Here is a 229,441-nt window from a genome sequence, read left to right on the forward strand (position 1 = left end):
CTGGACGGGTAAGAGGAATCGTAAAAGTTTTGTTATTTTCAATATTTTAAGATTAAACCGCTTATCTATCATAATTTTATGAGGAACATAAGTTTATTGGCGAACTTTATACTTTGTTGATAATTCGTAGAAAACTATCTTGACTTTGCTGGGTATCGTAAAACTTGAAGCAACCGTTAAAGAACAACTTTCCGTTTTGTTTTATAATGCTTTATTTGGTTCTGGTATAGTCATGACTTCATTGTTTAACTCTTCTATCTCTCTGTGAGGAAGAATCTTTTTTTGTTGTCTTGGGGGGCTCTAATTTTTTTACATTTTATTTATATCAATAATCACAATTACATAATTCCTAATTTTGTATTCTGTTGGAGACTCTAAAATCGCTTCTTCCTTTTCAAGTTTGTTGTTCAATTGGTATTATCTTTTTCTCTTTGCTATTTTGGTTAAATTTGTATTTTTTGTTTAGCTCTCTCTTTCGTTTTATTTTTCGTTTTCATCGTTTTTTTTTCTTTTGTGCTTTTTCTTTCTTTTGGAAATATCCTTGTGTCGAGCACTTAGGAGTAGTTTTCTGTTTTTTTTTCAAGTTTAAGAATCTCTCTAAAATAAAGATTTTTGTTCTTCCTCTTCCGTAAAACTTTCATTTTTTTGTTTCAGTTTTATTTAGGGCAGATATATTTGTTTGGTTTTCATTTTCTTCTTCGTCGTCCTTTGTTCTTCTTTTCCTTTTTCTTGATTTGTTCTTTTTTTTTCAAGGTTGTATTTGCTTTGTCATTCTCAAAAGAAATTCATTTTCCCAGTCTTCTTCGAGATTTTTCGGCTTTTCGATTTCTCGAATTTTCGACTTTGGATGTTTCAGTTTTTCAAGATTTCAATTTTGGACTTTTTAATTTTCTCCATTCTTCAAATTTTCGATTCCTCGATTTTTTATTTTTCGATTTCTGAATTTTCCGACAGTTCAATGATTCGATTTCTCAATTTATATCCTCTTCAATTTCGTCCTCATTCGTCCTTTTTCGTCGTTTTCGTCGTTTTTCGTCCTCTTTCGTCCTTTGCATCCTTTTTCGTCCTTTTCGTTCTGTGGTCATTTTTCTTCCTGTTCGTCCTTTTCGTCCTTTTCGTCCTTTTTCGTCCTTATTATCCTTTTTCGTCCTTTTTCGTCCTTTTTGTCCTCTTCGTCTTTTTTCGTCCTTTTCGTCCTTTTGTATCGTACTTATGTATGTATTATGTATTTATTTAAACCAATTATATATACATTATGTACATATTTTTATCAGTTCTTCAATGTTTCGATTTTTCAGGTTTTTGATTTTTCAATTTTTCGATTTTTTTAAGCTTAGGATTTTTCGACTTTGATTTTTTATTTTTTCGATTTCTCAGTTTTCCAAATGTTTTAGTATCTCTTTTTTTTTTGGATATTTCTTTCAGTTCTGGGATTTTTCAATATTTCGATACGTGGACTTTTCGATTTCTGCACTCCTGGATTCTTTATTTCTCGATTTTTTACTTTTTGAATTTTCAATTTTTCGAATAAATTTTAGATTTTTCAATTTTTCGACATTTTTTTTTGTTTTATACTTCGATTTTTAAAATCTCTCTCTTCAATTTTACGGTGTTTAATTATTTCAGGTCCTTTTCCTTCCTTTTCGTCCTTTTTCGTCCTTTTTTGTATTTTCGTCCTTTTCGTCTTTAGTATCCTTTTTCGTCCTTATTATCATTTTTCATTCTCTTCGTCCTTTTCGTCCTTTTTCGTCTTTATTATCCTTTTTCGTCCCCTTTCGTCCTTATTATCATTTTTCGTCCTTTTCGTCTTTTTTCGTCCTTTTCGTCCTTTTCGTCCTTTTCGTCCTTTTCGTCCTTTCCGTCCTTTCCGTCCTTATTCTTCTTTTTCAGCCTTTTTCGTCCTTCTTCGTCCTTTCCGTCCGTTTTCGTCCTATTCGTCCTTTTTCGTCCTTTTCGTCCTCTTCGTTTTTTTTTCGTCCTTTTCGTCTTTTTGTATTGTATTTATGTATGTATGTATTGTAAATGTAATTATTTGAACCAATTATATATACATTTTGTACACATTTTTATCGGTTCTTCAATTTTTCGATTTTTTATTTTTTCGATTTCTCAGTTTTCCAAATGTTTTAGTTTCTCATTTTTTTTGGATATTTCTTTCAGTTTTGGGATTTTGGTATATTTCGATATTTGGACTTTTCGATTTCTGTACTCCTAGATTTATTTCTCGATTTTTTACTTTTTTGATTTTCAATTTTTCGTTAAATTTTAGATTTTTCAATGTTTCGACTGTTTTTTTTTTTGTTTTATACTTCGATTTTTAAAATTCTAGGTTTTTCGATTTCTCAGTTATTCTATATTTCAATTTTTCAATTTTCCGAATTTTTAAATTTCCGATTTTCCGAATTTTCTTTTTTAAAATTTTTCGATTTTCAAAATTTTGATTTCTTGATATATCGAATTCAAATGTTTGGATGTTTCGATTGTTCAATTTCTCGATTCATCAATTTTTCAATTTTTAACTTTCCTTCTCGGATTTCGACTCCTCGATTTCTCTCGATCCTCTGATCTTTAGATTTCTGGATGTCTCAGTTTTTAAATTTTTCGATGTTTCGGTTTTTCAATTTTTTAATTTTTTAAATTGTGGAATATCGATTTTTCAGTTTTTAGATTTTTCGGTTTCCCGATTGTTTGATTTTTCAGTTTTTCGGTATTTCTATTTATATTTATATATTTGTTTGGTTTTCATTTTCTTCTTCGTCGTCCTTTGTTCTTCTTTTCCTTTTTCTTGATTTGTTCTTTTTTTTTCAAGGTTGTATTTGCTTTGTCATTCTCAAAAGAAATTCATTTTCCCAGTCTTCTTCGAGATTTTTCGGGTTTTCGATTTCTCGATTTTTCGACTTTGGATGTTTCAATTTTTCAAGATTTCAATTTTTGACTTTTTAATTTTCTCCATTCTTCAAATTTGCGATTTCTCGATTTTTTATTTTTCGATTTCTGAATTTTCCGATAGTTCAATGATTCGATTTCTCAATTTTTGTCCTCTTCAATTTCGTCCTAATTCGTCCTTTTTCGTTCTTTTCGTCCTTTTCAATCATGTTCGTCTTTTTTCGTCCTCTTTCGTCCTTTGCATCCTTCTTCGTCCCTTTCGTTCCATTGGTCCTTTTTCTTCCTGTTCGTCCTTTTCGTCCTTTTCGTCCTTTTTCGTCTTTATTATCCTTTTTCGTCCTATTCGTCCTTTTTCGTCCTTTTCGTCCTTTTGTATTGTATTTATATATGTATTGTAAACGTATTTATTTGAACTAATTATATATATATTTTGTACATATTTTTATCAGTTCTTCAATTTTTCGATTTTTCAGGTTTTTGATTTTTCAATTTTTCGATTTTTTTAAGCTTAGGATTTTTCGACTTCGGTTTTTTATTTTTTCGTTTCTCATTTTTTTGGATATTTCTTTCAGTTTTGGGATTTTTCAATATTTCGATATTTGGACTTTTCGATTTCTGCACTCCTAGATTTTTTATTTCTCGATTTTTTACTTTTTGGATTTTCAATTTTTCGTTAAATTTTAGATTTTTCAATGTTTCGACTGTTTTTTTTTTGGCTTTCGACTCCTCGATTTCTCTCGATCCTCTGTTCTTTTGATTTCTCGATGTCTCGGTTTTTGAATTTTTCGATGTTTCAGTTTTTGGATTTCCCGGTTTTTAGATTTTTTAGTTTTGGGGTTTTTCAATTTTTCGATTTTCCTTTTTTTCGATGTTTCTATTTTTCAATTTTTCAAATTTTGACGATAAATTTTCAGTTTTCCGATTTCTCAATTAATGTATTTTTGATTTTCCCATTTCTCGACTTCTCAAAGTTTCGATTTTTCGGTTCTTCAATTCTTCGATTTTTCGACATTGCTTTTTTGGTTATTCGATTTCTCAACTTTCCAATTTTTTAGTTTCTCAATTTTTGGATATTTCTTTCAGTTTTGGAAGTTTTCAATCTTTGACTTTTCAATTTACGATTTTTCCATTTTTTATTTTTTGGATTTTCAGTTTTTTATTTTTCGATTTCTGAATTTTCCGATAGTTCAATGATTCGATTTCTCAATTTTTGTGCTCTTCAATTTTACGGTTTTTAATTATTCCAGGTCCTTTTTTGTCCTTTTCGTCTTTGTTCGTCCTTTTCGTCCTCTTCGTCCTTTTTCGTCCTTAATCGTCTTTTTTCGTCCTTTTTCATCGTTTTCGTCCTTTTTCGTCTTTGTCGTCCTTTTTCGTCCTCTTTCGTCCTTTGCATCCTTTTTCGTCCTTATTATCCTTTTTCGTCCTTTTCGTCCTTTTTCGTCCTATTCGTCTTTTTTCGTCCTTTTCGTCCTCTTCGTCTTTTTTCGTCCTTTTCGTCCTTTTGTATTGTATTTATGTATGTATTGTAAATGTATTTATTTGAACCAATTATATATACATTTCGTACATATTTTTATCAGTTCTTCAATTTTTCGATTTTTCATGTTTTTGATTTTTCAATTTTTCGATTTTTTTAAGCTTGGGATTTTTCGACTTTGGTTTTTTATTTTTTCGATTTCTCAGTTTTCCAATTGTTTTAGTTTCTCATTTTTTTTTGATATTTCTTTCAGTTTTGTGATTTTTCAATATTTCGATATTTGGACTTTTCGATTTCTGCACTCTTAGATTTTTTATTTTTTGGATTTTCAATTTTTCGTTAAATTTTAGATTTTTCAATGTTTCGACTGTTTTTTTTTGTTTATTCGATTTTTAAAATTCTAAATATAAATTTTCAGTTTTCGGATTTCTCAATTATTCTATTTTTGATTTTCCCATTTCTCGACTTCTCAAAGTTTTGATTTTTCGGTTCTTCAATTCTTCGATTTTTCGACTGTGCTTTTTTGGTTATTCGATTTCTAAATTTTCCAATTTTTTAGTTTCTCAATTTTTAGATATTTCTTTCAGTTTTGGAAGTTTTCAATCTCTCGTTTCTTTGACTGTTTTGTATTTCGATTTCCCGATTTTTCAACTTCTCGATATTTTAATTGTTAAAATTCTAGATTTTTCGACTTCTCGAGTTTTCAGGTCTTCTATTTTTTTTTTCGATACTTTCATTTTTTGAAATCTCGATTTAGCAATTTTTCCATTTTTAACTTTTCGATTTTTCGATTTTGGCTTATTTCGGTTTCTTAATTTTTCGACTTTTTGACTTCTCGACTTTTCGACTCCTTGGTTTCTCAACTTTTTGATTTTTCGATTTCTCTTTCGCAGTATACTACTCTCTTTTTTTTCAAGGTTGTATTTGTTCGTCATTCTCAAAAGAAATCCATGTTCCCAATCTTCTTCGAGAATTAGACCCTTTTCAATTTTAGCAAGAACTGTTGAAGTTTCTTTCTTCTTTTTAAGGGTAAATCGGATTTTTTATATATGTTGAGCCAGGTATTATACAGATTCGCGTCAAAATAGCCCTGTTAAGCCCTTTTTAGTCAAAATGTATTTGCTAATTCCCCCTTAAAGAATTGATGACGTCACTTCAAAATTTTGCTGAATAAATCCTACCTTAAATGTGCAAAATATGATGAGTCTATAGTTGTGATTTATCATTCCATTGATATTTTTTGGATTTGCATATACAGGGTGACTCAAAAAAAAATTAATGAAAGTGTAAATTTATTTTATTGATTTAATCAGGAACTCTAAAACCGAATGCTTTGAAACGCCACCGCAAAATTTTGCTGAAAAAATGCTTAAATGTGTAAGGAATGATGAGTCTATATTTGTGATTTATCACTGCATTAATATTTTTTAGATTTGCTTATACAGGGTGTCTGAAAAAAATTTATGACTGAGTCAATTAATTTTATTGATTAAATCAAGAATTACAAAAATGTAATACAAAAAAGACGTATTAGGCTTGCAGTCATCACTTTCTCGACAGCGAGAGCGACCAATTTTTTATTGTTCAAATTAAGATGCTCATTTTCCAGAAAATGTCAGAATACCCAGATCTTTATTTAATTACAATCAAATAAGAATAATAATGATAATTATTATATTTAAAACATTTTATTCCATTGTGGTTTAATCAATACTAATTGTAGTCCTCTGTTTTGAGGAGACAACTCATTCAAATTAAACAAATTTCTAGGTGACATTTTTTCGATATATATTATAAACATAAAGAATCGAACTTTTTTTTCGTTGTTTATTTGCCATATATTTCATATTGTTCGTATGTCTGCGGACGGCACCTCCTTGGAATTTGCGCCCCAGCGGCGCAGGGGGTTCGAGGTGTTATTTACACCACTGGTTTTTAATACTCTATAAAGGTTATGAGAAAACAAAAATTCTTTTGTAATTTTTCAAAGAAGCGGAATTTGTTGTACTTCAAGAGCGAGGGAAGTTCTGTCGAAGTAACTTTAGACCAATTTTTTAAAAATGTAAAATTTTCTCAGGAGGCCCAAATGTATTTTTTTATGAAACCTCCTCGGGGTTCCAACTGTCTTTTTTAAAAATGTAAAACCTTTTCGTCTCTCCAACTTTAGCAGTCACAATTGTTTTTAAGATTCTCTTTTTTGTAGACGAGAAATACATTTTTTTTTATTAATTTAGGTTTTAAAGGACAGCAGTGAATTATTTTTAGTAACACCTGTACATGCTCGCTGTGCTCGCGCTCTAAACGGTCTTTTTTACAGTTTACTCTCAAGTAATTAAGAAAGAATCTCAGCGAAGACTGACTTTTTAAAAATAAACCTTTAAATTCGCAGTGAGTTTTATCAAGATCCACTTTTTTTAAACTCTAAAAATTCTGTCGTTAATAATTTAGTTTCCCAGGGACACCGACGAATAATTCTGATTAATTCCTGAATGTGCTCGTTGCACTCGCATTCTGAATGTACTTATTTTAATTAATTTAGTGTCATAAAAACATTGACGAATGAGCGGCCAGCTAGTCTACTTATTTTTTATTATAATAATTCTGGAGATCTAACCGTCATGGTAAATTGCTCTGAGAGTCAATTTCTAAAAGGCGAGCGTAGCGAGCACGTACATAATGTTTCAGACATTAGTGATCACAAATAATCTTTGAACTCACATCTTAACGTGCTCGCTGCGCTCGGATTTTAGTCTTCTTTTTTCAGTTTTATTCTCACTGAAGTCCCGAAAAGAGTCCCAACGAAGTTGTTTGGATTCGATTGTAAGAATAAATTTCTAGACTTAAAAAAACACACACAAACATTTTTAGGTTTCCTTTTTTTGAAAAATAAAAAATTCTCTTCTTAATAATTTAGTTTCTCAGGGTCGCTAATGCATATTTTTTAATAACACCTAAACGTGCTCGCTGCGCTCGCATTCTTAATATTCTTCTTTAGGGAAATGCGGTCTCATAAGCACTCATACTTAGCTTTTTGTGTGAAGCTACATTATTCTGAAAAAATCTACTTCGAGCAAGCACAGTGAACACATCTTAGTTGATGGAGTCGCATTTTTTTGTATGATTTCATATGGGGATTTTGTCATATAAGTTGTTAAAAAAATGAATCGTTTAATTTTATTGAATAATTTTTAACCATTATCACTAAAGTGAGTGTGAAGGAAGTACTGAATAAATTCCCTAGAGTGATTATTTTTAAGCTTAGGTACGATAAAAACATTTGTCGGTGTAGAGATATGATTCAAATACTAGATGAATCAAAATTAATCTTTTCCATTATCATATCAAGCAAGAAAAGAAATGTTGAAACAAGTGCTTCTAGTAATTTATTTCTAAGACAATTATTATTTAAATTGGTAAATTGGCAATTACAAATATTTAGTGATCAATAGTTTACGTAGCCCATTTCGTTTTCTCGTTCTTTTAAGAAACGAATTAACTTGTGTACACCCAGAAATTTATGTTTTGTAAACGACCCTTACTCTTGGGCAAACATCCGACTATAATTTTGATGGCATTTCCGCTACAACTACGACACATCGAAGCGGCCTGAGCTTAAAATCTAGCAGCAGATAAATTAAACTAATGTATACAAAATGAAAAGAAATTTTGCAAAAAGTTGTAACTACAACTGCCTTCAGCCACTCCTCTCTCTTCCGTCCATTAAAATTTTTAACTCGATAATTAAAGCAAATTTCAATGCATGATCGTTTCAGTCCGGTTTTGACACAAACCACCGTTATTATTCAATCGATGTCTAAAATAATAATAATTTATGGCATCTAATGATGCACCAGTAGGCGCTTTACTCATCAACGTTTATGAGCGTGCCGGAATTTTATTACTGGTAGTAAGCGATCATTACTAGTTAATTTTCCATAAAAATCAATTTTTTTGACATTTCACCCGTTCACAGTTAGCATTATCTTAGGGCATTTGAGGACTTATTAAATAATTGAGTAATGGTCCGAACACCGTTACTTGTTTGGAGGCAATCTATCATAATTACTGCAAACTAGGTATTTGGTTCGAATAGAAGTAGAGCTAGAGTACAGTCTTATCGCTATGGATTGTGTAACAGATATGTTTTTCTATGAATAATAACAATACGGTTCAGTTATTTTAATTAGATCAACGGTAGCTCACCAGTGTTCATTAAAATCGCTTCCGGCCCCTTTATAACAACAAATTTTTGTATTGTTTTTCGAGATAAGTGAGATAGAAGTGTAATTTTTGTCTCGCACGATACACTCCCATAATTATCCAGATCCTTAAAAAAGATACAGCTCATGTCAGACGAAGGACATAATTAATGCCATAATGACTTGACATTATTTAAGAAGACAATAGGACGTGATTGGTGTTTATAATTATCTCATTTTTATTGAGACAACGCGTTCTCCGAAGGAGAAGTTCGTGGAATAACGCGGATTTTTTGGACTTCTGGGGTTTAATTAAAATCGTAATAGACACATTACAGCTTCCGCTTAAAATGAATTTAGCAATAAAGCGATGTACAAAGGATTCTTGTTGGGTCTGTCTCCCTTCAAATTGCTGTAACTGATTCGTTCATTCGCATGTTGGCTTGACAATTAATCTTCTTCGTGCCATTCATTGTTCTTCTAAGACCTGAACTTTTCTCATAGCGTTCTAATTCTCGAAGTGTCAATTATTGACATTCATGTGGTAATTATCACAGATAAATCTCGCAAGAAACGGTCGAATTTTAAATATTTACGCTTCGGTAATAATTATTGTAAATATTCAGCAAGTTATTCTGGATGCGTACTGTTATAAATAGATAGGCAATCTTTTATCTTAATTACTAGCGAACTTGGTCTTGTTTAAAACTAGAGAGTCGTATTTATGACTTATTTATTAAATATAAAAACTTAATAAACTTTAAAATTTATTAGATATCCGAAAATTTTGATGATGGTTATTTAACCGCTGATTCGACAAACATTCCACAAAGCAGATCATTATTTATCAAGACCAAAATCCGTTAGAAGTCGCTATTCCTAAACTATCACAGATTCCACAATTAATTATTGCGTCATTAAGAGTGTCTAGAACAGTGGTTCGCAAACTTTTATTATTGATGACACCCTAAAATTTTAAACAAAATTTGGCGGCACCCCACCAAGAACAGTTTTAATTGTAACTAATTTATTATCAAAAACACTTTATCACATGTTTGTATAATATGTAATTGATGTTAAGATTGTTTTATAAATATTTGTTAGCCATCTTACTTCAGTATGAAGAAAATTAACATGTTCAGAACACATTTTCCATTACTGAACACTTGTACCATATTAATAAAATCAGATCATCAATTATTATTTTTTAAAGTTGGTTCTGTGCTTATATTTATAAACATCATTATAAAATTTTCGCGGCACCCTCTTGGGGGATCCGCGGCACCCTAGTGTGCCGCGGCACCCAGTTTGCGAACCACTGGTCTAGAACTATCAACTTCGTTTGAACACAAAGGTGCTCAGTAAAAACATGGGTTAAACACTGAGATTTGCTTCGCCTTGTTTACTTAAATATCAAGCAGATAATTCTGCCACGATTTTACTTATACCCTAAAGCGATCATGTAAATAATAGTTTAAGCGGTTGTTTAGATCTTCTTTCTAAACGAAGTTTTGTTTGGGAAAATAAAATTGTATTAGCAATGACTGACCTTCTATAACCCAATTTAGACGCATATTTTGCTGCAAATTACCCACAAATTGTAAACTTTCTCACCACTGTATTAGTGTAAAACGAATTCTGTTAGCTTTACCAATACAATCCGCTCCATTTAGCATTGAGACGATTGAAAATGTTGAATCTAAATTGCCCTTTACACATTATTTAAATTTGCCCTCAATGTTTACTGTAACGGTGGCTTTTATTTTGATTATTTGTAGAATTGTGCAAATAACTTAAATTAAGTCTCGTTCAAACAGGAAACGATTGTTGGTTTATTATTATTCTGACATGATTACCTTATTTTGTATTTGTGTGTATTGCTTTATCTACAAATTAATCTTGCCTTGGTTTCTTGAACTGCATTTCGAACCACGAAAATTTTTTGAGTTACGGTAGGCCGCGACACGTTATACTTTTCAGCACTTCGTCTTTCAGTCTTGCAATCAAAGTCATAAAATTAAAAAATTGTAATTAATTGCAAAGAATTTACCGATTTTGACTAAGTTAACCTGAAAATTTTTTCCTAAGATATTAATAACTGTTTCGGTAGCACAGTGGCTAGTAACAATACGGCTGGAGTGCAGCTCAAAGCAGGAACGACATTTCGAGTCAGGTCAAGAGTGTGTTGTTGAAGTGGGTACCACAGACAACCTGTCAGTTCCCAACAATGGTGCTTATGATCACGAGTATGAAACTATGTTGTATTATATGTATGAGCTGTGTGGTGACCAAATGGCTTCCAGTGGGTGATGCTGATGACTCTTGATTCAATCTTTAATGTAATTTTAGTTTTATTAAAATTGCAATGTAATTTACGTTTTAAAAGAACCATAATTAAATAATACAATCACTGTGTTGATAAAATAAATGTTATGTAGAAGGCCCAAAAAAAAGTAAAACAATATCTTAACGTTTCATGACTTCTAGAGTATGAAAAAATAGGTCTTACATTTCCGTCTGTCTGTCTGTCTGTCTGGCTGTCGGTCTGTATACTGGACCGATTGTTAAATTTTATATTTTTATATGTGTATTAGGAATATCGCGTAGATGGTGAAACGCTAACAAAAATTTCCACAAACATCCCCACCAATAATAAGATGAGATCATCTCCAAAATTTACATTAGTAAACATGATTTCAGTTTTATATTCACATGTGGTTTATGAATCCGTGTTCAATTTTTATCCTAGACATCAAAGCATATAATTTTTCAAAAAATCACTATTTACCTTTGATCATTTTTTTTATATCATATTTTTCGGTTTCATAATTTTTTATTTTTCAAATTTAAATTATCCAATTTCCAGTTTTTTGTTTCCTTATTTTGTAGTCTATAATTTTTATTTTTCATTTTTGGGATTTTTTTTTATTTTCATTTTATCGATTTTATGTGACTTTTTTTTCATTTTTTATATTTTTTCAATTTTTCCTTTTTTCATTATTTCGGTTTTATAGTTTTTCGTTTTTTATCTACTTTAATTTATTAATTTTTCCAACTCTCGACTTCCAAAATTTTCCGTTTCTTCAATTTTTCGGTTTGGAATTTTTCTATTTTGCAATTTTTCTATATTACAATTTCTAATTTTTTGATTCCTCAATTTTTGAAGTCCTCATTTTTGTTTTTCACTTTCTCGACTTTTTAATTTTCATTTTCTCGATTTTATATCACAATTTTTGTTTTTTTTTTCATTTTCTTTATTTTTTCAATTCCTCCATTTTTCGGTGTTTCGGTTACATAATTTTTCGTTTTTTCAACTTTAATTTATTAAATGTTCCAACTTTTCGACTTCCTAATTTTTCAATTTTCCGTTTCTTAGATATTTCGGTTTGCAATTTTTCTATTTGGCTTTGTTTCTATAATACAATTTTTAATTTTTTGATTTTTCAATTTTTCGATTCCTCAATTTTTGAAGTCTTCATTTTCACGATTTTATATCACAATTTTTCGTTATTTTCCTTTTCTTTATTTTTTCAATTCTTCCATTTTTCGGTGTTTCGGTTTCATAATTTTTCGTTTTTTCAACTTTAATTTATGAAGTTTTCCAACTTCTGAACTTCCAAAGTTTTCAATTTTTCGTTTCTTCGATTTTTCAGTTTGCAATTTTTCTATTTTGCTATTTTTATATTACAATTTTTAATTTTTTGATTTTTCAATTTTTCGTTTTCTCAATTTTTGAACTCCTCATTTTTACTTTTCCTTTTCCCGATTTTTTAGTTTTCATTTTCTCGATTTTATATCAGAATTTTTCGTTTTTTTAGTTTTCGTTTATTCAACTTTAATTTATTAATTTTTTTCAATTTCTCGATTTCCATATTTTTCGATTTTTCGTTTCTTTTTTCGGATTGCAAGTTCTCAATTTTGTAATTTTTCGAATTACAATTTTTAATTTTTTGAATTTTCAATTTTTCGTTTCCTTATTTTGAAGTCCTTAATTTTTATTTTTCATTTTTCCGAATTTTTAATTTTCATTTTATCGATTTAATATAATGTTTCGTTTTTTTCATTTTCTTTAATTTTTCAGTTTTCGTTTCCTCAATTTTCGGTTTGCAATTTTCCATCATTGAAATTTTTCGAGGTTTCAATTTGTAATTTTTTGATTTTTCAAATTTTCGTTTCGTTTTCCTTTTTCAGTTGTCGATTTTTTAATTTTTCGTTTATTCTACTTTTCTAATTTTCAGTCTTTGATTTTTCAATTGATCGATCTTTCAATTTTTTAATTTTTCAAATTTGTCGTTGTTGGGTCTCGGTTATCCGAATTTCCGATTTCTTTAATTTTCAACATTTCGATTTTACAATATTTCGCTTTTTTGGACTTGCCACTTTTAGAATTTTATGTTTTTCATTTTGAAATCTTTCTATTGTTCAGTTTTTCGTTTCTTCAATTTTTCAAGTTTCCAAATTTTAGTTTTTTCGAAGTTCTCGTTTTTTCATTTTTGATTTTTCAATTTTACAATCTTGCCATTTTTTCATTTTTTGAGTCGGAAAGTTGAAATATCAAAAAACTGTAAAACTTAAAAACAAGAAACTGCAAAATCAAAAAAGTGGAAAATCGAAAAATTGCAATTTGAAGAATAAATAAATAAATCGAAAAATTGAAAAATCGAGAAACTGAAAAATCTAAAACTGAAAAAAGGAAAAATAGAAAACCGAAAAATTGCAAATCAAAAAATTGACAAACTGAAAAAATTAAAGAATAAAAATTGCAAAATCGTGAAACTGCAAATCGAAAAATTGCAAAACCTAAAAACTGATATATCCGAAAGTTGGAAAATCGAAAAACCGAAAAATTTTAAAATGAAAGCTCGAAGAGTTAGTTTTCATTTTTAAATTTTTCGGTTTTCCAACATGTGGTAAACTTGAAGAAACAAAAGAAATATTGAAAACCGAAAGTCAAAAATAAAAGAGGAAAAACTGAAAAAAAAATTATGAATCGAAAAATGGAAAACACAAAAAATGTGAAATCGAAAAATTCTAGAATTGTTAAAATTTAAAGTTCAAAAATTCTAAAATAATAGTAATAAAAGTTATAAAAATCAATAATTAAATAATGGAAAAATTTTAAAATCAAACAATTGAAAAAGTGAAACACTAGAAAAATTGCAATTCGAAAACTGAAGGTACGAAAAAGTGAAAAATGGAGAAATTCAAAAGTCTAGAACTAAATAAATTTAAATATTGAAAAATTGAAAAACTGAATACCGAAAAAATGCAAATCGAAAAATTGAAAAAACCAAAAATTGAAAAAAAAAATCACATTGAAAAAAGTAAAATTAGAAAGTCAGAACATTGACAAACCATAAAATTGTAAAAATTCAAAATTGAACCACCAAAATTTGGAAATCGGAAAATTGAAAATTTCAAAAATGAAAACTCGAACAGATGCATATCGCAACATTGAAAAATCGAAAAATTGTAAAAATAAAGAAAATAAAAACCGAAACGAAAAATTGCAAATCGAAAAATTGGAAAGAAAAATAAACGATTCGATTAAAAAAATTGGAAAACCCAAAAATTGTTAAATCGAAAAACTGTGACAATGAAAGATCGTAAAATTGAAAAATTAAGATTGCAAATAAAAAATTGAAGACATGAAAAAGTGAAAAAATCAGAAACTGAAAAATCTAATATTGAAAAATGAAAAATAGAAAATCGAAAAATTGCCAAATTGAAAAAATAGAAAAATAAAAATGGGAAAATCGTGAAACTGAAAATAGAAAAATTGCAAAATCTGAAAACTGGAATATTCAAAAGTTGGAAAATCGAAAAACTGAAAAATTTAAAAATGAAAACTCTAACCCTTCGAGTTTCCATTTTTAAATTTTTCGGTTTTCCAAAAATGAGAAATTGAAAAATTAAAAACCGAATAATTGAAAAATCGAATAAATAATTAAGTTATAAAATCCAATAACTGAAAAATGGAAAAATTTAAAAATCAAAAAATTGAAAAAGTGAAACACTTTAAAAATAGTAATAATTTTATTAGACACATATTTAAAATGAAAACTAGAAAAATTGAGAAATGAAGAAACTGAAAAATCTGAATTTCAAAAAAACGAACAATTAAAAAATCTAAATATTATAAAATCAAAAAACTGAAAATCGAAAAATTGGAAAAACCAAAAATTGAAGAAAAATTTACATTGAATAAAAGAAAAATTAGAACGTCAGAACATTGAAAAATCAAAAACTTGTAAAAATAAAGAAAACAAAAACCGAAGTACAAAAATTACAAGTCAAAAATTGAAAGAAATGAAAAACTGAAACATCTAAAAAAAGAAAAATTAAAATTGAAATCTCGAACAGATGCATATCTTAACATTGAAGAAACAACCAAATGAAAAAATTAAAAATTGCAAATCGAAAAACTGAAAAAGCAATTATAAAATCGGAACATTGAAAAATTGTAAAAATAAAGAAAATAAAAAAAACTGAAACGAAAAATTGCAAATAGAAAAATTAGAAAGAAGAAAAAACGATCAAATTCAAAAAATTTAAAAACCCAAAAATTGTAAAATCGAAAAACTGTGACAATGAAAGATCGAAAAGTTCAAAAATTAAGTATCGAGAAATTCAAAAATTAAAAATCGAAAAATTAATCGAAAAACTGAAAAATTTTTAAAATCCAATAATTGAAAAATGAAAAAGTTCTAAAATCGTAAAATTGAAAAGTGAAAAAATTTAAAATGTTTATTATTATTGCGTATTTAAATTGAAAATTGCAAATCAAAAATTGAAGAAACGAAAAATTGAAAAATTAAGAAACTGAAAAATTTAAAATTGAAAAAAGGAAAAATAGACAACCGAAAAATTCCAAATCGAAAAACTGACAAATTGCAAATATTAAAAAATAAAAATTGGAAACTCATGAAACTACAAATCGTAAAATTGCAAAATTTAAAAACTGAAATATCCAAAGTTGGAAAATCGAAAAACTGAAAAATTTAAAAATTAAAACTCTAAAACTCTTTCCATTTTTAAATTTTTTCGGTTCTCCAACATGTCGTAAAATTGAAGAAACAAAAGAAAAATGAAAATTGAAAAACTGCATGTCTAAAAATTGAATAAATGAAAAACTGAAAAAAAATAAGTTGAAGAAACAAAAAGTTTTAAAATAGGAACATTGAAAATCTAAAAATCGAGAAACATACATTGTGAAATCGAAAAATTATAGAATCGTCAAAATTGTATAGTCGAAAAACTGTAAAATTGAAAGATCGAAAAATTGAGACATTAAAATTCGAAAAACTGAACACCAAAACTTGTAAATAAAAAAATTGAAACAGTCAAAAATGAAAAAAATGTCACGTTGACAAAAAGAAAAATTAGAAAGTCAGAACAGTGAAAAACCAAAAAGTTGTATAAAAGAAGAAAATAATGAAGCGAAACAAGAGTTTGCACGTCAAAAAATTAAAGAAATGAAAAAACGTAAAATCTAAAAATTGAGATTCAAAAGTTGGAAAATCGCAAAACTGAAAATTTTAAAAATAAGAACTCGAAAAGATGGATTTCGTAAAATTAAAGAAACAAAAAAATGAGAAAATGAAATTTTCAAATCGAAAAATTGAAAAAGCTGAAATTGATAAAACAAAAAATTATAAAATCGTAACATGGAAGAATTGAAAAATTGTAAAAGTAAAGAAAATAAAAAACCGAGAGGAAAAATGAAAAAATCGAAACAATAAAAAATTAAAAATTGAAAACTCGAGAAAATTGAAAATCAAACAACTGAAAAAAAAGGAAATATTAAAGATTTTTTTGTCCTCACATTGGGTATTTTTCTCGTGATTTGTAGAGTTCTGTAAGGTAAGCTGAAAACCGCGTTCCGAAATTTTCATAAATAAATGAGATATTTATTTTTAAAAATATGTGATACAAAAATTTTACCAAATTTTATATGCGTTATATGTAAAAAGAAAGTTGTGAAGATATAATAAAGAATAGGAAATATTACACAAAAAATTTGCTTAGATTGGCTGTAGAAGTATAAGTAAAAGTATAAGAAATCTTCTGTATCTAGAGAGATATCTGTCCAACAAAAATTGACACACACGATGTACAGATAGACAGACAGGCAGACAGACGGAAGTGGGAGACTTATTTTTTCTTACTCTAGAGGTCATGACGCGTCGACAAAAAAAAAAGCAAAAAGTTAGGTTAATGTCCAAGGCACGGAAAATTCCAAACATGCACAAACAAGAGAGAAGAGCCTACGTTATGTGTTAGACAAAGCAAGAATGCTCGTTTACCGTACTCCCCTCCGTCTAGTTCCTTATTTAGAAAATAAGGTTACTAAATATATATAAATATACATATCTTTTCGAGGTGTGGCGAATTCACCATATACACGGATAGCCGTGACGGACGACAACAGTAACTTTTACATTCGCAGTGTGGCTCTAATGGTGTATGCAACAAGGTAGGTCAGAAGTGCCATCATAGCGACACAAAACGAAATTACTAAAATTATGCACGAAAGTAAAGGAGAGAAATATATATCTATCCCGTTTCCCACACCTCCCACTGTCCAGTTCCTTCTCCGAAAAAGTTAGAAAGCGGCACCTAGTGTCTGAATTAATAACCACAAGTCACCAACATAAAAGTCGAACAAAAACATAAGTTTAATTTCGTTATTATATTATAATGTTGCTTTAGTGAAAGTGGTTTTAGCCGAATTACATCGAAAATACCACCACGAACTGCCCCCAATTCGTGATCCGGCCATCACCATTAAGCACCATTGTTTCCACTCAGCACACCGTTCCTCTAATTGCTTAATTGTAAATTTCGCAGGCACCCAATCAAAAAAAAACTTCCGCGTTTGATCCGTAATTAAGCTTGATGTATCCAACGCAGCAGACCATTCATCTCCGGCGAAAAGAACTGACAGGTCAGGCAAAAAACAGACACGCCGATTCAAAACTCGCCCGAACAATTATTTATGTAATTGATAAACCTTCCGATATCTAATAAGTTTCGCTTGCAATTAAATACTAACTGTAATGCAAATTATTTTGTAAACGGTGCGATTACACGACCTGCAGAATCAATGTATTATCAATTAGCACTATTGGGATGTTGACCTACACGTTACGCAGGCTAATTGGCCAGCCTAACTGTAAACTGGCTAATTATTGGCAAAGATGGCTTTTCGAGCCAAAAGCGAATTTATGATTCCGGGATCGGGTATCGGAATATTCAAACGAGAGTGATGAAAATTTTATGTTTTTTTTGTGGGAGCGGAGATTAGAGTTTTATTTTTTTTCAAGACATTTATTATTCATTCATTTCATTGTGTTTACATAATCGGTTGGATAAACAACGATGGATTTGACCGTTTCCGCTATAAATCTTAATATTATTCCGCTTTGAAGAGTTGATACAACGGTGGGTTACAAAAACATTCAAAACGCTTTAGGGCTTGCACATTCGGGATCTCTTTATGCAGAATGTCATTAATATTGTAAGGTTTTCTCGTTCAGGTTTCGTCGAATTTATTAGCTGAATTTCAACACCGGAGCAAGTTAGTGTACACTGTCAACAGAACTATAATTGAAAAGGCTCATTTTATTGCCTTTATAGCGGCAAACTTTCCTATTATATCAGAAAAGCCAGTTCAGTGAAATGCTTTATATTCAGTAGAGATATTTCTAATTTATGTAGAGGTCTGTGGCTCATAGTTCATCTGGGGTAATTCTGTTTTATCAACTTTTAGTTTCGAAAATGATCTCTCTGCAGGAACCACAAACAGACAAAGTAAGCATTTCCTAAACAAAATATGAAAAAAAATGTTAAACATTGTCTTAACCATGTAAATTTTCTACAACAAAAAATTATTTTTTATATAAATTAACACACCAACTGTTACAGCGATTTTGTACATAATAACTCCGTGGTACAACTTGAATTAATTCGTTCACTGGATTCGACTCGCTGATTGAATAATGTCGTTCCCGAAGGTGGCCTATATTTAAATTCATACTTCCTTTCTAGATGTCTTTCGAGGTCTTTCTGGAATACCCATCGCGACTTCCGCTTCCAGGCTTTTCTTTAGCGAACGCCGGCCCGGCCGCCTTCACCGACAATGAGTCACTCATCATTGCCGTACATATTACAACCCATAGGCGTCGTATCGGGGCAGCGTATGGTTTTTTTTCGTAACAAAATTCTATCCATGTTTTATAATTCCGAAAATAAGCCAAACCAATTTAGTAGTTTTGTATCTTATCAGAACAATTTAACCAAGATCGATTTATTCACTATTTTCACAATTTTCTGTTTTTTTTTGTCTTCAGGCAATTGTTTTTTAGTGTACGCTATATATTTTACGGACTCATTTAAGTCTAATGAGTCTTCTTCGAATCAATATCCAAAAAATAGTTAATTTTCGAACTGGGACCTAAAATACAGTTTTTTCGTACTAATAGTTGCTGTTTTTTCGAACTAGTACATAAAATATAGTTTTTGCGAATTAATCGTTGCTGTTTTTGGGAGCTTTTACTAAAAAATGTCGCTTGTAACACGTACATAAAAAACTTTTGCTGACTCAACTGTTATTCCGGACTCGGCTACGGCTCGTCCATAAACAGCAACGATTCGTCCGCAAAAACTGTATTTTAGGTAAGTACTTGTGACAAAGGAACTATTTTCGTATTGGTACTGAATGCTCTAATGTAATTAAAATTTAATTGTTTCATTTTGATCAGGTTACCCAGAAAACTTGAAGAGAAGAGACACAGTACGAAGGCGAAATGAGAAAAAGGGAGAGAGAAGAAAGAGAATGGCAAAGATAAGTAGGAAGAAATTTAATAGATTTGCCTCAAAATCCTTTTCAAAACGGTTTGATTTCTGCTACAATTTCCATGCAGTTGAAAAGGAAAGAGAGGAAAAGCAGGACATAGAAAGGAAGGAATCAGAAAGAGAAACGGAAAAAAAGAGCGTGAGAAAGACAGAAATCAAAAAAGAGAAAATAAGATGGAGCAAGTTAGAAAGGCGGAGGGAGATTAAAAGAGTCAAGGAGAGAGGAAAAGAAAGGACGGGGTAAAAAAACAAAGAGGATGAGCAAGAGAAAGACCGAGAAATTAAGTAGGACAAAGAGAGAGGGATGAAGGGGTTTTCAAAATTTTCTCTTCTTTTTTGTAGTCAGGAAATTGTGTTTTTCGTACTGGTCCTAAAGGCTCGATTGCAATTGAGATTTGAATTGTTTCGTTTTGATCTGGTTGCTGTTGGAAAAAAGATGAAAAGCGGAGAGAGATAGAATGAGGGAAAAGGCATAAAGAGAGAGAAAGAGGGAGAGAAGGAGGGAAACTGAAGAAAGAAAGAGAGAGAAACCGAATGAAAGGGAGAGGTAGAGACAAGTAGGAAGATATTTTGGTCAATTTGCCTCAGAATTTTCTTCAAAGTGGTCTGGTTTTGCTTTCTACTAGGATTTTCATGGAGTTGGAGGGAAAAGAGAAAATGGAATAGGGGAAATGGAAGGAAGAGGAGGGCAGAAATAGGTAGATAGCCTGAAAAACGGAGACGGAAAAAGAAGAAACGGTGAGAGGGGGCTGCAAATAAGGATAGAAATCGTAAAAGAGAAAATTAAATATAGTAAAGGAAAGAAGCAGAGAGACATAAAAAGAGTCAAGTGGAAAGAAAAAGCAAGGGCGGGGTCAAAGAGAAAGAGAGAATAAGCAAGAGAAAGACAGGGAAAGTCGGCAGAAGTAAGAAACAGATAGATGAAGGAGGTTCTTTAATTGATTTTCTTTTGGAATAATTTTGATTATGTTTCACCATTTTCAAAATTTTATGTCTTTTTTGTCTTCAGGAAATTATTTTCTTCGTAGTGGTCCTGAATGGCTGATTATAATTAACATTTTTGTTGTTTCGTTTTGATCAGGTTAGTGATGGGGAAAGAATGAAAAGAAAAAAGACAATAAAAAAAAGTAAAAAGGTATAAAGAAAGAGAGCAAAAGGTATAGGCAGAGCTAAGTAGGAAGAGATTTAATAGATTTGCCTCAAAATTCTTTTCAAAACGGTTTGATTTCTGCTACAATTTCCATGCAGTTGAAAAGGAAAGAGAGAGCAAGCAGGACATAGAAATGAAGGAAGAAGAAAGAGAAAGGGAAAAAGAGAGCGTGAGAAAGACAGAAATCAAAAAAGAGAAAATAAGATGGAACAAGTTAGAAAAGCAGAGGGAGATTAAAAGAGTCAAGAAGAGAGAAAAAGAAAGGACGGGGTAAAAAAACAAAGAGGATGACCAAGAGAAAGACCGAGAAATTAAGTAGGAGAAAGAGAGAGGGATGAAGGGGTTTTCAAAATTTTCTCTTCTTTTTTGTAGTCAGGAAATTGTGTTTTTCGTACTGGTCCTAAAGGCTCGATTGCAATTGAAATTTGAATTGTTTCGTTTTGATCTGGTTGCTGTTGGGAAAAAAATGAAAAGCGGAGAGAGATAGATGAGGGAAAAGGCATAAAGAGAGAGAAAAAGAGGGAGAGAAGGAGAGAAACTGAAGAAAGAAAGAGAGAGAAACCGAATGAAAGGGAGAGGTAGAGACAAGTAGGAAGAAATTTTGGTCAATTTGCCTCAGAATTCTCTTCAAAGTGGTCTGGTTTTATTTTCTACTAGGATTTTCATGGAGTTGGAGGGAAAAGAGAAATCGGGATAGAGGAAATGGAAAGACGAAGGCAGAAATAGGTAGATAGCCTGAAAAAAGGAGACGGAAAAAGAAGAAACGGAGAGAGGGGGCTGCAGATAAGAATAGAAATCGTAAAAGAGAAAATGAAATATAGTAAAGGAAAGAAGCAGAGAGACATAAAAAGAGTCAAGTGGAAAGAAAAAGCAAGGGCGGGGTCAAAGAGAAAGAGAGAATAAGCAAGAGAAAAACAGGGAAAGTCGGCAGAAGTAAGAAACAGAGAGATGAAGGAGGTTCTTTAATCGATTTTCTTTTGGAATAATTTTGATTATGTTTCACCATTTTCAAAATTTTATGTCTTTTTTGTCTTCAGGAAATTATTTTCTTCGTAGTGGTCCTGAATGGCTGATTTTAATTAACATTTTTGTTGTTTCGTTTTGATCAGGTTAGTGATGGGGAAAGAATGAAAAGAAAAAAGACAATAAAAAAAAGTAAAAAGGTAGAAAGAAAGAGAGAAAAAGGTATAGGCAGAGCTAAGTAGGAAGAGATTTAATAGATTTGCCTCAAAATTCTTTTCAAAACGGTTTGATTTCTGCTACAATTTCCATGCAGTTGAAAAGGAAAGAGAGAACAAGCAGGACATAGAAAGGAAGGAAGAAGAAAGAGAAAGGGAAAAATAGAGCGTGAGAAAGACAGAAATCAAAAAAGAGAAAATAAGATGGAGCAAGTTAGAAAAGCAGAGGGAGATTAAAAGAGTCAAGAAGAGAGAAAAAGAAAGGACGGGGTAAAAAAACAAAGAGGATGAGCAAGAGAAAGACCGAGAAATTAAGTAGGACCAAGAGAGAGGGATGAAGGGGTTTTCAAAATTTTCTCTTCTTTTTTGTAGTCAGGAAATTGTGTTTTTCGTACTGGTCCTAAAGGCTCGATTGCAATTGAGATTTGAATTGTTTCGTTTTGATCTGGTTGCTGTTGGGAAAAAGATGAAAAGCGGAGAGAGATAGAATGAGGGAAAAGGCATAAAGAGAGAGAAAAAGAGGGAGAGAAGGAGGGAAACTGAAGAAAGAAAGAGAGAGAAACCGAATGAAAGGGAGAGGTAGAGACGAGTAGGAAGAAATTTTGGTCAATTTGCCTCAGAATTTTCTTCAAAGTGGTCTGGTTTTGCTTTCTACTAGGATTTTCATGGAGTTGGAGGGAAAAGAGAAAATGGAATAGGGGAAATGGAAGGAAGAGGAGGGCAGAAATAGGTAGATAGCCTGAAAAACGGAGACGGAAAAAGAAGAAACGGTGAGAGAGGGCTGCAAATAAGGATAGAAATCGTAAAAGAATGAAAGAGAGACAGAAGGAGAGATATCAGGTTATTGATGGCGAAAAGTTAAAGAGGAAAGATACAGAATGGGGACCAAAAGAAGAAAAGAGAAAAAGGTAGAGGTAGAGATAATTAGAAAGAGATTTTGATAGATTTCTGCTATGATTTCCACGAAGTTGAAAAGGAAAGACAAAACAAACAGGATATATAAAGAAGAACGTAGGCCGAAATTGGTGGATAGCATGAAAAGAAGAAGGAATAAGAAACATAAACGGAGAAAGGGAGCGAGAAAAGACAAAAATCGAACAAGCGAAGATGAGATAGAGTAAGCTAGAAAAGCAGAGGGACGTAAAAGAAAGGACAGTGTAGAATGAGCAAGAGGCAAATTAAGTAGGAGAAAGACAGAAGGATGAGGGAGATTTTCAAAATTTTCTCTTCTTTTTCGTAGTCAGGAAATTGTGCTTTTCGTACTGGTACTAAATGGTCGAATGCAATTGAGATTTGAATAGTTTCGTTTTGATCAGGTTGCTGATGGGGTAAAGATGAAAAGCGGAGAGACAGAATGAGGGAAAAGGGATAAAGAGAGAGAAAGATGGAGAAAAGGAGAGAAACAGAGAAAGAATGAGGTAGAAACCGAATGAAATAGAGAGGTGGAGACAAGTAGGAAGAGATTTTGGTCAATTTGCGTCAAAATTCTCTTCAAAATGATCTGGTTTTGTTTTTTACTAGGATTTTAATGGAGTTGGAGGAAAAAGAGACGATGAAATAGAGAAAATGGAACGAAGAAGAGGGGCAGAAATGGGTAGATAACCTGAATAAAGGAGACGGAACAAGAAACAGAAACGAGGAGAGGGGGCTAGAGATAGAGATAGAAATCGAAAAAGTGAATAGTAATAAAGAGAGATAAAAAGAGTGAAGTGGAAAAAAAAGTAAAAAGTCAAAGAGAAAGAGAGAATGAGCAAGAGAAAAACAGGGAAAGTAGCCAGCAGAAAGAGACAGAGATGAAAGAGTTTTTCTATCTCTAATTTTGTGGTGTCATGTTTTTGTTTTTAGCAAATTGTTTTCTTCGTACTAGCCCTGAATGGTCGAAAATTAATATTTTTATTGTTTCGTTTAGATCAGGTTAGTGATGGGAAAAAGATGAAAAGATAAAAACAAGAAGAAAAAAACAGAAAGAGAGAGAGAAAGAGAGAAAACAGTATAGACAGAGCTAAGTAAGAGGAGATTTTGATAGATTTACCTTTGCATTCTCTTCAAAACTGTTTTGTTTTACTTTTTACTAGGGTTTCCTTAGAGTTGAAGAGAAAAGAGAGAGTAGGGAGGAAATGGAAAGAAGAAGAGAAGCAAAAATGGGTAGGTAGCCTGAAAAGAAAAGAAGAAGAAAAAACGGAACGGAAAGAAATTAGGTTACAGATGGGGAAAAGTTGAAGAGGAGAGACAGAATGAGGGACAAGAGATAAAGGGAGAGAGAAGGAGAAAGACCAGGTTACTGATGGGGAAAAGTTGATGAGGAGGGAGATAGAATGGAGAACAAAGGAAAAAGAGGGAGAGAAAGAGAGAAAAAAGTTAGAACAAAGATAAATAGGAAGAGATTTTAATAGATTTACCATTGAATTTTCTTCAAAACGGTTTTGTTTTGCTTTCTACTAGGATTTCCATCGAGTGGAAGAGAAAAGAGACAGTAGAGGGGAAATGGAAAAAAGAAGAGAAGCAAAAATTGGTAGATAGCCTGAAAAGAAAAGAAGAAGAAAGAAATAGAACGTAGAGAGATTACGTTACTGATAGGGAAAAGTTGAAGAGGAGAGAGACAGTTAGGGTAAACAAGAGACAAATAAGAGAAAGAAAAAGAGAGAGACACACACAGAGAGAGAAGGAGAAAGATAATATTACTGATGGAGAAAAGTTGAATAGAGGAGAGATAGAATGGTAAACAAGAGAAAAAGAGCGAGAAAAAGAGAGAAAAAGATAGAGGCAGAGATAAGTAGGAAGAGATTTTGTGAGATTTGCCTTTGATTTTTCTTCAAAACCTTTTTGTTTGTTTTGCTTCTACTGGGATTTCCATAGAGTTGAAGAGAAAAGAGAGAGTAGAGAGGAAATGAAAGGAAGAAGATGAGCAAAAATAGGTAGGTAGCGTGAAAAAAAAAGAGAAAGAAACAGAACGGAGAGAGATCAGGTTACTGATGGGAAAAAGTTGAAGACGAGAAAGACATAATAGGGGCAATTCTGAATCGAAGTTATTAAATTTAAAGGGTGTTAAATTGTAAATTTCCATAGTAACGAGTTAAATTCGTAAATCTGATTGGTTGTTTCTTTTTTAACAACCTTTAAATTTTAACGGGTTTGATTCAGAATTGGGCCTAATAAGAAACAAAAGATAAGGAGAGAAAAATAGAGAGAGAGAGGGAGAAAGGTCAGGTTACTGATGAGGTAAAGTTGATGAGGAGAGAGATAGAATGGAGAACAAGGGAAAAATATGGAGAAAAAGGGTGAAAAAAGGTAGAGGCAGAGATAAGTAGAAAGAGATTTTTATAGATTTACCTTTGAATTTTTTCAAAACGGTTTTGTTTTGCTTTCTACTGGGATTCCATCGAGTTGAAGAGAAAAGAGAGAGTATAGGAGAAATGGAAGGAAGAAAATAAGCAAAAATAGGTAGGTAGCCTGGAAAGAGAAGAAGGAGAAAAAATAGAACGGATAGGAATCTAATTACGGATGGGGTAAAGCTCAAGAGCGGAGAGACAGAATGAGAAACAAGAAATAAATGACAGAAAGAAAAAGAGAAAGAGAGAGACAGAAGGAGAGAGATCATGTTACTGATTGGGAAAAGTTGAAGAGGAGAGAGACAGAACGGGGAACAAGAGAAAAAGATGGAGAAAAAGAGAGAAAGGTAGAGACAGAAATAAGTAGGAAGAGATTTTGATAGATTTGCCTTTGAAGTCTATTCAAAACGGTTTTGTTTTGCTTTCTAGTAGGATTTCCGTAGAGCTAAAAAGTGATAGTCGAGAGAAAATGGAAAAAAGAAGAAAAACAAAAATAGGTAGGTACCCTGAAAAGAGAAGAAGAAAAAAGTAACAGAATGGAGAGAGATCAGGTTACTGATGGAAAAAATTTGAAAGGGAGAGAGACAGAATGAGAAAAGAAGAGATAAAGATAGAGAGAGAGAAGTAGAGAGAAATGAGGAGAAAGGGAGAGAAATAAAGAGAAAGAGGGAGGCAGAGATAAGTAGAAAGAGATTAATCAATTTGTCTTAGAATTAATTCTCTTCAAAATGGTTTGGTTTTGTTTTTTAGAAAGAGAAATCGAGCGACAAAGAAAGAGAGAAAAAGTGAGAGAAAGAGACTGAAATAGAGGGAGAGAGAGTAAGAGAATGAGAGAGAAAGAAAGGAGAAAGGGAGAGGCAGGATAAGTGTGAAGAGTCTAATCGATTTGCCTTAGAATTCTTTCTAAAAGTGTTAGGTTTTGCTTTCTACAGAGCGAAATAGAGAGAAAGAGAGAGAAAGGAGGAAGAGACAGATATTGAGAAAAAGAGAATAAAGGAGAGGGAAAAATAGATGCAGAGGTCAGTAGGAAGAGATTTGATCCATTTTCCGTAGAATTTTCTTCAAGACAGTTTGGGTGTGCTTTATACTAGGATTTCAAAGAGTTGAAAGGAAAAGAGAGAGTAGAGAGGAAATGGAAACAAGGAGAGAGACAGAAATAGGTAGAAGAAACAGAAATAGAAAGGGGGAACGAAGAGAGATAGAAATCGAAAATGAGAAAATGAAACAGAGTTAGTGGGATAGGCAGAGAGACAAGAAAAAGAGAGGCAAATAAGCAGGATGAGAAGAGGCAGTTTTCTAATACAATTTCTTTCAGAGTGATTTTGATTAAGTTTCTCTTGAATTTTTGTCTAGACCGTGAAAAAAGAAGCAAAAGAGAGAGAGGTAGAACGTCAGAGATTTTCACTGATTTGTTTTGAAATTTTCGTCAAGAGTAATAAAAAATACGATCAAAGACAGCCATGGATTTTTCAAATCGTCACATTCTCAAAGCTTTAAATTAACGGTAATGTGACAAGAAAAAAATTCTATTAAAGACAAATCTTCAAAAATCCATGGCTATCTTTGATCGTGTTTTTATTTTTCTCACGGTATATGTATAGTCAAATTTTTATAACTTATTTCAAAGAGTGATTATCACCACCAAGAAATTGTGATGTTCCGAGAAACTAATGCATGAACATGTTAGTTTAATATATGTATTAACTCAAAAACGATTGATTTCATTTCGTTGTAAGAATCGTTAGTTTGCGAACAGTAGGTAACCAACATCAAATGGAGCACTATTTAGCCTAGTAGGTCTACATCAGCAATACCTAATATTCTAAAGTGCTAGGTCTTCCTACTCAGTTAACTGTGCCGGAAGTCAAAGATCGATTATAGTGAAAACGTGAAAGTGTTCTGCATCTGAGGAAACAAATATGTAAAAAGTAATAATAAATTTAAAGCTTGAGCAACTGCGTCAGGTGAGTCCAAGTCTTTAAAACAAAATGAACGTTTTTCAAATTCATTTGTTTATTAGGTACATCCTGCATTTACTTAACCAACCTATTAAACTTTAAAAAATAAGTTTACCATGCAATAAAATTCGAACTTTGTTGCACTAATAACAAAATTGTATCCTTAAGTAAAATAAAACCCGAAGTAGTCACTTAATGATGTACATTGACCATCCTCTCGCGTGTGGCTCGCCATATTAAAACATTACCTCTCAAGACTTCCGCAAGGATGTGGCGTTCCTTTTTTGCTTTTGAAATTCGAACTGCCGAGTTTTTACGAAAGGCACAATTATGTTTAATTACATAGTCACGAAATGACACGCCACTAAAATAACGAAGAATGTAAACCAATAAATTTTTTGGAGGAGACAGAGAGACAGAACAGTTAGGTATTTGTGCCAGAGCTACCATAAATCAGCAGCGCAAAAAATAACAAAATATGTTATTGTCGATTATACGACTGAAAATGTTGTGACATTGTTCGGTCCTTTGGGCACTTACATAAAAGTTTTGTCTAAAATATAAACACGCAAATCGTATCTTGTTTCCGTATGTAAATTCAAAATTTGGTTAAAATGTAGCAAACGGTCCATCATAACGCAACACAGCACCGTTGCCTCTAAAATCCACTATAAATTTATAACGAGACGGTTTATCTCCTGCAGAATAATGGATTCTTAATATCACATTTTACAGAAACTGCAGTCTTTATTGCTGCTGTAGCGAAGAAAATTGTTGATGAATTCAGGTCACTGAATAACGAGAGTAAAAGATAGATGTTTCTTTAGTCCGTAACAGTGAGATTTGTTTACAACGACATAACTGTTTGCGTTATAAATATTGTATACAGTGTACTGTATCTTCTTTGCTCTACGTTGCGCCTAAATTTAGGACGAATCAGTAAATTAGAAAATAATGGTAGAGGCACGGCTAAGCTCCATCAGAATCTGTAATTTCATGAAATCGGCGTGGAATTATGTCGATTAAAATTGCTTATACCCATATAAAGAGCAAATTATAGTTGTTGAACTTATTCGAAGTTTATTGATTCAAATCGCTGTACAGTTGCCAATAGACGTTTAGACCATGTTTGGATTCCCCACAGCCGGAGAAGCTTGTAATATAGTAATAATTTATTTAAGCCTTGTAAATTATCCGTTTGCCGCCTAAAAGCCAACAAAGCAGCCGCCGCAAAATAATTACAGAATTTTTGTAATTAAAACTTTTTCCATTTTAAAAGATCTCCCTCCAATAATACACCGCAGCCATTTATTAATAAAGATATTTACTTAATGACTTGTTAAACTAACTGTTCCTCTGTTCACATCGTCTTAATTTATTAATTTTGAATGGATGATTTATTATTAGCGCTGAATAATCTTCCTATATTTGAAAAAATACCAACAGGATGGCCTCGTTTATGAGGAAAATAAATCGCAATCTGTGAGACAGGCTGAAGGATGCAGTTATCCTTTCGAGATTTTTTGTCGACGTTTGAGAAATAGGCTCGCTTTGTCTTGGGCCGTAGTAGGAAGGAGTTGAGAATTAGCTAAATTTGATTGGGAGACGTAAAAAAGAGTTGAGACTGACCAATAGACTTATTGGATGGGTTAATGGGAACTCTGATGGGTATAATAATCGACAGTGCAATTACTGGAGATGCTGAAGTCTATTAATCTTCTTGCTCGCAATTGATGAACATGCGGAAGTCTAGTTTGGCCAATATGGAAATGAAGGGGAGAACAGATGCATCGACCAACAGATGGAGCTGAACTTGGAAAGCACAAAATTTAAATAATAATTTTTTAATTATTGAATAACAATTTATTACGAAAACGGAGCTTATGAAATTCTGAATATCTTACAACAATGTTGAGAACGACCATTGGTAATAATTAGAACAATAACTTTCGCTGAGTTCATTACGTATGCTCACCTTCAAGCCTGCTGAATTTCACATTTTTTCCGTGCCGAGATATTTTTAAAGCCAGTCCGTCTCTGCCGACGCATTTATTTTCTCTCTAAAAATAACGCTATCCACCGTTCTTTCTAAATTAAGACCCATCCACTTTTACATTCTGTCGTCATTAATCCATTTTGGCAAATCCGCTCACCAACTCTCCAAAAAATAACTTGTCTCTCCTTGCCCCCATGGTAATTCACCAAAATGTCCCGTTAATTTTTACGACGTGTTATTAAAACTTTTCTAGGAGTGTCTTCTTAAGTGCTTCTATAACACATTAATCGATCCAAGTTAAACAATAACTGTCAAACCGAAGCCTTTTGTAAAGAATCGTTTAGTCATCGACTTCTTGCACCATTTACCTCCACTATTTACAAAAAACGTATAACTGGATTCGGTTCATCTCTTCGCCGAATCAATACATCTCACTTAGCAAAAATCCGCTTTAATTGGCCCAACACGATGCGCCGCAGGGCTCTCCTCGAGGGCCAGCGTTGTTTTTTCAAATGTGTTATGACATAATCTTGACCTGCCGCAAGCGCGCGGTGACCAGGTGAGTTAATAAATCTCGAATCAGTGCGGTTTTTATCTCCTAATCCTGTATTTTATGAGGCTAATAAATATTTCATTATCATTTAATTGCAGCATCGGTTATTTTCGTCCGATGACAGAGTCGTCGTTCGTCAACCCACGGCGGTGCTCATCTTGAATCTTGCTATACAGGTGGGCAAAAAACGCCGTCTGTGTTGGTATGTCGCTAAAAACGTGAATCAAAAACGTCGGCCTGGAAGTGTTCGCTGTTCCAGTAAATGACACGAAAGAAGTGGGCTTGTTGGGGATTCCTGAGGAGATATGGTGCTAATGGCGGGTTTTGTTCGTTTGAATGGTCGTTTAAACCAGAATGGAGATGTGGCGCGAAGAGTCACGTTTTTAATCGTAGCGGATTTCTGAGGGACAATGGAGCAGAAGTAGATCACTATGGTCTCTGGTTTTTTGAAAATTCTAAAGATTGTAGAAAAACTTAGAGTTTGATGCTTGCTCGTGATAGTTTTGACAAATATTCAGTCTTCTGTTTACTATGGGAAAAGTATAAAAAGCATCAACCGAAGAATGAGCAAGAAAATGTAACTAAAAGCAAGTGGACAAAAATAAACCATAATTGATTATTAACACAGGGATAACAAAAATAAGAGAAATTCCCATAAATAAATTATGGTAATAGCTTCCTTGCAAAAGTCGTTACTGATAAAAGAAACTAACCACAAGAATTTGCCGAAGATGAAAACTAAATGATTAGAAAATGGAAACTGCTCTAAAAAGTGCTTGTAGTTGCGGTAGAACGAAGAGAAATCAGTCATCACCGTTTTTTAAAAAAAACATACTCACTACATTGTAGATTGGATATTTATTACGTTCAAGCTAATTTAAAATTCATTTACAGCGAATAAATCAATTCGCTGGATGTCAGAAAAAGGCGGATATTTAATTATATCCTTATTATCTTGTTAGTTTATTTGTGCATGATGTGTGGTAATTGTTTCTCACAAACCGATAACAAAATCGTAAAATTCATGACGACGCATTTTCTGAATGCCCAGAAATTACTGACTTGCTTTTCGTTTATTTTTCTTCTTATTTAAAATATTGTCGGATTTTTTGCAGTGTAGCATCGCATGTGCGTCACGTAAGCACAGAATAATCAAGTAATAAATAACAGGACGGAAAAACCATCGCCAATGCTGACTCGCACGTGAAATGGTACTTTATCACTACTAACACCACATATTGCAAAAAAGGTTATACTAAGAATTTAAAAAGAAATAAAATAAAAGTTTATTGTTTATAAGTAGGAATCATCTTTGAGTGTGAAGAAAACGAAAAAACGTAGTCGAGGTGGAAACCATTATTTCGTTTGCTTGAAATTGACCTGAAGTCAAGTACTTATAACAAACGGATTTTTAAAAATTTTAAAAACTTGTTTCTAAATTTTGTATAATAATTTGTAGTTTATTTATTTTTAATTTTTTTCTGTACGTATGCTTCATTAATTTTTTATTATACGAATTTATTTGATTTTTTCACCCTACCCGTTCACTATACAGAGAAAAATATATATGGGACGGATCTCATTCAGGAATTTAAAAAACAATTTTTCAAATTTGACGGGATGTAACTACAAAACATTTTAACTATCCGCCTTCCAATTTTCAGCATTGAATTCCTCGAAATTTTGTAATCTTACTGCCTGATTTTAAGACCAAATACTCTAACTGTTTAGTATGGAGAGACGAATATATTTGGGACGGGTGTTATTTTCGAATTAAAAAAGATAAAAATTTTAGTGGGACATAACTCCAAAACCGTTTTAGGCATCGACTTTACAGTTCTTGGAATTCCATTCTTTGAAGCTTTTTAGTACCAAGGCCAAATTTGCATACCGTATGCACTGCCCGTGTAGTATGTAGGAAAAAATATATACGGGAAGAGTGTCATTTATAAAAAAAAAAAATCAAATTTAACGGGACGTTTTAAGTAAGATTTCTCAAAGTATTCTACTCTCACGATCTGATTTTCAGGCCGGACACGCAAACCGTTTAGAACTGACAGAAAAATATATATGGGACAGTGGTTAATTATTATGAATTAAACAACATTTTTTTAAATCTAAGAGGATGTAATACTTGAACGGTTTAAGTATCCTCCTTACGGGTTCCACAATTTGATTCAATGATCTCTTCTAGTGCTACAGCCTGACTTGCAGGCCGGATGTTCGTCCCGTTTAGTATGGAGCGAAAAATATATATGGGACGTGGGTCATGTGGAATAAAAAAACATGTTTTAAAATTTTACGGGAGATTTTTTTATAACGGTTTAAATATCCGTTTAGTATCGAGAGAAATATATATGACAATGGTGTCATTTAGAAATTAAAAAACAATTTTTCAATTATAGCGGGACGAAACTCCAAAACTGTTCAAGTATTCTGTAGTTTACAGTTTTCGATTGCTCGAGATTTTTCAGTTCTACGACCTGATTTTCAGCCGGACACTCGTCCCGTTTAGTATAGACAAAAAAATATATATGGGACGGCTGTCATTTGGGAATTAAAAAAGTAGCAATTTAAGTAGGTATCTTACAGTTTTAGAATTCCATCCCTAGGAGTTTTCTAGTCCCATGGCCTGATCTGCAGACCCGGTACTGTAATCATTTAGTATGGTGAGACAAATATATATGGGACAGGTGTTATTTACAAAACAAAAAACAATTCTTCAGATTTAATGGGAGATAACTCCAAAACTGTTTAAGTGTTTGTCTTGTGATTTTCAGCATTTGATTCTGCTAAATTTTTAATTCGTCCTACGCCCAGATTTTCAGATCGGATACTCATCCCATTTCGTATGGAGAAAGAAATATATAGAGGATTGGTGTCAGTTAGAGAATACAAATAATTTTTCAAATTTAACAGAACATAACTTCAAAACTGTTTAAGTGTACAGCCTGTAGTTTTATCGTCCCGCTTAACAAGGAGAAAAAATATATATGGGACGTGTGTCATTTGGGAATTAAAAACATATTTTAAATTTTCGACGTTATAGTTTACAGAATTCAATCCCTTGGAGTTTTCTAGTCTCATACCCTGATTTGCAGACCTGATACTGTACCCGCTTAGTATAAAGAGAGACATATTCAGTCATTCAGAAAATAAAAAACAATTTTTAAATTTAACGGGACAATTTCAAAACGGTTTAAGTATCCGCCCTGTAGTTTTCAACGTTCGATTCCCCGAGATTTTCTAGTTTTACGGCCTGATTTTCACATCGGATATGTACTCGTTTCGTTTAGTATGGAGAGAAAAGTTCATATGGGACGGGTGTCATTTAAGAAGTAAAAAACATGTTTTTTAATTTAATGGGACATAAATCCAAAACTGTTTAAGTGTCCGACCTGAAGTTTTTCATTCGGTTCCTCGAATTTTACTGGTCCCATGACCTGATTTACAGATCAGATACTCGTCCCATTTAGTATGGAGAAAGAAATATATTGAGGACTGGTGTCATTTAGAAAATAAAAACAATTTTTCAAATTTAGTAGAATATAATTTCAAAACTGTTCAAGTGTCCGGCCTGTAGTTTTCAGCATTCGATTCCTGGTTTTCTAGTACCATTTTCAGGGCTAACACGCGTTCCGTTTAGCAAAGAGAAAAAAGTATCTCGTATATGGGACGGATGTCATTTGGGAATTAAAAACATTTAAAAATTTCGACCTTTATATATACTTTACAGAATTCAATCCCTTGGAGTTTTCTAGTCTCATACGCTAATTTAGAGACCTGATACTGTACCCGCTTAGTACGCAGAGAGAAATACATAAGGCAATAGAGTCATCTAGAAAATAAAAAACAATTTTTAAATTTAACGGGACAACTTCAAAACTGTTTAAGTATCCACCCTGTACTTTTCAGCATTCGATTCCTTGAGGTTTTCTAGTTCTACGGCCTGATTTTCACATCGGATATATACTCGTCCCATTTAGTATGGAGAGAAAGGTACATATGGGACCGTTGTCATTTAAAAAGCCAAAAACATGTTTTCTAATTTAATGGGACATAACTCCAAAACTGTTTAAGTGTCCGCCTTGTAGTTTTCAGTATTCGTTTCCTTGAAGTTTTTTAGTCTTACGCCCTGATTTTCAGATCGGATACTCGTCCCATTTAGTGTGGAAAAAGAAATATATAGAGGACTGGTCTCATTTAGAAAATAGCAATAATTTTTCAAATTTAACGAAACATAACTTCAACACTGCTGAAGTGTCCGGCCTGTAGTTTTCAGTATTCGATTCTTTGTTTTCTACGACCTGATTTTCAGACGTAACAGTGGTCCCGTTTATCAAGGAGAAAAAAATTTATATGGGACGGGTGTCATTTGAGAATTAAAAACATATTTTAAAATTTGGCGAGACATAACTCTAGAATGGTTTAAGTATCGACCTTATAGTTAACAGAATTAAATTCCTCGGAGTTTTCTAGTCTCATACCCTAATTTGCCCACTCCACCCACTTAGTACGGAGAGAGAAATACATAAGGGATTGGAGTCATTTAGAATTTTTAAATTTTTAAATTTAACGGGACAACTTCAAGACTGTTTTAGTATTCGCCCTGTAGTTTTCAACATTCGATTCCTAGAGGTTTTCTAGTTCTACGGCCTGATTTTCACATCGGATAGATACTCGTCTCGTTTGATATGGAGCGAAAAGTACATATGGGACAGGTGTCATTTAAGAAGCGAAAAACATGTTTTCTAATTTAACGGGACATAACTCCAAAACCGTTTAAGTGTGCGCCTTGTAGTATGCAGCATTCGATTCCTCGAAGTTTTTTAGTACTACGCCCGGATTTTCAACACGGTTACTCGTCCCATTTATTATGGAGAAAGTAATATATAGATGACTGATGTCATTTAGAAAATAAAAATAATTTTTCAAATTTAACAAAAAATAACTTCAAAACTGTTCAAGTGTCTGGCCTGTAGTTTTCAGCATTTGATTCCTGGTTTTCTAGTCCTACGGCCTGATTTTCAGATCGTACACTCGTCCCGTTTATCAAGAAGAAAAAATATATATGGGACGAGTGTCTTTTGGGAATTAAAAACATATTTTAAACTTTGTCGGGACATAACTCTACAATGGTTTAAGTATCGATTTTATAGTTTACAGAATTCAATCCCTTGCAGTTTTCTAGTCTCATACTCTAATTTGCAGACCTGATACTGTACCCGCTTAGTACGCAGAGAGAAATACATAAGGGACTGGAGTCATTTAGAAAATAAAAAACAATTTTTAAATTTAACGGGACAACTTCAAAACTGCCTTATCGTTTGCAACAGTCGATTTGTCGAGGTTTTTTAGTCCTACGGCCTGATTTTCAGATGAGATACTCGTCCCATTTAGTATGGAGAAAGAAATATATAGAGGACTGGTGTCATTTAGAAAACAAAAATAATTTTTCATATTTAACAGAACATAACTTTAAAACTACTAAAATGTCCGCCTTGTAGCTTTCAGCATTCGATTCCTGGTTTTCTAGACCTACGACCTGATTTTCAAACCGAACACTCCTTCCGTTTAGCAAGGAGAAAAAAATATATATGGGATGGGTGTCATTTGGGAATTAAAAATATATTTTAAAATTTGGCAGGACAGAACTCAAGAACGGTTTAAGTATCAACCTTGTAGTTTACAGAATTCAATTCCTCGGAGTTTTCTAGTTTCATACCCTAATTTACAGACCTGATACTGTACCAGCCTAGTACGCAGAGAGAAATACATAAGGGATTCGAGTCATTTAGAAAATAAAAAACAATTTTTAAATTTAACGGGACAATTTCAAGACTGTTTTAGTATTCGCCCTGTTGTTTTCAACATTCGATTCTTAGAGGTTTTCTAGTTCTACGGCCTTATTTTCACATCGGATAGATTCTCGTCCCATTTAGTATGGAGAGAAAAGTATATATGGGACAGGTGTCATTTAAGAAGCAAAAAACATGTTTTTTAATTTAACGGGACATAACTCCAAAACCGTTTAAGTGTACGCCTTGTAGTTTTCAGCATTCAATTCCTGGTTTTCTAGTCCTATTTTCAGGGCGAACACACGTCCCGTTTAGCAAAGAGAAAAACATATCTCGTATATGGGACGGTTGTCATTTGGGAATTATAAACATTTTTTAAATTTAGAGTGATAAATTCAAAACTGTTTAAATATCCGCCCTGTAGTTTTCAACAATCGATTCCTCAAGAATTTCTAGTTCTACAGCCTGATTTTCACATCGGATAGATACTGGTCCCGTTTAGTATGGAGAAAAGTATATATGGGACGGCTGTCATTTAAGAAGTAAAAGACACAAGAAAAGTTTTCTAATTTAACGGGACATAACTCCAAAACTGTCTAAGTGTCCGCCTTGTAGTTTTCAGCATTCAATTCCTCGAAGTTTTTTAATCCTACGCCCTGATTTTCAGATCGGATACTGTCCCATTAAGTATGGAGAAAGAAATATATACAGGCCTGGTGTCATTTAGAAAATAAAAATAATTTTTCAAATTTAACAGAACATAGCTTCAACACTTTTTAATTGTATGGCCTGTAGTTTTCAGCGTTCTTTTCCTGGTTTTCTAGTCCTATGATCTGACTTTCAGACCGAACACTCGTCCCATTTAGCAAAGAGAAAAAATATATATGGGACGGTTGTCACTTGGGAATTAAAATATGTTTTAAAATTCAGTTCTTATAGTTTACAGAATTCAATCCCTTGGAGTTTTATAGTCACACCCTAATTTTCAGATTTAATAAATAACAAACAATTTTTAAATTTAACGGGACAACTTGTTAAATTATCCGCCCTGTAGTTTTCAACATTCGATTCCTGGAGGTTTTCTAGTCCTACGGCCTGATTTTCACATCGGATAGATACTCATCCCGTTTAGTATGGAGAGAACCGTATATATGGGACGGGTGCCATTTAAGAAGCAAAAAACATGTTAATTTAACGGGACATAACTCCAAAACTGTTTAACTGTCCGACTTAAAGTTATCAGCGTTCGATTCCTCGAAGTTTACTGGTTCCATGACCTGATTTACAGACCGGATGCTGTACACGTTTAGTATGGAGACACGAATATGACGTGAGTATAGTGTAATCGGTTGTATTTTAGGGGCGAGGGAAGATCGTTCTAAACATCTTTAGGATTTTTTTTAATGCATATCGTTTAGAAAACAACATTTTAGAACTCGGCACAACATTCTTCGAAGTAAATTGACGAAGTTCATTTTTAATGTAATTTTAATTTTAAGTTTAATTTTCTTTTACTTTTAAAAACATTATTGTTAATTTTAATACCGTGTAATTTTTTAAATTTCTGATCTAGTTTCCGCTGTACATTATGTCACCAAATTAGATGGGTATCATTACCTAAAATGTGCTTTGTTTACATTTTCTCTGTCAAGTTACGACCTACTTTTTGGCCAAATTTGTTCAACAAATTCTTGAGTGACAAGATCAGAACTTCAAAAAATCACGTGATATTTAATTTATATATGATGTCTTGTATATTTTATTACACACAAAATAAAATAAAACAGTATAAAACAGTTTGTAGTTTCTATGGAAGCTCAAAACAATGGGGTTTATAAAGTAGTTTAATATTTTTCTTTTCGCCCTCATCGATTTACATTACTTACGTCGATTTCACGCAAAATCACTGGATAAAACAAAAAATATAAAGTGCGAAAACGTGTAACACTGGTTTTACGTGGAGGTGATTAGAAGTAGTTAAGCGCTGAATGCGTATGTCGACATCAAGGTGTAACCAATAAAAAACAGGTAATAAGCTTCAGTAAAACTGGAAAAGAAGAGCACAAAGTTGTTATGATTATGCACGAGGGTGGAGATTTTCATTTCAGTAAATACGAGTATAAAGGCTTGATTTACTTTTTATTAAATTCATTGTTCAAAACTTCAATAGGTTTATTAGGTAGCTAAGAATAAAAAAATAATAAGTAACATTACAAGTTAAAATATTTGTAATTTGAAAGAACTGAAAGTAATTTTTTATCACAGATTTGCGTTTTATATAAAACAAAAAAAATTAAAATAATAGACAATCTTTCTCGAAAAAATTTTGTTTTATAGTTATGTCTGACATACAGCATGCTCTGTTCTCTGCTATCATCGAAGTCTCCTCTCGTCTGTCTAATTCCCCAATTACTGCGGTCCACAATTCCCTCGAAGCCACGAAATAGTTTAGCAAAAGCCCAGACAGTGTCCCCGCCGGGGCATTTTAGCCATCCTGTATACAGCACAGGTAGGCAATCGGCGAACAAGAAAGACACTAACGCAAGGCGAGGTAAGGCAGCATGACCAGGTGAGTGGAGAGAGAACAGCCCACCAAACCTGCTAAACACACTCAGTTTGATCTCAGTCACTTAGCTAAGCAACCCACTCACACCGTGCCAAAGAAATGACACAAACACTGTGACCATTTCACTTTCAAACAGTTTCTCGATCGCACAAGTGACGGCTCGCAGTGACCTAACCTAGTGATTTTTCCGTTGTGGTGATCCCAAAAAATGCACACGATGCTAGTGAAAGTGCTACTGTTTTTCGCGTTCTTGGCGATATCTTCGGCGAAAGGTGAGTCAGATAACAATGACATTTGGGTTGGTACTAATGGTACTTGGGCCGGTTCTAAGGTCAGGGAGCGACACGTAAAAAGCGGCTATTCAAATGTCAGACTGACTGGTTTGAAAAGCGCGTTTAATTGGCTCGTTAGTAGGGGTAGTACCGGGGTACTGAAGAAAACCGGGGAAAATTTACGGTGATGACTCGAAGGAATCTCGACCCAAGACAATGAGTTCCGTTAAGAGTCTGATGACTGGACCATTTTGCCGTAAATGGGTCTGTTGTGTTATTGTGACGAAGAATATCGATTGTCGTAATTTTGGTGATCGCTGTCACGACCAACAATGCCTCTAATATCTGGATAATGGAGCGGCTGATAGCTTGTATTTTTGCAACATGTCGATTTGATATCGCCGAAATTTAATTACATTGTAAGGGATCCGCTAAAGTCGATGACAAGCGTTTTTTCTACACAATATCCTTTGTATGCAGTCAGATGTGTTAATATCTGTGAGATGCAGATAACTGTCGCGTTGTTGCAACTTATATATTTATTTACCACAACGATTTTAATTAACGTAGCCTCAAGCCCATTAGCATGAGAATCGAATAAATTTGGATGTTGCATTTGCATAGTCGGGCTACAAAAATTGAGAAACGGAATTATGTAAGTTATAACAGTTGAAAACCACATTTTAATTACGTTATCTACGACGACTGGATTCTTGGAAGTAACTACCGTTGTTACGGGCAGTAACCCTGTTCTGCCTGATACTCATCAATCGTTACCAAATATTGGTACCGCCGTTCTCGGTGCTGCTTTATTTAATTGCAGTTTCGACCTCCCTCGGTAAAAATCGTAATTGCTTTTAAGTGCAGGTGCTGTCATTCGAGTACCGCCCTACCGCTATAATAAGAAAAGTAATTTCTGTTTTATTTCTCCAAGAAATGGAAGGTTGTAACTTTACATTAATGGATATTTGTTCTGTCATCGAAAGCAAGGATCTTGCTTAACAGTACCTTCTCGAGTTTCTCGTTTTGTCAAGGAGTACCATAAGTGTACACAATAAGTAGTCATCGTTATGCTAATTTTGCGTTTATGTTATGATAATTTGATAATGGTACTGCATGAAAGCGAGTATTGTAACAGGATTGACGTTGAAAGTGTTTTGGGTGATAAAAGTGGGAACTCATCATGCGGTTCTCAGGAGTACCCGCGGGTTTTTGTCCGGAGATATATCAGCGTTTTTTATTGTAACGACTTAAACAAACAATACACTTTTGGGAAATCTGTGAAAATGAAGATTTGTGGTCTTTGTACTTCCACTTTCTGCGCAAAAACGCTAATTGTTGTTACAGTAAGGTACAGTTATAGAGAACTGAGAAGGTTCAGATTTTAAATAAAATGAGGGAAAATTATTGCTTGTACTTTTAGAGAGCAGTGTATGGAAATTGTTTTCACTTTTTTATAAGTACTTTTAGTTAATTCGGTACCATTTTTTTAATCAGTAAGGGGACTACGGAAAATTATTATCAAGATTCTGAAAGGCCAGGACGGGTATTTTAGTTGTAGGTTTAATGAATATAACCGATAAAGAATAATTAATGGTTACGCTCTACTTTCTCTAATTTACCATAAATTTGCAGAAACTTCGACTTGACGTAGACAATGAGGTTTTAGTTGATACCAAATTTTTTATGACTTATGAGAAAAAAGGTAATGAAAATTCCGTATATTTCTTGTTTTATTCTGTTTCAATAAAACTTTAAATTCGGTATTAGAAGAGAGGGCGGGTGGGCGGGGCTAGTACTTAGATAAGACTGATTTTGGAAAATGGTATACCCTTTACGAAAATAGAGGGCAGGTGGGCGGGGCTTGTACTGCGCTAAGATAAGACTAATTTTGGCAAATGATGCCTTCTAAGAAAATAGAAGGGTGTATCATAAGACAAGATTGATTTTGGCAAATGACATAAAATAGGTTTTAAAATGATTAAAACACCCATTTATAAATCCCGACACAAGTAGTTTCTTGCTTTTCTAAGAAGGGCTTTGATGTGTTAAATACACCAAGCCCTCCGACAACTTTCTTTTCGACTTCTCTTTTATATCAATTAGTTCGTGTTGGGTTTTCGTAAAGTGAAGTTCAAAAGTGTAAAAGTGTTTTAAAAATTGTTTATCATCTAGTATTTTGTGCCATTTTTAAAAATACTCGAAGTCAAATCGCCTTTAAAGGATAAGTTAGGGAATGGACAAAAAACGAAGACGTTTTTTAAGTAGAAAACGGGGAATTGTTTTGTGAAGCATGTAGGAAAATTATATATTTTTTTATATTAATATTTGCTAAGACAAGATTGAATAGAGGGCGAGTGGGCGGGGCTTGTACTTGCTAAGATGAGATTTGATCCTCAAGCATTATACCTAATTTTTACGTTTTTTTACATGGTTTATTGAATTTTTGAAAACTCATTGCATTGTAGCAAATATAACAGTGAAAATACGAAAAGCAATTAAATGGAATTTTTTGTACAGGGTAATAAATAAGTCACCGATAAGCTCTATGCTACGTTGTTAAGAAACCACTGAAGAATCCCAGAAAAAAGTGGTTAAAGGAGTTCTTGGTAAATATTTAAACGTGTATTGAGAAGATTAGAATTACGAAGTTAATTTTTCAAGTTTGATATTTTCGAAAATTTAGTTCAGGACTTACTTTAAGATTACATGCATATCTTTATTTTTAACTTATAAGGGTTCTCATAAAAAATAAATCAAATTCACAACATCAAATTTCGCAATTTTTCGAAAAAACTGGATATGTTTTATTATGTCACGGACAAGAGAAATGCTGCCGAAATAACTTTCGACCAATTTTTTACATTAAAATAAGAGAATTTTACTTTGGAGATCAGGAGATTATTTGTTTAATTTAAAAATAAAAAAAAAATATCGAAGGTTATTTCGACAGGACTTCTTTCGCTCCTGAAGCACAATCCAATAATTCTGTTTCTTTGAAAAATTAAAACATTACGAAATTTTATTTGTGATAATTTCTAAACATTAAAACAAATATAGATAATACCAGTAATAGTGTAAGAAGCTAAACGATATCCTATATGTGTTTTACGACATCCAGGAATTTTTAGTGATACACTGTAAAAAAATTAAATTTCACGTCAAAACTAAGGCAAAATCACTTCTTTAAAATGAGTAATTATTATATTTACGTGCGGAAAAATTACATTTTTCTTTACAGTGTACTCTATACACATATATTTAGAGATTCTTATAGAGCTTGTTTTTCTAAATTCATTAAATTATCTTAATTTAATCACCCATACTCCGCCACTGTTTGTGATTCGAACATATTATGTTACAAAAACACACTCTATTAACTTGTTTATAATTGCTCAGGAGTGTACTTGTCCTCCATCTATGGTTTGTTCGGGGAAAATCTCAAGGCGGATTCATAAATCACAAGTACACTTTGAATTTTTTAAGCACTTGAGAAAATAAAATTCAATTTTCATCTCAAAGTAAATAAAATAAGTCAATGAAATTCAAGAGCGGAGGTGGGTGGGGTTAGTTTTACCTTGTTCTCTAGATTCCGTTGTTTATTAATATAAAAACCATTTTTTGTCCAATGCAATTAGTGATCAGAAAGAAAACCGGGTGGGTGGGCGGAGCCACTTTGAATTGTTTTAAAAGTGGGGATGGGTTTTGATTTTTGTCGAGATTCCGGTATTTATTCAATATAAAATCCACTTTTTCTACAACAAAACGGTGATAAGAAATAAAATCGGGTGGGTGGGCGGAGCCACTTTTTTTTATTGGATTTGACCAGTTGTCAAAATATAATTTAATTATCTTACCATAAATGAAATAAGCCAAAACATGCAAACGCGAAGATGGGAGGGTTGTCTATTTTTGTTTTGGTTGTCAATATAAAATCCACTTCTTCTCTCGCAACAACAAAATTATTCTTTTACATTTTGAAGAATTTACAGCAAATTTTAATATTTTGAGAACTGTTCTAAATTCTCATTGTGTTCGAAAAGATCCCAAATTTTTGAAAAACAGAATTAAAGTGAGTAAAGTTTTGCCGACAACTTCAAGATTTAAGGAAAAATAGCTTTCGAAAGAAAAGTAAATACCTATACATATACCGGGTGTTTGGAAAATTACGGCCCCGTGTTTTATTTAGAAATAAATCTGAAAAAATCTTTTGAGTTTTTAGTGTTTTATTATTTACGAGTTTGAAAAAGTCTTGAGTGCCGCAGTGTTTGGGTACCCACGGTGTATTATTTTGGAAGCCCATGGAGATTTTTTTGTAAATTATGTAAACGAATTTTGGGGGAGTTTGGTGTTCTATTTTTGGAAAATTCCGATTTCACCGGTTTTTGAGTTAATTTTGGAACCATTTTTTTTTGAAAAAGTTAAAACAATTTTGAGGTTCTAGGTATTCCTGTTTGGAAAGAATTTGAAAGTGCCTTGGAGCCTCTAGTGTCTTTTTTATAATAGTTTAATTCAATTTCTTAGAGGATACGTCATTTACTAAAATTAGTCTCATCTTAGCATTTGCCAAAATCGATCTTATTTTAGGAGGTACTAGCCCCACCCACCCGCCCTCTCTTTTTTTACAGGGTATGTTATTTGCCAAAATCGGACTTACTTTAGTAGCTACTAGTCCCGCCCATCCACTCTCTTAGATGGTACATCTGCCAAAATCAGTTTTATCTTAGCAGGTACTACCCCCGCCCACCCGCCCTCTATTTTCTTAGAAGGTATATCAATTGCCAAAATCAGTCTTATCTTAGCAATTACTAGAAACCGCCCACCCACCCTAAATATGTTGTAAGTATGTTATTTTAGATAATTTAAATCCTACTTACTACGAACAATTCCTGAGATTTCTGTTTAGTAAAGATCTGAACAGAGGACAGATGGAAACGGGGACCTATTTTTTCGTGCTGTAGGGGTCATTAAACGTCGAGAAAACATAAAAGTAGCCAGTCCCTGATGGACTCGATTACAATACCTTATGTTTGGGAAGTAAAAATCTTTGGTGGACCTTGTGGTTTGTTTTAAAATGTGAAAACAATTTCATAGTCCCTAGATTTTCGTCTTTGAAAGAATTTGAAAAAAATTTCCCTTTAGTTTTGTTTTTGAAAAAATTTTAAACAAATTTGGGTTTCGTTTTTAAAACACGTTGGAGTTGTTTTATCTTAGCAGGTACTAGCCCAGCCCACCCGCCCTCTCTTTTCTTAGAAGGTATCTCATTTGCGAAAATCAGTCTTATCTTAGCAAATACTAGAACCCGCCCACCCACCCTAAATATGTTGTAAGTATGTTGTTTTACATAAATTAAATCCTACTTACTACGATCCCGGAGATTTCTGTTTAGTAAAAATCTAGACAGAGGACAGATGGAAACGGGAGACCTATTTTTTCGTGCTGTAGGGGTCATTAAACGTCGAGAAAACATAAAAGTAGCCAGTTCCTGATGGACTGGAAGTAAAAAACTTTGGTGGACCTTGTGGTTTGTTTTAAAATGTGAAAACAATTTCATAGTCCCTAGATTTTCGTGTTTGAAAGAATTTGAAAAAAATCTCCCTTTAGTTTTCTTGTTGAGAGAATTTTAAACAAATTTAGGTTTCGTTTTTAAAACACTTTGGATCTGTTAGTGTCTTTTTTAGATAGGAGGTATCCCAACAAAAAATATTTTTTTTTTACTTAAATGCAAAAATTTATCTATTTTTTTGGATTTGAAAATTAACACTGTGCTGTTCGAAAATTAAGCAGTAACCTGGTCACTTTTGCCATAAATCTTCCTATTAGATTTAATCTTTTGTGGCATCGATCCATGTAGTTATGGGATGCATTTACTTTTTATCTGATCGTATATAAATTAAGAAACACTGTTTTCTAATTTAATCTTGTACATGATTTTTCAGGCCACAGTTAGAACTACAGGTGGTACTGTTGCACATACGTAATTTGTTTATTGATTTTAATCTGATACAATAATCTGTCCAAGTGGAGTTTAACATTCATCAAAATTAAAAAAAATCAACATCATCATATATTTCTTATCGCAATGTTGCCAATTCGTGAAAAGTTCCGAAATTCAAAAAATGTGTATCCTGTATTCGTTCGATATTTTCCAAACATCCTGTACACTGCGTGCATTTGTCCACTTTTTGCTTTCCCCAAAAAAATCCACCTCAATTGCATCCCGACCCGTCGTACCTGATGTAGGTAAACCGCACTTTTGTTCTTCTCGCAATCGCCTTTTTTTAATCGCAGATTTATATCACATGCCAAACCCTAATAACACCATCATCATCATTGATTTCACGGATTATATCCTGTACCGGTTTTATGCACCACGTCTTATGCAGCCGCTCCACATCTTTTCTCTTTGCGAGAATTTTCATGGCCTGCATGTGGCCAATAGTAACATAATATAACGCGGTTCCACCTCGTTAGTCCCAAAACTATCAACTTCTTCGTGTCAAACCATATCGAATAGTCGACCTAAATATCCTGTTACGTCCATTAAACACAACGTTTTTGTCTATTCGTTCATTATATTACACATACTTTTCCTTACAATGAGAGCACGACTCGAAAATTACTCAGACTTGTTTAATTATTATTGTGTGCCGACAAGACGAGACGCTGAAGACCGGGCTTCAGTTCTGGCATGTGGTTTGTGTAGCCAGCTGGAAAGAAATATTTTATTGCCAATTGAATTCATTAAATATTCACGCAGTGAAAGAAGGCAAAAATGGTTGAAATTGGCTGCACTTATCGACCTTGTGCACTCTGAAAAGTGATTACGGATTGTGAGTTGTTATGGTGCACCACACCTTAACGAATCCGTTGAATTTAAATGGAGTGTTATGCAATTCTGATGGCAATGGATTTCGAACGAAAGGAAATATGTTTGAGAAGGCTAACCGTTAGAAAATATTGCTATGGGAATCTCGTAGTGTAGAATATAGATTGGGATAATATTTCGTGGGATTTTGTAACTAGTTGTGATGTTGTAGTTGAAGTGGCCTACTCTAACTCCTAGTTTTTCTAGTTTTAACCACCATATGGCACCGCATAACTCAACTGTTAATATCGACCACTACTTTCTTCTCGTTTTTATAGTTTCATTCGGTTTCACTCATCTCCTTTTATTTTCGAATAGCGGCACCACCATTATCGTTGTGGCCCACCGTACAGCAACAACCATAATTACTTTCCATTCAAGCTCTTTTTATTTCACGAAACAAGTGTAAACCATCTCCATTACGTACTTGCTATCGGAAAATTCCACACCGGTCTATTTAAAAACCATTAAAAGCCCATTACGAGCATCATTTTTGGTAGCCGAGTGCAGTAATTATTTATTGCCAACTTAACAAACCTAAACAATAATAGCAGTTGAATATTAAACAGCAAAACTGTAGCGAATCATTATAACGGTAAAATCGATTTATTCATCAACGTTTTCAGATTCACTTTAGCAGTGAATCCGGTCTAGGAACGAAATTAAGTGTTTCTCTTTTAGTTATTAAAGTAACTGTCGATGAATTTAATCAGTTTTCCCGTAATTCTGGATTAAATGCTAGAGAATGGTAGTGTTGCGAAAATTACGATTTTGAGACCGAAACTTGATTTAATAAGTTATTTTCCCAATTATTATTGAGATATGATCTTAATTGGAGGTCTCTAATTAAGGTCTGCTTTACATCCACGCTCTTGTAGCGTATAGGCATGTAAAGTGTAAAATTAAAACGTGTAAATCTAATAGTGTGAGCTTGTAAGACATCGATGCGCTGATTAATCGACAAACGCACGCCTAAGAATTTCTTCTATATTGGGTCTTTATCTTAAGTGTAATTACTAAGTGCACTGGGTTTAATAAAGATTGTAGGAAAGGCTTAATTTGTTTTCAGCATACACCTATGATAATCTTCCGGACGTAGGTAGTCCATTATTTATTAATCATCTTGTTATATAATTTTTATACAAAGAAAACACAATTTTATTTTAAGATGATCAAATGGTATGAATGTGACCATTTATACTCTTATAAGATTATTTATTCTTTGATTGAGAAAGATTCTGACGAAATATTATTTCAACTTGAGTCGTCTGTCGCTAAGTGGTAAAATTTTGAAATGACGTCACCAACTGATTTTGGGAGGGGATAAGTGGATACATTTTAATTACCAATTAGACAGATCATTCGGTTTTGTAGTTTCAAAGTTACACACTTTTGACTTTTTTTTTTTCAAAAATTTGGATGTCTAGGCTAAAAAGTAAAGGCGGATTCATGAACTACAAGTAGAATTTACTATTGTAAATGAAGAGAAGATATCATATTATTGTTGCTGGGAATTCGATTACAATACTTCCTTAGCTTACGCTCAGGAAGTAAAAAATTGGTCAAAGGTTATTTAGAAAGAACTTCCCTCGCTTGAAGTGCGGCCCACAAATTCCGAAATTTACAAAAATTAAAATATTGAAAAATTGAAAAACTCCCAAAATTGAATTTTTGAAAAATCGAGAAAGCTAAAAATCTAAAAACCGAAAAATTTTAAAAATCGAAAACCGAGATAACATCGAATCAAATAATCGTAAACTTGTAAAAATCGAAAAGCTGAAAAATCAAAAATTTTAAAATTCGAAAAATTGAAAAATAGAAATGTCGAAGAACTGAAAAATAAAAAATAGAGAAATAGGGAAATCGAAAAAGACCGAAGATTGGAAAAAGTGAAAAATCGGGAAATTGGAAAATTGCAAAACTAAAATGACGAAAATGAAAAATCGAAAAATTGAGAAATTGAAAAATTGAAAAATCCAGAAAACGAAACATCAAAATAAATCGAGAACTGGAAGCCGTAAATTCCAAAGTTGAAAAGTTAAAATTTGAGAAACTGAAAAATTTTAAATCGAAAAAAAAATCTATAAATCGAAAACTTGAAAAATCAAGAAATTGAACAATTGAAAAATCGAGACATGGAAATCTCGATAAATCCGGCAATCGAATAACTGAAAAATCTAAAAAGTGAAAAATTAAAACATTTAAAAACTGAAAAATTAAAAAACAAATATTTTAAAAATTGAAAACCGAAGAATCAATCTAAAATTGAGAAGTCGAAAAATCGAAAGATCGAGAAAGCGAACCATGAAAAGAACTGGAAAAATGTAAAATTTGAAAATTCGAAAAATTGAAAAGAAGAAAAATCAAAAAAGTAAAAAATCGGGAAATCGAAAAATCAAAAAATGGAAGAATCGAATTCACTAAAAATCAAGAAACTAAAATATCGAAAAATTGAAAAATTCAAAAAAATTGAAGAATCAAAAAATTGAAAAAATCCCTAAATTGGAACATCGAAAAATTCAGAGACTGAAAAATTGAAACATCGAGAAATCGAAACATCAAAAAAAAATCGAGAAATGGAAAAGTCGCGAAGTCGAAAAGTTCAAATCTGAGAAATTGAAAAATTTTAAATTAAAATTTTTTTAATTGAAAAATCGGGATATGGAAATCTCGATAAATCGACCAATCGAATAACTGAAAAATTGAAAAATCGATTATTTTAAAAATTGAAAAACCTAAGAATCTAAAATCAAGAAGTCAAAAAATCGAAAGATCGAGAAATCGAAACATCAAAAAAACTGAAAAAGTGTAAAATTTGAAAATTCGAAAAATTGAAAAGAAAAATCAAAAAATAAAAATTCGGGAAATCAAAAAATCGAAATGGAAGAAGCGAAATAATCAAAAATTCAGCAATTGAAATATCGAAAAATTGAAAAATCGAACAGTTTTAGAATCGAAGTCGAAAAATCGAAAAATTGAAAAATCAAAAACCCTGGAAAATCCAAAACTTGAACTAAAAAACTAGAGGTGACATAGAAACATTGAAAAGAAGAAATCGAAAAATGGGAAAATCAAGAAATCGAAAAATCGAAACATCGAAAAATCGAGAAATCGAATAGTCGAAAAATTGAAAAAACAAGAAATCGAAGCTTCGAAAAATTGAAAATTTGTTACACTGAAACATCGGAAAATTGAAAAATGGAAAAGTGAATAAATTAAGAAATCTAAAATTTGAAGAATCAAAAATTGAAGTATCAATAATGAAATATCGCAAACTGAGTAATCGAAAAATCTAACATTGAGAAATTGAAAAATCCTAAAATTGAAATATCAAAAAATTGAGACACTGAAACATCGAGAAATCCAAATATCAAAAAATCGAGAACTGGCAAAGTCGCGAAGTCGAAAATTCGAAAGTCGAAACGTTAAAATTTGAGAAATTGAAAAATTTTAAATTAAAAATATCTATAAATCGAAAACTTGAAAAATCGAAAAACTGAACAAATGGAAAATCGAGATTATACATAAGTGAAAATTTTCAAAAGTGAAAAATTAAAACATTTAAAAACTGAAAAATTGAATAATCAAATATTTTAAAAACTGAAAAACCGAAGAATCTAAAATCGAGAAGACCAAAACTCGAAAGGTCGAGAAATCGAAACATCAAAAAAATCGAAAAAAAGTAAAATCTGAAAATTCGAAAAACTGAACAGAAGAGAAATCGAAAAAGTGAAAATTCGGGAAATCGAAAAATTGAAAATTAAAAAATGTCAATAATTTGAAAAATTGAAAAATCGAGAAATTGAAGCATCAAAAATTTGAAAATTTGTTAACTGAAAAATCGGAAAATTGAAAAATGGAAAAGTCAATAAACCAAGAAATCGAAAATTTGAAGAATCAAAAAATTAAGAAGTCTCAATAATAAAATATCGAAAAATTGAGTAATTAAAAAATTTTAAATCGAGAAATTGAAAAATCCCAAAACAGAAATATCAAAAAATTGAGAAATCAAACAATCGAAACTTAAAAACTTAAAACTGAAACATAGAGAAACCGAAACATGAAAAAATCGAGAAGTGGAAACCTCGCGAAGTCAAAAATTCGAATATCGAGAAGTTAAACATTGAGAACTTGAAAAATTTTAAATTAAAAAAAATCTATATATAAATCGACGAAAACTTGAAAAATCGAGAAACTGAACAAACGAAAATCGAGATATGGAAATCGGGATAAATCGAGCAATCGGATAACTGAAAAATCTCAAAAGTGAAAAATAGAAAAATTTAAAAACTGAAAAATTTAAAAATCAAATCTCTGACTCAACTGAAAACGTCTTAAAATTAAAAATTCTGGAAATTGAAAAACAGAAGAATCCAAAAAGTAAAAAATCGAGATATCAAAAAAATCGAGAAGTCAAAAATCGAAAATTCAAGAATGGAAATATTGAAAAATCCCAAAACTGAAATGTCAAAAAACTGAAAAATCCAAAAAAAATTGAAGAATCGAAAATGAAAAGTGCCAAAACTACAATATTGAAAAATTTAAAAATTGAGAAATCGAACTGTTTAAAAATCGAAGTCGAAAAATTCCAAAATTTGAAAAATTAAAAACCTGAAAAGTGGAAAATCTGAAAAAACGAAAACTTTAATTGACAAATTGAAAATTCGTTAAATCGAGAAATCGAGACATCGAGAAAACGAAACATTGAAAAGTCGAAAAACGAGAAATGGGAAAATCAAAAAATCGAAACGTCGCAAAATGGAAATCAAAAAATCAAAAAATCATTTAATTGAGGAATTGAGAAGTCGAAAAATCAAAAAATCGATTAATCGAGAAATTGAGAGACCGAAAAATTAAAAATTTGAAAAATGAAGAAAATAAATCGAAAATGTGAAGAAATGAAATATCGAAAAATTGAGTAAACGAAAAATTTAAAATCGAGAAATTGAAAGATTGAAAAATCGAGAAATCGAAAAGCCGAAAAATTGTTATTCTACAATTTTGATTTTTTTTCCAAAAATCTCTAGTATAAAAATTCAAAGATTTCACAGCATTCGGTTTTGCAATTTCAAAGTTAAATTGTAGAATGTTGATGTTTTTCCAAAAGTCTGGATGCCTAAGGTAAAAACTCAACACGGATCCATAAACCACAAATGGAGGACGTCATTTTATAAAATTTTAATAACATTTATTACTGTAAAATTTGGAGATGACGTCATTTCTTTGTTGGTGGGGATGGGCAGACAAATTTGTTTACCATCCACAGACAGACGAAAACGGAGGACCTATTTTTTCGTACTCTAGGGGTCATGAAACGTAGAGAAATCATGATTAGTCGATTACAGTACTTCTTTTAAAAGGTAGCATTTTGTAGTTTCAATAAGCACTTTTAACTATAAGTCTATAAGATGGAGCACCACCGCATTATTGAAATATAAGGACATTTAGTCACAAATTCATTTAAAATTTAAAATTAAATTATTTGAAAAACAAACAAAAGATGGTTTCACTTGATGTTAGCCACAAATAGGTATTTGGGTATTTTTCCTGTGGTTCCATGGTGATCCCAGCTTAGAAAGTTGACACAAACCACAAGCCACAATTTGCAGTTAAAACTACAATATACATACATATTTTCCATCATTTTCATTCCTGATATTATCTTTCATAATTTCACAGAAAACTAAATGCATCTAAAGAAGCATAATTCGAAATAGATTTCTCAGGTTTTAGAAATTTTAATTTTAATTACTTTATTAATTCTACTTTAGAGATGGTGAACACAGTTTTTAAATAAAGGATTAACTTTGTTTAAAATAATCTTGCCCATTTCGAAATTGTGTAACAAAAATTTTTTTTGAATTTGATAAAAATAGAACGTTTGAATCAAACAAACTGTAGCTATAGTGTAACTACTATATGGAACACTGGAATAGAACTAAGATATGGAAATTATGTTATCTCCAGGTAGTTAACAAGTGATTAAGCGTGAACTTTATTGATTTCAGTTTATATTGAAGTTGATAAGCACATGACGACATACACACCAGGTGTAGACATTTTTCATGAAAACCATATCTGTCAGAATGTCGTTGACTCTAGATACATAGCAAATGTTGCCACTACATACTAAGAAAATGACCTAAAACACTGCCGCAAAGAATCGTATTACCTAGAGAGTATAATGCGGCACCAACTTCGTGTGTGTTCAGACTAGCCAACTATTTGAAATATCTGTATTCTCAGTTGAGCTATAGCCGCGATAACAGTAAACTGCAAAAGGAAATCTCTTTCATAAGCACTACCACGGCGCAAATTTACGACAAAGCTCATTCACTTTATCACATTTGTTTATTTGCGAATATCACAGCGATGACTTCGTCTGCATTTTAAAAATAAATTTACCGTTTTCGCGATTACGTAGTCGAACCGTTCGAGGCAATAAACAAGCCAAGAACGATGCAGCACAATTTTCGAGCTTCAAATCTCCCATCAATTAACCGATGAATGCTCAAAGCTCGATGCTTCCGATGCAATTTAGTGCGGAGCAAAGCTCGCTTATGTACAAAGTATATTGCGGCGGTTTATTTAATCCCCGCTGCGTCTTATATGAATTTATTAATCATGCTTCTTTGTTAACTTGATGTTTTCCAGAGCGGGTCGAACCGGAGGAAAAATTCCGGAGGAATCTTTATATCGGGTCTGGTTGTGCAGGTTCTCGTAGGTGCGGATGCAGTTTTGAGGAGGGCTCTGAAGACATTACGGAAAGCGGAATGTCAGATGAGTGATTTAATCGGCGCATTCATCATTGGATTAATTAAGCTCCAATTAAGACGGCTGGGACATAATTTATGCGGGATAATTATCGAAATTGGAGTCGAGAGACGCAGTTTACGGAAGAATTGATGCTATTAGGTTTTTAATTTATGGCTTGCTGAAAGCCATAATATGATGCATCTGCTGACAAAGCAAGTATTTGAATGTAAGTCATCAGATCAAAATCGTGGTTGCTTATTTTACTATACGCTCCGGACTCAGTCGTGAATCTTTTTCACGAACGGTTAAATCTGAAGACGCGAAAAATTATGACTTTTCAGTTTTATATTATCAAGAACTTTATCAAAGAATGCCAGTGTTCATGAATAAAAAAATTACCGTTTCTTTGCGAGTTACGAAATAAATACCGACTTTATTGTACCACAGTCCTGTTATCCCTAATTTTGTAAATGAATTCTGTTAAATCGAATTCTATTATACCGAATCCTGTTATCTTGGATCAAGTATTTTACAGCCTGCGTAACAGTGACGATTTATTATCTCGAATTTTATAATAGCGAATCCTGGAATCCCGATTCCGGTTATCTTGGATCTTAAAGCTTAGTAAATGATATCGAGCTTAATCAGGAATTTTGTTCAAGGAAGTTTTATTGAGTAGATACTGAATTTTGACTAATACAATTCGTGCAAATTTGTTCCTGAGAGTAGATTACTAACATAAATTGTCGTTCAGTCACCGCTGGACTAATCAATTAATAATAACTAATAAGTCATAAAGATAAAAAAAAATAAATTTTATTTATATAAAAAAAGCTGAAGCCCGGCCCCGGCTTTGATCCCCGGACCCTTCATCTGCGTTATCCCTTGATTACCGCATTAGTAACGGAAGATCGTATTATGTGTTTAAAGAACAAGACGGATTAAATTGGTCTAGTAGTTTCGGAGATTTTCTGTCTAACAAAAAATGACACAGACAACAGAAAAACGAACGACCACTTTTTTCGTAATTTAGGGTCATGAAACATCAAGCAAACATTAAAGTAGCGATTCGCCGGATACGTCCTGTTGTACAGCCTTGTTTGAAGTTTTTTAGTTTTATTTATATGTTCAAAAAGTAACCATAAATGATGGAAAATTTGTTTTTTAATATAACCAATTGCAAAAATGAAAACAAAGAAAAGAGCGAGAATTGTAATGAAAAGGATAACCAGAATGAGGTCTGAATGAGGACTAGACGTAGAATGCGAATGAGAAAGAAAATTAGAAGGAGAATGGGAAAAAGAGTAAGAAGCAGAATGATGAGCAGAATGAGGAGCAGAATGAGAAGGAAAATGTGAAGGAGAATGACGAAGAGAATGAGAAGGAGAATGAGAAGAAGAATGAGAAGGAGAATGAGAAGGATAATGAGAAGGAGAATGAGAAGGAGAATGAGAAGGAGAATGAGAAGGAGAATGAGAAGGAGATTGAGAAGGAGAATGAGAAGGAAAATGAGAAGGAAAATGAGAAGGAGAATGAGAAGGAAAATGAGAATGAGAAGAAGAACGGGAAGGAGAATGAGATGGAGAATGAGACGAAGAATGAGAAAGATAACGAGAAAGAGAATGAGAAGGAAAATGAGAATCTAGAAACTGAATAAACGAAAAATCGTGATATTGAAATCTGAATAAATCGGACAATCGGATAACTGAAAAATCTAAAACGTGATAAATAAAAAATTTACAAACTGAAAAATTGATAAATTAATTATTGATTATTTTAAAAATTGAAAAATCGAAGAATCTAAAACCGAAGTCGGAAAATCGAAAGATCTAGAAATCAAGAAAAATTGAAAAAAAAAGGTAAACTTTAAAAATTCCGAAAACTGAAAAAAAGAAAAATCAAAAAAGTGAAAAATCGAGAAATCCAGAAATGGTAATTGAAAAATTCCGAAAGTGAAATATCGAAAAATTGGAACATCGAAAAAAATTTGAAGAATCGAAAAATCGAAAAAATCACAAAACTGAAACATCGAAAAATTGAGACTGAAAAACTAAAAAATCTAAAAATCGAACAGTTTTAAAAGCCGAAGTCGAAAAATCCAAAAATTGAAAAATCAAAAAAGTGGAAAATCAAAAACTTGAATTGAAAAACTGAAAAATCGAAAAATGGAGAAATGAGAAGGAGAATGAGAGGGAGGAGAATGGGAAGGGGAATGAAATGGAGAATGAGAATCTAGAAACTGAATAAACGAAAAATCGTGATATGGAAATCTGAATAAATCGAGCAATCGGACAACTGAAAAATCTAAACAGTGATAAATAAAAAATTTACAAACTGAAAAATTGAAAAATCAATTATTGATTATTTTAAAAATTGAAAAATCGAAGAATCTAAAACCGAAGTAGGAAAATCGAAAGATCTAGAAATCTAAACATCAAGAAAAATTGAAAAAAAAAAATGTAAAATTTAAAAATTCGGAAAACTGAAAAAAAGAAAAATCGAAAAAGTGAAAAATCGAGAAATCGAGAAATCCAGAAATGGTAATTGAAAAATCCCGAAAGTGAAATATCGAAAAATTGGAACATCGAAAAAAATTTGAATAATCGAAAAATCGAAAAATCACAAAACTGAAACATCGAAAAATTGAGACTGAAAAACTAAAAAATCTAAAAATCGAACAGTTTAAAAGCCGAAGTCAAAAAATCCAAAAATTGAAAAATCAAAAAACTGGAAAATCAAAAACTTGATTTGAAAAATTGAAAAATCGAAAAATCGAGAAATGAGAAGGAGATTGGGAAGGGAAATGAGATGGAGAATGAGACGAAGAATGAGAAAGAGAATGGCAAAGAGAATGAGAAGGAGAATGAGAAAAGGTATGAGTAGAAAAATGAAAGGGAGGATGAGAATGGGGAGGAGAAAGAGAATAAAAAAGGAGAAAGAAAATGGGGAGGAAAAAAAAGAACGGAAAGGAGAATGAGAACAGAATGAGAATGAGAACAAGAATGAGAAGGAGATCCAGAATGCAGTCGAGAATGAGAACGTGATTGACAACAAGAATTTGAACGAGAATAGGTACTAGAACGAATGTGGAAATTTCGAATGAAATTAAAATGAGAATGAGAAAGAACATCGGAACGAAAGGAAAAATTAGAGTAAAAATAGAAAATGACAAAAAAATACGAAAACGAGAGCAAGATCGATAACCAGGAAAAGAACGAGAATGACAGTGAGAATGAATTAGAGAATAAGAATGAGGTCAAGAATTAGATCTTGATTGACAACCAATATAAACGAGAATAGGGATTATAAGGAGAACGAAAGTTCCATGTAAAATAAAAATGAGAATGAAAAGGAAACCAAGAACGAACGAGTGGTGTGATAAAGAGAGTGAAAATAAATTAAAAAGTTTAGGAGATAGAGAAATAACACTGTAACGAAATTGAAAACCGAAGTAAAAAAAGAAAAGGACACATAAACAAACGAATTCGAGTAAAAAAGAAAATGACACATAAACAAATGAACACCAAGAAAAGAAATAGACGTAGAACGCGAATAAGAAGGAGAATGAGAAGGATAATAGGAAGGAGAATGAGTCTGAGAAGGAAAATTAGGACGAGAACGAAAATGATAATAAGAATTAGAACTAGAATAGGGACTAGAACAAAAGCGGAAATTTCGTATAAAATTAAAATGAGAATGAGAAAGAACATCGGAATGAAAGTAAAACCTAGAGCAAAAGTAGAAAATGACAAAAAAATACGAAGTCGAGAGCAAGATTGAAAACCAAGAATAGAACGAGACTAACAATGAGAATTAGTAGGAGAGTAAGAATGAGGTCAGGAATGAGAACGTGATTGACGACAAATAAGGCGAGAATAGGGATTAAGAGGAGAACGAAAGTTCCATGTAACATAAAAAGGAGAATGAAAAGAAACCAAGAACGAAAGAGTGTAAAAAAGAGAGTGAAAATAAATGAAAACGTTTAGGAGAATGAGAAAAAACACCGTAAAGAAAGTGAAAACCAGAGTAAAAGAAGAAAATGACAAATTAACGAACGAATTTGGAAGCAAGATTGAAAACCAAGAAAAGGACTAAACGTAGAAATGAGTAAGGAGAGCGGGAGGGAGAATGAGAAAATAATGAGGAAGAGAATGAGAAGGAGAATGAGAGGAAGAATGAGAAGGAGAATGAGAAGAGGAATGAGAAGGAGAATGAGAATGAGAAGGAGAATGAGAATGAGAAGGAGAATGAGATGTACAATGAGAAGGAGAAGAAGAATGAGAAGGAGAATGAGATGGAGCATGAGAATGAGAAGAAGATTGAGAATGAGAAGGAGAAGGAGAAGAAGAATGAGAAAGAGAAGGGGAAGGAGAATGAGAACAGAATAAGAATGAAAACGAGAATGATAAGGAGATCCAGAATGCAATCGCGAATGAGAACGTGATTGACAACAAGAATTAGAACGAGAATAGGGACTAGAGCGGGAGCGAAAATCATGTAAAACAAAAATGAGAACGAGAAAGAACATTGTAACTAAAGTAAAAGCGAGTGTTAAAATAGAAAATGACAAAAAAACGAAGACGAAAGCAAGAATGATTAATATGAAAAGACCTAAAAAACACAAGGAAAATCAGTAGGAGAATCAGCATGAAATCAAGAAAACGAGTGTGACTGACAACAAGAATAAAAACGAGAAGAGGGACTCGAGCCAAAACGAAAATTGTATGTAAAATAAAAATGAGAACGAGAAAGAAACCAAGAATGAGAGGGCGAAAATAAATGAAAACGTGGACGATAATGAGAAAGAAGAGCACAGTGGAAGAAAAACCAGAGTAAAAAAAGGAAAATGGAAAAAAAGATAGAACGAAGACGAGGGTAAGAATGAAAACCAAGAAAAGAACTTGAAATAGGAGGAGAATGAGAAGGAGAATAAGAACGAGAACGATTATGAGCAAGAAATCCAGAATGAGATCAAGAATGACAATGCGATTGACAACCAAAATTAGAACGAGAATGAAACTAGAACTAAAACTAGAATTTAAATTGATTCAAAACGCAAAACATTTTGTTTCTAATATTAAATTTCTAGTTTCTTTTTTATATTCGCTGTGGAATACAATCTAATTTTTTTTTTCAAATTTACAAAAGTACAAGGTTGTACACTATAGTTGTAATCTTTCAAATCGGACACCATCTATAGTGCTATTTATACAATATTTTTTTATTAAAAATGAAAATAATGATACCGATATTTTTAAGTAAAAAACTGCCATATTTAAAAATTTAAAACTTAACCATTTTTAAAGATGGACGGTTGTAACTTTTTTTGATTTTTTCAAGGTTTACTAATGGGACACCTGTATGCTATTTCTCAATTCTCAACTCCGCCATAGTTAAAGATGGAGGTCTGGGTTTTGCATTAAACTTTTCAGTTACTTTACTTTGATAGACGTAAAATTGAAAATTAGTTTAACTTAAATATACAGGGTGATTAAATTTACAAATTTTTGGTTTGGTCATATTATTTAAACGAGACAGTCTGTATTTTACAATATTTCCCACTTTACTTCTAAGCAAGCTTTCATTTAATACCAGATTCGATGAGGCATCAAAAGAAACTTTAAAATGGTCGAAATATAAAACCTGCAAGATGTTATTGTTATTACAAACGGACAATATCTATGCATCACCCTGTATAAATAAGTTGAAACTTTGTTAAAATTTACACATGGTGGAGAACTTTCAAAACTGTTTCACACAAAAATGCAAATATTGTGAAAACTTTTGATAAAAATATGACGTAAGTCCCCATCAACATTTTGTTGACGTCCCCTGAACATTTTGTGTAGTAAAGGATATCGAAATTTTGTAAAATAAAATACTCTTGTAGTCGTAGTTTATGAATCCGCTTCGATTTTTATCACAATTACTTTACAATTTGTTTAGTACAGTATTTGATAGATTATCGGATTTGTTCTACCTCGTGTGTAGGCGTTCGATTCATATTCTTACCAAATGTTTTTTTTATACTGTGACTAGAGTTATCTACAATTTTTTACCTGTAGTCGAAATCATCAAATAAATAAAATTTTGCAAAATCAAATTTAATTTAAACTAAACTGGAATAAACTTTGAAGTCGTAGATAATATTCTGTATGACATACGTGTACTATGATTATCATTATCAGACTCATGTGATTAAGAACAACTTGGCTGGCACCTTGTGACTAAACAAGTGGGACTCGTTTTTACGTGAAAATCCAGTAAACTAATTACCGACCTTTACTCTATGGCATTGCTGTTGACATAGTTATTTTCTTCTTTGTAACACATAATATTCGCAATGCTTTAACTAACAAAATCGTCAATATTAACAACTGATGCGCTTTAAAATTTAAGTATATGAGATTAAAGCCAATATTTCGAACTTTAGCGTTACGATTGTCAGATATTCAAATTTCGATGTAGTCGAAGCAAGTGATCTGATTTCTCTTGTCAGTTAAATTCTCGTGTTATTTATTAACATAAATTTGCCCTTTAGGGCTACGAACTGATGTAGCAACCATTTTTTTTTCCAAGTAAACAGCTTTGAAAATGCTCTAAATCTGAAAGTGTATCAAAGACCGCGTACCAAACGGTAATTGAAAATGCTGGAAATAATTAACGGTTCGGCTATTGTTTCCAGACAGTTATGTTCCTCGCTGGTCAATTACATTAAATATATATGGACACCTCGAGCACACTACTGGGAACGTTGTTTGCTTAGATGCTCGCCGATTCCCAGATTTGTACCATCGGCGAAGCAGAAAGTGGACACTCGGAGGCATTTGCAATTATCATCAGGGAAATCTCGTAAATATCGCCGACTGATTTATATGGAGATAGCTGGAGTATATTTTCTACATTAGGAACAATGCGTATTGTAGTTAATCGCAGATCTGTGGCTACATGCTGGGTCATTTATCACACATGATGGTGATTTTAAAGGAGCATTAAGAGATTTCATTCAAGACGGGTATTTATTACTTGTAAAGAATATAGGGGCATTTCTGATTTACAATGCTCGCGAACAATGTGTAATATAACAAATGGACGTGGAGGATTGTTTTCAGAACGACGATTACAATTTTTGCGAATTTTCGGTTTGATAAACCATAGTCGAACGAATTTCGTTAATTAATTCCACCATCTTCAGCTACGTTGTCCGGACCGACAATCGGCCATTAGTGTCGTCTGCTCTGGATTCGAAAACGCCAACGATCACGTTCTAGAGGTCGTATTAAACCGGAGATTTAACCCCATTCCAAAATACCACACGCTACGACATAAATCATGGTTTACATAACAAGGTGAACCTCCGTGGACAACGGTGAAGTCATACATCATCCAGGATCCGGTCAGATGCATTTCTAGACCGATTTTGCATGCGTCGGGTTTTAAAGGTTAGGTTGAAGTCAACACGCTGCTAAAGCTTCTTGGACTCGAGGTCGGGGTTATATTTTTGAGGATGCAGTTCATTACGTTTACAATTAGGGTAAGGCTGGGAGAGGCGCCTATAGGCGATGTGCACGATTATAGGCTGCGAGTGGGAATTATTGTTATCACGATCAGAATAGAATGAAAGGTGTGAGCTGTGAAGTGGATAGGTGACTTACGTGAGGTTAATTTAGAGATATAATTTTTTTTTCACAGAATAATGCGTTTGCGTTAATTTATTGCATAAGATAATAAATTCAATATCGCATTTTTTTTAAAGAAACATCGATGTTTTCCTTGGCTGTGGTTTTAACCGCAAGCAGAATAGAATCTACAGTTTTTACTTCCCGAGTCCGTTGATTTTTATTAGACAGATAATATTAGAAAAACTACCGGACCGATTGTTGTCAAATTTTGTGTGTATGTAGATAGTAAAACGATAACCAAAATTTGTCTGATCGTCTCCACCAACAATGGAATGGAATGATGTCATCTCCAAATTTTACAACAGTAAATGTAAATAGGATAATGTATTCCTCCGCTTGTAGTTTATGAATACGTGTTGAGTTTTACCCTACCTATAAGTTAAAAAGTTATTTAAATGTTAAAAAGTGACTTATAGTCCTGAACTTGTGATTTATGAATCTGTGCTGATCTTTTACCACAGAGATTTTTCAAAATTGTACATAATTTTTCGATATCCCAATTTTTCGAAATATCGTTTTTTCGAGTTCTCCATTTTTTAACTTTCGAATTCACAATTTTCCAGAATTTCAGTTTTACGTTTTTTCAATTTTTTCGGTTTTTAAATTTTGGATTTTTAGCGTTAATCGATTTTTCGACTTTTCGATTTCTCGATTTTTCAATGTTTCGATTTTTAAATTTTTCGATTCTTCAATTTTTCGATGTTTCAAATTTTCTATTTGTTAAATTTTAGATTTTTCGTGTTTTTAATTTTTCGATATTTTAATTTTTCGATATTTTAATTTTTCGAGTTTTCGATTTCTTATCTTCTCATGTTTCAATTTTTTGATTTTTCAGTGTTTCGATTTTTTCAATTTTACATATTCAAATTTTTCAGTTTTTCGATTCTACGATTTTTTGACTCCGATTTTCCGATTTCTAAATTTTGGAAGATTCCGGTTTTTCGATTGCTTGAATTTTCGATTTCTCTTGGTTTTGATGTCAACTTACAATTTTGTCGAGTAAAAGATATTTAAATGTTGAAAAGTAACACAGTCCCAGTTTATGAATCCTTGTTGAATTTTGGTCCTAGACATAGAGAAATTTTTCAAAATTGAATAATAATTTATCGATTTCTCAATTTTTAGAATTTTCGGTTATTCGATTTTTCGATCTCTCGATTTTGACGCTACCGTTTTCTCAATTTTTCGATATTTCAATTTGGAATTAGTGTAGTATTCATTTCAGTTTTGGGATTTTTCAATTTTTCGATTCGTGAAATGTTTCGATTTAAAAATTATTCAATTTTTGGTTTTTCTAAATGTAGGATTTATCGATTTTTCGACTTTTCGATTATCAATTTTTCCATTTTTCAGTTTTTTAATTCTTCAGTATTCCGATTTTTGAATTTTTTACTGTTACTTTGTTTCTGTTTCTGTTTTTTCAATTTTTCGATTTTTCAATTTTCTTCGACTTTTCAATTTTTCGATGTTTCAATTTTGGGATTTTTCAATCTGCCGATTCTACAATTTTTCGATATTTTAGTTTTGGAATTTCTCAATATTCCGATTCTTCGATTTTTCGATATGTATTTCGATTCGTCAATTTTTCAATTTTTCAATTTATGACCCTTCTATTTGTGATTTTTCGACTCTCCGATTTCTCAACTTCTGGATTAATTGATTTTTTCGACTTACCAATTTTTCGACGTTTCAATTTTTCGATTTTTTGATTTTCCCATGTTTAGATTTTTCGATTTTTTAGTTTTTCAATTCTTCAATTTATCGAGCTTTCGATGTTTCGGCTTTTCAGTTTCTCCATTTTTCTTTTGACTTTTCGATTTTGAGCTATTTCGATTTCTGGACTTTCGACTTTTCGGTTTCTCGATCTTTCGATTTCTCCAGATTTCAGTTTTTTGATTTTTCGATGTTTCGGTTTTTCGGCTTCTCGGTTTTCCAATTTTTTGATTTTCCAATTCCTCGATGTTTAATTTTTTTAATTTTTCGTTTTACCAATTTTTCGTCGTTTTAGTTTTGAACTTTTTCAATTTCTCTATTTTTCAGTTTTTCGATTCAGCAATTTTCCGATATATCAATTTTTCGATTTTTTAAATTTTAAATATTTTTGACTTTTCGATTTTTGGATTTCCCGATTTTTCGAATTCTTCAACATTTCAATTTTGGTAATTTTTCAATTGTTAGATATTTTAATTTTCTCGATTTATCTTTTTTTTTATTTTCCCATTTCTCAATTTCCCGACTTCATTATTTCTCGATTTTTCGATTTTTCAGTTTTTCAATTCTTCAATGTTCCGATTTTTGAATCTTTCACTTTTACTTCTTTTCTGGTTTTCGATTCTTCAATTATCTTCGACTACAGTTTTTCGATATTTTAGTTTTGGAATTTCTCAATATTTCGATTCTTCAATTTCTCGATTTTTCGATTTTTACATTTTCGATTTTTCAATTTTTCAATTTCTGACGTTCTAAATTTGTCATTTTTCGGGTTTCCGATTTTGCAACTTCTCGATTAATTGATTTTTTCGACTTACCGATTTTGAGACGTTTCAATTTTTCCATTTTTTGATTTTCACATGTTTAGATTTTTTAGTTTTTCAATTCTTCAATTTATCGAGCTTTCGATGTTTCGGCTTTTCGATTTTTCAGTTTCTCCATTTTTCTATTTTTGACTTTTCGATTTTGAGTCATTTCGATTTCTGGACTTTCGATTTTTCGATTTCTCGATATTTCGATGTTTTGATTTCTCCATATTTCTGTTTTTTGATTTTTCGATGTTTCGTTTTCCGATTTCTCGGTGTTTCGGCTTCTCGGTTTTCCAATTTTTTGATTTTCCAATTCTTCGATGTTTAATTTTTCGCTTTACCAATTTTTCGTCATTTTAGTTTTGAACTTTTTCAATTTCTCTATTTTTCAGTTTTTCGATTCAGCAATTTTCCGATTTTTCAATTTTCCGATTTTTTAAATTTTAACAATTTTTGACTTTTCGATTTTTGGATTTCTCGCTTTTTCGAATTTTCGATTTGAGAATTGTTCAACATTTCGATTTTGGTAATTTTTCAATTGCTCGATATTTCAATTTTTTCGATTTATCAATGTATCAGTTTTTTTGATGTTTCAGTTTTGAGATTTTTCAACTTTTCGATACTTCAATTTTTCGATTTCTTGATGTTTTAGTTTTTCGGTTTTTCAACTTCTCGATTTCTCTACTCTGATCATTTTATGATTAAATTTTTTAATTTGTCGATTTTTCAATTTTTCGATTTACCAATTTTTTTACATTTAATTTTCGGGAATTTTCAATTTCTCTTTTTTCAGCTCTTCTTCAATTCTTCAATTATTCGATATTTTAAATTTTAGATTTTTCGATTTCTCGTTCTTTTTATTTTCAGTTCTTCAATTTCTCAATTCCTCGATTTTTTAAATTTTACAGTTTTCGATTTAACGATTTTTTGATATTTCGATTTCCCCATTTTAAAATTCTTTAATGTTTTAGTTTTTAGAATTTTCGATTTTTCTACATTTTTGCTTTCCGATTTTCAAAATTTTTCGATTTCTTGATTTTTAAAGTCTTCTATTTCCCTATTTTTCAGCATTTCAATTTTGAGAATCTTCAATTTCTGGATTTTTCAATTTTTCACATTTTAATTTTTCGGTTTGCTTAGATTTTTTGATCTTTCGATTTTTCAATGTACAATTTTTCGAATTTTTAAATTTTTGATTTATCAGATTTTTGGAGAAAGCCAAAATATAAACCCTGCCCAGCCGCCCTTGTCTCAATTGTGATGATTTTTTCTTATTCATCGTGAGCCGGAGAGCGGAGCTTAAAATATGATTAATATATCCAACAATATGATAATTGTATATATGCACCGCCCTCAGCTTGACAACGAATGAAAAGTTCATCGCAACGGAGATTAGGGTGGGTGGGTGGGGCTTAATTTTTGCTTTTTTTCTTAATATTTGCAGGTTTTTTTCAACAACGCTATACTTAAAACAGGCGTCAAATGGTAATTTCTTGATCATACTTTTTCAGTTTTTCAGTACCTCTTCATAAAATACTGCGAACAGGCAAAATATAAACCCCGCCCACCCACCCTCATCTCATATGTGATTATTTTTTCTTATTCGTCGTTAGCTGAAGGGCGGAGCTTAATAGCAAACTCTTATTTTTTTACAAGAAATTAAGAAATGAAACAACTTAACTAAATCGTGTTGTCCAAAGAAAACTGTATGTGTTAAGTAAAAAAAATATATTTGTCCCGTCCTCAATTGTGACGAATTTTTAATTCGTTGTTAGACCGAGAGGCGGAGCATAATTGCAAATTTTCTTGTTGTGCAAAGAAGACTACGTGTATTAAGAAAAAGAGTAAAACATAAGCCCCGCCCACTCGCCCCTATTTCAATCGTGGTGTTTTTTTTTTCATTCATTGTTGTTGTCATAGGTGGGGGGAGTAACAGAGTCCCTTTTTTCTTAAAATGATGTATTTTCCAACAATATGATAATACTTACGACATGTTTTCGTAACTTCTTGTACAGAAATATAAGTTTTGCATTTAAGCTCCGCCCCCAGCTTGACAACGAATGAAAAATTCAGCTCAACCGAGATTATAGCGGGTGGGTGGGGCTTACTCTTTGCTCTTTTTTCCTTAATATTTGTAGGCTTCTTTCAACAACACGATACTTAAAACATATGTCAAATTGTAATTTCTTTTGGAGGAAGAAGAATTTTGCAATTAAGCTCCGCCCCCTGGTTCACGACGAATTAAATTTAATTATATGAATGTTGTATTATATTAAGAATAATTTTGAATTACTAATTAAATTATAATAATTTGCTAGTTTTGATTCGAATTTTTGCTATCTGTCTTTACGCCCTTGGTTTTTATTTGTAGAGATTACAAAAAAATATAGCAAAATCAAATTGTGTTGAAATAGCCCTCTAGTAATGTTATTTCCTCAATTTACGTGTAATTTTTCAAGTAATATTTGTCCTTACAATAATTTTGAAAAAAAGAGTACAATTAAATATTTTAGAATAAAAAAATTAGAAACTATTGCGACGACTTCAGGCTAGGCTACAAAAATTTGAAAAACTAAGAATTCAAAATTTTCAGAGTGTAGGTTCGCTATGGCTCAAAACTTGTAGATATTAAAAAGTAGGTCTCCCGTTTCTATAATGCCCATTGACCATTACGAGATTGTTCACATACTGCTATAAAATTATTTTGCAATCGCAAAAATCCCGAATAACTATTAATCATTACAAACACCTCCATCCCCGAGCTATTTCAGTAATTCCCACATTTTGCGCTCTAAAATCGCCTCTACAGGCAATAATAATCCATTAACACAAATCCAGTGGCCGTTTAATCGATTTTAATTGGAAAATCGTGTTTTTCGACTCCCTTATCTCGATTCATCGAAGACAAAATCATGATTCATACATAATGTGTGAGCACAGAGGAATTGCAGGTTTAATTCAGCTTTACAATTTCATAAATAACCATAATCAATCATTTTTCGGTGCACAGCTAATTACTCTTTGGACAGCTACGTACTAATTTATTTATTTTTTTTTTTCAAAACGAAAGACTCCACTGCAACGATTTATTTTGCTTAAAAATAATGGCGGAGACGTGATGTATTATTTAGAGACGGCGGGAATAAACGCAGGAAAAGCAGCAATCATGCAATGTGATGATCTACTTCTGCTCACGATGGAATAACTCCTTCGAGCGGCAGAAACGAGTCTTTTAGTTTATGCTTTTCATAATTTCATATATTTTTTTTTGAGAGTGATTTAATAATGCGCTATGCGTATACCGAATACGGAATTTCTAGTGGTGATAATGACAACAGAAGAATTCGTTACTTCTCTTATCATTTTCAGCTCGCATTAAAATATCTGGTGCGTGTCCAGCCATACCCCACTTTTTCCAACAAATTTGCCCACACCTATAAATCTCTTTTTTTCGTGAAGAACTTCAAGAACAAATTAATCTTGTCTTTTATCGACTTTTATAATCTCCAACAGCCGCATCAAAGACGTTATACTAATTACTTTATTAAACATTGAACAGATTTATTTATTAGCTTGCGTGTTATATTCCACACTATTCGCAGATATATCTTAAAGTTTAAGGTTGCGTTATCGCGTTTTTCCGGTGGAAATATTTTTTTAGTAGTTTTTATCGGATTGTTCCAAATTAAAAAAACGCTAATGCGGTGTTCGCCGGTTCACACTGTTAAGTATACAAATATCTCATCAATTTTTTTCAACATAACGGCAGATTAAATTATATTAACAAAAATAAAAGTCGTTAATTTAGCGCAGCAAAAACTTGATCTGTTATTATTGAAACCTTTTAAGCCCAATTAAAACTTCCATTAAAATATATTAAGCTTTTATTTTTGTGCTGAGCTGGTTTTCGTCAACGTCAACGTCCTTTATTTTTTTATTATTAATTGTCTTACATATTGAAACAGGGAATTAGAGGCGGATGGGTATCAAAAAAGCGCACTTTCACGCCTATCACTCTGTAAATAGCGTATTAATAATCTTACCAGTGGATGATTTATTGAAGACTACAGACGATGGTTCTTTTATTTATTACGATATGCAAAACTTAACCCATTAGAATTGATTAAGCTCCTCAGAATCATTTTTATATGTATCTGAAACTAATAAAATCTAATATGCGTAACACTTAGCTAGATAATTAATTAAAGCTTAACTGAGATTTATTTATTGCCTGCTTCCACGAAAGCAAAAGAACTAACCAATTTGTAAAATTACAAAAAACTAAATACAAAACACCCATAAACCACCATGTGCCAAAATTTAGACTTAATGCGAGTCTATGGTTCTCAGTCATCAATCTTCTTCTATCTCACAAATCCTTACTGATGTATTTAAATTAAAAATAACTCGACAGATTTATCATACGATATAAACAACCGTTACTGGGTTCTGAAAAAATTATCTACGTTAGATCGAAATGTCACCTGATTTGCATAAAAAATTTGCCTACACAGGACTTCTTTTCATGGAAGTAGAACGGTTGCTAAATTTAAATTTGAACTGTCAGGCAATTTGTAATTACGGAGTGATGATTTAAATAACAAATTTCTTTTTTTTGACGAAACAATTTTCCCATTATTATCTCATTATTTATGCTCTGATCGGCGATTCAGATAAAGAGGTGATTTTTGGGCGCACGGTAAAATAATTTAATTTAATTTAAACATTTATGTGGGTTTTAATTAGGTTTGGAAGGGCGAACGAAATAATTTATAATATCTGTCAGTAACGAAGAACGCGACTGTAGTATTTACACTGCGGTAATCGGGGTGTTTTATAGTACTTGGTTCCAGTTTATGTCGTTGATACTAGATTTTTTTCTTTGAAGTTTATTGCAACAATTTGAGCTCCAACGAAGTGCTTGGTTTGCATATTTTTCTGTTTTGTTTTGTCTGACTGGTTATACCAGTTCCAGGCTAATTCAGTAAAGAAAGTTCAACTAATGGTTAATTAATCACTTTTTAACATTCCACCGCGTTTAACTTCTAACAATAATCGCCAGAATACAGGAAACAAAATTGATAAGATATTTTGAAATACAGTTTAAAATTTAGACGGGATAATTATAATGGACAAGGTCTCTTAGTGATTAAAATACGACTTACTGATTTTTAATAATTTTTTAAACTATAAGATACATAATGACAATAATTAGTTAAGTCATGCACAACAGTTTATCAAAAATCACGTACTGGGAAAACATTGAACAGTTTTTATGCAATGATAGAAGCTAAGATGAGACACTCGGTAAATTAAAATTTAATTTAGTTGATATCACAACAAACCACGTACCCTTGTTTACCTCTTCATAAAATGATGTAACACAGATTTTAAGAATAATTCGGTTGCATTTTTTTGTGAACACCGGCATTGCTAAAAAAAATCAAAATAATTGGAATAAAATATAAATAAAATATAAACCCCGCCCACCCGCCCTCTTCTCAAATGTGATGATTTTTTCTTATTCATCGTTAACCGGCTTAATCTTTGCTCTTTTTGTTCTTAATATTTGCAGGTCTCTTTCGACAACACTATACTAACATGTGTCAAATCGTACTTGTCAAGATGAGACTAATTTTGGCAGATGACCCACTCTTCTAAGAAAATAAAGGGTGGGTGGGCGGGGCTTGTACTTGTCAAGATGAGACTGATTTTGGCAGATGATATATACCATGTGAAACAATCTTAAGTAAATCGTGTTGTTCAAAGAAAAGTATATGTATTAAGTAAAAAAATAAATATCCCCGCCTCGTTTTCAATTGTGATGAATTTTTCATTCGAAACATATTTAGAAAATTCATATTTCCCTAAAAAAAAATACTTTTTAAATATACTTATATTAAGTTTCTTGTTGTGAAAAGAAGACTACGTATATTAAGAAAAAAAGCAAAATATAAGCCCCACCCACCCACCCCTATTTCAAGTGTGGTGATTTTTTTTCATTTGCCATGAGACAGGGGGCGGAGTTTAATTGCAAAATTCTGATTTTCCTACAAGACATTACCATTTGAAACCAATAAGTGGGGAGAGTTACATAGTCCCCTTTCTCTTAAAATGATGTATTTTTCAACAATATATGATAACATGTTTTGGTAATTTCTTGAACAGAAATATGAACTTTGCATTTAAGCTCCGCCCTCAGCTTGACAACGAATGAAAAATTCATCACAACCGAGATCAGGGCGGGTGGGTGGGGCTTAATTTTTGCTCTTTTTTTTTCTTAATATTTGTAGATTTCATTGAACAACACTGTACTTAAAAACATGTGTCAAAGGGTATTTTCTTGTGCAGGAACAAGGATGATACTTTGCCAGTTTCCCAGTACCTCTCTTCATAAAAGGCTGTAACACAGCTTTTAAAAATAATTCCATTGCATTTTTTTGTGAACACCTGCATTGCTAAAAAAATTTAAGACAATCTGAATAAACAGGCAAAATATAAATCCCACCCTCATCTCATTTGTGATGATTTTTTCATATTCACTGTGAGCCGGGGGCAGAGCTTAATAGCAAAATCTTAATTTCTAGCTCATGTCGAATTTCCTACAAGAAATTTCCATTTAAAACATATAAGTGGGGGAGTTACATAGCCCCCTTTTTCTTAGAATGATGTATTTTCTGACAATATGATAATATGTACATACTTAAAACATGTTTTCGTAATTTCTTGTACAGAAATATGAACTTTGCATTTAAGCTTCGCCCTCAGCTTGACAACGAATGAAAAATTCATCACAACCGAGATTAAGGTGGGTGGGTGGGGCTTAATCTTTGCTCTTTTTGTTCTTAATATTTGCAGGTTTCTTTCAACAACACTACACTTAAAAGCATGTGTCAAAGGGTAATTTCTTGTAGAGGAACAAGTATTTTGCAATTAGGCTCCGCCTCCCTGGTTCACGACGAATTAAATTTAATTAGATTAATATTATATTATATATCACAACAAAACACGTACCCTTGTTTACTTACCTCTTCATAAAATGATGTAACACAGATTTTAAGAATAATTCGTTTGCATTTTTTTGTGAACACTTGCATTGCTAAAAAAAATTAAAATAATTGGAATAAACAGGCAAAATATAAACCCCGCCCACCCGCCCTCATCTCATATGTGATGATTTTTTCTTATTCATCGTTAGCCGGGAGGCGGAGCTTAATAGCAAACTCTTATTTTTTTACAAGAAATTACCATGTGAAACATGTTCTTAAGTAAATCGTGTGCAAAGAAAAATATATGTTTTAAGTAAAAAATAATTTTTCATTCGTTGTTAGGTCGAAGGGCGGAGCATAATTGCAAAGTTCATATTTTCGGAAAAAATTTTCCCATTTTAAATATATTTTAGTTTCTTGTTGTGAGAAGAAGACTACGTATATTAAGAAAAAAAGTAAAATATAAGCTCCGCTCACCCGTCCCTATTTCAAGTGTGGTAATTTTTTTAATTCGCCAGGAGCTCGGGGGCGGAGCTTAATTGCAAAATTCCGATTTTCATACAAGCAATTACCATTTAAAACATATAAGTGGGGGAGTTACATAGTCCCCTTTTCCTTAAAATAATGTATTTTCTGACAATATGATAATATATACATAAAACATGTTTTCGTAATTTCTTGTACGGAAATATGAACTTTGCATTTAAGCTCCGCCCTCTGCTTGACAACGAATGAAAAATTCGTCACAAGCGAGAGTAGGGCGGATGGGTGGGGCTTAATCTTTGCTCTTTTTGTTCTTAATATTTGCAAGTTTCTTTCGACAACACTATACTTAAAAATATGTGTCAAATGGTAATTTCTTGTAGAAGAGCAAAGATTTTTTTTTAGTCAAGATAAGACTCATTTTGGCAAATGACCCACTCTTCTAAGAAAACAAAGGGCGGGTGGGCGGGGCTAGTACTTGTCAAGATGAGATTGATTTTGGCAGATGACATATCCTCTAAGAAAATAAGGGTGGGTGGGTGGGGGCCGAGTACTTGCCAAGATAACATTGATTTTGGCAGATGACTTATTCTGCTAAGAAAATAAAGGCTGGGTGGGTAGTACTTCCTAAGATAGACTGATTTTGGCAGATGACTTATTCTTCGAAGAAAATAAAGGCTGGGTGGGTAGGGCTAGTATTTGCTAAAAATAAAAAAACTTACAAATCAAAAATGACAAATTGAAAAAATGAGAAATGGGAAAATTGTACAACTTTTTGATTTTCCGATCAAACAGTATATGAAATATCGAAAAATTAAAAAAAAAAGAAAATCTTATAAAATGGAATTCGAAATTCCAGTTTTATTTTTTTTTAGTTTTTAGATTTTTCATCTTTTGAATGTTTCATTTGATAATTTGTTTGACAAATTTTGCAGTTTTTAATTTCAATTTTTTGATTTTTTAAGTTTTAATTTTACAATTTTCATAATTCTTTGATTTTTAATTTTTCAAGTTCTCAAGTTAAAAGTTTTCCCTGTTTTGGTATTTACTGAATTACTGTACAATTGGAAAATTTTACAAAAATATGCATAAATATGCACTTGCTCGGTAAATATGCAGCAATATTGAAAAATTGTTAAAAAAAAGAAGTTATATGGCCAGAAAACGTATATTTTACATCCAGTGACATCAATATCTTCTACAAAAATTTTTTTAAATGCTAACTAGCGCCCTCAGGTGGACATCGCCCGAAATTGGTGGTCGGTAACCACAGCAAAAGACAATTCCTCAATTTAGTTTTAGAACAAAATTTCTGGAGTTGAACTCAAATAATTGCAGCACTTCCTTAAAAAATGCATGAAAGTGTCCGTTTTGAGTGGTCTAGAAATGGGTCAAGTTTATAATTTATTTAATTAAAACATGCACACTACATTTAAATATAAATTAGCAGCTGTCCTAGACTCAAGTTTGTTAATTCAAAATATAATTTTTTTAAAGCGTATGGCTCATAATTTTAAAATGCAACTCGTGAAATGTACGTGTATTTGAGATAGGACGAAACCAGACCAGACGCAAGTCTTAAGTTACTTGAACTTGTACCTCATTTATATGATTGGCAGCGTGTCTCGACTACGAGAATATTTGACGTTGTTTTTGACTTTTTTCGCATCGTTTATAAGCCTTTTCCGTTGCACTTGCAGAAAATGGTCGCTTTTTTTAAAGGTGAAATAACGAGATTTCTTCGGCTTGTTATAGGAACTGAGAAAATAAGGACGGCTGGACGTGTTGCTCTCGACAGTTATAGAAGTGGCTGCTTAGACACTTCCTGGGTAACTTAAATTTGTTGGATTTACACTAATTAAACGACTAGCGATCCTAATTCTAAGTGATTATCCCTAAGACGCTTATTTATTAATTATTATTGATAATGACCACATGGCGATAATGTGCCGCTTTTAATTAAGTGGTGGAATTAGCGCATGCCATCAACGTATCATTTCCAGAGAACCATTACGGATATGGAGTTTTTTGGAATCGCAAGAAGTTGGCTTCCTGGAAAGAGTAGAAAGTGGTAATTTGCGAAAGAATATATTAAGGAATTTACATTCTGGTTACCTAATGCTAAACAAAACGCGCATTTCATGAGCAATAACCTTAATCACAGGATGAAAAACAGGAAATATTTGGTGATCCTTGCATTTTCAATTCAAACTTTGTCCAGGCCTTGAATCAAAATCGGGTTTAATTAAACCACTCTGTGCACGCAATTATAGTCAAAGCATCATCGTGCTCGTTTGTGATGGAGAATCTGCACGATATACAATAACCTCAATGTTTGGTTTTTGTGGCCCTCGGCTGCGCCACTCTGCAATCTGTCGTTGTCGGCTTGTGTTGCAAGCTCTGACAGCCTGCAAGAAGTTAAAACAGTTTGGTTGAATATCCGACGCCTGGGTGCGTTTTGCAGGTCTTGCTGCAGGTGGTGTGCTTTGAACATGCATTTTTACTTTTCCAGATAACAAGGGGAGGTTCTGGCTGACGTTCCGTAATAGTTTCTGTCGTGTCGAGTTACGTCTGTATTCGTAATGAGGGATTTTTGCCGGGAATTCATTAGCTGCATCCTGGGGGAACTAACAGTTTGTTTGTTTTCTTGTTTTTAATATTTGTATGAAAGTTTATTCGGATGTGAGGTAGTTGTAGTTTGTAGTTATGCAATTTTGGGCTGCTGAGAGAAATTCCTTTGTTGTGTTGAAATGCATGGGTGTTTGCATACTGATTAGCTGCTTTTGTTGACATTTAGAAGGGAAATTCTTTGCCTGGAATTGACATTTGCTTTTAATTAGTGGTACTCTTGACTTGAATAAAGTTCAGTTAAAATTGAAATGTGGAATTAAAAGAAGAATGAACAAATTAGTTCAATAGGAAAAAAGTTACTTAATTGAAAAAACACCTTTACTAGGATTTAAAATTCTGCACGACACGTTTAATCGCGTCAAACGTAAAACTATAAATATTTAATGTAACAAGGTATGCAGCAGAGATGGCTACTGACTGTGTAATAAGTTACGTCTTATTAGAAGAAGCACGTCGGACAGCGTGCAAGAAAACACAAAAAAGTCATTGAAACACTACTTGAACTATTGCGGTATGCGCTGGTATAGCATACCAATATGTTTCATTTTTTCTAAGTCGTAACCTTATTTCTACCAAAAAAATAAGTTAGCGGTATGTGTTCGTACAACCCAAGTCAAGCCCGAACGATATTTCAACTGATCTGTGTTTACTTCACGAAGATCAGCTAAAACAGTTTGTACATTTCTGGTCAATAAAATGTTTTTTTTTTCTAAAATTATTGTTATGCTTGTGTTAGTAGGTGAGTATTAGCTGTTTCCACAATTAAAACAGAGCGCGTCAATAGACTATACAGACGCTGATTCGAATCTCACCTCTGCAGTGACGCAAAATTCATGCCGTTTAGTATGTAGGCTGTCCATAATGCACCCATAAGCGAAATGCGTTGAAAAAGGATGCAGTCAAGGCTAGTCTCATTTTCTTTGCTTGCAACAGTGACAAACACTGATATTGTTTGTAATATTGCTTTAGTACTAAAAAGCAGAAAATTCAAAGTTCAAACAAAAACAATTGAGGTTAAGCGAGGTATTTTTCTAGAAATTTTCTTTGAGGGGCGGATGAGACCTGCTGAACCGTAGTGGCAAAAATTTAGACCGGCGACTGAAAGACCAAAATTTTACTTTGTTTAAAAGTATATAAAATTTGGATTCCATTTGGTATAAAGGCCAGTGACGCATGAGAAAAATTCCCGATTTCCAGTTGGCCGAATCCGCCCCTGAATCCGCTTGTTTGAAGCGATTTAAAAAATGTTTTGGTTTTGAAGTAATTTGAAAGAACCTCAGGAATCTTTATGTTTGGTTTTTGCAATAGTTTGAAGGAATCTCAGCGATCACTTTTATTGTGTATTTGAAGTAGTTTAGAAGAATCTTGGGATCCTCCTTCGTTTTGTTTTTGAAATAGTTTTAAAGAATCTCGGAGACCTCTTATGCCTACTTTTTGATGTACATAGTTTGAAAGAACCTCGGAGGCCCCTTGGGTTTCGTTTTTGAAGTAGTTTGATAGAATCTGGGGGATCACCTTTATTTTCTTTTTGAAACTTGGGAATCCCATGTCTTGTTTTTGAATTAATTTGGAAGAATCTCGGGGATCCCTTTTGTTTTGTTTTTGAATTAGTTTGAAAGAATCTCGGGGACCTCTTGTGTCTGGTTTTTGAAGTAGTTTGAAAGAATCCCGAGGACTCCTTTTATTTTGTTGCTGAAGTAGTTTGGAAGAATCTCGAGAACCCCTCGTGTTTTGTTTTTGAAGTAATTTGAAAGAATCTCGGGGACCTCTTGTGTCTGGTTTTTGAAGTAGCTTGAAAGAATCCCGAGGATTCCTTTTGTTTTGTTTTTGAAGTAGTTTGAAAAAATCTCGGGAACCTCTTGTATCTGGTTTTTGAAGTACATAGTTTAAAAGGATCTCGGGGACCTCTTATGTCTGGTTTGGAAGTACTTTGATAAAATCTTGGAGATCACCTTTATTTTGTTTTTAAATTTTCGGAATCCCTTGTCTTGTTTTTGAAGTAATTTGGAAGAATTTCAGGGATTCCTTTTGTTTTGTTTTTGAAGTATTTTGTTTCAAGGAATCTCGAGGACCCCTTGTGTTTGTTTTTTTAAATACTTAGTTTGAAAGAATCTCAGGGACCTCTTGTGCCTACTTTTTGATGTAGTTTGAATGAATCTCGGGGGCCCCTTGTGTTGTGTTTGTGAAATAGTTTGATAGAATCTGAGAGATCACATTTGTCTTCTTTTTGAAACTTGGGAATCTCATGTCTTGTTTTTGAAGTAATTTGGAAAAATCTCTGGGATCCCTTTGTTTTATTTTTGAGGTAGTTTGAAAGAATATCGCGGACCTTTTGTGTCTAGTTTTTGAAGTAGTTTGAAAGAATCCCCAGGACTCATTTTATTTTGTTTTTGAAGTAGTTTGAAAGAATCTCGAGAACACCTCATGTTTTATTTTTGAAGTAATTTGAAAGAACTCTGGTACCTCTTGTGTCTGGTTTTTGAAGTAGCTTGAAGGAATCCCGAGGATTCCGTTTGTTTTGTTTTTGATGTAGTTTGAAAAAATCTCGGGGACCTCTTGTATCTGGTGTTGAAGTAGTTTAAAAGGATCTCGAGGACCTCTTGTGTTTGGTTTGGAAGTACATTGATAAAATCTTGGAGATCACCTTTATTTTCTTTTAAATTTTTGGAATCCTTTGTCTTGTTTTTGAAGTAATTTGAAAGAATCTCAGGAATTCCTTTTGTTTTGTTTTTGAAGTAGTTTGAAAGACCATCGGGGACCTCTTGTGTCTGGTTTTTGAAGTAGTTTGAAAAACCTCTGGGACCTCTTGTGTCTGGTTTGGAAGTACTTTGACAAAATCTTGAGGATCACCTTTATTTTGATTTTAAATTTAGGGAATCCCTTGTCTTGTTTTTGAAGTAATTTGCAACAATCTCGGGGATTCCTTTTGTTTTGTTTTTGAAGTAGTTTGAAAGAATGTCGGGGACCTCTTGTGTCTGGTTTTTGAAGTAGTTTGAAAAAATCTCGGGGACCTCTTGTGTCTGGTTTGTAAGTACTTTGACGAAATCTTGAGGATCACCTTTATTTTGTTTTTAACTTTAGGGAATCTTTTGTCTTGTTTTTGAAGTAATTAGCAACAATCTCGGGTTGTCCTTTCGTTTTGTTTTTGACGTAGTTTGTTTGAAGAAATCTCAGGGACCCCTTGTGTTTGTTTTTTTAATTACTTAGTTTGAAAGAATCTCGGGAGCCTCTTGGGTTTCGTTTTCGAAATACTTTGATAGAATCTAGGGGCTCACCTTTGTTTTGTTTTTGATACTTGGGAATCCCTTGTCTTATTTTTGAAATAACTTGGAAGAATCTCGTGGACCCGTCGCGTTTTGTTTTTGAAGTAGTTTGAAAGAATTTGGGGTACTTCTTGTGTCTGGTTTTTGAAGTAGTTTGAAAGAATCTCGGGGACCTTTTGTGTCTGGTTTGGAAGTACTTTGAAAAAATCTTGAGGATCACCTTTATTTTGTTTTTAAATTTAGGGAATCCCTTGTTTTGTTTTTGAAGTAATTTGCAACAATCTCCGGGATTCATTTTGTTTTGTTTTTGAATTAGTTTGAAAAAATCTCGGGGATCTCTTGTGTCTGGTTTTTGAAGTAGTTTGAAAGAATCCCGAGGACTCCCTTTATTTTGTTTTTGAAGTAGTTTGAAAGAATCTCGGAGACCTCTTGTGTCTGGTTTTTGAAGTAGTTTGAGAAAATCTTGGGGATCACCTTTATTTTGTTCTTAAATTTAGGGAATCCCTTGTCTTGTTTTTGAAGTAATTTGCAACAATCTCGGGGATTCCTTTTGTTTTGTTTTTGCAGTAGTTTGTTTGAAGGAATCTCGGGGACCCCTTGTGTTTGTTTTTTTAATTACTTAGTTTGAAAGAATCTCGGGGACCTCTTATGTCTGGTTTTTTAAGTAGCTTGAAAGAATGTCTAGGATTCCTTTTTTTGGTAATTTTCAAAAAAGAGTAAAAAATTTAATAAAGCGGGAATCAGAAAAATTGAGCTGTTGATAAAGTTGCCTAAAAATCTGTAAAAAATTCTCCGATACAGATACCGATGAGCTGTTTCGAAAATCATAGCCTGTTGATGGTTTCAGGTCAAGTTTTTCGAAATATTCGGTTCCAAATCAAATTTTTAAATACACCATAATTTTTTTTTTACTTTATTTTATTGAATTACGTATTAATTATTTGCTTCTAACAATTCTGGAAAAATGGTTCAAATTTCCTAATTAATAAAACGAAAAATACATTCTCCAAATCAAAATAAAAAAAATTTTCTTTAAATAATTTCCAAAAATCTTTTCCGAGCATTTCGAAAATTACCAAAAGAGGATTTTTTCGTGATTTCGACTTGCAGGTTGAACCATTCGAAGAAATGAAGCCCAAAATAACTTGTCAAGTCAAAACAAATAAATTGGTAATTTCCAAAAAAAATTGATACAAAAAATTGAGCTGTTGACAAAGTTGTCCAAAAATTCGCAAAAATTCAGAATTTTGAGGGTCTCAGGTAAAGTTTTTGGAAATGTTCCGTTTCAAAGTAAGATTTTTGAAATACGCCAAAAATGGTCATATCTCATTATGGCGATTTTGGAAAAATGGTTAAAATTTTCGAATAAATGAAACCGAAATCGAAAAAAAAATATAAATCGAAACCAACAAAAAAATGTCTGGATAATTTCCGACAGAACTTTTCCTAGCATTTTGAATATTACATAAGACATTTTTTTGTTGATTTCGACTTGCAGGTTAATAATTCAAAGAAATTAACAAAAAAATCTCTTTCGATAATTTTCAAAGGTGCTCCGAAAAAGTAAAAAATTTCATAAAAGGTCAAAAATTTGGCAAAGTTGTCTAAAAATCATCAAAAAAATATGTAATATATTTATTGATGATTTTTCAAATATTCGGTTCCAAAACCAAATTTTTGATATACGCCAAAAATGTCCATATTTCATTTTGGCAATTATGGAAAAATTATTGAAATTTTTGAATAAATGAAAGCATAAATAAGTTGTGTATGTCAAATCTTTTTCGGTAATTTTCAAATGTGCTCCGAAAAAATAAAAAAAATCATAAGAGATTGGAAAATTGAGCTCTTCCCAAAATTGTCCAATAATCTCCAAAAAATTGCTGCTGAAGGTGCCAAGCTAAGATTTTCGAGATATTCGGTTTCAAAATCAAATTTTTAAAAATACCCGATAAATGACCCTATTTAGTTTGGTAATTCTGGAAAAAGGTTGAAATTTTCAAATAAATGAAGCCAAAAATAAATTCTACAAATCGAAATCAACGAAACAATGTCTTTGGATAATTTCCAAAAAACTTTTCCAATTATTTCAAAATTATACAAAAGATTTTTTGTTGATTTCGACTTGCAGTTTAATATATTCGAAGAAATGAAACCAAAAATGACCTCTGCAAGTCAAAATTAACAAAAAAATCTCTTTCGATAATTTTCAAAGATGCTCCGAAAAAGTAAAAAATTTCATAAAAGGTCAAAAATTTGGCAAAGTTGTCTAAAAGTCAGCAAAAAAATCTGTAATATATATCTGGATGAGCACAAATATTTTCTCTTTTAAGTGGATTAACAGATGGGTTAAGCATCTCGGCAACCTATTATATCGGTTCAATGTATGACAGTTAATTATAACATCAAAAATTGTGATCCATTAAACTAATTTATCCTCTCATTATCCTTAATCGAAAAACGACATTAGCTATAATTATTGACTAATTTTTTATACAACGAATTTAAAATCGACCGACATGATCCAATCAAACTCAAGCAGCTGTAGGTACATGTAAATTCCTTGTTTTTATCTAGTGTAAGTTAATACAGCACTAAAGTTATGTGTTTTTGAGTTATTCTAATGCGGAAGTCATCAGACAAAATTCAGCTACACGTACACATGCTAAGAATATTTCTACAAATCCTATTAGCTCAACCGCACAAATGAACCTATTTTAATTGCCCGGCCTTTCTACAGGGTGTCTGATTTATTAACACCTATTAACTCAGGTGTTGCGGCGTGGGCAGAAGCAATTGATGTACTAATCATTCTCTACTCAGTTGGGTGTCGACACCCCCTATCGATTCAGTAGAAATACATGAAAAACTTCGACTCAAGAGGCTACTTTGGATGCATGGAAAGTACGGTGCGTAGCATGAATTTCAAATAAATTTTGTTAGCGACATTTTTTATTGTGTTTTTATTTTTTAGAGACGCGAACCTGCTCCAATAAAGCGTATTTTCAGCAGCTCAGATTCTGAATTTTTAAGGGAGATTTGTTTTCGCGAGAAAACTTTATTCCTGGATGATTTTCCCGGCTTTTTGTACAATGTGACGCGGCACTGGGTTTGGTAACAAGGAGGGGTGTTGCGAAAATACAAATCAAAGAAAAAACGGGACGGGTGCTTTTTCTTATGCTCGTTTTAACAAAAACACCGACGATGATAATAATATTTTAAGGATCATCGCCGGACTATATTTTAATCCCGGACTGTTATAATTTCCTTGTATAATTAATATGACTTATGTAGTCTTCCTGAGTGTGCAAAGAGGCGACTTCCTAAAATGTTTTGTGGCGATTTCCGCCAACGCACGCTGTTTTGTCGGTTACATTTCCGGGAGCACTGCATGCATGAATTTGCTTTTATATTAAGTCGCTTTCGTTATTTTCGTTGTACGTTATAAAGGACTTTGCAAATGCAGATAGCCAGCACATATCAAAGCGAAGAGGTTTTTGCTGGTTTTGTTATGCTCGGTGCTTTTGAACACAGGTAATCTTTCCAGTGGCGGCGCAACGAAGGGGCTTTGTCTTTTACAGGTGCAACAACGCGTTTGCCTTTGTCGCTACACGTTCGCATAAGAATGAAAGCTGACTCAAGAATAAAACTACGCGCTATCAGTAGTACTGAGAAAAGAAGTATGAGTTGAAAAACCACATGAATAGGGAGCGGATTTATAAGCACAAAAAAATTAAGAGTAAGCGCTTAAATAAGCACAACATTTTCAATAAAAAAGTTTTATTTTAAGCAAAAAAGCATTAAAAACATAATCATATTACAAATCAAAGAACACTTCTTAGAGCTGTGGATAAAATATTATTACAATAATCCTAGACTTTATATTTTACACACGTATTTCAGTTTTCTTTAAAACAATTTATGATTGTAATATGTTCCAAGTTGTCTACTGTAAAATTTTTTCGCCGATCATTTAAAATGGGTTTAAAATTGGAGAATGTGCGTTCAACATCCACACTCGTTGTTGGCGCAAATTTGAATTTTGCAACTAATGTTGAATCTAACTCCAAATTTTCCATTTTCTGGCCTTGTAAAACACGAGCAACGTCGGAAAGAACACCGAAACCTGCATTTTTATTTAACGCTTCGTCAAGTTTCTGAGATACTCTAGTACCAATATCACCCCTTACTGCGTTTGCTTGTTGTTTAAATTCTTTCACTAACTTTATGGCATCTACCAACAACATGTTGGGTTTTTCTAACTTTTCTATTACCTCACATACGAATTGATAATTGCTTCTTAGAAAAGCTAGATTTTGTCGCAAATCTTTGTTTTCCAAAATATTTATGCAATCTTTAATCGATTGAGAAGAATCTTCGCTAAACTCCGTAACTACTTTTTCAAATTCTTTGATATATATATATATATATAATTCAGCTCTGCAGGCCTTAAAGGCCCTGGGCTTTTTTAACAACAATTTTCCATTTGTTCCTGTCGGCTGCTTTGGATCTCCAATCTTCAATGCCTAAGTTTTGAAGATCTTTTCGAACATCGTCTATCCACTTCAGCTTTGGCCTTCCTCTCTTTTTCTTTCCTCCTTTTAGGCGGTCTAATACTTTCCCAATTGTCCTTTCCTCTGGTGCTCTTCCGACGTGGCCTAGCCATCTTAGTCTCTGTGCTCTGATTATTATCTTCGTGATTGTTGGTTCTCCGTATATTTCCTCGATCTCTCGGTTTGTTCTTCTTCTCCATTGGTCTAGTTCTTTTATACCTCCATATATCTTTCGTAGTATCTTGCGCTCCCATACTTCCAACTTCTGTTCCTTTTCGTTCGTTAGCGTCCATGGACTGTAGGTCTTACTATTGTCTTATATACTTGTTTCTTTGTTCGTCGTGTTACATTCTTACTCCTCAGAAATCTATTTAATCTTCCTACACTCTTGTTTGCTTTCGCGATCCGTTCTTCTATCTCTTCGTTCATTTCGTTTTTGTTTGTAATTATTACTCCTAGATATTTGAACCTATTTACTTCTTGGAATTCGTATGTTGTTGCTTCTTCTGTAGTTACTTTAAGTGGTTTTGCTGGGGTTTGTTTTGTTTCCATCTTCATAAACTTCGTTTTCTCTTGGTTGATCGCTAAACCCATTCGTTTCGCTTCTCTGATTAGATTTTTTGTAATTTTCTTCATTTCTGCTTCTGTTCTCGTTATACATGTCACGTCATCTGCAAAGGCTATATTTTGGTGTCTTTTTTCGGATATCGTGCTCGTTCTGTGGATGCCGCTTCTCCTTATTATTGCCTCGAGTTCTAGATTGAACAGGGTAGTTGATATTGGATCTCCTTGCCGGGGTCCTGTTCTTACTTGGAATGGTTCTGACAACAGGCCATTTATCCTGACTCTGTTTCTGGTGCTCTGTAGGGTCATCTTTGTCAGTTTTATTAGTTTTCTTGGGACTTTTTTTTCTTGCATGGCTTCTAGCAGTTCTTTCCTGTTAACCGTGTCATAGGCTTTTTTAAAGTCTGTGAACAGCAGATATAAGTTGATTCCCTGTTCGTAATGTACTTCTTGTAGTTGCTTCAATATAAATATCTGGTCTATAGTAGATCTATTTTTCCTAAACCCTGCTTGATATTCTCCTACTATTTTTTCCATATGCTGCTTTAGTCTTCGGTTGATGCAAGTGGCCGTTACGTCTAGCAGCGCTATTCCGCGATAATTTTCGCATTTCGTAATATCTCCTTTTTTAAGTATCGGGCAAAGTACTGCTTCACTCCATTGTTCTGGCATTTTTCCTTCCTTCCAACATTCTAGCACTAGTCGATGTATCTCTGATGCTACTGCTTCTCCTCCGTACTTTAGCATCTCGCCCTTTATTCCGTTTCTACCAGCACTTTTGTTGTTTCTCATCTGCCTTAGTGTTTCTCTGATCTCTCCTTCGTCAATTTCTATTGTTTCATCTGGGTCATCCGAGTCGTTCACTCTTTCGCTCGTATCTTGCTGTGTATCCTGTTCGTTTAGCAGCTCTTCAAAGTATTCTGCACATCGTTTTATTTTTGCTTGTTCGTCTCCTATCAGGTTGCCGTCCTTGTCTTTACAATATATTACTCGTGGTTGATAGCCTCTTTTCTCTTTTTTCACGTCCTGGTAGAAGTTCCTTATTTCATTCTTGTTGAAGTTTTCTTCTATTTGTCGTATTTGTTCTTCCATCTTTGCTCGTTTCTTATTTCTGCATATCTTCTTGTACTCTTTCCTTTTTTCTTGGTAATCTTTTTGGTTCTTCTCATTTTTTGATTTTAGATATTTCTGTCTGGCTGACCTCCCCGCTTCTATTGCCTTTCTACATTCCTCGTCAAACCATTCGTTTCTATTTTTGTTGTCTTTTTTGACGAACCCTAGTACTTCTTCCGAGGTCTTCCATATGTTCTCTTGTAGTTCTTCCCACCTCTTTTCTATAGGTATGTCTTGCTCTGTTGATCTTATTCTATCATTCATCTTTTGTTCGTATTCCTGTTGTACTTCAGCTTTCTGAAGTTTGTTTACATTTATATCACGCTGCGTCTTCTTTCCTTCTTTTTTCTTCGGTATTTCTTGTTTGAGGTCTGCTCTTACTAGAAAGTGGTCTGAATTCGCTTCTGCTCCCCTGTAGCTTCTTAATCTGGTTATTAGTTGGGCATCTCTCCTTTCTACCAGTATGTGGTCTATTTGGTTGACCGTTTTTCCGTCAGGCGACATCCATGTGCTTTTGTAGATCTCTTTCTGCGCAAAGAAGGTGCTTTTGACTACCATTTTATTTTCTTCTGCAAACTCTATCAGTTTTTCTCCATTTTGATTCGTTTTTTGGTGTTTGCTTTCTTTCCCGATTGTTGGCCTGTAGCAATTCTCTTTACCTATCATTGCGTTGGCGTCTCCTATAACCATTTTAATGTCATGCTTTGGTATTTTCACATATTCTCTTTCTAGTTCTTTTTAATATTCTGTTTTTACTTCTAGATCTTCCTCTTCAGTCGGTGCATGTATATTCAGTAGGCTTATTTTCCTGTACTTACTTCTCAATCTTATATAGCTCATTCTTTCTGAGATTGGTTTGAAGGTAATTACTGTTCTTTTCAGGCTCTTCTTCACCATGAATCCTGTTCCCAGTTCTCTGTTGTCAATTCCGCTATTAAATAATATGTAGTTGTCTATTTCAGTGATGAATTTGCCTTTTTGTTTCGTCTCTTGTATAGCTGCTACATCTATATTATACCTTTGTAATTCTTGAACTTTTGTTTGAGTTTTCCTTCGCTATATGTTCCTCGAACATTCCATGTTCCTATTCTAATTTTCGGGTTTTTCTTTCTCTTCGTAATTCCTATCGGGTCATCCATGAGCTTTGCATACGTCGTCATTGTTTTCCGGTGTGTGGTTTCTTCCTCTGTTAGTTTTTTGGATTTTCTTTGGGGTGCGACGGTGCTTTCACTAATTTGTCTAATTTAGTGTCCCAATGCCAGACTTCTCCTGCCCATATCATCTTTTTGTACCCTACTTTTGCCTCGACTCCTTTCCCTTTTTCTGCTGCTGCTATTCCTCTTATTTTCTTCTGTATCTCGCTCTCTTATTTGGTGTAATCGTCTTCAATAAACGTTTATGATCCTTTTAATTTGTTCTTCTGTTTCATGATTGCTCTTTTTGTGTCCCAGTTCTCTATCTTTGCTACTACTATGTCGTATTTTTCGCTGACTAATCTTGCGTCTTGTATCTTAGTTTGGATTCCTACCTTATTTTTTAGGAGTTCTTCAACCTCTGCTGTTATTTCGCTTCCTTGGAGTTTCCCTCATTTGATTACGATGTTGTTTCTCCTTTCTGCTTTTTCCAGTTTTTCTAAGTGTTGCTCCACTCTTTCTAATCTTTCGGTCAGTCTTTGGTTTTCTTCTCTTAGTGTTGTTACTTCTGTTTGGTATGCTCTTTGGTCTCTTTTCATTTCTGCGATTTCTTCCATTAACGTTTTGAACATATTCTTTACTTCGTCCATGTCTCCTGCTTGTACCCTCTTCTGCTTCCTCTGTACTCTTTGACCTTCCGGTGATGGTGAAAAGGAGGTTTCTCTTTTTCGTTTCTGGTTGTCTTGTTCTTCTATTGCTAGGTTGTGTCCTTTCTCCGGTTCAGTATTCCAGTTTAGCATTCCCTGGCCGACTTTCTTGCTTCCTGTGTATCTAGTACATTCCTGTGTTGTTTACTTCGTGCCGCGATAAGAACTGTCACCCAGACTATCTCTTCGGAGGTTAGGTTCTTTTGATTCCACACTTTCCCGAATAATTGCTGTCCTTACACTTCATGGTGCTTCTTACTCTTATTCCACTTCACTTCTTTGTTTTCTACTATCTATCTTCCACAACTATCGGTTGTTTCATCGACAGCGAACCATAAATAATTATCTCTAATGCGATGTTTAATTTCGTTGTAAACTTGCTGAAACACTGGGCCTACATAATTTTTTCGGAGAGTACTTTCAACCGGAATATGTCGATTGCAGTGTTTTTCAAGGAATTCTTGAAGAGGGCATTTCTCCAATTTTTTTAAAGGTATATTGGACTGGATCATCATTTTACATAAATCGAAATTAAACTTAAACTGCTCATCTTATGTGGAAGTAGATGCAACAGATTCATGTATGGTCTGCTGTTTAATTTTAGAAACTTCAAACATTTTCTTCCTTTCTACATGAAAAGTCGTTCTGACATGTTGCGTCACGTTATATTTTTTATCACTTTGAATCTAAAACAACGTACATATACAGGATTAACAAAGGAAAATAGATAAAAAAAAAATTAGTGGGCTTACGGTTTTCACACAAGCTCTGCAGAATATTTTGTTGTTTTCGAATTTTAATTCTGGAAAATCCCTTATCCACTCATCCGGCGTCAATTTTACTTTCGGCATTCTTTTAAATATTAGTAATATTACCAACAAGAACTCAACATGTAACAAGGGAGAACCACGTATAACACTGTACTACGACAGATGCGATATACTGATGGTTGTGAAATAAATGGTTCATTTACACAGGAATTATATATTATATTGCATATTTATATAAGTAACTGCGTATTTTTAATAAAGTGGTGCATATTTTGACCGATATTTTTGATTCATACAATCCGAACTTACCTATTTCCGTAGAGTGTGAAATAAAGATCTATAGAATAACTCGACCTTTACCGATATTTTCAGTAACTTCTCGAATCTTTAAAATAGACTTTCCTAAAGTGCTCAAATTGGCGCGCAGACGCCCCCCTTAAACGACTGTTAGCGGTGCAGCCGTTCCCTGTTTTTGAGACTATGAAGATAAAATATCTTTCGAATACATGTAGCAGTTGTACCGGTAGTCGTAGGATAATTCCATAGCAAGATAAAGCTTCATTTCCATAACGTACAGCCTTGTTTTATCATTCATTAACTCCAAACATAGCGCGTAATTAATGGATCTCTAACTGTTCAACTCCCTAATACCCATCTCATTGGCGTTTACTTCTTCGTTTCGGTCGCTTAATATGCGCGTCTTCAGTGGTTTCTCAAAAAGCGTTTTCCGTGTCTCCGATGATTTAGTACCAAAAGCAGCACGCAACTAACAAGACTCGCATACAATAAAATGCACATCTGTAGATTTATCTCCGCTGTAGAGATATTGATGAGGCCGGGACGCACTAAAATATCGCGTTGCGGCACCTCGCTACATAAGGCTTAGAGGCAATAAATATTTATTTATGTATGATTGTGTACGTGGCGTTACGTTAAGTCGGTGTCTTAGCTAATCAGAGGAAAGTGGCAGCGGTGCCACTTAAGCGGTTGAGCATATGGGAGATGTGCATGGGCTTGCAATTGCTCGTAAAAGCAGAGAAAGTGTTGTGACCATCCATCATATGGAGTTATTAATTGTTGTAGTTGGAAATTTCGCGCCGAGCTGTGACCAAATGCTGCCTGTGTAAACAATAGTTAATAAAGCGGAGGTGAATGGAAGGAAGGTGATACGCACAGAAATAAAATTACTTGTTGTGGATTTTTATTTGCCCATTGGCGGTTTTTGTTTTTTCAAAAAATTATATTTAATGCGACATTTTTGCAAAAATATTACATGTCAAAGATCGTAGATAGTTCACAATTATGGTCCAAGCTTTGCATTTTCATACCATAAGAATTTATCGTCTTGATTGTTAACTTGAAAATTTGGTAAAAATTAACGTAGTAAAAATTCATTAAAGTTGTTTTTTTTTTCTTCAGATATAACGTTACACGGCGTGGATGTTTAATGTTGTGGCTGAGGCCGTTTGTTTGGACGTAGATATAGCCAAGTTGTGGGATTTCTCATCTTGTTAGTGTTTAAATGATGTTCAGAGTTGAGCTGTAAATACGGCTTTATTGAACTTGCTTTTAAATGTCCCGTTATTTTTACAAGTTGTTTTTCTTTTATATTATGTTGCGAAACATTACACTGAGTTGAACGACTGAAGTGCTTGGCAATTTTTGTTTTTAGTACTTGGTCAATATTTTGATATTTCGTTTCTACCTCTGATGACGATAAATTCAAATTTTCTAGGCAGTCTGTGAGTTGTGGATTATTCTACTTAGAACCCATAGCAGATTCATAAACTAAGTTTTCAAAAACTTATTTTTTTTTTATATCGAAAATCGTCATTTTTCGCTTTATGAATTTTGGAAAAACTGTAAAAATTTTCAATGAAACAAAGCCGAAAATAACTTCTGCAAGTGGAAATCTACAGGAAAATATAGTCAGGTAATTTTCAAAGAGTACTTGAAATATGGTTAAAAAGTTATCTATGGACCTTCAAAAAGTTATAGAATATAGATATCAAGGAGCTGATTCGAAAAATATAAAGCATTAATGGTATCTGACCAACATTTTCGAAAATCTGCTTTATAATGATTTTTTTAAATATCTCGAAAATTGACAGTTTTAGTTTATCAATTCTTGAAAAAGTGTTGAAATTTCCCAAGAAATGAGCCTGAAAATAACCTCTACGAGTCGAAGTCTACAAGAAAATGTCTTTAGGTGATTTGCAAAGACTGCTCGCAAAACGGTAAAAATTTTGAAAATTTTAATTCCCGTAAAGAAAATTGCTTAAAAATCCTCAAAAAATTCTGGGATATGAATGAGTTGACTCGAAAAGCATAAAGCGTTAATGTTTCCAAACCAAGATTTTCTAAAATCGGTTTGACAATGAAAAACTTTTGGAATTTTCAATAAAATGAAGCCGAAAATAACTTTTACAAGAGAAAATCTACAAGAAAATATGGTCACATAATTTTCAAAGAGTGCTTGAAATATGGTTAAAAAGTTATCTAAGCGCATCCCGAAAAATTTCTGAGATACATATATCAAGGAGCTGATTCAAAAAATATAAAGCATTAACGGTTCTAGACCTACATTTTCGACAATATGTTTTATAATGAAATTTTTTAAATATCTCGAAAAATGACATTTTTTAGTTTATCAACTTTGGAAACAATGAACCCGAAAATAACTTCTACAAGTTGAAGTCTACAAGAAAATATCTTTCAGGTAATTTTACAAGAATGGTCGACAAACTGTAAAAATTTTGAAAATTTTAATTTTGTAAAGAAAATTGCCAAAAAATCCTCAAAAAATTCTGGGAATGGACCTCGATGAGTTAACTTGAAAAACATATAGACCAAGATTTTCGAAAATCCGTTTGTTCATGAATTTTTTGAAAATCTCGGAAATTGCCATTTATTATATTATCAATTCTGGAAAAAGTATTTAAATTTTCTAAGAAGTGAAGCGGAAAATAACTTCTACAAGTGGAAATTAAAAAAAAAATGTCGTTAGGTAATTGTCAAACAGTGTTTGAAAGAAGATTCAATTGGAAAAATTTTGATTTTAAAAAATTTATCTAAAAAATTCTCAAAAAACTCTGGGACATAGATCTGTTGGAGCTGTTTAAAAAAATATAAATCATTAATGATCCCAGACCAACATTTTCCAAAATCTCTTTTATAATGAAATTTTTTAAATATCTCGAAAATTGACATTTTTTGTTTATGCATTCTGAAAAAAGTGTTAACATTTTCGAAGAAATGAACCCGAAAATAACTTCTACAAGTCTAAATTTACAAGAAAATGTAATTAGGTAATTTTCGAGGAGTGCTCGAAAAAGGGTAAAAAATTCTGAAAATTTGAAATTTTTGAAAAAAAAAATTGTTAAAAATTCAATTTGCGAAGAAATGAAGCAGAAACTAACTTTTAGATGTCGAAGTCTACAAGAAACTGTCTTTAGGTAATTTTCCAAGGGTGCTCGAAAAAGGCAAAAAAAATCAGCTTGAGAAATTGAAATTTTTGAAGCAATTCTAGAAAAATTGTTGGAATTGTCGAAGAAATAAAGCTAAGAATAATTTTCATAAATCGGAGTCCACGAGAAAATGTTTTTAGGTAATTTACGAATAGTATATATCCCAAAAATTTTTTCAAAATTCATTTTAAAAAACTGAAATTTTTGAAAAGTTGCCTAAAATTTCTTAAAAATTCTGGGATATAGATCTTGAGGAGATGATTCGAAAAATATGATGCATTAACGGTCCGAAACTAAGATTTTTGGAAATCTGTTTGATAATGAAATTTTTTACATAGGTATCTTGAAAATGGTCATTTTTAGTTTATCAGTTTTTGAAAAATTAGAATTTTTGGAAAAATAAAGCCAAAAATGACTTCTAAAAGTCGAAATCTACAAGTATGTAAAAACGGTTAAAAATTTGTTTTTCAATAATAACTTTTTGAAAAGATACCTAAAATTCCCCAAGAAAATCTGAAATATAGATCTCGAAGAGTTGATTCGAAAAACATTTACCATTAATAGTCTCAGACCAACATTTTCAAAACTGTTTGATAATGAAAATTTTTAAATATGTCCATAAAATTGTAATTTTTTATTTTAACAATTCTGGAAAAATTGTTGGAATTGTCGAAGAAATAAAGCCAAAAATAATTTCCACAACTCTAACTCCATACGAGAAAATAGTTTTAGGTAATTTTCGAAAAGTGCTCGAAATATTTTAAAATAATTCATTTTGAAAATCTGTTCGATAACGAAAATTTTTAAATGTCTATATCGAAAATTGCCATTTTTTAATGTTAGCAATTCTAGAAAAATTGTTGGAATTATCGAAGAAATGAAGCAGAAAATAATTTCCACAATTCTAACTCTACCAAAAAATGTTTTTTGGTAATTTTCGAAGAGTGCACGAATTTTTTTTTAATTCATTTCGAAAAATTGAAATTTTTTAAAAATTGACTAAATATTATTAAAAATTCTAGAATATAGATCTCGAAGAGATGATTCGAAAAATTTTCGAAACTGTGTTTGATAATGAAAATTTTTAAATATCTCGAAAACTGCCATTTTTTATTTTAGCAGTTCTGGAAAAATTGTAGGAATTGTCAAAGAAATCAAGCCGAAGATAATTTCCATCAATCTGACTCTACGAGAAAATACTTAGAAGTAATTTTCGATATGTACTCAAAAAAATTTTTTAAAATTCTTTTTGGAAAACTGAAATTTTTGAAAAGTTGCCTAAAAATTGTCAAAAATTCTAGCATATAGATCTCGAAGTGCTGATTCGAAAACCATCAAGCTTTAATAGTCCCAGACTAAGATTTTCGAAAATCTGTTTGATAATGAAATTTTTTACGTAGGTATCAATCACAAAATGGTCGTTTTTTAGTTTAGCAACTTTGGAAGAATTGAAGATTTTTTAAGAAACAAAGCTAAAAGTAAGTAAAGTTGGACTCTGGACTCTACAAGTAAATACCTTTAAAAAAATTTCGAAGAGTGTTCGAAAAACGCTAAAACAATTCACTTATATAAATTGAACTTGAAAAATTGCCTAAAATTTCTCAAAAAAACCTGAAATATAGATCTCGAGGAGCTAATTCGAAAAGCATTTAGCATTAATAGTCTTAGATCAAGATTTTCGAAAATGTGTTTGATAATAAAAAGAGAGAGATCTCGAAAATTGTCATTTTTATTTTAACAGTTCTAGAGAAGTTGTTGGAATTGTAGAAGAAATGAAACCGAAAATAACTTCTACAAATCTAACTTGAGAAAATATTTTCAGCTAATTTTCAAAGAGTGTTCGAAAAATTTTTTAAAAATTAATTTTGAAAAATTGAAATTTTTCAAAAGTTAACTAAAAATGCTTATAAAATTCTGAGATGTAGATCTCGACGAGCTAATTCAAAAATCATAAAATGTTAATGGTTCCAGACCAAGATTTTTGAACAATTTGGTTTAAAATTGAAAATAAATATCTCGAAAATTGTCATTTTTCATTTAATCGATTCTGGAACTCTGCTATAGAGGTCTTGACGAGCTGATTGGGAAAATATAACATGTTAACGGCTCCAGAATAAGATTTACGAGAAGTTCGCTTTGAAAATAAAATTTTGAAATTTTTAAACATCTCAAAAATTTACATTTTTTAGTCTCTCAATTCTGAAAACAGTGTTGAAATTTTTGAAGAAATGAATATTGAAATTTTTTAAAAGATGCTCAAAAATCTTTAAAAAATTCTCGCATATAAATCCCGAGCAGGTGGTCCGAAAAACATAAAGCGTCAACGGTCCCGAGCTAAGATTTTCGAAAATGTGTTTGATAATAAATTTTTGTATAGGTTTTTTTTTTTTTAGTTTATCAATTTCGGAAAAATTGTACATTTTGGAAAAAAATCGAAATTATTTGTAAAAGTCGAACTCCACAAGTAAATAATATCTTAAATTCATTTTCGAAGGGTGCTCGAAAAAATGTTAAAAAATTGAACTTTTTGAAAAGTTGCCTAAAATTGGTCAAAAAATTTTGAAATATTTTAGTTCTAGCAATTCTGGAAGAAATGAAACCGGAAATAATTTCCACATATCTAACTCTACCAAAAAATGTTTTTAGGTAATTTTCGAAGAGTGCTCGGATTTTTTTTTTTAATTCATTTCGAAAAAGTGACATTTTTAAAAAGTTGCCTAAAAATTCTCAAAAAATTCTGGGATAAAGATCTCGACGAGCCGATTCGAAAGTCATACAATGTTCAACGGTTCCGGGCCAAGATTTTTGAAAAATTGGGTTCAAAAATAATGAAAATGCTGTTCCCCATTTTATCGATTTCGGAAAGAATGTTCTAATTTTCGAAGAAATAAAGCCAAAAATAAGTCCATAAGAGAATGCCTCTAGGCTGAAAAATTGCGACTGTTGGCAAATTGTTTCAAGGTAAAATTTTTGAAACAACGACGAGCAGCAAATGTATTATATCCTTCACTTCTTCGTTTCTTTTTGAAGAAAAACATTATGGTTAGAGAAACAAACATCCATTACATGGCAATTTATTACAGTACAGTTATCGGTACAAACTATCAGATTCAGTAGAGATTTGTTCTTACTACTTGTTCTTGTTGGAGTGGTGATGAGTTGCAAGCAACCATAAGCAGTAAATGGCCGAGTTAGAACGTCAAATACGGAATCTTTTCTGAAAACGTCGTTATTAAAATCACCTAGGAATAAATAACAAAGCAAAAAATCTGCTAGAAAGACAGATTGGGATAATTTCTATTACACTTGGATAGCTTGAAAATGGCCTTAACGACATCGTTAAAAATGTTTTCTGTGGTGAGTATGTTAATAGTAAAAAGTCCGTGGCGAAAAAAATACAATTTCGAACTCCTGAGAACTAAAAACTAAAACCCCTGCAAAAATACCGTAATTGCTGACACACATAACAGAAAGGATATGCTTTAATCATGAATTATTCCCAGCGTGCCATTTTGAGACCAGTCCTCATCTTTTATACTAATGTTGGCATTAGTGATTTAATGTTGAAAAATTAAAGCGGGGCGTTTCAAGTCACGATCATGAATACTTCTATAAATACCAGTTTTGGGTCAAACGGTACCCAACTTTTGTAATGAATAAACTAATTACAATGAAAAAAGTATCCTGAGCAGGAACTGCTATACATAATATGATTAAGTACCCATGATCGATCACTGCATATTAATCATTCTCCAGTTTTTTTGCAAAATATATCCACCAGCAAAATAGAAATTCTTGAATCGGCACCTCCCTGCGAATCCAAAGTGCCGTTTTCGTCGGTATTATGCAAATTAGTGCATAATGCACTTATCGTTTATCCTTAGCCTTGTTGTTGGCGTTGCACTTAACGTAATTATCGCAGAATGAAATTATCATAAGCATGGAAACCGTGTTTAATTTAGACATTAGTGGACTTGGATGAATATTTATAGAATTCGCGATTTCAATACATGAATATCGGGTCAGGACCCCACAAAAACACTTTTCCAGTTTTCCCAGCCCCGAAAATCCGCTATCGACCCACTTAAAAAATGCAAACAATAATTTCTTCCATGTCCAGCAAGTCGGCGTTTCCATCCAACTCAACGCAATCCAATAAATTTGTCGCGTCAGACGCATTTGTGTTATCCAGAACCGGGTTTCGAATCCCGCTAAGGTTAAAGGCTGGAACATTAATTTTTGCAACAATTTCTTGTCTACATGATAAATTTTCCATGGGACACGCTCATGCACGTTTCCGCCTTCTTCCGTAAGCGACTTTGATGTCGCCAAAAAGGGGTCGTTTTGTTCCTGAAAGTCAACACGGCAAAGCCGTTATAGAACAACTAAACTGATTTAAAATTCAGATGGGCGTCTCGTGTGGCAGTAACGTATTCGAGCCCATTAGACACATGGATCTTGATTAAGAGCAATTGCATAATGGGCGACAAGTGGAGGAAAAACTGCACGCGATATCACTATTCACTTTCATGCTTAATTTTGTTTAGCTGAGATTACACCGTTAGAGGTGAGAGATTTGTGAAAGTATAATGTGATGGACATTACGTTGATTTTTTTTGGTTTTTCGTTTTTCCTAACTGTGGTCAGTGTTGGTGCGTTTACTTTCGTATTTTTAGCGGCTGGGGTAATCTTGATTTAACGCTGCCGACAGTTTTGTAAGCCTTTTCATTTCGTAAAATTTTCCGGCTACTGCTTCCTCAATTTATTTGTTATTGTGATGATTATTATCAAACGCGGTGCCTTTCTATGCCATTATAAATTTGATTCACTTAGTTTCTGGTTTTTATGTTGGTTATTGTAGTTACATTTGTGAAGGTTGTCACTATAGCTTAGTCAAACATTTCAAAACGATTTCTTGCGAGAGTCATTGTATTTTAATCAATTGTAAACAAACAAATCCACAAATTGCGTAATGTAGTTAAGTAATTGATGATTTTTAGCGCAAATCGATTATTTATACCACTGTTACTACACTAAAGTCGCTAAACTATAAAATTCCAAGTTACAGCTTCATTTAATGCTCCAACAAACTGAAGACAAAAATTTGATATTTTTATGTAATCATAGTTTTTAAATAATGGGAATGTCTAATCTTCGACTATTACATGGTCGAACAATAACTTTTGAAAAGCAATCCAGTGCTTAATCACAAGAGGAATTCGTTATAATTACAAATTACTTGATTAGTGAGTAATGGATTATAAATATTCATTTCTTGCAGCATCACTTTTTCTATGATTTATGTAAAATAAAACGCAAATCATACATCATGGGACTATATTCAGCTGACATGAAAAATTATCGCCTATTAATGAGTACAGCGTGTTTTAAAAACATCTGCGCCACACTGATTTATAACTCGTAATGTCAAAATTCTAACGATTTATTTTTATTTTTATTTTTAATTGTATATACATACACATTTTGAGTTAACTTTTTTGGAGAAGCTTGGAAATTTTAAAATTCTGTTGAAGGTTCCGCGCTCCTTCATTTACTGTACCTTTGGAGTAATTCTTGGGTTCATCAGTGACCCAGTCGTAGCTTCTGATCTGTCAACGGTGCTTTGGTATGACATGAATGTCGTATTGCCGTTTTTAGCAAAATGGTTCAATTTTATCCTTTTAAATGTTGTCATCATGTCAAGGAGTTGATTGCAACAAGTTCTTTAATATGACGAAGAATAAAAAAATAAAATTGTGTATTTATTCACTGATTTGAAGATCTCTTACTTTTTCGAAAGAGTGTTAGGATAATTGATAATCAATTTGTCCTTTATTGTGGTCATAGAACATAATATTATGATAACAAAAACCCCTTTTGTTTCTTCATTTTATGTTTATTTTTTTTTTAATATGGTTATAGATCGAAATGTTGATGGTACGTGTTTCGCCTGAATTAAGGCATCTTCAGGTTAAAGTTACTTAAATTTTAGCCTGAAGATTATTATTATTATTATTATTAATTCAATTCAATTCTATGACGCAAAATAAATCAAGATTTTCTAAATATTCGGTTTCAACATCAAATTTTTAAAATATTACAAAAAAACTAATTTTCCAAAATACTCGGAAAAAGTCAAAAATTTCAAAAGTAGGGGAATATTGAAAAATCGAAAAACTTTTGGCAAAGTTGCCTAAAAATCCACAAAAAAATAAAATTCTGGGATATTTAGATACCGACAAGCTAATTCAAAAAACCTGTCGATGGAGCCATAGTAAGATTTTCGAAATTTTTGCTTTCAAAATCGTAGTTTTTAAATATTCCGAAAATTGCCATATTTCATCTTGATGATTCCCAAAAATTGTTAGAATTTTCGAATAAATGGGGCCGAAAATTACTTTTGTAAGTCGGAATCAACAAAAAAACGGCTTTAGGTAATTTTTGAAATTATTGGAAAACGGTAAAAAATTTCACATGGTAACATTTTCGAAATTTTCGGTTGCAAAATCAAATTTTGAAAATATCTGAAAAGTCAACACATTTCATCTTCGTGATTCTAGAGAAACAGTTGAAAATTTCGAAACATGAAACCAGGAAAAAAATTTCTTTTGATAATAATTTTTGGAAAGTGCCGGGTGAAAAAAATCGTAACAAGGTAGTATTGAAAGATTGAGTTTTTGGAAAATTTGCTTACGAATTTACAAACAATTCTAGAATATAAATCTTGATGAACTGTTTCAAAAAACATAGCCTGTTAATGAAGCCAGTATAAAATTTTGGAAATTTTTTATTTCAAAATAAAATTTTCAAATTATCTCAATATTTGTCATATTTCATCTTATCGGTTCTGAACAAATGGTTGAAAATTCGAAGAAATGAAGCCAAAAATAACTTTTACAAGTCGAAATCAACAAAAAAATTGTTTGGATAATTTTCGAAAGTGCTAAGAAAAGTCAAACATTTCAGACGTGGAAGAGTACTGAAAAATTGAAATCTTTTGGAAAAGTTGCCTAGAAGTCCACAAAAAAATTTAATTCTGAGATGTCTAGATGTCGACAAGCTGATTCAAAAAACATAGCCTGTTGATGGACCCACACTAAGATTTTCGAAATTTTCGCTTTCAAAATCACAAAAGTTCCCATATTTCATTTTGATGATCCTGAAAAAGTTGGAATTTTCGAATAAATGGGGCCGAGACTTTCGTAAGTCGGAATCAACAAAAAAATTGCTTTAGGTAATTTTTGAAAGTGCTTGGAAAACGGTCAAAATTTTCATGAGGAGTTCGTGTAATGAAAAATAGAGCTTATGGTAAAGTTGCTTAAAAATCTACAAAATGCTGATTCGAAATACATAGTCTGTTGATTTACATAATTTTCGATTTCAAAATCAAATTTTGAAAATATCTCAAAAGTGGACACATTTCATCTTTGCGATTCTGGATAAATAGTAGAAAAAATCGAAAAAAATGAAGACGACAATAGAGTTTGCAAGTCGAAATCAACAACAAAATTTCTTTTTATGATTTTCGAAAGCGCCAGGTGAAAAAATTCGCATTAAAATTGAGTTTTTGGCAAATTTGCTTAAACATTTACAAAAAATTCTAGGATATAAATCTCGATGAGCTGTTTCGAAAAACATAGCCAGTTGATGGACCCAGACTAATATTTTGGAAATTTTCAATTTCAACGTCAAATTTTTTAAAAATCTCAAAGTTGTCACTTTTCATCTTGGCGTTTCTAAACAAATGGTTCAAAATTGGAAGAAATGAAGCCAAAAATAACATTTGCAAGTCGAAATTGACAAAAAAAATTCATTGGATAATCTTCGAAAGTTTTCAGAAAAATGTAAAAAATTTTAAAAAAATTAAAAAACTTTGGCAGTTGCCTAAAAATCCACAAAAAAAATAAAATTTTGGGATATTTACGTAGATGTTGACAAGCTGATTCAAAAAACATAGACTGTTGATGGACCCAGAATAAGATTTCCGAAATTTTCACTTTCAAAATCAAATTTTTAAAATATCTCTGAAATTGCCATATTTTATTTTCATCTTCATGATTCTGAAAAAATGTTTGGAATTTTCACTTAAATGAAGCCGCAAATGACTTGTGTAAGTCAAAATCAACAAAAAAAAACGCTTTAGGTAATTTTGAAAGAGCTTGGAAAACCATCAAAATTTTCATGAGAAGCTCGTGTAATGAAAAATAGAGCTTATGGTCAACATGGTCTGTTGAAGGACCTACACTAAAATTTTCGAAATTTTCGGTTTCAAAATCAAATTTTGAAAATATTACAAAAGTCGCCATATTTCATTTTTGCGATTCTGGATAAATAGTTGAAAAATTCGAAAATGAAGCCGAAAATAAAGTCTGCAAGTCGACATCAACAAAAAAAATTATGTTGATAATTTTTGAAGCTGGCGGGTGAAAAAATTCGTAACAAGGTAATATTCAAAAATTGAGCTTTTGTTAAATTTGCTTAAGAATTTACAAAAAATTCTAGGATATAAATTTCGATCAGCTGTTTCGAAAAACATAGTCCCAGGCTAGAATTTTGAAAATTTTCAATTTCAAAATCAAATTTATAAAATATATCAAAATTTGCCGCTTTTCATCTTGCCGGTTCTTAACAAATGGTTGAAAATTCGAAGACAAGAAGCCAAAAATAACTTTTGCAAATCGAAATCAACAAAAAAAAATCTTTGGATAATTTTCGAAAGTGTTCAGAAAAAAGCCAAAAATTTCAAGTGGAGGAGTAACGAAAAATTGAAAAACAAAGTTGCCTAAACATCTACAAAAAATTAAAATTCTGGAATATTTAGATATCGACAACCTGATTCAAAAACTTAGCTTGTTGATGGACCCACACTAATATTTTCGAAATTTTGAGTCTCAAAATCAAATTTTTATAATATCCCAAAAGTTACCATAATTCATCTTGGCGATTCTGGAAAAATGTTTCGAATTTTCGCTTAAGTAGACCATAAAATGAATTGTGTGAGTCAAAACCAACACAACAAATCGATGGACTTGGTTAGAAAACGGTCAAAAATTTTATAAGTGACACGACTATTAAAAAAATAGGTAAACTTGCCTAAAAATCCACAAAAAATTCTGGGATATAGATATCCACTAATAACTGATTTGAAAAACATTACTCTTTGAAGTACCCCAGACTAAGATTTTCGAAATTTTGACCTTTAAAGTAAAATTTTTAAAATATTTCAAAAATTGGCAGACAAACGGTTGGAAAATTTGAAAAATTTAAGTCGAAATTAATCAAAAAATCTCTTTCGATAATTTTCGAAAATGCTCGGATAAAGATAAAAAATTTCATAAGAGGAAGTTTCCAAAGATTGAGCGTTTGGCAAAATTGTCTAAGAATTTATAAAAATTCTGGGATCTAAATCTCGATGAGCTGTTTCGAAAAGCATAGCCTGTGGATGGTTCCGGGCCAAGATTTTCAAAATATTGGGTTTCAAAATCAAATTTTTAAAACAGGCAAAAATTGTCGTTTTTCATTTTGACCATTTTGGAAAAATGATTAAAATTTTTGAGGAAGTGAGGCTGTAAAGTGTCTTTTAAAGATCTAAATAAATGGTGTATACAAAAATAAATTATTTAGATAAATTTAGAAGACGGCAGAAAAAAGGCTAAATTTTCATAAGGGGGAATATTAAAAAATTGAACTTTTGAAAATGTGGTCTTAAAAACCAAAAAAAATCTGTGATGTAGATCTCACCCAGTTGAATCGGAAATCATTGTATGTTGATGGTCCCAGGCCAAGATTTTCGACATTGTCGGTTTCAAAATAAAATTTTTACAATATTCCAAAAATCACCATTTTTCATTTTAGCAATTCTGGAAAAATTGTTGGAATTTTCGAACAAATGATGCGGGAAATAATTTCTTTAAGTAACAGGCCAATATTTTTGAAATATTCTGTTTCAAAATCAGATTTTTAAAATATCCTATAAATGGTCATCTTTTATTTTGATGATTTTGGAAAAACGATTAGAATTTTCGAGTAAATGAGGCCGGAAAATATCTTTTATAATTTAGATAATCGAAAGATCGAAAGAGGTAGAAACCAGGCTAAATTTTCGTAAGAGGGAAATACCGACAATTTGGTTCTAAAAACCAAGAAAAAATATGATATGGATCTCACCGACCTAAATGGGAAAAGATTGTATGTTGATGTCCCAGACCAAGATTTTGGAGACATTCGCGTTCAAAGTCAGTTGGAGCCAGACTACTGCAAATGAAATCAACTTTGGCTAATTTTCAAAAGTACTCGAAAAAAGGTCAAAAATTTCAAAAGTGGAGGAGATTTGAAAAATTAAGCTTTTGGAAAAGTTGCTCATAAATCCACAAAAAAAAATAAAATTCTGGAATATTTAACACAAGCTGATTTCAAAAATATAGTCTATTGATAGACCCAAATTAAGATTTTGGAAATTTTCAATTTCAAAATAAAATTTTCAAAATATCCCAAAATTTGCCATTTTTCGTCTTGGCGGTTCTGAACAAGTGGTTGAAAAATTCGAAGAAATGAAGTCGAAATCAACAAAAAATCTCTTTCGATAATTTTCAAAAGTGCTCGGATAAAGGTTAAAAAATTCGTAATGAGAGAGTATTGAAAAACTGGGCTTTGGCAGATGGCCTTCAGAATTTACAAAAAATTCTGGGGTACAAATGTCAATGGGCTATTTCGAAAAGTGTACCCTGTTGATGGTCGTAGGCCAAGATTTTCGGAATATTCGGTTTCAAAATCAAATTTTCAAAATATCCCAAGAAATGTCGTATTTCATCTTGGCCATTTTAGAAAAGACGTTGAAATTTTCGATGAAATGGAACCGTAAATCACTACTTTACTGCGAGTTGAAATGTACAAAAAAATTGTTTGGGTAATTTTCGAAAGTGCTCGAAAAAGGGCAAAAATTTCTTTTTCAGTACTCCTCTAAGAAAAAGTCAAACATTTAATAGAGGGGGGGGGGGGGTATTAAAAATTTGAACCTTTGGCAAAGGTATCTAAAAATACACAAACAATTTTCGGATATAAATCTTGAGGAGGTAATTCAACCTTGAACCCAAACCAAGATTCTCAAAATTTTAGGTTTCAAAATATTTCAAAAATTGACATCGATCATTGTTTATTTTTTATCATTAGAAAATTTTGTTGCCAACAATTACTAGGCTTTTTATTTTATGTTTAGATACCATATTTTAGGAAACTTTGTTTTTAATACGCGATTATCGTCAATTCAAATTTTTTTATGTATGATAATTATACACCTACCAATTCCCAGTTAGTGACACCCATAGAAACATTTGTTGTAGCTTAGTAAGTATTGAGATACTTGAAATTGAAAAGTGTTCAAAATATTTGGAAACAGAAAATATTTTTCATATCACTGAGAAAACGTCACAGATTCAAAAAATTAAAATGCATTAGTGCTCTTTTTTAAATATTTTTTAACTACATCTTCAATATCGATAATAGGTCCAAAATATTCAGTAGACATGGAAATAGCGACTATTTTAAACAGCGTGACTAAATTAAAGAAAAAACACAAACAACAGCAGATTTAGTCGGAACAGAATGAGGATTTCCACGTTAAGAACTGTATATCATGTAATTCGTGTCTAAACTGTTTGTTCGAGTACTTCTGGTTATGAAGGCCAGTGGAGTCACGTCAACAGGAAATTTTATCTTGGCAAAACAAGTATCGGAATGTGTCACTGCAACCAACTGAAAATCTCACATGAGAAAAAATTCTTCACTATTTACATGTTAAATATTTAGTGATATAAATCGCTTTCTACGTGTATCTTACAAAAAAACCTCTCTTGACTTAACCCAGTGCCTCTGGCAACCCGAAAAAATTCTCTTATATTCATTCGAACTTCACCGAATAATCAAAATTAAGCCTGTGATGGACACGTCTGAATTATGAACGCCCGAAAAGTAGCAGCTACCGGCGTTTTTTCCTCGAATATTAATTTCAGCCTGACGTAATTTGGCTAAGGTCACATTTAACATCTTTAACCACGACCTGCCGTAAATTAAAACCGAGATTATTCGGTAATCACGGAGCTAAATTAATTTTTAAGCGACGTTTGAAAAAATACCGTCTTCATTAGTAATTCCGATGGCGGACGATAAAACCAGTTAAATTTATAATTGAGCTTCGAAAACCGCCTTTCCAGATTCACCGGAAGGACTGTCTTAATAAACGTCAAATTAAACCATAGGCGACATATGGATATCGAATGAGTGTGCTCAATGTGGTGACATTGAGGTTTTCAGTTTACTTAGTACAGCTATTCTTGTACGAACCGCTAATTGTGTGTGAGATAATGGCATGAAATTATTTTCATTTAATTCAACAAGATTTAGTAATTGGTGGTAAATCAGCTCGGTGCGCTGGAACATGCAGCTAGTGATTTAAATTATGTGTAATGTAATGGTGAACAACGAAATTAACAGTATTTAATACAAGGTTGGAGCAAACGGTAGTATTTTACCTACCGGTAGAATGTATGAGTTTTACTGAAGTAGAAAAAAATAATTGTATGTATCTCGTGCCGTTTACTCATCTGTATGCGAGTTCAATGGCAACAAAAATTTCTGACGAACTGAAAGCATTAGTCTGAGTGGTGTTAATTAAGTGCGGTTAATAAGGTCGTGGTTAAATGGAGGTACAGAATTTTAAAATAAAATATGACTATGATACATCGCTTTAGCGAGAATATAAACTGTCGTAAATTAAGTGAGTTTTTAGTCTTTTTACTTCCCGAGCGTAAGCTAAGGCAGTATTGTAATCGAATTGTTGTCAAATTTTGTATGTATATGTACCTATTGGAAATATTATGTAGATGATGAAACGCCAACCAAAAATTGGATAATCATTTCTACCAAAAAATTGAAGACGTCATCCCAAAATTTTGCCTAATAAATACTCTCTGAAATAGTCAAAATATTATCACTCTATATTTGTAGTTTACAGTGTACTCGTAGTTTTTAGTTTCAAAAAAAAAAAAAATTGTACAGTTTATTGTATCAAATCTTATAATTTGTTGTTATTATTGCATATATACAAGAATCATCACAAAATCGTCTCATTTAGTAAACCATGATAAGTAAAGACATGAACCTGAAGAAAATTTTCTAAACAACTCATTAACTCCACTTTTCTACGCTTCCCAGTTTCCATCAACCCACAACCATCTTCCACCGAAAACTCTGTATATCCTTGCAATCCCATTTCTTCTTTTTTGTCCTTTAGAACTCAGCAAAGCCGATCTCGTCGTATATGTTCATACTTTACATAATTAAATGCCATAGAATTACCTCCGTTACCAACATTCGTACGACACGACATTAAGTGTAATGGTGCAGTAAATGTCACAGAAGATGAAAGTGACTGTTCTGGTCTCTGACGTTAGAAGGTTGCTTAGGTGGCCTTGTTCCACTCCACGCTTCATACTACAAAAACTCATATCAACTCTACCCCAACCGAAAAATTTAACGAGTCGCTCTTAAACGAGAAACTTCCTGGAGGACGTACAAAAAACAAAAGCATCAGCTGATCTCAGCCGCAGAATTGCCAACGCAACCCCATTAAACTCCTAACTGCGTACTTCCTTTATTAAAGTCGGGGCTACCACACTGCGGGCACAAATTGCAAAAGAGTTGCTAAATAACGCTTCAAAATCTAAAAACTACATGAAGCTGTCTTGTCAGATTTCGGAAGTCGCAAGCTCACCCCAACCGCGAATCCAACGCAGCCCCATTAAACCCCTAATTCCGTGTTTCGTTATTAGGTTGGCACTGCTCTTTAAGTTATAAATTGCAAGAGATTTGCAATTTTTAGGCGCTGCGGTTTAGGGCGAATGGGGTGTAGTGCAGATGCGATTTTAGGATGGTCGGTAAAAATTTATTGCGCTTTTACATAGCAAGTGTGGAGGCACTCAGCTAGAATTGCTATAAAATTTCCTCTGTTGAATGTTTAATGATTTTTTATTCAATTTTTGGAGGTGGTGTGCTATCATAAATTTTGCTTAGGTGAGGATTTCGTTTTTTGCGTGCGACTGGAAGTCAAGTGTCAGGGTTGATTCATTTCATCGGGGATTAAAAATGGTGCGTGGATAGGGAAAATTTTCTCGGGAGGAAAAAAGTCGTAGAAGACATGCTTTATTGTTTACGCTATCATCGAAAACGATGTTCTTTTTGTGTAATCAGTTTTTCTATTTATATGCGTAATTGATTGTTTACGGTGGAACCGAGGACAAGCACGACGGTTATTATTGTGTGGTGTCTATTTAAAGTATTTGTGCAACCTAACAAGGTTGCACAAATACTTTAAAATTAAAATTTACTCATAAATTAAGAAGACAAATATTTAAGATTAAAAAGTCTAGTTTTTATTTGTTGTTGTTCACCTTCGACAAGTTGAAATGCAATAAAGTTTGCATCATTTTCACTTTTAAGTGTCATTATTTGATCATTAAGAGAAGAATGAAATATCTTCGACCTTGTGAAAAAAAATTAACATTGCTCATCCAAGTTTTTTTAGTGAGGTCAGACGAACTACAACCTTATTGTTGTTTTATTATTTCAAATTTTTATAAAATTTTTAGTAAACTCTGAAAATATTCACGATATGGTGTGTCTGGCTAAATACCAGACTAACCACAAGAAATTACTGTCAAAATATGCAAACCGGGGGCTGCAGAAACTAATGAAAATTCATTGATTTGTTAATGTACATATCTCCAAACTTCAGAATTTCAGTATCGTATTATTGGGTATGCACTAGAATCATTGAATTATAACATAGTGCCGTCATGCGTCATCCCTTTGATCTCGCCGCCTGGAGCAAAATAGGTTGGCAACACAAAATCCCCTTTATTTCGAGCTATTCAAAGAGTTGTGGCTGAAGGCACGTTCACAGTTGAGGTATTTAATGAAAAATTGGTCTAAAGTTATTTAGATAGAACTTACCTCGCCCTTGAAGTTCAGTCCAACAAATACAACTTCTTCTAAAAAATATTTGTTGTTCGATTTTTGGAAAATTCTGACTTAGTTAATCTTGGGATTCCGTTTTTTTTAATTGAGGTTTTAGGTATTCCTGTTTGCTAAGAATTTGAAAGCGCTTTGGAGGGCCAGCGAGCATGTGCAGGTACTTTTAAAATAATTCACTGCTGTCCCTGACAAGCGAAATTATTAACAAAAAATTTATTTATCATCTCCAAAAAAGTGAGCCTTAGAAACAATTGTAATTAATACAGTTGGGGAGACTCTGGCAATTTGAAAGTGCTCGTATTCTATATGGGTTTATTTTTTGAAAGTATGTGTGTACATTTATTCATACAACAGAACAGAAACAACTTTGCTGAAACCATTTCCCGCACAATTCTATGAAAACAAATCTCAAGAAAATAAGGTAAAAATGCGAGCGCCGCGAGCACGTTCCGGTGTCATTTAAAAAAATATTTATCCGTGGCCCTGAGAAGCTAAATTAACAATATTGTTGTTACTATTTTATAAATGTGAGTCAGTGATCACTACAATGTCTCTGGGATTGAAACGTCCTGAACGTGCTCGCTGCGCTCACATTTTTTAAGTAATAATCTAAATTTTTTTACTTCCACTAGAAATTTTGTGTTGTACTTTCAATTTGCTAATTGTATGTTATCACTGTTATCAGTGACAATTTAAAGTAGGGACAAGATTTAATGTAAATATGAACTTTGATGATTTCACTGGAATTAATTTTTTTTATTATTTTTTTATGAACTTAATATTCTATAAATACATAATACAAAAAGTTATAATAAGTTACTCCAATCTCGTACTTTTCGTACAGCTGCTGGAAAAACATTGTTGTACAATCTATCATGCTCCCGGGTGTATTTTTTTTAACATGACATATATACCGAAGGAGCAATAAAAACAGGATCGTGGATTTTTGAATAGTTGTCTTTGATAGAATTTTTATCTTGTCAGATTCCCGTTAGTTTGAAAGTTTGAGTTAAAAATGTAACGATCAAAGACAAATTTTCAAAAATCCAGGGCTGTCTTTGATCGTGTTTTTTATTGCCTGTTCGGTATTAAGTATTCACAAAACTTTAACTCAGTGGTAAAAATTAATTGAAAAAAGGAAGCCGATGATAACTTCCACAAGTCTAAATCTGCAAGAAAAGATCTTTAGCTAGTTTTAGTATGGTGCTCCAAAACTGGTAAAAAAATTTATACGAATCCGGGAAAACATCTAAGAGGATTGAGAACAAATAGAGACTGAACATCCTTTGAAGTTGTATATGATAATTTCCTTCATTGCAGCACACAAACTTATCTATTAAATTAATCCACCATAAAAAAATAAAGTAATGACGACCAAATCTGTTTCAAATCTTCGGTTTGAAACAGATTTTTTTTAATATCTCGAAACGATAAAAAAATTCAGACGAAAAAATTTAGATATTTGAAAACTGGCTAAAAATCTTCAGAAAATTCAGGCAAACAACTTGTTTTTTAAATATTTCGAAGACTGTCATTTTCATTTTATCCTTCTAGAAAAATGAATGGAATTTTCGAAGGAATGAAGCGGAAAATAACTTCTGTAAGTTGAAACCTAAAGGAAAATAATTTTCGAATGCTGTTAGAAAAAGGGGCAAAAAATTCATTTACCGCAAAGTTAAGATTTTTTAAATACATTTCAACCAGCTGATTCGAAAAACATGAGGTGCTGATGGTTTCAGACCAAGATTTTCGAAAAATTTAGTAAAATCTGGTTTGAATTTTTTTAATACTTATTTCGAGAATTGTGATTTTTCATTTTATTGATTCTGGGATTTTCAACAAAATTATGCCGAAAATAACTTCTATATATCGAAATCAAAAAGATAGCTTTCGAAGGCTGTTCGAAAAACGATCAAAAAATTCACTCATATTGGAAAAATTGATAATTTTGAAAAGTTGTCCAAAAATTCCTAAACAATTCTGGGAAATGCAAAAAACCGAAAATAACTTATAAGCCGGAATCTAGAAGAAAATGTCTTTGACTAAAAATTGTCATTTTTGTGAAAATCCGTCTTTATTTAGCAAGTACTAGCTCCACCCACCCACCCTCTGTTTTCTTAGAGGATATGCGAGCGCAGCGAGCACGTTCAGGTGCAATTAAAAAAATGTTTTTCTACCGCCCACGTTTTTTAGTTTTCTAATAGAGCTATTAACGCACGCAAATGACGTCACAGCAGTTCGTTAATAGCGGAAAGGCGTTCTTTAATAGATCTGGTGTAATTTAGATCGGTAAGATTGGTAGCCATGACGAGAAATGTCAGGTGAATGTCAGTGGCAAATGTAAATTTAAAATTTCCCATGTTTCCAGACGCGTAGCTTCTTCGCAAGACGTTTTAACCAATTTTAAATTACAAAAACTCGAATTGGTTCCAATTACAGTTGTTGTTGTGAAAATTCGAACCTCAAATATTTCGTGGTTAGTGTCAGATCAACCCATCACCAACCACGACAAAAGTCCCCAGATTAAAAAAAATGCAAATTTCAATTAAATTTTGGGAAAAAACGTTTGCGGTAGAAAAAATAGTATAAATAACTCGTTCATAAGGCCATTGAGGCACTCATCCTTTATATAACTCGCGGCTTCGCCGCTCGTTCTATAAACTTGGATTCGTGCCTCAATATTTGCCTTATGAAACTCGTTCTTTATTATACTATTATTGGTGTCCCTGGGAAGCTAAATTATTAAGAAGCACCTTGTTATTTAAAGATTGTGTTTGTGATCACTAATGTCAGTGGGACTGAAACATATTAAAAATGCTCGCTACGCTCGCCCTTTAGAAGTTGATCTTTTTCAGAGTAAGTTGCCTTCATAGAGAGAACTCGAGAAGTATTATAGATAAAACTGAAGTAGAGTTGATGGCCATTCATTCGTAAATGATTTTATGACACTACATTAATAAAAAAAAAAGAAAATTCAGAAAGCGAGTGCAGTGAGCGCATTTAAGTCTTATACCCGCCCTCTCTTTTCTTGGAGTGTGTTATTTACCAAAATTGGTCTCATTTTAGTAGGTACTAGCCCCGCCCACCCCCCCCCTATTTTTTCTTAGAGGGTATCTCATTTTCCAAAATTAGTTTTATCTTAGCACGTAGTAACCCCGCCTACCCGCCCTCTCTTCTCTTAAAGGGTATGTCATTTGCCAAAATCAGTCTTATCTTACCAAGTACTAGCCCCGCCCACCCGCCCTCTGTTTTCTGAGAGGGTATGTCATCTGCTAAAATTAGTTTTATCTTACCAAGTACTAGCCCCGCCCACCCGCCCTCTGCTTTCTTAGGGGATATGTCATTGCCAAAATCAGCCTTATCTTAGCAGGCACTTGCCCCGCCCACTCACCCTCTCTTTTCTTAGAGAGTATCTCATTAGCCAAAATTAGTCTTACCTTAACAGCTATTAGCCCCGCCCTCCCGCCCTCTCTTTTCTTAGAGAGTATCTCATTTTCCAAAATTAGTTTTATCTTAGCAGGTAGTAGCCCCGCCTACCCGCCGTCTCTTCTCTTAAAGGGTATGTCATTTGCCAAAATCAGTCTTATCTTACCAAGTGCTAGTCCCGCCCACCCGCCTTCTGTTTTCTGAGAGGGTATGTCATCTGCTAAAATTAGTTTTATCTTACCAAGTACTAGCCCCGCCCACTCGCCCTCTGTTTTCTTAGAGGATATGTCATTGCCAAAATCAGCCTTATCTTAGCAGGCACTTGCCCCGCCCACTCACCCTCTCTTTTCTTAGAGAGTATTTCATTAGCCAAAATTAGTCTTACCTTAACAGCTACTAGCCCCGCCCACCCGCCCTCTCTTTTTTTAGAGGGTATCTCATTTTCCAAAATTAGTTTTATCTTAGCAGGTAGTACCCCGCCCACCCGCCCTCTCTTCTCTTAAAGGGTATGTCATTTGCCAAAATCAGTCTTATCTTACCAAGTACTAGCCCCGCCCACCCGCCCTCTGTTTTCTGAGAGGGTATGTCATCTGCCAAAATCAGTTTTATCTTACCAAGTACTAGCCCCACCCACCCGCCCTCTGTTTTCTTAGAGGGTATGTCATTGCCAAATCAGCTTTATCTTAGCAGGTACTTGCCCCGCCCACCCACCCTCTCTTTTCTTAGAGAGTATCTCATTAGCCAAAATTAGTTTTGTCTTAACAGCTACTAGCCCCGCCCTCCCGCCCTCTCTTTTCTTAGAGGGTATCTCATAGTAATTCACAACGATTAATGACTACTGGTTGTTATGGTTATTGTCCTAAAAAAAATAAAAGGTGGATTTCAGTCGCCATCGTTACTAATAAGAAATCAGAAACTAAGTCGGAAGATGCATTAGATGCGTGCAGTGTTGCCAATTTTACTTTTATAAATTACGTCTTTGTACTAATCTACATCATAAAGAATTTTTTTATTACTTTTTTGGGACTCCCGAAACCCTGTATATAACGTACTGAAAAGTTAGTGTATTTCCAAATATACGAGAAAATGGGTTGAATTGTTTTTGATTTGATCACTAAATAAAACAGTGGCTCAAGAGTTAATCGAACCAGCGACCTTGACGTTGGTTGTTCAAAATTTGTGCGGCACGGCCACGCATCACTACTTTTATGCGGGTATAAAATGTGATGGTGCAATTTGATTCATAAACCACAAATATAGGAGATACGGGAGATCTATTTTTTCGTACACTAGGGGCTAAGAAACGTCGAAGAAACATTAAAGTATCTAGTCACCCAGTGAACCGTTTTAGAATAAAAATATTGGCCCAGGAGGATATCGAACCGAGGACTTTCGCGTTTTTAGTTGGTTGCTATTTCCACTAGACAACCAACCGTCTTCTGGATTATTTGTTTATTCTTTATTTGGATTTTTGTGGAAAAATAGGGGTGCCTAGAACAAAAATTCATGGCAAATTCATCAACCACTAATACAGGAATATTTTTAAATTTAACTGGTGTTAAAATTTTTAATGTAATTAAAATTTGAAGTGACGTTATCAAATTGTTAGTGGGGATGATAGACGCATTTTGGTTAGCGTTTTTCCATCTATACTATATTTCTAACATACATCTAACATTTGAGAACAATCCGTCCGGTAGTTTGGGAAATAATCTGTTTAATAAAGTTCGACACCGACAGACAGACGGAAACGAGAGACTTATTTTTTCATACGAGTATTAATGAAACTCCAAGAAAACATGAAAGTAGCCATTCCTCGGATGGACCCTGTTACAATACTTTCTTCGCTTACGTCCGGAAAGTAATAAAGTGTAAAATTTAATCCTATGTGAACAACTAAGTACATGTTTTTGAAAAGCAGTAGATTTTGTTATTCGAAAAAAAAGTCTTATAATTGCATTACATTACATAGTGTGCCAAGGGATATAGTTGTTTTACGATTTTGACTCCGTTATTATTTTTGTCAACGAATAATGTAGCTGATTAGATACAAATTTAAGACATCATTCCAAACTTTATTGTATTTAGCTGGTAAGCTTCTCGTATGCAGAACCACAGTTTTAAGATATTCTTGGTTCGCAAATTAGAGCCTTGGAAAAATCAAATTCATAAAAATACTTTATTTATTGGCACACTATACTCTTTATTAGCGATAGTGGCTGGTTGAAAGTTATGTAGTGAATTGATCAGATTACAATATTCTTAGAATTACAGTTTGGAATTCTCTGATACTAAATTTGTAAAATATATTTGTATCTAAATTTCCATATTAAAAATAAACAATTTCCATTAAAATAGAATTACTTTTAATTTTAACATGAAATTTGGTTGCAGTTGGTTCATGCAATTTTGGATGACCATTTAAAAAGAAAAAGACAGAAGTAAACATAGAAATGCGGAATTTAAACAGACATTAGGAAAGAATAATAAACATAGAAAAATGAAAAAATAAGACCAGTTAAACATGTACAACAGTAGCAGAAAAATATGAAATATACGGATGTTGCAAATTATCACCCAAAAAAAAAAATCCATTCCCTCTGGAACAATTCAAACAAAAATTAATGAGATTATTAGTAGAGAAGATTTACAAATGTCATTCTTGGTAGGAATAGGGAAGTTTGAAACCCGAGCTGTGGCGAGAACTCGGTTGACTTTACAACAAATCACATGTAAGATTTTTAAGAAAATTACCTGAAAAAATTAAGCAACCGTAATTTAAAGAAAAAACAAGTCATTAAAAAAACACATTTATAAAACTACTGTCCCAGAATTCTCGCTAATTTTTCGACTTTTTACTAGTTCTTTTCTACATAATTATTTGATAATTATGCGACGTTCCTATTATTACTTTTAGTAATGATAATGTAAAACCCATTAAATTTTTTGTGATAACTATCACCGCTGAAGTTGTCTTCCCGCATCCTTTCTTTGCACACTTGCTCCAGGTCTAAGGTCATAACAAGTCGAATTACTGTATTCAAACACGTGTTAAAGGTTAAATAAAATTTTATTGCATCGAAGAGCAAAGAAATGAATGGGAAACAAACTCCGTTGTTAAAATTTATGGCATTTGACACTTGCCCGTCCACAAAAATACACACTCATGAATCACTTTTTATTTATATTCACAACAACGCGATTTTCCGAACGATAATCGAAAACACATCTGTTTAAACACAAAAGGAAAAAAGCAAATATTCCAAATACGGTCGTAAAAGGAGACCGAATCGTTATTATTATTTGAGCAAATTCTAAAGCATCAAATTAACATTTTTATGTCCTCGGTCGGTTATTCCATAATTAAACGTTAAAGTCTTCTCAAATGACAAAACCTCTCTTGAAACGACTTCATTTGTTCACATTTTTACTTAAATGTCTCCGTATGCACTTAATGTGGTAGAATCCGCTTATCCGGAAATCTTATCTCATTATATCCATCCAAGTGACTCTCGGTCTCGTCCAAAAACGACCAAAATCTGGCGTCTCCTGGTGAAATACAACCAACTTAGCTGCAAAGCTCTGACACTGACAAGCAACATATCACGATAATAGCATTCCAATTAAGAGTATTTCACTGAGGCGAATAAATCTCGTCTGTATAAAGATGGGGTGCCCGCCGCCATAAATCTCGATCTATCTGATCTAATAGCAAAAATTAATAGACCAGGCCTTCTCCCCACCGTGATCGATCAGGAAAAAATTAGAATTCTTGCCCGTACTGCAAATAATGCGTGTGTTATCTGCACCGTCTAATAACATAGTAAACTTTCACAAATCCATGACTAAAGGCAGCTTAGATCGATCACAGCGTGAAAATATTCCGAGTTCAGAGGTTAACAATTTTTCGCCATTTTTTAAACTGTGAGAATGTTTTAGTGGATTTTTATAATTACAGGGTCGGAAAACTGAAACAAAATGTCTGCGGAAATTGCGCTTTTATCTGATCATTTTTTTCGAAGGCTGGGGTTTCATTAGCCGCTATTTATGTATTATGCAACGAGGAGCGATTTTTTAAGTAAATAAGCGTGGAGGGAACGAGGACAATGACTGTGGATTTGGTCTTGGGAATTCGGCGAAAGTCAAAGAATTTTCACGTGGGAGAGAGAAATGAGCTTTTTTTTTCGGAAAAATTTGGATTTTTTGTGTGGATAGATAGTGGTCCAGGAATGTGAGTAATAAACGGATTAACGACCGGAACTGTGGAATGCTTGACAAAAAATACATACTCTGGGAGTTTTTCTCTTCCAAAATGGAAACTGCTTGGAAAAAAAATCCTTGTAATAACTTAATTATAAAATTTTCCACCGATAAAAAACGCATCGCTTTCATGGTTTTTCAAAATAAAAAAAATGGTTCCCACAGAACTTCGCTCGCCCTTGAAGTACAGCCCAAGAATTCTTCTTGGAAAAATTATAAAAAATTTGATAACCTCTAGAAACTTAAGGCCAGTGTCCCCTGCAGTTTTTTGACTTGAATTTGTCAATTTTTCAATTTTTAATTTTTTTGTTTCTTCAATTTTTCAACTTTTCAACTTTTTTAGTTTTTAGATTTTGCTATTTTTCGATTTAAAATTTCTCAAGTTTTCAATTCTTCAATTTTTCAGTTTTTTTTTCTTCGTTTCTTCACTTTTACGATATGTAACTCCCCAAGTTACCATTTTTAAATTTGTCAATTTTTCGATTTTGGAATTTTTCATATTTTCAATTTTTCGATTTGCATTTTCTCGTTTTAGTTTTTTATTTTCTTTATTTTTTCAATTTCCCGATTTTCCAGTGTTCTGATTTTATAATTTTTCGCTTTTGAACATGAATATTTTCAATTTTTGGATTTTACCGTTTGCAATTTTTTTTCGGTTTTTCAACTTTTGGGGTTTTAATTTTTCGATTTTTCAATTTTAGATTTTCCTGCCTCTCGATTTTTCAATTTTTCATTTCTTCAATTTTTGATTTGTAATTTTTCTATTTTTCAGTTTAAATATGTAATAATAATAATTATAATTAAAAAAAAAATCACTTTTTCAACTTTACGATTTTGCGATTTTTGCACTTTTCAATTACTGAATTTTAAAACGTTTTCATTTATTCAATTTTTAAATTTCAAGTTTTCGATTCTTCAATTTTTCATTTCTTCAGATTTTCGAGTTTTTGTTTCGGTTTTTATTTTCTTGATTTTTACAATTTTTTCGAATATTTAATGTTTCGATTTTATAATTTTTTGTTTATTCAATTTCAGTTTTTTCAATTTTACATGTCTCCAATTTTTTGGTTTGAAGTTTTTCATTTTTCATTTTTAATTTTTTTTTTGTTTCTTCACTTTTATTACGTTATGTAACTCTTCGACTTTTCATTTTCAATTTTTTCACTTTCTCGATTTTTCAATATCTGGATGTTTCAATTTTTAGGTTTTGGAATTTTTCACATCTCTAGTTTTTCGATTTGCAATTTTTAGATTTGGTTTTTATTTTCTCGATTTTTATTATTTTTTTTTGTTTGTTCAATATTCTGATTGTATTATTTTTCTTTATTTCAAGGTGAAAACTTTTAGTTTTTGGATTTTTACAATTCTAGTTTTGCAGTTTTTCCGTTTTTCAAGTTTTGGATTTTCAAATTTTTCGATTTTTGAATTTTAGATTTTTCATTTCACCAATTTTTCATTTGTAATTTTCTAGTTTTCGTCTTAAAAATCTAATAATAATTATAATTCAATAAAAAAAATTGTTTTCAATTTTTTGATTGATTTATTTTTAATTTTTTTAAATTTTCCATTTTCAATTTTCCGTTTGGTCTTTTACTTTCTTTTCTGTTTTCGATTTTTGATGTCCCGATTTTTTTTTTCTTTGCAATTTTTCTAGTTTTTAATTTGCAATAATTATATTTTATTTTTTTTAACTGTTTCATTTATTCGATTTTTCAATTTTTCGAATTTAATTTTTCGATTTTTCAATTTTCCAATTTAATTTTCCAATTTTTAATTTTTTAATTTTTCAATGTTTCGATGTTACATTTTGTCAACTATAAAATTTTGACTATTCTATGTATAATTTCTCGATTTTACAATTGTTGGCTTTTCTAATTTTTCGATTTTTCACTTTTCCGATTTTTCAATTTTTCCCATTTTTCAATATATCAAATAAATGGAAAATTATAAAATTGTAAAACTTTGAAAACAAAAAAATTGAAGAAATGAAAAATTTAAAAATCGAAAGTTTAAAAATCAAAAAGATGTCAAATCGAAAAAACGAAATATTGTAAAATAGAAATCGGAAAATCGGATAATTGATAAGCCCAAAAAATTGCAAATTTGAAAAATTTAAAAATTGGAAAATCGAGGAATTGGAAAATCAAATATTGAAAATTTGAAAAATTGAACATACGAAAAATTATAAATCGCAAGAAACACTGAAAAAATAATGGCAATGAAAAAACGAAAAACTGATATAAAATCGAGAAAACGAAAATTAAAAATCGGTAGAACGAAAAATAAAATTAACTTAATTATAAAATTTTTCACTGATGAAGAAACGCATCGTTTTCATAATTTTTCAAAATAAAAAAATTGGTCAAAAGTCATTTCGACAGAACTTCGGCCGACCAAGAATTCTTTTTTGAAAAATTATAAAAAATTGTCCGATTTTATGTTTCTGATAATTCTATAAACTTAAGACCGGTGGCGTAGATTAGACTCCCGCAGTTTTTCTGACTTGAACTTTTCACTTCTTGAAAAATTAATTTTTTTGTTTCTTCAATTTTTCAATTTTCCAAGTTTTGAATTTTTTGTTTTTAAATTTTGCTATTTTTCGATTAAAATTTCTCGAGTTTTCAATTTTTAATTTTTCAATCTTTCGATTTGTTAATCTTTCATTTCTTCAATTTTCGTTTTGGTTTTCATTTTCTTTATTTTTACAAATTTTTTCTTTTGATGTACCGCTTTTACAATTTTTTTTTTATTCAATTTAAAATTTTCCAACTACTTCAATTTTTCGTTTTGAGGTTTTTCAATTTTTCATTTCTTTGTTTCTTCACTTTTACGATGTTATCATTTTTAAATTTTTCAGTTTTTCGATTTTCCAACTTTTGGATGTTTCAGTCTTCGGGTTTTGCAATTTCTCGGTTTGCAATTTCTCGGTTTACAATTTCACGGTTTGCAATTTCACGAATTTTTGATTTTTATTTTATCAATTTCCCGATTTTTCAGGGTTCTGATTTTATAATTTTTCTCTTTTCAAGATGAATATTTTAAATTTTTGGATTATTCCATTTTTAATTCTTCGATTTTTCAATTTTAGAATTTTCTGTATCTCGATTTTTCAATTTTTCATTTTTTCAATTTTTGATTTGCAAATTTTCTATTTTTGAGCTTAAATATGTAATGATGATTTAAAAAAAATACTTTTCCAACTTTACTGTTTTAGAATTTTTCCGCTTTTCAGTTAGTGAATTTTATAATTCTTTCATTTTTCGACTTCCCAGTTTTTCTGTTTTTAAATTTTAAATTTTCGATTCTTCAATTTTTCTTCCTTCAAATTTTCGATTTACAATTTTTTGTGTTTCGGTTTTTATTTTCTTTATTTTTACAGTTTTTTCAATTTTTCGTTTCTTCAATTTTTCTTTTCTTCAATTTTTCGATTTGAAATTTTTAATCTATTCATTTTATTTTGCTTCTTCACTTTTACGATACGTAACTAAATGTAAATTTTTTCAGTTTTTCGATTTTTCAACATCTGGATGTTTCAATTTTTAGGTTTTGGAATTTTCCATATCTTCAATTTTTCGGTTGGCAATTTTTAGATTTGGTTTTCATATTCTCGAATTTTTTAATTTTTTTGTTTTTAAATGTTCTGGCTTAATCATCTTAAATTTCCAATTTTCCAACTTTTGGATTTTCTAAGTTTTTGATTTTTGAATTTTAGATTTTTCAGTTTTTCGTTTCTTCAATTTTTCATTTGTAATTTTCTAGTTTTTTAGATTTTTTTTTCAATTTTTTGATAAATTAATTTTTAAGTTTTTCAAAAATTCTGATTTTTCGTTTGGTCTTTTATTTTCTTTACTTCTACAATTTTTCGATTTTTCGACTTTATAATATTTTGTTTCTTCATTTTCAATTTTTTCAATTTTTCCTTACTTCAATTTTACAATTTGCAATTATACGAATTTTTCGATTTACCAAATTTTGGGTGTTCCAGTTTTTAGACTTTGGAATTTTTCGATTTTTAATTTTTCATTTCTACAATTTTTTGATTTTTCAATTTTCTTGTTTATTTTTTCAGTTTTTTGGCTTTTCAGTGTTCTGATTTTATAATTTTTCTTTTTTCAGTGTGAAGTTATTAATTTTTTTTTATTTTTCGGTTTCCAATTTATCCATTATTCAACTTTTAGAATTTTTTAATTTTTCATTTTTCAGTTTTTGATTTTTTAGTTTCTCGATTCTTTAATTTTTCTTTGCAATTTTTCTAGTTTTTAATTTGTAATACTAATTATAATAAAAAAAATCACTTTTTCAAGTTTCGATTTTAGAAATTTTCCAATTTTGAATTTCTAGGATTTTGAAACTGTTTCATTTATTCGATTTTTTAATTGTTCGTATTTAATTTTCCGATTTTTCAATTTTTCGAATTTAATTTTTCAATTTTTCAATGTTACATTTTTTCAACTTTACAATTTTGAATAATTTCTCGATTTTACAATTTTTGGCTTTTCCAATTTTTCAATTTAAATCGTTTTTTCTTTTCCCGATGTTCAGTTTTTCAGTGTTTCAATTTTTTGTTTCTTCAGTTGTTCGATTTCTAATTTTTCGATTTTTCACTTTTTCGATTTTTCAATTTTTCTCATTTTTCAATATATCAAATACATGGAAAAACTATAAAATTGTAAAACTGTAAAAACAAAAAAGTAACAAATGAAAATTTTGAAACATCTAAAATTTGGAAATCGAGAACTTGAAAAATTGAAGAAACGAAAAATTTAAAAATCAAAAGATTAAAAATCAAAAAAGTGACAAATTAACAAAACGAAATATTGTTAAAACGAAATATAGAAAATCAAAGAAATTAGAAAATTGCATAATCGATGAGTCCAAAAAGCTGCAAATTTGATAAATTTAAAAATTGGAAAATTGAGAAATTGGAAAATCAAAGATTGAAAATTTGAAAAATTGAACATACGAAAAACGATAAAATCAAAAGAAACACTGAAAAAATGAAGGCAATAAAAAAACGAAAAACTGTGATATAAAATCGAGAAATCTAAAATTGAAAATTCGGGAATATGAAAAATAAAATTCAAGAACTCGAAAACTTGAGGAAACGAAAAATTGAAAAATATAAAAATTAAAAATTGAGAAACCTAAAAATCGAAAAAGTGCATAATCGAAAAAACGAAAAATTGTAAAATCGGAATTTTGAAAATTAAAGAATTCGGAAAATCGGATAATTGAGAAATCCAAAAATTGCAAAATCGAAAACTTTAAAAACTGGAAAATCGAGGAATTAAAAAATCAAGGATTGAAAATTTGTCTGAAAAACTGAATAAAAGAAAAATTATAAATTCGAGAGAAACATGAAAATGAAAAATAAACAGGATCTTGAAAAATTGAAGAAACGAAAAACTGAAAAATCGAAAGATTAAAAATCAAAAAAAAGCAAAATCGAAAAACGAAATATTGTAAAATCGTAATATCGAAAATCAAAGAAATCGGAAAATCGGATAATTCAGAGGTTCAAAAATTGCAAATTTGAAAAATTTAAAAATTGGAAAATTAAAAATTGAAAATTTGAAAAATTGAACATTAAAATCGAAAGAAACACTGAAAAAATAATGACAATGAAAAAACGAAATACTATGATATAAAATCGAGAAAACAAAAATTAAAAAAACGGGAAAATGAAAAATAAAACTTGAGGAAACGAAAAATTGAAATATATAAAAATTACAAATTGAGAAACTTAAAAATCGAAAAATTGTAAAATCGAAATTTTGAAAATGAAAGAATTTAAAAAATCGCTTAATTGAGAAATTCAAAAATTGCAAAAACGAAAAGTTTAAAAACTGGAAAATAGAGGAATTGAAAAATCAAGGATTAAAGATTTGTTTGAAAAAATGAATAAACGAAAAATTATAAATTCGAAAGACAGATTGAAAAAATAAAGAAAATGAGAAAATATAAAATCGTGACATAAAATTTAGGAAATGAAGATAAAAAACCATGAAAATGAAAAATAAACAACTGGAACTTGAAAAATTGAGGAAACGAAAAATTGAAAATTGAAAAATTGAAAAAATAAAGAAAATGAAAAAACGAAAAATTACAGTGTTACTAAAAAATTTTAAAATCGAGGAAAAAGTAAAATCGCCGAAAAAGTAAAAACGAAAATTTGTGATATCAAGGAATTGGTTGATTTTGCAAATTTAATTTTTTTGTGATACTGATAAGCTCTAATTGCCTCATTTATTTTAGTTGAGTCACCCTGCATAAGTGATTCTTAAATCTATGAGTTCATTGATAAACTACAATTATAGAGTCATAATATTTCGTATATTTCAGCGAGGATTTCTTCGACAAAATTTTCAAATGAGGTCATCAATGTTTGGAAGGGGATAAACGAATAAATTTCGATTTACGATTTATTATGATTTCGATAATTTTAAAACGTTGACAAGAAATCAGAGCTTTGCAGTGTGTAGTAGTTAAATTGCAAAATGTTATAGAATTTTGGTTTTTTTTTTCCAAAAATCTGGATGTTTACGGTAAAAACTGAACACGGAATCATGAACCACATGTGAAGGCTTATCCTATTTTGTAAAATCGAAATAATACTTACTAATCTAAATTAGTAAACAAGCGGTTCAGGTTCGGAGATTATCCGTCTAAAAAAATTCGGACAGACGACAGACAGACAGACGGAAACGGGAAAGCTTGCGTTCAAGAATTAAAAAACTACAACCCTTTTCAGAAACACTCTGGAAATTTTGTTGTTCGACGACCTAAACTTTTGTATAATCATTTAATCCTCTCTAACACCTTGTTTTTCTGTTTCAGGTAAGCCCACACTCCACCTCAGTCACCTTGACGCCCTAGATGGCAGGTAATTTAAATCCCGACGTTGCCTGTCCATGCTCAGTCCTTGCATGCCGACATTATTTTCGGAAACGAATCCAAATTACATTTGATATTCTTATAATTCCTATCAATTTTCGTTAGCTTCGACCCAGCACGGAATCGCCGCTTTCCTGGGAAAGTTATTTTAAACACCTCAGCAACCCCATTAGAGCAACCGTGCCCAATCAATGCAGAATTTTGCTATTCGATTTCAGTACAGTTAGATCTGCCAGCCCGAGGTGCACTGTAATTACTGCCACACTTTTGACTCAGCTTCCGGATTAATTGCAGTCCGCGACACACCCGGACCCAGCCCGGATTCCCGGAATTTTAATTAGTGCACAACACAAAACAATATCTTCATCCAAAACAATCCTCAAAACGTCTACTTCGATCACGCCGTGCTTTTTGGCTCTTTTTTTCCAGACTTAATTACACATTTGAGATTTATTCACGGCGTGTGTGAAGAGAACGCAATTAAGCAACCCCACGGATTAGTTTCCACTTAATTGCAGCATTAATGCTGCGATCAGCAGGAAAATGGCCAATTAAATATTTCGAAAAATGAGCGCGTTATGGCGTGAACTCGAAAATAATTAATGGTCGAGATTTTTCATTCGACTTCGTTTATGGACTAGTAACGGTTATTGCTATAAATAACAAATTGTTTAGAGGTTACAGGTTATTTTTTATGGTGCCAATGAAAGGCGCTAAGCTGGATTAGACACCACGATTATTCAAATTTGGCGCGTGGGAGAACATTTGTTTGTGCAAGGATGAACCGGCCTTGTTGTTTTCGGAGAGATTTATGCCGGGTCTGGGCTTTATTGCTAGTCTGACCTTTTTTGACGCGAAATTTGTTAAGGATGACGCTTGTAGACGCTTATTACTGTTAGAATTTCGATTCTCTGGCGAAGACACGATTTTGTAAATTAAATAACACACAGTTTTGTATCTTATTTTCTCGTTTACTTTAGTAGTTCTCGTGGATTTTATTTTACTAAAAAGAAAACCTTTGTGGCAGATGAATTAATTACATAATGGAAGGCAACTTAATCGAAACCGATTGTGTTTTCTTATTTTCATTATAAATAAATTGAAATGCAACGTTTCCTTATTACTCACCGATTACACACTATTTTATAAATGACTTTTGTAATAGTACTTACAGATTAAAACATCAAAATCAGAGAAAGGTAGTTTAAATCTAATTTTATGATATAACCATTTTGTTAGATTGTACGTTCAGAAGGTCCAGGTTTTTGTATATATTTTCAGCTATAAAATATAATAATTTATTAAAGTCCTAGATGACTTTTATGGAATCAGTAAAACTAACACAATACATGTTTTATCATTGAAAACGATCTTTCAAATCTTTGTGTTTATTTTCGATACATTGTATGATATTAACACTGAGAAAAAAACTTAGAAATTAAATTAATCGACAATTTGAAAAATCGAAAACCTGAAAAATCAGGAAATCTAAAATTCGAAAAATTTTAAAAATTGAAAAACAGATTTTCAATTTCTCTATTATTCGATATTTCAGTTTTTCAATTTTTGGATGTTTCGATTTTTTGATGTCTCGTTTTTTCGATTTCGCGACTTTTTAGTTCTTCAGTTTTTCGATTTCCTACTTTTCGATTTTTTAAATTTTGAATTTTTCGATTTCTCGATTTTTCGGTTTTTTGATTTTCCAATTTTTCGAATTCTCAATTTTTCACTTTTTCGATTTCTGGATTTTCTGCTTTTTCGATTTGTTTGATATTTCAATTTCTTGATTTTTCAATTTTTCAAGTTTTCAATTTTACCATCTTTCGATTTTTCTGCTTCTCAGTTTTTCATTTTTAGGTTTTTCAACTTAAATTTTTCCAATTTTTCCTTATTTCAATTTTACAATTTGCAAATATTCGAATTTTTCAATTTCTATTTTTCATTTCTAGAATTTTTCGATTTGAAATTTTTCATTTTCTGATTGTTTTAATTAAAAAAAAATTTTCTTTATTTTTTCAGGTTTTTTGGTTTTTCGGTGCTCTGATTTTGTAATCTGTCTTTTTTCAATGCGAAATCATTCAATTTTTGTTTTTTTTTTAAATTTTCGTATTTCAGTTTTAGATTTTTTAGGTTCTCTACTCTTTATTTTTCTTTGCAATTTTTATAGTTTTTAATTTGTAATAATAATTACAGTTTAAAAAAATTTTCACTTTTTGAATTTTACAATTTGGACTATTCTATGCACAATTTCTCTATTTTACAAATTTTGGGTTTTCCAGTTTTCCGATTCGATTCGTTTTTTCTTCTTCTCGATGTTTAGGTTTTCAGTGTTTCATAGTTTGTTTCTTCAGTTCTTCGATTTGCATTTTGTCGATTTTCACTTTTTCGAATTTTCAATTTTTCCCATTTTTCAATATGCATATCAAATAAATGGAAAAATTGCAAAATTGTAAAACTGAAAAATCAAAAATGAAAAAACAATAAAGTAATAAATGAAAATTTTGAAACATCTAAAATTTGGAAATCAAAAACTTGAAAAATTGAAGAAACGAAAAACTGAAAAATCGAAAAAACCAAATATTTTTCAGAGTGAAATTATTCAATTTTTGGATTTTTTAATTTTTCGGTTTCCAATTTTTGGATTATTCAACTTTTAGATTTTTTAATTTCTCGATTTTTTATTTTTTCTTTGCAGTTTTTCTAGTTTTAAATTTGTAATAATAATTATAATTTAAAAATTTCTTCACTTTTTCAGTTTTACGATTTTAGAATTTTTCCATTTTTGAATTAATAGGATTTTAAAATTGTTTCATTTATTCGATTTTTCAATTTTTTTAATTTAATTTTCCTGTTTTAAATTTTCAATTTTTCCCATTTTTCAGTATAGCAAATACTTAAATGAAAAAACTGCAAATTGTAAAACTGAAAAATCAAAAATGAAAAAACAAAAAAGTAATAAATGAAAATTTCGAAACAGTTAAAATTTGGAAATCAAGAACTTGAAAAATTGAAGAAACGAAAAATACAAAAATCGTAAGATTAAAAAGTGGAATCTTAAAAATCAAAAAAATGCAAAATCGAAAAAATGAAATATTGTAAAATCGAAATATAGAAAATCAAAGAAATCAGAAAATCGGATAATTGAGAGGTCCAAAAAATTGCAAATTTGAAAAATTTAAAAATTGGAAAATCTAAGATTGAAAATTTGAAAAATTGAATATACGAAAATACTGTGATATAAAATCGAGAAAACGAAAATTAAAAAATCGGGAATACGAAAAATAAAATTCAAGAATTCGAAAACTTGAGGCAACGAAAAATATAAAAATAAAAATAATTGAGAAACTTAAAAATTGAAAAAGTGCGTAATCGAGAAAATGAAAAATTGTAAAATCGAAATTTTGAAAATTAAAGAATTCGGAGAATCTGATAGTTGAGAAATCCAAAAATTGCAAAATCGAAAAGTTTGAAAACTGGAAAATCCAGAAATTGAAAAATCAAGGATTGAAAATTTGTTTGAAAATCGAATAAACGAAGAATTATAAATTCGATTTTGCGACTTTTTAGTTCTTCAGTTTTTCGATTTCCAACTTTTCGATTTTTTAAAATTTGATTTTTTTGATTTCTCGATTTTTCGGTTTTTTGATTTTCCAATTTTTCGAATTCTCAATTTTTCACTTTTTCGATTTCTGGATTTTCTGCTTTTTCGATTTGTTTGATATTTCAATTTCTTGATTTTTCAATTATTCAGTTGTCAATATTTCTGCCTTAATTTTACTAATTTTGAAATGTTGGATTTTTCAGTTTTTTGATGTTTCAATTTTCCCATCTTTCGATTTTTCTACTTCTCAGTTTTTCATTTTTAGGTTTTTCAATTTTTCGATTTTTAAAATTTTTGATTTTTCAGTTTTTCGATTTTAAAATGTTTCCCTTTCTCTACTGAAATTTTCATTTTTTATTTTTTTTTTTAGTTTTAGATTTTCAATTTTTCAATGTTTAACTTTTGGATTTTTCGTTTTTGGGGTATTTCCGTTTTCGAAAATTTTAGATTTTCTAACAATTTTGAAATATTTGCAAACTCTCAAATCGAGATTTTCAAAAATGTTGGGACGGAACCATCAACATGTCGGGTTTCTCGAATCAGCTCTCTGAAATGTATTTCCCAGAATTTTTTCACGTTTTAAATCACCTTTTCAAAAATCTCAAATTTCCAGTATGAATTTTTTGGCCGTTTTTCGAGCACCTTTCGAAAATTACCGAACGCATTTTCTTGTAGTTTTCGACTTCCAGAAGTTACTGTCGACTTTATTTCCTCGAAAAATCCAACAACTTTTTCAGAATCGAAAATCAAAAATGACAATTTTCGAAATAGTAAAAATTCTAATTTTCAAACCGATTTTTTTTTAAATTTGATCCGGAACAATCAATATGTTGAGTTTTAGATTTTAAAAAATCTCAAATTTTACTACGGAATTTTTTGTCAAAAATGTCAATTTCAAACAAAGAGTTGATTTCAATGCCGAGAATTTTGCCTCTAGACTAAAAAACAAGTTATGTTTTCCGAATCAGTTCAACGAAATTTTTGAGATTTTTAGGCAACTTTTCGAAAATCTCAAATTTTCAATATGAATTTTTATACCACTTTTCGAACACTCTTCGAAAAATCCAAAAGACATTTTATTGTAGAAGTTATTGTTGGTTTCATGTTTTCGAAAAATCCAACATTTTTTCCAGAATCGATGACAAAAAATGACAATTTTCGAAATATTAGTTAAAAAAACCTATTTTCAAACTGAAATTTTCGAAAATCTCGTCCGGGATCATCAATAGTTTATTTATCACAATTTTTGAGAATGTCAAATTTTTGATATGAATTTTTTGTCAAAGATGTCAATTTGAAACCAAATTTTTCTCAAATCTTTGACTTGGATCATCAACACGTTATGTTTTTAAAATAAGCTCGTCGAAATGTGTTTCCCACAATTTTTTAAATATTTTTTAATTTTTTGACCACTTCTTCGGCATCCTTCGAAAATTGCGAAAAGACATTGTACATTTTGGTTTGTAGAAGTTATATCATTTCTTCGAAAATTCCAACAAATTTTCCATAATCCATAAAAATAAAAAATTGCAGTTTTCCATATAACAATTAAAGAAATTCATTTCCAAACCGAATTTTTAGAAAATCTTGGTCCGGAACCAAAAACACCCCATGTTTTTTGAATCAGTTCGTCAAAACGGATTTCCCAAAATTTTTGAGATTTTTAGACAACTTTTCGAAATCTTCTTTGTAGATTCTGACTTGTAGAAGTTATTTTCGGCGATAAATCCAACAATTTTTCCAGAATCGAGAAAATTAAAAATTACAGTTTTAGAGACACTTGAAAAATATTATTTTCAAACCGAATTTTTCGAAAATCTTGAATCGGAACCATCAATACGTTACGTTTTTGGAAACAACTTTTCAAAAATCTCAAATTTTCGGTTCGACAAATTTGTCAACATAACTTATGGAAAATAAATGTATTCACCAACTATGTCAAAACTAAACCCAAATAATAAAATTTTGCCTAATTAATTATTATTATTGTCCAAAGTTGGCTAACAGGTTAAGATTCAATTATAAGTCAACTTGTAAAACGAGTTTGGAAATTGTCACAATCAGGTCACATAAAATTGGGGCTACTATTTAATTACTGCAGTTCCCAGAAAGGAATGCTTTGATTACCTGAAATACGTATAGCACCACAAAACAAAAATAGAACTCGATTTAACTCAAGGTTTATGCCAATACTAACAAGTTTTCGAACATCGTACATAAATTCTCAGAACCTAAACATAGATAGCTGCTTAAGAAAAAATTTTACTAGAAGAATTCTGATTTTCAGCTTAATTTTGGACCTCCGTGTAAAAGAGCTAGCAACCAAATGTGTGGTTTTACGCTGGCCAGACAAGAGAACCTCGTCAACCGGAAAAGCGTTATTTAACTTTTTCAGGATTATTAAGTCCGCATTATTTTAATGATAAAAACCATACTTCCAAAAAATGATTTAAAATAACAAATTCTTTTGAAAGTTCCGCCGTTCTCAAGCACTCGCCTGTTACTGATGGCAGGACAACCTTTTTTTATCAGTGAGTAAATTGCACCTCCTCCAAGAATAAACACGTAACCGGTGTTAAATTTCCTGTCTACAGGACATCCGCCCCAATCAGCGTGAGCGTAACTAATTAATTAATTGTTTGGGTTATTAAAAGTGAAGCCACCAGTCTGTGTTCCTTTCGAATAACATCGGATCCTCCACGTAGAGCTCTTGACCATGACAATCGTTAAAGTGCATGAGCTCTGTCTAGCCTGTAGTTACAGCTAAATACGTCAGACCTCTTTCTAATTCCCTATATGATATTTCTAAGTTCACTGATTTTAATTTGACTTCCATGCAGTCTTTACCCACAGACAGTGAAACGTTATCCAAAATTTGTCAAATCGTCCCTACCAACAATGTGATGACGTCACCTCAAAAGAAGTTTTCGATAACTCAGCATATTGACAAGCCTTCACAAAAGTAATCTGAATCTCCAACACTCAGAAGATGACAGATCAAAAAAATATTGTTTCGCATTGTGTTCCCGATGAGAGTACCTTAAGAAAAAACTACGTGGACAACGAGTTTCAAACAACAAAGCAGCCTATTCGTCAATTTATAGACGATAATGTAATTTATTTATATGTCGATGGAACAACTGATTCATGTGGACGTTATGTCGCAAATCTGTTGATTGGAACTTTGACCAGTGAAAAATGTGGCACTTCATATTTGATTAGCACAAAAGCTTTGGAAAAGGTAAATAATAATACCATTGCAAGGTTTATTCACGACGGTTTAACGAACTTTTTTCTTCCGGAACTAATTCCAGTTGAAAAAATCATATTAATGTCATTAGATGTTGCTGCATACATGTGCAAAGCTCATCCAACCTAGAAATATATTTTTCTCGTTTAATCCATATTACATGCGTGGCTCATGGTATAAATAGAGTGGCTGAGGAAATTAGAAATTTAGTCCCAATAGTAAATGATTTAGTCAATAATGTCAAAAAATGTTAAAAAATTGTATCGAAATGCATTGCCCAATTTACCATTACATCCAGAACTTGTTGTAAGTTAATGAGCTGTCAGATGTTAAAGAATCGAAAATAATTTTTGATAAAACAGAAAAAAATTGAAAAATATTTAAAAAATTGTGATAACGTGTTGATGATCCAGGTCAGAGATTTGAGAAAAATTTGGCTTCAAATTGACATCTTTGAGAAAAAATTCATGTAGAAAATTTGACGTTCTTAAAAAATTTTAGTTTAAAAGTAGGTTTTATTAACTAATATTTCGAAAATTGTCATTTTTTACTTCATCGATTCTGGAAAAAATGTTGGATTTTTCGAAAACATGAAACGAACAATAACTTCTACAACAAAATGTCTTTTGGCAATTTTCAAAGAGTTTTCGAAAAGTGATGGAAAAATTCATATTAAAAATTTGAAATTTTCGAAGTTGCCTAAGAATCTCAAAAATTTCGTTGAACTGATTGGGAAAACATTACCTGTTTTCGGTATTGAAATCAACTCTTTCAAATACCTGGAAAATTTGCTCGAAAAGCAGTCAAAAAATGAAAATTTGGGATTTTTTAAAAGTTAATTGAAAAATCTTCAAAAAGTTCTGGGGAATAGATTTCGAGGAGCTGTTCCTTAAAATATAACGTGTTGATGGTCCAGGTCAAAAAATAAATTTTAGAAAAACTTTGTTTGAAATTGACATTTTTGACAAAAAATTCCATAGTAATATTTGAGATTTTTTAAAATCTAAAACGTAACATATTGATTGTTCCGGATCAAATTTTCAAAAAATTCGGTTTGAAAATTAGTATTTTTACTATTTCGAAAATTGTCATTTTTGATTTTATCGATTCTGAAAAAGTTGTTGGATTTTTCGAAGAAATATAGTCGACAGTAACTTCTACAAGTCGAAAACTACAAGAAAATGCGTTCGGTAATTTTCGAAAGGTGCCCAAAAAGCGGCCAAAAAATTCATACTGAAAATTTGAGATTTTTGAAAAGGCGATTTAAAATCTTTAAAAAAATTCTGGGAAATACTTTTCAGAGAGCTGATTCGAGAAACCTGACATGTTGATGGTTCAGTCTCAAGATTTTTGAAAATCTCGATTTGACAATTTGCAAATATTTCAAAATTGTTTTTTGCTGTATCGAGTCTAGAAAAATTGTTATAATTTTCGAAGAAATGAAGCCGAAAAAAGCTCCTACAAGTCGAAATTTACAAAAAAATGCCTTTCGGGAATTTTCGAAGGGTAAAAAAATTCATATTAAAAATTTGAGGTTTTTGAAAATCTGCCTAAAAACTTCTCAAAAAATTCTGGGAACACACTTCCAAAAGGTGAATAAAAAAATATAACATATTATTGATCGTGGATTAGATTTTCGAAAAATTCGGTTTGAAAATGGGTTTTTTAACCATTTCGAAAACTGTGATTTTTTATTTCATCAATTTTGGAAAAATTGCTGGATTTTTCGAAGAAATGGAACCAACAATAACTTACACAAGTCGAGATCGATAAAAAGTGTATTTCTGTTAATTTTCGAAGGGTGCTCGAAAAACAGTCAAAGAAATTCATATTGAAAATTTGAGTTTTTTGAAAAATTACCGAAAAAAATTTCCAAAAATTCTGGGAAATACACTTCGACTAGATAAATCGGAAAATATAACATAACGTATTGATGACCAGATTTTCTAAGAATTCGGTTGACTATGAGTTTTTTTAACCATTTCAAAAATCGTCATTTTTATTTTATAGTTTCTGGAAATATTGTTCGATTCTTCGAAGAAATGCAACCAACAATAACTTGTACCAGTCAAAATCTACAAGAAAATATCTTTGGCTAATTTTTTAAGGGTTCTCAAAAAATTGTCCAAAAATTTATATTGACAATTTGAGATTTTTGAAAAAAATACTAAACGTTTTAAAAATTTTGGGAAATACATTCCGACGAGCTGATTGTACAAACATAACGTGTTGATAGTTTAGGTCTAAGATTTGTTCAAATCCGGTTTGAAATTGTCATTCAAATACCTGGAAAATAGTGTTTTTTTATTTTATCGATTCTGGAAAAATTGTTGGAATTTTCGAAGAAATGGAGCTGAAAATAAGTAAATAAAAATAAGTTAATTGAAAAATCTCCACAAAATTCAGAGAAATATATTTCGACAAGCTGATTCTAAAAACGCAAGGTGTTGATAATCCACATCCAAGATTTTCGAAACATTCAGTTTGAAATTGACGTTTTTCAAATACATATCTCGAATATTTTCTTGTAGATTCTGACTTGTAGAAGTTATACAAGTCAGAATCTACAAGAAAATGTCTTTCAGTAATTTTCAAAGAGTGTTTGAAAGCGGTCAAAAAATTCGTACTGAAAAATTTAAGATTTTTGAAAAGTTGTCTAAAAATCTCAAAAATTATGGAAAATCCTTTTCGACGAACTGATTCGACAAACATAGCGTGTTTTGGTTCCGAACCAAGATTTTGTAAAAATTCGGATTCGAAATGAATTTCTTTAATTGTTATATGGAAAACTGCAATTTATTTTTATCGATTATGGAAAATTTGTTGGAATTTTCAAAGAAATGATATAACTTCTACAAACTAAAATGTAGAAAAACATGTCTTTCCGCAATTTTCGAAGGATGCTGGAGAAGTGGTCAAAAAATTAAAAAATATTTAAAAAATTGTGGAAAATACATTTCGAGGAGCTTATTTTAAAAACATAACGTGTTGATGATCCAAGTCAAAGATTTGAGAAAAATTTGGTTTCAAATTGACATCTTTGACAAAAAATTCATATCGAAAATTTGACATTCTCAAAAAATTGTGATAAATAAACTATTGATGATCCCGGACCAGATTTTCGAAAATTTCAGTTTGAAAATAGGTTTTTTTAACCAATATTTCGCAAATTGTCATTTTTCATCATCGATTCTGGAAAAAATGTTGGATTTTTCGAAAACTTGAAACCAACAGCAACTTCTACAACAAAATGTCTTTTGGTAATTTTCGAAGAGTTTTCGAAAAGTAGTGTAAAAATTCATATTGAAAATTTGAGATTTTCGAAAAGTTGCCTAAAAATCTCAAAAATTTCGTTGAACTGATTCGGAAAACATAACCTGTTTTTTAGTCTCGAGCCAAAATTCTCGGTATTGAAATCAACTCTTTCAAATATCTGGAAAATTTGTTCGAAAAGCAGTCAAAAAATTTATTTTGAAAATTTGAGATTTTTGAAAAGTTAATTGAAAAATCTTCAAAAAGTTCTGGGGAATAGATTTCGAGGAGCTGTTTCTTAAAATATAACGTGTTGATGGTCCAGGTCAAAAATTTTAGAAAAACTTTGTTTGAAATTGACATTTTTGACAAAAAAATCCATAGTAAAATTTAAGATTTTTTAAAATCTAAAACTGAACATATTGATTGTTTCCGATCAAATTTTCAAAAAATTCGGTTTTCTGGAAATATTGTTCGATTCTTCGAAGAAATGAAACCAACAATAACTTCTACCAGCCAAAATCTTCAAGAAAATATCTTTGGGTAATTTTTGAAGGGTCCTGGAAAAATTGTCCAAAAATTCATATTGAAAATTTGAGATTTTTGAAAATTTGCCTAAAAATCTTAAAAATTTCGACGAACTGATTCGGAAAACATAACCTGTTTTTAGTCTCGAGCCAAAATTTTCAGTATTAAAATGAACTGTTTTTAAATAAAACAGTTCATTTTAATACTGAAAATTTTTTCCAGATATTTTTCTGGAAAATTGCAATTTTTTATTTTGTCAATAGTGGAAAATTTGTTCGAAAAGCAATCAAGAAAATTATTTTCAAAATTTGAGATTTTTGAAAAGTTAATTGAAAAATCTTCAAAAAATTCTGGGAAATAGATTTCGAGGAGCTGTTTCTAATAATATAACGTGTTGATAGTCGAGGCCAAAAATTTTAGAAAAACTTTGTTTCAAGTTGCAATTTTTGATAAAAAATTCATAGTAAAAATTTGAGATTTTGAAAATCTCGAAAATACACTTCGATGAGCTGAATTGAAAAACTTAACATTTTGATTGTCCCGAACCAAATTTTCAAGAAATTCGGTTTGAAAATTGGTTTTTTAACATTTCGAAAATTGTCACTTTTGATTTTATCGATTCTGAAAAAGTTGTTGGATTTTTCGAAAAAATAAAGTCGATAGTAACTTATACAAGTCGAAAACTACAAGAAAATGCGTTCCGTAATTTTCGAAGGGTGGACGAAACACGGTCAAAAAATTCATACTGGAAATTTGAAATTTTTGAACAGATGATTGAAAATCCTGAAAAAATTCTGGGAAATACATTTTAGAGAGCTGATTCGAGAAATATGATATGTTGATAGTTCAGGCCAAGATTTTTGAAAAACTCGGTTTGACATTTTGCAAATATTTCAAAATTGTTATTTTTTGTTGTATCGACTAGAAAAATTGTTAAAATTTTGTGGGAATTGAAGTCGAAAATAACCTCTACAAGCCCAAATTTACAAAAAAATTTCTTTCGGTAATGTTCGAAGGTCCATAAAAATTCATATTAAAAACTTGAGATTTTTGAAAATCTGCCTAAAAAATTCTTAAAAATTCCAAAAGGTGAATCGAAAAGCATAACATATTGATGATCCTGGACTAGATTTTCCAAAAGTTCGGTTTGAAAATATTTTTTTTAACCATTTAGAAAAATGTCATTTTTTATTTCATCAATTCTGGAAAAATTGCTGAATTTTTTGAAAAAATGAAACTGACAATAACCTATACAAATCGAGACGTATTCAGGTAATTTTCGAAGAGTGCTCGAAAAACAGTCAAAAATTCATACTAAAATTCGACCTTTTTGAAAAATTACCGAAAAAGTTTTAAAAAAATTCTTGGAAATACACTTGGACTAGATGAATTGGAAAACATAACATAACGTATTGATGTTTCCGGATCAGATTTTTGAAGAATTCGGTTGACAATGAGTTTTTTTAACCATTTCAAAAATTGACATTTTTATTTTATGGATTCGAGTAATATTGTTCTATTCTTCGAAGAAATGAAACCAACAATAACTTCTACCAGTCAGTCTCCAAGAAAATTTCTTTCGGTAATTTTTGAAGGGTCCCGGAAAAATTGTCCAAAAATTCATATCGAAAATTTGAGACTTTTAAAAAAATGCCTAAAAATTTCAAAAATTTTGGGGAGTCCATTGCGACGAACTGAATTGAAAAACAAAGTGTCTCTGGTCCTGGACCAAGACTTTCTGAAAATTCGGTTTGGAAATGAGTTTTTTAAATATCTCGAAAAATGTCATTTTTTATTTTCTTGTTTCTAAAAAAAAATGTTGGATTTATGGAAGAAATGAAGCCGGAAACAAATACTACAGGTTGAAATCTACAAGAAAATGTCTTTCGGTAATTTTCGAAGAGTCTTCAAGAAACGATCAAAAATTAATTTTGAAATTTTTAGATTTCTGAATAGTTCATTGAAAAATCTTCCAGAAATTCTGGAAAATACATTCCAACGAGCTGATTGTAAAAGTATAACGTGTTGATGGTTTAGGTACAAGATTTTCTAAAAATTCGGTTTGAAATTGACATTGTTCAAATACCTGGAAGATATTTTTTTTTATTTTATCGATTCTGGAAAAATTGTTGGAATTTTCGAAGAAATCGAGCGGAAAATAAGTAAATAAAAATAAGTTAATTAAAAAATCTCCACAAAATTCTGAGAAATATATTTCGACAAGCTGATTCTAAAAACATAAGGTGTTGATAATCCAGATCCAAGATTTTCGTAACATTCAGTTCGAAATTGAAATTTTTCAAGTACATATCTCGAAAATATTTTTTTATTGCATCAATTGTCGACAAATTCTTGGGATTTTCTCAAAAATGTAACTACAAATAGCTTCTGCAAGTCGAAATTTACAAGAAAATGTCTTTTGATAATTTTCGAAAGACGCTGAAAAAATAGTCATTCATGTCGAAAATTTGAGATTTCTGAAAAGTTAGAAAATTCTCAAAAAATTCTGGGAAATACACTTCCACGAGAAGAATAAAAAAATATAACATATTGATTATCCTGGACTAGATTTTCGAAAAATTCGGTTTGAAAATGATTTTTTTTAATTATTTCGAAAATTGTCATTTTTGATTTCATCAATTCTGAAAAAATTGCTGGATCTTTCTAAGAAATAAAACCGACAATAACTTCTACAAGTCAACATCGACAAAAAAATGTATTTCTCTGATTTTCAAAGGTTGCTCGAAAAACAGTTAAAAAATTCATGTTCAAAATTGACGTTTTTTGAAAAGTTACCTAAAAAAATTTTCAAAAAATTCTGGGAAATGCACTTCGACTAGGTGAACCGAAAAATATAACGTATTGATGGTCCGGACCAGATTTTCTAAATATTCAGTTTGAAAATGTTTTTTTTAACCATTTCGGAGATTGTTATTTTTTATTTTATGGATTCTGAAAATACTGTTGGATTTTTCGAAGAAATGAACGAAACAGACAATAACTTCTAACTTCTTCTAATAACGTTGAAATCTTGAAGAAAATGTCTTTCGGTAATTTTTCGAAGAGTGCCCGAAAAACGGATAAAAAATCCATATTGAAAATTTGAGATTTTTGAAAAGTTGTCTAAAAATTCTCAAAAAATTCTAGAAATACATTTCGAGGAGCTGTTTTCGAAAACATATTTTTTATACATATTAAATCGAACGCTCAAATGTGCACCACTGCTGTTGAAATGCTGTTTTGTATCCAGGAATTATTTTTGAGTAAATGAGCCATAAAATTGCAGTGAAAAATGTACAAATAAATGGTTATACTGCATCTAAACACACCTCTTTTTGAATTATTTTTATGTTTTAGATAGTAGAAATATTGCTTTAGTAGTCTTAAACTGTTAACCATCTTATATATATTTTTTCCATTTCCTTCCCCTTGCTTTTCTAAACATTCTGAAAATCTTTTCCAGATTTCTTGTTTACATTTTTGTACAATTGCTTTCATCTTCTTTTTTAAATTTTCATATTTTTCATGATTCTCCAGTTCTTTTCTTAATAAACATCTTTGCCGTATTTTCTTCTTCGGATTAATCTCTTGTTTTACTTCTTCGTTCCACCAGAGTTATATTTATTCATGGCTTTTCTGACTTGTTGATATTGTTCTTGCTTCTCATTTTCAGTTAACCTAAAAGTTCTAATATTTAAGTGTTCTTTATTCAGCTTTATTTCTTCTATCAATTTTGAAATAAGCCGATTACCAAAGAAAATCCGGGCCTGTCGCATCGTTTTTTTGCTTGCGTCGCCGCGCTATTGTTAGTCATGCAATTACTTAAGTAGGTTTCAGCAGTGTCGCGAAACTGGTTTTAAATTATGTAAATTGTTAATGAAATGTGAATAATTAACGGTAACGCGTTTGCTCTACATACATTCCGAATAACAAACGTGTGAATTATTCACATACAACATCAATATTTGCATTTACAGACGCATAAACTTAATTGTGGCGGATCTATTAGTCCGCGTTGGCAGGAGGTTTCATTAAAATTTTAATTATTTGAGCGGAGAGAGACCATTTTCTGGATTAGAGATTGCGCTAAGTGCACTAACATTTGCGAAGTGGAGAAAGTTATTCCGAGAGTGAAGTTTCCGTTTTTAGCAAACAGCAGGAATGGGTTTAGGGTGGTGCGACAAATTTTTCGACGCACCTGTCGATCTTCGTCTTTTCGCTAAATAAAGGAATACAATTTCACGCCTGGAGGTTGCGCGGGTTAGAGCTATTCAAGAGCTTGTGGATAAATAACCTCGCACTATACAAATTTTTCATTTATGTTTTTTTTTTAACATGTTTCAGGCGAATTTATTAAAAAATGTCTTTCAACCGTGACTGGATTCAAGGTGGTTTATCGCGACAAAGCGTGTTCTTTAAGTTATATTGTGCTAAATTCGGATGACTATAAAGCAAATTTAATCAATAAGTCTTCAACCTAAATGCTAGTTCATGTTATTTCCTGTTTTGACTGCATAAATTGAGTTTCTTAGAAAGTAAATTCGTTATTTTAAGCGTAATTTTATTACACGTCTAATGAAACCGATGTTTAGCTTACGTAACAATGTAATATTCACCACCAATGTTTCTTGTGCCTGCTCTGTCCACTTCTCAACTCCAGGAAAAACCGACCCTGTTTTCCGAATAAACCCAATTAAACTTATTCCACACAATACATAAATAATGATCTAACGGTCGGCGAAAACGATGAGAAGTGTCTTTCCAGGTCTGAAAGCAAGTGGGTTAATGAAGCGTGGATCGTTATTAAAAGGACACGATCCCATGAAAACTAGGGAGTTTTTTATGCCCCGCTGCGGTGGCCGGAGCCGCTCCGGGAACTAATTCCGGGGAAAAGTGCATTGTTTCACTTGAAACCGACTTAATCCTAATTAGACCGAGCTCAGAGTGCAAGAGTTTGAGTTTTACGGGGCTAGTTTATTTAAATTGAATAAAGCGGAAGCGTGTTAGACTATGAGCGGGATTAGACGGATCTAATTGGAATTTCCCGTGTCGCCAAGTTCTGCGGTTTCACACAAAAAATACTTTCGCTGGAGTTGAGGAAATTACTGAAACTTAAGAGACGTGACGGAAGTGTTCACTTTTATTTATTATGAGATTCCTTCAACGGCGCTGAATTACGGCATTCTTTGTGGATGCATATTGTATTTAAAGACTTGAATTTTTTTTCGTGTTCGTTGTTTAAACAGTGACAGAAATTAAAGGTTGCTTGGACAAATAAAAAATCCTCGGACTGCGGGATTCTGGAATAAAAATAATTAAATTTCGCTTTTGTTATCCACATCTCAGACAAACAGTTTGAGCTGAAAATGGAACGATCAAAGACGAACTTTCAAAAATCCATAGCTGTCCTTAATCACATTTTTTATTGGTCTCTCGATATAATTACAACTTATTTCAAACTAATACACGCGTATTGTAGCATTTCCATCGTACCCTTAAATAAAGTGTATATCAAGTTAAAAACTAAATTTTTCCAGTAAATAAACTTTGAAGTTTTTCCTCAACGACGTATGAAACTATGCTATCTTGTAAATAGACTGTTAAACGAAAAAATTAACCAATTTCAATTTTTTTGCGAAAAACCATTTTACTAAACTAGAGTAGTTATACAGATGCAGTAATAAAACGTGTGAACAACGAATTTAGCGTTTCTATTGTTTAGAAGACACGTGTCTTGAATCCTCATCGTGTTGTTCTGTTCGACGATTTTAGTACAGAAAATTTTGTGTGTTAAAAATTTAAAAAATATATAAAATATAAATAATAATAAGAATGATAAATTATGAATCGAAACAACAAGGGATAGTGGAGAGAGATAGAAATATAAAATGAAAAATAGATAAAGGCAGACAGAAAAACAAGAGGACAGGAAGACTCAGACACAAACGAACAAAACGTGAAGAATATGATACAATGAAATAAGACTGAAATGAAAAAGAGAGAGAAATGAAACTCAAGCAGGAATGATAGAGAGATAGAAATAACGAGCGCCACAGAAATAGAGAATTAAAAAATACACACTGATAAAGAGAGGGAAGATAATAATAGATGGAAAGACAGATGAATTAAAAAAATAATACATACAGAAACCGGGAGGAAAAGATCTAAGAAGGGAGTAAGATGGTGAATTTAAAAGACAGAGAAACACAAAGATGGAGGAATCAAAGGTGGAAACTGAGAGATAGAGAATTAGAAACACAGAGGAACAAAGATACAAACAGACGCCGACAGACACAAGGCAAAAATATACGGAAATGAAGAGATAGGAAAGATGAAAATAATAAGAGAGTGAGACATGAAGAGAATGAAAGTAGGGAAGAAAGAACGCCGATGAGAAAATGAGACTGGATAACAGGTAGTGAAAGACATAAGAAAATCGAGGGACAAAAGAGACAGCGAAACAGAGAAATAGAAAGATACATAAAGACAAAGAAGCAACGGGAATTTGCAGGAACAGGAAAGCAGAAAACCGGAAACTGAAAAAGAGAGAATTAGTAACACAAAAAAGAACAAAGATGTAAACTGACGACGAGAGCAGGAGGCAAAAACGCAGAGAGATGAAGATGGGAGAGGGAAGTAGTGAGATAAAGAGACACAATAAATAAATAAAGAAATAGACAACTAGATATGCACAGAGTAAGAAAGATTGAAAAATAAGGAAACTTAGAGAAAAACAGTAAAAAAGGTATAAAAAGGATCATCAGGAATAGAGTGAGACACAAACGAGGAGAGGAGAAACAAGAAAACGGGAAGAGGGAATATTAGGAGGAAATTATGAGAAAATGAGACATGGAGAGAATGAGATAATGAGATAAGAGTAAACAAAAGCAAATAAAATGTCGGTGAGACTCAAGCCAGAATCATGAAGGATGACAAGATAAAGAGACAGAATAAATGAATCGAGAAATAGGCAGCTCAGTATACAAGAAAAACAAAGATAGAGAAACAGGGAAATTGATGTAGAAAAAGATAGTGAAAATAGATATAAAAAGTCATATCTCGAAACCGAAATACAAGAAAGAACAGTGAGACACAAATAAAAGAAGAAACAAGAAAACGGGAAGAGAGAAGTATGTATAGGGAAAAAGTGAGAGAGTGAGATAAGGAGATCATGAGATAAGTAGGTAAAACTGTAGTGAAGAAAATCGATGATCAGTGAAAATGAGACTGGAGACAGAATGATGAAGGATAACAAGATAAAGAGACGCAGAATACATAAATAGAGAAATAGGGAGATTGACGTTGAGAAAAACAAGGAGAGAGAAATTGAGATATACCTAAACCAAAGAGAAAGATAGAGAAAAGATAAAAATAATCACTTTTCGGGGCAGAAATACAAGCAGGGGGATAAAATGAGACACAATCAAATGGACAAACAACGAAACAGGAAGAAAAATATAGAGAAATGGTGAGGGAGTGAAACAGGGGGAGAATGAGAAAATCAGGTAAGACTGCAGCGAAGAAGATGGAATGTCAGTGAGAATGTGGGACTAGGAGGCATAATGATGAAGAGTAACAAGATAAAGAGACAGACAATAAATAAATATAGAAATAGGCAGCTAAATCTACAAGAGAAACAAAGATAGAAAAACAGGGAAATTGTTGATGAGTGAAAAAAGATATAAAAAGGCACATTTCGAAACCGAAATACAAGAAGGACAGTGAGACACAAATATAAGAAGAAACAATAAAATGGGAAGACAGAAATATGTATAAGGAAATAATGAAAGAGTAAGACAAGAAGATAATGAGATAATTGGGTAAGATTGTAGTGAAGAAGATCGCAGGTGAGTGAGAATGTGAGTGGAGAAATAAGGAGACTGACGTAGACAAAGATGGTGAAAAAAGGTATAAAATGGCAAATGTCGAGATAGACAAATTATATATTGTCCATTTTTTCTTAATATGCAAAGTCTTTTCTCAACACGAAACTGAAAATATGTTTAACTATCCTGTTGTTGAAAGAAAACTCTGTATATTAAAAAAAAAAACAAAGATTAAGCTACACCCACCCACCCGGATCTCAATCAGACAGAAGGGCGGAGTTTAACTGTAACATCAATATTTCTCTAAAAAATTCTGTCCTTTCAAAACATACACTGTTTCATATGATAATTTCTTGTTGAGAAATGAGGATTTTGCAAACTAAACTCCGCCCTTCAGCTCATGATGAATAAAACATTCATCACAAATGAGAAGGGGCGGGTGGGCGGAGTTAATATTTTGTGCATTTTTTCTTAATATACGAACTCTTCTTTTCCCAACAAGAAACTGAAAACATGTTTAACTATCCTGTTGTAAAAAGAAAACTCTATATATTAAAAAAAAAAACAAAAGTTAAGCCCCACCCACCCACCCCGGTGTCAACTGTGATGAAACTAAACTCCGCCCTTCAGCTCATGAAAAAAAAAAATAAAGCATTCATCACAATTGAGAAGGGGTGGGTGGGCGGGGCTAATATTTTGTCCATTTTTTCTTAATATGCAAAGTCTTCTGTTCCCAACAATAAATTGAAAATATGTTTAACTATCCTGTTGTTGAAACAAAATTCTATATATTAAAAAAAAAAAACGAAAATTAAGCCCCACCCACCCACCCCGGTCTCAATTGTGATGACTTTTTGAAGGGCGGAGTTTAATTGTAACATTAATATTTCTCTAAAAAATTGTACTCCTTTAAAAACATGTCATATGCTAATTTCTTGTAGAGAAATGAGGATTTTGCAACTAACTTTCGCCCTTCAGCTCACGGTGAATAAAGCATTCATCACAAATGAGAAGGGGCGGGTAGGCGGGGCTTGTATTTTGTCCATTTTTTCTGAATATGCGAAGTCTTCTTTTTCCAACAAGAAACTGACAACATGTTTTAAGAAAGAGAGAAACTGAGACACAAACCAAAGGAAAATCAACAAGCAGGAAGACAGAAAGATAGAGAAATGGTGAGGCAGTAAGACATGGAGAGAATGACATAATGAGATAACTATAGTAAAGAAGATGGAACGTCAGTGAGAATGATACACTAGGAGACATAATGATGAAGGATGATGAAGAAGATAAAGAGAATCGGAATAAATAAATAGAGAAGCAAACAGTTAAATACACACAGAGAAAGACAGAGGAACGGGGACATTGAGGTAGAGAGAAACAGCGAAGAAAAATGTGTAAAAATGTGAAACTAAAAGACAGAATTATGAAGAATTACAAAATTAAAAGACAGAATAAAAAATTAGACCAACATGCAGTTAAATATACAGAGAGAAAGAAAGATAGAGAAATAGGTAAATTGACGTAGCAAAAGATAGTGAAAAAAGGTATAAAAAGGTACATTTCGAGACAGAAAAACGTGAAGGGGGACAGAAGAAGACACAAATAAAAAGAGAAAAAACAAAATGGGAAGAGAAAAGTATAAGGGAATGGTGAGAAAGTGAAACTTAGAGAGAATGAGAAAATGAGATAAGACTGCAGGGAAGAACATACAACGTCAGTAAGAATGCACGACTAGGAGACATAATGATGAAGGATAACAAGGTAACGAGACACGGAACAAATAAATAGAGAAATAGATCGTTAAATATATACAGAGAAAGAAAGATAGAGAAAACGGGAGATTGACTTAGACAAAGATGGTAAAAAAAGATAAAAACGATAAAATGGCACATATCGAAATAGAAAAACAAATAGAGGCAGAGTGAGACACAAACCAAAATAGAAACAACAAAATGGGAAGACAAAGATAGAGACGTGGTGAGGCAGTGAAATATGGAGAGAATGAGGATAAGGTAAGTTAGTGAAAAAGATGGAACGTCAGTAAAAATGTGAGACGAGAAGACAAAATTATGAAGAATAACAAGAGATACATAATAAATAAATAGAAGAATAGGTAGTTAAATATACACCGAGAAAAAAAGATAGAGAAATAGGTAGATTGACATAGAGAAAGATAGTGAAAAGAGGTATAAAAAGGCACATTTCGAGACACAAAAACCCGACGGGGAGCAGAAGGAGACACATATAAAAAGAGAAAGAACAAAACGAGAAAAGGAAATTATAGGGAAATGGTGAGAGAGTGACACAGGGAGAAAATGAGAAAATGATGTAACATTGCAGTGAAAATGATGAAATGTCAATGGGGATCTGAAACTGCAATACAGAATGATGAAGGAAAACAAGATAAAGAGACAGAATAAATAAATAGAGAAACAGGCCGTTAAATATACACAGAGGAAGAAATATAGAAAAATAGAAAGATTGACTGAAGCAAAGATGGTAAAAAAGATATAAAAGATAAATTGGCATATATTGAGATAGAAAAACAAATAGACACAGAGTGATACACAAACCAAAGGAGAAACAACAAAGCGAGAAGACAGAAAGAGCGAATAAGGTAGAACGTCAGTAAGAATGCGCAACTAGGAGACATAATGATGAATAAATAGAGAAATCGATAGTTAAATATATACAGAGAAAGAAAGATAGAGAAATGGAAAGATTTGGGTAGAGAAAAACAGCGAAAAGAGATACAAAATGACCCATATCTAGATGAAAAACAAGAAGAGAGACAGACTGAAACAAACCAAAGGAGAAAGAAAGAACAGAATGAGTAGGTAGAAGGATAGGGAAATGGAGAAGCAATGAGACACGGAGAAATGTCATTTTGGATGTGAGGCTGCAAGACAGAATGATGAAGAAATATAGAGAAATATAGAGACTGACTTAGAGAAAGATAATAAAAAATGTATAAAATGGCACGTATCGATATAGAAAAACAAGGAGACATAGACTGAGACACAAACCAAAGGAGAAAAAACAAAGCGGAGAGACAGAAAGATAGAGAAATGGTGAGGCAGTGAGACATGAAGAGAATGAGATAGTGAGGTAACTGTAGCAAAGAAGAAGGAAAGTTAGTGAGACACCAAGATAAAGAGACACGAAATAAATAAATAAATAAAGAAATAGACAGTTAAATAAATACACAAAGAGAAAGGAAGATGGGGAGAAAATGAGATAATAAGGTAAGGCGACAGCGAAAAGGGTAGAAGTCAGCAAGAAAGTGAGACTAGAAGGCAGGCAGTTAGATATATGTGAATATACAGGGTGTTATTGAAAGGTACGTACAAAATAAAATCGGCAATTGGTCGCGAAGTATTGGTGCTAAAAGTAAAAAAAAAATCAAGTAAAAATGTTCTCCTTTTAGAGATACATATTATTAAAATTTATGTCCAAATTCGTTGTACGCCTCTGATAAAAAGATCATCTTTCGTTTCTATAGCAAAATTTAGTCTTGACAAAAGTTTTATTGTTACAGTTGCTAGGATTTACTAAAATAAATTAATTTTACTTATTTATCCTTCAGCAGCGTCTAAAAGGGTTGGATAAGGGTTAATTTTCCCCTTATAATTTTGATAACACAAAATAAGTTTTTCAGACTCCTTCGACTACGCGAAGAACTGTCAATTTTGTTGTACGTACCTTTCAATAACACCCTGTAGAGATACAAAGAGATATAAAAATGGAGATATATAAACACAGAGAAAGAAAAAAGGAACACAAAGTGTAAATAGACAAACACATAGGTAGCAGAGAGGTAGAGAAACAAGGAAAGAAAGAGGGATAGAGAAAATCAGAAAACGGATCAACGAAATCAAAAACAAAAAGAAACAGGAAATTGAGAAACGGAGATCAGAAGATAACGAGGTAGTGATAGAAAAATAGAGCGAAATATATGATTTTAGTAACTGAGGTCGATTTTTGTCACAACATACTGTAATTTGTTTATCTTCTTAGTTACATGAGAGATGCGGCAAACGATACAAAATAGAGAGACAAACTTTTGCCACAAAAAACATAGACAAACATGATTACAATCACGACATGGTATTATTTGAATGTTAATCTTACTAAAACGGACAGTAACCCTGTTGGTCACGGTGTCGTCACATCTGACTGAGTTCCGCACTTAATATGGACTGTATCATAATTTCCTGAGACAAAAACCACACTTGTCAATCCTGGCCCAATAAACAAAACTTTTCAGTTATTCTGGACATGTTTGAGGGGCTCCTTTTCGGTAAACACGGGACAGTACGTCGTCCCTCTAACGGTTTGTAAATCAACCGTACCCACATCTGGTTAGCCTTCCAAGTTAAAAATAGCGTGGTGTTAAGTCATACGTCCATTGACATATACCGACCACTGCTGCCACCGATTCGCACCTGTTATCCCAACGTGATAACGCAAACAATTAAAGAAACCGAAACCTTGTAATAGAGAAAGTTATCACTTAACCTCCTAACGACGCATTTCTGGGCCACCTTATGCATTACTATCCACATATAATTTACATAAGCACCTGCTTTAGGCGGCTGCGAACGAAGCAAAAGAACGTCGGATGCACGTGATCGAAAGTCACGTGTCCGATAATAACGTGATACGTGTAGGGCCTGCTAAACCTGCAGCAGAAATTTAACTTGTTTCGAAACCGCAACGAAGATTTTTTTTTAATTCTTGAAGAGCGTAACGGTTCGTATGACGCATGTAGAGGTGGGTGCCACAGCGATTACGCTCCTTTTTAAGAAGCCACCGACAGCCTGTTCTTCCCACAATGTCGATAGAGGAATTAACATAAGTTTGCGTTCGGAGAAAAAAACATTATCGGATGGGATTGCATTCTTTAAAATTCATGATCTTGTCCAGACGTAAAAGAATTCAAATGAAATCGACGGTGTGTTTTGTTGTGGTCGTCGTTTTATGCCACGTTTCTTTCTACGGCGGAGTGTTCTTATTTTGTTGCAGAGAGCGCACTTTACAGGTGGTATTTAAAATAGTGAGAAGTGCCGCGGATGGGCGGTTAGGGGAAAGGTTGTTTTGCGCAGAATGAAATGTTGTGTTGCTCACATTTTTAAAGGGCAAGGTGGTGATGTGGATTTGGCTGTGGCTTGACATTTTGCAAGAATTATTCATTTGTATTTTGGAGAAAACGAGGAGAATTTTAAGTTAAAGCTGAACGCTTTTACGGAGGAAATGTGGCTGGAAAGGGCAAAGGAGAACATCGAGGAGTGCATCCAGAAAATGCGTATTGAATATTTTAAAGTTTTGACATTGTTATTTAGGCAAAAATTGACAATTATTAAAGTATAGTAATCGAGACCATCGGGCGACTTGGCAGTTTCATGTTTTCTCGATGTTTCATGACCTCTAGAGTACGAAATAAGTGGTCCACCCTTTCTGTATCTCTATCTGTCGTTTGTTACATTTTTTATTAGACACATAATCTCCGAAACTACTGGTGTTGTCAAATTTTCTACGTAAATTAGTAAAATTTGGCTAATCATCCCCACGTATTGAGTTTTCACACTAGACATCCAAATTTTTGGAAAAAAAATCAAAATTCTATACTAATATTTTTCAATTTAATTTTGAAACTGCAAAATTGAATGTTCTGAAATCTTTCAAACGTTTTAAAAGGTTATTGTAATCGTCGTAAATCGTGAATCCAAATTTATTCGTTTATCTCCTAAAAAATTGATGACCTATTCTCAAAATTTTGCCGAATAAATCCTCTCTGAAATATACAAAATATTATACTTATACTCTACACTTTTGATTTATCAATATCAAACTCATAGTTTTGTCATTCATTAATTTTATTAATTAAATCAAGAACGACACTTTTACGAAAATTTCGTAATAAAAAAAGTAAAATTCTCAAAATCAAATGTTACAGTGTTTCGAAAATGGATTTATCTACTTTCGGCCAATTTTTTGATATCACAATTTTTAGTTTTTCTGCTTTCCTCGACTTTACAATTTTTCCATTTTTCAATGTTTCAATTTAATTTTTCGATTTTTCGCTCTAATTTTTTCAATTTTTCAATTTGTCAACTTCCTAATTTTTCTATTATTCGTTTCTTCAATTTCTCGAATCGCAGTTTTTCAATTTTACAGTTTTTCGATATTATATTTTTCGTTTATTCAATTTTTCAAATTTTCAATTTTTGATTTTTCAATTCTTCGATTTTCCAATTTTTAAATCTCCCAATTTTGCTATTTTTAGATTACCAGTTATTTCATTTACCAATTCCTTAATCTTCTTTCGATTTTGCAGTTTTTAATATCTCGATTTCGAATTTTTCGTTACTTCAGTTTTCTTGATTTTAAATTTTCTTTTTCCCGATTTTTTAACTTTTATTTTCTCGTTTTTTTTTCATTTCCTTTATTTTACTAATGTTTCTTTCGATTTTGTAATTTTTTGTTAATTCAGTTCTTCAAATTTTCCATCTTTGATTTTTCAATTCCTCGTTTTCGCTATTTTAAAATTTTTCAAATTTACAACTTTTGGAATTCTCAATTATTCGGTTTTCTGATTTCTTTATTTTTCAATATTTCGATTTTACAATATTTCGTTCATTTGATTTTTAAGTTTAATAATTTTTAATCTAATTTTTCAATTTTTTGTTTCAATTTTGCCTGTTTTTGATTTCCAATTTTTTGATTTTTCAAAATTTTCGGTTTATACTTTTTCTTTCTTCATTCTTGATTTTTCAATTTTGCAATTTTTCCATTTTTTTTATTCGAAAAGCTAAAAAAATTGAAACACTAAAAAATTGAAAAATTGTAAACATCGAAAAAATTAATGGATCGAAAAATTGCAAAACCCAAAAATTTTATAATCGTCAAAATTGTAAAGTCGAAAAACTATAAAATTGAAAGATTGAAAAATTAAAAAATTAAATTTCGAGAAATTGAAAAATTGAAAATCGGAAAATTAAATTTTTATGTTTTCGATTCTGAATTTTTCGTTTCTTGGATTTTTCAAGTTTCTGATTTTTATTTTTCTTATGCCGATATATTAACTTTTATTTTCTCGATTTTATATGTCAATTTTTTTTTCATGTCTTTATATTATTATTAGAAACAAAAAAAAGCTACAGACCAGAGTTAAACCGTTCATTCAGGACTGTTTTCTAAAATTATTTTTAGGTTTACACAACTTAGTTTTTTTTTAATGAAACGTCTTGTTAGCCTATACAACTACAATTTTTTTTTAATTCTAATGCGATTTTTTTTTTATTAGTAGAAAGCTTTACAAAAAAAAATCGCAATAGCTAGCTTTGTTGTCGTTTAAATGGAATTAAACTTTCATATACACAGTGTTAATAAAAAAATGTAATTACATATTACAATTTTCCATTGTGGATATTTAAGTGTTTTCGTTTTCGTTAAGTTTTTTCTATATTTAAACTTGATAGTAACGACGATATTTTACTTTTTTAAGAGACACATCGACATATTAGAAAAATGAGAACAAAAAATAGAGTAACAAAAACAGTAATAAAGTACAAGTTTTAAAATATTCTACAAACACTCTGTATATTAAAATTTGATTTAATTGATATCATAAGAACGCGCGTACCTTTGATTATCCTACCGCAAAATATTGTAACACAGATTTTAAAAATAACGATATTGCAAATTTTTTTGTCAACCTTTTCAAGTCGCATTGGAATTTAAAAAATAAACTGTAATTATTAAACCTTGGAGAAGGCTAACGAGAATATATAAAAATATATAGGGTATTTGATAAACAAAAGTGTGTATTACGCCTTTAAAAACAGAACACTCTGTATAGTTAAAAATAATTTTAGAGTATAATCCTCGAAGAACCGAACTAATTTGGCCTTTGAGTTTTTTCTATCTCTAATAATAATTAATAGCGATTCACTCTGTATAGACATTTAATAATGTACGAATTTTTATAGGTTTTAAAAACAGAGATTTACAATAACACTGTATTTGTCAAAACTGATATACTGATTCTCTCTACAACGTTGATAACGTCACAATAAAATTTTGCTAAGAAATCTCCACCTTTGTTGTTATTTTAACATATAGGATTTGATATAAAAAGTAAAATTTATACAATCAGATTTTGTGATTTATCTTAGAAACTTTCGACCAAATTTTTAGCTTGTCTTCATTTGTCAAAGATAAATACAGTAAACAGTTTTTTATTATTCAAAAAAAATATCCTTTTGTTTCAAAATTTTTCAAAATTTAGCAATATTTTTTATTTAAAAGTGACAAGGTCTAAAACTCATTCATATACATATACAGGGTGAGTCCAGAAAAGCTAAAGACTAAAGTTGAGTTCTTTGGGAGCCATATTCTAAAATTATTTTAAACTAAGAAAAACTGTCCTTATATTTTTATCCCCTCCAAAGATTGATGACGTCAGCTTGAAATTTTGCTGAATAAATCGTATCTAAAATGTGGAAAATATGATGAGTTTATATTTGTGATTTATCATTCCACTCATATTTTTTAATTTGCTTATACTGACTGAAAAAATTAATGAACTGCGAAACCGAATACTTGGAAATCTTGGAGATGTTTTAAAGTTATCATAAGCCTGGTAAATTTTTTATCAAAATGTGTCCCCCCTAAAAAATTGATGACGGTGTCATCTCAAAATTCTACTTAAAATGTGTCACGGTTGTGATTTATCATTGCATTCATATTTTTTAGATTTGGTTAAACAGGTAGCTCAAAAAATTAATGAATGAGTCAATGTATTTTATTGATTAAACCAGGAACGGTTCACTCAATTTTCGCAGAAAATTTTAGGAATGCAATATTGTTATTTTTCAATTTCCATTTTGTACTAAATAAAATAAGTCAGTGATATCGAGAAAGGAAGTAAACGGGGTAAATTTAGCTTTTTTCTAGTTTTACGAGCATGCAGTAGCCCCGCCCACCCACCCCTTCTTCTTTCCAGTGACTACTCTTAATACTGTTCAGTCCTAGGTTAGCAAGTTTTAGCCTCGCTCAGATCTTAAAAATAACATTATTGTGAATTTTTTGGGAATCCTAATTTGTATGCTATGCCTCAAAAACAAAACACTCTGTATGGTCGAATATAATTTCAATATATAAAAAGAAATTTGATTTCGATCTCCATAAGTTTCTTACGACTTCATTTTTTCGACAACTCCATCGCCAAAATGAAATACATATGACAAATTTTAGTATATTTTAAAAATTCTAATTTGAACTTGAATATTTGAAAAAAGATCCACCGTTCGACTTCAGATTATTTTCTCTGATAGACGTACGATTCCTGGCTAAACCCGATTTTTTTCAATATTGTTGACCACCCAGTTTTCCCGGAGTTGTGCTAAACAAATCAATATTTGACAAAAATGCTATTCTTGCGGAATTTTCGATGTTTCCCTGCAATCTTGGTCCAAAACTTTATTTTTTTCAAAATGTCTACCTTTTTTCCAGAATCGCCAAAATGTAATAATATATCAAACTTTAAGATATTTGAAAAATTTGAATTCGAAGATATCCGACTCAAAGAATTATAAAATTGTCTAACGTTTTTCGAGAAATTGAAGATCGTGCACTCAGTGACTCACCCTGTATATGTAAATATATTTTTGAACACATTTATGTTAATTGCAGGCTTTAAATGGCAGGAAATAATTAGTTAAAGACTTAAAGCTAAAAAGAACCCACTAATATTATTCTGAAGATAACATTTCGAAACATAATTATTTATTTTTGCAAAATTATTCATTACAATACAGATTTTAATTACTAATTTCTGGTTAACTATTTATATACAAAATTTAATTACTTTAGTAGATAAACATGTAAACACTTTCAACTTTCAAGTATGAACAATATAGTTATTAATGCAGAAATTTGCACACAATAATGTTGTTATCAAATTTTCAATGCAACACTCTTGAAATAAATTCAGTAAAAGTTTATTCCACAAGTCTACGAGTATACATCACTAACAACTATAAACTAAAACGAACAATTCAGATACATAGTACTAAACAATGTATATTCCTCAACTAATACTAATAGTGTCAGAATGAAGAAGATTCCCGCAACTTGGAGAATTTCGAACTTTCCATACAGCTTAAACATCTTAATCTAAAGTTTCAATCTCAATTAGAGGTTTTCCTAATTTAATCATCTTGTACAAGTAACCACAACTTTTGACACTTAACAGTCCCCGAACCGAAAATTAATACAGTTGTTTTCCGACAATGAATTTTCCTCAATAGCAATTCCCAACATTCACACAGCGGCTCGTAAACTATTTTAAATATGCGATAACGCAAAAGAATGATATCATAATAAATAATTCAAAGCTATACTCTAATGAATATTTTTTCTACGACCATTATTAATTAAATAATAATAATAATAAAGTGAAGTACCGGTTACTGTTTGCTTTTTTTACTTATTAAAGTGGAAGTAGAAAGCAGTCGTTTTTCTTCTTGGTTGGTGATCTTTTTATGGTATGATTTCTTAAGACAGTTCTTTCTGCGATGGCCATGCAATAGCGCCACCTGCTGGTTCATGAAGCTTCTCCATCCACCTTATCCGCAATTCATTCCCCGTGTAAACGTGGCATGTAGCAGCAAAGTCCTTGAAACGCATACAAATTAAATGTTTTACTCATATGGTGTGTTTCCTGTCCAGCTCATGCGAACAGAAAAACCTTCTTGCGTGAAATATTGCCCTCTATTGTGCATTGTTAGTCAGACGAAGACACTAAATTAGTATATTCTTCAGCACTTTTATAATAGCTCAACGGCTGGTTAAGCACAGAGCTTCGGAATTATATAATTTTACAATGTTTAACGTGGGGCATTGTGCTTTCCTGTGGTGGTACGAGACAACACTGGAGCCATTCAAGAAAAATTCGTCGTGTATGTGGGCACAGGCTTGTTTTATTTGACCGAGCGTTCACACAACCATAAACTTATTTGCTCACAACAAACCCTGTGCGGAATTCTATTAATTATTCAGAAGAGTAAGCTGGGGTTTTATGTGGCTTGGAAATTTTGCAGCGATGAAAAATTTAGTCGTGGGACGACTTTCACTGCTTAAGCTTTAAAGCTCTAAATTTTCGGAAAGTTCGGATGTTCTACAAATACCGTGTAATGAATCCAGGTGGGTTAAGTTTGAACGGTGTTTTGTCTGGACGTGGAGTCTTCGTACGAATGGAAGCTCATAGAAATGCGTGCTTGTATACACCCAGAAAATCTAATAATACATGAACAAAATAATTTAGTAATAATTCAAGGCGTTCTTTGTTGGAGTTACAGCGGAAGTCGAGAAAATGCCGGATCTTGGTTTGTTGAAGAAGAAATTAGCATTCATACTCATCTCATATTTGGCCGGATGACCACCTAGGATATTAATTAAGCAATAAGCCACTTTATTTGTTGCTGAACTTTTGTGCGAGGTATTCCTTTGAAGATAGATTCAAATTGAATTTTTCATTTTTTCTTCAGTTTTTCGATTTTTCAATTTCATGATTCTTCAGTTTTTCGTTTCTTAATTTTTTTATTTGCAGTTTTTTTAGATTTCATTTTAAATATGTACCTATGTAATTATAATATTTTTTTAAATATTACACTTTTTCAATTGTACGATTTAAATTTTTCCCCATCTTTCAATTATTGGTTTTTAAATTTTTTTATATATTCAACTTTTCAATTTTTCGTATTTTAATTTTTCAATTTTTCGACTCTTCAATTTTTCAATTCTTCAAATTTTCGATTTGTAATTCTTCGTTTCAGTTTTTTATTTTCTTAATTTGTGTTCCGATTTTATATTTGTTTGTATTTGCAATTTCAGGTTTTTCAATTTTTCCGATTTTCGATTTTCAATTTTTCAGTCTTTCGATTTCCAATTTTTTGTCTTTTGAATGTTAAATAATTTCGTTGTTTCAATTTTAGATTGTTCAGTTCCTCGATTTTTCAATTTTTCTTTTCCTAAATTTTTTATTTTAGAATTTTTCCATTTCTCAATTAGGTACTGGGTTTTAAAACTTTGTGATTTATTCGATTTTTCAATTTTTCGACTTTTATTTTTTTGGGCTTTTAATTTTTCAATTTCTCGATATTCAGTTTTTCATAATTTTTCAATTCTTGATCTTTGAATGTTACAATTTTTCTACTTTACCATTCTATAGCTTTACGACTTTAGAATTATTAAGTTATCCAATTTTTCGATTCATTAGTTTTTTTCGATTTTTAAGTCCCCGATTTTTAGTTTTCCAATGTTTGAATTTTTCGTTTCTTTAGTTCTTCGATTACAATTTTTCGATTTTCCACTTTTTTGATAATTAAATTTTTCAGATTTTTTAGTTTTTCAGTTTTTAATTTTTCGATTTTTCAATTTTTCGGTCCTTCGACTTTTCGAATAAAAAAAATTGCCAAATGAAAAATCGAAAATGAAAAAACGAAAAAGTATAAACTGAAAACATTGAAAAATCAAAAAACTGGAAATCAAAAAATTGAAAATTGAAGAAGAAAGTTAAAGATCGAAAAAACGAAATATTGTAAAATCGAAATATTGAAAACTAAAGAAATCAGAAAATAGCATCTTTGAGAAATGCAACAGCTGCAAATTTGAAAAATTTAAAAATTGTCAAAACGGAGAACTGAAAAACCAAACTTGGAAAATTTAAAGGACTGAATGAATCAAAGATTGTAAAATCGCAAGGAACATTGATAATAATAGTTAATTTATATTCTTTAGTACTTGTGACGGATTTGTGTAAATAATTTTATACAAACACATTATTAAACTACACATAAATAGTTTACAATATAAAGTTTACAAGAAGAAACGTGGAAACATTAAACCGAAATTTAAATTAAACTAATATTTAAAATCATTCACGCATATGAAATTAAGCCAAGTTATTAACTTCATAAATCTGAAGAAACGTTCGGTAGCTACGCTGTCGGCTATTTGGACTGAGTTAACCTACTTCCTAATTCCCACGACTCGTACGTGATTGAGTCCTCGTCAGAATTGAATCTTCTCCCTGATGACTTTAAACTTTCAAAAGATTTCAAAATTAGCTGTTTCTACCAAATTTAAAAACTTATTTTTTTTAGTTAGGTGATAGTAGATAATTATATTTTTATTTTAGTTTTTTAAATACTGTTGAAAATGACCACAGATGGACGAGAGGGTTTTAAAGCTGATAGGAGCAGTTAATAGCTGTGGTGAGGGAAGCCGCAGGTTGAGCAGAGATTAGTAAGGATCAAAATTAAATAAAGGCGCATAACGCAATAACGAAATACCAATCAACTAATTTACTTTTACAAAATATTGACTTCTGAAATTGTATTTATGTTACTAGCACTAACTTGGCATTATGAATAAATTTTAAATATTGACAAGGACAATTTAGTCGTAAATTCGCGACATTTAGTGATAATTTATCACAAATGTTTACATTATTAATTAAATTGTTGGTGGACAGTTTTATGTATTTCAGAATTTTTTAAGCAGCAGCAGTAAACATTTAGAAGCTGTTTTAATCAGCTAAATTGCTCCTAACTGACTGAGATTTTTTGCTTTCCATAAAATATGATTGCATAATTTAGCGGACATAAAAAAGTGGAAGCACCCAGCTATTTTTATGATCACCGTTAAACCCCGAATTCGTAAAATCTTCGAAGGATAGCTAGAAATATTTGTATTAGTGGTATTAGTAAATGGTTGGGTGCTCCATTTTTAACACTAGCTCCCTTCGGCCCGCGTTCCAACCCTTTTGCGGTGTTTTCTTATGACCTTATCGGAAATAATCCGCAAAAGGATGCTCCTTTGTCTCTCGAAAATTCAGCACTGGTCAATGAACTGTAACGCCCATGCATAAAATTAGCCAACCGATCAGACGGCTTCTCGACTTCTTCAGCAACCATATACAATTACAGTTTGAAAAATTCGCATTTATTTATGACGGGTAATTAATTAAGATCAATTTATAAAAATATGAATCATTTTGCATATAAAATAGCTACTTAGTGTTGTTGCTCGTCATCAAAGTTAACTAGACAAAGAGAACTCCACGTAGGTATCTTTTACGAGTTGTCTTCGCTTCCTTCTGTTTAGCACGGCAATTGCGGATGACAGCGTAAATAACAAAACAATTATCCTAATGACTCTAATTCACTTATCGATGGATCAGCAGCCCATTAAACCCTTTGGAGCAATTAAAAGCACTACCCATGTCCGATTAAAGTGCTAAACTCCATTTGTTTCCGTTAAACGACTTTTTACCTAATACGAGCACATATTCAACTTTACTATAATCGTAAATAAAGGAAGGTTATCTTTACGACTGAGACAAGCAAATTTAACAGTTTAAGGAGCTCCCTAAGGACTTAATATTTTTCTAAGTGGATCCCATGGCAAATTTATGGACCATTAATTCGAGTAACTGGATTAAAGATACACTTCCCTCCTTGAAAAGGCACCAGATTCTGCTAATTTAATTTTTTTCGTACACAATCGGATTTTATTATTAACGTTAATGGCTATTCCATTAAAAGATTAAGTTCATTAACTTCGAGTAATGTTAAAAAGATGACATTCGGGAAAAATTTTAGATGGAGTTTACAGTTTACGAAAGTGTTTATTAGACACTTAATTATAGGTATAGCGGTAAAATAAAGGTGTGAACAAGAGAATCCTTACTGGGCTTATATGGTTATCGTCGTCGGAGGATCACGTTATCTGTAACTTTAGTAGTACATTGTGTACGTAAATTTTAACCGATTTTATTAAAGATGCTTGAGTTCAGGAATTTTCAAGTGGAATCCTCGACCCAACTAAAACAATGTGCAATGAAATATCAAAGTTATTGAAAATTTTAAAACTAGATGATGATCTAATGTTTACAGTCGGAGTTGGTGCTGTAAGAATCTGAACATCCCGTTCAAATGGTAATGAATTCAAAACTCAAAATATATAAATACTCGTGATGTCATACAAAACGGACAATCTTTATGCGGAATATATTTTTAAAGCATGTTCACGAAAAAAATGAAACACAGAAAATGAAATGAAAAAAAAAAATGCTTAAATGCCACTTTTAACAAGTACTTTTGGTTCAAATCACGTAATAAATTCTCATTGTCAGAGGACGTTATACTTGAAATTTATTGGTAATACATCCAGCGTACTTTTTCACATGGTTATTTTTTCGTTAATGGCTGGTTTGAACGGTACTGCAATTTGTAATTGTCAGAGTCTAAATTTGTTTTAATAACAGTTCAATTATACAACATCGGAGCCTGCTGGTGGTAATTATCTTTAATTGGTTAACAGAAAATAAATACTAATTACTAATTATGAACAATACATGAACCTTATATGGATGCTTCCAGCAGAAATATAAAGCCAACAACAATTAATCACAGTGTGTAAAAATTGCGAAAAACGTCTTGTCAGTACTTTGCAATTAATTTTAATTAAAAACGACAATCTGTATGGTTAAAAATTACAAAATATATGAGCTTTCTTTTAAAGTCATGACGTAACATTTGCTACAGTTTCTAATAATTTTTCAAATTAAGTGTGACGGTAATTTATAATTTTGTGGACCATAACTAGCTTATTTTTCTTTTTACCAACTTTTTTCTGGTAAGTAATATTTCAAAAGTGTTTACAAATATCGATTTAAATAGGGCCTCCCTCGATATAAAACAAGAGTCATTCAACAAGTTCTCAATCGGCGTGTTATGGACTGTAGGTCATTTCATGAAATCTAAATCCCTAATTTCATTAAGACGATCAGTTCAAGTACGGTCTTTCAGGAATTTTAAATTTAAATTTCCTCTCAAAAAACAGACCGTTATCCACACCGTTTTCTTGCTCTTGTCGATAGAATGACAATGAATTAAACGACTCTTTCTTCGTAAGGTAGCAATGAGATGACAAGTTTTTTCATCGAGATCTGCATTTGCTGGAAATTTTGATATTGACGCTAAAAGATGCAACTCAATCGTTTTAAGAATAACTGACATGCAGTTAATTATTATTATTATGGTACTAAGGATGCATTCACGAAAATGAGTGAAAAACTGAAGAAAATAGGAATTTTGTGTTTTCCATTTGTTAATAGTTTCATGTTTTTCTTTTGTTTGTACGTGTTTAAGTTTGCGAAGAGGATGAAAGGTATTTTGAGGATATTTTTCACTTTTTGTTAAGATCTTTTTTGAACGAAACAGTGGGCGCCAATTTGTTAAAAAAAAAAATAGTTGAAGTTCCAAGAGTCCTGCAGATTTTTTCACAAACAAAACTCTTGTGGACCCCAAGATTAAATAAATTTTTGCAAAATCAAAATTTTGTCAAATTGTTTCAAGATTCTTTAATTCATTTAACAATAAAATATATGTTCCAAAGGTTCTTTCAAATTCTTTTAGAAACAAAACACTACCATAAGCAGACCTAAAGATTCTATAAAATTCTTAAGAAAACAAGATAGCACGTGCTTAGAGGATTCTTTCATATGTTCTTAAAAAACACCTGCAGCCCTATGATTGTTTAAAACTTTGTTGTTTCGGATTTATTTCAAAAACAAGACAATGTAGAACCCCAAGATTCTATCAAATTCTTAAAAATGAAACACCAAAGAGTCCAAGATCTTTCAGTTTTTTTTTTTAATAAAACACCAGGATTCTTAAAAATCCTTTCAGATTTCTTCCAAAACAAAACACTAGGAGATCCAAAGACACTAAGGGTTTCTAAGATACTTTTACATTAAAAAAAAACACCAGAGACCCTAAGATTGTTTTAGATTCTTTCAAAAACAGAACACTATGGAACCCCAAGTTTCTGGCAAACTCTTTCAAAAATAAGACACCAGGGGTTTTAAATTTCTTTCATATCCTTTCTAAAGCAAAACTCTGGGGACCCCAAGAAACTTTTAAAGTTCTTTAAAAATAAGATATTAAGGGTTCCAAGATTCTTTCAGATTCCTTCAAAAACAAAATACTAGGAAACCCAAAATTCTAGTAAATTTTTCGAAAAAAAAAAAGCACCCAAGATTCTTTCAAACTCTTTTAAAAACAGACCCCAGAGTTCTTAAAATTCTTCGAGATTCCTTCAGAAACAAAATACTAGGAGATTCAAAGATTTTATCAAATTCTTTCGAAAAGAAGATACCACGTGCTGCACATTCTTAGAAAAAACACCAGGGACATTAAGAGTGTTTCAACGATCTCAAGGCTGTGTCTGATTTCTTCAAAAACGAGGAGCTCAAGATTCTATCAAATTTTTTGAAAAAAAGGACACCAGGGGTTCCCAACTTTGATTTATATACTTTCTGAAACAGAACTTCAGAGGCTCCAAGATTCTCTCAAATTCTTTCTTAAAGACCAAGGTTTCTCAATTCTTTCAGATTCCTTCAAAAACAAAAACCAGGACACTCGAAAATTCTACTAAATTCTTTCGAAAGGGAGACACCACGTGCGTCGAAGATTCTGTCGTACTCTTAAAAAACAATCGAGACTCTAAGATTGTTTCAAATTCTTCAAAAAAAAAAAAAACCCAGGAGTTCCCAAAATTCTTCTTCAGGCTTCCCCAAATTTTTTCAGATTCCTTCAAAAATAAGAGACTAGAAGACTCAAAAATTGTTTCAAATCCTTTTTAAAAGAAGAGGCCGCGTACTTAGAGGATTTTTTCAAACATTCTTAGAAAAACATCTGGGACCTTAAGATTGTTTAAAACTTTTTTCAAAAACGAGAAAACAAAGTTGTTTCGGATTCTTTTAAAAACAAAACACTGTGAAACCCCAAGATTTTGTCAAAGTCTTTCAAAAATAAGACACCAGAGGTTCCCAAGTTTCCTTTTCATTCTTCCTAAAACAGCAATCCACATCCTCAAGATTCCTTTAAATTTTCTTAAAAATGAAAGATCTTTTAGATTTTTTTTATTAATAAAATAATAGGGTTCCAAAAATTTCTTTCAGATGCCTTCAAAAGCAAAACACTATTAGATCCAAAGGCACTAAGTGCTTCTAGGATTCTTTCATATTCTTAAAAAAAAAACACAGGAACCCGAAGATTCAGATTCTTTCAAAAACGGAACACTATAGAACCCCAAGAGTCTGTCAAATTCTCTCAAAAATCAGACGCCGGGGGTTCCTAAATTTCTTTCATATCCTTTCTAAAGCGAAACTCTGGGGACCTCAAGATTTTTAATTTTTTTTCTAAAATAAAACACTTGGGATCCTAGGAATCTTTTAAATTTCTTTAAAAATAAAACACCAAGGGTTCCAAGATTCTTTTAGATTCCTTCAACAACAAAAAACAAGGAAACCCAAGATTCTATTAAATTTTTCGAAAAGAAAGCACCCAAGATTCTTTCAAACTCTTTGAAAAACAAGACCCCAGAGTTCTTAAAATTCTTTGAGATTCCTTCAAAAACAAAACACTATGAGTTTCAAAGATTCTATCAAATTCTTTCGCGAAGAAGATACCACGTGCTTCACATTCATATAAAAAATAACACTAGGGACTATAAGAGTGTTTCAACGATCTCAAAGCTGTGTGTGATTTCTTCAAAAACAAAACAACGGGGAGTTCAAGATTCTATATATTTAAAAAAAAAACACCAGGGGTTTCCAACTTTGATTTATATCCTTTCTGAAACATAACTTCAAGAGTTCCAAGATTTTCTTAATTTTTTTTTTTTAAATAAAACACTACCGACTTTAAGATTCTTTTAAATTCCTTTAAAAATTGAGCACCAAAGACTGCAAGAATTTTTCAGATTCATTTAAAAGCAAAAGACCAAGGTTTCACAATTCTTTCAGATTCCTTCAAAAATAAAATACTAGGAGACCCGAAGATTCTACCAAATTCTTTCGAAAAGGAGACACCACGTGGTTCGAAGATTCTTTCACATACCCTAAGTTTGTTTCAAATTTTTCAAAAAAAAAAGGCTAGGAGTTTCCAAAATTCTTCTTTTTTCAGATTTTTTAAAAGCAAAAGACCAGGCTTCCCCAAATTCTTTCAAACTCCTCAAAAATAAGAGACTAGAAGACTCAAAAATTCTTTCAAATCGTTTTTAAAAGAAGAGACCGCGTACTTCTCTTAAAAACAGAACACTATGGAACCCCAAGATTCTGTCAAATTCTTTCAAAAATAAGACGCCCGGGGTTCCTAAATTTCTTTCATATCCTTTCTAAAACAAAACTCTATGGGCCCCAAAATTGTTTAAATTTCTTTCTAAAATAAAACACTAGGGGTCAGAAGAATATTTTAAATAAGACACCAAGGATTCCAAGATTCTTACAGATTCTTTCAAAAACAAAAGACTAAGAGGCCCAAGATTCTATTCAGTTTTTCTAAAAGAAAGCACCGCATGCCTCGAAGGTACTTTCACATTCTCAAAAAAAAAAGAAAAGCACCAGGAACCACACTAGTGTTTCAAATTTCTTTCAAAAACCAAACGTAAAGAGCCCCAAGGTTGTTTCAGATTTTTTTAAAATCAGAACACTGTAAAACCTAAAGATTCTATCAAATTTTTTCGAAAAGAAGATACCACGTGCTTCAAAGATTCTTCAACATTCTTAAAAAACAATGGCGATTGTTAGAAATTCTTTCAGAAAAAAAAAACAAACACCAAGGACTCTAAAGTTGTTTCTGATTCTAGAACATTATGGAACCCGAAGATTCTGTCAAATTCTTTCAAAAATAAGACGTCATGTCCTTTCTAAGGCAAATAACTCTAGGAACCCCAAGATTTTTTTTAAATTCTTTCTAAAATAAAATACTAGAAATTCCAAGAATCTCTTGCAGTTCTTCAAAAATAAACAGCAAGGGTTCCAAGACTCTTTCAGATTCCTTCAAGAACAAAAGACTAGGAGACTCAAAGATTCTATTAAATTCTTTCGAAAAGAAGACACCACGTGCTTGGAAGGTTCTCTCAAACATCTTTTAAAACAACATCAGGAACTATAAGATTGTTTCAAGTTGCTTTTAAAAACTAAGTACCAAGGGTTCCACAGTTGTTTCAGATTCTTTTAAAAATAGAACATTGTAGAATCCCACGATTCTGACAAATTCTTTCAAAAAGTAGACGCCAGTTTGTAATAAAACACCAAGGACTCCAAGATTCATTTAGATTCTTTTAAAAACAAAACATTAGGGGACCCAAGGATTCTATCAAATTCCTTCAAAAGAAAACACTAGAGGTTCCCGAGTTTCTTTTTCATTCTTTCTGAAACAGAACTCCGTAGCCCTAAGATTCTTTTAACTTCTTTCTAAAATAAAACACCAAGGACTCAAGACTCTTTCGAGATTCTTTTAAAAACAAAACAGCAAAGTTTACCAAGTTCAGAATCCTTGAAAGACAAAACACTAGGAGATCTAAGATTCTATTAAATTTTTCGAATAGAGAGCACCACTGTCTCGAAGATACTTTCACATTCTTCTTCTTCTTCAAAAAAAAAGAATGATCAGGAATCAGAAAATGTTGCAATTTCTTAAAAAAAAAACACACATCAGTTCCAAGGTTGTTTTAGATTCTTTTAAAAGCATTTTTTTTTAATTTGTTTCTAACATAAGCGCTCCCCGATTTTTTCAAACTCTTTTAAACACAAGACACCAGGGTTCTTAAAATTCTTTCAAACACCAGGGGTTCCCAATTTTGTTTTATATCCTTTCAGAGGTCCCAAGATTCTCTTAAATTCTTTCTAAAATAAAACACTACTGATCCCAAGATTCTTTTAAATTGTTTTAAAAATTAAACACAACGGCTCCAAGATTTTTTCAGACCATTTTAAAAGTAAAAGACCAGGGTTTCTTTCAGGTTCCTTCAAAAACAAAACGCCAAAGCCGAATTTATGTGCCCTGCTTTAGCAAGGAATTTATTCTGAGTCATAAACAAGTCATAATGTTCACAAAATAATATTAGGGTATTACAGCTTAATTATCAAGTGGGAGTTTATATCTTATCGCTCATGAAGTAGTTCATACTTAATTAGTATTATAATATACATCTCACTAGATTAGGTTAGATAGCTACAACATTCTGCAGAGGTGAAAATATTGTTGTGAATTAATATTTGCGTGTTAATTGTCCCTTGTCTACACTTACATACTTCGCGTAATAAATTGCAGTAAATTACTTTTATCGTATTAGAAGAATGTTGCTTACATATTTTATACGTCGCGTCGTACAAATAACAAAAATACTGTGCTATAAGCTAGCAACAGAATATTTTTCGAGAAATCCAAATGTCAAAATTAAATGTTTTTCTAAAATATGTAGTCAAAAATGATATTAAATAAATGCTTTCTACACAGTCTTGTTTTTTCGACCGTTTATCTCCGCTCTACCATCGGAACTTTGCTCCTTCAGCTAATTACAAGCAGCATCCTCACCAAAGTTATAAATCGTGGTCTTCCATCCTCAATAAAAAAACTCACCTTAAAATCGAAAACATGACGTAATTACCTTGCACAATCTACAAACAGTGTACTTCTCAAGTAGTAATTACCGACACTGGATGGGTACCAGAATTTTTTCAACACCTTAATTTATTAAGCCGTGGGTTTGTCGGCTTCGCACAAAGCCTTTCAAACGAATTAATTCGCCACCAACGTGCCACATCGGCAAAAAAATTGCAACCAATCTCTATAATAACAGATCACGTTTTCAGCATTGTTGTAGTGGGTGTTGCAAAAACTAACTCAATAGTACGAATTCTATCCGGTTGGTACTTCTCTCACAAGACAGATTTGTGGAAGTAAGTGCACATTATGTCGGAAAATTGCTGTGTTTAGTAAAGTATATCATGTGCAACAGAGGATAGAGAGGGCGATTAAATGCTACATTATGCTGCATACTTCAACAAGTTTGAAAGATGGGACTGACGTTGGAAGTTGAGACGGGCTGTAGATCTTCAGTTCCGAAGATTGGGTAAGGCACGAATTCGCTTTTTAGAAAGGATCGATAATGTTTTAGCAATTTACCTTCACTATCACTGCAGGAAATGACACGGTAATTGTAGACAGGATAATGCATCGTCCTTGGGATTTTATTGTCGGACAATTATTTTTTCTGTGCGGTTGTGAAGTGTTACGAAAGAATCAGGATGTTATAAACAAAAAGTCGGTGCGGAATTGCATCCCAGTCGTTAAAAAACTTTTACCCAAAACTCGGGTTCGATTATCTTTATTTATAGTAGCGGAAATATTAAATGTGACCTTTGCAAGGAGCATGTCCTTAGAGGTATAGAAAGTTCAGATTGTAGAACAAAATAGGCAAAAAAAGGATCAGAAATATATATAACTAGCGGACCCCGTGAACTTCGTTTCACTTACAATTTAATTTTGAATCTGCAAAACCGAATGCTTGGAAATCTTGAAGATGTTTTAAACATATGACAAGCATAATAAATTTTTATTCAAAATATATTTACTTATCCCATCCAAAAAATTGATGACGTCTGCCCAAAATTTTGCCTAATATAAAATCCACAACTAATAAAATGAGTGACTAATTTCATTGGGTCTTAATTAAAGACGAATCTCATCTTGGCTAACATGATATTCTGTAACAGACAAGAGTGAAATTATTGTACGTAGTTTGTGCATTTTATCGAATTTACAGAAAATTTTAATATGTTAAGAATTGTTCTAAATTTGCATTTTGTTCGAAAACATCCCAAACTTTTGAAAAATAGGATTAAAGCGATTAAAATTCTACCTATTGTTTTCTTAATATACACACCCATTTCTTCATAACAAGTAGGTACTTAGAACATTGTTAAAATACTACACTTTTGCAAGGAAATATGGATTTTGGAATTATGCAAAAAAAAATTATTTCCATTTTGAACATGTTTAACTTTCATGTTGTGGAAAGAAGAAAAAGCAATTTAAAACATGTTTAAAATGGAAAATTTGTATAAGGAAAAATATTTCCTTGCAAAAATGTGCCATTTTAACCATGTTTCAAGTTTCTTGTTATGAAAAGATGGCTAAGTATATTAAAAAAAAACGACTAAATATAAGCCCCGCCCACCCGCTCTATCCCAATTCTGACGATTTTTTTATTCGTCGTGAGTCGAGGGGCGGAGCTTAATTGTAAAATCCTTATTTCTCTACCAGAAATTACCATGTGAAATATGTTTGTAAGTAATCGTGTTATACAACGAAAACTAAACGTATTAATTCAAAAAGAAAACCAAAAGAGAAACCCCACCCATCCGTCTAGATCTCATTGGTAATGAATTGTTCATTCGTTGTCAGACCGAGGGGCGGAGCGTAATTGCAAAATCGATATTTCCCTATACAAATTTACCATTTATTTTAAACATGTTTTAAGTTTCCTGTTCTGAAAGGATGACTACACATATTAAGAAAAAAAGGGAAAATGTAGCCCCGCCCACCCGCCCTATCTCAATTCTAATATATCAATATCCAAAATAGGATGAGACTATACTTGTGATTTATCATTCCATTCATAATTTTTAGTTTTTTTATAGGGGGTGTCTCAAAAAAAATTAATCACTGAGTCTATATATTTTATTGCTTGAATCGAGAATTGCAAAACTGAATTTTGAAATATTGCAGACGTTTTGAAGTTACTGTTCGACTTGGTAGGTTTTTAATCAAAATACAAGGTGACTGCGAAATACATGCAAAAAAAAAAATGGGGAATAGCTCACAATATGATTATGTCACTGGGTAAAATTCACGGTCCTAAGTAGTAGCAGTGTCTAGAAAAAATTATTTGAAATTAAATGTAAATTGTTGTACGCGCCGCTGGACTGTTTTGTGACCTACATACTTACTACAATGAATGGAACAGAGCGAGTCGAATTAATAACCAAAAAAGTTACTTTATCAGGCACTTTTTTAATCGCAACGTGAAAAACACGAAAAGGGCCAGTTAGCATCGAGCGGTCGGTGAAATCGGTTTATGGTGGAGTTTTCCCATGCAGATTGTGTCGAAATGGTAATTGGTGTGCGTGAACATTTGCATTAATGGTACAGCAACTCCGAGATCATGGTACCTTCAACTTCAAACTCACGATCGTGGCCGTGATGGGGCAGAAAGGAGAATTTGGATTTTCGCAGCTTGTAGTGCATCCTACATTAAAAGAATACGGCCACATCCATACCATGTTGACAAAGTACAGGGTTTGGAGCCCGCTGTGTCCACGTTGTGTAACTCACTTTTTGTCCGATGGAACTCCACGTATTCGTCAACAAGTACGATTTCAAGAGACGGTTTTCGATAAATGTGTATCAGTTGGATGAAACAGTTCGTTTGTGGAAATCAACAGTGTCCAGAAATTATCGAAGAACTTCAACAAGTGAAAGTGGCAGCCGCTACTCCGGTGTTTTTTTACCTATCAACAAACCTCTTGCGACGCTCTGAGGCCTGTATTGCTAGTCAAGGACAACATTTTCAACATTTCTTGTAAAAAGGTAGTAGCATTCTAAGTTGCTCTTATTTCTGTTCCAATAAACAATGTAAAATCGTTGTGACAAGGACCAAACATCCGTCAGAATCAAAACTACCAAAAAACTTTCACACTGACCTTTAGCGATGAATGAGTAAATGAATGAACGAATGATAAGCAGCAAAAAGTCGGTTTTACTTTTAATTGAAACTGAAAGTGTTTAGGTCGTTTTTATTCGAACGTTTTTCCAACTCTGTTTACAAGGTGGCTCAGTGCCTTCGTATCGAGGGTGGTTCATGGGGGTTTTGCCCCATTCGATTTTTAATTTGTTTTTTCTATATTTCGGCTCTACTAGGGTGGGGGATGCCGTGGTTAAAATATTTGCACTTATTTCGCAGTCACCCTGTATATCTGTTTATCAAGATGACGTCATCTCAAGATTTTGCCGAATAAATCCTATCTAAAATGTGCAAAATGTCATCAGTATATTTTCGTAATTTATCATTGCATTCATATTTTTTAGATTTGCTTTTATAGTGACTCAAAAAAACTATTGAAATACATTCGAAGTGGCGATTTCCATACAAAATTTTTAGAATTTTTTGATTTTTTAGCTGTTCTTTTAAGTTTTCCCCATTTTTTTTTGTTTATAAACCGTCCCCGTAATATAAAAAATTCTTCAAATCGGTCAAGCTGTTTTTGAGTTTTAGCGAGACTAACAGGAACAGCAACTAATTTTTATTATACAGAAGATAAAAAAATGGGTTGGTGGTAGAAAGATGAAAATTTAGAGTTATATGCATTTTTTGATGCCAAATCTTGAAAAAATAAAAATAAAAAATTTTGTCCAAAAAATAAACAAAAATTTTTTAGGGTGGTCCATCCTTATCACTTAGGGGTACAAAAAATAGTTTACAACCTATTCTCAGACCTACCGAATATACATAAAAAATTTCATACAAATCGGTCAACCCGTTTCGGAGGAGTTCGGTTACAAACACTGTGACGCGAGAATTTTATACATGATGCATAATTATTTTAGAACAAATTTCATTACCATAAAAAAATTATACTGAGTCGACCTTAAAAGATAGACATATGCTGTCGCGGACTTTTCTTTAGAACTTTTAGAGGGGAACAATTTCGTCATACATGATTTTTACGTAACTTTAACCGTTTAAGCAGCGTAAGCAACGGAAGCTGTCAAAGGAGGAATAATTTTCCCGTTTTTCCGAATTTTTCATTGCTACTTCGGTCCTATTAATCGTAGCGTGATGTTATATAGCCTATATGTAGATACGATAAATGGACTATCCAACACAAAAAGATTTTTTAAATTCTAACCAGTAGTTTCTGAGATTAGCGCGTTCAACCAAACAAACTCTTCAGCTTTATAATATAAGTATAGAAGTATAGAAGTATAGATAGGCAAATAGATAACAAGTAGGGCACAAATAAAAGAATTTTTCAGATACATATTTATTAAGGCATTTGCTCTAACTTTGCTCTTTATATATGAAGCTCGGAATTATATGCAGAAAAAAACACGTAAATATACGTATACATATGGAGAGAAATTTCGCATTAAGTATATGCAAAAAATTGCTAAAATATGCAAGAAAAATTGCTTTTTTACACATTAATATTTTTTTCATTTTCTTACAAGTCTATAACTTAGATAATACATACTTATTTAGACTTAAACCACACATTTACAAATTAAAACTAACTACGGCGGTGTATTCTATTACTCTATTAATTAGCAATCTTATTGACTAACTAGCTACTCTCTTGAAAAATATTATTATTTACATTTATTATAATGTTTTTCTAGATTTTCCATTTTAAATGAATGTCTTCGATCATTTCAAATATATAATAATATAACTGAAACGATATCTAAACTGCATACAACCAAATCTCCAGGACCAGATAGTATTACCCTGGGTGTTCTCAAAAAATGCCAATGTTTGTGCCAACCGTTAAAGATTCTGATGGAGCAGAGAATATCTCAATTGCCAAAATCATTTTTATCTTAGCAGGTGCTAGCCTCCCCCATCCGCCCTCTCTTTTCTGAAAGGGTACCTAATTTGCCAAAATCAGGTTTATCATAGCAGGTACTAGCCCCGCCCACCCGCCCTCTCTTTTGTTACAGGATATCTCATTTGCTAAAATAACTCTTATCTTAGCGGGTACTAGCCCCGCCCACCCGCCCTCTCTTTTCTTGGAGTGTAACTCATTTGCCAAAAACTGTTTTATCCTAGCAAGAACAAGCCCCGCCCACCCGCCCCCTTTTTTCTTAGAGAATATCTCATTTGCCAAAATCACTCTTATCTTAGCAGGTACTAGCCCCGCCCACCCGCCCTCTCTTCTCTTAGAAGGTACCTCATTTGCTAAAAGCAGTCTTATCTTGGCATGTACTAGCCCCGCCCACCCACCCTCTCTTTTCTTAGAGGGTATGTCATGCCAAAATCAGTTTTATCTTAGCAATTACTGACGACTAATTTTAAAAAAAATTATCAAAATTTGGGAACATTGCGAGCTTATTTAGATGCACAAGGCAGGAATTTTTAACATTTTCTCTAGTGTTTAGTGGGTTATGCTTTTGGATTTTTCTTTTGTTGGTTTTGTTCTTGTTTATTATTATAAATGTCTTATTAAATGTTTTTTTATGAATAGTAATAGGTACATAAAGATTAATGACTACTAGTTTTTATGGTTATTCAGGTTTTGATTTTTGAAAAAAAAGTTTTTTATAATTTCAGCTTTTCTATTATCACTACACTTTGAATTGTTACCAACATTTGCTTTTTCAATCCCTCTAAAAAAATGATGACGTAACGACACTCTATTAGACGAAGTTCGTCTCTAATCTCAGCTTCACATATCAGGTGATCCAAAAACCACGGAAAAGCTCTGGTCCGTTGTTAAGAAAGCTCTATAGAATTAGAAAAAAATGGTTAAAATATCCCTGCACACAAACTTTTGAAAATATTAAAGTTCAAAGTAGAAAAATCAATTTTGTAATTATGATTTGCTTTAATGAACTGTATAACTAATAAACAATTTTAAAACTGTAATTAAATTCACATTAAAACACGAGAATTACGAAGTTAATTTAACTTTGAAGTTTAACAATTTTTTTAGAATTTTTTAGAGCCTTCTTAATGACGTGCCATCGAGCTTTCCTGTCATTTTTCGATCACCCTTATAAAAGTGATCATAAAAATACAAAACGAATAAAGTGAATTTAATATTTTAACTAAATCACTCAGTAGTCAGAAAGTTACGGAATAAAAATTCCTATCCCCTTTAAAAAATTAGTGACGTCATCCAAAAAATTATTAAATTAAAAGTGCATGCGTTGAGTACACTAATAATAAATAAATAAATAAATAATACGCCTTTATTTTATCAATGGTTGTAAAAAATTTCAAATTAGTCTTAGAATTTTTGAAAATGCAGTTGTCTTAAAAATAGTGCTCCACTATTCCCACCAAAAATAGAAAATTTCTGAGTAAATACTTTTGTTCCTTTCGTTATTTTACAGTGAAAAAAGGTTGGATTTACATCATAAAGAATTTTTTTATAATTTTTTTGTACTGAAGAGTTAATCCACCCTTTTCGAGACACCCAGTATATGACATAGTATTTAATTTTGATGTGGACAAAATTTTCCCCTACAGTCACATATGGATATTTTTTCACTGCCGACTCAAACACATGAAAAATTAATGACTTTCGGTCGCGAAGTTCTAAAAACAGATACAGGTGTGTTTTTGCCCCCGTAACCCCTAATAAATTAGTACTGACAGGTGTTTTATAATTATAGATGGCTTGTTCGATTCTTTCGGTGTTAATAGCAACTGTCGGTAATAAATCTCACTCAGAACTAACACTCATCGATAATGATTTACTAGGGACCGAGTGGTACATATAGAGTTCTAGATACGTCTGAATCGGGCTTAAAATCCTCTGAAGCTGTAAACATTAACTACCTTAAGACATATTGCGACGCAATGGAGTGAAAGTAGCGCTAAACAATTAAACCCACCACAACAAGCCCTAATCCATTTATCTCCTCCCCGTAACCGACTTCGGCTTAGATTCATCGATTTTAAAACCAGTCGATATTTTGAGCAAACCGTTCCATTAAAGAACCGCTGCAGAATAAAGCCCAATCCGATCTATTGGTGTTAATTGGAATTTAATTGTGTGTGACGAATCGGCGAGCAGCAAACCCGTTCGACTAAAACTTATTTAATTTGGGTCAGTTTTTTGCGCCACAATCGGCAATCGGATGTCGAAAAAACTGTGGGAAACTGTTCAATTTTTGATACAAAGAAGCCCGACTGCGTGCATCCAATATTTACGCTACAAGAGAAGGGTGTAAATTTTTTAGTTTTTCAGGTCCGATAGCGAAGAAATGACTTTCCAATATTCGCATTTTCCATAATTTAGCGGTTTGCCTGTTTCTTATCAACCGCCGCGTCGTATATAATACGCGTTTTTTTTGTACACGGGAGAATATTATTCTAACGGTCCCGGCGGTGATGAACTTGTTACCAGTTTTGCTTAAATCAGAGCGGATTTCTGGAAAATCGACAAAAATTTAAATTATTTCAGTTTTGAGAAATGCGAGGTAATTTCGGTACAGTTAGGCTATTATTTCGCAATTTGCAAATTTAATCGTGAGGTTTTTTTCTGTTTGTTCTTTTGCCAAGGATGTGCCTGGTTAGTTGCACACAATTAAAGATGATTCAAAAAATTGCATGGAGATGACCGCGTAATTAACAAAAAATCGGAGATGGGGCTTTATTACCTTGAAGAAGTTTCAGGTTTCGGATCGCGATTAAATCTGGGAGAGAGACTGCGAGGCATAATGTTTTCGTGGAAATTTGGTGGCAAGTTTTAATCAGTCACAGCTGAAGTACAGTGCAACAAATCCCGCTTCTTTGAAAAAATACTTGTTTTGCGATTTTTTTCTGGTAACCTCTGTAAAGTTAAAACCAGTGGAGTAAATAAAACTCACGTACTTTTTTGACTTGAATTTTTCAATTCACCAATTTTTCTTTTTTTTTTGTTACTTTAGTTTTCCGATTTACAATTTTTTTCAATTTTCGAGTTTAAATTTTTCAGTTTTTCAATTTTCCAGCTTTTGAATTTTCAAAGTTTTCTATTTCGAATTTCTCGAGGTTCCAGTTTTTAATTTTCCAGTTTTTCGATCCTTTACTTTTTCATTTCTTCAAAATTTCAATTTGCAATTTTTCGTTTCGGCTTTTTATTTTCTGAATTTGTACATTTTTTCGCTTTATCGATGTTCGGATTTTATAATTTTTTGTTTTTTCAATTTAAATTTTTTTCGATTTTTCGTTTCTTCAATTTTTTGAATTTGCATTTTTTCACTTTTTTTTGTTTCTTCAATTTTACTATATCAACTCTTCGAGTTTCCATTTTAAAATTTTTATGTTTCATTTATTTCATTTTCGTGATGTTTCAATTTTTCTAACTGCAATTTCCCGAGTTTTAAATTTTTAATTTTTCAATTTTTTATTTATTCAATTTTTGATTTGCAATTTTTCTAGTTTTCATTTTACTTATTCTTAAATTGGCACGAATCCGACCCTGTTAAATGTTCTGGTGAACTAGTGTTATCATTGCACTACTGTCAATCTCTTTATTGGCAATAAAATTTTATAGGGTATATTTATATTTCCCAAACTATAAACATGTTATAATAATTATAACTGAAAAAAAACTTTTTCAATTTAACGATTTTAGAATTTTTCCATTTTTCAATGATTGGATTTTAAATCTTTTTCATTTAATCGATTTTTCAATTTTTCGATTTTTAATTTTTGAATTCCTCATATTTAATTTTTCAGATTTTGGATGTTTCAATGTTACAGTTTTCCGACTGCACAATTTTGACGATTCTATAATTTTCCAGTTTTATAATAATTGGGTTTTTCAATTTTTCGATTCGATTCGTTTTTTTTTTATTTAAATATTTCGATTCATTAATTTTTTCGATTTTTAAGTTTCTCGATTTTTAGTTGTTCAATGAAAAAACTGCAAAATTGTGAAATCGAAAAATCAAAAAACGAAAAAGAATGAAATGAAAGCTTTAAAAACCTAAAAACTAGCAATGAAGAAACGAAAAATTGGAAAATGGAATGATTAAAAATTGAGAAACTTCAAAACCGAAAAAATCAAAAATTGCAAATTTGAAAATTTGGATAAGCGAAAAATTATAAAATGGAAAAACATTAAAAAAATAAAGGAAATGAAAAATCAAAAATTGTGATATAAAAACGAAAAATTAAAAATTTGAAAAATTGTTCAAATGAAAAATTATAATAAAACACAAGAATTTGAACAATTGGGGACACGAAAAATTGAAAAATCCAAAAATGGCAAAATTAAAAAACTGCAAATCGAAAAACTGAAGAAACGAAACATTATGAAACCGAAACATTGAAGAATGGAACAATTAATAAAATAAAAAATGAAAAAACGAAAAACTGTGATTTCAAAAAATTCGTCGAAGGTAATTAAATCCCGATTTTTCGAAAAATTGTAAGGTTTGTTTTACCGAATTTTATTTTTTAAGATAATCCTTATAAGTTAAAATAATCGGGTGTTTAACTAAAAAAGTCATCAAGTTGGCGTTGAAAAATCACTTTCTCAATTTAACGATTTTAGAAGTTTTCCATTTTTCAATTTTCCGATTTTTAATTTTTGAATTCCTCCCATTTAATCATTCAGTTTTTGGATTTTTCAATGTTACAGTTTTCCGAGTCCACAATTTTGACTATTCTATAATTTTTCGGTTTTATAATAATTGGGTTTTTCAATTTTTCGATTCATTAATTTTTTCGATTGTTAAGTTTATCGATTTTTAGTGTTTCAGTGTTTCAATTTTTTCGAATCAAAAAAATGAAAAAACTGCAAAATTGTAAAATCTAAAAATCAAAAAACGAAAAAGAGCAAAATGAATGCTTTAAAAATCTAAAAACTAGCAATGAAGAACTTGAAAATTTGAAGAAACGAAAAATTGGAAAATGGAATGATTAAAAATTGAGAAACTTCAAAACCAGAAAAGTGGAAAATCGAAAAAGCGAAATATTGTAAAATCGAAATATTTAACATCAAAGAAATCGGAACATTGGATAAGCAATCGATAAATTGCAAAATTGAAAAATTAAAAAGTTGGAAAATCAAAAATTGCAAATTTGAAAAATTGAATAAGCGAAGAATTATAATGAAAAACCAAAAATTGCAAATTTGAAAAATTGAATAAGCGAAGAATTATAATGAAAAACCAAAAATTGTGGTATAAAAACGAAAAATTAAAAATTTGAAAAACTGTTCAAGTGAAAAATTATAATGAAAAACAAGGACTTGAAAAATTGAAAAATCCAAAAATTAAAAATTGCAAATCGAAAAATTGAAGAAACGAAAAATTTGAAGAATGAAATGATTAACAAAATAAAAGAATGAAAAAACGAAAAACTGTCATATGAAAACATTCGCCTAATTTTATTCTTTATGACAACCTTTAGAAGTTAAAATAAAGATATCGGGTGTTTAATTAAAAAAGTCATTAAGTTGGTGTTGAAAAATTATATTTTCAATTTAACGATTTTAGAATTTTTCCGATTTTCAAATACTGGATTTTAAATCTTTTTCATTTGTTCAATTTTTCAGTTTTTCGATTTTTAACTTTTGAATTCCTCATATTCATTAATTTTTCAGTTTTTGGATTTTTCAATGTTACAGTTTTTCGGCTTTACAATTTTGACGATTCTATAATTTTTCGGTTTTTCAATTTTTCGATTCGATTCGTTTTTTTTTATTTAAATTTCTCAATTCACTAATTTTTTCGATTTTTAAGTTTCTCGAATTTTGGGTTTCCAGTGTTTCAATTTTTTGTTTCTTCAGTTCAGTTTTTTCGATTTTTTAACAAAAAAAAATAAAAAATGGAAAACCTGTAACATCGTAAACATGAAAAATCAAAAAACGAAAAAGTATAAAATGAAAACTTTGAAAAATCGAAAATTAACAATCAAGAACTTGAAAAATTGAAGAAACGAAGAATTGGAAAATGGATAAGAAATCCATAAATTACAAAATTGAAAAATAAAAAAATTGGAAAATCAAACATTGCAAATTTGAAAAATTGAATATAAGCCAAAAATTATAAAATCAAAAAACATTTAAAAAACAAAGGAAATGAAAAAACCCAAAAATTGTGATATAAAAACAAGAAATTGAAAGATTCAAAAATTATAATCCTGAAAGAAATATTAAAAAAAATAATGAAATGACATGAAAAAACTAGAAACTGCGATAAGTATGAAATCGGGAAAATAAACAATAAAAAACAAGAACTTAAAAAATTGGAAACACGCAAAACTGAAAAATCCAAAAATTAAAAATTGGGAAATTGATCAGTCGAAAAGTGAAACATTGTAATACCTACCCAAAAATCGCAAAATTAACAAATTGAAAATAGGAAAACTGAAAAACTGAAGAAACGAAAAATTATGACAACCAAACATTGAAAAATAGAATGATTAATAAAAATAAAGAAAAAGAAAAAACGAAAAAATTGGCCGAAGGTAAATAAATACCGATTTTTCGAAAAATTGTAAGACTTGATTTAGCGCATTTTATTTTCTATGACAACCCTCACAAGTTAAAATAAAGATATCGAGTGTTTAATCAAAAATGTCATCAAGTTGACCTTGCTTTTTTTAAAGAAGAAAACGTAGAGAAAAGCGCATGGGTTTTACTATTTCATACTGCACATAATTGACTATTGATAATTGACATTTCCGCCTTGTCAGCTGTCATCGATTAAATTTGAGGTTAATTGTAGACATACTTCACAATGTTTACAAAAAATCAAAGCCAACTTGATGACTTTTGAATTGAACACCCGTTATGTATGTAATATTAACGTAAATGTAAAGTCATCAAGTTGGCGTTGCTTTTTTGATAGAAGAAAACCTAGAGAAAAACGCATGTGTTTTATTATTTCATATTGCTCTATATAACATTTCCGTGTTGTCAGCTGTCATCGATTAAATTTGGGGTTAATTATAGACATACTTCACAATGTTGACAAAAAATCAAAGCCAACTTGATGACTGAAGTAACATTAAAATAAATGAAAGGAGATAAAAGAGAAAATTTTGATTAACGACTTACTCAAACAACTACGAATTTATGAAAATTATTTATAGACGTGAGTAAAATCTTTGAAAAAGCGGCCGAAAAATCCGTGCTTTCACAGTTCCATTTTATTACCAACCGCCAAATACCTCTTGGCCGACTTTTTACAGCCGAGACATCGGCCTCTGAAAGGAATTTCGTAATTCAACAAACTTAGGAGGCAGGACATGATTAAATTTTTGATTTAGCACTAAATAAATTCCCGGAGTGCAAATATAATGAAAGTGATAATACTCGAGAAGTCTGTGGGTCTAAGTTAAATAAATCATCTGGGTTAATTATCCTTCTTGAATACTTTAAAGGGAGGAAACTTTTTTCAACAATTTTGTCCGAAAGTTGTCGGAAATTGGGTCAAGTCTCCCCTGTATTTTCGCATCGAGACCTCCCTGGCGACGCGAAAGCGAACTCGAACATAACAGGGAGAAAGTAAGAGGTGTAAAGAGAACGGTTAGACAGCCCATTAATATAACGTAAAGACAACAAGGCTATGTTACACTATCTGACCCAGTTCGAGCCACTCTGAGCAAAACTCGTTGCATTTTTAAAATCTGGCTTATCTTTCCCTTCAAGGGTTGGAGCGAATTTAAAGAGATTGTGGATCGCTTGTAATGAAAACATAGGGAAATTCGAGTAGTTGAGCCTGTTCGTACATTAAAAGAGAAATTGTCATAACACAAAAATGTATCATTTAGAACATGCAACAATCGTTTCATTGTACTGTCTTGTGTTGTGTTCGTTTTATTTGTAAAAGTAGCAATAAGCTTGACTCTAAAAATTACAGAGAATTTAATTTGACTTCTCCTATAGTTAAATGGTGGAATTCTTATTGCTGACTACCTAGATGATCACGTACACCACTTTTCTATAGTACCAAATGAGCAATCTAGTTTTACAAAAGGTTACAAATACGTTGAGGTTATCCCACCTTTTATCCTGTCTTAATGAGATTGGTCTACATCTTTTGATAGTTCTAAAAACGTTGATGTCTATTTCAGGCCACTGACAAACTTCCAGTTATTCAAGCTTAAAAGATTCTTTACTTTCCTGGAATGGGTGTTTTCTTTCTAACAGAAAATTCTCCGTTATGGTTGGCAAAGCTTTAAGCATCTCACATGTTGTATTTGAATGGTGTGCCGCAGGGATTTGTCTAAGTCCAAAGTTGTTTCTTTTGTGTTCTACTGACATTCTTAGATCTACAAAACGAAACATAAAGTGATATTTGGGGTAACAGAAATCCCGGCATTGATTACCAGATTAATGGTACCAAGTTGCTGAGTGTGTTTAAATATAATGATGATGATAATATATATGACTGATAGTATTTTGAGACGGATCAAAAAGGCCAATTCTCAAATATATGTTTTATTTCGAACTTTTGACAGTAAAAACATAACAGTCGTGTCAAAATTTTTCCAAAGTTATGCCAGGTCAATTTTGGAATTTGTTGTTTGGTTCCCAGAATTTGACAGAAATATAGAACTTGTCATTCGAAAAGAGTTCAAAGTCTGGATACCTAGATACATATTTCAAATTCTTGAGAAAAGAAAAATCGGTTTTTAAAAACAAAACCTCTTTTATCCTTTTTTCTTTCTGAATATATATCGCATTAAATTCAGTAATAATAATAATAATAATAATGTTTGAGTGTTGGATTCATTAGTTTTTACTTTGCGTAATTTTTTGTGTTCATGGTAACCTGACCAGACCTAGGTTGAATATTTTTTTAAGAGAAGGACACCTATTTACCATGTGGGCAATGTGGGACTCTCACACACTAGATCGTTGGCTGATATATTCGCTAAAAAAAGATCCCATTAATTTCAACTTTTAGCCTTCAAGAAGTTCTAAAATTTAAATTCGAGTAGCCACAGGATTAAGGCGAAATTAAGAATCAAAATCCACCATACAAGAACTTTCCACGTCTTAATAATTAAAAATCGAGAAACTGAAAAATTGAAATGTGTATTTAGAAATGGAAAAATCGAAAAACTGCAAATTGAAAAATTGAAAAATCCATAAATTAAAAAGCGAGAAATTAAAAAATCCAAAAATGGTGAAATCGAATAACTGAAGAAATGAACACTTGAGCAATTGAAAAAGAGGAAAATTTTAAATTGAGTACTCGAAAAATTGCAAATCAAAAAAATTAAAAAAAACGACAAATTAAAAATTGGAAAACTGAAATTGAACAATGAAAAAATTGTAAGACGGAAAAATTTCAGATATCTAGAAAAATCGAAAAGTTCACAAGTTGCAAAGTCGAAAAATTGACCAATTTCAAACTGGCGACAAATTGACAAGTTGAAAAACCCAAAATCAAGCAAATGAATCATCGAAAAATTGAAAAACCTAATAATTTACAAAACATATTATGTACCAAAATATCCGAAAATTGAAAACACGAAAATCAAACGTTAAGAAACTAGAAAATCGAAATAAGTGTGTATTTAATAGAAGTTAAAAAATCTAAAAATTGAAAAATTAAAACTAAACATTTGAAAAATTGCAAATCGAAAAATTAAAATATCCAAAAATTGTAAAATCCAATAATTGAATAAATGAAAAAAGTGAAAAATTTTAGATTGAGTATTCGAAAAATTGCAAATCGAAAAACTGAAAACTCGAAAACTTAGAACTCGGAAAACTGAATATTTAAAAAATTGAAGAATTGAAAAATTAAAAATCCAGGAACAGAAAAATGGAAAAACGGTGACATCAGAAAATTTCAAATCGAAAAATTGAAGAAATGAAAAGAAAAATTGAAATCTTGAAAAATTCACAAGTTGCAAGGTGGAAACACTGGAAAATTTCAAAAATTGACAAACTGAAAAATCAGGAAACTGAAAAAACAATGTTTAAGAAACGGAAATTCAAAATTGAAAAATTGAAAAATCTAAAACTGAACATTTGAAAATCTGCAAATCGAAAAATTGAACAAACCAAAAATTGTAGAATCGGATAATTGAACAAATGAAAACTTCAAAAATGGACAACAGGAAAATTGCAAATCGAAAATCTGAAAAAGGAAAATTTTAAAAATCGGAAGCTGAATATTCTAAAAAATTGAAATATTTAAATATTAAAAATCCAGAAACAGTAAAATGACAAAAAGCCGTAACTTAGAAAAATTTCAAATCGAAAAATTGAAGAAATGAAATGAAGAATTGGAAAAACAAAAACTGTGAAATCGAAAAGTTAATGAAATAAAGAACTAGAAGATCAAGAAACTAAGAAATTCAAAAGTTGAACAGTCGTAAAATTTCAAATTGCAAAAAATAGAGACATTAGGAATCGAGCAATTAAAAAATATAAGTATTATGTACCAAAAATCATAAAACTGAAAAACGTCAAAATTGTAAGTTGAGAAGCTGAAAAATCGAAATATGTGTGTAATTGCAAATCGAAAAATTGAAAAACCCAAAAATTGTAAAATCGAATGACGGAATAAACGAAAACTTGAAAATTTTGGGAATGGAAGAAGTGAAAAATTTTAGATTGAGTAGGTACTCGAAAAATTCTAAATCGAAAACTGAAAAAGCGAAAACTTAAAAATTGAAAAATTCAAAATTCGGGAAACGTGGAAAAATTTAAATATGTATGTAATTTCAATTCGAAAAATTGAAATGAAATAAAAACTGAAATATTCAAAAGTTCACAAATTGCAAAGTCGAAAATTGGAAAAATTTTAAAAGGGAGACTTAAAAAATGTAAATAAAAAAATTGAAAAATTAAAATTTAAAAAGCAAAAACTGACAATTTGAAAAACTCAAAAATTAAAAATCTTGTAATTGAAACATCGAAAAATTGGGAAACTGAAAAATTGAAAAATCGAAATAGACACCTTCTAAAAATTCGGAAAACTGGAAAATCGAAAAACTGAAAAAGCTAAAATTAAAATTCGAAAAAAATTTAGAAATTGAAAAATCGTGAAACTGCAGATCGAAAAATTGAAAAATCCAGGTATTAAAAAGCGAAAAATTGAAAAATCCAAAAATGGTAGAGTCGAATAATAATTGAAGAAATGAAAATTTAAAAAATTGCAAAAGTAAAAAATTTGAAATAGAAAAATTGAAAAATTTAAAACTGGCGACAAATTGACAACTTGAAAAACTCAAAATCAAGCAAATGAATCATCGTAAAATTGGAGAACCAAATAATTTAAAAAATGAAAAATTAAAACATCAAAAAACTGTAAAATCGAAAAGCTAATGAAATTGGAAAATCAAAAAACTCAGAAATTCAAAATTTGAACAATCGAAAAATTTCAAAATACAAAACTGAAAAATTGGAAAACGGAAAAACACGAAAATTAAAAGTTAAGAAACTGAAAAATTCAAATATGTATGTATGTATTTATAAAGAAAAACATCTAAAAGTTAAAAAATTTAAAACAGAACATTTGAAAAATTGCAAATCGAAAAATTGAAAAATCCAAAAATTGTAACCTGGAATAACTGAATTATGAAATGAAAATTTGAAAATGCAAAAGTGAAAAATTTTAATTTAGTACTCGAATAACTGCAAATTGAAAAACTGAAAAAGCGGAAATTTAAAAATCGGAAAACTGAAAATTCCAAAAATTGAAAAATTAAGTCCAGGAACAAAAGGGAAAAAACTGTAACATCCAAAAATTTCAAATAAAAAAATTGAACAAATGAAATAAAAATTGAAATATTGAAAAATTCGTAAGTTGCAACGTCGAAAAATTGAAAAATTTAAAACTGGAGACTTGAAAAATGCATATCAAAAATCTGAAAAACTAGGTAAAAATTAAAAGACTTAAAAATGCAAAAATTGAAAAATTTAAATTTAAAAAGCGAGAAACTGACAAATTGAAAAATTCAAAAATTAAAAATTGTGCAATTAAAATATCGAAAAATCAAAAATCTGAAACATGGAAACATTAAAGAAATGAGGGAGATCAAAAAATACAAAAATCCAAAAGCTGAGCACTCGAAAAATTTCAGATTGCAAAACTAAAAATTTGAGATAAACTGAAAAATCGTAAAATTGAAAAAAAGAAAATTGAAAAATCGAAAAATTAAAGAATGAAAAATTTGAAAGTTCAAAGGTTAAAAACTCGAAAAATTGAAAAATTTAAAACTGGACATTTGCAAATCTGCAAATCGAAAAATTGAGGAAACCAAAAATTGTAGAATGGGATAATTGAATAAATGAAAACTTGAAAAATCGAAAAAGAGAAAAATTGCAAATGGAAAACCTGAAAAAGCGAAAAATCAACACAGAAAAACTGAATATTCAAAAAATTGAAAAATTGAACTATTAAAAACCAGAAACAGAAACAAGAGTGAAACATCGAAAATCGAAAAACTGAAAAATCAAAAAATCGAAATAGAAAGAAAATTAAAAATCGAAATAGGTATGTCTTTAGAAATTGAAAAATCAAAAAACTGAAAAATCCAGAAAAAATTAAAAAGCCAGAAATTGAAAAATCCAAAAATGGGAAAGTCGAAGTAATGAAAATTTGAAAAATTGAAAAAATGGAAAATTTTAAATAGGGAAATTTAAAACTGGCGACAAATTAACAAGTTGAAAAACCTAAAATCAAGCAATTGAATCATCGCAAAATTGAAAAACCAAATAATTTCAAAAATGAAAAATTAAATATCGAGAAACTACAAAATTGAAACATCAAAAAACTCTAAAATCGAAAGACAATGAAATTCGAAGATCAAGAAACTCAGAAATCCAAAAGTTGAACAATCGAAAAATTTCAAATTGCAAAACTGAAAAATTAATATATTATGGAATCGAGCAATTAAAAAATCTAAATATTATGTATCAAAAAATCTGAAAACTGAAAAATACGAAAATCAAAAGTTACGAAAGTGAAACATCGAAATGTGGATGTATTTACATGTCAAAAAATCTAAAAATTGAAAAATTTTAAAAGTGTAAAATCGCATAAATAAATAAACGAAAACTTGAAAAATGGAAAAAGTGAAAAATTTTAAATTGAGTACACGACAAATTGCAAATTGAAAAACTGAAAAAACGAAAATTCGAAAAATTGAAAAATTAAAGGTCCAGGAACAAAAATGGAAAACTTTAACATCTAAAAATTTCAAATAAAAAAGAAGCAATGAAATAAAAATTGAAATATTGAAGAATTCACAAGTTGCAACGTCCAAAAATTGAATTTGAAACTAGAAACCTAAAAATGCAATTCAAAAAATTGAAAAATTTAAATTTAAAAAGCGAGAAACTGGAAATTGAAAAACCCAAAAATAAAAGATATCGAAAAATAAAAAAACTGAAACATGGAAATATTAAATAAATGAGGGATTGGAAGATCAAATAACTACAAAAGTGGAAAAGCTGAGCACTCGAAAAATTTCAAATTGCAAAACTAAAAAATTAAGATAAACTGAAAAATCGGGAAATTGAAAAATCGTAAAATTGAAAAAACGAAAATTAAAAATAGCGAAATTAAAAACTCGAAAAATTAAAAAAATTAAAATTGATTAAATATAGGTAGAAGGAACAAACTTACAAAAAATAAAAAAAATTGCAAATTCCAAAGTTGATAAATCGATAATTGACCTGAAAAATACGTGGCCTAGTCTGACTTGACTAGACCTTACCTGATTTGACTTGATTTGAGCTTACTTGACCTGCCCTGACCTGATTTGACTTGACCTGACCTGACTTGATGTGACTTCAGGTCCTGATCTGGCTTGACCTGTCCTGACCTGATTTGACCTGGCCTGACGTGACCTAACCTGACTTGACCTGAACTGATTGATTGTGTCTAAATATTAAAAACAAATGAAACATTAAAACATTAACCAAAATTTGGCTACACATAATTCCAGAAAATTCTTGACCTTATCCTAATATATTTTTAAATAATTTAAATGAAATATAGCACGTCGTTTAACGACAATTCCATAATTCATCCCAATTTTTAAACATTTTGTGATGTTTTTATATAAGTTTCTCAAAATAACGATGAACATTTTTATACAAACAGTCATTCTCGCTATAAACACTGATTGAAATGATATATATAATTGAAATAATGAACACAACGTCAAAATAAAAACAAAACACTTCGAATTTCTCTTTAATTTCCAACAGGATTTATGTTTGAATTGAGCAAAGCACCCCCTCACTCTTCACTCCTGCATCCATCTCTTCAAAAAACCGTCGACGTCATCACAAAAACCCTCTCTCACCAAATGACTTACGTTATTTTCTAATTTTTCCAGTGAGCCCCAAAGTGAAGTGCACCCCCGAAACCATGAGGATAGAGATTCCCATTTCCCCATCCACCAAGAACGTTTACCTGGAAAGCTTGCGCGACTACCCCGACCCAGCGTGCAGGCCCCACACGGCGGGTCCCTCGGGAACTCTGGCTGTCTTGGAACTCGACCTCAGGGATGTTTATCGATGCGCTGTCACCAGAGTCGTCAACAAACAGACGGTAGGAGTGTTCTTTTCAATTAATCGATATCAGCGCCACCTGGCTCGCTTCATCCCCTTTTAAAATCCCTATTATTCCGGGCGCGTTGCTTTCTTTGCGCGATTTATATGCATAGGAGGAAATTGGTTTCATGTATCTGTTTCTGTTTCTGCTTCGAGCTACATTAAGATTGTTGTGTAGGGGAGGCGAGGGAAGTGTGGAATGAATTTTACATATTTCATATTCTGCTCGCGCTTGTAATTTATGGACATGCCCGTTTGTGCATTTTATGGGTTATTTTGTCCGCTGTTACAAGGAAATGGATGGTTATCAGGAGTTTTTGGCGAGACTAGAGCATGAACCAAAAAATCAAGAAAATTGATTTTAGAAGAAATATGTGTTTAGGGGTATAGAAAATTCACATTTTGGAACAAAATACGCAGAAAACTGAATACATACTGAAATGGGTTATGCTTTACAAGTAAGGAAAGTTTATTGTGAGTAATTTTCAGTTGACCCCGTAAAAGTTGCAAAACCTGTCAAAACACCCCAATTTAAATAATTGTTTTAACATCTGTTGGTCCGAACTGCATCTCATAAAGCATGGTGTTGCGCAATAAACCCAGATTTCAAAATTCATTATATTTGGAAAAGAAGGTCAACACCTTTTTGTGTGAAATTAATGAACGCACTAACATTATACCCAGCGAATTCTTTCGCCGGTTCCATTTTTACTGTTACTTAACAAAGAACTCTCCGAAATAACTAAAAACTTCTTCCGTTTTAAAAAGCTCGCTATTTCTCAATTTTTATTCCCTTAAAATATTAGTGTAAGCTCCGGCGTGAGAACGATAATCCTTTTACGGTTTAAATTCGCTCCAGTTCGACGACAAAGTCTGTTTCAAAAATGTCGTCGTTTTATGTTTTAATAAAGAAGTTTTAATAGGATTTAGTTGCAAACAAAAATGAAAGATGATATTAGAGAAGGAGCTATAAATTCATAGTAAATTGCCTCTGTAACTTTAAAGTGAAGCGCAGTCAGCGCTTTCTTTATCTTGCAAGTCTCATCAAAAATTACAAGTTCGTTTTTGCGGGGATTTCCTGAGGTTTGTGCTATGCATGTCACGCTTCTCTGCAAGAAATTGTATAAATAACTATTACTTAATTAATCTTTACCGGATTAACCGGTTAAAAAATCGAAGAAAAAGCTACTAAACTTGCCTTGAAAAATGCTGGCAGAGTTGCAATGAATGCTCACGTCAAGGACCAGTCGTTCACGTAAAACGATTTGTTCGTTTTTCACTGACTCTCCATATATTTGGAATTACCGTGTCTGTGTTTTAATGCATTTTTTACTTCCTAATCGTGAGCTAAGGAAGTATTGTAATCGAGTTTCCATCTGTGTATCTGTCGTCTGTCCGAATTTTTATTAGACAGATAATCTCCGGAAATATTACTATTACGAATATCGTGTAGATTATAAAACGCTAACAAAAATTTCCACCAACAATATTATTTCAATTTTATACAATAAGATAATCTTTCGTGAAATCCCTTATGAATTCGTGTTCAGTTTTTATCAATAAAATAAAATTCGCAAAATCAAATCTTATAATTTTTCCAAAAATCTGTATTTATTTACCTTCAACCTTTTTTATTGTGTTTATTATTGTCAATTGTTCAATTTTTCAATGTTTCGGTTTCATCATTTTTCGTTTTCGCAACTTTAACTTTTTCAATTTTCAATTTCTCGACTTCCAAATTTTTTAATTTTTCGTTTTTTCAATTTTTCGATGTTATAATTTTTTGGTTTTGATTTTTCAGTTTCTCAATTTTTCGTCTTTCGATTTTTCAATTTTTTGGTTCATCGATTTTTCAATTTCGTAAAAAAAATTTTACTTTAATTTTCTCTATTTTATATCAGAATGTTTTGTTTTTTATTTCCTTTGTTTTATCAATGTTTCTTTTCATTTTATAATTTTTCGTAAATTCAATTCCTCAAATTTTCAATTTTTGATTTTTCAATTGGTCGATTTTACTCATATTTCTGAATTTTTGAATTTTACAAATTTGGATTTTTTGGATTTTTTCGGGTTTTCTTGATTCTTTGTCGGATTTTTTGTATTAAATTTTTTGTAAGTTTTGAATTATTTGGGTTTGTTTTATTTTTTTGATTTCTTCAATTTTGGGATTTATTTGGGGTATTGGGAATTTTTGAATTGTCTTGAATTACTTAGATTTTTTAGATATTTTTGATTTTTGGATTTGTTGAATTTCTTTTGGATTTTTCGGATTTGATTGGTTTTTAGGATTTTTTAAATTTTTGGAATTTTTTTATCTTTTGGCTTTGTTGGATTTTTTGAATTTTTTTTATTGTATTCAAATTTTTGTATTTACCTGGAATTTTTGTATTTTTTTATTTTTCTTGGATTGTATTGGAATTTTTGGATTTTTCCGGAATCTTTGAATGTTTTGGATTTTTTGGATGTACCTACTTGAAATTTTTAGAAAATTTGGATTTTTTGATCTCAAATATATAGTTGGATGTTCCTTGATTTTATTGATTTCTGGGTTTTTCTGGATGTGTTCGGTTTTATTTTAAATATTTTAATTTTTTGGATTCTTTGTATTTTTTGGAGTATTTGGATTTTCTTGGCTTTTATAAATTTTTTGGATTTTTGAGATAGTTTTAGATTTTTTTTTATTTACTTGGAACTTTTAATTTTTTTTGGAATTATTTGAAATTTTTGGAACATTTGGATTTGTTGAATTGTGTTGGAATTTGCTTTTTTTAGATTCTTTGGAGTTTGTCGATATTTTAGAATTTTTTGGATATACTTGGAATTTTTGGATTTTTTTAAATATATTTTTTGAATGATATATATTGGAATTTTTTGGGTTTATTTTGGATTTTTCGGATTTACTTGAAATATTTATTCTTTAATTTTTAATATTTCAATTTTACAAAATTTCTTTTTTTGGCTTTTTAAGTCTCTAAATTTTTAATCTTCTAATTTTTCAATTTTTCGTTTCAATTTTTCTAGTTCTTGATTCTAGTTTTTAGATTTTCAAAGTTTTCATTATATACTTTTTCGTAATTTCTTTTTTGTGTTTTTAGTTTCACAATTTTGATTCGAAAAGTTGAAAAATCGAAGCATTGAAAAACTAAAAATCAAGAAATTTAAAAATTTAAAAGAAGAAAAATCGAATTGAAACGAGAAATTATAGAATCATCAAAATTGAAAGATCGAAAAACTGGAAAATTAAATAAATGAAAAAGTTTTGAAATCTAATAATTGACAAAGAGAAAAATTTTGAAATTTGTAATCATTATTAAGTACATATATTCAAAAATTGAACAAACGAAAAATTTTCACATTGAAAAAAGAGAAATTATAACCGGAAAATTGAAAATAATAAATAAAAAACAAAACTGAAAGGAAAAATTACGAATCGAAAAACTGAAGAAATGAAAAATTGGAAAATTGTAAATCTAATAACCGCAGTTACGAAAAACTGAAAAAGTTGGAATTGAAAAAACAAAAAAAAATTTTCGAATCGAAAAAAATGCAAAATCTAAAAATTGAAATTTCCAAAAGTTGGAAAATCGAAAAAATGAGGAATTAAAAAATGAAAACTCGAAGAGTTGCATATCGTAAAATTGAAGAAACAAAAAAAAAATGAAACACTGGAAAATTGTAAATCGAAGAATCGAAGAAACGAAAAATTGAAAAACCAAAAATTACAAAATCGGAACATTGGCAAATGGAAAAAATTGTAAAAATAAAGAAAATACTAAACCGAAACGAAAAATTGCGAATCGAAAAACTGAAGTAATGAAAAACTGAAAAATCTAAAAATCGAAAAGTCAAAAACTGAAAACTTGTGAAATTTCGAATCGAAAAAATCCAAAATCAAAAAATTGAAACATTCAAAAGTTGGAAAATCGAAAAATGAAAACTCACCGTAAAATTGAGAGACACAAAAAATGAAACATTGAAAAATTGTAAATCGAAGAATCGAAGAAACGAAAAATTGTAAAAGTTGAATTGAAAAAACAAAAAATTATAAAATCGGGACATTGGAAAATTGAAAAATGAAAAATTGAAAACTCGATGAAATTGAGGAAACAAAAAAATGGAAAAATCCCAAATCGAAAACGTGATGAAACGGAAAACTGAAAAAATTATAATTGACAAAAAAATTATACCACCGAAATTTTAAAAACTCGAATAATTGAAAAAATAAAGAAAATAAAAATCTGAAATGAAAACAGAGAAATTGCAAAATTAAGAGTTGAAAAGTTGAGAAACTCAAATCGAAAAATAGCAAAATCTAAAATTGAAAAATTAAAATGCTGGAAAATTGAAAATCTTAAAAACCCGAAAAATTGCAAATTGGAAAACTGAAGGAACAAATAAATGAAAAGTTGAAGAATTGAGAAATTGTAAATCGAAAAATTGCAAAACTAAAATTGAAGAAACGTAAAACTGAAAATTTTCAGATTGAAAAAAGAAAAATTATAAAATTAGAACATCGAAAAACCGAAAAATTGAAAATATTAAAGAAAATGCAAAACCGAAGAAATGAAAAACTGAAAAATCTAAAAATCAAAAAATTAAAAATTGAAAACTTGTGAAATTTCGAATAGAAAAAAATGCAAAATCTACAAATTGAAACATCCAAATTTGGAAAATCCAAAAAATGAAAAATTAAAAATTGAAAACTCGAAGAGTTGGATATCGTAATATTGAAGAAGCAAAAAATGAAACAGAAAAATTGTAAATCAAAGAATCGAAGATACGAAAAATTGAAAAAGGTTGAAATTGAAGAAACAATAAATTTTAAAATCGCAACATTGGAAAATCGAAAAATTGTAAAAATAAAGAAAACAAAAAACCAAAACGAGGAACTCCAACTCAAAAATGTGAAGAAATGAAAAATTAAATAATTAAAAAATTGAAAAATGAAAAATTGGAAATTCGAGAAATTGTAAATCGAAAAATTGCAAAAACTAAAATTGAAGAAATGAAAAATTGAAAATAATAAAGAAAATACAAAACCCAAACGAAAAACTGCGAATCGAAAAACTGATTCAATGAAAAATTGAAAAATCTAAAAATCGAAAAATTAAAGAGTGAGAACTCCTGAAAACGCGAAAAGTTGCATATCGTGAAATTGAAGAAACAAAAAAACTAAACATTGAAAAATTGTAAATCGAAGAATCAAAGCAATCAAAAATTGAAACATTTGGAATTGAGAAAACAAAAAATTATAAAATCGGAACATTTGAATATCGAAAAATTGTAAAAATAAAGAAAACTAAAACCGTAATGGAAAACTGTAAATCGAAAATGTGAAAAATTAAATAATTAAAAAATTAAAAAATGAAAAATTGACAGCTCGAGAAGTTGTAAATCGAAAAATCACAAATCGAAAAATCGAAGAAACGGAAAAGTGAAAAAATTAAAATTGACAAAAAATTATACTCAGGAAATTTTGAAAATTCGAATAATTGAAGAAATAAAGAAAATAAAAAACTGAAAAAAAAGTTACAAATCGAAAAATTGAAAAACTAAAAGTTGCAAAATCGAGAATCGAAAATATCAAAATCTAAAATTAAAAAATTAAGATGCTGGAAAATTGAAAAACTGAAAAATTTTAACATAAAAACTCGAAAAATTGCAAATAAAAAAACTGAAGGAACAAAAAAATGAAACATTGGAGAATTGAAGAAATGAAAAATTCAAGTCTAAAAATTCACGGGAGTATTATTTACGCCATTTATTGGTTTTTAATTTGTAGAGGTTATCACGATACAAAAATTGCAAAAGAATTTTATAATCTTGAAAAAAGCTGGATTTGTTGGACTGTACTTCAGGGGCGAGGAAAGTTCTGTCGAAATAAATTTCGACCAATTTTTTTAAGTCCTAAGAGCGCCCTACTTAGCTGCTCAGAATCCGGTTTCATTAATAACAGACCGCTTTTATCCGGAACCCTATAATCGTAAATTCAGGAGCATTGAAATTTTGCTTTTTCTTTTTGAAAGTAACATCTTCGCCTTCTTGTGAATATAAATCAGCGCAAGCTAAAATCTAATAAAGTTAACAAGAAATTTATGTGTGTACTTATCCAATTTAATAAAACTGAATCGGATTAGTACTTTTTCTCAGAAGCAGCACGAGTAATGATATTGAATTATTCAGTCTGCAGCCTCTGCTACACTTAATTCTTAGTTAAAGTTTCAGTCAGCTCTAAGCCATACACACAAGAATATTAAAGTGCATTTAATATTAATGATTCCTCAGCCCTGGACGCTAATCTATTCAGCTCCATCAGCAATCCAACTCTGTTTCTGTTTAATTCAATAAACTATCAGAAATTAGCATCCAATCCCATTATTCCATCTCTATAATTAAATCCGCATTCGATTTATCTTCCAGCGACGCACTTTTCTCCCCGGAATAAACAATAAAACCGGAAAAATCCGTTTCATGTGAGTGCGGCTCATTCCTGCATATCTCATATGCAGGTTTGCTAGAGCGTCTAATTGAATCAGTTGCTTGGACCATCGGTTTATCCCCGAGCTTTGAAAGCATTTCAGCGTTTCAGCAAATCTCTCTGAAAAAATTTCATTTAGGGGACGTTTGTATAAACGCTAAAATAATCCTTGACCTTTTTTTTGCAATTTAAACGTCTGCGTTCGGGGAGGGCTTTTTAGACACAACTGCGAACTTTACAGACTGTTCTAAACTTCGCACCTGAAAGTTCAGACGAAAGGTCAGGCTTCAAGTGCAGCGTCACATGCATTAACAAGATTGCTCTTGTCGAGTCTGCTGGAAAATGTGCAGGTACGGGAACTGCAAAATTTATGTGTTTGCTTAGATAAAAACAGGAGGGTTTAAAAATTAAGGGGATGCTTGAAAGTGCGAATTTTGAAACTCAAGTAAAAAGAATGGGTTGTTGGAAATTATTACAATTTAGAACTGGGTTTAATGTCAGCGAATAGTTTGCATGCCAATATAGATTACATTATTTAATATACAGATGCTTTTCAAATGGATTTCAGGAATAGTTGTGTGGGCAGAAAGAGGGAATCCTTTGCGCTATTTATTCGACACAGAGGGAATTCAGGAACCATATAAATCATGAATCGTTGTATTTTCGACAAAACGTGAATATACAATTAAGTCGATTGATTTAAGATCCGCAGCGAGACAGTTCTACATAATGGCAATTACCACTTCTTAACGTCTTAATTACACATTACCTTGTATATATCAGTGATATATATATGACAGTAATTGTATATCTAACCGTGTCACGATTAGAAACACTGAAAGAAAATAATATAGAACTAAAACGATTTAAAAATAACTAATATATTTCTTACTTGTCGCTATATAAGAACTGGAAATTCTTGCCTTTTGAAAACATTTTAGAAACATGTTGGTGTTCGCCAATACCGTTTACAATAAAGAAACGGTTTCATGGCAACGCTTACAGTTGCTGTTAGTTTCATTGTTTTTTTTTTCAGAGTACATACTATTCCCTTTTAAGAACCGAGACAACAAAATATTCCATCAGACTTTTTAAAGTCTAAAGATAAAGTTTCTGCTTATTGGAAAATCTAAACCTTCTATTTCTGTTGTCGTGTGATGACGAAATTCTAACCAAAATTTTGCTAAGTATTCCCATCAATAATAATTTGGTGAAATCGTTTGAAACTTTTTTTAGTAAACGCCATTTATATTTCAAATAACATACCTCATCCTTGTGGTTCATGAATCCGCCTTGATTTTTTACCCTTGACACCTTGATTTTCGCAAAAAAATCCAAATTGCACCATCATATTTTATTCCAGTATAAGAGCACTAAAGTGAAAATTTGAGAATTTTTATGCCTTTGAGATGGTCGCTTTACGCCTGAAGATGATATACTTAAGAGTAATTGAAAAAAAAAATGTATCTATAATAATCGGATCATTTAAGTGGTTCGTCAAAATTAGATATTAAAACCATCTTTAGAATTTTGTTCGTCATATGATACTGAAAAATGGGAAACCGGTATCAGGTTTCTTGCAAAATTATGACATATTACGCTATACCGGGTGTCTGGAAAATGGCAGATTAACTCTCCGCTACGCTCTTGACAATCAACTGGCGAGTCTGGGAAAAATGGTAAAACAATTCCTTCTCACATTTTGGTGGATATAATGATTTTAAAATTGGTTCTTTTGCTACGGTTAACAACTAAACAACACACTCATCATTACAATAATTCCTTCTTGGAAAGAATTTGAAAGAATTTAATTAAATTTCTTAGAGGATAGGTCTTTAGCTAAAATCTGTCTTATCTTAGCAGTTACTAGCCCCACTTAACCACTCTCTTTTTTCTTAGAGGGTATGTCATTTGCCAAAATCACTTGTAACTTAGCAGGTTCTAGCCCCGCCCACCCAACCTCTCTTTTCTTACACGATATCTTATTTGCCAAAATCAGCCTTATCTTGGCAGTCACTAGCCCCGCCCACCCACCTTCTCTTTCCTTAGAAGGTATATCATTTGCCAAAATCACTTGTAACTTAGCAGGTTCTAGCGCCGCCCACCCACCCTCTCTTTTCTTAGAAGGTATGTCATTGCCAAAATTAGTTTTATCTTAGCAAGTACTGAGGACTAGCTTTTACAAAAAATGTTCAAATTTGGAAACATTACGAGCTTACTTATATGCAAGAATTTTGAACAGTTGTGTTTAGTTGGTTTGATGACTTCATTTCAAAATTTTGGCAGGTAAATCCTATCCAAAGTTTAAATAATATAATAATAATATGCGGTTGTAAGTATTTTGTATTTTAACGTTACGCGTGCAGGTTTTTGGAAATTTTTGCACTTTTTAAAAAAATTTTGAATTTTCGACTATTTTTTGAGCACACTTTGGAAATTACGAAGATATTTCAATAAGAACTCATTTTTGTTAATTTCTTTGAAAATTACAAGAATTTTTTTAAAATCGATGAAATAAGAAATGAGAATTTTTCAGATGTGCAAAAACTTCATTTCAAAATTAATTTTTCGAAAATCTGGGAATTAGCTTGTTGAATTTTTTGAGAATTTTTAGGACAACTTCAAAATTTTGAATTTTTGACCGTTTTTCGACCCCCTTTGAAAATTACGAAAGTCGTTTTCTTGTAGAAGTTATTTTCGGCTTCATTTCTTCGAAAATTATAACAATTTTTTCAAAATAGACAAAATGAAAGATGACAAATTTCGTGATGGGTAGAAATTCCTTTAAAAAAAAGTTTCGAAAATCTTGGTCATCATCATCAATCATCAAGAAATTATGTTTTTCGAATCAGCTGGTCGAAATGTATTGTTCAGAAATTTTTGGTTACTTTTCAAAAATCTCAATTTTTCTTCTAATGAATTCAGAACGTATTGAATTTTTTTAAATTACCTGAAGAATTTTTTTTAGATTTTAACTTGCAGAAGTGATTTTTGAATTCATTTCTTCAAAAATGTTAGTAATTTTTTCAAAATCAATAAAATGAAAACTTACAATTTTCGAGATATTAAAAAAAAACAAATAAATTTTCAAACCAAATTTTTCGAAAATCTTGGCGCCGAACTGTCAACAAGTTGTTTTTCGAATCATTGCTCGAAATGTATTTCCCAGAATTTCTAGGCAACTTTTAAAAAACTCAAAGTTTCCAGTGAATTCACGCCGTATGAATTTTTGATAATTTTGCCAGCAACCTCTTAAAAAGTTATTTTTGACTTTGATTTTTCGAAAATTTAAACAATTTTTTCAAAATTGATAAAATAAAAATAACAATTTTTGGGATATTAAAAAAAATTATTTTCAATCTGAATTTTTCGAAAATCTTGTCCCTGAACCATCAAAAAATCGTATTTTGAATTAGCTCCTCGAAATGTACAGAATTTTTTGGGCATTTTTGGGCAATTTTTTAAAAGTCTCAATTTTTCAAAATTTTGATTTGTTTTTCGAAAATCTGGGTCGGGACATCAACAAATTATTCTTGTCGAAGTCAGGTCATCGAAATGAATTCCGCAGATTTTTTTAGGAAACTCTAGGAAACTTTTCAAAAATCTGAATTTTTCAAAATTTTGAATTTTGTTGAAGATTTCGTTTTGTACAAGTTATTGTTGCCTTCATTTTTTACGCTTCTAAACTTTTGCAAAAAAATCAACATTTTTCAGAAAATTAAAAAATTTATCTTAAAAGTTATAAAATTTGAATAATCTGAAATCTGAAAATGTAAACAAACGCCTTACTTTTTTAATTCTCGAGTGTATTTTATTTTATTAGAATACCTACATATTTATCAATAATAATATCTCATTTGTGATTTTAATATTCTATTATTATTGTTGATGGTTTTTACGAAACGTTAGTCCAAGGTTATTTAAATAGAACTTCCCTTGTCTCTGACGTACAGTTCAACAAATTCCGATTTTATTTTTAAAAGAATTTGTGACTCTCTCTTTGTGTGTTTGGTTCTTGAGTTCGTGTTTTGTTTCTGATACATTTGAAACCATTTTGGGAGGCCCTGGTGTTTTAATTTATAGAGGATTTTAAAGAATATCAGAGGTCCTTGGTGTTTTATTTTTGAAAAAATAAAAAAAACTTATGAGTCTCTGGTGTTGTATTTTTGAATAATGTAGGAATCTCAAGGCTCCGTAATGCTTTATTTTTGAAAGAATGTAAAGAATATCAGCTGCCTGTAATGTTTTATTTTTGAACAATTTGGTAAAAAAGCTCAGAGGAGTTTTATATTTAAAAGAACTCATGAATTTCGGTTTTCGTAGTGTTTTATTTTTTAAAGAATTTAAAGAATCATTGGTGTTGCCGTTTTAAAGAATCTAAGAATCTCAGGGGCTTCTAGTGTTTTATTTTTGTAAACATTTTAAAGAATCTTGGGGGACCTTTGATGTTTCAATTTTCAAAAAATTTAAGAATCTCAGGGGTCTCTAGTGTTTAATTTTGAAGGGAATTTTAAAGAATCTCAGGGACCCCTGTTCTTTTATTTTTGAAAGAATTTTAAAAATCTTGGAGGACTTTTGGTGTTTCAGTTTTAAGGAATTTAAGAATCTCAAGGGACTCTGACATTTTAAAAAATCGCAGGGGTCCCAGGGATTTTATTTTTGAAAGAATTGTAAGAATCTTGGCAGACCTTTGATGTTTTAACTTAAAGAATCTCCGTGTTCTAAATTTAAAACTATTTAAAAAAGGAATTTAAGAACCCTAGAGATCTCTAGTGTGTTATATTTAAAAGGATTTTAAAGAATCTCAGGGACCGTTGGTGTTTTATTTTTGAAGAAATTTAAAGAATCTGAATCACCCCTAGTGCTTTTTCCTTAAACAACTAAAGAATATCAGCGGCTTGTAATGTTTTATTTTGGAACAATTTGTGAAAAAAGCTCAGAGGTGTTTTATTTTTAACAGAACTTATGAATTTCGGGGTTTCGTAGTGTCTTATTTTTGAAAGAATTTAAAGAATCATTGGTGTTGCCATTTTAAAAGAATCTAAGAATGTTAGGGACTTCTAATGTTTTATTTTTGAAAACATTTTAAAGAATCTTGGGGGACCTTTGGTGTTTCAATTTTCAAAAAATTTAAGAATCTCAGGGGCCTCTAGTGTTTATTTTTGAAAGAATTTTAAAGAACCTCAGGGACCCCTGTTGTTTTATTTTTGAAATAATTTAAAGAATCTTGGAGTACCTTTGGTGTTTCAATTTTAAAGAATTTACGAATCTCAGGGGACTCTGGGCTTTGATTTTTGAAAACATTTTGGCGGGGGTATCGGATGTTTTATTTTTGAAAGAATTGTAAGAATCTTGACGACAGCCTTTGATGTTTTAACTTAAACAAAATTAAGAACCTCAGAAGCCCCTGATGCTTTATTTTTGAAAGAATTTAAAAAATCTTGGGGAACCTTTACCATTTCAATAAAAAAAAAGAAATTCAAGAATCTCAGTGCCCTCTAGAAGTACCCGATGTTTTGTTTTGGAAAGTATTAGAAAGAATTTTTGGGTTGCCTTCGGTGTTTAATTTGAGCCAATCTGACCTGATAATTTATTATTTTATGTTTCTCTGCTATGTTTCTCGAGTTTGATTTAGACGATTCATATTCTGTGAAGTTTAAGGGAAATTAGAAACCATTATAACTTATGATATATTTTTCGTTTACATTTATTGAATAATTTTTTGAAATATCGTCATCATTTTTCTCGAGGAATGTTAAAACTCAGGTAAATAAGAAATCTTTTAAGTGGGATTTGTTATGAATCTGTTATTTGAAGACATGAAAAAAAAATTCTTCAATGAAATTGATAAAATTGCGCTATTTCGTGGGCGGGGTAAGTCCCTCTCTTGAGGAGTCTTTTCGTCACGGGTGGTGAAAAATTGCGGCTTTCTGCGTGATCCGCTCGTAGAAGAAGGAATTGGGTCCTCGGCGTAATCGCGATCAACAAAAATCAGCAGAAATGATCAGTTTTGACGTGTGTTCTTTATCCGTGTTGACATCTAATTGACGACACGTCTTGAACTATATACCAGACTATGCAGACAATTGTCGCGTTAGAAAATCTATAACTCAGCTCAAAATCCAACTTTTTTTACTTTTATTTTAAAGACTTAATTACAGCTATTGCTCCTGAAATACTTCACTGCGCAAGGAATATTGAATCAAAATTATCTCAAATAATGCACCACACTTCGCATATATGATGAATAGTAATTTTTATAACTGTCGATAATATTTATGCGCTTAACGACATTGAACTTAATACAACGTAAACATAGTCTTTAGCTAAACCATATTTTCTCATCTATGATAAGAACAAGTCGGTTAAATACAGGCTTGAGGCGACCATCATTCCATTGCTCTTTAAAGTGAATAAATAGAGCAAAACCAGAAATATAGTGATTTAAACTTTATTTGTTTTACAAACCGGGAACAGTTTTATTAACATTTTCAAAATTATTAATCACAGACTTGGTTACAAAACGTGGTGATTAAGTAAACGATCTACCATGTCGTTATCCTGAACAAAAAGATAATTTAAAGCCGTCGAAAAAAACTAAATTACTAGCATTGTGCGGCCGAGAAAAAAGTTTAAGCTCGAACTAAACGATCTCCGTTTTGTAGAAAAATTGAATCATGTGGGTTGAGCTTCATCATGAGATATCTAATGTAGCACTTAAGCCTTGGGGCAATTTAGCGATTTACAATTACGCTAAATTACAAAAGCGAGTCGAGATATGCGCATTATTAAAACCGATCTTTGTAAATTCGACGATCTCGAAAATAATTTTTGCGAGATTCTGTTAGAAGGCGGATTTCCGTAATAAATAAACGCGAAAACTTCGCTTGCCTCGAAATAATTGATTAAGTGTTTTGACGTACGGAATGGGAGAATTAATGTAAGTTTCGTTTTCCTCCACTTCCAGGGCAAGCAGATTTATTACCAAACATTAGTAATAGAAAACGAAGAAAATGTGGAGGGATTGCCCACACCCAAGTTAATTCGGGAAACTCTGCACGTTAAGTGTTCGATGCTATCCTTAAGGAACCACACCATCAGCAAGAGGGACGTGCTGCCAGCGGGATTCCAGGAGGCCGAGTGAGTAAAAAATTCTTATTTATTTTAGAAGATGTACGAATTTCAGCTTGTGTCGGTAAAAGCGTCACGCAACATTAATCAAAAAAGAACCTTTCAGGAATAATTTTCCGCAAGATTTTTTTTATGTACGTCTTTACTTCCAATGCAAATTTAGACCTAATTCATCCGAGTTATAGACTCCACCCGTAAATTAATTCACCCCTAAGCGAATAAAAATCATTTTTATAGAGATGCGGATCTCCAGTTTATGAATATCTCAGAATATCGTGCTCCAGAACCCATTCTGGGAGTCGGAGTAAGACAAGCCGGGAAATTGGTTACCGGAGAATTGAACGTATCGCCCGGAACTCCGCTCCAGATGGAGATTTTCCTCGACAAAGCGTCAGCTCCCATTTATGGGCTCTTGGTGACACATATGCAAGTCACCGATACGAATTCGCAAGAAGAGACGATCATCTATAATGGGTAAGTGCATGGGCGGTGGTGGGCTGAAATATTTGCCAATATTCCATTATGGGATTATGGGGTTTTTGACTCTGTGGGAAGCGGGTTTTCATGATGGCGGAGAGTTTAATGTCTTGGAAATGGAACGTGTGTCAGGTTAATTCCATGACAGTTTGTTCAATGTGGGTTGGTTTTTTTTAATCATTACTTCTTCGGAAAGCGGTTTTTGCGAACGCGATTTCTTAAAATTTTAACAGCTGGGAGTTGGGTAAAACTGGATGCGAACACATGGTTTTTCTGTTGTTATAATGCAACAAGAATGACAAGTAATTAAGTAATAAAAAATTCATAATTTTTAATTTTTTTAAAAACTATATTCAATTCAACAGAAAATTTGACAAAAACTAGATTCTAGGAGCAATTTTGAAATTTTGTGGGTGATGACCCTAAAGTTACAGCGTTGTCAACAAGTTTTCAATGAAAACGGAAATTTTTATCACACGTTTTAAGTTACACCCAAAACAATTTAATCAACCAAAATATTAGATTTTTTTTAAATTGATGACCTTTGTAAAATGCCTTTTGAAAATGAGTATAAATTATATACATATTTTGTACGTATGTGGTGAAAACAAACTTTTTTCACGGGCCAAACACATTATTTTTTCTAACTGTCAAATAGTAAATAAAATAATATAATTCTATTCTACTCTATTCAAAAATCTTGGTCCTCACCATGAAGAATGTACTCGTATATTTCTTAAACCAGCCTGTGGAAATGTATTTCGCAGAATTTTTTGAGAACTTGTCAACTTTTCAAAAATCTCAATTTTTGTAAATTTCGACTTGTAGAGGTTATTTTTGCTTCATTTAAAATGAAAAATTATAACTTTTGGAATGTATAAAAATCATATTTTCAACTTAAACTCTTGGAAAATCTTGGTCCTGACTATCATCAACAAGTTATGTTTCTTGAAGCACCTCATTTAAACGTATTTCGCATAATTTTTTGAAACATTTTAGGCAACTTTTCAAAAATCTTAATTTTTCAAAATTTTAAGTTTTCGAGTGTTTTTGGTGCACTTTTTGAAAATGACTTTTATGTAGATTTCGGCTTGAAGAAGTTATTTTTACTTAATTTTTTCGAAAATTTAAGCAATTTTTCCATAATCGATAAAATGAAAAGTGACAACTATTGAGATTTGTAAAAATTTCATTTTAAAAGTGAATTTTTCGAAAATGTTGATTCAAAACCATCTAAAACTTACACTTTTAAAATTTGTTGGTAGAAATGCATTTCCTAGAAGTTTCCGTGAATTTTTCAATAACCTCAATTTCCAAAATTTTGAATTTTCCACTGTTTTTGGTGCATTTTTCGGAAACTATTTTTATGTAGATTTCGGCTTGAAGAAATTATTTTTGCTTAATTTTTTCGAAAATTTAAACAATTTTTCCAAAATCAATAAAATGAAAAATGACAACTATGTATTGAAATTTGCAAAAATTTCATTTTAAAAGTGAATTTTTCGACAATCTTGATTCAAAACCATCGAAAACTTACATTTTTAAAATCTGTTGGTAGACATGCATTTCCTAGAAATTTTCGTCAATTTTTCAATAAGCTCAATTTCCAAAATTTTGAAATTTTGCCTGTTTTTGGTGCATTTTTCTGAAATTACTTTTATGTAGATTTCGGCTTGAAAAAATTATTTTTGTTTAATTTTTTCGAAAATTCAAATTCAAATGAAAAATGACAACTATTGAAATTTGCAAAAATTTCATTTTAAAAGTGAATTTTTCGACAATCTTGATTCAAAACCATCGAAAACTTACATTTTTAAAATCTGTTGGTAGACATGCATTTCCTAGAAATTTTCGTCAATTTTTCAATAACCTCAATTTCCAAAATTTTGAATTTTCGACTGTTTTTGGTGTATTTTTCTAAAATTACTTAAATGTAGATTTCGGCTTGAAGAAGTTATTTTTGCTTATTTTTTTCTAAAATTCAAGCAATTTTTCCAAAATCGATAAAATGAAAAATGACAACTATTGAGATTTATAAAAATTTCATTTTAAAAGTGGAAATATGTATAGCAGAATTTTTTGGGATATTTTCGACAACTTTTCAAAAAACCCATTTTTAAAATTTTGAATTTTGTAGATTTCGACTTATAGAAGTTATTTTCGTCTTTATTTTTCAAAAAATTCCAACAATTTTTCCAAAATCAATAAAATAAAATGAAAAATGGACAAGTTTCGAGATAGGCAAAATTGTCATTTACAAATTGAATTTTTCGAAAATCTTGGTCTAGAACCATTAACAAGTCCAGTTTCTGAATCAGGTAGTCGAGAAGTATTTCCTAGAATTTTTAGACAACTCTTCAAAAGCTCAAATTTCCAATAAATTTAGTCATTAATGAATTTTTAATAATTCTTGTACCACTCTTTGAAAATGATCTAAGTTCATTTCCTTGTAGATTTTGACTTGTAGAGATTTTTTAAACAATTTTTCCAAAATCGATAAGTTCATCTTATCTATTTTTTTTTTAATAATTTTTGAGATATTTGAAAAAATCGTTTTCAAAGTGCATTTTTCGAAAATCTTGGTCCGGCACTATTGAAAAAAATACGTTTTGCGAATCAGCTCATTGAAATGTATTCCGCAGAATGTTTTGAGGATTTTTAGACAACTTTTCCAAAATCCCAATTTTTCAAAATTTTGAATTTATGACTGTTTTTGGGAGACCTTTCGAAAATTACGCAAAAACACTTTTCTGTGGATAAGTAATTTTTGCCTCATTTTTTCGAAAATTCCAACAATTTTTTCAAAATCGATAAAATGAAAATGACAGCAATTTTTGAAGTTTATAAAATTTTTTTTACAAAGTGGTGTTTTTCAAATCAGTTCGTATAAATGTATTTCCTGGAATTTTTCCACAATTTTTCAAAAATCTCAATTTTTCCAGTAAATTCAGAACTTATGAATTTTTGATAATCCTTCGAGCACTCTTTCAATATTGTCTACATGCATTTCCTGGTAGACTTCGACTTTTAGAGATTTTTTAAATAGTTTTTCCAAAATCGATAAGATGAAAACTGATACATTTTTTTAGATATTTAAAAAATTTCATTTTCAAAGTAAATTTTTCGAAAATCTTACTCCGAGATGTGAAACAAATTATGTTTTCGAAATCAGCTCGTTGAAATGTATTTCGTAAAATTTTTTGAGAATTTTTAGGCAACTTTTTAAAAGTCCCAAATTTTCAAAATTTTGAATTACCTAGACATTTGCTAATAGGCTTATTGTTGACCTCATTTCTTCGAAAATTGAAACATTTTTTCCAAAATCGATAAAATAAAAGTTGAAAATTTTGGAAATATTTAAAAAATTTCATGTTTGAAGTAAATTTTTCATCATCAACTATCAATAAATTATGGTTTGTGGATCCGATCATGGAAATATGTCTAGCAGATTTTTTTGAAAATTTTTTTACAACTTTTCAAGAATATAATTCGAATTTTTTACTGTTTCACGTGCACCCTCCGAAAAATACCCAAAAACATTTTCTTGTAGACTTCGATTTATAGAAGAAGTTATTTTCTCCTTCATTTTTCCGAAAATTCCACCGATTTTTCCAAAATCGATGAAGTAAAATGAAAAATGACAATTTTCGAGATAGGTAAAAATTTCATTTACAAACTAAATTTTTCGAAAACTTGCTTCCGGACCATTAATAAGTTGTGATTTTGGAATTAGTTAGTTGAAATGTATTTTCTAGAATTTTTAGACAATCTTTAAAAAAACTTAATTTTTCCAATAAATTAAGTCCGTATGAATTTTTGACAGTTTTTCGAGTATCTTTGAAAACTGCCTCAAGGTAATTTTCTTGTAAATTTTGATTTATAGGAGTTATACTTTTCCAGAATTGTTAAAATGAACAATGACAATTTTCGAATTATTTAACTTCCATTTCTACACAGAAATTTTCAAAAATTTTGCTTCGGTACCATCAACAAATTGTGTTTTTTGAATCAGTTCCGAAATGTAGTTATTTTTTCAGGATTTTAAGGTAATTTTTCAAAACTTTGCAGTATTATTCAATAAATATGAATTTTTTACCGTTTTCCCAGGACACTTTGAATACTGTCTAAAAATGTATTTTCCAAAATTTTTTGAGAACTGTCAGATAATTTTTTAAAAATCTCAGTTTTTAAAAACTTTGAACTTTAACTGTTTTCAATTTCGCCTTCATTTATTCCAAAATTTCAACAATTTTTCCAAAATCGATAAAATGAAAAATGACGAGTTACCAGATAAATAATAAAATTTCATTTTCAAACTGAATGTTTCTAAAATCTTGGTCCAGAATAAAAAAAATCCTTTTCGAATCAGTTCGTCGAATGTATTTCCTAGAATATTTAGGCAACTTTTCAAAAATCTTAATTTTTCCAATAAGCCTGTATCAATTTTTGTCCATTTTTCGAATATTTACGAACGACATTTTTTTGTATTTTTCAAAATTTTGAATTTTTGACTGTTTTTCGAGCACCCTCTGAAAAATACCCAAAGACGTTTTCTTGTAAATTCAACTAATAGAAGTCACTTTCGTCCCCATTTCTTCGAAAATTTCGGTAATATGTATTTCTAAAATCGATTAAATCAAAAATTAAAATTTTCGAAACAGTAGAAATTTAATTTTTCGACAGTCTTGTCCATCAACAAATTGCGTTTTTCCAATCAGCTCGTCCAAATGTAGTTCTCGGATTCTTTTGGTATATTTTGCAATTTTTCAGAAACCTCAATTTTTCAATATCGTCCAGATTTTTGAACTGAATTTTGAGCACCATTCGAAAATTATCTGAAGAGAATTTCTTATAGATTTTGACTTTTAGAAATTCTGTTTCATTTCCTCAAAAAATCCAGCAATATGTATTACTAGAATCGACAAAACCAAAAATGACAATTTTGGAATAATATTTTAAAAAGTCCCATTTTCAAACCGAATTTTTGGAAATCTTGGTTCAGGAGCATGCATTTCGAGTCAGCACATCGATTTTTTTGCCAACTTGTTAAAAATTTCAATTTTTCGATATAAGTATATGAATTTTTTACATTTTTTGCAGAATTCGACATCTAAAAGTCATTTTTTAGAAAATTCCCACAAGTTTTCCACAAATTAAAACAATTTTTTTTGGAGTGAGTTCCAATGGTTTCGAAAATCGCTAATATGGGAAATAAAAAAAATTGTGAATGCAAATTAATTAATGAATAAGTAAACACAGTGGAAACGTCAAATAAAGAAAACCAATAGAAATCGCAAACATACGAATTTACAAATTAATTAAATACAGCAAAACTCTTTAAAACCAAGTAAGATTATTGCTTTCGCAATAGCTTAAACAAATTTGTTTTGAGACGTTTAAAATGATTTTTTATTTCTTAAGTGGCCATACGACTATTAGTACGTTATACGACTATAGAAAAAAACTTATCTTTGTTTTTATTTATGCTTTTAATGGCTATATTAAAATTAGTCCCATTTTTTCCGAAAAAGGAAGCTAAAAATTAAAAATTCGAACCGTAAAAATATTAAATACTGTTAGCGAAGTATCTTCAGCAAACACCGTTACTGTGGGCGAGGGTAGGCAACCAACAATGTTTGCCAATTATACTTTGGCGTTCCTATAATAAAATTTGCGTGTTAACCTTTTCGAATATACTTTTTTGGCTATAGAAGAGTAGAATGCCCGAACAAATATTTATTCCCCGTGTTTATCGCTTTTCGCTAATTATATCTGCCTCCGCGATTAGAGCGTGTGCGTGAGAGAGACAAATAAACCATCGAAAAGTTATTTTTCCGCTTGTTGGCGAACCACCCACTCACAAAATTTCCAATAACGAGGAAATAAATTTACAGGAAAATGAAGTTCTAATCTGCAAAATTTTATTAATTTTCATGAAGAAGCCTAACTTTTCTGATTAAAATATAACGAGCAAACTCACAATAATCAGTTTTGGGTCTTAAGCTTTCAGCCGCTCAGTTAAATTTTAATTCTTTAATGTATTTTTAATTATGCACGAGTTTCCGGGATAAGCCTAAAATTAAAATACTAAACATTAACTCGAAAAGAGCCTTTTACTCTTGGACAAAGAGCGGAACACGACTCTGGTAATTTTTCGCCGACTATTAATTATAATTCGGGGCTAATTTCCCAACTTTCCCAATTAATCACCAGCTCGTTCAAACTTTGCTTGTTATAATTTTTCAGGTGTTCGGTCGATCCCTATTTATTCGAAAACTTCAACACGGTGGACGGAGATTTCCTGGCCGCCAAATTCCGGGCCTTCAAGTTCCCGGAGTCGACGTACGTCCAGTTCAAAGGGACGGTGAACGTGTGTCTGGACAAGTGCAAAGGGGTGAGTGCAGCGGGGTTAATTTTAATTACAGACGAGTTAAATCTAGTTGAATATTCATAAATACGCGAATAATATTAATATTGCAGACCAGTAGTTGTTTTATTGGTGCTAACATGAATATTCAGGATGGAACCAAACTTTATTATCCCAACACCTATTAGTGTTTATATTCACTTCGAAATTATTTTAGCCATATAGGGATTCAATTTTTGCTGCAATAAAACGTATTTTAATTAAAGTTTCCGATGAAACAACAGATTAAAACGATAATGGAACGGTACAAGGTGTAAAAGGGGCGTTGCGGTTTTGCGTAAAATGTGAGAAGTTTGCTGTGGATTCTGTACAGGTAGACCACAAAAACAATAAGCGGTGGGCGTTTGGAACTTCGGATAAACTTTATCGCTATTGCGAAACACTTGAAGGCATTTGCAAGTACAGGCATCGGCGGTCTTATATTAATTTAATATTGACGAAATTTCCTTCGCCTAAACTAAATTAAATACACACAATCTTTAAAATCTCTTAAATTCTCACGTTTCGCCACTAAATTCGAAATTCTTCTAGGTGCAAAGTATGTATTTATAAATGTTCAAATATTTGCAAGTTTTTTATATTCTACAAGCATCCCCAGTCTTATTAATTTAATATTGACGAAATTTCATCAGCTTGAACTAAATTAAACACACAAAAAGAATTACACTCTCAAATTAGTTAGAACTAAAAATTTTGTCGGTTAATCCTGTTTGTTTTCGTTAAATTTTCTCAGACAACAGTTTTTTCAAAATCAATAGAACGAGAAATGATAATTTCGACTTTTAGAAATTACATTTTTCCTGAATCGTTAAAATGAAAAACGGTAAATGTCGCGATTTTTTAAAAATTCCATTTTCACAGCGAAATCCTCGAAAATCTTGCTCCAGCAGGACTATCAACAAATTATGTTTTTTTTAATTTCTTCGTAATTTAGTTTCCAAAATTTTTTGAGGATTTTAACACAACTTTTCAAAACTTTCAAATTTTCGATAAGTACGAATTTTCCACCGATTTTCCAGTACCCTTTGAAAACTACTTAAGACAGTTTGTCACAGATTGTAACAGTTATTTTTGGGTTCCTTTTTTCGAAAATTGAAACAATCTTTCTAAAATCTATAAAATGAAAACTTCGACCTATTTTTTCAAAAATTTATTTTCAGACGGAATTTTTCGAATTTGCATCTGCTCGAAAACTGTTGACCTTTTATCGAGCATCCTTCGAAAATTATCCAAAGACACTTTTATAAATTTTCGTCTTCATTTCTTGGAAAATTTCAACAATTTTTTAAAAATCGATAAAATGAAAAATGACGATTTTCGAAATAATTAAAAATGTCATTTTTAAACTGAATTTTTCGAAAATCTTGATTCAGGACCATCAACAAATTATGTTTTTCGAATTAGCTCGTCGAAATGAATTCTCCAGAATTTTTGGAAAGTTTTTAGGTGCTCGAAAAGCTTTCAAAAATTCAAAATTTTTTTTTGAAGTGAAATTTGGGCAATTACCCAATGCCATTTTCTTGTAGATTTCGATTTATAGAAGGTATTTTCACCTTCATTTTTTTGGAAAATTCCAGCAATTTTTCCAAAATCGATAAAATGAAAAGTGAATGAATTATCGAAATAGGTACAAGTTCCATTTTCAAACTGCATTTTTTGTAAATTTTGGTCCGGAACCATTAACAAGTTATGTTTTTCGAATCAGTTGGTCAAATTGTATTTCCGAGAATTTTTAGGCTACTTTTCAAAAATATAAATTTTTCCCTCCTAGGAATTTTTGACCGTTTTCGAGCAGCCTTCTAAAATTATCAAATCACATTTTCTTATAGATTTAGACTGCGGAAATTTTGTTTGGGATTTTTTCAAAAATTTCTACAGAGTTTCCAAAATTAGTAAAAACCGATTTATTCAAAATTCTTGCTCCGACACCATCAACAAATTGTGTTTTTCTAATCATTCCGTCGAACTGCAGTTTCCAGAATTTTTTGACGATTTTTTCGCAACTTTCCAAAACTTTCAAATATTCAAGTAGTACGAATTTCGACCGTTTCTCTAGTACCTTTTGAAAATTACCTGAAGGCAGTTTGTTGTTGATTGTAGAATTTATTTTTGGCTTCATTTTTTCGAAAATTTCTCTAAAATCGATAAAATGAAAATTCACAATTTTCGACATATTATTGTTTAACAAATATATTTGCAAACGGTTTTTTTCGAATTTCCGGGACCAATTATAAATTATTTTTGAGTCAGCCCGAAATATCTTAGTTTTTCTTAATTTTGAGATGTTTAACGTTTTTCAAGCACTCTTCGAAAATTATCCAAAGGCATTTTTTTGTAGATTTTCGTCTTCATTTCTTCGAGAATCACGATTTTTAAGACCATCAAAATTTCAACTTCAAACTGAATTTTTTGAAAATCTTAGTCCAGGATCATCAACATATTATGTTTTTCGAATCAGTTCGTCGATTATCCCATTAAATTCAGCCATTTCGACTTGTATACGTTATTTTCAGCTTCATTTCTTCTAAAATTTAAAAATTTCCAAAATCGATAATATGAAAAATGACAACTTTCGAGATATTAGAAATGACATTTTTGAACCGAGTTTTTTTAAAGTGTTGCTCTGGGACCATTAACAAATTATGTTTTTCAAATCAACTCGTTGAAATATATTCTGCAGAATTTTTAGGTAACTTTTCTCAAAAATTTTATTTTTACAATGATTTCACCCCTATGAATTTTTGACCGTTTTCGACCAGTCTTCGAAAACTACCTCAAGACATTTTCTTGTAGATTTCGACTAGTGGAAGATTTGTATCGGCTTTTTAAAAAATTCCTACAATTTTTCCAAATTTGAAGTTATACTTTGCTTGAATCGTTAAAATGAAAACTGGTAAATTTCCAGTTATTTTAAAAACTCCATTTTCACACCAAAATTTTCGAAAATTTTGCTCCGGGATCATCAACACGTTGTGTTTTTCCAATCATTTCGTCGAAATGTAGTTCCCGGAATTTCTTGAGGATTTTAACGCAACTTTTCAAAACTTTCTTTAGAAATTATGTTCTAATCTCTAGCAGAGATGTTGCAGTATTTCACTGGGGTCAAGCAGGACTTATTAGAATAATTTATGACCAGCAATAAACGCACAGACGTTGTCCTTTCACAACATCTACAACATTTCTTTCCTCTGAAGTTCAAAAGTGCGTTTGAGAGCTCGTTCATTGTATACGTCTGCATATGCTCTTGTGTGCATATGCAGATTTGATCTGGTAGAACGTAAAGTAGGAGGTAGCAATTTTTTTACTCGACAGTTAAGCTCAGTTTTACTTCCACAGGTTAACCTTAGTGTGTACGACTTTGAAATTATTTTCCGAATTTGAATTTTCACCGAAAATGCCAAAATTTGCTCATTTTAATGTATTTTTCCCTGTACTGCGTTGAATCGAATAGACCATCGCATTTTTTAAGGCTTTATAATGATCGGGCGCTCCTTTTGACAGATGCAAAGGCTCAAAGCATTAATTTAGACGCGATGATTGGCAAAATACCGGTTGTAATGTTATTTTTTTATGCAAAATCTGATGAAACTGCACAAAAACTTGCATGCAAGCCGAGGTTGAGGTGGTTTTTATCACATGGTGCTTTGTCCATCTTGACTACCTTGGTGAATCGTCTCACGTTTCGTGCTCAAAAGAAATTCTGTAGCTGTTCTTATATAAACGCCTATTCTTACCTTAATTCCAACTATAAACATTTTAATATTTACGTTACAATGACGTTGTTTCGCGGTATCTGCAAAAAATAAAATCCAATTTTTACCAACAATCATAGGTCATCAACATTTTTGCGATTTTTTTGTAAACCTTTGCATTGCCAAAAAAATTGAAGTCTAGGGAGACGCTAATGAAAATCTACAAAAATATATAGGTGTTCTATTGAAAAAAACTTAGTTATGTGACTCAAAAATAAAACACTGTATACTCATGGTGCTCACCCTGTATATTAGTTTTCAAAGTAATATGAAATTAAAAATGTCAAAAACGCGCCATGAAAACGTAGAAAATTTCACTCTGGTTCAGTGTTTATTCGAATACCATAGTTTCTTTTTACTGTCTCACAATAAAAAATTTGGTAAAACGAATTGTTTTAATTGTTATGTACCCATGTACACTAGAATAAGCAAGGTCATAAAGTCCATTATGGAAAGTGATATTTACTGGATCAGATCTGGGTCACCAGTAATGTACGAAGTAAACAAAATACGTACTTCATTAAATCATAATACTGTTTTAATGTGAAATTCTTCTTAGCTCCTTTTCTTTTTATTTATACTATATATACTAGCTATATCTGGACGTCCTTCATTATCATTCTGATCTATTTTGGGTATTTAAGTAAAAATATTTCAGCCTCATTCATTTGACCCAGTGATAGATATTTTGAAACCTTGATATTTACGTTCAGTTTTTTCACTATTGAATCTGAATCTAACTTTACATTTACCCCTTCACTGACTTCTCCCGCTGGTGTACAAAATTCTTAAAATTCCCTCCCAGCTACAGTAACACTAAACTTCCATTTTCACAAGTATTTTTCTTGTAACGAGACACTGTTTGATCTAGCAATAAAATGTTTTGTTACATTGTTGATGTTGATTTATCGAGCTTCGCGTCAAAATTTCATCAATATATCCATCATACATTCCTTATCCAGTAAGTCCAGATAGAACCGCTAGTTTTTCTTGAGCCATTTCTGCTCTATTTGTTGTAATGTGACACTCAATCTATCTACTTTTCCAACTGTAACCCAATCATACGAATTCAAGATCAAATCTTTTTATTGTTCCTGTTGATGTACGATGAACGTTCGGCTCATTCTTTTTGACATTATCTTGGCAGGTCATCAACACTTTTAAATTTGAATTGAATCGTTCCTTTATTCCTGTTATTCGAACTTATCAGCGACCAACACGAATTTTTTTCTCGCAAAGAAGTCGCTTTTTTTTTAGATAGCTAAACAGCTTCGGACGGAAAAATCGATTCCGATGCTTTTTTAAGCAAAATTTGAAGCAATTTCCCTCTTAAAGCATTTTCCCGTGTTTAAAACTACGTCAACCGGAGCGTTACTAAAGAAGAGGGATTAGGTGTGAGCTCTTTGTCTTTTATACTTCCTCTCTTATCCAATAAGTTCGCGTCTTCTGACATCAATAACTCTTAAGCCGAATCCTCATGTAGCATCAGCGACGTTTGTAGCGCATAAAACAGATTTGCTTTTTTCTGGAGAATGTTCGTACACGGCGCTGATTTAACCAAACCGACAAACAAAAGAAAAAAAGCTGTTTTCTTCGAGAGTACCCGTGACGAACTTTAATACTTTACGTGCGCTTGCATTTTGTGAAGCTTGCAGCGGATTTTTGTCGGATGAAGTGTAAAAAATTCAGATTTTTCAGGTCAGGTTGCGTCGCTAAAACTCGCAAGCTTTGTCGAACAATGGAGTTTGAGGAAGTTTAAAGAGGACAAATAGAACGAACCGAGAGAATTTTTAGTTCTTCTAACCAAGAATGTTAAGTGCAAAACTTGATGTGTGTTTAATTCAGTTTAAGCTGAGGAAATTTCGCCGATATTAAATTAATCGGTTTTAAATTATTGTTTTTAAAACATATCGAAAATTATTATCATTTTTCTTTCTATTTATTTTGGAAAAACTGTAGGAATTTTCACAGAAATAAAGCCCAAATAAAACTTCCAGAAGTCGAAGCCCGCAAGAAAATGATTTCGGTAATTTTCGAAAGCTGCTCGAAAATGGTCAAGCTCCCTAAAAATTCTAGGAAATACATTTGGACGAACTGACATAAAACATAATTTGTTGATGTTCCTGGACCAAGATTTTCAAAAAATTTTGTCTAAAAATGAAACTTTTAATTATCAGGAAAATCGTCATTTTTCATTTTATCGATTTTCGAACGGGTGCTCGAAAATCGGTCAAAAAGTCAAAATTTTGAAAAACTGAGATTCTTGAAAATTTGTCCAAAAATTCTCAAAGAATTCTAGGAAGTAGATCTCGACTTCAAAAATTTAAAGAAGATAAGAGTAAGAAGATCACTGTTAGTTAATGCACCAGCTAGTGTACTCAATCCTACATACATATTTACAAAAAAAAAAAAAAGCACCAAAAAAAACTGAAGCGAACAGTCAAGATTTGATATCCTTAAAATTATTACAACCATTGCAATTAACACACTAATTTTTTTTATCCGAATACGTCGTCTGAGAACTTGTTTGATCTATAGACCAGAGAGCGATCAGGCCAATATCGACAATTATCGATTTATCTCTGATACACATCCTCTACGAAGAACTAACCCAGTTCGAAAATCTGCTCCGACTTTACAACGAATAAGTGAACAAAGTTCTTGAACATCTTAACGATTTAATACATAATCTTCCCGAATGAGAAAATTTACATTTTAAATTGTATTATCAAATGGAAACCAAAATTTGTCACCAACAATGAAATGACGTAATCTCCGAATTTTACAATAGTAGATATAATTTAAATTTTATATCCCCGTTTATGGTTTATAAATCTGTCTTGAGTTTTTACTTTAGACGTCAAAATTTTTGGAAGAAAATCAACAATATTTTCCAATTTATGGATGATGTGATCCTACAATTTTGTGAAATAAATGTTATTTAAATGTTAAAAAGTAGTATATTCCTGAACTTGTGGTTTATAAATACGCTGTTGAGATTTTTCGGCTGTAGAGGTTTCAATTTTTCAATATGTCAATTTTTCCATTCTTCAAATTTTCGGTTTCTCAATTTTTTTATTTTTTGATTTCTCAATTTTTGTCCTAAATTTTACGATTTTTAAATATTTCGATTTTTCAATTTTTCAAATTTTGACGTTTCTAAATTTTCAATTTTCTGAATTCTGAACTAATCTTTTTTTTATTTTCCCATTTCTCGACTTCCCAAAGTTTCGATTTTTTTCAATTCTTGAATTTTTCGATTTTTCGGTTTTTTGATTTTTTAATTTTACGATTTTTTGGCTTTGTTTCTTTAGTGTATCGATTTCTCAATTTTCCAAATTTTTAATTTCTCAATTAGTTCTGAAATTTTTCAATATTTCAATTTTTCGACTTTTCGATTTTTGCCCCCCTGGATTTTTTCGATATTTTAATTTTTCAATTTTTCAAATACCAGATTTTTCAATTTCTCGAGTTTTCAATTCTTCTATATTTTAATTTTTCAATTTTCCGAAGTTTTCAATTTTCGGTTTTTTAATTATTTTTGTTCTCGATTTCGATATTCGAATTTTCGATGTTTGATTATTCAGTCTCTCGATCAATTTTTTCATTTTTTACTTTTTGATTTTTCGATTTTGGCCTATTTTGGTTTTTCAATTTTTCGATTTTTCGACTTCTTGACTCTTCCGAGTCCTTTTTATTTTTCAGTTTCTCTATGTCTCAGTTTTTGAATTTTGTGATTTGTCGGTTTTTCGAATTTTTACTTTTCGGCTTTTCAATTTTTCAATTTTCCAATTATTTAAATTTTCGATTTCTAGATTTTTTTATTTTACGATTTCTGAATTTTGCGATGTTTCAATGATACGATTTCTCAATTTTTGTCCTCTTCAATTTTACGACTTTTAAATATTTCGATATTTCAATTTTTCAAATTTTGACGTTTCTAAAATTTCAGTTTTTCGATTTCTGAACTAATCTTTTTTTTTCTTTTCCCAAAGTTTCCATTTTTTTTAATTCTTCGATTATTCGATTTTCCAGGTTTTTTGATTTTTCAATTTTTAGATTTTTTAAAGCTTACGACTTTTTGACTTTGCTTTTTTAATTTTTCGGTTTCTCAATTTTCCAATTTTTTAATTTGTCAATTTTTTGGATATTTCTTTCAGTTTTGAAATTTTTCAATATTTCAATTTTTCGACTCTTCGATTTTTGGACTTCTGGAATTTTTACTTTATGGATTTTCAATTTTTCGTTAAACTTTAGATTTTTAAATTTTTCGACTTTTCGATATTTTAATTATTCAATTTTTTTTTGTTCTCGATTTATCGAGATTCGGATGTTTCGATGTTTGATTGATCGATTTATCAATTTTTCCATTTTTGTTTTAGATTTTTCGATTTTGGCTAATTTTGTTTTCTCAATTTTTCGATTTTTCGACTTCTCTACTTATCGATCTCTCGATTTCTCGATCTTTTGATTTTCCGATTTCTCGATATCTCAGTTTTTGAATTTTTTGATGGTTTTTCGATTTTTTACTTTTCAGCTTTTCGATTTTTGATTTATCATCCGATTTTTTTATTTTCCAATTTTTTTACTTTTCGAGTTTCGATTTCCCGCATTGTTGATTTTTCAGTTTTTCGATTTCGAAATTTTAATTTTCGAATTTTTATTTTTTTGATTTTTTGATGTTTCGATTTCTCCATTTTTCAGTTTTACGATATTTTAATTTTTCAATTCTTCAATATTTTTTAATTTTTCAAATTTTGTCGTTCCTGAATTTTCAGTTTTCCGATTTCTCAATGAATCTATTTTTTAATTTTTCCATTTCTCGTCTTCCCAGAGTTTCGATCTTTCAGTTTTTCATTTCTTCGATTTTTCGATTTTCCAGTTTTTTGATTTTTGAATTTTTCGGTTTCTTAAGTTTGCGATTTTTCAACTTTGTTTTTTGGGTTTTTCGATTTCTCAATTGTCCATTTTTTTAATATTCTCAATTTTTGGATATTTCTTTCAGTTTTTTTGGTTTTTTCATGTTTAGATTTCTCCATTTTTCCGTTTTACGATATTTTAATTTTTCAATGTTTTAAATTTTAGATTTTTAGATTTTTAGATTTTTCAGTTCTTCAATATTTTTTATTTTTTCAAATTTTTACATTTCTGAATTTTCAATTTTCCGATTTCTCAATCGATTTTTTAATTTTTCCATTTCTCGTCTTACCAGAGTTTCGATTTTTCAGTTTTTCATTTCTTCGATTTTTCGATTTTCCAGTTTTTAGATTTTTGAATTTTTCGGTTTCTTAAGTTTGCGATTTTTCAACTTGGTTTTTTGGGTTTTTCGATTTCTCAATTTTCCAATTTTTTAATATCCTCAATTTTTGGATATTTCTTTCAGTTTTGGGATTTTCCAGTGTCTTGATTCTTCGACTTTTTGATTTTTCGGACTTTCAGTTTTTCGTTTTTTAAACTTTTTCAATTTTTCCACTGTTTTATAATTCGATTTCTCAATTTTTAAAATTCTAGGTTTTCTCGATTTCTCGAGTTTTCAGTGGTTCTATATTTCAGTTTTTCAATTTTCCGAATTTAAAAAATTTTTCTTTCGTAAAATTTTTCGATTTTTCAATTTTTTGATTTCTGGATTTATCGAATTCAGATGTTTCGATGTTTTGATTGTTTAATTTCTCGAGTTATCAATCTTTCAATTTTTAACTTTTCTTCTCGGCTTTCCATTCCTCCATTTCTCGATGTCTGATTTTTCGATTTCTCGAAGTCTCAATTTTTCGAGGTTTCGATTTTTGGATTTCTTGGTTTTTCGATTTTTTACTTTTGGGCTTCTCAATTTTTCGATGTTTGTTTATTTTTCAGTTATCCGATTTTTTAATTTTTTAAATTCTGGAGTTTCGATTCCTTGATTTGTCAATTTTTAAATTTTAGATTTTTCGATTTTTCGATTTTTTATTTTTCAGTTCTTTCGTATTTCTATTTTTCAATTTTTCTAATTTTGACGTTGCTAAATTTTCAGTTTTCCGATTTCTCAATTAATCTATTTTTGATTTTCCCATTTCTCGACTTCGCGAACTTTTTCAGTTTTCAATTCTCCGATTTTTGTCTTTGTTTTTTTTTTGGTTTTCCGATTTCACAATTTTACAATTTTTTAATTTCTCAAATATTGGATATGTGTCTCAGTTTTGGGATTTTCAAATATTTTAATCATTCGAGTTTTCGATTTTTCGACTTCTGCATTTTTCGATTTTTGATTTTTTGAATTGAATTGAATTTTTTTTGAATTGAATTAATTTGAATTGAATTGAATCAAATTGAATTAACTTTATTGGTGTATAGGACACAAAGCATGATTTTTAGGATTTTAAGTTTTTCGTTTTCAACACTTAAGATTTTTCAATTTTTCGATTGTTTTTTTATATCCCGATTTCTCAATTTCTCAACTTTTCGATATTTTAATTTTCAATTTTTAAAATTCCAAATTTTTCAATTTCTCAAGTTTTCAGTTCGTCTATATTTTAATTTTTCAATTTTCCGAATTTTTAAATTTTCGATTTTCCAATTTTTTGAGACTTCGATTTATCGAGATTCGGATGTTTCGATGTTTTGATTATTCAATCTCTGGATTTATCAATTTTTCCATTTTTAACTTTTCGATTTTTCGATTTTGGCTTATTTCGTTTCTCAATTTTTCGATTTCTCCATCTTTTGATTTTTCGATTTCTCGATGTCTCAGTTTTTGAATTTTTCGAGTTTCGATTTCTCGATTAGGTATTTGTTGATTTTTCAGTTTTTCGATTTTTAACTTTTAGATTTTCGAATTCTCATTTTTTTGATTTTTTGATGTTTTGATTTTTCTATTTTTCCGTTTTACGATTCTTCAATTTTTCTTCTATTTTAAAATTTTTGGTTATTTCAATTTTGGGATTTTTTAGTATTTCGACTTTCCGATTTTTCGGGTTTTGAATTTTTCGATTTCTCGACATTTTATGTTTTGGATTTTCAATTTTTCGATATTTTAACTTTTCAATTTTCAAGAATTAATTCTTAGTTAAATAAAAATTGTTGCATGTCAAAATCGAGTGAAACATGTGAGATGTGATATTACGTTTGTAAATAAAAGCATATAAATAATAACTATTTCTAGCAGAAATTCTTAACGCTTATAGTCGACATTGGCCTGAGTTCGCTCGGGTCTATGGATCAAACAAGTTCTCAGACGACGAATAATCTTCGATTCACCCTTTGAAATACATCCAACTAAAAAACTTCTTTTTCCAGGTGGAATGTAGTGACGGACAAATCGGATACGGCAGAAGACGTCGAGCCATCGCTTCCAACCCCAACAGCCCCAACGGCTTATTCGAAATAACCATCACATCTTTCATAAAAGTGGGTTATGAAGACGGCGCCGGAAACTTGGAAGAAATCGTCGAGAACCAGACGAGGATATACAACAACAAGAAGCTGATCGTGGGCAATCAAATGACAGACCGGAGGGTGTACAAGACCGTGGACGACAACAACCTAAAAAGCCTAGAAAGCAAGGAGGAGCGCTCCTACACTTCCATCGTCGCCGAGAGCTCGTCTTCGGGCCGCAATTTCGACCTAACCATAATTTCGCTTTTAGCTTTATTCAGATTGTTCTTGTAAATAAGACGCGAAGTGCAGAGACGGATTATTGGAATTTGCGAGTATGTAAATATGTCTGTGATAAAATATTCATCTTAGATCATCATCTGCACAGTGAACTGTTTGCGAAAGCGGCGCTTGATTAAAGAGGGCGCTGGGAAGTGATGACGTCGAGATTATTTTTGTATTTCTGGCCTTGGAGTGGAAGAGTGGAACTTAGTCACCATATATTTAACATAATTGGACGAAAATGCTTTTGGAATCTCGACGATACTTCTCGACGTTATCTCTTTCTTCTTACTGTAAATTGCAATACTAATGTAATTTAATTACTGCCAGCTTAATTAAATTAACACGACGGCCATTAATTTTAGTAATAAATGTCTTCAGAATCGGAATGAACGATTAAAAATAAAAGCGGCGAATTTTGCATGTAATTAGTTCTGCAGAGAGGAATTTATTACGTGCAAATCCTGCGACATTTTAACGAGCCAGCTTCTAAAGATATTGACTCTTAATTGTAATAATACTTAATTTTAAATTAATATTAATTATTTAACTAGTCTGTATTTTGAATAAATTCCGTAATTTTACTGCCGATTTGTTTCATTTATTTATGTGGACCATTTTGAACCCAAAATTATATATGGGGTGAGTATTATAACTAGAGAGCGGATTTATGAGCACAAAAAATTAAGAATAAGCGCTTAAATAAGCACATTTTCAATAAAAAAAGTTTTATTTTAAGCAAAAAGCATTAAATAAGCATAACACTTTCATTAAAAAAGTTTTATTTTAAGCAAAAAAGCATTAAAAACCTAATCATATTACAAATCAAAGAACACTTCTTAGAACTTTGGATAAAATATTATTACAATAATCCTAGAGTTTATATTTTACACACGTATTTCAGTTTTCTTTAAAACAATTTATGATTGTAATATGTTCCAAGTTGTCCACTGTAAACTTTTCTCGCCGATCATTTAAAATGTGTTTAAAATTGGAGAATGTGCGTTCAACATCCACACTCGTTGTTGGCGCAAATTTGAATTTTGCAACTAATGTTGAATCTAACTCCAAATTTTCCACCTTCTGGCCTTGTAAAACACGAGCAACGTCGGAAAGAACACCGAAACCTGCATTTTTATTTAACACTTCGTCAAGTTTTTGAGATACTCTAGTATCAATATCACCCCTTACTGCGTTTGCTTGTTGTTTAAATTATTTCACTAAGTTTATGGCATCTACCAACAACATGTTGGGTTTTTCTAACTTTTCTATTACCTCACATACGAATTGATAATTGCTTCTTAGAAAAGTTAGATCTTGTCGCAAATCTTTGTTTTCCAAAATATTTATGCAATCTTTAATCGATTGAGAAGAATCTTCGCTAAACTCCGTAACTACTTCCTCAAATTCTTTGATATATTTGTCATAATAAAATGTGGCCTGTAACCATGTTCCCCACCTCGTTATAATCGGCTCTGGGGGCAATGGTATGTTTGGAAATTTTTCCTTAAAATGTTGCACTCTTAGTGGGGCTTAAACAAAAATCTTTTTACCATTTGCCACTAATTTATTAACAGTAGGAAACTGCAAACGTATTCCTTCAGCCACTCTGTTTAAACCGTGGGCAATGCAAGTAGAGTGAATTAAATTGGGGTACAATATTTTTAGATTATTCCCTGCTTTCAACATATAACGAGCTACATCCGAGATCATCAATAAAATTTTATTCGCCAAAATTGTTTAACCTTTAATTTAATAAAACATAACCTAACGAAAAAAGTTCAGGGAATTTTTATTCTTCTGCATCGAATACCAACAAACTCACTAGATTTTCATGGCCAACCCCTATATAAAGGTCGTGAACGGATAATACCTTTAATTTTTTTTTGAAATATTTTATCTTATTTTTCACACAATCGTCACAGTTGAGATAGGGCGGGTGGGCGGGAATATGTTAATTTTCAGGAAGTAGAATTGTGAGTAAATCATAATTGAGTACATTAATTTAAAAGAGCCGTTTGATTAATGCTGTGCTCACTAAGCATGAGACTTATTAAATTTTAGAAGAATGTTGCATTAATCAGAAAAATGAAGTGAAAATCTTAAGAAAATTCGTAATCACACTCAAAATCCAAAATGTTTAAAATATTGGAAATATTCCTTATGTTTTCAAAACTAAATGAATATATTTACTTAGGTTAAATATCTGAAACATAGTTGGCAGTGGAGATTTTAAAATACCCATAATACATTAATTTTCAGAGTGCAAGAACATGAAAAAATCAGAGTCAAAAATAAAATTTTCGTGAAAAAAGAACCAACAAAAAATAAATTTTCTTTGATTTAAAAAAGATTGTTCGATTAATGCTGTGCTCACTAAACATGCGACTTTGCAAATTTTAGCGAATGATGAAAGTTTAAAAGTGAATAGATACAGGAAATTAAATTTGCCATTTAACACTTTTAAATTTCACAAGTTTTTACAATATTAATAGGGGCAAAATCAGTTTTATCTTAACAAACACTAGGCCCGCCCACCCGCCCCTATTTTCTCAGAGGATGTCATCTGCCAAAATAAGTTTTATGTTAGCAAGTACTAGCCCCGCCCACCCACCCTTTACTTTCTTAGAACGTATGTTATTTGCCAAAATCAACCTTATCTTATCAAGTACTAGCCCCGCCCACCCGCCCCCTATTTTCTCAGAGGATATGTCATCTGCCAAAATAAGACTTATGTTGGCAAGTACTAGCCCCGTCCATCCTCCCTTTATTTTCTCAGAAGGTAGTACTTGCTAGTTAGTACTTGCTAATATTACTATTACTATTAGTCTTATTTTGGCAGATGACATATCCTCTGAAAAAATAGGGGTGGGTGGGCGGGGCTAGTATTTGCTAAGATAAGACTGATTTTGGCAAATGACATAAACTCTGAGTAAGTAGGGGGCGGGTGGGCGGGGATAGTACTTGCTAAGATAAGACTGATTTTGCCCCTATTAAACTTGTAAAAACTTGTTAAATTTAAAAGGTGTTAATTTGCATATTTCCATAGTAACGAGTTAAGTTCCTAAATCTGATTGGATATTTATTTTTTAACAACCCAGTCATTAATTTCTCTGAGACACCCTGTACAAGCAAATTAAAAAAATATGAATACAGTGATAAAACACAAGCATAGACTGATCATATTTTGCACATTTTATTAATCAGAAAAATAAAACTAAAATTTTAAGAAAATTCAATAATGATATTCAAAATCCAAAATGTTCAAAATATTGGAAACATTTCTTACGTTTTGAAAATTCAATGAATATATTTGGTTTAAACATCTGAAATATAATTGGCAGTGAAGACTTTAAAATTCTCATAATACGTTAATTTTCAGAGTGTAGAAACATGAAAAATCATAGTTGAGTAAAAAGTAAAATTTTTGTGAAAAAAGAAGCAACAAAAAGTAAATTTTCTTTGATTTAAAAGAGATTCTTCGATTAATGCTGTGCTCACTAAACATGCGACTTTTCAAATATTAGGGAAGAATGAGAGTTTGAATGTCAAAAGATGCATTGAGTGTTTTGTAGAATAAAAGGAAAATGTTAAATTAATCAGAAAATGTTAAGAAAATTCAGTGTTGACACTTAAAATCCAAAATATTAGAAATACTTCTTATGTTTTGAAAACTAATAGTCCAGTCATTTTAGGATAAAAAAGGGATCAATCTCGGAATGAGAGATAATAAGCTGAATTTTTGTATATACCTTAATTTTGGCGTTTTAAAAGTTGAGTCGAAAGTCTCATAAGTCTGCGTCATATGTTATTCAAGGTCAAAGATGAAGAAAAACAGTTTTGCGATTATATCGGTTTCTATTGCTCCAGTGATGTTAACATTTATTATCATAATTGTAGAGCACAAAATTTGGGACAAATTTTATTTGAAACATTTTTTCATGCGCTCAATCGTTTTTGAGATAGAGGGCAGTGAGAGCGCAGCGCTCATCCATACGTACTGTAATGCAATCAACCGTGAATATCTATGAATACTACCTTGAATTTTGAAAAATTTGTATTATTTATCAATTAATACATTGTATTTAAACATTTTACATAATTTCAACAAATTCATTGAATAATACTTACCTACTTTGTGTAATTAAAAACGCATTTAATGAAATATTTATTGTATATCTCAATTTATTTATATCTTTAAAATGTGTAAGGTTTTAAATACTTATTTTTCTATCATGATTATAACTGGAACGTTTGGAAACAACGATTCAGGGCACCGAAGATGATGACGATGAAACAGAAATTCCCGAACGTCCAGAAGATGACGGTGAAGAAGAAGAAAATTAATACTTTTGTTCTTTTTTAATTCCACAAAGTAGGTAAGTATTATTATCATTAAATGAATGTATTGAAAATATGTAAAATGTTATTAAATACAATGTATTAACTGATAAATAATACAAATTATTCAAAATTAAAGGTAGTATTCACAGATATTCACGGTTGATTGCATTACAGTACGTATGGATGAGCGCTGCGCGCTCACTGCCCTCTATCTCAAAAACGATTGGGCGCATGAAAAAATGTTTCAAATAAAATTTGTCCAAAATTTTGTGCTCTACAATTACGATAATAGATGTTAACATCATTGGAGCAATAGAAATCGAGATAATCGCAAAAAACTGTTTTTCTTCACCTTTGACCTTGAATAACTTACGACGCAGACACGAGATTTTATGAGACTTTTGAGACAACTTTTAGAACGCTAAAATGAAGGTATATACGAAAATTCAGCTTATTATCTCTCATTCCGAGGTTGATCGCTAATTTGACTGGACATATATTTAGTTAAAACATAATTGGCAGTAGACATTTTCAAATTCCCTTAATACATTAATTTTCAGCGTACACGAACATTCAAAAATCATAGTTGAGTCAAAAATAAAATTTTCGTGAAAAAAGATGCAACAAAAAGTAAATATTCTTTGATTTAAAAGATAGTTTAAAAGTGAAAAGATACAGAAAATTTGCAATTTAGCACCTTTAAATTTCATGAGTTTTTACAAGATTAATAGGGGCAAAATCAGTTTTATCTTAACAAATACTATATCATTTGTCAAAATCGATCTTATCGTAGCAAATACTAGCCCCGCCCACCCGCCCCCTTTTTTTCCAGAAGATATATTATTTGCCAAAATCAACCTTATCTTACCAAGTACTAGTAGTATTTTTTGGCAAAAATCGTGACGTAAGACTGTCATTTACAAATCTGGTAATCGTATTGCCATTTGTTTTATCTAACATTTTCAAACTTACTACATACCCTCGACTAGGGAAATTTTTATTTAAGATTTCAACAATTAAACTTGCCACGTATCTTCCACAGCTATCGGTTGTTTCATCGACAGCGAACCATAAATAATTACACAGGTCTGCGATGGTTTTCCCCCAACAAAATCAAGTAGTAATTTCGGTAGTTCTTAGATACTCATGTATAAAAAAAAATTGCAAAAATTTCTATCACGTACAGTTTCTGCCAAAAATATTTTTTTCAGTTTTGTTCTTAATACTATAAAAATTAACTTCTAGATTTTGTGGTAATGATATGTATGGATAATGATGTTGATATTTCATTTCATGTTCAGCTTAGTAAGAGTTATTTGTGTCGACTATGCGCTTACTACCCTGAATTTAAACAAAAATTACTGATGTCTTCTCGGAAATGGGTTAATTCTTCAGATAACTTCTGTTACATTTGTAGAAGTTATTTAATCAAAAAACAACAATAAGTAATTTCTGAATTTATCGAACAACTATGCGAAAGTTATTTTAAAGTTAATATAAAAAATCAAGACAAAAAATGGGTGCCTCATAAAATGTGTTCATGCACCTCGCAGATGATCAAAAGTAAAAAGAAATCTTTAAGTTTGCTGACACCAGTGATTTGAATGGAGCCACAAAATCATACAGACGATTGTTACTTTTCCTGTTCAAATATAAAAAGATATAATGCGAAAAATGTAACAGCAATAACATATCCTATCGTGAATACAAGAGAAAACGCTTAAACCAGAGCTTTGAAGAAAGAAAAAAAGAAGCTTCTTGATTTATTTGTTTTTTTAAGTCTTGTTTATAACTAATTTAGTTCATTTAATAAATAAACATTCAATTTTATATTCTTTATATTTTATTTTTTCATAAAAATTGTTTGAAAAACTATGAACATTTAGGCCTACATAAAAATAAATCTCGGATGTGCTACAAAAAAACTAGAGTTATATTTTAATTTGGCATACATAAATACCTAAAAAAAAACAATATTATTTAAAAGGGAAATTAAAAGTTATATTTCGCAGGCCTGTGTTATCTCTAATGCGATGTTTAATTTCGTTGTAAACTTGCTGAAACACTGGGCCTACATAATTTTTTCGGAGAATACTTTCAACCGAAATATGTCGATTGGAGTGTTTTTCAAGGAATTCTTGAAGAGGGCCTTTCTCCAATTTTTTTAAAGGTATATTGGATTGGATAATTATTTTACATAAATCGAAATTAAACTGAAACTGCTCATGTTTTGTTTAAGTAGATGCAACAGATTCATGTATGGTCTGCTGTTTAATTTTAGAAACTTCAAACATTTTCCTCCTTTCTACATGAAGAGTCGTTCTGACATGTTGCGTCACGTTATATTTTTTATCACTTTGAATCTAAAACAGCGTACATATACAGGATTAACAAAGGAAAATAGATAAAAAAAAATAGTGGGCTCACGGTTTTCACACAAGCTCTGCAGAATATTTTGTTGTTTTCTAATTTTAATTCTGGAAAATTCCTTATCCACTCATTCGGCGTCGATTTTACTTTTGGCATTCTTTTAAAATATTAGTAATATTACCAAAAAGAACTCAACATGTAACAAGGGAGAACCACGTATAACACTGTACCACGACAGATACGATAGACTGATGGTTGTGAAATAAACGGTTCATTTACTTAAAAGTTTCCATTAGAAAAATTTTAAGGTATGTAGTTGGGTACAATAACCCTTTTTTCTAGAAAATCTTCAACGGTCTTGCCGCAAAATGCCGAAAAAGAACATCTGGTTAAAAGCTTTAATTCATTATCAACGGAAGTAAGGATTTAAAGTCATAAAATCTATGGAGTATTTTTCCAATTCTATAATAAAATTTTATTACCCAAACGACCGGAACCTATTCACAGAAAGGGTCTTGAGTAAGTGTACTTCAATGGTCAAGTCCAGGTAAAATGCATACGATACGATACGGCTAACTAACAAGTATTTGTCATCCCGACAAGGCCGGCATTTGAACAAAATATGCATTAAAACTCATATTCGTCGAAAAAAGCATTAAATAAGCATATAAGTTTTAATATGCATAAAAATGAAAAAAAAGCAAATAAGCATAAAAAAAATGTGTCAAATGACTCCAAATTGTATCATAGTTACAGATATAAAAAATTTTGAAGTGCTTACATTTTTCACAAAAAGCATTAAACCTAGAAATCCGCTCTCTAGAAATAATGAAAGGAGGTATAGATTCGTACGAAAGATTTCCCACATTTTTTCCCAATCTGCCAAAATAAATTTTTCACAATGTTTACAAAAATTTTGCCACATGCTTAGAATACATTTAGAAACCGCCTCAAGCCATAAATTCTCTACCCTATTTTTTAATGAAGGTTGAGAATTTATATGCTTGTTGTAACAGTTCTTACAAAATCCCCAAGCCATTTCAATTGGACTATATTGACAATGGTACGAAGGTAATCTAAAAACTTCATGGCCACTTTCTCTTAATGTCTCGTCTACCAAATATCTTTTTTTCTATTGTTTCTGAAGGGTTTAATTGAATCCCACAACTGTTTCTTCGAACATTTTTTGTCAAATGCAACACTATGTTTAAATTTTGCCTTTTTTTCTGGATATACATAGTATTTTTTACGATAGGATATTTAAAACATTTACAATGGTAAATTTCTTTCGGACAAGATTGGTTTTATAATTAAACTCCGCCCTCGGTCTGATAACTAATGAAAAATTCATCACAATTGAGATTGGGGTGGGTGGGTGGGGCTTATTTTTTGACGTTTTTTTTTTCTTAACACATATAGTTTCCTTTCAACATTTTACTTAAAATATGTTTCATAGGGTAGTTTATTGTAGAGAAACAAACATTTTGCAATTAAGCTCCGCCCTTTGACTCACAACGAATAAAAATGTTTACACAATTGAGATGAGGGCGGATGGGCGGGGTTTGTATTTTGCCCTTTTTTTCTTAATAAATGTCCTTAGTTTTCTTTTCACGACAAGAAACTGAAAGCATGTTTAAAAGGGTAAATTTTAGAGAAGTGTGGGCGATAAAATTTACCATTTTGAATATGTTTTCAGTTACTTGTAGTGAAGGGAAGACTGCATATTAAGAAAAAAACAATGCAAAACGTAAACCCCGCCCACCCGCCCTATCTCAATTGTAACGATTTTTCTTTGTTCGTCATGAGCCAAGGGGGGCGGAGTTTAATTGCAAAATCTTTATTTTTCCACAAGAAATTACCATGGGAAACATCTTTAGTTGTTATTGACATAAGGGCGAGGGGGATTACAAAGTCTCATTTTTCTCAAAACGGTCTATTTTGAACAGTATGATAAAACCTAAAACATGTTTTGGTGAAAAATTCATCACAACTGAGATCGGGGCGGGTGGGTGGGGCTTACTCTTTTTTTTTTTTGTTAATATATACAGGTTTCTTCCAACATCACCATACTTAAAAACATGTTTCAGACAGTAAGTTCTTACGAAGGAATAAGGATTTTGCAATTAAACTCCGCCCCCGGGCTCACGGCGAATAACATCATTACAATAATTGAGATGGTGGTGGGTAGGCAGGGCTTCAATTTTGCATTTTTTTTGGATCTATGTAATATTTTTTCACGATAAGATATTTAAAACGCTTAGAATGGTAAATTTTTGTCGGGAAAGATCGATTTTATAATTAAGCTCCGCCCCTCTGTCTGATAGCGAATAAAAAATTCATCACAATTGAGACTGGGGCGGGTGGAGGGGTTTATTTTTTGACCTTTTTTTAACACATTTATAGTTTCCTTTCAACATGTTACTTAAAACATGTTTCATATGGTGGTTTCTTGTAGAGAAATGAACATTTTGCAATTAAGCTCCGCCCTTCGGCTCACAACGAATAAGAAAGTTATCACAATTGAGATGAAGGCGGGTGGGCGGGGTTTGTATTTTGCCTTTTTTTTTTCTTAATAAATTACCGTAGTTTTCTTTTCACGACAAGGAACTGAAAACATGTTTTTTTACTAGAAAAAGTGGGTGGTTTAGCCAACTGGACCGAATGATACGGTGCATTGTCTAAAACCACCACACATTTTTGGTTCAACTTTGCCAAAGCTGGAATGAGCTGATTAACCACCCAATTTTGAAAAATTGTCCCGTCCATCGTTTTATGATAGTCTCTATCGTTATTTTTTGAATTTAAAAAATTGTTACAACCATCCAAGAACCCCGTTGAACAACCCGCGTGGAGAATAGTAAACCTTGATCCTTCACTTTTAATTTTGGTGGGATTGCTTTTTAGATCAGTATCGTGCACCCAGCGACGAATGGACGAACCATTTTGATAGATCCATGTTTCATCCAAATACACGAAAGTAAAATTTTCACAAGAATTTAGAAACTGTAAATATGTTCTCAAAAAAGTAATTTTGGCTGCAACGACGTGTTTTTGTTCACATAGAATTTTGCGACCATTTACTTCCCTGTGTTTATAACCCATTGACTTAAGAATTTTGTATAATGTGGTTCGCCCCCCTTTAAATTCCAACTGTTCCCTAAAATATGCCAAAAGAGTATCTACAGTGAAATATTCGTTTTTTTCATTAAGTTGCCAAATTTGTCGTTGTAGGTCTTTCCGAAACATATAATTTGTAAATAAATCCGTTGGTTTTCGCTTGCCAGATAGTGATGTTTTTAAATTTTGGTCTCCTGTTGATAAAATTTTCGCCACAGTTGATGTTCCCACCTATGAGAAAAAAAAAATAAAAAATATTTTACAGCGTATTTTTACATTATAGAAAATATGTTCGAGATCCTCATAGTTACTTCTTCGAAAGAAAGATCGGGCCTGTCTTTTCGAAACTGCAAAAAACATCTTTTTATTGCAATTTTTTGTTGCAGTAAAACTATTTTAGGCATTTTATTTTTAAATAAAGTCGCAATGATCGGTGAATCTGTCACAATGACAAATTATTTATGCTGACAAAATTAAAACATATGTCTGCTTGATGGAAAAATTGCTTCTAGTAATTCTGATCTAATAAATGAAGTAGAAAAGTGGCAATCCAGCTCAAAGCAAATGTCAATCAGACTACTAACAGACAAAAAACTAAATCATCAAATCAGTTTATCCAACTTAAAGAAAAAATATCAAAGCCTACTTTACTTTACATCGTGAATGGATATAACATGAGATATGTATTTTGTGTTGCATTGAAATTTGGTCATGGTCCCGTTATTATAATACCCACCCTGTATATTAATTAATTAATTGAAACTAATAGATAATAAGTAACATCGTTATAATTCTCTTCACAATGTATGTCATAAAGGGCACGAATTGATTAAAAAGAACAAAACATGAGATAGAGCCGAATAAATGAATAAGCTAATTTTGTTTTTACTGAAAATAATTTTCTGTTTTTAAAGTCGAAAGAGCATCAGCTGTATTTAATGATAAAACTTTAATATCCTTATTTTACTTTTACATCTCCACGGAATAATAAATACACAAAACGCAATCAAGCAGAAACGTCTTGAAACCTAGCGTCCCTCCTCAGCAGTTATTTTTTAAAATAATATTAATTTTTCAAGACTGTATTCAGACGCTGAAAAGAACATTACTTTTCTTAATTAAAATATATTTACGGAGATACAACAACACACAAAAGAGAAGGAGTGGGCGGCACCTGAAATAGATATAAAACTCAAACTAAAGAGGAGCAACCATTCAGTGAATGGTAAGAGATCGTCAAAATCGTTACGTAGGAAGACGTCTAGACAATTAAGAACATGAAAAATCATCTTTTGTGAGAAGACAAAGTTAATTGTTTCAGATGTTGCAGATGCTGGGTTGAATGCTTAAATGAACGCAAACACAATACAACAAATTTTTCAGACAAAACGATGCTTTCAACACGAAATGGAGTAGTTCCTCCGAAGCTTTATTTGTGTTTTCCATCATTATGTAAAACACAAAGCTCGTTTTCACCTAAGCTAAACAAACTTAACTTTTTATGGAGCGTATCCTGATAACGCCAACTTTTCTAATTAAACAAAACACAGGTTATTTTTAATGTTTATTGTGCAACATTTCCGTAATTCGAGTTAATTAATGTTGCAATCAACATTTCCATATTTACCCACCTTTTATTCCGGCGCGATTACCTTTTTCTGTTTTACGCAACAAAAGCCGGAATTAGTCATTACAAAGCTGGAAGGGTCCACCACAAAAAGAGCCACCGAAAGAAACACGGAAAGAAGCTACAACCCTCGAATTATCATAATCCGACAGTCACGAAGTCAATTGAGGCATGTGGAGGAAAATTGAGGTGATGTTGTCTTAAAAAAATTTCATTCGGTTACGGTATGCCACTATAAAATCGAAATGGAATTTTTGTAAATTGCTGAATAATTTTCAGCTGGAATATTCCGGGAGAGCTTTTCCGTCCAAATGGTCGTACGACCCAATTGCATGCCTGATGCAGCTGCATTAGGGGATTTAGGACGGTCTAAAATCGAATTAAGCGAAAATTCCGGGGTTTTTGCGCGAATAAATTATTTGGAGGGGATTTGTTCTACAAGGACTAAGGTAGAACAGTTTAATTTATTTACTACGAAGAATATCGATAGCGTGGAACTTTTTTTCCATGAATGTTACACTACCTAGGTATACATACTTAATTGTAGTCAAAATTGATCGAAATTTATTTCGACAGAACTTCCTTCGCTCCTGGAGTACAGTCCAACAAATCTTCGTTCTTCGAAAAATGATAAAATTCGATTTTACGAAATTTTACTTCTTTGTGATAAGCTCTATGAGGTAGAGAGGTTTCACCTTCTTAAAAAAAGACAGTTGTAGCCCCGAGGTTTCATACTACCTGTGAGGTTTAATTTAAGTATTCGTTGATCAAACTTGAACAGTGAAAGTAACATACAAAAATGCAAGTTCCAAAAACAAAAAAGAGGTGGGCTCGTCCGGGATTTGAACCCGGGACCTCCCGCACCCTAAGCGGAAATCATACCCCTAGACCAACGAGCCGTTATTGCAGTAACAAAAAACCTGATTTCACGCCATATAATTAAAGTGAAAGTTTGAACTATACTTAGCGTTTTAACGATAAATCCGGTGTAAACATGATTATGCTACAGCCACCGAAGAGACACAATAATCAAAGTGCGTGATGAATGCCTGAACAATGAACCTACCGTTCCTGGTGACTAGAAAAGAGTAGTTAAAAAAGTAATTGTACTTGAACAACTGGTTTTTAAAAGAAAGATCTACTACGTGTACGCATTTCTGGGCTTATTATAATATTGCAAAAATAATTACAAAAAAAATCAAATTAATTTTAATAGCATAATATATTCTGATTTGTACAAAACAAACTGTTTAGTAGTTTGAACTAACGTTTTTTATTTATTACTGTTCGGAAAATATTTGGAGTCCCGCAAGGATCACGTAGGTTCGGTCCTATTCTGGCTATTTATAAACGACATCATTCATGTGTATAAAACTGTTTGTAGTCATCACAGCTGAAAATATAGCTTTCTAATTCATTCTTTTTTATATTTATAATCGGAAAATCATGGCAAACTAAAACGAAATAAATCAGTATCACATTCGCAAGGATATAAGATTCATAACTAACAAACGAAATAACACAAAATAAACAACCCCGGGAATTTATTTTGCTTCATTTTTAACATTAGCAATCTGGAGCACAAAATGTATTTTTCCTTTAGAATTAATACAGGATAAAGAGTCTCGAGATTCTACTGCGCTTCGTTTTTAAAAGTAGCTATGTCAGGAGCTAACTATATTTCGAATTTAGAAATAACATAATACAGAATAAAGAATCTTTGAAGAGAATTTGTTTCGTTCTTAGCAGTAAAAATCACGCGGCGTAATTGCCTTTCGATTTTAGAAATAGCAATCTCAGGAGCTAAAAATGTGTTTCGATTTTAGAAATAGCATAATATAGAACTAAGAATATCTGGAGCGATCGCTTGTGTTTCGCTTTTAGAATTAGCAATTCTCAGAGGCCCATCGCGTTTCATTTTTAGAGGTAGAAGTCTCGGAGGTTAATTGCGTGTCACTTTTAGGATTAGCCATATTATGGGTTAAATATGTATCGATTTTAGAAGTAACTTAGTACAGAATATCTAGGAATCGATTTTTTTTTGTTTTTAGGGGACTAATTGTGTTTCGATTTTAGAAGTACCAATCCCAAGGGTTACTTGTGTTTCAATTTTATCACGCTTTTATTAGCTTGGGTTGTATGTATCTATGTATGTGTGTAACGGAATCTTTGAGCTTAATTTTCATCGGTTTCTAAAAGTCTGATCATCTTGAAACTTTGCACACGTCTCAAGGATCGATGACAATGCAATAATTTGATAACAGTTTCCCATGATCCTTATTAGGACCTCCAGGATTTATAAATTCTTTTATGGATCCTGTGTAGTGGGGTAAAAGAGATAAAGCTAGCGCGCGATCTGCGCATGCCTGTAGTATCTGGTTTATTCTTCGTTGTAATAATTATAGTCTTGATTAAAATACAAATAACGGATATTAAATGAAAAAAACAAGAACGGACTTTTAATTAACTAAACGTGTGCAAATAAAATGGCTGATCGCATCTTAATTGTGTCAGTATATACCACGGTTATCTCTCTCCGTGTCGATTATACCGATCTATACCGATTATTTCTGTTTCAAGGACAATTTCTGCATAGCTTTGGTTTTACAGTCGGTAAAGAAGGAATTAATTATAATTAAAACATATCTAATCATGAATTCTCACCAACTTAAATAAAGATAACAAATTTTGATTCAGAAATACAAACATGGAGGAAAATTAACCATTTGGGGGGTAAAACTAACCACAATGATGAATTGTGTCCCGTTGGTCCGTGAGGGCGATTGATTTCGAACTAATTCCCGTTGATCGATCATACGGAGACCACTGAGTGGTTCTTTCTAGAAAAATCTAAATAAGTAATTAATTCCCCAATTTATGAATTTGTCGCAGACTAAAAAATGAAAAATAAATAATAGTTTAAAAAACTAAAAAAACACGCTTTTATTGCTAATCGAACTAAAAACTAGAAAATAATTTTTAATGACAGAGTTTAATATTACAGTAGTAGAAGATCAAACAATCAATCATAATAAATCACCTCAAATTAAAATTATAATAAAATTTAAGTTATTAACAGAATAATTCAATTCAGAGTAAAAAGCGTGGGGTGCATTTTACTGCGGTTCATAACTATCCTCTCATAGATAGTTGCCAATAGAATGATTGTAATATTTAAAATATCAAGCACCCCACGCTTTTTACTCTGAATTGAATTATTCTGTTAATAACTTAAATTTTATTATAATTTTAATTTGAGGTGATTTATTATGATTGATTGTTTGATCTTCTACTACTGTAATATTAAACTCTGTCATTAAAAATTATTTTCTAGTTTTTAGTTCGATTAGCAATAAAAGCGTATTTTTTTAGTTTTTTAAACTATTATTTATTAGAAATAGCATACAACAGAATAAATAACTTCGAGATTTCAATTTTGTTTCGTTTTTAGAAGTAGAAATTTCGGGAGTTAATTCTGTTCCATTTGTAGCATTAAAAATCTCGGTGTTTAAATTTTACAGAAATAGGAAATAGCATAATACGGAATAAACAATGTCTGGAGATTGAATTTTTTCGTTCTTAGAAACAGCAATATCGAAGGTTAATTGCGTCTCGATTTTAGATATAGCAATCTTAGAGACTAATTATGTTTGGATTTTAGAAATAGAATACAACAGAATAAAGAAGCTTGAGATTTCAATTTTGTTTCGTTTTTAGAAGTGGCAATCAAGTGCATTTTCAGCGGTTAAATGCGCTGTGATTTTAGAAGTATCATAATATATAATAAAGAATTTTTGGATAAAGATTTTTTTCGTTCTTAGAAGTAGCAACCACGGGGTGTAATTGTGTTTCACTTTTAGAATTAGGAATCTCGGGACTAACTGTGTTTCGATTTTAGAAGTACCAATCTCGAGGGTTATTTGTGTTTCAATTTTAGAAATAACATACAACAAAATACAAACTCGAAACTACAATTTTGTTTCGTTTCTAGAAGTAGAAATCTCGAGAGTTAATTTTTTTTCATTTGTGGAATTAACAATTTCGGGGGCTAAATGTGTTTGAGTGTTGGATATAGCACAATATAGAATAAAGAATGCCTAGAGATCAATTTTTTTTTTCGCTCTTAGAAGTAGCAATCTCGGGGCCTAATTACGTTTCGCTTTTAGAATTAGCATTCTCAGAGGCTAATCGAGTTTTGAAACAGCAATTTCAGAGGATAATTATGTTTCGATTTTAGAAATGGCATTCAATAGAACAAATAACGGTGGTATTTCAATTTTGTTTCGTGTTTAGAAATAGCCATCTCGGGGGCTAATTGTGTTTCACTTTTGAATTAGCAATCTCAGGAGGTAAATGTGTTTGGATTATAGAAATAGCATAATACATAATAAATAATGTCTGGAGTGATCGCTTATGTTTCGTTTTTAGAAGTAGCAATCTCCAGGCGTAATCGTGTTTCGATTTCAGAAATAGCTTACAATAGAATAAAAAACTTGGAGATTTCAATTTTGTTTCCTTTTTAGAAGTAAAAATCTTGGGGTTAATTGCGTTTCACTTTTAGAATTAGCAATCTGAGATCTTAAATGTGTTTCGATTTTAGAAATAGCATGATACAGAATAGCGATAGTCCTGGGCGATCGCCTTTATTTCGTTTTTGGAAGTAGCAATCTCGGGGCGCAATTGCGTTTCGCTTTTAGAATTAGCATTTGAAACAGCAATTTCAGGGGCTAATTGTGTTCCGATTTTAGAAATAGCATGCAATAGAATAAAGAACAGCAAATTTAAATTTTGTTTTTTGCTTAGAAATAGAAATCTCGGGGGTTAATTGTGTTTCACTTTTAGAATTAGCAATCTCAGATCTTAAACGTGTTTCGATTTTAGAAATAGCATGATACAGAATAACGATTGTCTGGGGCGATCGCCTGTGTTTCGTTTTTAGAAGTAGCAATCTCGGGGCGCAATTACCTTTCGCTTTTAGAATTAGCATTTGAAACAGCAATTTCAGGGGCTAATTGTGTTCCAGTTTTAGAAATAGCATGCAATAGAATAAAGAACAGCAAATTGCAATTTTGTTTTTTGCTTAGAAATAGAAATCTCGGGGGTTAATTGTGTTTCACTTGTAGAATTAGCAATTTCAGGGGCTAAATGTGTTTCGTTTTTAGAAATACTATAATACAGAATTAAAAACGTCTGGAACGATCGCTTGTGTTTCGTTTTTAGAACTAGCAATCTTGGGGCGTAATTATTTTCCGCTTTTAGAAATACCAATCTCATAAGCTATTTGTGTTTCGATTTTAGAAATAACATAATACAGAATAAGAATGCCTGGAGATCGATTATTTTGTTTTTAGAAGTAGCAATCTCGAGGGTTCATTGTGTTTTATTTTAGATATACCAATCTCAGAGGTTAATTATGTTTCGATTTTAGAAATAGCATACAACAGAATAAAGAACATCGAGATTTTAATTTTGTCTCATTTTTAGAAGTAAACCCTCGGAGGTTTTTACTTTTAGAATATATTTCGATTTTAGAATTAACATAATAGAAAATAAATCATTCTGAGGATCGCTTTTGTTTCGTTGTTAGTAGTAGCAATCACAGAGGTTAATTGTGCATTGATTTTAGAAATAGCAATGGCAAAACAGATTAGCCTTAGATTTTAGAAGTAGCAATCTCTAGAGTTAATTGTATTTTGATTTTAGAAATAGCAACCACAGGGGCTAATTATGTTTCTACTTTAGAAATAGCATACAAAAGAATAAGAAATCTCAAGATTCTAATTTTGTATCTCTGTTTTTAGAAGTAGCAATCTCAATCAGACGCCAATTGTAATTAAAAATTAACAAACTTAATTCAAATTTCAGAAATCATATCTAAGATGAATTTGTTTGTAAATTGCTCTAAGAAAATATTTGAAGAATCTTGATTGTACTAAAAAACATGTCGAAATTTCAATAACTTCCAGACTATTATTGCGTTATACGGATTTTCATACAAAAACCAAATCATTAAATTATTATATTTTTCATATAAAACCTATCAAGTTCTTAAAATCTGTGTAAAAGTGAAGAAGAAACCCTACTTCACTATTACACAGATTTTGCACGTGATGAAACAGTAACTAAAATTTCTTGGAGATCTCGGCCAAAAATTGGATGACGTAGTCTCAAAATTTCAAGTTATATAGCGATGTTCGATACAAATTTACAAAAATGTTTAATGATATTTTCACCAACCTTTCCTTGCCTCTGAAGTATAAATAATACAGTTGTGTAAATTTTACATTTTTACGAAAATTAGAATTACGTCTCAGATACAATTTTTCGAAATGTTCGGTTTCATCGGTTTCAAAATCAAATTTTTAAAACACCTTTCAAATGACCATATTTTTCATCTTGGCGACTCTGTAAGAGTGAAAAAATGATCGAAAATGACCTGTAAGTTGGAATCAACAAAAAGGTCTGCTTCACTAATTTTCAAAAATGCTCAAAAATGCTCAGCTCAGGTCAGGTCAGGTCTGGTCAATAACTGTGCAAGTTTTACATTTTTGCTTCCCGAATGAAAATTAGGTTTACTATGTAGATAGCGAAATGCTACCCAAAATTTGTCTATTCATCTCTGCCAAAAGCCAAAAATGTTCGTCTTGATGGTTCCAGATCAAGATTTTCGAAATTTGCAGTCTCAAGATGACATTTTTAAAACACCTTTAAAATAACCATATTTCACACTTCTACAATCAACAAAAAAATCTCCTTAGGCAATTTTCGAGAATTCTTAAAAAATGTTAAAAATTTCTTAAGTGGGGAATTAGAAAATTGAGCTTTTGGTAAATTTATCGAAAAATTAAAAAAAGCCGAAACTCGACGAGCTCTTTCGAAAAGCATAGCCCATTAATTGTCCCCAGCTAGAGGCAAGATTTTTGAAACATTCGGTTTTAAAATACACTTTTTCTAAAATCTTATTGGCAATTCTGAAAACATTGTAAGAAATTCCAAAAATAAATAAGACCCAAACAATTTCTGAAGATCAGAAACTACAATAAAATCTTTACAGGTGATTTTTGAGGGTAGTCGAAAAATAGTAAAAAGTTCTTAAGGGGACATAATGGATAATAATTCGCTTGTGTCAAATTTAGCTAAAAATCCACAAAAAATTGTACAATATGAATCTCAACGAGATGTTCTAAAAACCGTAACCTGTTAATCGTCTCCGGCAAAGATTTTGAAATATTCTGTTTCAAAATTAAATTTTTAAAATACATATCCCAAAAGTGGCTATACTTCAGATTGTCGATTTTGGAAAAATGGTTGAATTTTTCGAAGAAATGAGGTGGAAAGTTTCTGATAGAGGGTGAAATGCACAAAAAAATTTCTTTGGATAATTTGTGAAAATGGTTGAAAAAGGTCGAAATTTTCATAAAATAGAGCTTTTGGAAAAAATGACCAAAAATGCACAAAACATTATGTGATGTAGATCTGGTCGACCCGAATTGAAAATGTTATTGATCACAGACTAAGTTTTTCGAAATATTTCGTTTAAAATTTAAATTTTAACCTTAAAATGTTTTTCCAAAAATCTGGATATCTGGGGTAAAGACAGAACACGGATTCATAAACTATATGTGATGGAGTATCTAATTTTATAGAACTGAAACAATATTTACTAATGTAAATTTTAAAGATGACGTCACCCTATTGCTGGGGGGGGATGTTTATCCAAATTTTGGTTAAATTCATAATACACACTATAAAATTTGACAACAATCGATCCAGTAGATCATCTGTCTATTAAAAATTCCAAACAAACAGCAGACAAACGGCGATTTATTCTTTCGTACTCTAGAAATGGAATAATGCTGTAATTACATACAGGGTGTTCTATTTGGATAAAATGAAATAAAGTTACCCATTTGAAAATTGTTATAGATGATTTTTTATAAACGCTCTGTATATTAAAACCTTACTTTACTTACACTACAACAAAGCGCCGATCTTTCTTAATCTTTTCACAAAATGTAGTACCTAACCCAGATTTTAAAAATAATCGTATTGCGATTTTTTTTGTGAACCCTTCCTTTGCCAAAAAATTTCAGGATAAGAGCGCTTTTCTCCCTAGCGATGCATATTTAAATCCAAATTAACTGTGACATTAATCACTGGAATCAGAATTAGATTGTCTCATTAACCCTCTAATTTAATCGTCTCTTTACCTATCTAATTTGTATTAGGCTCCATAACGAATGATCCTCTCCCTGGTTAATCTCTTCGCGCGTACGAAACAAGAAACGAAAATCCTTGCAGTTTGTCCGTCTCGTGACAGCGCCAAGCAAACAGTTTCCGGTAAATAAAATTGGGCGCTAGTTAGTGAGGACATTAATTAAAAGGTGCAGCCGAAACGTAGTACGAGAGATAAACAGATTGTCCGCAGGATAAAAGGACTCGTTCATTGGCCGGTTCAGCGCGCTAATCGTCAGATAAAATCGTCGAAACGTCCTATTTTCCGCTTTCAATAATCGATTTTCCTTTTTAAATGAGAGATTTCAATCAACGATAAGAATAATTTATTGGCGGCTTTCCGCGTTTTGTATCGGCCCGGATTATTCCGCAAATAAAAAATTCAAGATACTCCAAAACCGGAGCGAATTAATGACGAAAGTGTCGGCTTCGATCGGATTGAGAATTAATGCAGGGATCCGGGGGCGAAATTTTGTCAACTTCGGCTTGTTATTCGATTACCATACATTTCAAAACGGGATTGCAGCCATGTCGATTTCTAGCGGGGATAAATTACAATTTAAAATTCCGCGATTGTGGAGTTGAGTGGATTTAATTAAGCCGGTGCATGCGATGGGCAGGCCGGAAAATAGTGTCGTGCAGTGGAAATTTTGTTTGCTGAGGGATTAACATTTTATTTACTTTTGGATTTTTTCACAAACAGTTTAATCTAATGTTTACTCAAAGGTGGCCGTATTAAGTCCTCAGAGGCGATTATACCTGTCAAAAAGTCAGTCAACTTAATTTTTAGCGTTTCATATACCGATTATTCATCAGTTTAAAAATTAATAGGACAATCTACTTCTATAGTAATAAGTTTCTACGGAAAAATGAATGATTATTCCTGGAGGGGAA

At 31.3% G+C, this 229,441-nt stretch overlaps 1 protein-coding gene and 1 non-coding gene across 2 annotated transcripts; one reads left to right on the forward strand and one right to left on the reverse strand.

The window, feature by feature from the left end:
* The first annotated feature begins 37,944 nt into the window (after positions 1-37,944).
* Positions 37,945-209,440, forward strand: LOC135124393 (uncharacterized). Its single transcript, XM_064049439.1, has 6 exons — positions 37,945-38,219; positions 176,741-176,955; positions 190,403-190,575; positions 190,804-191,040; positions 197,290-197,437; positions 208,495-209,440. Exons 1-6 carry the CDS (start codon positions 38,156-38,158, stop codon positions 208,864-208,866), a joined length of 1,209 nt encoding a protein of 402 aa, XP_063905509.1. The 5' UTR covers positions 37,945-38,155; the 3' UTR covers positions 208,867-209,440.
* Positions 209,441-221,139: 11,699 nt separating this feature from the next.
* On the reverse strand, positions 221,140-221,211 carry Trnap-agg (transfer RNA proline (anticodon AGG)). The gene has a single exon. It is a non-coding gene; the product is annotated as a tRNA-Pro (tRNA).
* Between the last annotated feature and the right edge of the window lie 8,230 nt (positions 221,212-229,441).

This window comes from Zophobas morio, unplaced genomic scaffold (assembly GCF_036711695.1).
Source record: "Zophobas morio isolate AGI-343-1 ecotype UQ-CSIRO unplaced genomic scaffold, CSIRO_AGI_Zmor_V1 ptg000007l, whole genome shotgun sequence".
NCBI lineage: Eukaryota > Metazoa > Arthropoda > Insecta > Coleoptera > Tenebrionidae > Zophobas > Zophobas morio.

What these genes read in the sequence shown, in the direction of transcription:
- LOC135124393 (XM_064049439.1), top strand. Translation starts at nt 38,156, where the DNA reads ATGCACACGATGCTAGTGAAAGTGCTACTGTTTTTCGCGTTCTTGGCG. An exon ending in GGCGATATCTTCGGCGAAAG is followed by an intron (nt 38,220 to 176,740) that starts GTGAGTCAGATA and finishes TAATTTTTCCAG; the next exon opens with TGAGCCCCAAAGTGAAGTGC. An exon ending in GAGTCGTCAACAAACAGACG is followed by an intron (nt 176,956 to 190,402) that starts GTAGGAGTGTTC and finishes CTCCACTTCCAG; the next exon opens with GGCAAGCAGATTTATTACCA.